This window comes from Cinclus cinclus, chromosome 2, assembly GCF_963662255.1.
Source record: "Cinclus cinclus chromosome 2, bCinCin1.1, whole genome shotgun sequence".
NCBI classification, from domain to species: domain Eukaryota; kingdom Metazoa; phylum Chordata; class Aves; order Passeriformes; family Cinclidae; genus Cinclus; species Cinclus cinclus.
In genome coordinates this window covers 5,240,681-5,497,323 of record NC_085047.1, presented here as the reverse complement: position 1 = coordinate 5,497,323, position 256,643 = coordinate 5,240,681, and the positions used below count along the sequence as shown (strand labels likewise).

General features: G+C 47.5%; 5 protein-coding genes across 5 annotated transcripts; 3 read left to right on the top strand and 2 right to left on the bottom strand.

The window, feature by feature from the left end:
* Window positions 1-61,157: 61,157 nt before the first annotated feature.
* Window positions 61,158-74,958, top strand: POGLUT1 (protein O-glucosyltransferase 1). Its single transcript, XM_062511426.1, has 11 exons — window positions 61,158-61,236; window positions 61,434-61,524; window positions 63,083-63,226; window positions 63,659-63,794; window positions 66,396-66,517; window positions 68,039-68,098; window positions 69,073-69,172; window positions 69,972-70,030; window positions 71,837-72,004; window positions 72,509-72,565; window positions 73,180-74,958. Exons 1-11 carry the CDS (start codon window positions 61,158-61,160, stop codon window positions 73,334-73,336), a joined length of 1,173 nt encoding a protein of 390 aa, XP_062367410.1. The 3' UTR covers window positions 73,337-74,958.
* A 525-nt stretch (window positions 74,959-75,483) lies between these two features.
* Window positions 75,484-82,680, top strand: TIMMDC1 (translocase of inner mitochondrial membrane domain containing 1). The gene is made up of 7 exons (XM_062511414.1): window positions 75,484-75,584; window positions 75,702-75,867; window positions 77,033-77,121; window positions 79,349-79,416; window positions 80,292-80,370; window positions 81,365-81,475; window positions 81,865-82,680. The coding sequence occupies exons 1-7, from the start codon at window positions 75,490-75,492 to the stop codon at window positions 81,962-81,964; spliced, it is 708 nt and encodes a 235-aa protein (XP_062367398.1). The 5' UTR covers window positions 75,484-75,489; the 3' UTR covers window positions 81,965-82,680.
* A 5,553-nt stretch (window positions 82,681-88,233) lies between these two features.
* Window positions 88,234-115,064, bottom strand: LOC134054775 (uncharacterized). The gene is given in 12 exon segments (XM_062510726.1): window positions 88,234-88,340; window positions 90,551-90,676; window positions 92,679-92,960; window positions 94,299-94,622; window positions 106,189-106,283; window positions 106,433-106,492; window positions 106,494-106,583; window positions 106,917-107,089; window positions 112,345-112,404; window positions 114,618-114,731; window positions 114,851-114,885; window positions 114,974-115,064. Coding segments are annotated over 12 exon segments (1,557 nt in total).
* Window positions 115,065-120,626: 5,562 nt separating this feature from the next.
* Window positions 120,627-129,867, top strand: ADPRH (ADP-ribosylarginine hydrolase). The gene is made up of 4 exons (XM_062511401.1): window positions 120,627-121,492; window positions 122,176-122,522; window positions 127,607-127,967; window positions 128,657-129,867. Exons 1-4 carry the CDS (start codon window positions 121,155-121,157, stop codon window positions 129,042-129,044), a joined length of 1,434 nt encoding a protein of 477 aa, XP_062367385.1. The 5' UTR covers window positions 120,627-121,154; the 3' UTR covers window positions 129,045-129,867.
* A 3,000-nt stretch (window positions 129,868-132,867) lies between these two features.
* IGSF3 (immunoglobulin superfamily member 3) lies at window positions 132,868-220,986 on the bottom strand. Its single transcript, XM_062510714.1, has 15 exons — window positions 220,925-220,986; window positions 219,894-219,982; window positions 216,543-216,727; window positions 214,184-214,363; window positions 213,108-213,111; window positions 212,401-212,424; window positions 197,229-197,606; window positions 164,012-164,422; window positions 162,797-163,186; window positions 160,708-161,109; window positions 156,910-157,314; window positions 140,092-140,502; window positions 138,030-138,437; window positions 133,846-134,277; window positions 132,868-133,118 (listed from the first exon to the last, which is right to left on the bottom strand). The coding sequence occupies exons 1-15, from the start codon at window positions 220,984-220,986 to the stop codon at window positions 132,868-132,870; spliced, it is 4,032 nt and encodes a 1,343-aa protein (XP_062366698.1).
* Window positions 220,987-256,643: the final 35,657 nt, after the last annotated feature.

Genomic DNA, 256,643 nt, shown 5'->3' with positions numbered 1-256,643 from the left:
CCGCGCTCAGCCCGGGGCCGGCGGGGGCGGCGCGGCGGCTCCGTCCCCCTCCCGCACACACACACAGGCTCCATTGTCCGCCGGCGCCTCCCCCCCCGCTCCCCGCGCACATGGTACCGCCCAGCGCAGCCCCTCGCGCCCGCTCCCCCCGCCCGCTTTCCCCCCCCCCCCCCCCTCCCACCGCCTTTTCCCCACACCGGTTCTTTCCTTCCCCCCCCCCCTCGCACCCCCCCTTCCGCCGCGTCCCGCAACCCGCGGAGAGAGGAATGGTACCGCCCGTCGCGCGCGCCCCGCCCCGGCAATGGTACCGTCCGCTACTCACTCGGCCGGCGGCGGGACCGCCTCTCGCTCCCCGCGCCGCGCAGTGGTCTCGACCGGCCCCCCCCTCCCCGCCTCTCCCCAGCCAGAGGGAGGGGACTGCAGCCCTTCCCCCTTCTCCGCACGGTGGTACCAGCCGGGCTCTTAAAGAGACAGGCGCCCCGCGGCCCCTAGGCCCCGCCCCTTCATTAACATAGTCAGGCCCCGCCCGTCGGAGGCCACGCCCCTTTTCCCCTTTTAAAGAGACCACGCGCCCGGGGCTCTTTTTAAAGGGGCCGCCTCCCCCGTCGGCCCCGCTCCCTCCCTCCCTCTACCCTACACTCCCCTCCTCGGAGTCGGGCACTGAGAGCCGACTTCACTCCCCCGGTTCCCCGGGCGGCGGGAAGAGCGCTTCCCGTGCTCCCGGTGCCCGCCAGGTACCGCAGGGGAGGCGCCCCCGGTGAGGCCGGGGAGGGGCCCTCGCGCTCTCCCTGAGGCGGCGCGCGCGGGGGGCCCGCCCGCCCCCCCCCCCCCCCCCCCCCCAGGCACCCCCTTAACGGAAACGGCGCGCGGGGCCCCTGAGGGGATGTGGGATCAGGGATGTGGGATGGCGCCGCCCGGCCCCACGCTGGTACCCTCCCCGGCACCGGCCTACCCAGGCCCACCCCGCTGCCGGTGTCGTGGTACCCCTGCCTCAGCCTCCCTGCCCCCCGGCGAGAGGGATTCCACGCGCCAGGGGACCGGGAATTGCCACCAGCCCGATGGCACGATCCGGGAGAGCCACTGGACCATCGTGGAGCGGCCCGGGCGGCTGGCACATGTCCGTTCCACGCGTTTCTGAGGAAGGCGGGATGAGCGCGGAGCGGGGAGTGGGGGAATTTGTGGAGGAGAAGCGCGTCCCTCCTTCCCGGGGACCGAGCACCCCGACTGCCCACCCGCCGAGTGACCTGAGGGCTTTCTTCTGATGAGAGAAAGCGCCGGGATAAGCAGCAGCTTGGAACTGAACAGGGAGGGACCGGGCAGTAATGGCAAACAGACACAACATATCAACTCCTAAAAATGCTCAAGGGCCCCATCCTGGATAAATGCTCCGTGTTTCGGGATTAGACATCAATGTAGTTTGGTTTCAAACTGGCAGTGAAGAGTTTTGAAGATTTGTAGCAATCCCCCGCCCTTTTCAGTCTGAGACTTACTCTGTGAAAAGACGGCTTTCAACATCCCCTAATCCTTCTCCTTCACCTCCACAAAATGTTCTTAAAATGGGCGATCTCGTGGCTGTAAGGAAGAGATTTCCAAGCCACCGGTGGCACATGGATGCAGCCGAACAGAGAGTCAGCGGATCAGTTTTGCTTATCCGCGCTGCCTGAATAACCTGTTTAGCCAATACAACATCAGTGAACAGAAATGCAGTGTCCTCCCTCCCCCTTTATCCTCAAACGACCCATTCTTTGTCCAACTCCCATCTTGTCCAACTCCCACTTTTAAGTAACTCAAGTCTTTGGAAGAAGACCCTTTTAGCGCAACATTCACGCTGGGCGTTGCTCTTGGCAGATAAAACCACCTCCTCTCTTTGCTCAGCCCTCAATCCCTTTTTTCTCTTTTTGTCCCTCTCTTCTCCTCCCCTAGTCCTTGCCCACTTGCAAACACTGTTAAAGAACTCTTTACAGCTTCCTGAGCACTGCAACAGTAGCTAATTATCACATTTTACCCCAAATAGATACTCTTCCTTCAGGAAGATACTTCCTAGCAGTGGGGTTTCAGTCCCTCCTCATTTGCAGACTAAGGACCCTAAGCATTTCCTGCTGGACAAAGACTTTCAGCCCACTGACACCTTTTCTAGACGAGTCCCTGGAGCTACAAGTTCCCAGGATTCACGACCCGAAGGTGGAAATCTTTGGTCTCTGACAAGCCTTTCCAACCACGGACGCCAGCCCCACCTTGCATCTTTCCAGCGATCGCGGCCAGCACCTTCTACAGCTGAAGTGTCGGAGCTGACACTTGAACCACCGTCTTCGCTGCCATCGTTTCCACACGCTCTTCCACCTGATGTTTAAACCTTGCCCATTTGTACATCTTTTAATGCAACACCTATAATTCCTCCTGTCTTTCACGCATCCCACCATGCTGGCCCAGCACGGTGTTAAGGAAGAGAATGTACCCACAGTGCTTCCAAGAGAAGATCCAGTCCCACTCTCACTGACACTAAGAACCCATCATGGTTTATGTAAAAGGAAGTTGTGTGGCCTGGGCAGTAGAGACTGGGATTTGTCTAAGGAGCCTAAGGAAGCCAGGCACCCAACTTCCGTTTTCCAAAGGTACCTCTGAAAATCCTACCCTGTGCCTCAATCCCGATAGCAGCCACAAAATACAGGGAGTTAGCAAACTGCCTTTTTTGTTCTCCTCCCTCCTCTGACCCAGTACTTCGCTGTCTTGTCCCTTTAGGAGTTAGACCGGGGAGAAGGAGCACAAAATCCTACCAGTTTGCAGATGCTGTGGTTCCTCCGACTCCCCTCCCATCCCCCCTACCCCATCCCCCCACATTTCAAACAGTTATAAATGACTGTGCAACTCTGCAGGCAGCGGTCTCAAATAACCACACCAAGCCTCTCCCCTCCAACGGTTTTAAGTCTCTTCCTTCCTCTCTTTGGGGCTCCGGAGAGCAGCGATCAAGGTGCTTTACTTCACTCTCAAGAGTTAAGTTGCTACTTCACCCACCACCTTTGGGAATCCACCACAGCAGTCAATTCCCAAGGCTGTCCTTGAAGTGTTTTGCCATGGGAACTGACAACAACAGGCTCCAAAACGCTCCAAACTGCAAAGACAGGTTGTAACTCGGGATTTCAGGTAGCAGAGCCCCAGATGGTGGGACCGTCCCCACCTAACTCGAGAACAGCCCCCTGTACTGGGGCCTTGCTCTCCCTCGGCCAAGCTCATAAAAGCTGCCCCAGAGAAACCAGCTGTCCCGACTCTTTAGAGCACTCCGGCAAATCCAAGAACATCTTGGAAGCATTACAGCTCTCACCACACTGTGTACGCTTTCCTCACAACTCCCTGTCTGCAGCGAGGGCAGGAGATCAGCCCGTCTATTCAAAAGCAGGGCCCTCTCCCATTAGAGCAAGCCAAGCCAAAGGAAAGTTGCCACAGGAGCTCGGGTTCTTCGGAGCAGACAGATCAGACAAGATAGCCCAGCCAGCAAAATACATTTGCATGACACTTTCTGTACATGGTGCAGAGCATGGCACACCCCGATCACAGCATTTATTCTCTTCAAGGGCCTGGCCCTGCAAACACTTCATTTTACATGTGTAAGTAGAGTCCCACTGAAGCACAATGGAGCTACTCATGCAAATAACATTGAGAGCGTGTAGGGCTGTGGCTCTGTTTCACTGTTCCATCTGCAGCAGACCCAGTTTTAGAGGATCCTGCCATGCTCTCTCAGTTATTGCCGCTCACTTGTGCCAGTTAAACTATTTATGTAGCTACACGCATAGGTGAGCTGTTTAAACGATCCAACTCTTTTTTTTTGTTGTTGTTTTTTTGTTTTGTTTTTTAAAGCCCTACTAACAAGAACAAAACCTTAACACCAGAGCAGCTCTGATGAAGATTTCATCCCCACAAGCAGCCAAACTGGCACAACTGGAGGAGGTGGAAACATCTGAGAAACAGGAACTTTTGAAGATGGGACTGAGGGAAGGTAAAATGGAGACAAGGATCCTTAGTGTATGAAGACTGGAGACATTACCCTTTTCTGAAGTCACACCCTGCTCCTGACCACCAGCTGTCTGAAGTGGAGCCTCCTCCAACCACATACACAGTCATTCCACATGGAACACTTTCACATCAAATACAACAGTAGATTGGACCATGTCAATCAATAATGTTTAAAAAAGACTTGCCTCAAGGAAAGCTGCCAGCAGCAAGAAGAATCTGCCAACAGTCCTTATACCCAGGACTGGGGATGGACACTCCTTGGATGTCAACACCATGCACTTGTAGCCAGTACATTGCTGCTTCTGCACTCATGGGATCTCTTGCTATTAGCTTTGACATGGCCCATTTGGGCCATGCAAAGTGTTCCCTACAATTTTTGTTTTGCTTTTTGTTTTTTTTTTGTTTGGTTTTTTTTAATTTTTTTAGTTTATGGACTATTCTATCTCTAGCAACTCTGTGGTCAAATTGTATCACATATTTCCTGTCTGCCGAGGCAAGATTTCCCTCTTTCAGTGCGATTATAACCTTCCAGCAGGGAAGCTCTACTAACTCTTTAAGAGCTTTGCTCTCTTCACTGCTTCCCGACCTGCATTCGAGTACACCTGCACAAAGTGGGTGTAAAACACCATCACTGCTGGAAATGAAGAACACACACCATTAGGAGGATGTTTTGCTTTGTTTGTTTGCTTTAGGTTTGGTGGTTTTTTGCCCTCTTTTGTGCTCCCGTGTAAATGATCAGAGGAGCTGTGGGACAAGAGAGATCAGTCTCTACGAAACCATTTTCTTACAAGCTTTGAGGTTTACACTGCTGCATGCTCTAATGAGCCTTCTCGAAAGGAAACAACACATTCCGGTAAGGAATCCAGGTGATTACGGTTTGCATACCGCAGTTGATCTCTCTGCATGGGCACAAGGGAGTTGCCATCATGAATCTTGCTGCAGGATGAAGTCTAAAGCTGGACAGTGTGAAAGAAATGGGAAAGCACCACAGGGAGGGGTAGTTTTACATCCATTGTTAACTTGGAAAAAAAACCCTTCTTTCAGAAAGTCTTTTATTTATTGTAAATCATTCCTAAAAGATTAGGAAATCAGGCCTGGGGGAGGGGGAGAGATTGTTGTGGCTTTCTTTCTTGTTCGGTTTCTTTTAGTATTAGACATTAACCCGAGTATCCTCAGTTTTGCTGAGCCTCCGTCCTACAAACCACCAGAGAATATTTTTAACATCCTTCTGCTGAACAGTCCCTCTGCATCCCACCGGGGGTGGGACTTCACAGCCTCCCGGAGGAGGGAAATGCCTCTCTATCCATACTAATGTCAATATCCACAGACAGCCACACACATTCCCCCAAAACACGCGCATATGCAAACCCCACCTCTGTCCCCACTGCTGGTGAAAAAACGACCTTTAAGTCACCTACTGCCTGGCTGGCTGCACAGGGCATGGAGCTGTGTTGGGAACAAGACTGGCTCATGGATCTGACCAGCACTGGCTGCACATCACCCCAAGGCAACAGTGTGCAGATGATGGCAAATTCACCTGGGCAAGGCCCAGCTCTCACTTTCCTGTCTGCACTGAAAAGAGAGAAACAGTTGATGTTGTGTTTTCCTGCTCACATGAACACCCAAACAATCTGAGCCTTAATCAGGTTTGGGCTGGAACATGGGACTATGTCTGTGGTTAAAATATTATCGTGGACATCCAGAGAGACTTATAGTTGATCTGCTGCACTTGTAGACATCATCTCACATCAAAAACTCTTGTGTGATGAACAAATACAGTGTATTAAAACATTCCAGTTGCAGAATGCTCTTTCCCTATTGAGAAAGTCTTTTCTCAAGTCAATAAGCAGGTATGAGGCAAATATTGTGCAGCCACGGAGATAAATGCTCAGCTCTATCTCCTATGATTAAAAAAAAAAAAAAAAACTAACCAAAAAAACAGGGAGAAGAAAAAGAAGGAAGAGAACAGATACTGATTCAGAAGGCAAATCAGGTAAACAGAATCTGGGGAAGCATATGCTCATGCAACACATGAAAAATATGAATTCATACCAAACAAAGGTGGGAAATTTTGGCACAGAAAAGACTTCAGAACCAATGATTGTCCAGGAATACTGCTTCCACCACACTGTCCCCATGCTTCACAGGGAACTGCTAACACTCACTGAGTGCTGTGGTGCTGCCAGGAGAATTTGTCTGTGGAATTGCCTGACCCTTGAGCCTTTTAAGATTCTCAGCCATAACTTGACACTCCCTTTGTATGTGTATGGCCATCTTTGACATCAATGAGAACAGACATGGCAGCAGCTCACAAAATTGCCAAATTCACCTCCTACTTCCCTTCAGCCACCTGCTGAGCCTGGTACAAGCCACCAAGCCCCCTTACACAGCCACATTCTCTGTGCTGCCTGCCCATAACGCCAGGGCACACATGTGCACCTTCGTAGTGTAAAACCGAGCAAACAAAATTTCATTCCCAAAGCAACATTTCTGAGAAAGCCATGACCAGATGAAGAAAGCACCTCTCATTAGAAGCATCCTTCTCACAGGATAAATAGGAGGCTAAGTCTGCTCTCAGACAGACAGAAGAAGTCATCTGTCGCCAACACATACAACAGCTCTCCTGGCATAACGGGATTTTTGTGCCTTCCAGCACTTCTTCTCCAGCATCCAGCTGCTCAGGGTACCCGCCTGCTGCACAACAGGCCAGCAACATGGACAGATTCTACTCATGCTGCCCTTACAGTCAGCACAGAGTTGTTAGAGGGTAAAATTTTGCTCATGTCTCTCCTTCAAGGCTATGAAGAAATGAAAACAACTTCAGCATGAATTCCCCTCTAGACTGTGCACGAAGAAACGTAGCCCCCACTGTACCACAGACTGGCCCATTAAAGCGAATGGTTAAATTCTTGCTATGAAAAAGTAGGCGTTGTTGTCTGTTTTGCAAGGCAGAAATCAATATTCCCGCCTCCTCTCCTTCTGCTATTTCACCTTGAGATACTCATGCTCAGTTAGATGAGATCTGAGTCTTACTCACTGTTACTGCAACTTTTCTCTCTCCAGCATTTCACAGGGTCATGGGTGTTCTTGGAGTCCTAACCTGCCTGTAATTTACCACATAGCTCTCTAAACCGATCACCACTGGTAACTGAAGTCGTGACAGAATTTCCTTCCAAATCACACCACTGCAGCCATTTCTAACTATTTATCTACACTCTCTATCCCCATCATTTTCCACCCTGTGTCCTCCAGTAACAACCCTCTTTCTGCCACAGCCTGTGTCTTCTCCGGACCCCTATAATTCACTACCTGGTGCTAGCCTCCCCCGTACTGTGGTCATCTTATAGAAATGATGTTTTACTGTGAAATGCCCCTTCTGCTGTCACTCTCCCTCTAATCTAACTGGGGGGGGGGGGGGGGAGGAACGCCTTGGTTAAGTCTATAAATTTGGGGAGTGAGGGGTTGGGCAAGGGGGAAAGGACCTACGTGACTGATGCTCAGCCCAGGCAAGCCTGCAGCAATGTTGGCTGGGGAGAGACAGGCAGGGGAAGATAAGCCAGTACCATACCTCAACAGCTGCTCCTTCAACCAGGTTTCCCTGCGGCAGTTGAGATCCAGGGCCTGGACTGATTCCCACAGATCAGGTAGCAATAATGCCAGGCTGACTGGGCTGTTTTGATGAGTCCTCTTGGATGCAGCTCTGCCTACAATCATGCCTGCCTCTGTCACCTAAGGATTAGACAACTGCAATATGGTCTGTTTGGCACCATGCTTTAAATCCATTCATAAACTGAAGGCAGCGCAGAATTCAGCGCTCAGTTAGATAAGCCATGTCTCTCACCCACGATCATTCTCACATTTGTGCTCCATTTTAATGCCATCTGACCACTGGCTCCCAGACAGATTTTAACATGTTCCTGTTGACCTCTAATGCCTTGCAACACAGAACCCTTCCCAGCAGACATATCACCCCTTGTATTTCCTAGAAGCTGAAAAGACACCAGGTACTCCAGCACAGGTACCTAGCAGAGTAGAGTTGAGGGCTGTTCAGTCTTTAGTTTGCCATTGTTTGCAAGTGACAGTCTGATGAAATTGCTTGAGTTATAATAATAAAGACAGTTTTCATTATCTGTCATTTAAAAATGTCAAGGGAGCTTAGATTGAATGGATAGGTGCAACCTGTTGTTTCAAATAGCTTTTGCTGAAAGAAACACATTTCAAAAGTACCAGCCACTGATTTACAGGTGTTGTACCAAAATTACATAAAACAGAGAGATGCCTCCAAAGAAAACATGCAGATTTCCCCCCTTGCTCTTTAGATTAGACACTGGCTTATCATCAGTATGGTGCTGACTTTCTTCTGGAGTAATCATCAGCTTTTCAGATCTTTCAGATGGTAGATGACAACACCAACAAAACCAGAATTCTTCATTATTAGAGGGCACTTGAATTTTAGCTTAACTACATGAATTCTTCACTCTTGCTCTTTTCCATTTTTACTTATGCATTTTTATGGTGCAAACTGTGGACCACTTTTACAACACATGTCACAACTGGACATACTTCTGCCCAAACATTTTGCTAGTCCCTCTCTGCTAATGGTGCTGGCCTCTCACAGCTGAACTGCAATAACAGACTGCATGAATGTTCCTAGTCCATCTGAGCACAAAATCTGCCAGCTTATTTTAAATCACACCGGGCTATTCCCCAGCAGGAATACATCTGCTGACAATACCTGCTTTGCAGGTCCTGAGAGACACCTAGGACAGCATGCTTCTTTCCATCTATACCCTTTTATTTCAGAGCATCCATTTAACATGTGAACTGGTGCTGCACAAGTGACTGGCCTTGGTAATGGAACTCTGATGGGACACTCCCTGTGCTTTGACCTGCTTACAACATGGGCTGTTCCTACACACAACCTGCACCTTTTGTCTGCCCTCTCTGTCAAACCAAGACAAAATTAATGCCAGCAGTCCATCCAGCATGCAAGAAATTCAGGTAATACTGTGAGCAGTGTCCTTAGAAATCACTTGTATTTTTGGTAATTGCTTTTATATGAGCATCCAGCATCAAAGAGTGTAGCAAGACTCTCCTGTAAATATTTACATGCTGAAGCACAGATACCTTCCACTTTAGAATCCAATAGCAGACTGCTGCTGCTCTGTCCAGTGATACAACTTCAGCCTGCCTGGATCCCATGCAAGTCAGCTGGTTTCCTCTTCCAAGTCCTTATTTGCCCCATGTGCAGAGACGGAAGTGTGCCCAGGGTGTTCCTGCTCTTGTGGTGGTGCACATGATGTTCAAAACTAAGATAATAATGAGGAAGGAGGGAAGGACTGAGCTTTAGGAAGGTGGCTTCTCAAAGTTGCAGATGTGAGGAAGAAATAAGAGTTGTTCTGAGACCTGATCACTCCAACGTCTTGTTTCCATTAGGACAATGTTTCCCAGGCATTTACTTGAGTCATCCTTACAAAGCATCTCCCAAAGAAAAGGGTTTATGTTCCTGGCAACATGTTCCAAAAAAACGCGTCCCCAGCTCCCTGCTGCCATAAGCAAGCACAACTCAAATGATTTCAATAAAGCTGCACTTTCTGTGGCCCTAAGGCTATAACACTACAGTAAACAAAGCCAAATTCCATAAGCCAGATGCTTTAAGGTCTGAATCCAAGTCTTCAATATCTTACAGATACAATCCACCAAAAGATGGCTGAACCCACGCCATCAGCTGGCTGTCACTGAGATGTGTCAGCCACCAGCAGCACACAGGCCCCAGGGCCTCATCCTGAGGCACAGAAATGGCTGGTGGACACCAGCCTGCTCCTTGAAAGGGCATAGTACCTCACTCCTCTAGGATCTGTGCTGTGCCAGCACTCTCAGCCTCCCTGCTGGGTCCTCTGCCCTCTCCAAAAAGAAATCCCTGTTCCCCACTCTAGTGGCCACAAGGATGAGTTTGAGAAACAAAATGCTGACACCTTACAATATCAAACGACCTTACAATATCAGCTGCTTACCACTCTGGTGTCTTCATCTCCCCATCATACGGCTTGTTTTCCATTTACATCTAAAACATCCAAACAAACATTGCTCAGTCCAAGGAAAGGCCAGCTCAAGGCTCTTGCCACACTAGGTGCGGAATCCAGTGGTACACAGTGAAGGCAGAGCCATGGCTCAGTTAGATGACAATGCACATCCTGGAGTAATAAGGATGAAATGCTGAATAGTTGCTCAGGACTGAGTGAACACAGTAAATGAATGGTCTTTCCAGCTTCAGAAGTAGTCCCTGAAGAGCAGCAGTAAGGGACTCTAGCTTGATAGTATAGTCTGGGGAATGTACTGCACCACAGCTCCAGTGAGTAATGCTGAAAATCCATAGGCGAAGGAAACGTTTTAAAACAGAGGAGGAAAATCTACTTGAAATCAATACCGTGAAGGTCTCTAAAAGGAAACACTCGGCAAAAAAGGGCACATTTGCCACACATAAATCTTTAATGATATCTTGTAGTCTTAACAAAGCATTAAAAAACCTAAACAAACAAACAAAACAAACAAAAAAAACCCAGTTGCTGAAATACACCTGAGAGAGGAATCATCCTCACATGGCAAAATATGATTTTCACACCTGGTAAATGAAATAACTCTGCTGCATCCCAAGGCCAGGGTTAGGGTCTAAGGTGAGCTGTTAATGGAAGGTTAGAGACCACAAAACGGCTCTTGAGGGAGCACCATTCAGATGCTCTTTTCATGTACAGCAGTGCACAGGAATCAGAAGGCAGTGGCAGCACATACTAAAGTCACTGTCACTGACGGTGGCTCTAACTGTGCAGTCACTAGTTGATAGCTCGGATTAAGATAGCCAGCTCACGTGCCCGTGCTCCTCTGACTCAGGAAGAGTCTTGTAAGAGCAATCCTGTATTCTTTCATCTCCCTCCTGGCATGCCTTTTGCAGCACACCAGGGTTAACCACTCACTATCTTCTCTCAGATGAAGAGTGAAGCTGCAGAGCTGAGACAACAAACTTTGCAATCGCATACAGCTAAAGCCTCAGCACTGTTAAAAGAAAAGCAAGCACAGAAAATCAAGGAAAATCCTGATCCCAGGCCATGCTGGTAGGAATCCAACGACATTCAGAATCTGTCCTGCTCAGCACCCTAGACTGCCGGATCCAGGCAGGATGGCTACACAATTTGCCAATCGTTCAGGAACGTGACAGAAGTGAGGCCTGTGGGGAGCAAACAAGCCCCAAAAGTACACACAGATATTTACAACAGAAAATCCAAGCAGAATCAGCAAGAGAAAGAAGCACAGAGAAAATCACTACATGATCTAGCACCAAACAAGACATGTGGCTCAACAAGACGCTTTAGAATATCTGGCTCCATAAATTAGACTGTGATTCCCAGATCTTTAGCTCCCAGCTCCTGCTGATTTCTGAGTATAAAGGGGATGTTTGTCACTCCCAAGATCAGAAGCCAGCTCAAATGCCTTTCAAGAAGTACACAGATGAGGATGTTCCTAAGGAAGAATGAGCCAGAGCTAAGCCTTCAAACGAGCACAAGGAGAACCTCCAGCCCACAGACAGGAAAGTGGTAACCTCCTTCACTTCCTTTGTGGCTTTAACCTAAACCACAACTCCTCCCTTTGGGTTAGAAGTCTCTTCCACTCATTCAGATGTTTGTCAGCTTGTCTCTCTAATACCCAGCATTCGTCACTGCCACACAGGAAAAAAACCCCATCTCTCTTCTATCTTTCCTCTCTCCCACACCCCTCTTGCAGTTTCTTCCCTAAACAAGAATGGCTTCAGTGCATGGGAAAGCAAGTCTAAACTACAGCTCTTCAGGCACAGGCACAGAAATTAGCAATTGCAACATGAGGGGGCAGGGAGAAAGGAGACGTTGGCATACAGGCTACACCAACATTTGGGAATGCTGGCAGTGAGGAAACATTGCTGCCAGCAGGAAGAGTGATGCCAAAATAACTCACAGGGCTTTTCCATGAGTGAAAGCACTCCTTCCCAGCCCAGCCTGCAACAACCCCCCTGTTCCCCAGAAGAGCTTCAGAGCATGGCTGAGGTGCTTGAAAGCGAAGGGCAGAGCCGGATGAGCACAGGGAAGAGCTGCGGTGCCACGCGGGAGGCTCTCCCTTTGTCCGTGCATAGGGAGGTGAGAAGGACAAGCCCCATTATTCCCGGTGTGGGGCAGGGAGAGGCGGCAGCTCCCCCTCCGAGATCCCATCATCTGCTAAATCGAGGTTTAACGATGTGACAAACAGTGGCTCCCACCCAAAACACCCCCGGTGCAAAGGCTTAACCTTATGCTATCCAGGTGATAGCAGTGTTTTTAGAGACGGTTGAGCCCCGTGAAAGTTCGGAGAAGTTTTTTGAGCAGGCATTTTTTGCTACGTGCCTTTACCAGGTAGTCAGAGAGGTATTCAGTGGGAAACATTGCAACACACAACCGGACAGCCACACAGGGTGCTGGGTGATGCAGTCACTCCCTCGTCACCTGCCACTCCCAGGACAGTTCTGGACTATGTAGTGTGAAAGAACAAGCTTTTTATTCTTTCAAGATTTTCAGAAATTTCAAATAACTGTTCTACATCTGATCAGGTTAAAAAACAAATAAACACAAAAAAGTAGTTCTCAAAATTTCTACCTAGAAACTATGACTAAATGAATTAAATGCAAGGCTTTATTTTATCTTCTTGAAACGTTTCATTTTGACAGCTTTAAAATTTTTCTCCATTTTTTTTACAACATGAAACACAAAACTGGAGTCAACTTTTCCTGAAAATAGCAACAATTCTGGCAAATCAGCAATTTTCTAAGAAAAATTATCTCTGGAGAAAAATCCTAGCAAAACCTAGTTCTGTTATTTCTTCCTAACACCACACAAGAATATGCCTCCATGGTGTAATTCACCCTTAAGTTTCATAGCAACTCTGATTCAGATATATTGCACACACAGAGATATTAGAATATGCCTTTGACATCACCAGCACAATGCAAAACAGTGTATATACAATATGGCCAAGCAACGCTGCTATGGAAACCCTTGCTTTGAATTCCCGTGTATGGGGTGTTTAAATTCTTATCCCTAATACTGCTTTCACAGAATTCTGTGTACTTTATTTCCTTGCTCAATTAATCTCCTTCTTTCTGGGAGGACTCTCCCTCCTGGAAAAGAAAGATGCTTTTGTGGGTGAAGCAGAAGGTGATGAGACCTGCACTGTGTTCCCGGTGCTGCCATATATACCAGCTCCATGAGCTGCAGCAAGAGAAGTAACTGATCTGTGCCTCAGTTTCTGCAGCTGTAAAATAGAAATAAGATGACGTGTTACTTCGGATATGACTCGAATGTGCTTAGAAATCCTTTGTGACAGCCAGAGGATACATGCATTCCTATTTGTTACTTTCTGTAGGCGAGGAGTTACTGTCCTCTACAGACCTATGCTGATGATCTCTCTATGTTGGAGAACCAAATCAGGAAGTACAGTCGCCCACTCATGTAGCGAACAGATAAGTAATAAAGCAGCACACTTGCCAACTCCTAAGGAGGTGGTTTCTTAAAAAGACATAGGAAGCTTTCGTGTTTTGATGCTGACTAATTTCACAAAGTTCCCATTTCACTCTCTTCATTTTAAACTTCTTAAAAAAAAACATGTTTACCTGATATTCTGAAGGGTCTTCTGCTAGGGAGGATCAGACCAGCCAAACTGAAGGTAACATTGCTGGAAGAGGACTCTTTATCTGTTCATCTTCTCCTGTTGCCAGGTGTTCCTGGTGGCCCTAGCGGTACCTTCCACATCTCACCTCACAAGGAGACGACACTGCTGGCTGCAGTGTCCATCTGAAACTATGCCAGCTGCATCCTTGGATGTTTGGCACTACCTCCCACAAAATCTGAGCAGAATGTGCAACCTAATAACCATCACCCAGCAGTCAAACTCAGCCCTGCAATCCAGTGATCGCAAATGCAGATTAACTCACTTGAATTTGTCTGATGGTGTGATTGCCAGACTGCACATTCAAATGAGTATTTGTTTAACTGTGTGATACACAGATAGAGCTGATACACTTGAGGCCAAATTTACCCCTGTTGTAATTTCCCTAACTCCAGTAGCAATTACTCAAAGGACTAATTTGGCCCACAGTGATTCCTAGTACATGTGATTCATCATTTCTTTCCTATAACAAAGAATAATACACTGTTTCAATCAGCGGTGATGTCCTGGCCTCCTTGAGGCTGCCGGACTCCCTGCTTAATCAGACATAAAACAAATCACTTGCAGAGGCAGAGGCGTACAAGCATGCTTTAATTACAATATTGTAACACCAATTAGAGATCTATCTAATCGAGGACTCAGTACTTCCTACTCGAGTATTACTCCCATGTTGGGATAATTACTGCTAATTAAGCTTGGAACTAATTAGGCCAAATGATCTCATTTATACCAACATAGATGACTTCTAGGAGTTCATACACACACACAAAAAAAGTCTAAGGGTGATTTTATCATTCTTGGACTCACCAGCACTTCACTTTCAAAATGGACTGTCCTTTCCCAATGGATAATCCCTGCTAGAACTCAAGTCCCAGATCTCAGATGATCACACATTCTCCCAAGGTGGAGAAACACTCTCGAAAGGCGTTTCAGTTGGTTGGCCAAGTCATCTTCTATTCTAATCGACAGAGTGGATTAACAGAATCCTGTCCTATCACTGCCTGGTTAATTCCAAACCTCCAGGCCACTCTCACATAGTTATAGTTACGGGTTCTCAGTGCACTTAGCACTACCCACAATCCCCGCCCCCCAGGTAGCTGCACACAATAAGGAGGTTTTTCTGTAGGGTGCAGGGCAGTGTTAAAACAATAACTGGGGAAAAGAAAAAGCCAGAAACAACTCTTAAACATGCCAATAGTCACAGGTACTTGTTGAATGATTTCCATCAATCCTTCTTAAAACTAGAAATAGCATCCCAACACCACTCAGTAATGGTAGCTCAGCTGTGGTTTTAAGTGATGGCTGAGGGCAGCGGCTGACTCTTGCTAATGGAGCTAGTGCCTAAGCTACAGGACTTCCCATATTCAGGGTGACTGTATCTGACAAAGTAGGCTTCATACTGCAGTCAGAAAAATAAAGGACAGCCCATGAAGCTGTGTTTATGTTACAGTTTCTCCTCCTTCCCCCAGCCCCAAAATTCTGCACCAGCTCAGCATTGAGATTCTCAGGTTGAAGTGTCACCAAGGCAACTTCCATTTAGACCTGCTCTTGGCTCAAGGAAAGAAGTCACAAGCAGAACGAAGGGCGTTCCCCGCCCAATGGCAGAACGTGGTGGGGTAAAACAAACCTTAAAAATAAAACCTCTACATTTTGTCTGGGTATTTAGGGGACTATGAGTTAGCTTCTCACCCAAAGACAGTTTGCACCAGTGGCATTATTTCATCCTCCAGTATTGGCTGATTCCAGATTCATGGCTCAGTGAAAGAATAATGCCACCTACCAGAACACCAATCATCACAAATTCCACCTCTCCAAGTGACTGGGCATCTTGCAAATGAAAGGAAAGACCAGCTTCCAAGAACTGGCTGGGGGCACCCATCCTGACACCCATGTGCCTGCACTACAAACTTCACAAACTTCCATAGTCTCGTGTCCCTGGGTACCTCACCACCTCTGCTTTGCCTGTCGTGTCTGCAGGGGCTGCAAACCAGCAGGTCTGTGCTAACAGACACTACAGGTAACTCAGCAAGGGTTCAGTCACAGTCTACCTCTTTCTGCACATCCATTCTTTCAGCTCCTGCCTCAATATCAAGCCTTACAGGACCCACTTCAAGGTGCAGCATTTCTTCCTCTTTACTTCTAGCTTTCTCTCACCAGCTGCCTTTATTACTCCTAAAGCTTCCTCCTAAGCACTTAATTTTCTCATGCTTTCTTGTACTTCAGGCTGGAATCCTGAAGCTGCTCAACCCAGGAATTCACCATTGTCTCCAGGTCTTCTTCCAGCCTGCCCCTTTATCCTCACAGCGATCATTGTTCCCTGGTGAGTCACAGACACCCCCCACTTCTCCCCTCCAAATGGCTCCTGAACAATCTTCTCTTTTCCAAAGCCTGTCAAAACTGAGCCCAGCAGGATTCCCTACACCAACCTGACCTGGTTACAATACCTCCTGGAACTGATCCTCCAGCTGTCTGTGAAATTTCTGTAGAAGTGCCACTTCTTTATGCAGTACCATTAGCAGAAGACTAATAAATAATGCACGGGAATAACACAATCCCCAATAAACAATGTACTGCTTCTTCTCCTATTTTCTTAAGTGAGCAACATGGATCCTAAATCTGATCTCCCCCTCCAGTTGTTACCCAATCCTCACTTCAGCTACCAAACTCTCTCCTCCCTCCCCTAGCAAGCCTGTCATTCCTTTCTTCCCAGCTGCCAGAGGCTTCGCAGCTACCTCCTCCAGCCCAAACACACTGGCAGACATGAATGCAAGCGTCCACACAACACAAATGCAAGCATCCAGGCACGTCTCAGGTTGCATGTTGAAAATGCACGTTTCCATACACTGCAACAGAGTATGGAAACACGTGCACAGCCCACTGAATATCGTATTTATTTGGGTACCTGCTGGAACTCCTGCAGGAAGAGGTGAGTTGGAGGAGATCTTCTAATGAAAACAAAATCACTGAACCCGAAGTCTGGGCAAGACAGTGGTAGATATATGATCAGGGCAATCTTCAGCAGAAGCACACATTGGGCCCAGGGGGCCTCTGAATGGTTTCTTTAGCGTTAAAAGGGAAGAATTCAGGAGCTTTAGATCAGAAGTACATCCCAAACGGGCATTAGGCTCTAATAAATAAGGTGCTTTACACTGACAAGAGTGCCAGAAACTTCCCAACATCCTCCCCTCGGTCCCCATACAGGCATCTCTACAGTTGCTGGTGGTTTGGGTGGCAGAAACCAAGCAAACAACCTCCCCATGTCACAGAGGAGGGAAGGGAAGCAACATCCTGCTGAAGGAACATTAAGCCACAGCCGCTACAGAAAGCACCATGAATGCTCTAATTTGGGATTGCAGTGAATCCCTCAGGACAGGGACTGTCTCTTTCCAGAATCTGGACAGCAGACTGCACAATGGGACTCCAGCCCCATATCAACACTTCAGCATGCAGTGTACAAATATTTACTGTCACCAGCGGCCTGCAGAGAGAGGCTGTCTCGGATGGACCTCCCCAGAGGCATCTGTGAAGATGATGGAAGTCTGAATCAGTGACCTAAGACCCAGACCTGGGGAGCTTGCTGCAAGCCACAGCTCAGCATGTCCTCCTTCTAGACAGGTTCCTGTTTTCTTTCAAACACTCACTGATTTGGAGGTTTTAGCACGTTTTTTTTCTGAGCAAATCCCATAATCTTATCCAGGGTCTGCATACATGCAGAGTTGGTGGCGAGCCCTGCGTGGCCTTAAATGGTGAACCCTATATTTGAAAACAAGATGCAAAAATGCAAAGAAACACACACAGGAAAGAAATAAACAAATACTTATTCTTGTAACACACTAGTCATGGGAAAACATGCACGGACCCAGCAACAAGATGGTAGGAGTGTGGGGATGTTGGCCCTGTCCCCTCACATCCTGAATATCTGGACTGGTTCCAGCTTCTTTTACAAAAGGAAAGCAAAGGGGCTGCTGCTTACTGCAGGAGGCCACCAGGTTCATAACCTCAGCCCTCCCAGGAGCTCAGGCTCTTGTTGAATAAGGAAGGGACATATCCCTAAGTCTGAGGTTTAGAAACAACATGTATTTATTTATTATTATTTTCAGTTATCTGAGTGCAGTAAAGGTCAGAACACTTATCTTCTGGGGTTGGTTCCTGCTCCCACTCATGTGGTTCAAAACCAATTGAATGATTTTCTGCATACTTCGCAGGCAGGAAAGAAAAAATCCAAGGGGAATGAAACCTGATACAGGGCATTTTCTAAAGAGGATCTGTGGGAAACAAGGATTCACCGCAATGGGAGGAAGGGCTTGTGGGCATTCCTGGGTACCTCCTCCCCAGTCCCTGTTACACACAATGGAACATGAATAAAGATGACTGAGGAGGCCACAGCTTTTTACCTACATTTTAGCCTCAGCTGATATCAAGGACTGGAGTGGATGGTATCACCTACATGATACTCCCAGAGCTGCATTTTGGGTGACAATATTCAAGGACATAGCTGCATATCCTGTGCCCTGTGCACCGGCTGCTCCATAATCTCCAAGATTAATTTATGCAAAACATGGGAAGATGTGCTTTTTCCTTTTGCAGTGAATGACTTCATTAACCTTTCAGGAGCTTGCCAATAGTGAAGTAGAAGCAATGGGAAAATCACACTTCTGGGAAAAAGGGACCTCTGCCGTGTAGCTAAGAGCACATACCTGGGAGAGGCCAAAGACCAGCAAATGATGGACCCTGGTTTAGGAATCTGCCTTTCTGCTCTGCTCTCCCTCACACCCTCCAGTCTCTGCCCTGCTCTTGCAATGGTCCTCCTCCCCTGGTTTCCAACAGCTCAGGGCATGACCAGGGAGACAAGGAAGCCAGATGGGAAGGCAAATGAGGCTGAGGGTTTTACACAGAGTCTGGAGAGAGACCTAGCCCAGAGGCAGAGCAGGAGGGAGAAAGCAGGTAAAACAGGTGAAGCAGGTATGGAGAAGGAGAAAAACGGCTGTGGGAAAACCAGGAAAAGGTGCACAGCACCTCACATGAAGCACAAGGAAGATTAGCCAGCACACTAAGGAAGAGTCAGAGTATTGCAGAGACAGAAGGAAGAAATCAGGAACTGTCTGGTATGGGGAACTGAGGCTCATGATTTTAATGAGCGTGGGACTGTGTGGCACCTGGCAGGGGTGAAATGTGCTACCCAGGATTAGAGCTAAACTCTGCTGGAGGCCAAAAAGTCACCTTGTCCTGTAGGACACTGGATGAACTTCATCGTGTGGCCATCTACTTGACCTCTTTGTGCCTTGCTGTCAGGAACACCTCATGAGCCCTGATTTGGCTGTCTCTCCCATCAGCCTAGATACAGCCACCTCTCCCTGCCCTGAGAAAGGGACTTCTCCATGCCACACGTCCCCTATGTGGGAAGAAAACAGAGTCCATGAGGGAATATAGAAAACCTACCACTTTCCAATCGCTGCCACTGGATGTGATCCTTGCAGCCAAAATCCTGTCTCTGAAGAGAGGTGGTTAAATACACCACAACCACCCTGGCTGACTTGGAGGAAACTCTATCCCACATCAGATAGTGGGATAGCCTTCTCGTGGGATCAGGTGGCTCTCAGGCAGATGGGAGAGGGGTTCTCCCTAATGCAGTGACCCTGCTGTTCCTGTCCTGTTGCAACAGCGGGACACTAAGCACAGGTCTCCCAGGAAGACAGCACAGTTGTCTTGGCCGGCTGGGTACTGGCTTGCGGGCTCAAAGCAACTCTCCATCAAGATGCACAGGGCTTCCCATGCCTTTGGTACTCATCCTCTCCCTCCTACCTCATGGCTTTCCTTGGCAGAACATAGGGCCTGTACACGGCTGGAAGTGACACATGGGACAGTCATCCTCTCAACAACCGGAGATGTCAACAGGCAGCCAGGCACAAGGCAGTCCATGTTTCCAGGACAGAGTGTCTAGAGCCAGGGGGAAGTCTGGGGAAGGGGAATAGGACAATGGGTCGAGACCAGAGCAAGTCACAAGGTCATGTGCAAGGAGTTAAGGTGACGACAGGAGACAACATTTGAGACTACAGGGTTGATCAAGCTTCCAGGCAAACAAAGTACTCAGACATTAAAGTGACAACCGTGCTGCAGCTCAGAACAAGACTCGGGGCAGCTCCATCCAGAGCCAGCAGCATACACAAGGAGGGAGTCTTACCTTGCTCCCTCAGAGGGCAACCCCCACCCCTGCCTGGCCGGCCAGGGCTGCTGCAGAGGCTGCCTGGCTGATCCCACGCCCTGTCCTTGTCCCTCAGGCCTGGCCAGGCAGCCAGGCAGGGACACACAGCTGGCAACAACAAAAAGGGGTCTGTGGTGGAGATACACATAAGGGAGGAATTTGGAGGATAAACTAGAGGGAAACGATAGGAGTGTGCGGCGCATGAATAGTGGGGGAGGGTAGAAGATACAGGGTGAGAGAAGAAAATGACATGAACAGAAGGAAGAGAGCTGCAAATAGAAGGGGATATGGAAACAGCAGAGAGAGACAGATTGCAAGAGCGGTGGAAGTAGAGGAGACCTAAAGGGACAGAATATAATAATAACAACTCTCAAAATGAGAGGAAAAGGGGAGAGAGGAGAGAAGAAAAAAGGGAGAAAGGAGAAGGGAGAGGGGTGAGGGGAGAGGGGGGGGATTTATGATTTCCTGGAGAGGGAAGACAAATGCCCTGCATGTTTTTCTCCTTAGTTTTCAAAGGTTTTGTGGAAGCAGAGTGAAGACTTGTCATGCTCATTTGAAGAAGGGAGGAACTACGGAACAGAGACAGAGGCAGTGAATGAGTGAGGTGGTAGAAAGAAGCTTGGCTCCCTACTTTGAGTCTTCTATCAAAGACCCAGGTGAAGAACAGTCTAGACTTTCTTCTCCTGAGCACACCACAGAGAATCAACTACTCAAAGATGGTAGGAAGAGGGCTTGCTGGAAAAGGGAGAGATAACCCAAAGTAATGTAAGAACAGGAGGGGTACCTGCTTTTCCTTTTTGCCAGCACCACCAACGTCTCTGAAGTTCTGTGTTTAGATGTATTCAGAGTAAATTAACCTAGAACACACCAAAACGAGCACTGTCTGAGTGCTTAGGTGGGGAACTGCCCACAGGAAGGTGTTGCAGTGTGGGTTCAGGTACTTGCCAGCCCTCCCAGCCCATAGCCAGCTGCAAGGAAAATGGAAGGAGAGTGCGCAGGAGGCTGCGTGATGGGGGCTCTGCTCCTGCAACACTGACTGATGTCTTTCGTTTGCAGCTTTTTTTTTTTTTAATGCGTCTAAAATTTATCCAGTTGAATTTGTACCACCTTTGTGTTGCAGCTGCCACTATGGAAAACAGGCTTTTTGTGCCTACAAACAAACACCAAGCCCCCAAGCACACGTACAACCAAGCCAAACATAGTTTGTAAGAACCTTGAATAAACCAAATACCTGGTGCCTGCTTGAACTCCCACATGCACTTGGGCAAACAGAACTTCCCAATTACTCCCTGCACACAGGAACCCAAAGGACCCAGCATTTTCCTAATCTCAGACAACACTACTTTATGGCTTGCTAGCACAAGAATTGTCTAGGATTCCCTCATCAATGAGTGACGAAGGTCTCTCTGCTATAAATTGATGTTAATGGCAGGTTGTGTACCTTGTTTGTTTATTGCCAAGGAAGAATGTTTGCTGTGGCTGTCAAGTTTATAAAAATATTTCCATGGCTTCAGACAGCTTGGCATTTTTACATACAGCTGAGAGAGTGGGTGAATGTACAGATGAAAAATTGAAGCAACATTATTGAAGTTGGAAAAATAGTATCTCCTAGCACCAAGGTGGCTTAGGAAGGCCAGGAAGGTCAGCAATATTTCTGAATAAAATGCATTTTTTTCCCACCAGAGGTTTCTGAAGAGCTGGCAATAATTAAGCATTACAACACCTTTCTGAAGTAGATAACCCAGCTGAGGGCATCTGAGGTTAAAGGACTTGCCCATGATCACACAAAGCAAATCAGTGGCAGAGAAGAGAATTAAACCCAACAGGCTTAGCTTCCATGACCCAAGTCCTACACACCTGGCTGAGGTCCAGATGGAAAGACAGGAGCTGTACCAGCTGTGGACCTGACTGTCAAGCACAGGTCTTCCCAGGCAGTCTAGCAATTGGGCAAAGAGCTGAGTGACAGGCACCCACCCCAACTTCAGACAGTAATTGTGAAAACAAGTGACAGAAGGCTGGGAAGCAGTGCCTAGTTACCAACCACGGTGCCAAGTGGATTAAATATACATCGATAGATTCAATTACAAAGAGCAGCATGCAAAATGGAAGTGATTGCAGTCAAGGACCCAGGATGGCAAGAAAAAACCTCAAAATAAAATCACGGGTTTCAGTAAGAAGAAATCCATGCTTCCTCTCTCTCTCTCTCTCTCTCTCTCTCCCGGAAAAAGTTCAGCTGTCAGTCCCCAGGGTACTGTTCCAGGCCACCCCAGGCTGGGAGGGTGCAGTGACACCCAAGCCCCGAGGGCTAGTGAGAAGCCTGCAGGACTCAAGTTCAGTGGGCTGAGAGAGATCCATATCACCTAATGCTGAGCAGCCCTTTGTTATCACTGTCACCAGAGAAGCTGGAGAGTGAAGTGCAGAGAAAGTGAGCTGTTCTCCTGTGTCGTGCCCCCACCCCACAGCTGCCTGCATCTCACTGGGGCAGGACTGAGACACATCACTGAGTGAGGAGGACGAGACCTGCTTCACACTTTGGGGGTCCTGGGCTGGAATATTTAAGGACATCCTTCCCAGCATGGATATGCAGCCTTGCATCCACCTGTGCCCTAATGTACATTCTGTTTTGGGGGCCCTGAAAGTACTGGATTTGGAAGAAGATAAGGTCAGATCCTGACAGCACTGAAAAACTCAGCAGATGAATACTGTAGGGGGAACAAGAGCTCACTCTGCTCTCCTTCTTCACCCATGCATTTTCCCAGGATTTTAGAGCATTACGGAATTTTCATTGCAACCCCCCAGCCACCTCCATCCTGGACTTATCACGACACGTGCACTGCGCCATGATCAGTAGTAAAGATTTAATTTCCTTCTTCTTGGAGCAAAAATAGAAAGGATAATCATTCAGCACTCCATACACACAGCTGTCACCTGAAAAATGCAGGTGAACACAGTTAAATGGAAAGGCAAGTACTATCTCAGACCATTTTTTGGTACCTGGAGAACTAGACCAGCAGTATTTTGCATGCAAGATTACAGGTCTGTGCGTAGTTGCATTTTCACATTCCATTACTGCAATTGCACACAGCCAGTTACGTGCCTTAGCAGCAGCTTACAAAAGCAATTGCTGCTAAACATACAAAATCCAGCCCCCAGATGCACACGCGCAAGACTAAAAAACTGTTCCTTATTTTTCTGCCACAGAAAAGATGTATTTGCTGGCTGCGCCTGCTCCCTGTGCAAACACCACACCAGCATATTTACTTGCATTTGTATGTTGAGCCACATATTCATTCAAGCTTTTCAATAACGTAAAATGTATACACCATTTTGCAATTAGAAGCATCCCAAAAATGCAAAAAAGGCCCCAGCTTTTTGCATAAAAAAATTCTTCTCCCAGCAAGCAACCGTAACCACCTCTCCAGCCAGAATGTTTAACTGTCTGTTTAAGGCTCCAGAGAACACAGTGCTTACCCTTTAAGACAGTAAGAGATGAATACTTTTTTCATTTAAACTATAGGGAGTTTTACCTAGATAGACTGCAATTTCCTGAGCTTGAATCTGGCAAAGTGCCCAGGGCTAAGACCACTCCCCCTTCTTCTTTTGGCAAAAATTACCATGGTGTCCTTAATAGTCAGAAGTAGTTTGTAGGGTTTTGTTTTCACAAAAGATGCTGAGAAAAACCCAGTTGCAAGCAAGCAAGCAAGCCTGGGAACTGCAGAACTTCTAAGAACTAGACTTCTGCTCAACATCTGAAGAGTACTATCCCCAAATACTCTACCGAAGGGATGGTTCAGTTCTGAGTCACAGGAAAGTGGACTGAATCACAAATAGCCATTCCTGCTAACTCCTCTCACCACCCCCACCCCATCCCATCCCAAGTTTACAATCCAAGCAGTGACCAGGTTGAGGTTAGCTTGGGAAAGCTGATGAGATCACAGTCTGGGGAGATACCGCCTCAGACAGCCTAAAGATTTTCTTAGCCGGCTCCTTGTTTTGCGTGGAGACATGGAATGGACGGCAGTTGTTACACCAGGTTTACCATATGTTTATAATATTGTTGTTATGGGAATGCATGTCCAGTCCGTGTCACTGGCAAGTTGTGCTGTTTTCTGCTGGAAGGACAAAACCGAATTCACTGTCCAACAGAGCGCGGAGTGTGCGCATACTTCGAGCAGGATTTGTTGTTGCATGAGTCACGCTCGGTGCAAAACCACAGGCCTTGTCAGTGGGCTGGTGTGTGAGCCTGCCGTGGTGTCTGCACGGGCACACACAACCTTCTGGGGTGCTGGGCAAGCACTGCCCCATCTCACAAACTGCAGCAGGAAGCTCCACTCAAGCTTTAAGGCAGTTTGTCTAAGGCTGCCCATCAGATCAGTGCCAGCATCTCAAGTTCCATGAGATACACCTCCAATGGCCATTTCTCACATGGGACAAGTGATGGATAAAGCAGAGCTAATGTTAACTCAGGGTCACAACTCTGCATAACATAGAAAAAATACTTGCTTCCCCACTCACGTGTCCCAAGATGGTGTTAAGGGCAGTGAGTTGGCTTATGGGACACAGGAGTTACATATTTGTGTGTGAAAAACTAGTTTGTGTGTCAAAACTGCGGTGCCTGGGCTGCCTGCACCCTTAGGCATAGGGCAGGGAGCAACCAGTGGTGCTCCCATCTCCAGTGGGCAGGAGCAATGCCAGGGGGCTCAAGTGGCTCTGCCATGAAGAAGCAGCATTGAATAACTAACTGCTGAGAAGAAATCTCGTCTGACAGCCCCCAACAAAATTCAGGCTGAAGGAGTGAAATACATTTTGTTTACTGCCAAGCCCTCCAACTCCTGAGCTGCCACTGAAGACCCCTGAAGCAACAGCAGCTGAGTGGAACAGCACACCACCAGTTCAAAGGAAAACCAATTTACCCATTTAGTCTCCTTCTAGACATCAGCAAATAGCATAAGAAATGGCCAACTCCCCTCCCCGCCTCCACCCCCCCCTCCCCAGCCCTGAAACGTTGCCATTTTCTGTCCCCGTCTCCATGCAGCTCGTCACATCCCATGCCGTAGTTGAGGAACGCCGTGCAGGGTTTAATTGTGCACACGTTCTCCGAGGAAGGGCGGCATGGGATGTCCACAAAGGAGCAGAGGCAGGAGGCCAAGGCTAGTTATTGGCCTCAAGTCATACTTGCTGATTGGCACGTCAAGGATTTTAAAGTGCATAGCTGATCAGATCAGCAGCTTGTCCTAGAAGGAGAAAAGTGACATAAAATATGCACAAGCCTTCCTTCTGTCCTGACAGCAGGTTGAGTTTTCAGATGATGTGGAAACAGCAGCCTGCTCTCCTCCCCCCAACATGGTCTCCTCTCCTGCCTTTGCTGCAGCGCTGCCGTCTTGTTCCTGACTCCAGAGACTCTGCTCCCTCCCCAGCCTTCAAGCCAAGGCTCAGACTCCGGCCAAGGGGCTCTATGCCACTGTTTTTATGCCCGCTCAGCCCTTGGCCTTTCTTCTCAGCATGCCAAGCAGGGACTCATTAGTGTTCCCTGTTGTTAAGCTTTTGTGGCTCAAGCCTGTCCAGTGCCAAGCTGGAACAGAAAGGCCATCAAATCCCCATCCAGGAGGGTGCAAAACTTCCCTGTGCTGCCAGCCCACCTGGAATTCAAACAGGTGATCCTGGAGAGGAAAGGTGGAGCGTGCACACATGTGATCTGCATGTATGGGAGCAGCCTGTGAGCTCTGCCTGAAACGAGCTGGTGCTGCTTCAGCTTCTTCTCAAAGAGAGTGACCTGGGGTACGTTTGACCTGAGATGTGTCCTCTGCACGTGCACGTGTGTAACATTTTATCTGTGCATGCGAGACGCCTGTGGCATGTCCCTGCTCCATCATGGGAATGCTGCCATGAAGGGAAAAGCTAAAACATGTCACATACCGGTTTTTAAGTCTCAGCCACCTCACATGCAGTTGGTGCTATCACAAAGTTGGCTGTCATATACTGCTGCTACCAGGCTGAGGGAATAAGCCATCCTGTAAACTGAGGAAAACACGAAAGCTGGGCCATGTCTGTGCAGGAGCCACGCTCACAAGACGTGCACATTGCCCCTCAAAAGGAAGGATGTGCGACACAAGCAGTTGTGATTGCACAAATTTGGTGTTTCCATGCGTGTGGAGGTGCTGGGTGTGTGGAAACATCCATAAAGCAATAAAGGTTTATTTCATCCCCGCACTTCTTTTCACAAGAGACAGACAACCTTCTCCTTGTTACTGTCGGATTCCAGCAAAATTAACAGAAATTTACAAAGGTATTTTAACAGAAGGCCCCTCTGGCAGAGAAGCCACCTATGAAAAGGCAAGACACACGCTCTCTCCTCATTCTCTCAAATGCAGTTCTTGCCCAAGTCACTCCAGCTACAAAATCCTCTTTCCCTCACCAAATGCCCCAAACTCTGCCAAGTCAGAAAACTCAACATCTGTGTTCTTCCATACTGGAAAGTCCTGCTACATCACACTTAGCTTAGCTGTGCTTTAGGCTTGATCGTGCCCTGATTCAGTTCAAAATTTCCCCTCTTTTTAAAGCTCTCCAAAGTAGATGGTCCAAGGTCTTCCTTAGACATCCTTCCTTCCCAACTCCCCCATCTGTCTACATACATCTCCTCTCCACAGATTTTTTCACCCAGCTTCAGAACCATAGGTGCCTCCTTCTTCTCCCCAGGTCCAGCTGCCTAGAACAGGCATTTTGCCTCCCTACCTCACTGCCTGACAAGTCTCCTTTCAAACATGATCTGATACTTCTCCCTCTCCTGTGACGATAAACCTCAGTCTCCCTCCCTGCTTCTCACATACCTCCATCACTGGACTGACTGTAAGGCGTGTGGGATAAAGGTATCATGGAAAATGTTATAGCAAATCACAAGGGTTTCTGTGATTCTTTTCCTGCTTATTTATTTATTTTTTGAAGGGAGGTAACAAGTCAGAGAGGAGCTGGCTGAGATTTCTGCCGTACATTTTTTTGCAGCAGCAAGATCCTCCATCTTCCTTGCTGGATTGAATAGGGTCTCAGGACAATTTAGACTCCCTCCCCCATCTCCCATTCCTGCTCATATTCTTCAACACATGATGCTCTCCTCCCAGCCTTGACTGGGAAAGCACATATCCTCACTCTCTCCCCCTCTTCCAGCTCCTGCCTCGCATAGGTTGTGCCAGGACATTAGGATGACGAACATTTGTGCAGCTCAGAATCTTGTAGGTTATTTTTTAGCAAAACAACTACAATCAATGAAACCTGAATGATGGCACACGACAAACTTAAAAGACCTCGCCAGGATGCACCTAGCATTTCGGGAGGCTTCCTGTGTCTCATGCCACAATGAAAAAAATGTCCCTCCAAATTAAACCGAAGCCAGTACTGATACCGTGATAAGCCCGGGTGTGAAGAGCAGGGATTCTCTCCCCTTTGCCTTTTTTTTTTTCTTTTTTTTTTTTTGGCTCTTGCACATTATCACCTCACCAACAGTAGGATAACAGCTACAAAACCTCCGGCAAGAGAGCAAGCAAGCAGGCTTCACGTTGCTGCTTTCACGCCGAGCTCGATATTTACTTGCTGATAAACGGCAACTGTAAATACATCTCATGTAATCTCCCGACATCCAGGAGGCAAAAAAAACATCTCCCATCCCCGCGGCGATCCGCCTGGCTCCGGAGGGAGGCAGCGGGATGAAGGGCTGACAAAAGAGCCCGGCTTTCCACCCTCCCCCGCGGGGCTTCTCCCCGGAGCGGGGCAGCGGGGCCGGCGGCCGCCCCGGGCTCTCCCCCCGGTCCTTCCTCAGCCCGCCACCCCCATAAAAGCCGCCGGGACAGAAGCCAACAGGTGGAAAGGCGCTTTTTGTCCCTTCTCCGCCCGGTCCCGGGATCCCCCCGCCGGCGGGGAGGGACCAAAACCGAGCAAACCGAGACGGGGAGAAACTGAGGCACGGCGCCGCGGCCGCGGCCGCCGCAAAACTTTCCTTTCCTCCGCCGAGCCGCGGGCGCGGGGCTGACTGCGGCACACGCGGCCGCCCCGCGCCGTCGGCAGCGGCAGCAGCCGAGCCGAACCGGGCCGGGCCGGGCCGAGCCGAGCCGAGCCGAGCCGAGCCGAGCCGAGCCGAGAGAGCGGCGGCGGGCGGGGAGCGGCCCCGGGGGCGGCGGCGCCGGCTCGGAGCCCCCGCCCGCGGCTCGGCGCTTACCTGTCTTAGGCGGCGAGGGCGCGGGGCGGCATGGCGGGGGCGGCGGGGAGCGGGCGGTGCGCCGGGCGGGCGCTACGGCAGCATCGGGGCAACTCACGGGGAAGCCGTGCCGGGCCTTTTGTCTGCGCGGGGCGGCGGGGCGGCGGGGCCGCCTCCCCCCGCGGGCGCCGCGGCGCTTGGTACGGCCCAGGCATTCATGCCAAGCGGCTTTCACACATGGAGGCTTGTCTCCAGCGGCTGCTGACAAGCCACAAACAAGGCGGCCCCCTCCCTCCTCCTCCTCCTCCTCCCGCCTCCCTCCTCCTCCTCCTCCTCCTCCGCCGGCCTCCTCCATGCGAACTCCAACTCCGGTGACAGGCGCGGGGCCGGGAGAAGGGCGTCCGCCGCCTCCCCGAGAACGTGGCAGGCGCCCGCTTTCCCCCTGGCCGGGAGGGATCGGGGGATTCCAGGCTCGCTCCGGCAGGAAAGGCAGCGCTAAACCCGCCGAGCAAAGAGCAGGGGTCCGCCGCGTCCCACCCTCGTCGGCGCCGCCACGAACCATGGCTCCCAGTGTTCCGGCTCCTCGAGGATCTGCCGAGGAGCCGGCCAGGAATTCGCCCCGGTTCCCCCTTTCCAAGGTCGCGCAAATAACCGGGCACGCCAAACGGCGGAGACCCAACGCCAAGGGCCTCGGGGTCAATTTCATCCCGCAACGGCGCGATGGTGGGAAGCAAGGGAAAAAGGCGAGGGAGAAATCACAAAGAAACAAGCCCTCGCTGACTCCCCAAAATTTTCACAGCCACCCATTACTGTAAACAGAGGGAGAGCCCAGTTGTCCAGTGAGAAAGTTTAAGTGTCACAAGGCACGGCCAGCTCTCAGAACCCAAGACAACCAAAAAGGGCCCGGCCCAACATCGGGGCCATGTTGGGTCTGGACCTGCAGAGATTTGAGCTAAGTTTGTTCAGTGGTTTCAGCCGAGAGGGTTCCCTGGCCATGCCGGTTTGCACGGCCTCCATCCAGCACCAGCCAAACCAAAACATAGCCCCTGTGAATCATTAAACTCTGCTGCCTTGCGTACGGGTTCAGCAGGGTTCAGTCGGCCCAGAAAGCAAACCACATGACCGACTGTCATAAGTTTCGTAACAAAACCACAAAACTCAATCTCAAAAAACACATCCCTGTCCAGGGATAACAAAAGATTTTTTTTATTATTTTTTTTTCTCTGAGTCTCAACAGTAAAGGTCTGTGGAGCCCAGAAGAGTGTTGCACAAGAATCAGCTGGCTTCATTTAATAAAAGTAATTATAATAATCATAATAATCACTGGTTGGATAGCTTTTGTTGTCTAATGATCTCAAAGACATTTTACCAACCCAGACAAGTATTTTTATCTAAATTTAACGAGTGATAAAACATTTGGGCAGATGAAGTGACCTATTCAAGGTCATCTTCTGAACCTGTAACAGAAGGGAGAATGCACATTTTTGAACTCAAGTGCTCAACAGAAAATCCATTTCTCAGAAACAGAGCTCCTACAATTCCCCAAAAACTCAAAAAAGTTTTAATCAAGTCACAGTTTTGCTGAAAGAAATTTTAACCAGGTCTAATTTGTAGCTTGGATACTAGGACAGATGCAAATGAGGCTCTTCCCAGGAAAGAGAAATAGAGGTCAAGTGGTGAAGAAAGACTACAACCAAGGCTGACTGAGGAGGGAGGAGAAGGGGAAGAGCAAAGCCAGGAGAGAAGGCTGGAAAATCAGAGCCACACCTACAAATTTCCCAGCTGGAAGAGCAGGATAGCTCCAAGAGATCTGGGTGAAAGGTTTGAAGGCTATGTGAAGAATATAAAAAGGTGGAAGAACACAAAGTCTGGAATTTGACCTGCAGGAAAGCCAAATCAACCACTTGCAGCCAGGCACTTGAGAGTTGGTAGGGTGCACTCACACCAAAGCTTTGGCCACGGTGTCAGTGAACCCCCCAAACAGGCTGCTCAAGCACTCTCAGCTTGGCAGGTGCTGGGAGCTGGCTCCACAGGTCCTCCAGAGACGATGACTGCCATACTCAGCCTGCTGGAAACAAAGCCAGGTTATGGACAGAGTAGTCATCATGCCCAGCTTCATCTCCCAGTCTCTGCAATGGGACACAGGGCAGCCACTGTGCCCGCAGGTGTACAGGGTCCCGCAGAGCCTGACGTTCATCTCCAGGTTTTGGAGTCTTTAAAGAGAAAAAAGCCTCCTTGTATTGTCACAGGTCATGTTCTTTCATGACAAACACCACACAGCTTCAGCCTGATCGTTTCAAGTATCCACATTCTGCTAATGGTGTGAAACAAGATAAGCTTAGCTTCTGTGGGAATGGCTGTGCCCAGTGGATAGCCTTTCTCCCCTGCTCCAAATCTCACTCTTTCGGCTCACTTTTCAACTTTGATGAAGACGACTTGGTCTTCCTTTCCAGTCCCTGGGCTTCCTAATGCCCAATCATCTCTGGGTGAAGCCATATCTTCTTGTAACTGCTGAGAGCTGCTGCTCTTGGCAGGGCGAATTTTCCCCTCTTCCTTCATTTCCATAAGGTTTCCCTTCTGTTTACTTTCCCATTGCTCTCCTCATGGCCACAATTCAGGACAGCATGTAAGCACATGCTTAATCTCATTGATCTCGTGGCACTCCACGTACGAAGGAGAACGTGGGTCCCTTTGCCCAGCTCCTGCTTATGAATTTCTGGTTAAAGAGACAAGAGGTAAAAAGTTAGAAGTGGCCACCCAAGGGTGGACTGGAGCATGGGGATTCCCCTCCTCTCTATCCAAAGCTCAAACAGCCGGATTGCTGATTCCTGAGGATGCTTCCTCTCCCGGGTGCGTGTGTGTGCCCAGGGAAGCTGCTTTTAGGAAAACGCTTTTAGGAAAATCATAATGCCTGTGGCAGCAGAGGTGAGCATGCCCTCTCCAAAACAGCCAGCACCTTGGGAGCTGGAGCACATGCATGGGACATGTAGACAGGAAAGCCCTGCAGGAGAGAAAGAAGTGTTGGCTGGGTCCTCCATATATCCTCTGTGGGGGCTTTAACCCCTTTGGACACTGCACCTTAAAAAGAAGGGTTATGATCTCTGGGGGCTCACAGAGAGTGAGTTATCCTAGAGTTATGCTCCCCTAGGCAAAGAGGAATTTCACATCTGGCCTTTCCTACTGCTGCTGTTGTGCTTAGCCTTGTCAGGTAGGAGCCTTTCCCAAGCAGGTGCAGAACAGAGCCATGGGGCCTCATTGTCAAATCTGATAGGTGTGAGGAGTCTGGACATCCCCAGCACATGACATGAGTTAAACGAGGATTTGCAGCATCACACTTTGCACTCAGGTGTCTAAACTCCACCTGTATCCTGCTTGAGGAGACTAGGAGCTTCCCTTTATTTGGCTCATCTCTCAGGTAAGTATTGTGATGTCGCCTTCTTGCACTTCTGCAAGTTTAGATCATGGTGGAATATTTGGGGGCAGCAGGAAAAATAACCCCTATTCACTATGTTCATGTACAATGTCTTAAATAACCCCAACCCCAGCTCTGTATAGGTGACTGCTGTAAAACAAAAAGCATGGGATAGGAGGGTCTGACCCCCATACACTGGGAATATACCCTGTTTCCTTTCCTGCACTGAAGCTGTTCCCTCCTCTACAAATACATCAAGAATGTGTAAAATAAACCCTGTGTTTGTCCTGTTTTCCAAGTAGGAATACATACACCTGCACCATATAGATGTTCTGTGAGTACAGGGTACAGCAGACACCTTCAGAGCACTCTGGGCAAACCGTACTTATGCAGATCATCTGCACAGCATATGCACAGCAGGTCTGACAATTTTTGGATTCATTAGACATAGTGTGTGAATGTTATAAAGTTCACCTCCCCAGTGTGCAGTCAACCTATCCTGAATTTCTGGATGTTCAGCAGTCCAACTATCTGAAAGGCCTGATGGGCATGTGGAAATTCTGGATAAGCATATGCAGTATTGAGATTTCATCCCAAGCAAATTCCCAGGTGGAGAAAGACGAGATGTCCAAGGAAATAGGCACATGGAAGCTCACAATGCTGAAAAAGAAGGGGTGGTTCACCTGTACCTGTGCAGAAACCATCCATATCTCTTCTGATCTATGCTGCTCTGCCTTGCCCAGCACTTTTCTTCTCATTGAGTGCCCAGGCTGTTCCAAAAGCTGCACTTTCGTGTCTGCTCCGCTTCCCTGAACTTGCATGGCTTTCTGTGGTTGCCTGTGCACACACACATCCTGTCTCATAATGTGTAGACTGCTCGTATTTGCTGCCTGTCCCTCTGTCCCTTGGAATAAGTGTCCTGGAGTGGTCACATTTTGCAGCACTCTGGAGAGGCTTTTGCTCAACCCCATCAGTGTTTCTCCTTGTCTATACAGACCATCTGATACCCTTGCTAATATGGTTTCATTCCTGGTCAGACCTCAGACAAAATATTCTCAAGAAAATCTCAGGAATCCCATTATTGCCAATTTTTAAGCCATCTGTTATTTTTCTTGAAGTCCCTGGTCTTCACTAAAATAGGAAAAGTAACTTTTGTAGCCCATGAAAGGCTCTGACACTGGAATAGCAGAAAAGAACCCTGAAGTCATCATCTGTGTGTGTTTTCAAGCCAGATTTCTGAGCCGATGCCCTGGTTTTCAGGTCCTGTTGCTCTCTGGGGGTGACATTACACCGTCGGGCCGGGTTTAGCCCGTTCTGCTGGAGGCAGAGGATGCTCCGAGGAGTGTAGTAAGAGGAGGAGAAGGATGGCTGCGGAGCGGTGCAGCAGAGGTATCCCGGAGCGTCCTGAGCCGGAGGGGGCTGTTCCCTGGCAGTGCATTGTTTCCCGGTGGTGTCATGCCGTGAGGTGGTGCCGGCTGTGGTTGTAACCAGCAGGCGGAGCTGGGCTGGATAAACAAGCGAGAGCTATTCATAGCCATGAGGAGGGCAGAGCGCTCCTCTCCTAGCAACACAGCCAGGAGAAGAGCAGGAGAGCAGGAGAGCTCTGCCCAGCTGGTGGAGAAATGTGTGCGAAATGTTGGTGCTCTCGCCTTGCCGAGCAGTTGCCATTCCCTGGCTGTGCGAGGCTTGGAGCCCTCTCACCTGCCGAGCTCCCGAGCTCCAAAGCCTCACTTCGAGCTCGGTGATGCTCTCCTGCAGCTGGTGGCCAGCTCTGTTCCCTAGGGTTTGATCAGTGAAGATGTCCTTGCCCTGGTTTAAAAACACCAAGAGATGAGGGTTAAAAAGTGGGGTGCAAACCTGCGCAGCCAGGAGCTCCCGGGAAGGGCTTGAGCAAGGACACCTCTGCCCTGCTGCCTGTCCCAGGCTGGGTGCTGGACCCTCCTTGATCCAGCACACCCATAAATGCTCACAAACAGCTGGAGGGCTGCTGCACTTTCACTGTTCGCTTCTTACCAGCAGGCCAGTTACTTCAAAACCTGCAGGTAGGGTCTGACTTATTTTCTTGGATGCGTGGAGTGAGGCTGGTGAGGCACTGAAACAAATTGTCCAAAGCAGCTGTGGCTATCTCATCCCTGGAAGTGTTCAAGGCCAGGTGGGATGGAACTTTGAGCAATCTGGTCTAGTGGAAAGTGTCCCTGCCCCCTTCCCTGCAGGAGGATTTGGAAGTGGATGACCTTTAAGGTCCCTTCCAACCTGAACAACGCTTTGATTCTGTGAAATCTTAGGGCACAGCTCTGGAAGCTTTGGGTGCAGGTATATGATAAACCCGTGGCAGGGGAATTATACCAGGTAAGTGTGCAGAGACAGCTTGCAAAGGAAGCTAGCACACCCAGCCGTTTGAAAAATTAGGCATGTAGTAGCAAGGTACTGACAAGTGTTCCACACACCTGTAACACTGCCAGTAAATCAAGCAAAGGCATTTGTCAGCTTGTCATTAGGAGAGTAATGAGGTAAGTACAATAGAATTTAGGGCAAGCAATGAGGCCAGCATCCCTCTGCAGTAGATTTGGCCAGAGACAAAGAAGAGTCAAAGTTTAAAAGCAAACAAGACTCCAAGCAGAGAGAACTCAGTCCCTAATGAAGAGCGTTCCTTGCTCTCACCTCTGCATGGTGCAGACTGAATTGGATCTCTGGGAAGGACCAAGACTGCCTTCATCCTGCTCCTGCCTTGTAACAAGAGAGGCAGACACCTCAGAACCCCACACTTCTGATTTCACCAGTCCATACTTAAAACAAATGCCCTCAAATCAGCATACAGGTATTCTGATCTCTGGCAGACCACGATGAGCAGATTGCTCACATATAGTTTTCCAGCATGGTTTCGATGTGTGAATTTAATAAATTGTTGTGAATTGGGAACAAAAAAATGAGTGGAAAAAATCAGAAGCTCAATTACAATGTCTATCTGAAAGCTGCATACTAGGCCTCCAGAGCTCTCACAAAACATGCCACCACTTGAACTCCATGAGTAATTAAATTTTATGGAGTTTGGCGAGAAGAGAGGGCCTCAACTCATAGTTTACCATTTGGTTACAAACTACTTGCTAAATAGCAGGAGAATTATCAAATCCAGGGATACTGGGTACTGCTCCTAGCTATGGGAGCTAGAGGTTAAAACAGTGAAGGGGTCGATGCAGTCATGTAATTTGGCCCATCCAGATGAAAGGCAGAGTAGCTGAAGGAGTAAGAGAAATGTATTCTAGTCTCAGTCGTTGCCATACTGTGCAGCTTTTTTCTTTATTTTTGCACTGAGGGACAGTTAAGGCATGCAGGGGGTCACAGACTGAAACCTTAGCCAGCAAGTAAAGTTAGGAAGTGCCCCATAATGTAAGTGAAATAGCAGTATGGGAAAGCCAGGGAAGTAAGGTGTGCTTCCTCAGGGCAGCCTCCCTGAGTCTGCAGGAAATTCAGCCCGGGATTCTCACTTAATGATCTCACTGATTCAGCTGAAAAAGCAAAAGCCCAGTACAGCAAAGAGTACGTGATAGAAACAATGATAAGACAAGAGAGAGGCAAGAAAAAAGAACAATTGATTTAATGCCTTCTTCATTTGTATTTAAATAAATAAAGATGCCAATAGAAGGCTCTAGGCACCTTACCACACAATTAACACAACCAAAGAAAAACCAAACTATGCACCACTCCCAAGCAGCATGAAATGATTATCCAGAATGTGCTCTGCCACCTCCCAGAGGAAAAAAAAAAGATTTGTCCCAGCCCTCACAGCATCTCTCTCAAGAGGGTGACATTTGCAATGTGCTTGCCTTGCAGGCATCTGCCGGGAAAGGGGGACAGCACACCCCTGAGAGCCACTGGAGCCCTGCAAGGGACACCCCTGCACCTCTGCCTGCCCATGGCCTGAGGAGACATGAAGTGCTCCTAGTTACTAGCACATTGGAAAGGGATACAACGTCCTGCCCTTCTTCCGTAGCAGAAAAAATGTTGGCTCACCCGAGCCCCTGTTGACACTGAAGAATATTGCTGGCCCTGGTATAACGAGCTGGAAAACTTCTGTCTCCTAATGAAAAAAAAAATAGGAAAAAAACCCCCTGTAATTTCACCGGCCGTTGTTTCACTAGCAGGACTGTTACAAGCTCCAAGCCATAATGTGTTTCTCCCACCACCAGGCTGTTTGAGTTGTTTCTGTTTCCTATTAGCCTCTCTTGCCCAATGCTGCAGCTGCACACACACACACACACACACACACACACACACACACACACACACACACACACACACCCCTCTCGCTGCCGGCGGAGCCAGGGCTGGAGCTGACAGTGCTGCAGCTCCCAGCCCTCAGCTCCAGGGATACAGCCTTCCCCTGCCTGAACCCAGCAGGGACTACTTTTGCAGCAGTCATGCTCAAATGCTCAAATGCTTAGCAAGTCACTCTCAGAGTGCCCCAAAGTCACCTGTGAGTGAATGCTTTGTGCTGCAGGAGGGTCCCTCGCGTCCTCTCTGGCTGGACCCAGTGATCCCCAGCCCCACCTTTTCACACAGAAGCCTCCAAGAAGCTACAGTGCTGCAGGGTACACTCAAGGGCATACATCAAGGCAGCAAAACAGATTAGGGGTTGGAATGAAGTGGGGGAATGGGATGTACATGTGTGTTGGTCCAAAGAAACCTAGCAAACATGGGGCATTCAGATAGCATTCAGGGTCAGAGGGCACGGAGGCTGGGTGCCATGAGTGGGGACAGTGCAGGAATCGGAACTTCGTAGAAGTGTAGAACCAAAGAATCATAGAACATGCTGGGTTGGAAGGGACCCATCAGGCTCATCAAACCCAACTCGTGGCCCTACACAGGACACCCGAGGAGTCACACCGTGTGCCTGAGAGCATTGTCCAAACACTTCTTGAACTCTGTCGGCCCTGGTGCTGTGACCATTTCCCTGGGGAGCCTCTTCCAGTGCCCAAACACCCTCTGGCTGAAAAACATTTTCCTGATATCCAACCTAAACCTCCCCTGACTCATCTTCATGCCATTCCCTTGGGTCCTGTCACTGGTTACAGAATTAAGAGATCAGTGCCTGCCCCTCTGCTTCCCCTCACGAGGCTGTTGAAGACCACAATGAGTCTCCCCTCAGTCTCCCCCAGGCTGAACAGACCAAGTGACCTCAGTCATTTGTCAGAAGGCTTCCCCTCCAGTCCCTTCACCATCCTCCTGGCCTCCTTTGGACACTCCACAATGGTTTCATGTCTTTTTTATATTGGGGCACCCAAAACTGCCCCCAGGACTGGAGGTGAGGCTGCCTCGGGACAATCCCCTCCCTTTCCCAGCTGGTGATGTTGGGCCTGGTGCCCCCCAGGACAGGGATGTCCCTCCTGGCTGCCAGGGCACTGCGGACTCAGGTCCAATTTGCCATCAGCCAGGGCCCCAGGGCCCTTTCCATGGCACTGCTCTCCAGCCTCTCATTCCCCAGGCTGTACACACAACAAGGGTTGTCCTGTCCCAGGTCTGGCACTTGCTGCTGTAAATCTTCATACAGTTGGTGATCACCCATCTCTAATTTATTAAGGTCTCTCCGCAGGCTGTATCTGCCCTCGAAGGAGTCAACAGCTCCTCCCAATTAAGTCTTGTCAGCAAATTTTCTTAGCAATCCTGCCAGTCCTGTGTCCAAGTTGTTAATGACAATATTGTAGATCACTGGTCCTAGAATGGAACCACCCTGCTGTCTCCCCATTCACTGTAACTCTTTGTACCTGAACTGTGAGCCAGCTGCTCACCCACTGTGCAACACAGTTATCCATCTGTGTGCTAGACACTTTGTCCAGAAGGTGACTACAAGAAACACTACCAAAAGCTATGCTGAAGTCCAAAAAGGTTCTATCTAGTGGTTTTCCTGCTAAATTGTGCTTGATTGTTGACTTTTTCTTGGCCAAGTATCAGGCAAATTAACAACTGGAGTTGCTGGAAAAAAACTCTGCTGCAGTAAAGTCTCTCTTCTGTTGTGCTTCTGAACTACCTGCTCCAGACTGAACATGAGCTGTATCCAGACCATCTGGGTGACTGCAGAGGTGCTGTGGGGCAAGCTCAGACTGGCATAATGCACAGTTATGAGCAATGGACAAAAGAAAGAGCTTGCCTGAGTGAGCATGGGAAGGACCAGTGTGTAGCTGGTTCTCCAGACCTCTGGCAGATCCTGTGTGCAGAGGAGTGCAGCCTCCAAGTCGTGTGCCAGCCAAGTACAGGAGACAAACATCACCTCCAGCCTTGGTAGCCTGGCAGGACTTGAAAGCACAAGTCTTGAACCACAGATAGTGGTTTTGCCAGGTTAATCTTTACATCTTCTCATCTCTGGATCTGCCTTCACAGTTGACATCTGACCATCTGCTGTGACAGAACCCTAAATTCTTGCAGGATGAATTACAAAGAGGAGATTTTGACACTCCAATAACTTTCATTTGTCTTTGGGTTCCCTACAGGTTCACAGTCATCAGCAGGTACTTGGGAATCACAGTTGGATACACCTCTACAGTGATGGGGATGACAACTGGCAACAAGGCTGCCCTTATGAAAGCACCTCATGCATTTGGTGGGTCAGCCACTGCCCTGCAGAGCCCGTCTGCATGGTCCCACAGTGTTTGCCACCTTGGTGACCCTGACACCTATGCAGTACAGAGCACAGGGTTCTGCTGCTGCTAAATCTGTACCAGAGCATGCAGGCATAGCAGAGCTCATGGGACATGAGCTGGCTTGGGTCCAGTACTAGTCCTGCTGCCTTGGTTCAGCAGTGTGCCTTCTGCAACAAGCCTTGCCCTTATTACTTTGTGCATGGCTCCAAAAAGGTGCCATGACTTTATGGGATCAAGGCCAGAGCTTTGAAGTCTGCAGGGCTCCCTGGTGCTGCATGGACATAGTCTTCACGGGCAGGACATCAGGAAAGGACACCACCTTTCACTGTGTGAAAGTGTTTTCTGTGTCCAGGGGGAGCAAAAGAAGGAATGAGTGACATCAGGAGATCTGCCTCTGACTGGGGAATCCAAAGAGTTCATCCCAAGGTGCTCTCAGGTGTGCTTTGTCACCTGCCCCCATGCCAGGTATGCCTCAGTACACACACCCCCATAACCCCAGCCCAGCAGCAATCATCACCTTCCTCTCAGTGGGCACTGCCTGGCTCCGAGCCTTCTCCTCGAGTTTCCATCAGCTGCCAGAAAAGCTCCCACTCTCTTGTCCCTGGTGGCCAGAGCTCACATTTGGCAAGCAGAGCCCAGCAATCCTGCGGGAAGGCATGCTTAAACAGAGGAGCTGAATATATCTCCTTCCTCATCCAGCAATTATTCTGCTTCCTTTCCTCATTCTAGGTCCCCAGTCTGAGTGCCTCTGCCTGGCTGCACGCTGGATGCACTCCCAGCAGTGCTCAGCCCTGAGTGTCAGCTGGGAGCGCATGCAGCCACAACATCAGGCATGATCCCTGATCCCAAACAGCACCAGCTGTCACCACCTCAACCCACTGGGACTTGGTGGAATGGGGTTTTTCTAGTGTGCATATTCTGCCAGCCCCAAGCCTCAGAAACCCACCCGAGCTGTGCATTACTCAGCAAGTCCCAGTCCTAACCACCATCCCAACAAGGAGAAGCCGTGGTTACTGTGCTGCCTGCGTGGGGGCAGGGGGTTGGCAGAAAGAGGGGTAACCCTCCTGTGGGTCAGGGAAGCTCCTGGCAGTCTCTAAGCAGGCCCCTGGGCAGAGGACTCATCCTATCCAGAGGTGCAGAGATGGCCAGCAGAGCTCCCCAGGGAGCTCCAGTGACATGAATGGAGGGAAGAGTGAGCCAGGGCAGGCAGTGTGGACTCTGTGGGATGATGCACAGAGGGAAACCTCTCCTATCAAACATCTAGCCTTGAAATAGTCTGAGTGACCTCATCTGGCTCCCAGTGTACTCCAAACATGTGGGTTGATGTTAAAACTATGCTGCATAGGGTGGAAAAGCCTGGTCCACTTCCAGTGTGTTTCTGCCAGGAATATTGCCACTGGCTCCAGGTGGAACTGGGTTTGGACCTGAGGAGAGAAAAGATGGAGCAGGAATCAACCTGCACTTCTCAAAACCATGCAGCTGTCCTCTTGGAGGCAGAGGTAGTAAAGGGAGGACATCCAGATGGGAACAAACGGATATCTGGAGCTATCTGCCTCCATAACTCTCTGTCTCTCCAGTACTTATTGTTTCTACAACAGGAGTGATTAGTGCCCCCACCAAGGTCAAGGCCTCCCTGTACAAGACACCGAACAGGCGCAATAAGAAACAGCTCCTGCCCTGATCAGCTGAGCTGGAGAAGAGATCAAGGGCATGGGAAAGGGGGACAGAGGTGGGAAATTACTTGCTAACCATGGCGCAGGCTAGGAGAAGAGCTGGGATCACAGACAGGGGTCTCTCCACTTCCCTTCCATCCCTCTCCCCCAGCCCTGTGTTCTCGGCACAGAAGTCACCGAGACGCTCCTCCACAGCTCTGCGCCGCTGCAGAGTTAATGAGTTAGGTCTGTGAATTACTTAATTTCCAGGGGTGGTTCTTTCATGACAAACACCACACAGCAGGCATTTTACATCTACCACTATAAGAGCAGCCTCTAAGCCCACAACCTTTTGTCAAGAGTAAAAATAGAAAACAGTCACATTAGATGGAAAGAGACAGGAGTAAGGCAAGGGCTGGGAAGGATGCAAGAACAGCAAGTTCTGCAGAAGAATGGAGGTTTCCAAAATGTCCAGTTATCTCCAGAATCTGCATGCTGCACACTTGTTTCAGCAAGATGGTAAAGAGGGTGGCTCGTGACTACACAAAGCCATCTCTAACTGTAACTGGGATTCAAACCCTCATTACTCAGTAATTAGGGAGCCCATCCTAGCCCAGAAGTCACATCTTGCCACACTGGCAGAAGCTGAACGAAGCCCTTGTGTTACCATCCTGCTGGGAGCAGGGGGACCAGCAGTGTGGTGGCCTTGGCAGTGCTCAGGGCTCCAGAGGTGAGGAGAAGGCAAGGCAGAGGGAGGTACCTTCGAGCAGGAGCAGTGCAGAGGGACAACCACTGCAGCCCCCAGAGCCCCTGTGGAGGAGCAATAAGAAACACCAGGGTAAATACATCCTTGGGGAAGGATTCTTTTCAGGGAAAAAGAAGTTGCAGGGGGGCATTCAGAAAAGAGGGCCGCTTCATCCATAAGCACAGCTGTGCTGGGCCAGCTCAAAGCTCTGGGCAGCCCTCTAAACTGCCTCTAAGTGCCATGGGAGGAAATGCTGGAGGACAAGAGCAGCCTTCCCAGGGACAACCATCCTTTCCTGAGCTGAGCTTGCCAGCACGGGGATGACAGTGGGTTCACAGCCTGTCCACACAGAGCACCAGATGAGCACGAGCAGGGCTGTGAAAGGCAGCACTGCTGCACGGTTGTGGTGTACAGCAGGCACAGGGCAACTGTGACTTTGGTGAGCAGTGTTTCCCTGCTGGGGAGCTGGGGAGGGGTGGCAAAGGTATGGGCAAATGCCAGGCAGTGGAAAAGACAGAGACAAAGAAGATACTTTAGGAAACAATGGAGGGGATTGATGAGGAATGGAGCAAGAGGGAATGGATAGGTCTCTATAAGATAACACAGTAGGGAAGGAAGAGACTTTGGTGACAGGTGGTGGTGGAAGAACAAAGCAGAATAAAAGAGAGGCAGTGTGAGGAAGAGAGCATGAACACAGTCAGGCTGAAATGAGAGACTGAAATAATGGTGGGGAGAGCAACCCTCAGACATCCTTTAGAAAGCAAGTGACAAAGTGAAAAGGAAAAACAAAATCCATAAAATGCAAAGGGAAAAAGTGGATATTTTATTGCTGTGTGAGGTGATGCTGGTGTACAGGAGCCCAGTGATTGAAAAGCACAGGCAGAATGGTAAATTCCTCTACATGTGCTTGCCCACCACTGGCACAAATAACCTGGGGCTGCAAGGACTGTCTGTTGAATTGGAGTGATGCCCAGAAGAATGGCCCACCACCTTTCCTACTAGTGTTTTCTAGGCTGGACCTAGAGCTCAGGCACCAATCCACCCCAGACAAGAAATCCTGTGTCAGTGCCCCCTTGCTTCCACAGCCTGCTGGGGAGGAACCTATTGATCTGTGTCTGGGGATGCCAGCCTTGGAAACACAGGAATCCTGCCTGTGGGGAGCCAGGGTTCTGAAAACATCAGGCTGCTTTGAACAATAAGAAGGTTCATCTCCTCACCTTGGAGGTGAGGTTCATGTCCTCACCTTGGGTGCTCTGCCTTTTGCCTACACTGAAGGTTTAAAACAGCCACAGGGAGAAAACACCAACACTCTCAGGGCTCACCTGGGCTCCCTAGGATAAACGTGAGGCTAGCCTCAGCACACAGAGAGGAATCTGAACACCATATCTGTGGTAGTGGCCCCTGCTTGAATGCTCTTACAAGGAGCATTTTATGTATTAAAATAAGATTTTCCCTATAACTTCCTTTTTAACACTGCTGGCTGTTCAGCCTGGAAAACGTGACTCAGGAAGAGGCTGTGGGCATCTCCCTGAACAGAGGGAGAGCAGTGAACATCAGAGAACAGAAATCACATCCCTTGTCATACGGACACCACCCAGGAAGGCCAGCCTGCTGCTACTCTGGAGGAGGGCTTGGGCAGAGCAGGGTTTGTATGCTCTGCCACATGCAGCCATTCCCTTCCTTGAGAGGATCAAACGCATCATTTACAGCTGTGATTATCAAAGCCAATCTTTTGGTCTCCTTGGTCAAACTGGAGAAATCTCCCAAGTGCTTGTACTGCTAAAATAAGATCTTGTCCAGTGGAGATTATGCAGAACCATCTCTTTCCAGGCACATTTTGTTAGCAAGGGATTAACTAGGAATGTTGACATTTAAGTTGTTGTCACTGCATATTTGAGGCTGAGTGTACATTAATTACAGGGCAGCACAGCTGCCAGCCTCAAAGATCCTTTTTTAACAGAAGAAGGGACCAAGGAGGTGCCTCCCTGTGTATGAGAGGGGCCAGAACTACGGAGGGATTTCAAAGGGGAAGATCAGGGGACAATGGGAGACAGTCTGGTGCTACAGAGGCAGCTTCAGCTAACATCATATTCAGGTGAATGGGGCAGTGTGCACTGATGGCAGACTGTCATTTCAGGTGTCATCTTTTCATATTTAAGGAATTCAGCAGTTACTAGATTGGTCCTTTGATAAATATGATAGAACCATATTTATCTCCAAAAGGGAAAGGGGGGAAAATAGAGAGAAAGGATAATGTCACTTCAGCAGCTTGGTTTATCCTCTTGGTGCTTGGATGGCAGGTAACGTTCAGGGCCATGCTCTCCTTCATCCAGCCTGAGTATCTCAGATGACTCTGAACTAAACCACTTCAAAATATCGGTACAGCCATCCATCACATCTCATTCACGCTGAATTTCAAATCTCAGTATGATCCAAAAAGGCACAGGCAGAAATCCACAGTTTTGTTATTGTCCTAGTATTTCCAGCACGAATGCATTCAAAATACCACGAGAGCAATGGTGCCTCGGTACACGGACATATGGCAGGAACAGAGAAAGCTGCTCCGGTGCAATTGTTCAGCTCCATTTCATGGAGAGAGCTGCACAGGGGGAGGGCTGAGTGCTGGGGAGAGGAGCAGAGAAACACGCCAGGCTACACAGAGCTGACAGAGGGAGCAGGACGAGAGGGAGAGCAGGGCAGCGAGAGACGCACACAACTCTAGGGGAGAGACGGCAACCACGGCACGCGCCCCCGAAGGAAAGGAAGAAAAACGAGGGAGGGGGTAACTATAATGAAAATAAAGGGGAAAAGGCGGAGAAAGGTAGGAGCGGGAAGGGAAGGGAAGGGAAGGGAAGGGAAGGGAAGGGAAGGGAAGGGAAGGGAAGGGAAGGGAAGGGAAGGGAAGGGAAGGGAAGGGGAGGGGAGGGGAGGGGAGGGGAGGGGAGGGGAGGGGAGGGAAGGGAAGGGAAGGGAAGGGAAGGGAAGGGAAGGGAAGGGAAGGGAAGGGAAGGGAAGGGAAGGGAAGGGAAGGGAAGGGAAGGGAAGGGAAGGGAAGGGAAGGGAAGGGAAGGGAAGGGAAGGGAAGGGAAGGGAAGGGAAGGGAAGGGAAGCGCGCCGCGGGCAGCCCCGGCCCGCCATCGCCCCCTGCGGGCCGGGCGAGGACCTGCGGGCAGGGCTCCCCCTGCAGGGCGGCCCCGCCGAGCCCCCAATCCCGGGAATCCCTCCAAACCTCCCAATCCCGGGAATCCCTCCAAACCTCCCAATCCCGGGGATCCCTCCAAACCTCCCAATCCCGGGGATCCCTCCAAACCTCCCAATCCCGGGGATCCCCCCGAGCTCCCCGCCCCGTCCTGCCCTGCCGGGGCCCCTGCTCTGTGCTTTCTCCGAGTCTGGCGGCCCCGCTCCTGCAGCCCTCCCTCCCTCCCGCCGCTTGTCAGAACGCTGTAGCTGCAAGCTGCTGCCCCAGTCTGCGAGGGAGCCCTGTGTCCTCCACAAGAGGAGCTTTCTGGGTAGATGAGACCCTCCTCAAGTGGCAGTGAGATGGAGAAGCAGCTTTTGAGGAGAGAGCTGATACATCCCCTGCAGCACCGCCAGGCAGTGAGGAAGATGCAGACCCCAGCCTGCCCTGTACCTTTGCTCTTAGCACATGTAATCCAAGGACGACTCATGGGATTTCCCCGTGGGATAAGGGTCACAAAACCCTGGCAAAGGGACTGGGGCACTCGGCAAAGAGGCTGGAACAGCTCGTACTCCAACCGCAGTGGAGGGGGACATCCCCACGTACAAGGATAACATGGGGTGACCATGGAGGCGTCTTGAATCTTTCACCAAGCAGTACACGCTCTGGGCGTTTTTTTTCCTTCCATCCGTGTGTAAGGGACTCACTCCCACATTCCTCCTCGTCCTCCGTCAGCCTGGGCCGGGTGCTGGGAGCCCTTGGCCGAGCGCCGGGCGCAGCAGTGGCAGCGGGGAGTGTTTAAGTGCCCCCCGAGGCCCTCCCGCCTGGGCGCAAAGTGGAGAAGCAGCTGCCTGTTTACAGTGGGAGGGTGCAAATTGGCCTTCGGGGAGAGCCGCACCGCTCATTTCCCTGCAGCTCGGCTTGGGCGGCAGCGGCGGGGGGAGACCTCCAGCTGAGGAAAACAACCAGGAAGGCGAGTATCTGCCATTTCCTAGGGGGAAACGATTCAGAGGAGAACTGTCTGAGTCTATTAACTGATGCTGGTTCCTGTGGAGAGATGGTGGCACACTGGTTTACTTCAAATAGTCAGTTTCCATCTCTAATACCACCTTTGAACATTCAGACCCAGACGCACAGAACTCCTTTCCTGATACCTTCTACAGCGTGTCTCTCGCAGAGGATTTTATTTTCCTAACGGGAGACACGAAGCAGGGTTTGCAGTAAATGAAAAGAACCGTGTCCATTTGCATGGTTGCATAATCACATTATACAGGGATCTTTCAGACTCTGGAGAGCAGAGAGAGAGAGAGAGAGAGAAAAGTGGGACGTCATGAGCGGGAGCTAAAAGCCAGATCTCTCGATGAGATCAAGGAATAGATGTGAAGTCAGTCAGATGGAGAAATGTCTGGATAGCTCTTCCAAACAGTGAGAGTCCCAGCCTTAGCTCTGAACATAAACAAAGCGAGATGTTTCTGGGGGTTGGGCTAGGTTTTGTATAAACTCAGTTTCCTCTTCCATCATTGAAACCGGATGAGAAGAGCAGCCTGTAGTCAGGATCCTTTGCCTCTCTGCTGAGGGCTTACACAGGGCTCAATTCCCAGGGTGCTCAGGCCAGGACCTTTCACCAACATCATACTCACTGCAGAGTGAAAGAAAAATCGCTCACTTCACGCTGCTGAATGAGAAGCTCTATTTCCAGAATATACATTTGCCTCTTAGTAAATGGTAATTTACCAGTACTGGCAATATTCCCTTTTGGATCCCCTGGTGACCGTTGATTAGTCCAAGCCTCAGTCCAGGGTCACCCAAACCGCAGCCCTCTGAGAAAGAAAGCTTCACTCCAAATATAAATGCTATTAAATCAAGCGGATAAATTTTCACAGAAATTAAATATTCTCTGAACTGAAACAAGGGAAACTAAAACTGGACATGTGTAGCCTTTCCTTTAAAAGGATAAAAAATTAATTTTGAAATAGCATCACTCATTTACTATCCTGTTACCCTAAAATTCCCACCTCCCGATCTTTACTCCGTTATTTGTTCTGATGTCAGTAGCGGGAGGATAAGAACATCTCCATTAACATTTAATGGTCCACTTTGTAACTCAAGTACTTCTGTGAAATTTTAAAAATCTAGGACATTTAGCCATCCAAACCATTTGAAATGTTTAACCATCTGAAGGATTTCTCAGCTGCTTCCTCAAGTGCGAAGTCAAACATCGCCTATCCTGTGAAAAAGGGAGAGTGGGAGGACATGTTTTTTACATGTTGTACCTCTTTGCCTCCTTTGCACAGTCTGATTTCTTGCTCACTGAGTAGTTAACAGATACAGTATTTAAAGGCGATGTATCCTCAGCCAGAGAGGACAAGGAAGCAACAGGTGCCCAATCTAAATTAACTGTCTCACCCTTAGGAGCAAAGCTGTCATCACCAGACCCGAACTTGTTACAAGGAATAAAAGGCTAACCTAAGAGGCACAAGAGAGCCTTCCCTCCCCGAGCAACCTGCAGCATATGGCAGCAGGAACCTGCAGGATTTCCTGTGGCAAGGGGCATGACTGCCAGGGGCTGCCTTCTCTTTGATGCCTGGACCTTTTTGCATCATTTGGGAAGTGTGAGGAGGCAACAGGCGAAATGCAAACCTAGCCCACTGAGCTCACATTAAATTTCTCAACATGTGCGAGTGGGATAACTGTCAGACATTGCCTCTAGAGGACACATTCCTCAGTGGGCTTGGACTGCTCAAAAAATCCTAGATTCCTCCCCCAAGCCAGGCAGCCCCTGGTTACCTGTCTCTGCACTGCTGTGCCACATTCTGTCTGCTGCAACCGTACCATGAAAATTGGGGCATTTATCTGTACCTCTGTGCTCCACATAGACACAGTTTAGCTAAGGATATCTCCTTCCACGTCCTTGCTGCAACTGTGAGCTCCCAAGAGAAGCACCTAAACCTCCCAGGGACTGTGAACAGTCCCAGGAGTGGGACTGAAAAGGAAGCTGAGAGGAATACAGCACCATAGAAGGGATACCTGAGATACCTGCAAATGAGCTGGTGGAGGCTCTGGAAGAAGACTAAGAGGTCTGGAAGCTGACTAAAAGGTGGATACAGATGCTGGTTGCAGCTGCAAACTACTTGACACAAACCACTAGACACTGGCAGTAGCAAGTATGGATCTTACAGATTTTGCAGAAAACAATATATTGCTAACTTGTTGCTTGAGATATGAGGGACCAAGTTATCTGCAACACAAAAGATGAACAGGACCTTTGCATCAAATTTCCTGCTAGTTTTCTGTTTGGAATATCGAGAGGAGGAATGAGACATTACTTTTAATTATGAGAATGTTCTTTTCTGGCCTGGACTGTGCCACGTACATCTTACATGCTGAAACAGATATCAGGTACTAAGTAGAGGAAAGCAGGACCCTGTAAGAGGAGCAAGGGGTTAGCCTGAAGTTGGGAAGGGGCAGAATTGGGGAGAGAAGGTGATTTACTTTGTCTCTGATTGCTCAGAAGCCTCTGCTTTTTTTGTGGCTGGGCATGTCTTCTGGATGGCACCCATGAAACAGGTACAGAAGGGCAACCAGGAGTGGGCTCACTCCAACTAAGGCAGGATCCATGTGGAGAAAAGCTGTCTGAGCAGGAGAGCTCCAGTAGCAGTGGCAGAAGTGTGGAGCTGTTAGGAATTGCTGGTGGCTAAGCCCAACATTAAGAGAGCACGTACCAAGGAGCTCACCAAGCCACACAGCCAGACAACCTTCCCCACTGCAAATTCACTGTGCTGTGAAGATGTGCAGGTGGTGTAAACACCAGCAGACAGCTACAAAACCATCCATGAGAGCCAGCAGGACCACTTCATGCTAGGGTTAAGTCCCAGTGAATCAGAGCTGCATGATGTGGCCAGTGGAGGAAATGGTTCTCGTGTCTTAAAAACCCTCACTGGTGCACCTGGAACAGCGGTAGACAAATAACAAATGTCTATGGAAAAAACTGCTAAGGCAATAACACTTGGGTACACTAGGGCAGCTCTAAAACTGAGCATTTTCCTCATCAGTGTCACTGCAAAGATGCCCAAAAAAAGAGTAATACCCAAAGGAAGACATGGTATGGAAACCCTCAGAAAATTAATATCATTGTCAAGCTTTGATTTCCCATTTATGCAAAGATTTTTCTTTTTTTAAATCTACTCTAGTGTGGAGACAGTGGGAGTACCCTGTGGGGAAAAACAAAACCTTTTCTAAATAAGTTTACAAATAATGGTTCAGATCTCCTTCAAATTGACATTGAATCATAAGAAGTAAATGGAGCTACTCAGATTTGGTAAGGAAGCGATCCTATTGTTTTAATGTTATTTTGTTTTAATGATGTTGGAAAATGATAACAAACTGGCTCCCTCTGGTTTGTATTTTTCCAGACTGGCACAGGACAGATGCAACAAATGAAGAATGCCAGTAGGACTATAAATGGAATAGAATTGTAGTTCCTACACTCAGCTATGCCTGTATCTCACATACCAGAACCAAAAAAAAAAAAAAAAAAAGCAAAAAAAAAAAAAAAGCAAAGGGAGTGAGTTAGGACTTGTATTAGTAAATTTAGGGTAAGATGCATCTCACAGCACTGCAAACCCTCAGGACTTCGCATTAACTTGAAAAAAATTACCATATCTCTGGAAATGCAGTGCTAAAGGCACCCAAAAGAAAGTGAATTTTGTCATGCAGTGCCACTGCTGAACAAGAACATGATTATAGTTAGATAATTTTGACACTGGAAACCAAGGACACTGCCCTCTCCTGCCAGCCACCATGGTAATTCCCAATGGCAGTGGGAATCCATTTCTGCATTTTCAGTATCTGCATCTTTGGTTTAACCTTGAGCCTGATTTGCAAAATTTCTATTCACAGCACATCAAACAGTTACTTCCATCCATCCACAACAGTTTTCTATGAAGTTTACATTTCCATCTTCATCAATATATTTTCCAAAGATGTGCATTTCATACGAGGTGAGTTCTGCCTTGTCAAAGATCTCATGCTCACTGATTCCAGCCTGGCTCAATATATACTCACATGTGTATTTATTTTACTTAACCTTAAAGCAAAGCAGCTCAGCTTTGTTGTGCAGATGATCCTTATATTTTCTTGGTTTTGAGAATTTGTATACAGATAAACAACATTCAGGATCTGACATTTCACTTTGATTGCAAGTTGCTGTAATTAAGAACCAAAGCTTTATGAATTTTAATCATCAGCTGTAAGTGGTACATTATCTCTAGTTCACAATGAAAGCAATCAAGTGGACAAGATATTTTTAGAGACATTACTGTGGTAATATTACATTAAGTAGTGGTTAGTACACTATTTTCACACCCAGTGATTTCACACATTAATGCGGCTATAGATCAGCATTAATGACAAGAGAAAGTTATTTTCCAAGTAGTATGAGAAGGGTGGTTAAAAGAGCTGCTGGGGATTTACACTCCAGCAGCAGGAGGGGCACCTCAGCAGGGCTGCAGCTGAAGATGTTCCAGCAGCAGGGGCTGCTTCCACTTCTGCTGGAGACCGAGGCAGGAGCCCCTGAATGGATATAGGTTAATGACAGGGGCAGCATTTCCTCCCTGCTCCTCAGGAGGGAAGAAAGGACAGGAGGGGAGAGCAAGGTAAAGTACACTGATGCTGGCACTGAACCTCAGAGCTGGTGAGAGGAATAACACAACACATCTTGCCCAAGATCTGCAAGTCAACATTCCCCCCTTTCAAAGAGGGCACAGTAAAGAACAAATCAGAAACACCCAGTGGCTTAAAGGTGAAAAAGAAACAAACCAGGGAGTCTGGCATATTTTAAAGTTTCAGTGTATGCCACTCCACGTGGATACAATATTGTCTAGATAAACCCATAAATACAGACATCTCTTCTTTCAAGGCAGGAGAGACTAATGCACAACAATGCACAGGGCCCCAAAAGGAGCACATTTAAGTATTATCATCCTGCTGAAGGATGCCAGTTCATCCAAAAATTATTTGCCTGAAACTAAAACTAATTAGAAACACTGTTCTGGGAAGGAGAAATTCTTCCTTCTTCCTGGTGTCTCAGATCTGGGATAACAGAAGCTCCAGCAGCCTCACCCCAGACCTGCAGGCCATTTTATTTTACTGCAGAGGTCCTATGGGGATGGCAGGGCTGGGATTTGGAGAGCTCAGCAGCCAGCTGTGCCAGGGAGAGAGTACACGACAGAGAGCTGTCTGTGTGTCACAGTGGCAGACAGCTGTTGCTCACTGCATGTTGGATGCTGTTGGAAATGCCCTCAGAGAAAGCCACTTTGGCTCCACAGAAGGTGGCACTCAGGGGCTGATGCCTCTGCAGCCAGAACATGCTGATGCCAACATAATGTGCAGCTCCAGTCCAAACCACCTGGTTACAGAGGGCAGCTGTTGACAACAGGAACTTTCTAAGGCATCCAGATGCAGTGATACAATGGCCTCTTCTGCTGCTCTCCCCCACACAGCACCAGTTTCATTCCAGTAAACAGGCCAGCTCTCAAATCCAGTGCAGAATTTTTATGTGTCTGTGTAGAAAGTCTGGACCACTGCTGCTCGGTGATACAGAGAAGCAGTATGCAAACACCAATCAGACTTCAGGTACCATTAAAATGATCCTTTCATAATATTTGCCTTCTTTTGTTACAGGGCAACCCAAGCAGCTCCTCATTAAAAACAACCTGAAGTAGGGAGCACTAGGTTCTGCATCCCACAGTAGGAGAGGAATCTTATATTTGAGCAATAAGTAATGCCCTCTGACCTACTTGTGCGCTGAAGAATTATTTAATTCTCAGGATCCTACAGTTAGTTTCAGAAAGCAGCATTAACTGTATATTAGGGCCTACTGGACAGACTATATCCACAGAAGTGTCACTGCAGTGCACACCAAGACTATACAACTTGGGGAAAAAGAATGTTGAAAAAAGATACAGACAGAACAGGAAATATTCTACCTGAAAAGCTGAGAAAAATACACACTGTTAATGCACCTTACATAAAATCCTGTATATGCTGTTTGCTCACTGCCCAGCTTTCCAGGCTCTGCTGGGTTGTTTCTATGTGGAGAAGACATCAGTTGCAGCAGCAAAGCTTTTCCTGATACACAGCCTCTGTCCTCTGTTCCAGTCCCATTTCCCTCAACCCCATAGAAATGCACAGTGAATGTGGTTTCCCTGTACAGAAATTGGAGTCTGCCTCTGGAGCAAGCTCTTGTTCCTTGCTAGGCAATGCTCCCAGCTCTTCCCATGGATATTCCAGGTGGCAGCTCCACTGCTCCCTGTCACATATTTTCCAAACAGGTCATTTGAACCAATGGTACCTTGTGCCAGGGCTGTGGCTTCATCAGTGTCCTCTTTCACCATGGGAAAGAAAATGAAATTGCTTCTTCATTAGTTCAGATGGAGGATGATTTACATATCCATCTATGCCTGTAATTAAAAACATAATGATAGGAAAACACTAACTATGATAATAGAGGATGAAGTGTTTAACAGAGTGAGAGGTTTCTTGATCATGGATCCAGACCTGTACACATTGGAAAGGTGTGCACTTACATCTCACAGGGCTTTCTTCACTGCCTCCTTTTACCTTTCCAGAATCAGTTATGTGTAAAACACAAATTTGGCATCAGTTGGGACACACAGAAGTGTCTCTGCTAAGTGTGAGAGACACAAAGAACAGACACCTTCCTCCCATTCACTTACATCAAAATGTGAATTCCTTTCTTTGGACTTCTGTGCAAACTGGGACTCAAGTCAGTGCCCTGTTTCTGATGATGCCACACATGATGCTCAAGAGGAATATGTAAGAGTGTCCCCAAGACACATAAAATCTGGGAAAGGACCTCTGAAAATTGCCTGGTTCAACCCTGATCAAAGATGCTTCGATTAGGGCAGATTTCTTAGGCCTGTATCCAGTCAGATCTTTAATATCTTCATGTGCCAAGACTTGGTAACCTCTCTGGACAGCCTGTTCCAGTATTCAACCCATCATCACAGGAAAAAAAAAAAATTGTTTTCAGATAAAAGTTCTTGTGTTTTACCTTGTTCCTGTTGCCTCTTGTCCTTTCACTATATACAATGGAGTAGAGTCTGTCTCTGTCTTCTTTCCATCACTCATTTATGCATATGGATAAGATCACACCCATCTCTAGTCTGGACAGTCCCAGACCTCTCAGCCTTTCCCCACATAAGAAATGCTCCAAGCCTGTAACTATTTTCCTGGTCCTTTGCTGGAACTGTCCCAGTAGCCCATGTATGTTTTGTACTGAGAAGCTCAGGACTGGGCATCACTCCAGATGTGCTTCAGCAGTGCTGAGCAGAGGGGAAGGGCCACCTCCCTCAACCTGCTGGTGATGTTTTTCCAGGATGTTGGTTTTCTTTGCCACAAGGGCACACTGCTGGCTTGTATTCAGCTTGGTGTCCACCAGGACACACAGGTCCTTCTCTGCAAAACTGCTTTCCAGCATCTTAATCCCTGGCCTGTTCTGGTGGCTTGGGGTTATTCCTGCCCAGAGACAGAGCTTGGCATTTTGCTTTGTAGATCTTCCATGAGACTCCCACTGGCCCATTTCTCCAAGCTGTTTAGGTCCCTTTGAACTGCAGCAGAACCATTTGGTATAACCTGCCTTCTACAGAGTGTCTTCCTAATACCAAACAGTTGGAGGTTTGGAAGGTACAAGGCATCACTATACTGAAAAATTCAAGCCCTCCTGTTGGCCATTTAAATGTCTAAGCACCCTTAGAAGTATGTCTGGGAAGGACTTACCAACATGCAGATCACTGTGCCAACAGTATGAGATCAGTTTGCAACCTAAAAGTCAAAAGCATCAATCCATGAGAGCTTTTTTCAAAGTAATAAAACCTTTAATGAATTTCCAAGTGTTCTATAGAGGTCATGCCCATTCCAAAAGGCTTAAACCCAGTTTTGTGGGTTGTTGTTTTGTTTTTTTCCCCTTCTCTTCAACTATCTGCTGAGACTATTTCTGTAACACTCCTTTCTTGAAGGCCTGGAGGTGTCTTGTCCTGCTGGGTGTCTAGCAGGGTACCATAAATACTTAAAGAATCTCCTTGAGCAGATCACCTCCCTTTAAATGCTTATGGACTTTACGGCTAGAGCACAGATCCTCTACAATATATGAATAAATTCTTCTGTTAGGCATTCTGTTCTTGCCCAGCCTTTGGAGACTTTTCTTAGTAAAAGTTTTGAAACTTGAAATGTTTCACAATATGTAAAAATTATTGCTCTTGACTCTCAGTTGGAGGAGAGGGAAAGCTCATATCCAGGGAAGTTACTGCTCCTTCTCCATCAAACAGGAAAGATGCATCAAGCAAGATTTTTGTAGAGAACTCTCCCAGAACTTGTATTATTCAATATTTTCATTAATGACAAGAATGAAGGAACAGAGGCTGAGCTTATTAAACTTTTAGACGGCACCTTGTTGGGAGAGGCTGCAAATATGCTGGAAAACAGACTTAATATTCAAAACATCTTTGATTTATTTGAGGAAGTCTGGGAAGAAAAAAAGGATGGAATTCAAAAAAGACATGAAAAATTCTACAGTTGCTTAGGAAAAATCAGCTATTCAAATGTAGTAGACAGGGGTAGGACTGGCTACACTGGAGTTACAGTGTCAGCACTGGAAGGCAGGACTTGAACTCACAAGGAAAGCAAGCCCAAAATGAGCCCCAAACTGCAACGAGCCTGAGCAGGCTCCAACACTGTGCATCTTTAAGAAAAGAGCAAAGGTTGGTCGAGAATGGCAGAGGTATCCATGCTATCAGATAGAGGAATGGACTGAAAAACATCCCAGTGCACCCTTCAGTCCTATTTTCTGGCTTTTCAGTGATACCATATTTGATAAGAAGAAAAGTTTCACTGCTTGTTTCAGACTGGTGGGTCTCTGAACCTGTACCCCTTCTAAAACAGACCTAGTTCTCTGATGAGAGGAGGTGACAAAAAAACCAACTTCTACTTTTGGAAGTCTCTTCCAGAAGCTCTGCTCTCTGATCAGCAAAAGCCTTTCTCCAATTTTCTACCTCGAGGGAGTCAAAAGCAGCTTTTCTCTTGACCTTACAGCCAATGTCATTTAAAGAGTGTAGGGGGATGCAGAGAGCAGTGGAAGACTAAAGGTAAAAGAGAAGTTCAGCCTCATAACTGTTCAAGTCAATGAAACTGCCATAGGGATTAAGTTAGCTTGCACACTTTCTTCATGTCAAATTGTTCTCAGAAACCAGGTTGGTCTCTTTCCTCAACTCATTATACAGGAGTGCTGAAGAACCCAACAGGTTTATAGACTAAAAACTGTCCTGGACCTGAAAGAAAGGTACTGCAAGCAAGACTTTGATTTTTTTTTTTGAACCACATTTTTTTAAATACCAGAGTTTTGGTTTGAATTTGCTTCTCCCTGACTTTAATACAAGCTGAACCACATAGAACATTCAAAATGTCCAGCTAAGGGAGCTATCACTGTGAAGCCAAATTCTGGGAAGACATGATCTAATAATGCTTTGGAGACCTCCTATGCTATTAAATATGGAATAAGAAATTGTCCATATTACTGCCACTTGAGACCCAGCTTTTATAAAGTTTGAGGAAACTAAACTAATCACCATTAGAAAACAAGGGTCAGTAAGTGATAATTAAGTAGCTTGGGGATCTATTAAAAAACTTTAGAAATCAATGTTTACACTGCATAGTTACAAATTAGCTGCAATGGGCATTGTTAAGGAACCATTTTTATATGACAAACACTGAATGTGTGCACATTAGAAGAGTTCTCCCATGATTAGAAATCACAGCACAACTCATTTTATCCCATCCCTAAATTAGAAATTTAATGCCTCAGTTTATTAGCAGAAGGAAATTCTATTACATTCAAGCAATGCTAGGACAGAGAAAAGCACGAATTTTGTGCAGCTCTGCAAAAAAGTTGTAACAAAGATGCTCATAATTACAGTTCTATGCTTCAATGACTTAACAACTTCAGTGACTTAATGTCTGTGGAGTCACAAACATCTAGGAAATCTCCAGCGATGATGGTCTTCAGGAAGCAAAATAGCTGCAGCAATGACAGTGGCAGTGACAAGCACTGGGGCTTTAGGAGGAAACAAAGCCCTCTCAATGATCAGCACATTGTACCTGAATACACCTTTTGTTGCTGGCTGAAATAGCATAGAAGAACTCGCATGTTGCATGTTGTCCAGGAATGCCTCCTAACCAGGAACCCCAAAGAGCTCTGCATGGATCATTGTCTGAGCTGTGATGGGTACGCTGTTCACACAAGTCTCTGCACAATGGCACCTTCTCCAAGAGTTTCTGAAAGGTACAGATCCCCAAAACTTCCCTAGGGACACAGCTTCAACTACCCCCCAGCTAATAGACACCACAGGAACATACAAGGTGTCTGTTCCTAGGAAATGTCCTGTTGCCACAGATGTCCTGTGTTCTAACCCATGTCCTCTGGAGAAGTCATCCCATGGTTAGCAAAAAGCCCATTAAAAAGCTGCTTACTTTTCTAGACTACAGCCACTCTTAAGCCAACACCACTATCGTGGAAGGCAGCAATTAACACTCTCCCACTGGCCTGTGGAATTTGGGAAATGCAAATCTATTCCTCACAGCATGCACTGCCTACAACAACCCCCTTCATGTGACCTTGAGGTCGCCACAGAGCACACCCCATTTTCAGTTGCTGAGTCTCTCTGTCACTGTGCATCTCTATCACTTGTGAAACACTGCCAATCCCAGGATACAAAATCACACCACGTTTTTGTTCCATTTTTCCTGTTTTCTTATCTCAACTAACCCGCCCTCACTATGATATCAGTTTCTGCTAGCACGGATGTGGAAATCCACTGCAACTGAGTAGTGCCAGGAGTGCAACAGATTGACACTGCCCCCTTCCTGGCAGAGTTTCAGCATTGCTTTTCCCTGTTGGGGTAAATTCAGGCACCAGAGATTAGCTGGGATACACATAAGGTTGCACTGACCAGCAGTCCGTTGACAGACTTGTTCTTATGAATATGAAATCCACTATTAAGAGATTCCAGAGATCTGCTCCCTTACAAAGCTGTGGTGATTTCCCTCAGAAACTACCCTGCAATATGAAAATGGCTGCTCAGGATTCCCACATCAAGCTGATGCCAGCCTGCTTCCCTAACTTCCTTCCAGAGGGTGAGTGTTTTCCACCAGCGCGCACTCCTCCATTTCACATCACTTGTATTTCTGACTATTGAGGGAGGCAGAGATGTCTCACGCTGCCTTCAGGCTCTAAATGGCTTTCTGTGTCTTTATTTTCCTGCAACACTTCAAGGATCAGTTTTCTTCATGCCTCAGAGAAGTGGTATCTAAATCGTCTTAAACTGAAACAGGGACAGAATAAGCTGTGCAAATCATTTTCTAGTAGAGCCTTAATTACATCCTGCAGTGTCTCGTCCTCAGCAAACTACCAGCAATAAAATTCTGCATTTCATTTTAAAACCGACAAGGCTGGGTTTTTCTATTTTGTTTTCCCCAGCTGACATATCCATAATCTAGCCTGGGACTTTGTTCCACAGAATTTTTGTCAAAGGCTCTAGAAAGTGTGCCTGCAACTACTAAATCTTTCTCAGGTTCACATTCAATTTGCAAGTTATACAACTGTAGCTAAAGCAAGAGACATTCTGTTTGCAGGAAGGTGTTTGCCAGATCCCCACTGGCAATGGCAAAAAGTGATTTATAATCAGTTTTAGTTAACATGGCCTCTCAAACAGATTTTTAATAAGTCTTTACAGCCATGGCCTAATGCCAAGGCTTTTTCTATAGGAATGTGCTCAATTTCAGCTTGTGGCAAAGTCCTATGACTCAAATGCAAAAGGAAATGGGTGCAAATATTGAATATATCCTCTTGAGGAGACAAAGGGCTTTTTACTTTCCAAACATCCCTCCCATGCTCCACCGCTACAAATTTGCCTTTTCCAGTTTTTGGTTTGTGCAGGGGTGTTGGTGACTTTAGTCCTTTAGTTCTTAAGATGCTCACAATTACAGTTCCATGCTTTGACAATTTAACAACTCCAATGACTTAATGTCTATAGGGTCACAAACATCTAGGAATTCTCCAGTGATGGTGACCTTTAGGAAAAATAGTATCTGCAGCAATGATGTTGGTAGCGAGAAGTGCTGTGTCTTTAGGAGGAACCAGAACTCAATTCACCCTTCTGTGCAGGAGCCCTAGGTTTTCCTTACTCCTCCAAGAAAGATGGATTTATCTGCACTGTTTTCAAGGGGTACAAATAAAAAGCCTTAGATATATTCCTGGCCCAATGTTTATAAGTGTATTTACATACTCAATTCACACTAAATAGGTGTCCTTCTTCCTCTTTGGGGCTGCTACACTCTGCTGCCAATATGAAAAAATTTTATGACAGTGTCATCACTGTCATGAGCACAGGAATCCTCTGCCACATACAAATCCCTCAAGGGATGAAACCACTGCAGTTCTTGCATCTTCTCGCAAGCACCAGATGTAGTTGGTTTGTGTTGTTCACACAGCATGCACAACTACTTAAACTTTGACCTTGGGCTTGAGTTACAGATGCTTTTTCCACTGTTTCTTGGAAGCTCCATTGTTTCCTTTGCTTTGACAAATCCTCAGGCTGGGTTGAGGGCTGGGTTACTGACTTCCTTCACTGCCACACTCTGCTGGGGTTTCATCAAAACTGAACTCCTGGGTCTCCAGCATTGTTTTACCCAGTCCAACCCCGAGGTTCTGCAAACCCCAACCCTTATTGGGTGTCCTATTCTGACACTACACTTCTCTGCAGTGCTCCCGTTGCTGTAACCCTTTTGCAATTCCCCTCCTTTGCATAAAATAATTGAATATTCAATACCAAACATCCCCAAACCATGTACTGCAGCTGTGGCCAGCCCTGAATCCTGACAACCACAGTCTGACACCTCCACAGGGCTGCATGTTATGGGATACAGCTCAGAGCCAAAGGGAAAAGAAGCTCCACAAGGATCTCACCAATAGGAAACAGTCTTGACTCTCCAGAAGCTGTGTGACTTCTTATGAGAAAGACTGGGCCCATCCCCAGAAACCTTGGTAATGTCAATCACAGGTTTTGAAGCTCAGCAGCCTGTACAGCTTCCTTCTTCCCTCTGCTGAGATGGCCATTGTCCATAGGAAATATTCCCCATTATTTGAGGAATTCAGGAAGCCTAGGACTTCCATTCGGCATAAAAGGATAAATTAAAGGAGAACAGCCTCCACTGCCACCCCTGCTCAAGCAGACAGTAGCAAAGAAAAGCCAGACCATAGCACTGAGAGAAGCTCAACATGTAGGAAGTATGTTTTCTTCAACTCAATCCTACAAGCAGCTTGGAGAACCAAACTCTTTCCAGAGCACCCTTCTTCTAACCTATGTTGAATATGTAAAGCAAGGACACCAGATTTACAGCCAAGTGATTTTCCACTCCGGGCACATGGAACAGGATGAAAGTAAATTTGTGGGTGTTTATGCTTGATTTGGCAGAGAAAAAAAATGAGGGAGGGGCTGTGTTTGAGGGAGGGTATCAAAGATCAGAGCCAGATGCTCCTGCACGGAGCTCTGGATTTACAGGAAATTAAGAAGGTAGAGAAGGTGAGGCGAAGGCTGTGTTTGAAGTGAGAGTCAAGGGGTTCTGAGGCTTACAACCATCCAAGGTGCTTGGGGGGAATTACAGCACATGCCAAAACCACACCACAGTGGCCTGGGGGGGGTGCTTTCATTATACAAAGCCTGGGAGAGCAGAGGCTGTAAATGTAGCTTCAAAAGGAGCTTCGTCTTAAAGTCTTAGCTCTCAGGGTCTATTAAACATTTATGCTGACTACCACTCCTACTATTTGCTTCAGAGAAAGTACCCGGAATAACCTTTGCTACAGAGTGAACTACTACAGCTCTACTGGCTGTGTAGGAGACTAGCAGAGAGCTGTGAGAAACAAACAGAAATGGTGTTGGAAGAGTGTGCTGCTGTCTCTATTCAGTCAGCCAGGAAAGAAGCAGGAAAATCTGGTCTGGAACCTGAGAGGGAAGACAGAAAACTTTGCTAGAACTAATGGATGGATTAGTGATGTAGAGATGGCTAAGACTGAGTGAGGCCTGTGGAGGCACATATAGATATTTAAGAGTATTGACAATTTTTTGGTTTTACCTTACTGAGGTTCATACTTTTGGGGAAGTCTTCAGACCAGTCTCTAGTTGGATCTGTGACTACTGTAGCTCTACAAAGGACTGTAGAGGAAAAGAAAGAAAGCAGAAAATCAAAAGGAAGACAGAGGATCTCATGAAGATGAAAAGAAAGGATTAATTTTCCTGATTTGCTTAAAAAATGTTTGGCCATGCAACAAGAGTTTAGGATGAGACAGCCAGAAGTACTCAAGATTTTCACTTTAGGAAGTTGTTACTATGAATAGAAGATAACACAAAGATTCACTTATTCCCTCATAGGGAGAACCCCAGTAATGGGCTGTGCTGGCACTAGCACCTTCCAAGCAGGTGTTCAGAAAGGCCCTCAAAGTGACTTATTTCAATAGGTGCACACATGATCCCACAGACTTTGCCTGTAGGAGCTGCCGCCCTCCCATCACGCAGCCAGGGGTTGATCCCAATATTCACTTGTGGCCCTGCATACACTGGTGCCTGGATTTTATCAGCTCTTGTAAATTCAGTAGAACTACTGGTCTCTGGAATTTAGCAGTCCTTGGGAAACTGTCACACTCCTTGTCAGCACATGCTTTTCCTCTTTGGTCTGTTTTCTGGTAATCATTCCTCCACCCAAATCTACAAATACCTACAGGACTAATTCAGTTTCACACAAAAGAGGCCTTTATGACTAGTGGAGTTGGAGGCTGTTGTGGCTAATCAGAGTTCACTCTATACAAACTTCGTGTAAATGTGGCTCCTTCCTATTAATGAGCAACCACAACTCCTCTTCTTGAAACCCAAAGCCACCAAGCTAGGAAAAATGAATGTTTAGTGTTCACATTTGAATATACAGACCCTGTGAAGATGGGACAGACCTTCCCACGTTCAGCCTCGGAAAGAAACATTGATTGACAGATCTGGATTCATGTTTGGATGGTGTCTGCTTATCCCCAGCCCCTCTGACCTATCATATTCACCTGGCTGCTTATCAGCATGGGTATTGCATCCAGCACCCAGATGATAAGCCTGTCTCCTGAAGGATGGCCAAATATGACAGAGCTGACCCAAACTCAAATACCAAACACTAAGTGGAGGGTAGCTTTGAAAACTGCATTCTTACAAACCATTTTGAAAACTGAAAGTCCTACATATTACGTTGATGGCGCTCAGCCACTGATTCTTAGTTCTCTTCTTCCATAGAGCCATAGAATAGCTTGAGTTGGAAGGGATCTTTAGAGATCATCTAATCCTTGAAGGACATCAGCCTGTTGGAACGAGTCCAAAGGAGGGCCACCAAGATGATTATGGGGATGGAGGAGATCTTCTACAAGGAAAGGCTGAGAGAATTGGGTTTGTTCAGCCTGGAAAAGGTTAGAGGCAACCTAACTGCAGCCTTCTAGTACCGGGAGATGGAGAGGGACTTTTACAAGAGCATGTAGTAAGACAAGGAGGAATGGATTAAAACCAAAGCACGGGTTTAGATTAGATGTTAGGTAAAAAATTCTTTACTGTGAGGGTGGTGAGGCACTGGAACAAGTTGCCTGAAGTTTGGGATGCCCCATCTCTGGAAGTGTTCAAGGACAGGTTGGATGGAGCTCTGAGCAACCTGGTCTGGTGAAAAACGTCCCTGCCCACGGCGGGGGGCTGGAACTAAATAATGTTTAAAGTCCATTTCAACCCAAACCATCCAATGATTCTATGATTCCTTGCCGTCCACAGCCTTGAAAGCAGCAAAGAAATTTATACAAATCAGCCCGAACCTTTACGCTGCAATGATGAGATTTATGACTTTACCCTAGATGCTCAGATTGAATCCAGCCTTGGCGACAGCGAGTTGTCGGGCCGGGAGAAAGAGCCTCTTGCAGGCTGGACCAAGTGCTTGACGAATGCTGGGGTCCAGGGAAGCTCTCTCCCGAAAATTGAGAGAACGAGGGAGCCAGGGCCAGCAGGCAGCGCCCAGACCCGCGTGGAGCTGGCGGGACCCCTGAGGGCGGAGCTAGGAGAAGAGTTGGGGCGGGCTATGCCAGGGGTACGCTCAGAGCTCGTCCTGTTCGTGCAGCACAGCCCCACTTATCGCAACCCGCCGCGACTCTGTCGCGACAGGGCAATGTCCTCACACCCCTCGGGCGTGAACTCCAGAACTACAGCTCCCATGACCGCGCGGGGCGGGGCGGGGGGGGGGGGCGCCGCCGCCATCTTGGGCCGTGTGGCGGGGCGGCCATGGCCGCGGGGCGGGCGGTGCTGGCGCTCTGGGCCATGGCGGCCGCGCTGTGCCGCCCGCAGCCCGCCCTGGCGGCAGGTGAGCGGCGGGGCGGCGCGACGGGAGTGCGGAGCGGGGCCGGGGGGACCGGGCAGGCGGGCGGCTTCCCCAGCATCCCGGGGCGGAGCGCGGGCTGCAAGGCGCGCCCCACCCGCTGCCCGCCTCCTCACCCCGCCGCGTAGTTCTGCTGGCGGATGGATCGAATCCTTTGGCTTTGCCTTCCTGTGTGCTTTTAGATGCCAAGTGGAAAACGATAAGTGGCCACATTAAGAAAGCTGTGGAAGCCTATGAGCCGTGTGTAAAGGAAAATTGCAGCTGCCACCAAAGGTGAGACTGGTTTCCTTTCGGCTGCGCAGGTCTCCGGACACAGAAGGGAATACTTTCGGCAGCGCTGGTGGATTTGGGATTATTAGCTAGGGAATATTTTGGCCCAAAAGTGTCACATCTGCAGCTATGGGACTGCCGCTGGTAGCATGCCTTGTTACCCTCTGCAGCTGAACATACACTGTGTTGGCATTTCACATATGAGCGCACAATAAACCGTACACATGGGTGGTGACATTTCTCTTAAATACCCACTTCTGCCTTCTCATTCAGTAGGATTGGGCGGGTTTGATACCTTTAAGCAGCATTTTTGTTAAAGGAGTAAAAGGAATTTAGGAGTTATACTCTTCTGCCTTTACAATTAGGATTCCAGATGTGGAAACCCAGATGCCCAACTTTAAGCCTCCTATTTACAAGGATCAGATGTGCTCACTCATTTTGGGGTTCGAGGGCTATATTGACTTTTAAAATCAGATGAGTCATACTGAGCAACTATTTGTACACCGTTTGGAGTTTTTGATCTTCATTGCTCTTGAAATATTCATGAGGGACAGTATCTCCTAGCTGAGCCTTCCAGTCTTTTTCCTAAGTTTCAATCCAGATACAGCCTAAAGACATATCCTAACCTTTAAACATACACCCCACCAGCTCCTGCCCACCTTTGGGCCAAACACCTTCCCAAGTGGTTACAACCTCCAAATCTGCTGCAGAACATGATAGGCAATAGTAACATGAAGTGAGGTTGGCTGTGGATGTGCCACAGTACTGCAACTCTCTTCCTGTTCTTAAGCTCATCCGGTATTTTTTTGCATCCCTGCCAGACTGCTCATGCTGTTGTGGTCAGACTATTTGCACAATGGCAATTCCTGACATAGGCAGTGATACAATGTCTACCTAAAAGCAAAGAATGTTTCCTTGGCTGTTACAATCTGACAGTGTTTATTATATGCTCTGAGCAGTTAGATCACGGGACTTTTAAGCTAAATTTATATGAGTTCCATCCCCCTTCTGTGTTTTCTTATATTTGTTAGGTTTGTGCTTTCATACTGTGTTCCTGGAACTTGCTGGTGATGTGCAGAAGTCACAGGACATGTGCTTCATAGGCCTGTCTTCCTGGGCCAGCTTTCATTCACCCAGTGTTTCTGGGTGATGGTGTTCCTTGCAACTAGACTGTTACCTACATGTTTGATGTCTACATAGCATGACACTGTGTAAAGAATTTGGTCTTGATGTGCCCCATCATTTGTGGAGGGCCAGAGCACAAGGGTGAAGTGAGCTGAAGGGTTTTACTCAAAACATGCCAGGCTATGTCAGGTACTTTTATGAGAGAGTGACTGGAGTTGTCCTGCGTTGTGCTTTGTGTTCAGGCAAACACCACATAGGTAAAAGTGTGAAGCTTGGACCTAGGAGTCTCTGAGGAACTTCCAAGTGACTTAAATTCTCATACCAGGGCTCCTAGAAACTGCATGGAGCTGCCTTTAGCTAGCTCTTCACACTGCAATAATTGAATACACAGTATCCTCCCTTTGGTACATAATAATGGCTGATGGTTTTGTTTCAGTGTCTGGAAGCAGGACCTGGCTCCTTTTAGAGGTGGCATTTCCAAGGAGACAATGTCAGACGTGGTGAGCCGGAAGCTTGGGACCCACTACCAAATAATTAAAAACAAACTGTATCGTGAGCAGGACTGCATGTTCCCTGCAAGGTAAGAGCTGTGCAGAGGATCTGTTCTCCCTAGCTGGGACAAGAGAGTCCTTCCAACACTGCCAAGTTGTAAGTTATTGATTACAATGATATTTCAGAGGTCTGAATTCCTCATCGGAGCAGGAGCCCAGAAAATAAACTATTATTATAGGCACCAATAGGAAAGTGTCACTGTTGCACTTTAGTGTACAAAGGGTTGGTTGGTTGTGGCATCCCAGAGAAAGCTCAGATAGGCCAGATTTAATAGGATGTGTTGCCCCACTGGTGTCCGTACTGCAGTGGGACTTGGAGATTGCTGTAGGCAGTTCCCAGTTTGCATCATGGTATGGCTTAGGCTCGCCATCTCCTCTGCTTCTCTGCAGAGGAAGGCCTGCAAGAGACTGCAGGAGTCTGCCCCTCTGTAGCTCTTTTGCCATGTGTCATTTCTCCACAGATGCAGTGGAGTTGAGCACTTCATTCTGGGGATCATCCACCGCCTCCCTGACATGGAAATGGTGATCAATGTGCGAGACTACCCCCAGGTTCCCAAGTGGATGAAACCCATTATCCCAGTCTTCTCCTTCAGCAAGGTACACACACCTTTAAAAGCTGAGCATTTCCAAGACGTGCATGTCCTTCTTTCTCTTGGGAACATATTTTTGAGGATGGTTCTCTGCATGTTTTCCGTGCATCAAAATTGCTTGTTCCCTCTTGCCCTTTGTTCCCTTTTGCTTCCAGTTTTCTGACAGACAGAGTTGCAGATCAATTTGATCAACTTTTCTCTTCATTAGCTCCTCTTCCAGGTCAAAAAGTGTACCTCTGCTGCAGTGGAATGATACACAACTGCTTGGGATATGTGCCAGTATTCCTCTCGTTTGCTACAATACCTCTGTTAAAATTGCAGCCATAGTTTATAAGCAATATTGAAGATTTTTGATCATGTCAGTCATCATACAGTAATCTCATTTAATGTGAATATTTTAGTCCTTTTTTTTGTGGTGCAATGGATGGGTGTTTCTATAATCTTGTCATCTTCTGTGAACCCTTTTCTCCTGGATTCCCTTTTCCACCTGCAAATGTGCATGCACACACAGAGGCACAGGCATGCGTGGAGGCAATCGCTCTTTGCTTCTCTGTTCCCAGACTCAAGAACCCTCCTGCATGTTTTCCTACCTCTCCCACTGTTAAACCTGACTGTGGCATAGTGTCTTATTGTTCCCAACAAAATGTTCTTACACCTCAAGCTTTGACTAATCTTCTTTGCCTTAGTGTATGCCCTGTATGCCCAAATCCTTCATTTTCACGACAAATCCTAATCTTTGTTGAAGTCCAGTAGACAGTAAGATGCAAGTAGAAGCAATGAACTATTTGGTCTTGCTAGTTCAAACCCAGCTCTGTTTCTGCTAACTTGCAGCATCTTGCTCTGTACCTAAGTCTTCAGCTCATGCAGTCTGAACCACAATATGATACAAAACTATTGCCTATTCCCCAGTGATCTTAAAATTCTCTTTAGATTTTCAGTACAGGCAATAACCATGTTCACTGCTGGATGCAGCACTAAAGCCAAGCTTGCCCCTTGACCATTGAGCAGGGTTAACTCTAGCCAGCAGAACCCAAGTTTTTGCAAAGCAGATTGCAGGAGTGTGATCTTTGCAGCTGCGTTCATCGTTCTACCCCTGGGTGCCCTGCAAGACCTTACAAGAAACTGAGCTCTGCGCTCGCTGTTGTCCAGTATCTGAGCTGTAACCTCAACCCTATGTTAATTGAAACTCAGTGGAACTCACAGCTCACATTTCAGCAGCTAGTGTTAGGAAGACTTAAGGGTGCTGGTTCCGTGTGCTTTCTAAAGCTGAAAGTGTAAGGGATTGAAACACTGTCCTGTTCTGCATCTCAGAAAGTTGATAATGGAGCTGTCATGGTCTGTTACGAGTGCCTGGTTGTAGCAAGACTGAGCAGATAGAGAGGCACACACTCATTCAAGTTGGAAGTGATCTCAGAAGGTTACCCAGTCCAGCACCTTTGCTCAGAGTAGAGACAGCTCTGGGCTGCATCCTGCTCAGATCTGAGCATCCCTGGGGACAGCGCATCCACAGATGAGAGTTTGACCTGTTGTCAGAATGAAAACATACTTTCCACTATCTAACTGTAATTTCTCCTCTTGTAATCAAAGCCTGCTGCCACTCATTCTGGCTCTGCATTTCAGAAAAGAGTGTGCCCCCTCCTGAGCTCTCCCATAAGGCAGTAGGAGATGGCATTCCCCCAAGCCTCTTCTTCCTGTGCACAGACAAACCCGTTCCTCAGCCCCTGTTATATGTGCACTAACCTCCTAACTACCTTGGTGGCCTTGGACTCTCCAGGATCTCCAGGTGACAGATAGATGGATAATTATGTAGGAAGTTTACTGCTAGTGCAAGGAAGTTGCCTGTAGTCTGGTTTCATAGAAGGGCTTAGTCTCAAGTGCTCATCTTCCTTCTGGTAATATATGGGGACTTAGAGCAGCCAAACAGGAGTGAGGAACTGGAATTCTTACATGACCTGGATATTTGTTACAGTAAATTGTTAAGTGATCTCTAGGAAGTCTGGAATGAACTGAAGTGTTGGAAACCTTAATGTCAAAGTGTCTCCAAGTGCCTCTATCTCTAAGGAGGTCGTAATGCCTCTTGACTTATCATCAGAAGAAAACACTTGTTGCTACACATAGGCACAAACCTTTAGAAAGGTGAGTTGAGCTCAGGTCTTTTGCTATTTACTAATCAACTGCATCATGGATCTCTTCTGCTATTTTCTACATAAAAGTCCTGTGTCATCACACAGCAAGACAAGGCCTTTTAAAAATCATTGAAGCATTTCAGTATCGATCTGTCTTCGTATGAACCCTGCCCAGGGAGGTCGTGGAGTCTCCCCCTCTTCCAAACCCACCTGAACGTGCTTCTGTGTAACCTGCTCTAGGTGACCCTGCCATGGCAGGGGCGTTGGACTGGGTTATCTCCAGAGATCCCTTCCAACCCTAACAATTCTGTGAATCTGTAAGCCCAGCAAATGGTCACTGCAAAGCTCTTGTGGCCTCTTTTGGATGCATAACAGAGAAAGCCAACTGAATTCCCAGAAGGAGCATTTGTTACTGGTGGGCTCAGTCAGTAAACCAAAGTAGATATTACTCTCATTCTTGCATTACTCTCCTTTTTCTCAAGACATCTGAATACAATGATATCATGTATCCTGCCTGGACATTTTGGGAAGGAGGACCAGCTGTTTGGCCAATTTACCCAACAGGTTTAGGGCGCTGGGATCTCATGAGAGAGGACCTCAGAAGGTATGTTTTGGCAATAGCTGTGTGTGTGGGGAGGTTTCATGCAAGACAAAAATCCATCTTGTACTGGGCAGCACTAGGCCAGTGTTGATGTGTAAGACATAGGTCTATTGGCCTGTGATCTGTCCTGGTGCCTCACATTACCTACAGTCTAACTGCTGAGTGGGAATCCTCCATGGAAACTTTGGATGATGTCACCGGAAGCTATAATTAGCTCCTCTGTTTGCAACATTTTAGTAAGGAATGCAGAGGACAAACTATGCACATCCTTCATGCTGTAAGGGTCAGATGGCTATCAGGTTTGGGGAGAGCAGGTTTGTCAATAAAGTAGCAGTTATCTTTTGCCTGCAGAAATCTCCCCTGACATACAGAAATATTTTTCTTTCTTTTCAACTACCTCTCTAGGAGCTGTGTTTTTTTCACTGCAGGGATGATCCAGGATGTTGTACAAGCGTCTGGGAGGCTAAAGGAAAGCCTTCTTTAGATCTGCTTTTACTTGAGTGTCGTTGTGCAATAGTAAAACCTGGAATCACTCCTAAGAATCAAGAGTGACTACCAAATCAAGAATCAAGAGATCCTGCCAAAAGGATATTTTGACTTATTAGCAGAGTAAGGGGCTGCTTTCCATGGAGAGTGGCAAACCAAGTGTGCAACAGTGAGCGAACACAGAAACAAAACAGCAAAAAACACTTCTATGTAATTGATTTGACATCTGAATGCAAGGTTGAATCTTTCACTCTTCAAAATCTGAAGATCCATGTGATTATTCATAGCTAAAGCTCAGTGTGTTGTTTTGTAACAGGGGGGTCCAAAGCATTTACTCATTTTTGTGTTTTCACTTCTTTCACTGGGTTATAAGGAAATGCAAAGCTTGATCTGCACAGGTAGATCAGCTTGGGGGGTCAGGACGTGCATGTTCCACCAGGTGCAGTAGAAAAATACGGCAGAGTTCCCCTGAGAGTTGGTGAGGCAGGTGACTGCATTGGCAGAAAAAAACCCAGGTCAACAGCTATTCTGAAGAACTTGATTAGGTTTAAAGTGAAAGTGATTAGGAAAAACAATGAACTCCTGTGTTTTAAGTGCAAAACACTAGGTTGGTTTTTTGTTTCTTGATTGGTAGTTTTGTTTTGTAGTGGGGAATGACTGATTAGAAACTCTCTAGTAATTTTTCACTGTTAATATTCAGTGAAGTACTGCAAAATAAAGCCACAGTACAAAAAGTGGATTGAAACTTTACCTGAACTTTAATACCCTTCTAGGTTTGGTGGGGGGCTATGGGTAATATATTGTTTTGCCTGAAAGGTATTCTGGAAATCAGCCTATATTATGTTCCCTTAAACACAATATTCACTGAAAAACCTGTTTCATTGGATCTGACTGAGAGTTTTTTTTATGCCATAATGAAGAAAGTGATTTCTGTAAAAAATGAAGAATAGAAAAAGACATCATGATGTGAAAGCTGATGAGAGTGTTGTTTCATGGTTATATTAAATCATTTTTTTCCATGTATAAAAATAATTTCAGATCTGCAGAAAAATGGCCATGGAAGAAAAAAATCTCTAGGGGATATTTCCGAGGATCCAGGTGAGCATTTTTTCCTGCAACAGAAGATTCTACCAACAGAGGCTGTGACAGCTCTGTGTATGTAGAAATCTCCATGTCTCCAAGACCTAATCCCTAATTAAGTGTAGCTCAGAGTGTGTTTTCCAAAAATAAGGAAAGTGAGACATGTTGTACAGCATTGCACTGGTAGCTATTCCCTACAAGAACTGCCATTTGTAACTAATTTATAATCACCTAATATTGGAAACAGAAGTCGTGATGGATTTGCCACGTTATTTCTTAACGACTAAAACTGTCACCTCAGGAACCCACATGTTTTGTTCTGTGAAGGAAACTGCAGGTGCTTGATACAAATTTAAAGATTTAATATTGCTGTGCATGCCTCCTGCCAATGTGAATGCTTTATTTGCTGTGCGAGTGCTCCACACTGAATGAGAAGTATTCTGGCCTTAAGTTACTTGAGTGGTGGGGGATAAGAGAAGATTATTTTGGCCTCTCTTCAGTGGCAGTTTGAAACAATGTTAAACCCCCATAGGTTGTTTCTTCCCCTTCCCCAGTCAGGAAGGATTTGATGGTAGGCTCAGCAGGTGATGAGAAATGTGTCTCAGGGATGTCATAACCTTGTTTATCAGCAGTGTTTTAAAGTCCTGTCAGAGTGATCACTGCTGAAGATGCTGAGCATCTCTTAGCTCTCTCTGATTGAGGTGGGAGGTAAAACATTTGACACCCATCAGGATCAAGGAAGCAGGATTTGTCCTGGGAATTGTTAAAATAATATTGTTAAGTATATTGCCAGTTAAATACCGTTGGTACCCGTAACTCATTATCTTCTGTTAATATATCCTTGGATAGAAATAACTGTGGTACACACTTGCTAATGTTTTGGGGGCACACAGGGAGGCAGCCTCAAAAAGAAGCAGTACCTCCAGTCCTGTAGTCTATTAGTTGTGTTGGGTCATGGGGACTGGCAATTAGTGACAGCATTTCTTTTTCAGAACAAGCCCTGAGAGAGATCCCCTCATCCTGCTGTCCCGAGAAAACCCAGAACTTGTTGACGCTGAGTACACTAAAAACCAGGCTTGGAAATCTGAAAAGGTGTGTGGGTGTTTGTCTGTCTTCTGAGTGTGAAGGCCACAAAGGGTGGCATTGCAAGATGGCTTTGATGAGAGAGAAACATCTTGTTGGAGAGCTGTGGGTGAACCTTTAGAGTGGGGGAGGTGTGTAGTTTCCTTGACGGCCGCACCTCTCTGACAGATGAAAGGAAGGAGTCTCTAGAGCCTGGCAGGCCAAACACTTTTCTTCCTTCTACGCTTGTTGTTCAAGGAAAGGAGAACATATAAGAAAATGAATCTCTGCCAATCTCCTCCTCTCCCACAACAACAAAATTGGCCAACCCTTCCCCTTCTGTCTCAGAGCTGCCTCTCTGGTGTTGTCAGTCTTCAAACCTTTTTCTGTTTTCTCCGTTTCTTGATCCTATTGTGGATAACTTTCTGATAACTGTTGCTGATAACTTTTTAGTTTCTTACTTAGTCTACAGTCCAGCTCTCTCCAGACAGTCTTGGCTAATCCAGTTACACTTGGCTTCACATAGTCCATTGTCCCAAGCTGTTTTCCACTCTGTAGCTGCCAAGAAAACATTATCATTTAATGTGTTTGTGCTGGCATTCACTTACAGGCAGTGTGTAATTTACTGAGCTTTTTTTCATGTTTGAAGGGCTGGGAATTCTTTATAATCCTTCTAACAGCCCACCAGAGAAGGTTTTCTCAGAAGTGGGAATGGAAGGTTTTGACACATCACCTTTGTTTCTAGCTGAGAAGGAAAACAAGTTAAATCACCATTTGAAGCTTACTGTTTTGTTTTGTTTTGTTTTTTTTTAATTCTCTTTATTTTAAGGATACCTTAGGAAAGCCTCCTGCAAAGGAAATTCCACTGGTTGATCACTGCAAGTACAAGTAAGAATTTTGATTAGTAAAGCTGTTCAGGGGCTGTGGGTTAGTCTTTCCTTGCATGGTGTAGGGTCTCATTTTATTTTAGGGTATAATTCAACAACCAGCTTCGTGTAGATATAAAGGCTCATGAGCAGATACAAGACAGTTGAAAATTTGGGAGCTTAGCATGACAAGTGCTGCCACTGGGTGTATGTAGTAAAAGAGAGAACCTGAAATCTGATGGCACAGACCTAGCATTAATTCGTACTTTTTATGTTGTTTGGGAGAATGTGGTTTTGATTTACAAAGGTTTTTATTCCTTAACTACTTCTGTGAGGGTTTTTTGGTGTAACACTCTCACAGGTTTCTATGTACAATATAAACTCTTAGTGTGTATGCACTTGTGTGTCAGATGTTTTGCTTTTTCTTCTGCTAGTTGTGATTCTGCCAGTCAGAATCTGCTGATATGAGAGCTCAGTCATTTGGCTGAATCTGTGTTTTTGTGCAAATGTGATTGACTTGTCTCATTTTGTATTTCACTAGACTGTAGCCCAGATTTCTTCCTTCTGTTACACATACACTGCCCAACTCTGATGCTCCCCAGCCCATCATATGGTGTAGGCTGAGACCTTCTCACACACTTCTGTTGTAGCCCAGGGTGGCAGGGTCAACATGAACTTTTGTCTGCTCCCTTCAGTGTAAGTGTTACACCAGACTGGCTTGGCTGAGGTCGTGGATGGTGGGAGCTGTGTCTGGAATTGGACAGAGGCATTTCCTTGCTTCCAGACCATCATTCTTGTTACATCTCTACATGTGTTTGTTGCGTTCCTAATGCAGTGAGCTCCTTGTCCTTGCCTTGAGATTCTAGGCAATACAAAGGATGCAAATTAATTTCAGATTTACTCCTTGTTATTTACTGCTGAACTAAGTTTAGCTGTAATTCCCATCTTGCCCAAAATATATATAATATATAAGCTCCATCTCACCCAAAATAGCTTCACTAAAGGAAGAACTCTCTTCCCCCAGCCCAAAATGTTTGACTTCAAAGATCAGTTATATGTTCTGGGGAGGTTTACCCGTAGGAAAAAACAGCTTTCCATATAATAGGAGAAATGTGGGTTTGATAAGAAAACAAGTAAGCAAACAAACATCCCTATGAGATACAGTTTGCTAAGAGAAATACCCCCTTGCCACAGTCAGGCCCACTTTACTAACTTGGCAGAAAATACTGAAAACAAAATTGTGGATTCTTTGTTATCTACAAAGTCCATCTGTTGTATGCTGGCCCATTTAACCTCCTAGGGTTGCATTCCCAAGTTAATATGAAGCAATTACATTCAGATTAAAGCAGAATCCCAGAGGAAAAAATAACTTGAGATAGATGTGGCAAAGCACAATGACAAACAGAAAAGCTTCACTGCAAGGCAAGAGAGAATTGGGAAAAATTTCCTTGTGGTTGACAGAATCTGTGTGACCCCATAGGGTCACGGAATCCATGTTGTGACCTTCCATGTCTTGCTGGCAATTGTACCATGAGACCTCCTTCATTTTGTCACAGGCAGGCACCTTTATCAGAGGTACAGCCTTACACCTTGATTTTCTCACTGAGTTTTGAGCGACGGCAGAAACTCACCCAGCACACCCTTAACTTTAGCTCACCCTTTCTGTGAGCAACTTCAGATAAATGCCTGTCCTCTGTTTTAGTGACTGGTGTGCTGCTCAGTTGCTTCCTGTCAGGGAAGGCTCGCTGCTACCTGGAGACCAGCACACCTTAGTGCATTTCCTCACACAAAACATGTAATCAGGTTGCTCTCTTTGCTCATTTTAAAGGTACCTGTTTAATTTCCGGGGAGTGGCGGCCAGTTTCCGCTTGAAACACCTTTTCCTGTGCGGCTCACTCGTCTTCCATGTCGGAGAAGAGTGGTTGGAATTCTTCTACCCCCAGCTGAAGCCTTGGGTCCACTACATCCCAGTGCGGTCAGACCTCTCTGATGTCAGGTGCGAGGCTGCTCCATGGAGCATTCTGTACCGTGGGGAAGCCTTTGGGAAGGTGGGATGGTTTGTGTGAGGTCATGAAGTGCCTCTACTTGGAGGCATCAGGCAAAGATTCTTGGAGGTTATGGTCTTTTCTCTTCATCACTGCCCCCGAAGAATCCTTTGCTGATATTACTTGGGGAGTACAGTTTCACTGGAGTGAGTCTTTCACTCTCACTGAAATCAGCAGACACTTAAATTTGCAAGTGAGCAGCAGAAATAAGGGGGAAGAAGAACTTATCAGTGGGCCAAAAATGTGTTAGCTCCCAGATTTCGGGATGTTGTCCAGAATTGAAGTGAAACAATCAAGAAGAGAAGTTTCTTCTGTGCTCTGAGGTGAGCAGCACCTTCATTCACTTGTAGACTCTTTAACCTCACCCTCCCCAACAATTCAGCTAAGGGATGATGTTCTCCACTGAGCCAATTGTTTCACAGCTTTTTTTTTGTGTGTGTGTCTCTTCGTTTTAGGGAGCTCTTGCAGTTTGTAAAAGAAAATGATGCCATAGCACAAGAAATTTCAGAGAGGTAAGAAGTGTGTCCTTCCTGGCTGTTAGGCAGTCTTCTTCCAAAACATTTTCTTATACTGCTTTTGAAGGGGCTGCCCATCAAAGACAACCCAGTATTAGTAGGGTGCAGTATAACTGATCGTCTGCAATGACAGCAGGAGGGCTGGAGCACTCACAACAAGCAGGGGGGAGCAGAGAGCAGGACACTGTGCTTAGCTCTTTGGTTCACCTGTGACCCATGTCAGGAACCCTACGGAAAGCTGGCAGAGGTTGGGAGCTTTTGTCTCAGTATGAAGTGAGCTGGCTTCTGGGAGCTGTGTCTGCACTGTAAACATTATCTATCCAGGCTGATCTGAAGCAGCATGCATCAGTGCTGCTCTACTTATATGTGATAAGTGAAATCTGATATTTATTATCCCAGATAGCAAATACCATCTTGAAGATAGCAAAAGCACTGCAACTGTCAGAGCTGTGAGCATGAATGAAAATTGTAAAATTAAAATAGACGGTAGGGAGCAGTGCGTGTTGTTTCTCATTTGAAACAAGAGTGAATGTTGATACACATCCAAACCAAAACTAATGGCTCTTGTAGGAACTGAAAAACAGTCCTGACTGTGCCTTGTGTGTCTCTAGGGGACGTCAGTTCATCACTGATCACCTGGAGATGGAGGACATCTCTTGCTACTGGGAGCATCTGCTGTCTGAATATTCCCAAACCTTGACTTACAAAGTGAAAAGGAGGAAGAGCTACAGTGAGATCACTTCTAGACAGCTGAAAACAGAACTGTAGAGATTTCTCTGTTTTTCTCTTCAGCTCAGACTGATCACTGTGGAAATCTGAAGATCAGTATTAACTTATTTCTTGCTCTCTCAGACTTGTCTTTCGCACTAGAACTACAGAGAACAGCAGTAGGCTGACTTGGACATTGCTTCCAGGCAGTGGGATATTGTCACCACAAGAATGTTAAACAGCATGTTGGATTGTGGCTATTTAATGGGGTGGTCAGTCATGCCTAGAGGAGGGGTGTTAGTGTTTAGGACTTAGCAGTACCTGTCTCAGAATGATCCTAAATCCCATTCAGTCAATGAGAATCCTTACTGGATTTTTTGCCAAAAGTCACGGGAAGGGACTGACTGTGAGCTGCACTCAGCTGGCAAATACTTGCCCCTTTGTTTGGCAGATGTTTGCTCAGATGGGTGACAGCACTTAGGGTATTAGGTGTTCTCTGACAGAAGCAGGTACTGGGATTTGGGGTAACCTTTTTGGATAGCTTAGAGTTGATGTTTATGTCTGTTGTTAGAGGTTGATGGTAAAGCTTTGACATGCTCTTGAAAGGATAACTGATTCTTGCAGAGTTACCCTACCTACCTCACAGGGGAGCAGCATGTGGTGGTGATGTGACCACCACCAGTGATGTGCTTGGCAACTGAGGTGTTTCCTCCTCCAACAGATGAGCTGTGTGCCTGCACAGCCCTGCACAACTGAGCCCCTGTTAATTGTCTCTCACCAGCTGCCTGGCCAGACATCCTGGGACCCTTAGGAACTCAGAGAAAGTATTCAGAGATAGATTCAGCACTTCTTTTTCCCAAAAGGACAGAGTCTACTCTGATCCCCTTCTGTAATCTTTCTAGGATTATTCTGGGGGACTTTTGGTTTGAAGTTTTGGTGGTTTTTTTTGAGACTGGTAATACATCTGCTCACTTCAGTACTCACTTTTCTTCCCCACAGTGGTGCCACTTCTTTTCTCCTTCAGCCTGGCTGAGGGAATGTCTTCAGTCACACAGTAGCAGCTACTGCTCACATTACCCATTTTAAATTGGTCACAGGCTGCTTCTGCTTGCTGTGTTTATGCCCACCACAGCCTCTCAGCTAAGGACTGCAATTCCTGAAGTGCAGTGAGAGGATGGGAGGGAGCAGCATCTTACCTGGCAGCCAAACAGGAAGAGTGTGGAGTGGCAGAAGGGTCACGGGAGCCTCCCAGGGGAGCACCCTTGATGGTAAAACAGCCTCAAGGCTGAGAGAGTAGCACATTATAGTGGAAGAGGATGTTAGCAACAGGCCTGTCTACAGTCAGTGTGGATCAAGGAAGAAGGAAATTGCATGGAACAGTAACATTTTAATGCATATATGCCCTCACAGAAGGTACAGGGACACAGCAGCTGGCCCTTCTGGTCACGTGCTGGTTGCTGGGCCAGTGTGTTGCTTTTGGGACCAGTGCTGGGGTTATCCCATCCAGCAAAGGAAGCAGAATGGGACATTAAAGGAACCTGTTTTCCCAGGAAAACAGGTGGAAGGGGTTTTCTGGTTTTCAATTTTTAGCCAATGGAGAAACAGCACTCCAAGAAACTGAACAGCTCTGTATAATATTTTCAAACCACTTGTAATAAAGTGCTTTTTGGAATAAAACAAACAAAAATGAAGTTTAGCTCGGTGCATGTTGCTTCATCAGAAGAGTAGTAAGAGGTGTGCAGAGCCCCAGCTGTTCCACCCATGGGTCTCTCAATGAGACTTGATTGTTACACCTTAGGTGCCCGAAGTGATGGTTCATCAGGAGTGGGGGAAGAATCCCAGGATTTCAAGTCCCATGGGTTAAAATACACGCAGGCTCGTTGGGAAGGCCCAGGCACTCCCCTCGTGGGGAGCTTTCTCTCTTTTGGTGGAAGGCCTCACAAATGAGTCTTTCTTTGATGGTTTATGACACCTAATGCAGCCGCATCCGTGTCAGCACAGTCGAGCCAGGAATGCCCCATCAGGCGTTGCCCGAGGGAAGGAGACTTCACCACAGTGAGTTGTTCTGGGGAAGGCAGTGAGCACCCTCACTGATGAGAGGCACCATCTCTCCAGAGATGAGCAGAGCGGTTCCGAGTTCCCCCCGCTCCGTGCCGTTCTCCGCCGGGTCGCAGGGGGCGCTGCCGCGCCCGCCCGGTGCCGCCGGCTCGGCCATGGCGGAGTCCCCCGGCGCTCATGCGGGGATCGGGCGCCCCGCGCCGCTGCCTCGGACGGGCTGGGAGCGGCTCTGCGAGCTCTGGCGGCGAGAGTGAGCGCCGGGCCGGGCTCGGGTGGGACGGGACGGGACGGGATGGGGCTCTGCGGGGCTGAGTCGTGGCGGGAGCGCCGTGCCGACCCCGCGCCCATCGCCGCCCTTACCTTGCAGCGAGCAGCAGCAGTACCCGGAGGAGACGGTGAACATCGCCAAGTCGGCGTTCACGGCGGGCGTGGTGGGCTGGCTCTACGGGGGGCTGCCCGCCTTCGTCAGCGCCCGCAAGGCCTTCATCGAGAGCAGCCGCGGCGAGATCTTCCAGAACCGCGCCGATGCCGTGGTACGGGCCCGGGCTGCACGGGGGGAGCGCCTGCAGTCCCGGCAGGCCTCGGCCCTGGAAGCTGCCCTTGGAGGCGCGGTTCGGGGTGACACCGCAGGCCGCGGGATGGCCTGGTGCTTGTGGAACGGTTCTGGCGCAAAAAGTTTTTGCGGCCGGCCCGGTGTGCTCCTGCGGGAATCAGCGGTGCCCCGTTACCCAAATTGCGGTCAGCTTCAAACCAGTGTCCTTCCTTACGCAGAAAGCTGGTAACAAAGTTTGCCTTTCTGTTAAGTGATTATTAATACGTCTCAAAAAGGGTTTCTGCTTTTAAGTTTTAGTGTGCTGACAGGAGATTTCGTAGTATCAAACCGGGATTGTACTCTTGTCTTATTAACGTGAGTCATTTTTAGGCAATTTAAAATTTCTGTAGAACGACAGCACAACAAAGAACATTTGTGACGTTTTGTAGCTATATTTGAACGTCTAGGTGTTTGTTATTCAATTAAAGTGTTGGTTACCTGGATTGTGAGGAAGAAAACCCCTTTAAAAATCTACTTGATGTAAATTTTGCATCACTTAAAATTAGGTTTGGCCTCTGATGTGGTGATGTGCAAATTACCACTGCCTGGCTTCACTCTGGTGGCTTCCCGGTACAGCTGAACCCAGGCTAAGCTCCTACACCACAAGTAGTGGAAGAGAAAATTTATTTACTTTCATGGGTATTAACTGCAACGTTTTTAATTTTTGTGAAGCTTCTGTTTATCACATATTTTATGAAACCTCTTCTTTTCAAGCTTTTAAGTGCCATTGTTAAACAGCAGAGCTTGATGGTATCTTAACATTTAATGTAGATGGCTATTATTTATTTACTATTATTTATTGATGGTTATTATTTATTAATACTTGTGAATTCATAATAATGAAGTAGTTTCTAGTTTTCCTTTCTTCTCCGCTGCTTTCCAGTACTGTCCTCAAAGAGCCCTCCCAGTCAGGATTAGAAACACCAGCTGACATTCCAAACTGGAATTGATTCTTAGTTTTCCTCTTGGTGGCTGGGAGCAGCCCTTCCTCCAAAGGTGGCTGACTTCATCAGAGTTGGGACACCAGCCTCAAGAGACACCAGACCCAGGGCCTGGCTTGCTGAGGGCTGGCTGTGACCTGTGACATGTCCTCTCTGTCCCCTCAGCAATCTGCACACCGTGCTGGTCTCCGCAGTTTCATCCGCTACGGCTGGCGCTGGAGCTGGAGGGTTGCAGCTTTTGCCACCATATTCAAGTGAGTGTTTCCTGATGGGAGAGGGAGCAGAGCTGCCTTGTCCTCCAGTGGCCAAAAGCTTTCTGTGCCAGCAGTGCCCCCGGCTCTGGTGATTGACTGTGGCTCCTGGTGTTTCCGTAAAGCGAGTCTGGTTGATCAGGAAGGAGCAGGAAGAGGGTTTAACGTTTTAGAATCACCCCGGAATTCTCATCTTCTAAGGAATCAGCACAAACCCTAAACGTGAAAAAGCCCTGTTTGTACATCTAATCCCTGCTCTTACTGACTTGATTACTGTTCTTCCCTTTCTTGACAGCTGCTTTCTGCTTTTGCTTCATTGCTTTTGGTGCTTTTTCTCTGAGGGAGTGTTAAAGCATGTTTACAGTTTTTGGAAGCGCTTTCTTAGCCCACACTGATTTTTGTCCTTTCTGCTATGTCTCATTACTCCTAGTTTGTATACACTGGTGTTACAATTCTTTTTTCTTGTCCTCAGACACTTGCAGGGGATTGTCTTGTTCTTGAGCAGTTGCTCAATATCAGACTTACCAGTTCTATATACCTGTTTAGGCCTTCAGATTTTTCCTACACACACACACAAAACCAATGCAGAGGGTGTTCTGCTTCCCTGATTTTCTTCCTTGGGTGTTTCGGTGCATTTCTGGCAATAGAACATCAAACTAAGCATGGTCTTCTGAGCAAAACCCTTTTAAACTAGAAATATCTCCTTCCCTGTTGTTCAAACTAGTAAATTCAAGTTTTTAAATCTGCATTCACTCTCTCTGCAGATGTGTTCTGTTTGATTCTTCTACTTTTAAGATCCCACAGTATTGATTGGTGTTGTTTTATATTTCTGCCTCCCTAATTTTTTTGTTTCTTTCTGAATTTCTTCCTCACTGTCTGTTGGCTTCTGTGGCTCCTTTTAGTTTAGTATCTGTTTTTAGGCTTAGTTGGCATGCTGTTTGCTTTCTTTCCTGGAGCTTTTGGTTTCTTTATGTTTTCCTGGATTTCTTTGGATTTGACATGTAACCTCATCATCTTCCACCAGGTGTCTCCCCTGCAGTCAGATCAGCTCCTTTTCCACCAGCCCTTTGGAAAAGGTTCTGAACGAAGCTATTTGCTGCTCAGCACTGTTTCTGTAATGCCCAAGTTGAAAATTTCATCCTGCAGTTGTGAAAACTTCAGGTTTCACAATTAAAACCCAAATTATTTGGGTTTATATTTGTTGGGAAGGAGAGGAGGATTGCTGTTGACTTGTCAATGTCATGCAGGAGGCTGGGGAGTATGTGGCTGCTGAACTGAGAACAGTGCTTTGGGGCTTAGCTGATGTTTTAAGAAGAGTTGGTTTGCCTATCCCAGAGGGAAATGTGATGCCACAGGAGTAGGTGACCCTGCTGATGTCATGAGTGTGACTTAGGCTGTTTACAAGGCAAGATCTTACTGACACAGGGATCAGCTTCTGGGGTAAATGTCCTACATCAGGACTGACTGACTGAATGGTAGGAAAGGTCCTCATTGCTCTAATTCTTTCATCCTTGACTATGTTATACATTCCTAGGCATTAGAACAGAGAAGTAGTGGAAGAAGTAGTTCAGAGAAGTTGTGGAAGCCCCATCCCTGGAGGTATTCAAGGCCAGGCTAAGTGGAGCTCTGAGCGACCTGGTCCAGTGGAAGGTGTCCCTGCCCACAGTGAGAGCTTGGAACTGGATGATCTTTAACATCACTTCCAACCTAAACCATTCTGATTCTATGATTCTATATCATGGGAAAGAAATATCTTTGATTAAAAAAAAAAATAGTATCTCAGATGCAGTTCAGGAACTCTGGTATTTGCTGGTCTGTGTCTGTGCAGCTGCCCGCAGTAACGTCGCAGAAGTCATGGCTGGCATGTGTGTGCTCTGAACAGATGGGCAACCAGGCAGTTAGAGGCAACCTGAGGGCTGACTTAATGAAATCCAGCTTTATTTCAGGCTGTATTTTGCTGCCTCTCTTTTTCCATATGCTGATGGAGATTTAGGTTGGATATTAGGAAGGAATTTCTCACAGAAAGAATAATGATGTATTGGAATGCTTTGCCTGGGGAGGTGATGGAGTCACCATCCCTGGATGTATTTAAAAAAAGACTGTGTGTGGCACTTGGTGCCATAGTCTGGTTGACTTGTTTGGGCATGGGTTGGACTTGATCTTGGAGGTCTCTTCCAACCTAGTGATCTGTGATTCTGGAATTGCTGACTTCTGTGCCTTACCTTTGCAGCGTGGTGAGCACAGGCCTGTCTGCATATCGTGACAAAACCACCATCAGCAATTTTGCTGCAGCAGGAGGTAAGAGTGCTGTAACCTTGTGAGCCTCTGTTTTGTGAGCAAGGGTCATAGCAGAAAAGCATAAGCAAGTATTCACACCCCTTAGGCTTGAGCAGCTTCTGTGCTCTTGGGTTTTGCTTCTTGTTCCACTGACTTTGCTCTATTGTTTGCCTGCTGTGTGCCTTTATTTGTAACAGTTACTGATGCACTGCTGAAAACATTGGGGAGTTTTGTGGTTATCAGTTCTTCTTCAAGATACTTCCTGCAATATTTTGTGTGAAAAATGCTTGTGTGGGGTAAAGGCAACACTTGGTGCATAACCTGTTCTCATAAGCACCTATTTAACAGGGAAAGCATTTTTTATTTCCACTCTTGGTAACAATTCAACACACTGTTTGTAGGCTGCCCTTTTCATGCTAGTTTTTGCTTGCCCACTTTTGGTGGCAGGGCTCTGGGTAGATGACAGGCTTTATTGCCCTTAGAGTTGGATACACTTTTTACTGATCCTTTCTGCCTTACGTGACAGCTATTATTAGCTGTTATTAGTATATTAGTAATTATATTGCTAACTGTTATTGCACAGAAAAAAGGGTGAGCGAGATCATGCTCCAGCCTAGAGAGAGCTTGGTTTTACTTTCATAGATACTTCTATGATGCAGAAAAATCTTTGGCAGTTTTTCTGAAGCAGAATGAACTTTGTGCAGTGTTTCAGTGCAGAGACCATGGTGACTGTGTGGTCAGGGTCTGTCCCAGTGGCCATGGCACTTGGTTTCTGCTCTGTTAAAAGCAGATGTCAGCTCATGGAGAAGAGAAATGCAGCCAAGCAGCTCCCTGTATCGGTGTGAGATGTCTGTGGAGGGCTGTTTCTAGTTTCAGTGGGTTTGTTATTTTTTTAGCCTTCACAGGAGCCCTGTTCAGAATGCACTTGGGCCTGCAGGGCCTGGCGGGTGGCATCGTGTTTGGAACAGCATTTGGGTGAGTTGTGACTGCTGCACACACTGAGTCTGGAATCACAGGTGGGGCTACAGGAGCTTCCTCTCTTGCCTTAAGGGATTTTCTGTATCTTTCTTGGGATCTCATGATGATCACTTTTCTTCCAACCTTTAAACTGTTTTTCTTTTCTTCTTTGTTTCTTGTTTTGTTTTGCTGCTCTCTCAGTAGTGAGAGCTCAGTGCTCTCAGTGGAACATCTTATTTGCTGCTGTTTGCTTATTAGAGGAAACAACATAGGCTCCAGCAAAGCTAAAATGTGAAGCAGCAGCCATTAGGAAACACTGAGGGAGTAGCTGCATGGCTGGGCTGTGTCTTCATGTGTGTCTTGCAGTCATGAATCTCCTGAAGCTCGCTGGGGCATGGAGGAATCCATGGTTCTCTCTCAGAGGCTCTGAGCTTCTGGACAATGACCTCTAACTCAGGAGAAATCTGACTTTTCAAGCAGGGCTGGGATTTTTTTCCTCAAAGTGCTGACCTGTAAATATATGCACAAGTGAATCTGGGGATCCTACCTGAAGAAGAGAATGAGCTTAATTTGTGCTGCTTGGCACCATCAGGATGGTGGGCATGCTGTGGGCATGCCTGGAAGCAGCCTTTTACCAGTGAGAGCACTAGTAGTTCTGGAGCTGGATGGAAGCTGAGCAGGGGTGTCACTGAAATATGGTTTAGGTGTTCTATGGGATCTTCATTGGGCACCATAACTCCTTCACCCCTTTGTCCTGTGTGTGCCTGTCAATGAGTAAATTCAAAATATGTTATCACAGGGTCTCCAGTGAGTCACAGATGAAGAGAGGCTGTGGTTGGTGGGTGACAGTAGAACAGGAGTACCTTAGTCTTGATGTGATGTGAGTTCTGGGGAACATGACGCTCTGCTTATGCAGCGTCTGGCTCCTCCATGCTCCTTTTGCTGATGCCAGTAAGTTATTGCTGTTGTGTGTCCCCTGGGTGACTGGTGACTTCTCTACTTCTTCCTCCAGGGTTCCTGCAGGAGGCCTCCTGATGGCAGTGTATGGCTTGGCTGGTGAGACCTTGCAGGAGAAGAGGAGTCGCGAGCGCAAGGAGCTGTATGAACAGAGGCTGGCAGAGTGGTGAGGAGCAGCTCTCCCCCTTCCAATTGTGGGCTAGGAGGGTATCTGGGTCTGTGTGTTCAAACATTTTGAGAAACTACGACACACTAGGCTTTCTAAACCTCAGTTCTTTTGGTTCTTGGTGTTGTTCACATACCAGACTAAGAAATGCTGATTTAGTCTTCCCAGTCTTTCCTTCGTTGCTGTCTTTTTTTTTCCATCCATTAAAGAGAGGATAGAAGGATAGCTGGAGGCTTGGGGAAAAAAAGGCCATGACACTGGTTTTGTGAATTACTGAAACTTACTCACTAGTTCTAGAAGAAATTTTCAAGAGCTGGGATTCTACAGTCATGTCTCTATCAGGAGGATACAGGCATAACATTTTTTTGCACTCTCTCTTCTCTCTTTAGGCAATCCAGGCTCAGTATGACTGAAATCTTAGGCCAAACAGAAAGCAATGCCCAGGGAAGACCAGAGATGGAGACAACAAGAGAACTGAAGAGCTACTGAGTCTTCTCCAGATCTCTGTTGTAAGAAGCATTTTGATCCTGCTTGTAAAAGCCTTCAGTCAAGGGATCATGGAAGTTGTCTGTGAATGCAGTTGTATCCTGTGAAAAAATGTTTTGCTGAAAACATTGTTCAGGGATGGATATCACTGCACAAAGACCTTGGGAGGGCCAAACCTGTTCCACCTGAGAAAGTGAAAATACAGACTTTACAGACCAGTAAGTGTCATCTAGGTTTGGCAGGAAGTGAGGGCTCCAAAGCCTCATCTAGAACCCATTTCACTGCTGAAAATGTCCAAACCACCAGTGAGGTAGAGATACTCAAGGTAAAGAAGCCTATGGATGGTTCATGTGCTAAAGGTGCCTGATTCCAAAAGCTAATTATGCCCTGATGGAAACTGCTCTTCAGACAGTACCTGAAGAACCTTCTGATGTTGGTTTCCTACTTGGTTCCTACAAATACTTGGGGTATTTGGCAGTCAGTATGGAGGAGCTGAGAATTATAAGGAAATACCTGGAAAAGGTGTGATTTGGGTTCTTCAGTAGAAGCCTGAGGGGGACACAGAAAACAAGATTTATTTCTGGTGGTGATGGAGATTTATTTCTGGTGCTTTGGACAGTTTTAACAATAAGAAGGCCTCTAATTTTATTTGCTAGTTGGAAATTAGGGGGTGACCTTTGGGGGAAATGTAGTTCAAGACACTCAATAAAGCCGTCCAGCAGTGGTGACTGTGTCCATAAGTTCTTTATTTCAGTACAGTGGGTACTCTATGCTAGTACAGTGTTGGGACTAGAGAAGCATCCTTGAGTGATACTCCTTGAGAAGAGCTCTAAGATCCCATCAGACATTACCTGGGTATTAACAAAGGCAAGAGCCACGAGAGTTCCAGCTCTGTTATTTTGTTCCAGAGATGAACTGTTAAGTCACCACCTGTGGGTGGTGCTGGAGTTACTGTAAAATAGTCTGTTCTGAGAAGGGTGAGGTGACCCATCACTGTCCCCTCAAAGCAGGAGGACAGAATTCTTGTTCTCTTTCCCTGTTGGAATTTTTTTTGTCCTGCTAAAAGGGATTATATCCAGACAGGATTTTCAGGTGTTCTTCTCGTAAGAAAAGAATCTGTTCTGGTTGAATGCTTTTCCAAATAATTACTGTTGATTGAAATATGAACAGTCGATCCCACAGAGTGTGTTCCACCCACCCAAAGCAGATTTTTGGCACAGTTTGCCTTCAAGAAGATGTTGTGTTTTATGACTCCTGAAGTGAGCATTTAATTTTTAAACACCCCAGTGTAGCTCATTTTTCTATTGAAAAAATGTGTATTTCAGGGTTGTTATCAACCAGCTCTGATTTTCCTTTTCTATGTGTAAGCGAAGGATCTACATAAGCAGAGGTATAGATATATCTTTCCCTCTTCCTATTCTAAGCTCTGCATGTGTTGGTGACAGTAATGGTGTTGTCCTTTGTCCCCCTACCCCCACCTCCCAAAAAAAAAAGAAAATAGGCCTAAATCACATTTCTGTCATTGTGCTTACACAGCGACGTTTTATCTTCTTCTTTTTTTATCTTCTTGCTATTACATCCCCACCCAATATCCCACACTCTTATCTGTACAGCAGCTCTGATGACATTTAGCTGTGTCATTGCTCTGTCTCTATTCCTATTTGGTGGTATTTGATGTGATGCTTAAAGAATACTAATTTTCCTGTGCCTGACCATTGATGCAGGGATGTTTTTCCGTGGGAGGGTAGGAAGAGCCAAGGTGTAGCAGTTGTGTGGGTTTTCTCTCTGTACAAGGGAGGGCTGCTTCATGTTCTTATGCTGCTTATTAGCCAGGGGAAGCAGACACTTCCAGGTACACTCAAGATTAGCAGCCGTTTGTTTCTCAGTTTCTTGCTGAATTTATTCTCCTACAATTCCTTATTTCTTAGACTCCCAAATGGAGATTGAAGAATTGGTTCAGAGCTTGTTTTTTACGTACACCTGTAAAGGATTCTTCACATCCCCACTCCCTCCACCTCCAGCAAAAGCACAGCACTGAAATTATTGACCCTCCACTTTCAGAGTAAGGAACCCAAGTACCAGGGGTACAGTGAGAACACCTTACCCTGGGTTTTGCTTTTGCAGAGAACTTCTTGTTTGGAGGGAGAAAGATGACCTGTAGCTACACTGCTCAGCTAACCCTTGGTAAACTGACAGATGTGAGGGGTGTGGAAGCCACAAGTTGGGTTACCTGAGTGTCATTTTGTCATTGCTGTCAGCACACTGGACAGAGCTGTGGCTTGATGCCAGCTGTACCTGGTAGAACTTGGACAACACCTGCATCACCTACCTGGATGCTGCGAAATGGTGGCTAACATGAATAACAGAGGTTCTACCAAGTGCATAGACAGACATCTTTTATTACTAAGGAAAGGAAACTGAGTTTACCATTTATTTTTTAGTATAATTAAAGGAGGAACCCCAGGAAACAACATTATATACAAAGCATCCATGGTAAACCAAGTAGCTCCCTTGCTACAATGACATGATACAAAGCTGAGAAGGTCTCACAGAAACCATTTATGTGCAATTCACTGAATACAGCATAAGGCTATAGAAAATGTGATCCAGAGTATTAGTGCTTAATGAAAAATGAACCAATTAACCTGCCCATCAAGCATATAAAAATAACCTGATGGTAGACATACTTATCAGTGAAATTTTTGGCTTCCTTTGGAAGGAGTTACTGAAAGTCTTACTGGAGTCTGTGGTGATGCAGAAAGGTTTCAGACAGTGCAAAAGACAAACCCTTCTGTGGGAGGCTCTGCAATCACTGGTCAGGAGCAGAAGTAGACAGAGCATGGGATAGGAAAACATGCTGGCTAAACTGGCAGAGCTGTGGTGTGGCTGTCAAGGTGCAATTGCAGTGTGTTTATAGGAAAGAACAGTGTTGAAAATCAACAGAGTTGGAAGTGAATGCCATGAAAGGGTGGTCAGCCTGCAAGAAGCTGGTGGTTTGTGCTGGAGCAAGCATAGGCTGAAAGAAGAGGAAACCTGAAAAGTGTGAGACATCACTCATGCACCAAGTCCTGCAACAGGGTCAGGCTGCCTTTTGGAAACACCCTGGTTTCTGTTCTGAACTTGTGTTCTGTTTGCAACCAGAACACACAAGTGCAATTGTTTCCTTATCCCCTGGCCTACCTCCTTTTCTCTGTCAAAAACTCCTCTGTAAGAATGTTCTGAAGTTCCCATTATACTTGGTACAGTGGGAAAGTAGTAAAAAGGTGATGGCACAGTGTGACTCTGCAGGAGTAGAAAAGGGAGCATTGTCTTATTTTTAACTTAATCTCAGAGTTCAGTGTCCTATAAACTACTTTTAATCCTCCTATTTTCTCCAGCAGTTTTTGAATATGTACCAACTAGGAAAAAAGTGAAATGGATGGACCATGTCTCTGGTGTCCTAGGAAGATAAGCAGCTCAAGTGACAGCCCATCCCACAGAGAGCATGGCATTGTGCTTTCAGACTTTGATTTGCCCTGATAACATGGATAGAGCCATGCAGGAATTAGTGCAGCATGCAGAGCAAAAGGGAAAAACATTCCAGTCAAACTCAGGGCAGGGTTGAGTTAGGCTAATAGGCAGAGTTTCTTAGGAAGCTTATTGGGTGTTGGGGCATTTTCCTCCTTTCCCCTGAAAATGAGAAACCATTTTTTCCTACACAGTAGGCAAGAATGTCACCTGGATCAGATGAGTCCTGTCCAATGTTAGCATCCTGTAGGGAAATTCCTTCTAGTTCTGGCTGGGTAGAGAGAACACTGGCAGAAAGCAGCAGTGTTCAGTGTGAATTAAGTATCCTCATGTTGCTGTGAGAAACTCCCAAAAATCTGCAGAGCTTTCCCTTACAAATGTCCCATGACAGATGTACACACAGAAGTAGCCCCATGTTTTTGAAGCAAGGCCCCGAGTTACATTTGGTTACAGTAGACACACACAGGATCACCACTGGCTGTCACACAAGTTCCAATGGGTGCGGGTGGGAAGGAATGCACAGGAAAACTTGGCCATGTGTGTGCGCAGGCTGTCTGCCCTCACACAGCAACTGAATGGAGGAGCTGTGCCTCAGTGCTTGGGTTGGCAAGGCTGTCCTTTCAGGAGAGAAAGGTTAGGAGAACTTGTGCCACTGCAGCAGATAAGCCGTATTAATTAGCTCTTAGGACTGCTGCCAGTGTGCATCATTCCCTAAAAAGTCTCGTAGTGCTGCAAATAAGCATAGACTCACTTCCAAGGTATCTTATTTTTTCATGAAAAATGTCCCACTATCACTCTTTAGGGGAGAAGGGATGTGTATCTGTAATGGTCGAAGCCAAATTCAAAGTCCTCCAGCAGGAAGAACAGATACTTGTGTGAGGCTGAATACAAAAAGAAGTTCTAGCTGCTCACACTACCAACATGGAGGCACAAACCGATGAGATTGTGTGTCAGGATTTGGGATCTTCCAAAGGGCAGCTCCGTGTTACTGAAGGGGTAGGTGGGCATGGGCTCCCTGCTAGGGCTCTGCAGCCTCTGATTCTCACAGAGGCAGTGTCAAGTCAGAGGTTCCTGAAGTCTTGACCTGGTGTGCCACTGATGGCATCCTTCTGCCGGAGGGTCCTCTCAGCTGGAATCACAGATACCTCGTTTGTAAGGAGGACATCACACAGCTTCTGTGGAGTGGGTGGGAGTTTGCATTCGTTGTCAGCCGTGGCCAGCAGAGTTTTCTCCTGCTGGCCCCCCCTTGCAGAGAGCCAAAGGGTCCATGCAGCAAGCATCGCTGTACAACCAACAGGGGAGTCGGTAGTGCGGGCTGCACAGCACCAAGAACCTGGGGGACTCGAGGAAAAGGTTTCACTGAGTTTTTTTTGTTCTTGTTTTTCACACCTTGAATGCACCCCAGTAATGCCGCATAGCCAAAGAACAGGTTTAACCTGAGAGAGCCTTCCACAAGAGGGCTCCTGGTCCCTAAACTCGGAGCTGTTCTGAGCTGCAGTCTGGCTCAGGGCTTCCTGCAAAAACCTTGGGAACCGAGTGAGGGTTACTAATGAACGTGCTTCCCTATTTAAGCGGCAGTAGGACGTGGCTGAGAGCATCACGAGATAGCAGATGGCACTAAGGAAGCACAGCTTCCATCCCAGTCCACAGACAGCAGCTGTCCCAGGCGATGGAGTCGGGAAGCAGCAGCCACCTACAGGAAAATCTTGGCAAACTTTTATAACAGAAGAGAATGGGTTTATTCTGTAGGTCAACTCCTGCCACTCCCATCACAAAACTCCCCAAAATTCATGTTAACCAAGGCTCTAGTATCTGTTCCAGACAGGGCTTTCCCCAGAGGAATACATGAGTGGGTGGTCAGGTTTGGATATGAGACGAGTGGCCTGAGTGAGAGTTTCCCCTCCTTTCCATCTCAAAACTATTAAACGTTTAGATTCTGCAGTGCACAGTTTGACAAAGCCATGACTTCCAGGACCCCACAGCTGTTGCTTTGCGGCATTACCCTGGCAATTCCGCAGGTATTACCCTGGCAGTCCCTGAGAGCAGGAAATGCAGTCACCTGGATAATGATGTGAGTAAGAACAGTTAGCTGCTAATCTTCCCTTAAGTCTCTTCGCTTAAGTGTCTTTTTGGAGGACACAGCCCTGAAAACTGCTGAGCTTTCAAGTCAAAGCAAGTATAATCCTCTGTAATCATAAGCACCTTGCCAAGCCAGACTTCCCCAGCCCATCTTTTGCAACACCGCATTATCGAAAGTAACTTCTTTTAAAATGAGTGTTTCCTGGGGAAGTTTGAGGGAGGAAATTTTCCTTCTCTGTTCCTCCAGCTGCTGAAGGGAATGGACATATCTCAGAAGCGGACTGGTGTGTCTGGTCATACTAGGAAAGCTGGAGTTGTTCTTTTGTTCTCCCCTCCCTTATGGTCAATCCTCAATTTCTATCATCAGTGATGTTCCCATGTTGAGGCATCAGATCAGGCACAAGGCTCACAAGGAATCAGCCAGAACCTCTAGGGGATGTGGCACCTGAGGTCGGGATGAGTAACTGGCAAAGGAGCCTAACAGGACAGGCACCAAAAACTGCCCAGTGTTTAGTCGGGAAGCCCATAAAATGAGCACGGGGCAATGGCAGGGGATGTCACTGCAGATCCTGACGGCTGGATGACACGTGGTGTTTTGGGCTAACACTGCGCAAGCACGTGATAGGATTTGAGAAACTGTTTTACCAAGAGAAGAGTGAAGAAAACTACCTGCAAGTGCAATCTGGTCATACAGATGATGTTTCAGCTGTCACTTTAGAACTCATGGATGCCTTTGTATATTCTTTCACAGCCTCTTCCATTGAATCCTGGCGCTTACAACAGTGAGAACAGCCTGAAAAAGAAGACCCCTTGTTAGTATATGAATATGATCATCGTCTGATCTGATAAAAAGCTCTTTTACAAATAAATATTACCTATATCGTGTCATGGATAAAACTGCTCTCGTTAGCACAGGGCTAGAACCTCAGCCTGGCACGAAAACAGGTTGATACATGCTGAGATAAGGTCAGAAGGGAAATAAGGATGAAAGTTACATGTCACTAATTGCAGTTTACCTATCGAGTGAAAGAATGCCGACGTGAAAAGAAACAAACTCTTTCAGCGCTTTAAGAGGATCTCAGATTAAGCACATCCCCTTAATATCTCACCATCTATGACTGAATTTTAGTAATTCAAATCGAATCTCGTGCAATTGTGCTTGCACAAATTACGCAACGTGAATCCTAAACTATTCTTTAGGTGACCTCTAATCTTGGCTTTTTGTTTTCATTCTTAAATTGCTGCAAAATAGGCTGTGAACTCCTCAGAGCAGGCGGCTGTGAACTTCAACAAAGCACCTGATTGTTTTGGCCACGACAACAATCACGCATCTGAGAACTCCTACTTCTGTTTGGTTTTGCTCTGCCTTTGTATTCTTCCCTCCCATACTTCAGCTCTTTGAAGCATGGCTTTTCGAGCTCAGTGGAAACCAGTCTCTAACTCCTGACTCAGCTTTCCATAGCCCAGAACAACAGAGGTACTCTCAGGGTACTATTCTGAGCTCCCAGGAGAGCTCTTGAAAGGTGACCTGCAGCAGCACCCACAGGAAGTACTCTTAGGGCAGGTATTTCCCTTCCCAGGCAGGTGGCCATGCACAGCAGCACTGAAATGGGACAGCTGCACAGACAGGAAAGCTGGATGGAAACTCTGGCTTCAGTTTCTTATGCTTCTTACAGTTTCTTTTACAGATTCTTTTACAGCTTCTTCCATGCCTGGTCTGGAAAGTGGCTGAACCAAACAGCACCACCTGACTCAGCAAATCTATTCCCTGTGCATATTATGGAAGTGGGACTGAAAGGGAAATTCCAGTTAATGCAGCCATGTGCCATGCTGTTTGCAGGTAATTGCATTCTACCACAAGGGTATGCTTTTTACATCTGCTTTAAAAGCAATTCTGTTCCTATATAAAGGGCTATCTCAGAGTGCTCCAGGATCTTGCTAATTTAATGGTAAGGAAGCTTTTAATTTCCAGCCTATATTTGTTGAGAGCTAAGTCTTCTGATTCCAGTTTATTTTCTCCTATAATTATAAGTTCATTATGCATGCAGCTAGCAGCACAGGCTGTGATCAACTGCGATTTTCTTGGTTTCAGTCTGCTTGTTGCTTTCCTGTTGATACAGCCCCAGGCAACAGCAGGGGAGAAGAAGTGGCACTGGTGTCATAAGGGCACAGGGGTGGAAAATGAGGAGGTGCACAGGTGTGACCCAGAGTCACAGCCTTCCAGAAACTTCCTTTCTTTGTGATAAAACACTAAAAGGAAATTAGCCCAGCTTGACTCAATGGTCACGTTGGTTTTTGAAGGGATGTAGTTGATGAGGAGGGGAAAAGGAAAATAGTAATGAGACCTCCACACGTCTGACTCGGGAGTGAACTTATCTGCAATTGAAGTAGAGGTATCAGAAGACACAAGCACGGCAAACTTGCAGGTGCCTGTAAGTGGACTGATTGAGCAATTTTCCTTGCTGCTCAGAAAATGACCTTTTCCAATAGGGAATACCATGGCCAGATGCTGGAAAGGGCCTGAGCATAGAGCTCTCAGTGTGGAATTCTTGTTCCCAGATGTGGCTTCCCCAGTGACCTGACAGAACTCAGCTGGGTGTTATTTATCCTCATGTATTTGAAGGCCTGCTGTCATTCTCCAGGACTGCTCTGCAAACCTGCTCGCAGGGCGTGGATGAGCATCTTAATACATAAAAATGAACCTTTGTGAACCTCTTCATTATCCCCGATTTTGGAAATATTTTGATCTGCTCTCAAAACTCCCTGTCACCTCTTTACTCTCAAGCCTGAACTCAAGTGTTGCCTGCACACAAAATGTAGGAAATTCATGAGCTAGACTTTTTGTGACAGTGTATACTGAAGGAAAAAAATTAAGGAAATGAGAAAAAAACGAGAAGATACAGAAATACCTGGTGTGACAGCAAAGTTTCTGTAATTGTGTGTCCTACACAGAAACTTCATCAGCACTAAGAGACACCTTACTGAAAAAGAAGCTGCACTTACCATGCCTTGGGAGGTATCTTGCTGCCAGGGTGGTAGCCAGAATGAAGGTGATGATGATGATAACTGAAGCAGTAATGACATTATAAGGTGGAGGCACGGGAGGAGCAACGCAGTCATTGGTTTTTTCTGGGACAGGAGAAAGAAAACATAAATAAAGGGCCCAACAGGATATTGGCATTTTCCTGTAAGAGAAAGTATGTGAATTTCAGGGGTTATGGCCAAATTCTAACTCAGCTCTTCAGCCTGAAAATGGACTTACTCAATAAATAAGTAAACAAAGCTGGCACCTAAATTTCTTCCATTCACCCACATTTGCTATGGGCTGAAATTCTTGAAACAGAATGCACAGAATGTTAAAAGCTGGGTCTTTGTCCAGAAAAGAACTGAGACAGGAAATACTTTAAAACATGTAGGCTGTTTCAGGGAAATGAGCTAGGCTTGCTGGAAAAGTCTGAGTCCACAGCTAGAAAATTTCTGTTCTCAAAGGTACTCTGCAGTTTTCCTTACTGTCTTCATCAGACTTATGCCTCATTGTTTTCCTTTTGGATTCACTGGTGAAGGAGAATGATGCCTTTAACAGATTTTCATAGATTTTTTTTTTTTTTTTCCTGCATGGCAGGAACAGTGTTGTGGCAGAGTTCAGTTTCAGTGGGTCTGGAGCCTTTTTCACCACTGGAGATGGTGGAGAATCCCATTCTACCACTGGGATTTTAGAGTAGGTACTGGAGCATTCTTGTACAGGACAGGACTTGCTGCAGGTCTATGTGCACACATCTACGTGCACAGACCTTCAGTTCTTCCACCATCTGCATCTGGCACAGGGAAGCATCATTCTACTTCCAAGGCATCAATTAGCTTGATCTGCTGTTCAGTCCTCCCTTCACTCTGTAGGGGTTGCTTTCTACATTTACCAGGGCTCTGTTCTGTCTGTAACTCAATGATCAGGAAAGGTTTGTTTGGAGGACCAGTCACACCACACCAAAGTGGAAGTGGTTCCACATCCTAAAAGTCAAAAAGTGAAGGTTTTTTTATGGCTGTGGCTGTGTCACTGTTGACTGCACCCTCCTCTGATTACTGCTTTTTTGTTGTTGTTGTTGTTGTTGTTGCTCTCTTTTTCTAGGTAGTGAGCTATTCATAACCTTATTCTCCCTTCATTAGGGACTTTATGCTCTACATCCAGCAATAGCCAGTATTCATAAAGCACTAGTTCCTGGCATTTATTCTGAAACTGAATGGCACCTCTCCCCACAAGCCCCTTTGATTTTAGTAAGATAGATGAATAATCTACCTTGATGAATAAGGTACAATTCCATAGGAAAAATACAGCTTCTCTATCTTCCCTTGAAGGTGCCCTTATCTCTACAGTGAAAACATCAGACCCAGAGACATTTCAGAATACTTTTTTGGTAACAGCATTAAAAAAAACTACCTTTTGGTTTTATGAATTTTCTTGCAAATCCTCTTCTACTGCAAAACATCTGCAATGTAGTGTGCTGCTCTTCCCTCATGCTGTTTCCACTTGTGCTTCAAGCTTTTCAAAGCACAGACTTATCTATTATGCCATCACTTCTAAGCCATGCTCAGTGATGGAATTCTTTTTGTATGAGTTAACCCTATGTTACATTTATAAGCAGAATTTTGTCTATACCCCGGCTGAAATTTCTGTCACTGAAGCAGGGACAAACATGATTGTTAGATGAGGAAATTCTTTTGAAGTGCAGCCTGCGGCTTTTAAAGCACACACATTTCTCTGGTCCCCCTGTTCAGACCCCAGGTATGTGTCACACAGCTGGCAGAAAGACCATGCTGGTACAGAGTGGCACAGGATGGTGGCAGCCCCAGCCTGTGGGAGCCACCAAGTGTGACATTACCAGATCACAACAGGATCCAGTTCAGCTGCAGTAGAGCAGCAGGAAGGCAGAGCTGCCTCTGCTTGTCAGTCACTGTTGTAACTCTCCCTTCCCACCCCAGCGATCTTCCAGCCTTTAAAATATTTTGGTGTGTAGTTCACAGGTGGGATCATTGGGTGATCCTTGCATGAACATTTGAACAAAATCTATTGCATTCTCAGAGAGGCAAATCAGCAGATTCAACAAAATGGTTTTGTTACAAAAAAAAAAGGACATACCAATAAGCAAACTGGTGGACTTGGCAAAGCCACTGTATTCAATGGAGCAAGTGATGTTGACATCTTTGGTGACATTGAGCACCAGTTTTCCAGTGACATTGTATGGGCTGAGGCTGGACTCGGACACCCAGCTGGCATTCCACTCCACGGACATGTTGTTGAGGGCTCCAGAGATTTTGGGCTTGGGGAACCCTCCGTGAGATGAACATGTTATCACCATCTCAGTTGACTCGCAGGAATCAGAGGACACCTCTGCTGTTATGTTAGGCTTGCTGAAGTCAGCTGAAGCAAGAGAGGTTTGGTTACCATTCTGTCAGACCACAGTGAGGCTTGCACCCCCCAAAACTTTGCTCAAAACCAAAGACTCCCCCACGGGGGCAGTCACCATGGGAAGTGTTTTCTGCCCATGGTCTGGGATACCAAGCAACCAGTCACTAGTGGAAGAAAATTGCTTAACATGGTGTGGCTGAGCAGTGGCAAGCAAGGAGGAACAGTTTTCCTTCCAGGCCCACTGTCTGCTGAGCAATACAGCGCTGCCATCCAGCCTGGAAAATCCCTTCAGACATCCCAGCCTGATCCCAGCAGTTCCTTTTCCTGATCCCCACAATAACTTGATCCCACTTCACCAAAGGGAGCAGAAGTCTACCATAATTATTACAGCTGGCCTGTTAAGACAGCAAGGGGATTTCTGGCCGGAAAGAAACCGTAGTACTTGTGGACAGGAAAAAAGATCCGTAGTTTTATGTGTTTTATGCAGTTAACTCCTCAACCCTCATGGTTAAAAAAAGGTGGTGGCAGTACACTTCCCTTTTTTCAGAGCAGTTCCCAGAAAGAGCACTAAATTTGTCTCCTTGCCCTCTCTGCCCTCTGACCAGCAGAAAATGGTCAAACCTCAGGAGCTTGTCTTTTTTTGTTGCCAAATCTCCTTCCAGATGAGGAATGCTCCTTCACTGACTTGTCTGGAAGATTCATGTAACTCTCTGCTGTTAAAGATATTCAAATGCACGTATATATTTATATATGTCACTGGTGTATCTGTCTTTGGTTGAGATCAACTGCCACACAAACACCAGTGGAAATGGAAAATGTCAGTGGAACTTCTTGTGGCCTCTAAGAGAAGATTCAAATTCATTTTGAACAAAGGAACTCGGTTTCTTTATTGTAAAAAGCCTCAGAGCTTCATGATAAATTCAGCCTTAGGCTGCGGAGCTGCAGTGCTGCCAGCTCCACAGGGGTTTGGATGCAGGGCTGGGATGCTGCCATGGCCACTCTATTTCTTTCACCTTGAATGCTTGCCAGGCACTAAGGGCACTAAGGGTCTTGCTTTGCCCCAAAGACAGCAGGGACTGCCTCAATGGTACTTGGAGGGATCCTTTCACAAGAGGAAGGCATTAAGGGGAGGAGGTTAAATTGGTGGGGAAAAAATTTCTGTATCTGAGGCAGCTTTAGAAAAGTAAGAAGGGAGGCGGAGGCTGCTGGAATGGAAGCAGTTCACATGCCTTCTTTCAGGCTTCCTGATGGAAGTCTATCTGCTACAGTATGAATAAACTTGGAAGAGCATCCTTCACCCCCAGAGGCTGGCACTGGAGAGCCTCAGGTATCAGGAGGCAATCCACCTACCTGTCACAAAGAGGATGACAGACTCGTCACACACAACAATGGAATTACGCTGAACTATACACTGGTAAGAGCCATTGTCCAGGATTTCCATGGGGGAGATCCACAGGGTGAGGTTCCAGGGGTCCATCTCTGTCCGGTTCTGGTACCTCTCGTGCTTGGAGATCATATTCCCCTCTGAGTAGGCCAGCACCACGTCCGTAATGTTCTTCTGCCAGTAGACCCGGTACTTGTGTAGGCTTTCTGAGCTGGGAATTTCATGACAACAAGGCAGGCTGGCCTTTTCCCCCACTTTGCTTTGGACTACTTTCTTCTCCAGCGCTTGGCCTGCAGGTGAGGGGCAAGCAAAAGTCAGTGAGTCAGTAGTACAGCCTTGTGCCAGGACCTGTTGCCTAAAGCTCACCCCTTTTAGCTCCGACTGCTCACATCCCTCATCACCCACTGAGCTGTCCTACAGCTTCAGCTCTGCTCTTAGGGGAGCCATCCTTGGGCATTGCCTTGCACATCATGCTCCACTCCTACTCAGGATCATGACCCAGCGGGCACACGAGGATTGCTGCATGGATTGCTGAAGGCAAAGGTGGGAGAGTGGCTTGTCTGAACAGAAATTTTGCTGGTCCCTTTAAAAACAGGGATAGAAACACATGCAAAAACTGCTGTCTCCTCTGCTCTCCCTTTTCAGAGCCTGGTGTTTGGAAAATCTGTGTCACTCTCCGCTGGGTTCTCTGCATGCCTAAAAGAGCCACAGTGGACTATTGGTACAGGGGGGCTGGGGGATTTCTGGCAGCTATTTTTTTGTAAAAGAAAAAAACAACCCAAAACTTTCAAGATCCCAGAAACTAAAATCAACCCTACAATGCTACACAAAGGTTGCAGCCACACTGTCATCAGCCTTCCACCATTAGCAAGCAAACAATTTTGCCTAGTCTAGCTTGAACAAATTTATCTTTGTGAAAGCTCATGGGATGACTTGGAACCAGCACAGATGTTCCCCGACTCCCACCAGTGACTGTATTGGTGCCATTCCTGGAGTACAGCTATGTGCTGTATAAGTTGAGACCCTTGCAGGGTGAAATTAGGTACAACTTTCACCCTGTGAGCAGTAATTGCCCTGCTAAGCACCCCGCTGCCATGATCTGCCTTGCTTTCCCACTCCTTCCTCTTTCCAGTGGGTAAAGGCTCACAGGGGCTGACATCCAAGGGAGCAGCCAAGCAAGGAATTCCTGCTGCTGCTGAGAGGTGCCCCAGCATGGACACACAACCCTGTGCTGCACCACAGGTCAGGTGGCTGGGCTTTCACCTGTGTCAGGGCAAGCCTGGGGATGATGTACACCTGTCCAGAAGATCAGGTTGCTCTCTCTCTTGCTTGCCTCAGCCTCACTGCCTTAGCACTCATCTCCAGTGGTGGGTGGAGGATGTCAATTTGTTACATTCCATTGGTCGAGAGCAGAAAAACAAGGAAATAGCTGTCTTCAGGACAGAAAAGATTCAGATTCTCTCTTCTTTCCCTGTAGAACACATTTATCTTGACTTGCAAAGCAGGATGTAACCAGCAGTATGCATTCTATCTCCATCTGTTAAACCAGGTGGGGCAGTGCTCTTTATCTTTTGCAGGACCCGTCCTTCCTCCAGGGAGGTGTCTTCTGTCAATGGGCCCTTGAGTCCCACTGCATGACTGATGAAATTCCATCATCCCATGGGGAGATGCTCCACCCAGGGGGAGGAGCCAAGCATTTCCTACCTGGATAAAACCTGAGATTTGGAACATCAGGGCAGCCTTTTTCCACTGGATTCCAGAGGAAAACCAGACCCTTCTATGTCATCACTGGACCTTTGGAGGAAGACTGCACCTTCTACAGGATCACTGCTCCAACAGAACCACATCTGTCACTGCAGGAGGATGCAGCCACCATTTAATGGGACTGTTACCAACACCCTGACTGACTGACAGGGTTGGATTAGGTTGGATTCTCACTCTGTCAGTGTTTTTTGTTTTTTTGTTTTTTTTTTTTTATTACTGTATTTTTTACAGTATTTATTTATTTAGTTAGTTTATTATTTAATTAACCAATTTATTTTATTTTAATTTTTTTTTCCTAGTAAAGAACTGCTATTCCTATTCCAACGTTTCAGTAAACACACCTGAGAGAGGAAGCAGTAAAGTCCTGACAGGCAGTGTGTCACTGATGGGGATCACCCATCAGTGGAGGGGAGAGCCCATGTGCAAAGCCTCTGCCTGAAGGGTGAGCTGAGCCAGGCACAAAGCCACCTCCCCAGCAAAGTGTAGCTGATGCTGGCTCACTCCTGATAGTCCCAGCCTAACTGCAGCCACACTGTCCAGAGGCAGAGCGCAGCACTCAGGCTGTGACCTGTGGCTGGGATGGGACAGGTAGATCTGGCACTTAGGGACATGGTGTTGGTGGACATGGCCGGGCTGAATTAAAGGCTGGGCTCAAAGATCTTTAAGGTCTTTTCCAACCTAAATGATTCTGTGAAATAAGTTTCACTCCTCCCCTGCTGCACACCCACCCCTGTCCCACTTGCATACTTGGCATTAAATCTGTAGGAAAGACACCAAAAATACTGTGGAGGTCCTTTAAAGAAAATATAATATGTAATTAAATTAGCAATTTATTATTTAACTGGTTTCCCTCCACTCAGCCACTCCACTGGTCTTCCAAAGGGAAAGTTTCAATATTTCTCCCCTCCTTCCTGTACTTCCCCTTGTAATGCATTGCAGATCCTGAGCAACCAAGCTGGGGCAGACCAGGTACTGCTCAGCACACTGACCTCTGTCAGCCATCAACTGGTAGCAAAAGGAGAGAAAAACTGCTTCTTCCACACTGGAGAAAAACTGCCTTGTCTTGCCAACCTTTGCAGCCTGATATTCAGGATTTCTTGACATCAGCATTTAAATTCTTACTGCTAGACCTACCCTGCAGGAAGAGTTCTTGCCCTTTCAGGAATGCCCTTTCAGGAATGTACATATATTTTTGGCATTCACAACATCCTCTGGCAATGACTTGTGCAGTTTGATTACATGCTGTGTGGGAAAGCATTTCCTCCTGTTCACCTTAAAAGCATCCCACTTCAGGCTGTGATTCTTGAAGTTCCTTCTCCTGCACTTGTGTATGTATTTGTGTGTACGTGTGTTTTTATCTTTGACCACATCTTCGCTGTTCTCACAGTGCAGCCCTTATTATTTTTGGAGAGGCTCGAAAGAGCAGCCAGTCAAATATCCAGTCAAATTTGGGATTGATAAAGACCATTTTCTATGTTCTTTTGCAGCAATAGGGGAAGAGTAGGTGTACAGTAAATGTCAGGATGACATCACATCATGAGTTGCATGAGGTTCTCCCTACCTTGCCCCTCAGAGTCTCCTTTGCAACCAAAAGGAGAACAAAAACCTTCTCGGGAGTCCATGTGCAAGGGCTGGAAACTCCTGCTGATGTCATGTCTACCCTTAAAAGGCTCTACACCCTTGAAACCGCAACCTGAATTCTGCAAGCCTGAAGGAACCAAAGTCCATGAAGAGTCATTAAGCCCTACAAAAGTCCCCTTTCACTTTAGAGGTGAACTGCAAAGCAAAAATGAAAATCCAGCTCTGTGCCATTTCTGTGCTGAATGCTCTCTGCAGCCAAGCTGTGGGGAAGGTATTCACCGTGGAAATAATTTTTTTAATGGCTTTTATAGAAAAGGATCCTTTCTCTTCCCATCCCTCTGAAGCCCACCCACTCTTGCTGTGCTCATGTATCACTGGAAGTCCATGGCACGTGGCAATGCTGAACTGATGGAAGGGCTGACTTTCTCTTCTCTGAGCAGAAAAACTTGCTTCATTCAAACTATGAATTCAAACTTCATTCAAACTATGCCTGTGCTGCAGATGCCCCATACAGCAGGGCTAACTGGAACAGAAAGGAGCATAGAGAAAATTGCTCCTTCTTGCTTGCTCTGAGAGTCAGGAGAGCTGTCGAGCTCGTATCCCTATTTCCTGCACTCTTTGCCCAAGCCTTAACTCAGAAATTCCCCAGCCACAGAGAGCTTTATTATCCTGACCACACATACAGCCAGACAGCACGTGAGAGAAGATTTCCTCTGGCACAGAAGTCTTGCAGAGACATTTGACAGCAAAAGGCAGCTAAAGACCCAGCAATGCTCTGGAGAAGCAGCCTCAAACTGTTGGAAATCTCCAGATAAGTCCTGGTGAACAGAAGTTCCAAAGTAATTCTCTTTCTCCTGCATCCCCCATTTCTCTGCTCTTCTGAGCCTTCTTTTGCTTTTTTTTCCTTCTGGTTCCCTATTTATTTTTGCAACAGCAGCTGATATCTCTACTCCTAAATTAATGGCATTACTGACTTTGCCCAGGACCATGCACCTGGGATTCCCACTCTGCAGGTAGTTCTGCAGCTCAGGCCCCTCATTTTCTGTGAATAGCACATTCATCCCAAACTTGCATGATTTATCCTTTTGAGGGCAATGCAGTATTTTACAGGGATTTCCAAGCAAAACGGACAATGAGTGAAGAAATCAAGACATTTTGATAAGCTGAATCTTTAAAAGACTAGACACTCCCCCTTGATCCTATCTTTGTCCCAGGTGATTTTACCAATGAGGAATGAGATTCTCCCCAGACTTTCCATGGAGCCAAAAATCAGCAAATGTCCTGTGCTACATGGGAGTGTGTGAAATGCTTTGTGTTTAAATCGGTGACTCCTGTGAACACAATGATGACAGAAAGACCCTGCTAGATGTCCAGATAACCTCTATGTGGAGACATGGGTTCAGAAGTGCATAAAAACACTGCCTTCCTCTGTGTTCCATTGTAAAGACCCTGTGCACTAAGAAAGATGGGGTGAAACAGAGAAAAGTGGGTGCTTTAAGATGCTGGCTGTGCTCTTTACGGAGTTTGTGACTGCAGATTAACCCAGGCGTGAGTGTCTGACAAGCCTCTGAGGCTCATTCTTCACTGACTCCACTCCAGCAAGTTCAGGCACGGGAAGAGAGGTTTTGGAAAAGGAGGAGTGGCCCCTTCCCCTTGCACAACCCCAAGCCCAACCTCTCATCACAAACCACGGGCCTGCTGCTGCTCAAGCAGCTGCAAATCCAGATGCTTTGCTCAGGTCGAGTTCCCTTACTCATCCCAAACGTGGTTAGAGAGGGGAGCAGGAAAGAAGGCGTCCCAAATAAAACCAGCTACGGCAGGGATTCCCCTCAGTTCCCTGTACCTGCTCACACTGCTCAAGTGTGCCTGCAGCAAAGTGACAGGATTAATCCTAGTGCATGATGATGGCATGGCAGGTCTGAGGTAGGGAAATGGTCTGAACAGGATTTTATAAGAGTTCATCATCCTTACTTGCTTCTGTGCTGTAACCTCGGGGTACCCCATGCATGGTTTTATGCGCTTCCCATCTTTATGCTGCCACATTCCCCCTAAACAAATGAGTAACCCTGGTTTGCCCAGCTCTATACTTGTTGATTTGGCAATCATTGTATCACTCCCAGGATGTTTTGGTGTCCCACTCCATCAGCAGCCTTCATTCCACTGTAATGCTGTTTTCTTTTGGGTGTGTTTGCACATCTTCACCTTCAGTGAAGGAATCCTTGAAGCCATGATCTGGCTGTGAAAACCAGAGGGCAATCTGCAATTTGCATCTGAGAAGACAACAGGGAATCTGAAATACTTTGGCAGAGGGGCTAGCTGCACCCAGCTGACACCTCTTGCTGTAGCTCAGGTCTTGTACTTTTGGAGATAAAAATCTCCTGCTTTCTGAGTCAGCCTGGGACAAGCCCAATGCCCGGGTATGTCCAGTCTACTGTGCTTGTCACATGAGTAAAATCGAGACTTTGCACAAATCACCGTCAATTTTCTCATCTTGGCACCAGGCAGGAGGTCAGACCCAAGCAAGGAGCTGGATATGGAACCAGAAATACTTGGAGATGGGGATTACATCACATGTCAGATATTTCCCTCTGCTGCAGAGTGCACAACATGGGTGCTGCTCAGGGAGGAGAGGATGGAGAGCTCACTTTGTCCCCTGCAAACCAGCAGGGACACACAGCCGTGGGGACTGAAGGACATCTTTGACTTGAAGAAACGAGCAAAAGAAGAGCCTTTCTGAACCTTCTCCCCTTCTCAATTCCCAGCCCGTGGAATGTGACCCTGTTAGAGTAATAAAAAAGGGCAGGGAGGGCCCCTAAAATCTGGATGTCCTCAGAAGATTACATATTTTAGTTCCTTCAGAGATCAGATTCCTGCATCTTGCTCAGCACTCTTTCGATTTCCCCGTTTGGGAGCAGAAACTAGATGTGGCATTTGTGTAAGAGGGGATGGTGGGGGAGATTTGCCACAAAGACAAAAATAAATTTGTTAATTTTTTTTTCCCCTGCAGACTCTGTCTCTTGCTGACAGGATCACTTTGTACTTCCTCTATATTTATCTCCCAGCTGAAGATGTTCTTAGATAATTTTCCTAATTCCTCCAGTGCCAGTGCCATGCATGCTACTGTCCTCACAGCAGTTTCTGCAATTAAGGTCCTCCCCACTGCTTAAGGCTGTAGTTTTTTTCAGTGCTTACTAAATCTCTGTCTGTCTCACATACTCCCCAAGCAGCCAGCCCTCTCTTGAAACTGATAGAAGGTGAAAGTACCCAGCAACTAGGAAAATCAAGTACGATACCTCTCACATAAGCCTGCTTCAAAGTTGAAAAATCACAAATTTTAATTCTTTGGGATTTTTTTGCTGCTGAAGTACTTGCCCACAACCATAGCAACACTCACCAGTGCAGCTAACAATGCTGCAGGCCTGCCAGCCATTATCTTGTTAGAAAAGCTGGTCTGTGCTCAGGCACTGACTAAAGGATGCTCTGCAGAGAGCCCTGACAGTCACCCTGCAGCTGGAGGAGAGGTTACACAGCCCCGGGTAAGAGCAGGGCATGGAGAAAGGTAATTAACTGGAGGACACCCAGGAAACCAGAGCAGTCCAGAGTGGTCTGAAAGCCACAGAAGCTGCAGAGGGAATGGGATGAGAGGCTTGGGCAGGTGCTGCTGGAGGCATTGATGGCAGGGCAGGCAGGGAAGAGCTCTCTCAGCGTTTAGGAACCGAGGTCAGACAGCAAGCTCTGTTCTCTCTGGAGCACTTCCCCAGCACAGGGATCAAACCCTTGTCTGCAGTGCATTTGAAAGGACACCAGAGGGTACCTGCTAAGGTGACAGCTGTGGTGTACAGAGAGACTTCTTCAATTGCCTTTTCTAGCCATTTTTATGTGATATGGTAGGAATTGGAGCTGACCAAAAGGTGGATGTCCTTTGAGAGCAGGATAGGTAGAAATGCCACCGTGAGCCATCAGTCAGCACTTTCTTTTCACTCAGGGAGTCCCCTGGGACCAATGATATTTTAAAAGCATAACAGTGAAAAAGCAGAAGCAAAGCCTATGGCATTTCCGAGTTGGGAAAGATTTACATCAGTTCTCAAATGAACCCCCGAGACTCCAATGGTGATGTCCCTCCAAGGGGACAGAACAGCTACAACTAAACAGAAAGTTAGTATATTTAAAAACAAAACTGACATCCTTCTACTAAGTGAATAGACTTCACTGCATCCAGCACACCTGCCTTGCCACCCTGTGGAAGGTACCTCATCCACAGGTGCACAGCATTTATACTGAGAAACTGTTTGAAAGGAAGGAGAAGCATTCAACCTGGGGGAGAAAAGGTTCCAGGGACACCTTAGAGCAACATTCCAGTGCCTAAAAGTAGCCTTAAAGAAGGCAGGAGAGGGACTTTTCACAAGGGCATGTAGCAACAGGACAAGGGACAATGGTCTCAAACTGAGAGAGGGAAGGTTTAGAGCAGATATTAGGAAGAAATTATTTATTGTGAGGGGGTTGAGGCCCTGGCTTAGGTTGCCCAGGAAAGCTGTGGATGCCCCAGCCCTGAAGGTGTTCAAGGCCAGTTTGGGCTGGACTCTGAGCCACCTGGTCTAGTGGAAATGCCCATGGCTGGGAGGTTAGAACAAATTAAGCTTTAAGGCCCCTTCCAACACAAACTCTATAATTCTATGAGAATTTCTCTGAATATGGAAACTCTTTCCCAGCCTGGCACGACCTTGGGATACAACCAGACAAAAAACTCAGTGATCTCATGCCTTCACCATGCAAGCAGAGGGGATCTGGCTCCCTTTTCCCTTCCAATCCCACATGTTCCCCCTTGCAGGGCTCTTCAGAATCTGGTTCAATATATCAGTCTTAAAAAAAAAATAGAATAAAGGAAACTTTCTGCTAAGCTGGAAGGTGAAGTAGATCATGGAAGGATCAAACATGTGCAAGGAAGAGGAAGATCACATAGCCAGAGAGGAGCAGGATTGCATTTTTTTGATGGCAATGACCTGTTTGTACCCTTCAGCTGTGACTCCTGTCTGCATCCATCCCTCTCCAGGGTGCAGGGCCTCTCCAAACTTTGCACGTTCAAATGCAGGAATGCTCAACATGCACATGGCAAAAAGGATACAAATGTCTCAGTGATCCAAAAAAATGCAAAAAAGCTGTTGCAGTCAGAGCAACATGAGGTCACGGGAGCTATCTGGGGTCATTCCGACCTAACTGGAAAAAGGAAATTATGTGGGTGAAAGGAACATTTGACCCATAGCCTTACAAACTTGGCATTTAGGCTTTTAACTATATTTTGAGTGTAAAAATGTAACTTGTCTAAGTTTAATTTTCTGTGGGTTTTTTTTTTTCCTAAAGAATCCTTTCATTTAAGAAGCACACATCAGAAGAAGTAGAACAGTCTCTATAAGCAAAAAGCAGTAGGCTTTAGCTGGGTTTCTGTTTCTCCAGACAAGCTCTTACAGCAGGTTAGATAGATAGACTCTGGATAGACAGACAGACAGACAAAAAAAGGAGTTCCTTAGATCCACTGCTGTTGTTTAAGAAATACATTTTTTTTCCCACATGTCAGGAACAGTACAGAGAAACTCATCCGAAAAAAGAAATAACAACAACAGCTCAAGGCACGAAGAGGAATAAGTCAGAAACTAGATTTGCATCCAGTGATCAAGTGGGCAAATCTGGTACGTAAAGAAAAATTTCTGCCATCTCTGCTGTGAAATCTGCCCCAGCACAACCCATGCCAGAGCTGGCACGGAAATTAGACACCAAGCACCTAAAGCTCATTGATAGACACTTCAATATATAGGGGTGGCCACAAAACAGGGAATCTTTCTCAGCCCTCACTATTCCCTGTCTGAAACCCAGCTCCACCCTGAGCTCTTCACTGGGAGTAACACAGGGAAGGGGATTCCCGGAATGAGATACTTGTGAGCCAGTGCTTGCTCACAAAAGTGGAGATTCCCCCTCCCTTCCCAGCTCTCCAGTAACTTAGAAAAGCTGTAGGGAATTTTCTTCAAAACTTCTCAAAAAATTTCACCCCCGGGAAGAAACCAAGAGCTAAGTGGTCCCTGTCTGGAAGCAAAGACTCCAGGGAAGTTTAAAAATACTCCATGAACTTAAAGCTGGGCTTGCTGGGTCCCTGAAGTCAGTGCCTGTTCTTTGTTTGCACACAGGGCAGGGAAAGGCCATACTGAGGGATTTCAAGCTATATTTTCTAGGATAGCAAACTGGGACTGAGAACATCCTACAGTTTGTAGGTAGGTGTGAAGGTGCAATGGCAGGACAAAGCCAAGCCCATGGGGATACCAGCAGTGCATTCAGATCATGATTTAGGAGTTTGTGCTACAACCAAGGCTGTTCTGCCACTTTGTGCTGAGACAATGGGGTGTTGTTCATGGACATCAGTGCCTCCAGCAGCAGATTAAGTCCCAGAAGCATCTCTAAATGACACTGGCATTTCAGTGGGGCACCTCAGGTAAAGGTCAGAGTAGCAAAATTCAATCCAAAGGAAAAGAAATGGATCTACGTAGCTTGCATATGCATTAACTTCCTATGAAAGACCACCTTCAAATCAACCTTCAACCTTTCCTATGGAAAGCAACCTTCAAATCCCTTTTAATTAAGCCCCTCATTAATGCCTCCAATGTGAAAATTCAGCCTGGCATCCCCTCTGTTACTATTTCACTCTCATTGTCTTTACAGAGGGCGCTTATATTTCCATCCTAGAATGCTACCTGACCTTTTGCAGTGCTACATCAGGGAGGTGTGCCAGCCTCAGGACAACTGGGCCAAACCAAGGACACTGGGAGCCAGCCCTGACTGTGCCTTGATGTGGTCAAGAGCAGCCCCATGTGGGGTCAGTCCTGTAAATGCTGGCTGTGGTGACTCACTTAGTATTGTGTGGGAAGTCACTGCCAGGGTCATGACACACACCCAAGGCTCCACTATTTTGCCACAACAAGGTCAGAACTCGTTCCTTGTGGTCCCTGTGGGCAACCTGGAGAAGGCATCACCCACAAGCACCAGTATAGCTTTTAAAACCCAGTCCTTTGTGGGTATTGCACCACGTATTTTCCAGGAGCACTGGTGTAGGAATGCTGATCTTTGGAGACAAAGGGTTCAGAGTGTGTGTGGGTGCACACAGAGAGAGAAATAAGTGCATCAGCTGTCCTGCTCTCATCAGTCTGCCAAGCACCTGCTCCTGAGGCACCATGACTCCCAAAGACCTGCTGCTTGAGAAGCATCTGAAAATTGTGCCCCAAAAGTACAACTAGACAAACACTTATTTTTCTATTATCAAACTCCTATTTCTAGTAGCGGATATTAGCATGCATCAAACTATACATCCTTTAGCCAAGCAACCAGAATCCTTTTCAGAGAAATTACATGACTGGCGAATTGCTGTATGCTCATAATTGCATTATTAACATACCACAAGCTCTTAAAGTACTGAGAGAAAAATAGTTCTGCTCATGATAGATTGTTTGCCTGATGCAAATACAAGCAAAATATATTTGTGCTTGACAAATAATTTGCAAGCACAGAAGTAGGGGAAGGAGTGAGGGGAAGACAGAAGAGCAGAGATCCCAAATTTGAGGCCGCTGCTTTCTTTACCAGTGAGCTCTGCAATTCATTCCCTGCTAAATTATCCAAGTTTTTTCTTAAAATTCAGAGACGGAAATGGAAAATGAAAACCAGCACCAAATACCTCCCTGTTTCACAGTAGCAGCATGAAAAGCTCCTAATTTTGCATCGCTTGATTTTTAACGAAAGCTTCAGTCCAGGTTTGCTCTAGAGTATCATTAGCTGCTATGAAACACTAAAATTGACAACAAGCACAACTTATTTTGCATCCACAATGAACTTGAGCTCAGAAGTGAATTTTATGTGGTTTCCAGGTTAACATTTCACACATCTGAGAAGATTCATCCCAAGCCTGCTGAGGCAAGGAGAGATCTGTGTGAGCTTTGTGGCAAGTCCTCAGAAAAGGACAGGGGACAGCCCAGGCAGGACTTCAACAGAGATTTGTGCTGCTGGGGAAAGAACTCGCTCTGCTCTGCGCTGAGCTGCCTAGGAGGTGCAGAGCACTCCGAGCTGCCACCTTCCCCTATCTTTTCCACCAGGCACCCACTTTTAACCACCCAAAAATCTGCAGAAACCACCCCGCCACTGGAGTCGAAGCCCAAGGGGCTGTGCCATGTGGTCCTCACAGACATCAGCTGGCCAAAACCACCCTCATTTCTGTCACCCTGGCTGTGATGGGACATCACCATGCCTCTCTGGGAGCCAGCAGCCTGGTGCCATGGGCCTGGGAAGCTGAGAGCTCAGAGATCCTCGGTGAAGCACCAGCCACCCCAAACCCTGAGCTCAGCCCTGGCAGAAGGCACCAGGAGTGTCCTGAGGTCCACCATCTCCTCCTGACCATCACATCAGCCGTCACATCAAGCACAAAAGGGTGCTGCTGCTGGTGCCCAGCCCCTTCCCACTCCCATTCTGGCTCCTGCTTACCTATCCCAAGGCAGAGCAGTATGAAGAGCCCGAGCCCCAGCCTCAATGCCAGCGCTGTTGGGGAGGCAGGCAGGCACATCATCTTCCTGTAGCTTCTAGGCTGGGAAGAGGGGGGAACATGGTTAGAAGAATGGAGCCTGAGGAGTCACAGCACCCTCCACTATGTCCCTCTCCTTCCTGCCTGCTGCCACCACCAAAAACCCCGAGCAGAAGCCCAGCCTGCCTCGCTTCCCTCCCCTGGTACCTGCCGTGTCCCTGGTCCAGCAGCACCGAGGTCACCCCTGAGGCAGGGAGGAGGCAGGGGCTCAGTGCCAGGCCATGGGTGTCTGACTGCTGTCACAGGCTGCTGAAACACTCCCTGGCAGGGTGCAGGGGGAAGTCTTCGTGCCGGGAGACTGCTCAGCCTCGTAAGTCACCTCTCACCGCCCACGGCTTCCTCGTAGGGCGTGTGTCAGGATGCAGCATTTGCCGCCCCCATCAGCCACCCTGATGGACACAGCGCTGCCTTCATCCCTCGGGGATGCTCTGGGTGTTCCTCCAGCCAGGAGGGTGTCAGGGTGAAGGACCCTGCCTGTGAATTTAAGTGTCAGGCAGTGCTGGGGGCTTTGGAAGTTAAAATGCAACTAAGCGAAAGAAACCCTGATGCTGCTTTGGGAATAGTTGTATAAAATTATATGTATAAAATTATGCTTGCAGTTAAAATGCCCACACCACCATTTCAGGCTCACGACATCAGCAGGATGTAATCCATCAAGAAATGGACTTTCCAAAGAAAATTTAAGAAGGACTGCTTAGGCTGCATGTGATGGATGTCATGGCTGAGCACCTCGACAGGGAGCAGGATGTGGCAGCAGGGCCAAATGTGGATGGTCGTGGTGTCACCAGAGAGCATCCACCAGCCCTGTGGAAGTGGAGGGAGCACTTGCCTCTCTAGCATCATATCCTGCCTTCCCCAGAAGGCACCCACTGCTCACCCAAGGCCCCAGCTCTGGAAGCGGCAGGGGAGAGGCAAGGACCATCCCTGCTTTAAAGCCATCACCAACCCAAGAGGCCAAACAAAGCCAGTCCAGAGCAAACCCTGGGCAGAAAACAAACCACTTGGTAAACAGAAGCCTGAGGGAGTAAATGCATGCAAAGTGATGTAGATTTGTACAGATACTGCACACCCTCCTGCAAAATAAAATAAGCCCTGGTATAGTGTAAGGGGTTACAGTGTAAGGGGTTTTATTTAGCTACAGTAATCACAGCAAGAGGGCTGCACACCAATGAAAACCTGGTATACTTCAAGGAGAAAAAAAAAAGTTCAAATACAAATCAAGAGTAAAATAATTTATTTAAATGCAGATTTCTGGTTTGCTGGTTTAAATTATTTTGATTTAAATGAAATGCATCCTTTTTATCAGAAGTGATTTGCTGCTACATTGCTCCAGTTTTTCTTCAGTACAGGCTTCTTGAATTAGATAGGTTAGATGGACTGGGTTGAATTACAAATCAGAATTTTATTTTGACATAATTAAAACTGTGGTATTCTGTAGAGAAATCAAATACAGGTTATAACATTTCTGCACAGAGAAAATAATTGTATCTCAAATGGCTGAGAGGAGTCTGTAACTGAGTCAGACTGGCGCTTTCTCCACTGCAGGGTTTTGAGTGTCTGTGTTTTGTGTTTTGGGCTATGATCTAAATCCTGTCCGTTTGTACTCCGTCCATGCATTTTCCACCAGCATGGTTTGCAAATGCAGATGACAGTAGCACCATGTGTTTACGTAGAAGTGTTTCCATGGTGCTCAGAGAAGAAGAAAGTATCATTAATGCAGCCAACCATACACAGCTTCCCTAAGTCACAGCCCAGCTCTCAAGCAGGGACTGCCTCTCTGAGTCAGATGGAATAAGCTTTCTCCTGATAGTCTAATCACGAATCCTTATCATTACAGACTTGCTGGAAACCCTTTTACAGCTGTACTGTTCATCACCTCACACTCATTTTAAATTCAAGTTTTTAAAAATACTTAATTCTGCCATTAGCATGTTACAACTAGAAGGAAACTCCAGCCTGATAAGTTTGCATCAGCATTTCTTCCTCAGGATTTAACCCTGCTTTTGGATGAGCAGTCTTAGGGAAAGCAACTGAGCTCCTCAGCTGCCAGGCTGCAGTAAAGAAATTCCACAACTTCTTACTACACACAAAACAACCTGGACCAGCTAAGGCTGCCTAAATTTTAGGTAGACAGCTGAACTCAAGGATGTTGTTCTCACTCAGGGCTCCTCTTTTCTTAGGCATTACAGTTCTTGGTACCTTCTCCTCCAGAGATCTCCCTGACTGCAAGGAGACTGCAGTTACAGAGAGAGAGAAGCAGCCAAGTGCTTTGTTCTGCTTTGATCAGAGGTAGAAGTCAAAATTTTTCCATCACTTAAAGCTTGCCTAGGTACATATCTTATCACTGATTAATGGGATCCACCAGTTCAAGGGAAGAGGTGTTATGCATCTTTAGGATGCTAACGAAGTCGAAGGATTCATACATACTGCAGTCACAGTACAGAAGACATTGTTTTTTGAGCCCTGCAGAGAATAATATTAGCTCACCAATTCACAGCAAAATCCCCATAGAAATAAGGTTTCTTGTGCACTTGATTAAACCTTCAGCATTTTACCTCTATGTGTTCCAGAAACAGCTTTAAATAGAAGTACTGCAGAAGAGAAGCTAAGTTTTAATAAGAAAGGATGGTTAAATTCTGCTAAAAACACTTACTGCAGAAAAGAGGAAGATGTGAGAGCATCACACATCTACATTTTTCCATTGCTTTCACAGAAAATCATTAGGGAAAAAGCAGAAAAGACAAGTGAAATTTTGCAGCCTATGTGCTGTGCAGGGGAAATTAATTTCAGTAATCAGCACTTGTGGTAGAAATCCTTTGCACTCAAAGGGAAGTCTTTTCAAACACATTGCTGCTAACAGACCCACTGACATCACCAACTTTTTCTACCTCTGCAGAAATGCACTTCCAGTGCAGTCCAACATCATTACTGTGATTTATTGATTATCAAAAACATACACACGATATGGAAAAAGCATACACACACGATATTTCAGAATTTTAGAAACATGTAAGGTGCTTATGTAGGTGGAGGGGATACATAGCTTATTTGGCAATTTTGTAAAAGCAGAGAAACAACTTGTAACAGAACATCCAGGAACACAACTTGTTAGAAACAACTTGTAACGAAACACCAAAAGAATTTAGCTGCTAGGTAAAGGCCATAGAGACAAGTAGTATATTACAAAAACTTTATAATTTTAAATTGTAAAGTCTTTATTCTGTAACACACACAAACACCCCAATCTTCCTCTCTCAATAGACATCTCAGAGAAATACCAGAAAGGTCAGAACTGGGTAAACACTAAACCAAAACACAGCACCTCTTTTCCACTGAGGATTCACAACCACATTCCCTCCTACAGGACTGGGACACCTTTCACTGTTTTCAGGGTGAACAGCCATTCCAATCTGTGTTAATTGAACTAAAAGCACATCTGCATGCTTTTAATACCAGAATGTCCAGGTTGAATGGGAAGTACCCAAGATATATTTCCAGAGTTGTGTCACCAAAAAATGATTCTGCAAGTACCCTAAAAGCATCTTTGTTAGAGAAATTATCCCATTGCAAAGCAGAATAACATTTTTAGGGATTTTTTTTTAATAAAATCATAGAATTAGGTTGGAAAAGACCTTTAAGATCAATTACTCCAGCTGTTAACCCAGCACTGCTGGATTTAGCCACCACTAAACCATGTCCTTAACCACCATGTCTACATGTCTTTTAAATACTTCCAGGGATGGAGACTCATAACCTGGGCAGCCTGTCTGAGGGCTGGATAACCCTTCTGGTGAAGAATTTTTTCCTGATATTCAATCTGAACCTCCTTTGGCACCACTTGAGGCCGTTTCCTCTTGTCCTGTCAGCATTTGATAGTTCCAATACCAGCACATGGAATACAGTGTATGTGGAGTACTGAACTGAATTCAGCTGGCAATACTCATCTGTTTCTCATTGGAATTGTATGAAAGCTATTTTTTCTTTTCCAGTAAGAGAAAGGCAGAAAGCAGCCTTACAAAGTGGTCCCAGCATCCTGAGAAGTTAGACCTTTCACACAAAGACTGATTGTGCCCTACACAGTATCAGTAACAAAATAAAATAACTTTGTGAAGTAAGAAGAAAATCCAGTGGTTTATGGGTTACAGAAAATCCCTTTCATCTTACAAAAGAAAATAACAATAACAAAATTCCTACAGCTCCAGAGACTTCTTGTACTTCCCCCCCCTCCCCGCCCCCAGCTCACCCCAGATTTCAGACTCTAAAACTGGCAAGATTTGAAGGAGTAAAGTCTTTGTCTTGGCACAGATTGGAGCACAAGTATCATCTTGTTTACAGATAAAAAAGGGAAGGGAAGGGAAGGGAAGGGAAGGGAAGGGAAGGGAAGGGAAGGGAAGGGAAGGGAAGGGAAGGGAAGGGAAGGGAAGGGAAGGGAAGGGAAGGGAAGGGAAGGGAAGGGAAGGGAAGGGAAGGGAAGGGAAGGGAAGGGAAGGGAAGGGAAGGGAAGGGAAGGGAAGGGAAGGGAAGAAAGAAAAAAGAAAGAAAGGAAATGGACATATGTGCTTTCGTGACATGGTACATTTGAAAGCACAGGTAGCATGTCTGGTATGCCATGGTAAATCAGGAGTGACCAATAAAGTTTAGAAAAATCTTTAGAAAAATCTTCTGAATTCAGAAACAGAGAGGGAGAAAATATGGGAAATTAATCCCAGCAATGCAAATACAAAATGCACCAACATCGCTTGACAAGTGTAACTTTGACCCAATTACTGCGTGGGTGGATATTTGATTTTTACTGCACAAAGCACGGGGGCTTCTTGACGAAATTCCTTAATAACCTGGGCTTAACCTTCCTCAATTTCACAGCAAACTAGTGTAAGAAACCCAGGGGACTGCTGTCGTTTGCTCTAGTGAGGCACCTCTATTAGTGCAAACCAGCGTGCTCACACAGTCCATGCAGGAAAGAGTGACAGGTCTGTGCATGCAGTCTGACACTCACAGCCTTTCCACCCACACCTTTCCTCCAGGGCAGCTCCTGCAAGCTCTTCTCTTGTAGCAGAGGTGCTCATAAAGGAGGATGCAATCTCCTGTGGTTTCCACCCCTATGAGTGATGACAGAGCTGCAAACACACTGATTTCTCTCACAAAAGCAGGATGGGCTGCCTGCAATGGTTGTGCCAGGGAGTCACAGTCCTTGGCAGCACCAGGCTGGGAAGAAGACACAGGCTGATTTTTTATTGGTTTTAATATTCCCACCAACTATTTCAGCACATGGGCAGCTCAAACTTTGGCTGGCTGTGCTGTGACTGAAATTACTGTTTGTGCTGGGTGTATTGCAGGTTTTGCTGGTTCATAAGGCTTCATCATTCTGTTTGCACAAGCAGTTTAGGCTGGCAAGGAATGGCAGCTCTGTGGCTAAGATGGCCTTATTCTGATTACCTTTTTTATTTTTTTTTTTTTTTAGCTATTACACACACACAAAAAAAAAAAAAAGAAAAAAGAAAAAAAGAGAAAATGCAACCAGGAGCAAACATTGCACAGGGTGCACATTCAGAGCACACTCCCTGCCCTGTTTCCCCCACTTCGGAGGGCTGCTGGAGCTCTGCCTCTCCCTGCAGGCAGGGCACCTGCGCTCCCTGCTCCGGGTGCCAGCAGTACCAGGGTGCAGCTGAGGGCAGCCAGATCCCTGGAAAGCCTGCCTAATCAGGCGTTTTGCTGTTTGGCACAAGTGACTGCATCAAGGGGAAGGTGATTTTCAGGCTGTTTCCTATCCAGGACTGTATTTCCCTGTGTTACCCTTGCATTCACTAGGGAAAAAAGTGTAATGTTCTGAGTTGGCTTTAGAGCAGATCACACAGAAGCAAAATCTGAGGACCTTGGTCCTAGAGGTTTTGCAGAGATCCATAGAAATTCACACTGTCTTTATCATGAAACCACAGTGATGATGAGAAACTGACACAGTGCAAACATAAGCAAGTAAATATTTAGGCTTGTGTGCCAAGATGATGACATGTGGATATGAAAACATACCTGGAAAATGAATGAACCAAGATGTGAAGTACCATGTTGGAGAGGCAGCACTTTGGATCTGCCTTCTCCATGAGGTCTGCTGGGCAGTTGTCCTGCCAGCTTGAGGAATCTGTCAATATGATTAAGGACTGACAAACTGTAAGTGTGTTTTGCTCGTCAGAACTTTGTTTTTGATTTTAGCAATCCATGGTTGATTCCCATGATGCTTAGTTTCTAAGATGCAGGCTTACAAAAATCTCAAGAATTACTTCCATATGGTTGATCAGAGACAGGGACAAATCTCACCACTGAACATTTATCCCTCAGTGCCCCCTTGGAATCTGGTTCAACATGCTAACCCTGCAAAGAAAAAAAATCAAATAAACTTGCTTTTTTTTTTGCCATCTTTGTGAGATGCATTGATTTACTGGAACCAGCATCAGTGGCAGGACATGGTGGACTAAGAAAGAGAGAAGGGACTGTTGAAAAAAAAAAAGGGCATTGAATCAGGTCCAAACATTATATATAATTTCACTGAAATCATTATGTTCAAACCTCTCCTGCCTTTAAGAGTGAAGCAAGCAAATCCCCCCTGGTGCCCACAGGAGCATGTAATCAAGGAATTAATTAGAACCAATGAGCATGCAGCCCAGCTTCCTACCTGCAATTTTCCCATATGGACAAGCACCATATATGTAAGTGCAAATGCCATTCTGACACAGATTTGTACATAAAATGCAATACTGTTTTCAATGGAAATCATGCCCAAAAACCATAATTATATACTCTGTTAAAAGCAGAGCTGAAAGCACTACCTGTAATCAGCTCTGCTGGGTGTGGTTGTTCTCTGCTTTGGCTGTGGTTAGGCTTCATTTTAAAAATTTAACCTTCTGGGATGATTTTTTTTTTTTAACATCAGATATGGTTTAGACAGATCTATTAAAAAATCCACCAAAAAAAAAAAAAAAAAAAGAAGAAAAAAAGTATTTCTACCACTAATAAGTGAGGCTGTGGTTATAATATCCTTATTAGGCTCTGGGTTGTTTCTGTCATGGAAGAAGAAATTTAATGGTCAGAAGAGCATTGTCTGCTTTTTCCAACCCTTTCAAAAATGATGCCCGTATGTGCATTAGGAAATATTTAGCAGGTTTCATTTTGCATGTACTCAGGAGAGGGATCAGTATAGAAAACCTCTAAAACCTCCATCTGCAGTGAGGTTGTGCTGAAAACCCATGGACTGGCCACTCTTCATGCTGGAGCAGTTTTCTTGCCAAACATAACATTTCTTGGCAGATCTGCTTTCTTAGGGATGGCTATGTATCTGCCCTTGCTGACGCATCAGCAGACACAGCTCACTGTAGTGTACACACAGATCAGACAGCAACATGGGAAGTGCAAATTCAGGGCTTTCAGGAAGCAAAGCTCAGAAGGACTCAACTCCAGAAATCTTCCAGGTTGATATTTGAAGGCGGGAGGGGGAGTTAGGGAGAAAGCAAACAAAAGCAAAAGCTCCCAAAACCCAAAACAAGAACCAAACCTGAAAACATTCAGAACCTCAAATCTAAATGTGGTGTCCAGCTTTGGTTTATTTCTTTTCCATTTGAACACAAAGAGAGTAATTTTCTGTAAGTGTGAGCCGTGGGGTTTCCCCTTTTAAATGGGTATCACAATTTTTTAAATGGAAACCCTCAGACTGCTGGGGCATGGGTGCCTTTGACTTGGATCTGCCTTCCTTCAGAGGCCGCATCCAATATCTGTGAGGCTCAGGTGAGGCTGTCTGAACAATACAGCTTCTCCATCAATGTATCTTGTTTTCCACTTAGGGCAAAGACTGAGGGGAGGCCTGAGATCTAAATGTGCTCATCAAATCTGCCAGGAGAGACAAAGCAATGTCACAGCATAGGTGCTGTGTTTGGCTTCTTCAGCAGATGTGCCCACCTTCCTCTTTCTCTTGGCTACGCTATGGTGAGAACTCATCCTCAGTCAAACTCCACTTAATTCTGTATTTTTCAAATGGCAGAGGACAAGCTGGGAGCAAAGCATCTAGCTACTGTCTGCAAATGCAAGCTTGCACTTTGTACTGCTGCTTTTTATCCTATTTTGCCTATTCTTGTCCTCGGTGCCATTAGTTCTTCTCTTCCTGTAGCCTGAGAAATCTTTGCAGTGACTTAGCCCTTCAAATCTGACCAAATCTGATTACAGTTTGTTTTCCTGCTGGGTGAACAAGATCACCCCCTTGAGGAACATCATCAATAACCCCTTTCCACCCAGCTTTCTTCCCTTGAGGCACAACCTCCTGACATCCCTTCTTTAGGTAAATCCTTACAATGCTCGCATTAATCCCCCGGTTCTCCAGTTTAATGGCTTTGCCTGTAGCACTGTAAGTGCTGCCTTGCTGAAGTCCATTGTCTACATAGTCAATTATCTTATCAAAATAAACCTGCTAAGATAGCCAGGCATGAGATAGCCTTGGTAAACTCATTTTGCACTTGATCTCATTTCCCACTTACTGAGGTCAAGCTAGTTGGCTGCCTGGAGATCCCAGCTTACACAGCTCACCAGCCTTAGTTTCTTAATGACAGCAATGACCTTTGCTACTGGTAGAAAGTTTCATCACTGGACTGTGTTTTCACATGCCAGTTCCTGAATGGGGCAATTATGTTGCCCCTCATTTCTCCTTACCACCATCCACAGCCTCTTGAGCAAGGAGTGCAAGCCGCTCTTCTGGTTTGCTTCCTCCTGGCCACAGCCCAAGGATCTGAGGGTTCCTCATACCCAGACTTGTTTATAGCTGGACACAGTAATGTCAGTCCAAACCTGGCCTCGCATGTTTCACTCTCACAGCCAAAACAACTCAAGCCATGCATGAGCAGGTGACATCAAAGCAGTGGCATATCAGGGATAGTCAGTGGAAGAAAATAAGAAGGCTCTGGGGACTGAGGACAAGATAAGCAACATTTCACTTTCCAAGCACTGGTCCCAGTGCAAGCAGGTGACTGAACAGCATGAACAGCATGCAAAAAGATCTCACACTCCTCTGCCTCTGACAGCTCCCCAGCTACTCCAGTGCAAGAGCAGCACAGACAGACCAGAGACCAACACATTCCCCACGCCCAGCAAATGTCTGTGCTGACACACAGCTGGAGCCCTGGACTCGTGTTCTTGTCACATCCATGTCAAACAAGGAGCTGTCCTGTGCTCCTGCTGCTGTGGGGCTGGAGGAGAGCACAGGGATGGGTCTTCGATACAGAATAAAAGCACAAGTGTGTGTCCTGGGGTGGTTTTATGATGCTTGTATCCCCAGTTGTATGTTCTCTTTGTGCTGGATATTGAGTTCTGCAGCTGTAAGGCTGGTTCCAGGAGTGAAGGGGGAGAGAAGAGGCACAGAGTTTGTTATCAGAGACTGCCTTTGCTCCCCTACATCCTTCACCCAGACTGTGTTGTCTGCAGTGGGCAGCAGGAGAGAGCTCACAAAGAAGTTTCCTGGATATTTTTTTTTTTTCTTGGAATTATTTGAACCTGCTCTGGACTGAAAACCCAGAGGAGCACCAGGAGCTCACACCTGTGTCCCACCAGGCCTGGCCTGGGCTGTGGCGTTTCCCAGCACTGGAGGGACTGAGAACAGCCTGAGCCGGGCTGCAACCCACAGAAGGGACTCTGCTGAATTTGTCATCTCTTCGGAGCAGTGAGAGGTTCTGTTATTTCGTATTGTTCATTTTTTGTGCTGGGGAGTGCTTTGACTACTAAATAAACAGGGGAATTTTCTCTCTGAGGAAATTTTTTCCTGAAGCAGTTGAGGGAGAGGCCACTTGAATGTGTTTCCTAGAGGGATCCTATTTGGAGGTTTCCTCCCAAATGTGACCTAAACTGAGACAAGTGTGATTTTCTCCTCTGCTCCAAGCAGAAGTGACTGCTCAGAGGCAGTGCAGAGGCAGTGTCATCAGAGAGCTACGGATCACAGCAGTTCTAAACCTACAAGAAGGGCAGCATCTTTATTCCTGTGCCTCTCTCTGTCTCTTGGAGTTATTCTCTTAACTTTCAACAACATGAGGTCTTACACCACATCAAATATGCTTAGTTTTTTCCCCCAACCAGATTCTCTTACACTGCCTTGCAGCTTTGTGCAGCCACATACCTGGCAGATCAGTGGCATGTCCTCAAGTGCTATCTCAGTTTTAAGAGCAAGAGGTTTCAGAGCAGCTTCCTTAGTCTTTTTCACTTAGTGATTGCTGTCAGGAACTTGTCTGTCCTTTCTGCTGGACCAGGCTCATCCTGGAAACACACCAGGGGACTGACCACAGTATCAGTGTCTGTGGTGACCCCTCTAAAGTCTTCATTGCCCTGCAAATTTGGGTACATGCACAGGGTGAGGGTTAAGGTGGGGGAGCGGAAGCCACTGCCCATATGCTTGCCCTTCCTTCCAGGAGGACTTTTCCATGCATCAAAACAATGTCACCAACTGAATTGCATCACACAAAGCATGCAAATAGAGAAAGGAAACATAGGAAGATATTTTTAAGCCTTGTCAAACCAGTGGATAAAATAGAGTATCAGTGATGTTGCTCACATGTTCTTCTTCCGTCACAAACCAGCACTTCCCAATTCTCTGAAATTCAATTCATGAAGAATCAAATGCAGAAGTAACTTTTCCAATGTTGAGCTTTCTGCTGTTACTAAGCCCTTTCTCATGAATTCTCATGCCTTTTTGTTCTTCTCTTATATGTTGAAAAGCAGGAGTTATTCCCAAGAACAGCAGTATTACAAAGGGAACTGATGAAGAAATAGCCACAAAAGAAAGACAAGAAGGAAGGCCCTGGTTACAACAGCATCAAAGAAAATCCATGGGGTGGAATATAACCTCCCAGTCAAGTAAGTCAAAGCCAGCACAGAGCTTTTCCTAACCTATCATACCTACAAATTCACCTACTCTCAGTTTAAACCATTCAAGTTGAGCAAAGCCATCCTTCAGCTTTCCAGGTCCTGGTACTATAACCCCTCCCCAATAAGCTAATAGGAATTTCTGAGTATCATTCCCATCCACCTGCTTTCCTAAACTTCAACTACTGCCTCCAGCTCTCCCTCCCTCAAGCTTAGCTCTTGTGCCTGTACACAACCCATGATTTTCTCAGACATCTTGAACACACTTGCAACTTGCTGGCAGAAGAAAGAGAAACCTTTATTTGCCACCCTTGTTCCTTTCTCATCCTTATTTTTACACTACTTCTATCCTTGCAAAACTGTGATCCTCAGCAGAGCTTTGGATGGGATTGGAAGGCTGTGATTTCTGTCCCAGAATACTGAGCTCCTCCTGCAGCTGTTCTTCATTTTCCTTGCACTTGGCACATCTTTTCTACACTGTGGACTGCAATCATGTTCCCCAGACTGTCTCCCCACAGGAAGGAGAAACCTGCTCTCAAAGCAGAAGGAATATCTCACACTTCAAACATCACTGCTTGCACAATGCAGGAGGAGTATCACTGTTTCAAAACCTACAGTGTGATGAAACCTTCTCCCCTCCCATTGCTAAGCACCACATTCCATAAGGGTTTATCTTCACTGGCAAGCACCAAGGACCTCCAAGTTTAGCCTGCTGGTGCTGTAGGATGAGTTGAGAGTGGTTGTAAAGCAGGATTGATGGGCCCCTCTGCTTGCAGGCATGACACATCTCTGCTGGGTTCCCCTCCACCCTGATACTTTCTGAAAGGATAGGGAACCAACTGCCAGCAGCTCCTGCAAAGAAAGCACCTGAAGGGACAACAAAGCAGGCCTTCACACACTGCCACCATGCAAGTAGGGAACACAGTGCCAGCACACAATCTAAAATGAATTTTTAGTGTCCACCTTTTTTTCTAACTCCTGGCCTGAAGGCATCATGTAGTTCTGAGGAAATGTCCTACAGGGTGTCAACCAGTTTGCAGCTCCAGTGTTGCGCTGCTACTCTTCACAGCTCCCTCGAATAGGACTCCTCAACCCTGACCTCATCTGTAAAGGCACATTTTTTAAGTCAGAAAGAAATTACCCTTTTTTTCCAGATGAATATGAAGGAAAATTCTAAATCTAAGTGAGTGCTAACCACAGTGTCCCAAACATGGCAGGGGCAGGTCAGCAAGCTGCTCCAGCATGGTACTTTCCATATCCTGGCCACAGGTGCACAGAAGTCTAAATTTTCATTAATAAAAGATACAAAAACCCCCCAGAATAGTGCAACATGGTGAGTCTAACTCTTTGCAGTGCTCAGCATCAGAAGGCCATCTTTGCAAAGGGTGAGAATCGTACCCACCTCCCTGCACCACAGTCTGAGCCAGGGCAATGCTTCCCTGCAATATCTTGGAGATGGAGGTGCTCCCTGGTGGAGAATACTCTCCTCACCCACTGTGGACATCCCATGGGGATCAATGCATCCCTTTGAGCTTGAAGACTGCTGCTCCCCCCACCCTTGGTTTGCAGGCTCCTGCTGATGGTTCCTGCTGCTGGATCATTATCTGCTGTCTGTCTGCGAGGAGCCCTTAACACTTTTCTCTGACATCTCTTGGATGTCACTTAACTGAATTGCATATCATGTTTTCATTTTTTAGGAAGCTCAGAATTCAGGAAGCTGGAAGTAATTATGAGAACCAAACATGTCAGTGCCATAGGCAATTTTTTTGCCAATACAGAGATGTTGTCCCATCTTCCTGCTCTGTTTGAGGAGCCCTGTGACTTTCCTCTCTTCTCTTCTGTCCTTGAGGCTGGAGCAGAAGCCATTCCTCACAGACAGCCATTCCACAAGACAAAAACAGGAGGGGTTTTCCCTCACACAGGCCCAAACCTCAGGAGCAAAAAAACCCACTTTGCTTTTGAGCACTGCACCAACCTGGGTAAATTCAGAGCTGTTCTAGAGAAAACACAATGAAGCAGAGAAGCAGAAAAGGTCATTGGGCACTGCTGGCAGTGTTGGAACACTGGCAGCTTATTTTTCCACTTCCTCTTCTGTTACTACTTCTCCTGCTAGGTGCTTCTCAAACTCTACATTTGCAGCAGGGCGCAGAAGTAGATTTAGGAATGAACATGGCATGATGAGGGCTCATGCCCTCATTGAGGCAACCAGGGCTGATGCTCCCATGCAGACCTGTGCTCTCAGCTACTTGAATTCCCCCAGGGCCCCCTCCAAGCCTCCCACTCTGACTTGCCCCCAAATATCCCAGGGACTCTGCTCTAACGCAGCTCTACATTTGTGATTGCCCTGAAATCCCCCAGGGCTGCGGCTCAAAAACTACCACTGCTTTCTCCCACAGGCACCAAGGGGGAAATTTTTGTTTTCCCTCCTTTTAAGATGTGCTGGTACCTTCTGGGGGGAACAAGGGCCTTAGACACCTGGTGTGGAGGTCATTGCCAGCTGGTAAAAATGTTCAACTTCCACAAAGTGCAATTCCAGCCACGCTCAGTCCTGTTTCTTGCTCCTGTGTTGTGCTCTTATTCCTTCCTCATTCACTGACTAGACTCCTTCAGCAGCCTAACCACTACCAAATATAAAAACAAAGGATAAAGCAAGGCAGTGGGATCACAAGGCACGTCAGGACACTACGTAAAGCTGGATGTAGCAAAGATCAGCCCTGGTTTAGGAGTTGGGGTCCTAGGGAGCTGATCTGGGCCATGCTGGGGTTGTAGGGAAAGAGTTGTTCCCCAAATACTGAAGGAGGTTGTCTAGAGAAGAGGAGGCTCATGGGTGACCTCACTGGTGTCCACAACTACCTCTTCTACAGTCTCTTCTAACATGCCTACAGGAAATAGCCTTAATTTGAGACAGGGGAAATTAGGACTAGGCATTAGGGAAGGTTTTTCACTGTTAGGATGGTCAGGCATTGGAATAGGTTGCTCAGAGAGCTGGTGGGAATGTTCAAGAGGTATCTGGATGTGGCACTGGACAATGGTTTTGTGGTTAAGGGGTTAAAGTGATTGTACTGGGTGGATGGTTGGACTTTGCTATCATGAAAATTTCTTCCAACCCTGGTGATTCAGCTGGAAATGATGCAACTTCAAAAGCTTTTAACATAACTTTAGTCAGGGCTTTGCTGGCCTTTGCCCAGTGGGAGGGGAATTGAAGTTTCTCTTTAAAATATTGTGTTCAGAGGCTGGAGGTGGTCTGATAATTTTAACATCCACAGATTGGGAGTTGCCTGAAAATACACAGCAGGTAAATGAACATTAAGGAACGTTACCCTGGTCAGAAACATGTGGTCTGGGAAAAGATTGATAGGAGAACCAAAGAATGAGGACCTAATAATCATCAAAGGTGAAGGGATCAATAACCAGGAGGAGATAGAATACTAAGAATTGTGTAATTTAGGATGAATGAACGTGAATGTCTTTGGAGTTTTTTAATGTATAAAGAGGCGAGAAGTCTAGTAAATAACCATGTATGGTGGAATGATTTTCGCTGTGCAACCCGGCCACGAGTGGATGACATAATTTCTACTGCACATTCTGGCCAGAACAAAGTAATGCTGTGATTTTCTAACGCTGGAAAGATGCTGTCAGAATTCCCGTTGTTTTCCCCGCAGTTTCAGCAGCACTTCTGTGGTCATGAGGGGGCAGGTACAATGGCAAAGATTCCTGGCAAGGGCTGGAGGCTCTGCTCAGGGTGCAGCAAGGAGGGCAAACGTAACTTAAGCTGAGGAAAGCCCTCCTAAAGTCTATCCCCAGCGCAGACACAGAGCGGGATCCTGCTCGTCCAAGGGAAACGCTTTCAGCGCCTTTAAAAAAAAAAAAACAAACAAAAAAAACCCAAAAAGGAAGCGGTTCTCTCCACGCGTTGCGTTCATTTCCCCGGTGCCAGTTTCTATTCCGAGGGTTCAGCGCGGCTCTCCTGAGGGCAGCCCCGAAAATGAAAGCCAGCCAGCCTCTCCGCCTGCGCGGAGCCGGGCCCGGGGCAACGCCAAGGACGGCTCCGGGGGGCCCGGGGAGCTGCCAAGGACGGCTCGGGGAACAGCCGGGGAAGAGCCGGGGAGCCAAGGAGGAGCCGTGCCCGGTGACACCGCCCCGGGAGGCCGCGGGGGGACGGGCCGAGGGGAGCGGCCCGGGATGGGTAGAACGGGCCGGAGCTCGGGCTGCGGAGGCCGAGCCGCGCCCCATGGCCCGGGGCGGGTTCCTGTGGGCTCCTCGAAGTCGGCTGGAAATGGTGGCCGTGCTGGCGGGGCTGGCGGCGATCGGGGGGCTCGCTGCGTAAGTTCCCGCGGGGCCCCGGCTCGGGGGCTTGGCCGCTTCCGCTTCTCACAAGAGAAAAGGAGAAGCGAGCCCTGACCTGGGGAGGGCTTTTGGGGGGAGGGCGTGGTTGGCATTTCATGGCTGGAGTAGCGGCGGGGTGGGAAGCGCTGGCGGTGTGAGCAGCCGCTGTTGTAGCCTGCCCGAGCAGCAGGGCCGAGCGTCGCCGCCATCGCCTGGCCCTGCCAAAGCTGTCAGGTCAGCCAGGCTTTACCCCTTACTTTTGTACCCCTGAGGGTCAGCCTCGCCTTACCCCCGGGCACAGAAGCCGCTGGGTGCTGATCTGAGCTCGCTGGTGCGCTCAGAAAGGTCGTGGTCACGTATCCTGCGCATGGCTCGTCAGTCCTGCTCTTGGTTTTTGGTCTTTGAGCCGGGTACAATGTGCAGCGTTATGCTGGGCTGCTGCCAGCATCCCAGCAGGACATCTCCAGGTGCCCCTGGCCCAGGGCTGGGCTGCCCAGGAGCTGCCACGCACTTACCCACGGTAGGAAGGTGCACAGGGTCCACCTGCTGTGAAGAAATGCATCCTTGGAGTGGGACTCGTGTGCCAGGCAGGGTATCCAGCCTGCTGGAGCTTAGCAGGACAAGCCTGTACTGAACTAGCAAAGATTTAATTCTCCTTCTCTGTTTTTTCCTTTTCATAGCGTCTTCTACATTGAAGTAGTCGTGGGACGAAAAATGTGTCCGAAGGAGGTGGAAAATTATGTGGCGTCCTTAGTGCTGAGTGCAGTTGGTGACACGCTGGGATTTAACAATGGGAAATGGGAGTTCCAGCTGAGTGGCCCAGTCATCCACAAGGAGCTGGCAGAGATGGGGGGACTGGGCAACTTCAGCATCCAGGGTTGGAGAGTCAGCGATGATACCGTGATGCACTTGGCCACAGCTGAAGCCCTGGTAGCTGCTGGGAAAGACCCAAGCTTACCACATCTCTACTCTCTGCTTGCAAGGAACTACAAGGAATGCATGAATGACATGGAGGGCAGAGCTCCAGGTAACCTCCATTGCACTGCCTGGGTAGAGCTGTACTTGTCGCTCATGTCTCTCCCGCAGCTCAGAGTTTGGGCTGGCCCCAGCTCTGCTTTTGGCTGTTTATAGAGTATTTCACATAAAAGCAAAAGTGTTCCACACTCAGTACCAGTTTCAGGATGAGCTAAAGAGAACAGAATAAGGCAAGTTGAACTAGATGAACTAGATTGGGCTTCTTTGAACTAAATGAAAAAGTTTTGCCCACATTTATAAAACATTTTTATAAGTGTGTTTGAGGCCTAGCCTCAGCTTGGGAAGGGTGATGGCTTTTGCACTTGGGATTCCTACATTCAGTGGATAAAAAAAACGCATATTCAACTACTGTAATGCACACCCTGAGATGCTGTGTTAAAGCAACACATTTAAACAGAGAATACAGAACTTCTCATCATAAACACAACAAATTACATGTAAAATATATTTAAAGGCAGGCACAAAGATCCTTGCTTGGAATAACTACACTTATTAAACCCAAAGTCTGCTTGTTGCTAACTCTGTATGCCTGCTTTCTGCCACAGCACAGTAAGGCCACCATCTTCTTTTCTGAACCCTGTACTTCCATCATCTCTCTTTTTTCTGTATAGACACAGTGGTACTGAGTTTTTGTCACGTGCCAAGACATGTACAACATATCCCTATGGTTCCTAGTTCACCTAGTTCACCCAGCCCTCCTGACCCAGCTCTTCCCTGAGGAGTCCATCTCTCTCTGTGCTCATGGCCCAGGCTCTTCTGGATGCTTGGATTACATTTAAATTGGAGCTGTTTAGGCTGGGTCTCTAATTTGACCAGCACAGGAAGCGTGAAGTATCCAGGAAACACTCAAATTCAGCAGTCCTGTGCAAAGTTTATACATTGAAATTTTATCTATGCTTAGATGTGCTTATTTGGAGTGGCCAGAATATGCCAAGAGTGTTCTGTCTTGACATTAAATATGGGAAAGGCCAAATCTTGCCGCTGAGCATAGTGCATTGGATCTGTGCATTTCCAAAATAAACCAGGTTGGAAACCCGAACAGGAAATTAATTCTGCATACCTCTCCACAGTGTGTTCCTATCCTTGTATAAAGAACTAAATTATCAGTCTTCTTTTAACACCCATATTCCCAGTTGTTGGAGTGGCCTAATTAATAAAATAGTTAGGAAGGGGTAATGATGCTTGTCAGGACAGCCGAAGTTGGCAGATCAAACTTTCAAGAGATTCACTGCAGTTTTGGTGAAGGACCATAGTTTAGTTCCCCCAGCCAAGATGGGCTAATCACAGCTGGCAGTGAGACAGCACCTGGAAGGATTTTCACTCTCTAACCTTGGTGACTAAAACCTAAGATGAAAAGGAGAAGAACCTAAAATTTAAATGTTAGCAAATATCAAAGGATAATAGGACACCTACTGCATTACTTCTGTGACTAAAGTGACTTGCAGTATGCCCAGAAGAAGTTCCCATTTGGAAGTGAAGAATTTGAGAGCAAACTTGCTCTGGGCATTAAGAGGAGTGACAAGGAAAGGTCAGATTTTCCAGGCAAAGAAAAGAAGTACACATTGTTTAGTGGGTCCAAAGACAATTTAACATCTTAAAATCAGAATTACTCTGGCTGCAGCTACAGGAAAGGCATTCAGCTCTGAGAGTTTAAATCCTGACCCCTAGCACTTTAATTCCCACTGAAGGGAATACCTAATCCCTACCCTGAAAAGCTGTCTGCAGTCTGGAGTCTCCATGCCATATTGATAAGTCCTAACGATAAAGGTTGCATGCTAATAACTTCTTTTGGCAGTTCAGAATAAATGGATTTTGACTGAGAACATAACCCATGGTGGTGCTGTTCTGGCCCAAGTACTCACCAGGGAATTGCAGCCCTGAAGGCTGAGAATGGAAAGTTGCTGTTGGAACTTTTGCCCAACACAGAAGAGATTTCCTTAGAACAGTGGGGGAAAGCCACACTGATGGCTCACAGGAGGGAGTCCAGACCTGAAAACCCAAAGCTGCAGTAACAAAGGGATTCCCACGACGATCTGAGTCACAGGACAGCCGCAGCAGGGTCCCTCAGGGACACAGCCCCAGGAGAGAACTCTGGAGGTAGTAATTCAGTGACAAGGTAATCCCTACATCCACTAGTGCTATTTGTGATGTGCCACAGTCCCAAATTCATCGTTCCTTGCAGATTACAGAACCAATGAATTAAGCAACACAAGTGAAGACATACGTCTTTTTTCATGGTACAACTACAGCACTTCTCCAGGAAACCTTCTGCTTCAAAATTGTCTTTTGGTCCTAGTCCTCTCCTCTTGGAATTATTTACCACTGTGTGGTTTGTTTAACTCACCTTTTTTTTTAGTATGTACTGATTAACCCCAAACAACTGTTACTGTCTGTACTCTTGAAAAGTCTGGGTAAATGGAATGAAACCCTATTCCAAAAATTGATTCCAGCTGTTTTGAAACCTTTTCAGGTTGCCCTAATTCACACACTAGTTTTTCCTTGTATTTCTTCTTTCCTTAGACCAGTACCCTGCTTAGGTTACTTTTAATTTCTTGTTAGTACAATGGATTCCTAACCAGGATATGAAGGATTTCCAAAAAATTTCCTAATTCAAAGACTCCCTACAGCAGTTTTTTTAAAACCTGTTTTTAAAAAAAGACTGGGTTTGATTCCATCTTAGACTTCCTACATCAGCTTACCAATGTTTTAATACTTTAACTGTTTAAAAGTGTGAGGGATAACACTTGTAATACTTCATAAATCTTAGGAGTCCTAGCTGTCATACACTGCTTTTACACAATTTCTTCCACTTGCAAGTTATCAGTAGTCATCTCTTAAAATAATATGCACAGGCTTAAAGCTGTAAGCAAATTGTATTGCACAATAACCAGTCTTTTTCCATTTAAAGCTTTGTCATCTTCCTTTTTATTATAGCTGCAATTCGTGCAAGAACAATCTCACTTTTTATCAAGGACTGAGGTGTGTGGTGTCAACCTGCCGAGACATGTCCTGAAGAAATGTTTTTTTCTCGAAGTTTCAGCAAGAATTATCTTTGCTTTTGTTATGCAGATTTTGATTTTAAGATACCTTAGTCCCTGTGCTCTCTCACCTCCCCCTTGCTTTCCTGGAAGAAGTTCTCTTTTACAAGAATATACAAATAGAATAGTTGGTACAGATTTTTAAAAACGTGGCTTTGTTTGACAGGTTCATTTTAATGTCCTGTTACAAGTCATTGGGTACAATGCTTGGTATGGTGAGAATTTTAAAAAAAAAGCCTCCATTTTCTGTTAGTCATCACAAGGTTGGAAATTATGCTGATATCCCTCTTAACAATTTTGATACACAACAGCCAGCACTGGATTAGTAAACTACGTGAAATTTAGAGGCATGAACATGTTCCCACACTGAGACAGCCTAAAAGCAAACACTTACAGGTCGGTGGTGACCAGTCCCAGTAGAACTAAAGACACGTGGCCCAGCACATGACATTATTCCTGGCAGTGTCCAGCTGTTAGTTATTTTTAGCATGTCCAGAAGCTAGTCTTAAAGCTGTGCACAGATTTGGAGATATTTCAGTTACAAGGGTGCTGTAAATGCAGGTAAAACAGGCTGTCATAAACCAAACCCCACTGCCAAACATGTACATGGAAGTGCAGGAGCCAAGAGCTCAGCAGTACCTGGCTGTGATTAGCAAGGTCACAGATCATGGTGACCGAGTTGCACCAAAGTGAGGTGAAATTGCTTGAGCAGGCTTCTTCCTTGCTACTCTATTCTATTTAGTTTGACTTCCAAAATAACAGAGCACCTCACCTGCTAGTTCATCAGCTACCTGTCCCAGTGAGGGAACAAAGTGTAGGAGCAACAGTCTAGTTTTGGGGGTGTGGTAACAGCCAGCTGCTGCTGTTACTGTGTCAGAGAGGACTGAGCACACTGGGGTTAGTCTCTTGTCCACCTTTGCCATTGTCCAACACATTAAAACTTAAATGAAGTTGCTTGAATTTACTGCCTTGATTTACTTTCCTGATGGAAAAGAGGTATTTCAGATTGGGCCAGAAGAGAAGACTAGGAGAAAAAAAAGCAAGGTAGAAGAGAATCAAAGATAATTCAATGTCCCAGACCTGTTTCTTCTTTACACACAAGCATTTGGGCTTAGCTCTCTAAACATTTTGCTGTCTTGGCTGGGGAAGCTGGCTGAGGGCTCTGAAATTTGTGTTTTCTTTGTCCTGTCAGTGTGTTCAGCGAACAAGTGTTAGTCTGAAGGAACAGCACTGAAAGAAGAGGAGGAATTTCTTTAAAAAGTAGATAGCAAAAAATGAAAGAGATGGAGGTGGGCTTGCCTCATTTCTTGTAGTCTTTTCTGTAGTTACTCTTCAGTGGCAGTGTTAGGAGGTGAACTTAGTGAGATGGACAAAACTTTGCTCTCAACTAGTACCACTGCTCTTCAGCTCACGGAAGAAGAGTACAGTAAAGCCAGTTATGCAGACCGTGTTGAGGTGAGAGAGGTACTACACTCAAGGCTTTCTGACAAACTTAAACTGCAGCAAGGGAGAGCTGGAAAACATTTTCTGCCAGTACATTTTCTATTAGTGAGGCAGTGGGAAAGATTCCTGAGGATTCAGAGTGGGGTCTCTGCCCTCAGAAATCCTGTGAAAAAGCAGTTACCTATACTTGCCTTGTGCCAGCGATCCTACAAACCTTTCTGTTTACAGAGAGAGATATATTTCAGCATACGTGCATATATCTACTAGTATATATGTTTTATGGGCAACACAAAATGTAAATATAAACCATGTCAGTAAATGGACAGTGAAGTGTTCCCTACCCCAGAGACCTTTTAATTATTTTCACAAACAAAAATTATCAGGTCTGCTGGGGAGGACACAGCATGCTTCAACAGTTTAAGGCAGGATATGTATGTGAGCAGACAAATTATGTTTTTAAAAGGAAGCTCAAATCCCTTACACAGAGCGATGCTTTCTTCCCCACTGCCCTGCCTGTCTTCTGCCGTTCCCAAGCTATCTCCTGCTGACGTTTCTGTTTCTTCTTTCTCTGGGGCTCCGTGGCTCCTGTCTCCAGGTTCCATGTCTCTGGAAGGCACCAGGAAGCTGGATCCAGGGCAGCCGAACGGCTGGCGGATCCCGTTCAGCCCGCGGGCAGGAGGCTGCGGGGCCGCCATGCGCGCCATGTGCATCGGGCTGCGCTTCTTCCGCCCCACCCAGCTGGACACCCTGGTCAAAGTCAGCATCGAGAGCGGCCGCATGACCCACCACCATCCCACCGGCTACCTGGGGGCCCTGGCCTCAGCCCTCTTTGCGGCTTACGCAGTGAACGGCGTGCCCCCCGTGGCCTGGGGGAAGGGGCTAATGGAGGTGCTGCCACAGGCAAAAGCCTACGTGCAGGAGTCTGGCTTCTTCGTGAAGGAGAACATGGAGCAGTGGTGAGCTGCACTCCCTGCACCGCCATTTCTTAAAGCCCTTGTACAGGGCAAGCTCTGCTCATACTTCAGTTTCAGTAATCGCATCATGGTAAACTCCGAGGGCAGCACACTCCTGCCATAGGATCAGACCAATTCAGAGTAACTTAACTTGGGGGCAATAAAAAAAAAGGGGTTGTGCTTGGGTCATGCAGTCGTGACCATTGTTTTGGATCCAGTATGAAGTAGGTAGACTTGTCATCTCATGCAACTGTGATCTTATGAAAGATGGCAAGCAGGGCTGGGGAACAGCATCAAGTTTAGGGCTGAGCTCAGTTTGAAAGTTATAACCAAATCTGACTGCATATTCACTGCATCTCTGTGTGCAGGGGCTCACACAGAGGTACAGCTGCTCTGAATTTGGGAGGATGACTCAGTTCTCACTCTGAGCCTTTGAATCCTGCAGGTGCTGGGCTGCTTTCTCTCATGTGGCTGGAGGGAGGGGAAATCTAACTCACTCAAACATGTTCCTTGTGCCACTTACTGTAAATCACATCCCTAGTTTTGACAAATGGGGGCCGCCTGCCATTTTGCTGAGCCCTGGCTCCGGGCTCTTGACGTGGCGCGTTTTCCTCTGGCACCTGCGCCATGCTCAGCTGTGCGCTGCTGCCCTGGGACAACTTACAGCCGCTCCATCCCATCCTGTTTGGCAGGTATTACTTCGAAGAGCAGTGGAAGAAATACCTGGCGGAGAGAGGCATCTCAGACGGGGTCTCGTTGCCCAAGTTCCCTTCCAAGTACGGTGTGGAAGAGAGAGACTCGTTCTACACATCCCTGAGCTACAGTGGCTGGGGAGGTGGCAGCGGGCACGACGCACCCATGATCGCCTACGACGCGCTGCTGGGTGCGGGGGACTCGTGGATGGAGCTGGCTGACCGTGCATTCTTCCACGGCGGCGACAGCGACTCCACGGCCGCCATTGCTGCCAGCTGGTGGGGCATCATTCACGGCTTCCAGGGCGTTCCCCCCTCCCTCTACGCTCACCTGGAGTACAAGGAGCGCCTGGAGAAGGTTGCCAAGGGCTTGTACAGCATCATCTAGGCAGGAGGTGGCCAGGCACCCCACAGGCACGCTTACCCAGCGGCTGTCTTGTGCTCTCTTGCTTGGTTTGCAAACCCACTGGATTAAATCTCGTGAATGTAAGCCAGAGCCAGACCCGTCTTTTCTCTGTGTGTTGGCTTCAGTGGGGAGGCCATGCTGGCACTAGTTTGGGGCTGCTGGTTTGATGGGAACCTACAATGGTCCCCCGAGACACCACTGCAGGGTGGCTGCACATCATCTGGTGCTCAGGAGGAGCTGGAGCACCCACTGCAGCCCTGCTGGTCATGCTGCAGCAGCAGGACAGGCAGCAAACCTCATTCAGGCTGACCCAAACCAGCATCCTGCCCCTACAATGAGAGCACAAGCAGCCTATTGTGTCTGGGGACAAGAGAGCTTTTTTATAAAATTGTTTTAGTAGAGGATATTTTTTGTTTGAAATGAGTGTGGAAAAAAACCCCAAACCTGACCTTAAAGCTGTGTGAGCTGTGCGTTTTACCCAATTCCACATCACTTCTGCAATACAGGTACGAGTGCATCATGCTACTTCCCTATTTCAGTGAATGTGGGAATTCAAGACTCCTGATCAAATCGTTACTTAAGGCAAAAGTGGGTAATGAGAATTAACGGGTTGCATTTTACATCAGCTTCTGCAGTGAACTATATTCTGCTTTCATTAAGGTTGTTAAAGGTAATTTGCTTAACATTTGCTATGCATAATTCTATTGAAATAAGGCTTTTCTTCAAATCCAGACTATGACACAGCAAAGTGCTTTTACTGTTTTCAGAACGATTTCAAACTCAGTGTATCCCATTCAATAAAAAGACCTGACAGGCCTCTGATAGATGTTATATTCTGTTACGGCATGGGTTGAGGGATGGATGGGGTATGAAATCAGAGATGCCTGGTGTCTGCAAGCTCCAGCTGCAAGAGAGAGGAGATGTGCTACCAATGGTAGGGAGAGGAGTTATTGCATCAAGGAGTAGGGGCAGAGGGAGAGGGTTCCTAAGAGGAGAGTCTCAGCACACCTTTATGCTGTGAGTGCACATAAAGGCATAATAAAAGCTCAGATCTGACAAAAACCAGCAGCAATAGGATTCACAATTTCAACACAGTTTACTACAGCTCTTGGGTGTGTTGTATAAAACATTTTTTAGTGCAACATAGTACAAAGTTTTTGTTGGGTGGTTTTTTTTTTCACCTTTTTCTTTTTTTAAAAAATCCCAAACAGATTTTTCCACATCATGCATGGATAGGGCCTCTCTCTTCTTGGGTTTGTTACAGAAAGTTACTGGAGAGAGCATGGTTTGGAAAGCTTTGTGTTAAAACTCATTACAGGAATAGTCTGCCTTATAAAAACTGAGAGAAGTTTGAGACTGGGCAACACACTGCCAGAGCAATGGAGAAATGTCACCAGCAGGGTACATTCAGGGACCACCATGGGAGCCATTTCCCAGGAAAGCCTGGGCTCTGTGCAGGAACCGCAGGGCTGGAAAGAGACCCTGTCCACCCAGGGGGGCAGGGCCATGGGGCAAGCCTTCAGGAGAGCCCTGCTCCGGGGCAGACAGGCTGGCGAGGAGGAGTGTGGCTCAAGTGCAGAGCAGAGCTCTCCCAGGAAAGAACGGCTCCCGCTGACTTCGTTCTCTCTTCTTCCTTAAAGCTGAAGTGAGTTGTGGTTCCTGCCCAGGAGCAGTACGTACAGGAGATAGTACTGTTAGGAAACAATACCCACTGGCTGCAGCTGCAGCTGTTTGCACCTCGAATTCTTCATTTCCATTCACTTTTTATCCCACTCCTCTCTTTGCAGACTTCTTTGCCAGAAAGGGAAGACAAGTGTGCGGGTGTGCGATACATACAGATATAGGAGTGTGATTTTATCCATGTGCTGGGGCCAGTAAGCAGTTACGTCTCGAGGAGGCAGACTTCACAGAGGGATGAGTGAAACTGGGGCTTCCCAGCAGAAGGAGAAACCAGTGCTGTTCTGGTGGAAGTGCAGAGGTGGCCAACTTCAAATGCCATAGTACAGGACGATCTGCAGCCATGTGGGTCCCCTCCCACACAGGAGCGAGGCTTCATGGTGCAGATCTCCTACCTGAAGCTCCACCACCTCTGAAACATCAAGGCATCAGGGTCTAACTGACTGAGTGCTACAGAGCATCTGCTGAGGTCCCCTCTGCTCCCAAAGAGCAGTCCGACCCTCCAGAGAGGACAAGGGCTGTGGGTATGGCACCTCTCATATGTGAGGCAGATGGGGGGGTCTTGCAGCTGCACCTGTCCATCCCCGGTTGGCTTCAGCCATGCTGCAATAAAAAAAATGGCCGGATTTGCCAGGAAGACATCAAGGAAGACAACAAAAGGCCATTTTTGGCAAACGTTTTCTTCCGCCAGACATAACGCTTACGGGGGAGGAGGCGGTTTCCTCCACAAGACAGGGGGTCTTGGCATTAGGGGGTGCAGGAGGACAGGGTGCCCCATGTGGCGAGAGCCCTGGTTTGGTTCACTGGAGCCCTATCTTTCACAGAAAGAACAGCATTTCCTGCCACAGCAACTCTTACAAGAGCAGGTGACTTTGCCAGGAGGGGGAGCTTATGGAGAAATGGATTCTCTTCCTGAAGTCTCAGAAACAAATGGCAGATGCACATACACGTAGGGGGAAGATTTGTCTTGGCCAAGGGGACAGGGAAGTCCCCAGGGTGTTGATGTGCCTGCAGGCCCCTTGCTTTGTTCAGGCTCACACTGGGGAGTAGTGCAGCCACAGGAAAACTCGTGACACATGGTGGTTAACTGCACGTCCTCACTACGTGGTGTGTTTGCTACTGGGCTCCTTGGCTGAACTATCCAGGGACCGTGAACCTGACCTGAGAGCTTCTCCTTTCCTCCTTTCTAGAGTCGTTACTTTGGTCATGTTGAAGCCTTCGGAGACTGGATTAAGCCTCCCATTCCCAAATGACTGGGGCACAGAGGAGATCTGCCTCATCAGAGGTGGCAGCATGGACACCAGGGAGGAGCATGACTCTGGTGAGACCGAACAAGGACCCTCTTTTCTACAACACAGTCAGGGCTTTCAGGTGTCCCTTCCTTGCCCCCCTCAGTTCCTTGAAATGAACTAAATTGCTTTTGTCCTGACCACAAGCACACGCTCAATATTCAGTCTCTCCAAGATCTGGGAACACTCCCAAAAGGTGAATTGCTCCCTCCTGAGACAACAAGTATGATGGAGGCAAGAAGATGCTGAGGCGACAGCCAGTCTTTGAAATGGGCCTCTTGATAGACAGCCCAATTAACGCCTCTGGGGACAGACCTGGCTTTGTCTGTTTTGGAAAAGGGAGGAGCTAGCTCAGTGCACCTTGGGAAAAGACCTTCTTCACTGTGGCACTGAGTCCGAGAAGGAAAAACAGTCTAGTTTGGAAAACATGTACATTTTACTTCCAAAGAGATCATTCCAGGACCAAATACCCCCGGGGAACTCCACACTGTGTGGAAGGCAGGGAAAGTCTACAGTTCTTTGAGTGACCAAAAAAGAAATTATAAAAAAGTAACAGCTCAAAAGACGGCAACTGATGTGAGTCATATTAGTCAGAGAGGAACATCCGCTATGTACAGCAAGTGCCTCTGTCCATTGGGGTGAGGGGCTGTGTTCCCACAGGTGCTGGAAGAAGCCTTGAACCTTCCTGCTCCTGCTGGCTGGGCAGAGCTCAGTCAGTGTCAGAGCACAGACACTGAAACAAATGAAACAACAACAACAAACCCCACTGTGTTTCTCAGCGTTCCTGGTGTATCTCTGCTTCTCTCCCTCTGTGCGTCCCTACAGGTGTCTCTGCCTCTTTAGTCTATGGTTCCCGGGTGGATGCTGAGGACTGGTGGCTCTAGGCAAGTGGGAGAGTAGTTGAGGTGAGGCTCTTTGATCCACAGCAAGGGAACCCCATTCTTGCCCTCCGAGTTCTTGCTGGAGTTTCGGCTCTTGAACCGCACCAGGAGGATGGTGATGATCAAGATGCCAAAGATGGGAAAGGGGTAGAAAAACACAAAGTAGAAGAGGGCGTCATTGGAGCAGATGACAGACTGCAGCGTGGAGCCTGGAAAGAGACAAGGGGTGGTCACATTTCATGGTTTTTCTGTAAGCAGGGCATGCAAACTTCCTCAGAAACACAGAAAACCAGATGCTCCTTATTCTATGTCAAAGCAGGAGGTGCAGCTCTGGGAAAAATAACAGTGTAAGAAAAGAAGAAAGTTGTAACAGGGCATGTTTCAGCTTTATCCCCGCAAGAGTTACATGAGTGATTAGAGTTCTTCCTGGTGGAGATTTTATAGTATACTTATAAAGCAGGGAGCCTTGCAAAACTTGTATTCTCTCTGTGGTGCTACACAAATGCAGCAGCACCTCAGAATCTCTATGTCCCTTAAGAGCCCACAAAACCCCCACGACTTCACTTATCTCTGGGGAACCTATACCATGCAACAGCATCAAGAGTTGATGAGAGGAGACCCTTGTGGCACAGCCTATGCTCTTGTGCAAAGCTAATCCAACTGCCCCCAAAGGGGAGGGTTAAATCCCAGTGGGTGGCAAGGTCCATCCCCACTGACTCCAGACACACCAGGTCCTACACGCTGTGAGTGAGCAGCCCCATTGTGGATACTCAAGGCAGAGCAAGAGCTGGCAAGAACCACTGAGCTGACTGGAAAAGTACCAGCACCACAGACTTGCCCCAGTCCCACTCACTCCTTGGTCTTTTCATCTTGGTTGAACCAGAGATGCAGGGGATGCCAGGGTCAGAACCCCAGACAGTCGTCACCTCTCCTCACCTGCATCCTGCACGTGCACAGCAACCATTCCCGACTCCTCCTCGGCCAGCCGGTACCAGATGCCGTTGGGATCCGCCAGCCACTCCTCCACTCGGCACGAGTAGTTGCCCGTGTCGGCACCGCCAGCCTGCAGCACTGTCAGCCGGAAAAGCACCGCCGAGAGCCTCTGGAAGCGCAGGCGGCCCTCCCAGCGACCAGCCTCGGGGCTGAAGATGGCATCGGGGCCCACACTCAGCACTGCTTCCCTCTCTTCCTCCTCCTCCTCCCCCTCCTCTGTGTGGTCGCCCGCCTCCTTGGCCCGCAGGCTGTACCACGTCACTGCAAAGTGGGACTCTGGGCTGGAGCGGGACAGGATGCTGCAGTCCAGCAGGAAGGATTCCTTCTCCTGCACCGTGAGGTTGGCGGTGGCTGTGTCCACCTGCAAGGTGGGATCTGAGATGACAAAAATCAAGAGGTGAGCGCTATCATCAAAACCATCCTATCTCAACACAAACTCTCATGACTCTGGTGCTGGGCACGATCCAAGCAAAACCCAAAGCTTGATGCAGCCTGCCAAGACTCAGAGGGACCTCTAAGGCCAACCCTGCAGGCACAGCATCCTCACCTCACCATGCACCATGTGGCATGGAGTCAAACAGGCACTGGCTGCAAGCACCTACCCCTGTCCACCCTCACCTCAGCTAAGGGATGAGAGGAGACAGTTGTTGCAGCTCATCCAGACATGCTACATGTCAGGATACCAAGGTTTGGTGCATGTGCTGAGGAGCAATATGCTATTTCTCCCCAGCTACTGCTGCACAGAACATTACACTCCCTGCTTTTTATTCTTTTGAGAGTGCTCAAAGGACTTGAGAATCATTATGACAGAAGAGAAGAAGACGTTTTCCAGCAGCCTGGAAAGTCATTTAGGTAAGGGGTTCCTCCATGGAGATGGTCTCAACACTGATGCAGCAAAGATGCTCCAAAATCTTCCTCTCATTTTTTTCCTCTAGTGTTTACTGCAAGGCTAAAGGAGATGCTTTTACCTAACTGAGACACAGTGGCCAGAACCCACGATGAGTTGATTAAAGGCTAACTTCAAGAGCAATTAACATTTGGTTTAGTCATCTTGCCAGGGAGCCCATACTCCAGGGATCGCAATCAGTCTGGATCTAAGCTTTCATTTAAAGATTAAAAAGCCCTTTCCAAAGCAGGAGCTGAGCAGGAAGGGCCAGTCAATAGCTCACTGAAGAGAGAGGAACTTTCTCCTCCAGTGAGGAGAGCTGGGTAATCTCTCCCTTGTGCAGACCCTGCGTGTCCCTACAGGAGGGGGCTGCTGTCCCTCAGATCTTGTTAGTCACAGGGCTGCTGTGTCCAGTGGGATACTCATTACAGCACCTGCCCAGCACTTTTTTCAATGGTCCTGTGAGGAAAACCTTCATTAAGGCCAGAGCTCTTCAGGCCATAAGCAATGTGAGTATTTGCAGTTCACATCTCCCCAAAGAAGACTCCTGAGCAGAAACAGGAATGAGTTAAGTCATGAAATTTTGTGGACTACTGAGATAAAAAGGAGGAAAGGAAGGAAATGGTTTGTCAAAACTAACACAAAGCCTCCCTCACCTTTAGCAGGTTAAGCAGAAAGAGAAGAACTGATGTCTGTAGGTGCTGAGGCTTTTTTCCCCCCCTTGCTGATTAAAGACCTGACAGATGAGGCTGGAGATCCTCACTAATGAGACATGAGTCACAGGCATTATTAGTAATTTTGTTAAGTACTGACTGCTAAGAAACAACAACAACAAAAAAACAACAAAGCACTTTTAGAAAAAAATAATCTTCAATTAGTACACTCCCAACTCCCTATTTACTTCCCACTCCACATTCTTCTGCAATTCAAGAGGAACCTCAGAGATTTTTCCTGCTGTTCATTATCCCCTCCACCGGGGCTGGCAATTATCTCACTGGATGGAAAGCTGTACTGACAACCCAGCACAGCACAGGGATTGCCTGGGGAGGTGTCTCTGCTCAAGCCACTTTGGCCAGCAAAACTTCCCAAGCAAAGACATGGCAGATAAGATCTCTGCTCAGTTATCTATGCTGAGAATGCTCCTCCTCCACAGTACAAATCTCTGCCAGGAATGACCATTAAAATCTTTCCAGAACCTTGCACTTTTCACCAGCTCCGCTGCACAGCTACAAGGCTGACATCTTGCTGGAATGGGCAGGCATGAAGCACTGCAGAACACGCAGAGACTGGTTGCTTTAGTGAAGCAGAGTACTTTATAAAGTACTCAGGGAAGGAGGACTGTACTGTTATTTGTCCTACAGCCTTTAAGACAGACATTTGATCTTGAGTCATGTACCTCGAAAACCAGGGAATCTGTATTTTCCAGGATAAACTGACTGCATCTTATCTGTTGTTAAAACAGGCAAAATTTCAGCAAGAGTACTCTGGGAATCTGCTTTTGAGGGTTTAGGAGTCCATCAGTGCTGGTCAGCCTTAAGAACCACCTTTTGGGAGCACAGGAGCAGGCAACTCCACGGTGTCCTAAGACAAGCAACATTGGCTGAACAGCAACTCCTTGTTGCTCAAGAGGAGAAAGAAATTGTACGATCTCTGGAAGCGAGGCTCTGCAGGAAGATTACTGAGCTGTAGTTCATTAATGCAGGGAGAAAACACAAGTGGTCAAAACTCAATTACAGTTGAAATTGGTCAGTGTTGTATCGACACTTTTCTATGTTAAATAGCAAGAAGGTGTCTGAAGAAAATGTTGGACCTGTTGAAGATAGTTACCTATTTAATAGGGATGAAGAAAAAGCAGAGGCATTCCATGTTTTTTTGCCTCAGTCTTTAATAATACCGATAGATTGGGCCGCCCAGTCCCATGAGTCAGAAGACCATGAATGCAGGAACAGTAACTTTTTCCATCTGCAGCCTCTGAAATTGTGAGGGATCAGCTTTATCAGTTAAGTGTCCACAAGTCCACAGGGTCTGATGGGATTCATCAGGTTTTACAGCAGGACCCCTCCTGAACATCATCCAAGGGCCTGGGAGTCTGGGGAAGTGCTTTTTGGCTGGATAGTATATAGTGCAGTTTACAAGAAGGACATGAGGAAAGACCCATGAGGAAACTACAGACCTGTTAGTCTAAGATCAGTTTCCTGGAAAAATTATGGAGATTATCCTTGGTACTACTGAAAGACATTCAAAGAACAAGGCAGTCATCAGATGCAGTCAGCGTGACTTCACAAAGGGGAAGTCTGGTTAAATAATTTACTATCCTTTGCTCTGTCAGTGGATGAAGGGAAGGCAGTGGATCCAGTTTTTCAATTTCAGTAAGGCTGTACTGTCCCTCACAGCATCCTTCCAACTGAGGGATGGGGGGGGGGGCTCATGGTGTACTGGGTCAAGAACTGTCTGAAGGGCAGAGTTCAAAGGGATACGTGAATGGGGCTACTTCTGGCTGGTAACTCATCACCAGTGGTGTTCCTCAGGGTTCAATTTTAGGGCCACTGCTGTTCAATATATTTATCTAAGGTCTGGATACAGGAGTTGAACGCACCATTAGCAAATTTGCTGACAATACCAAACTGGGAAGTGCTGCTGACTCTCTTGAGGGACAAGAGGCCTTACAAAGCAATCTAGATAGACCAGAGCTCTGGACTTTAATTAATGGAATGGAATTTAACATGTTGAAATGCCTGGATTTTATACCTAGGTACAAGTAACACCACGCACAAGTAGAACTGGGAGAGGAGTAGCTAGAGAGCAGCCCTGCAGAAAGGGATCTGGGGGTGCTGGTTGACAGCAAGCTCAGTAAGACTCAGCAGTGTACCTCCATTGCCCTCTTCTCATGAAAGGACCTTGCCCCTGGGGCACACACCTGGGAAGCACAGGTAGCTTCTTCCATCCTATTCTCAAACAAAATGTGAGTAAAATCAGGAGCCTACCCTATTTCATCTGTCAAAAGTGCTGAAAAAAACCCAGTGTCGATACAGAGACAAAATGCCAAGCTCATCTAGTTGTATTTGCAGAACTTGCACTATGCCCTTTCCAGAAAAGCAAGTGTGTAATCAAAAAGACATGGAAAAAGGAATCAGCATGGTCTGTCCTGTAGACCCACTGTGGCTGACAGACAGATGGTGATTCATGTTTGCCCAGGAAGGCACAAGGCTGCTCAAGGCAGGTGGCAGCAGACCTCACTCACCTGGCTGCTTGACCGTGAGGGTGATGATCCCGGAGAGCTCCTCTGCCCTCTTGTACCAGCGGTCGCTGGGGTCCAGCAGCCACTCCTCCACACGGCAGCTGTAGGCACCGCTGTCCCGCACGGTGGAGTTCTGGATGGAGAGCAGGAAGAGCCCCAGGGCCGGGCTCTCCAGGCGCAGCCGGCCCCGCAGCTCGCCCAGTACCGCCGGGTCCCCGTAGTGCAGCGTGCTCTGCCGGCTCAGCCAGGCCACCAGCTCCTTGTCGGCATGGCCCGGCCGCCACACGGACCACTCCACCAGCAGCTGGGATGAGGGGCTGGTCCTGTTGCTCACCAGGCACTCCAGGGTCACCCACTCGTTCTCCCGCACTGTGATGTTTCTGTGGGTCTGGTTGACCTGCAGGCGGTTATCTATGGGAAAAGCCCGTTAGAAATGCAACATGACCAAGGGCTGCAAGGGTCCTTTGCTCACAAGACTTTCCTGCATGGCCACAATCTTGGGGTGTGATGGAAGAAATCAGGAAGTAGAGGAAAAAATTGATGGAGAAAGGAAAGGACAAAAAAAAAAATAAAACAATAGAGGAGGAGAAGAAAATACGGCTTGTGTTTTTTAGGGTCTTCTGAAAATCTCAGGCTAGCCACCAACAATGACAGCACAGGGAATTGGAAACCCACAACCTCCCAGCAGGACCTGGGAGGTCCTAAGTGCACAGAGACCTAACAAATGGAGATCACATCTAGCTCTTTTCTTGTTCTCCTCCTAGGATGAGGCAGTAGCCTGATCACACCCCAACCAGTAAGCCCCCCCTGTTGTGGAAAAAGGAAAAAGCCAGCAAGGTGGAGAACAGACAGCTGATTACAGGGAACACCCACTGCAAAACAAGAAGTGGCAAGAGCGCAAAGTCACACGCAGTGTTTTGCTGCCTCGGGAATGCCCCTGGTTTTTGCTCCACAACTTCATTGATACATGGGAGGCTGACTGGAATCAGCTGTTTTATGTGAAATGACGTGTTGAACTCTCCTAAATCCCTCACAATTCTTTCTAGGGCCAGTCTGGACTTCCCTGGTACTGCTGCTGCAGCAAGCAAACAAGCACTGTACTTCCCAGAGAGAGGTGGGCAACGCAAAGGAGGGGGCAGTCAGAGCTCCCCTGTCCCTGACCAACCCTCAGCCATCTTGGGACTTTACAGACAGAAAGGAGGAGCTAGCACTGGCAGCGAGCCATGGCCTGCTTTGTGCCCTGCATGTGTGACCAGGAAAAGCTGTGCTGGGGCCCATATCCAATATCCCTCTTGTACCCTTGTCCACAGAGCTTGTGTCTAGCCAGCCATATACAGAGAGAGAAAATGTACTAGGCACCCTACTCCAGCCCTGATATCCAACTGCATCCATACTGCCTGAGGGATTTGATCTTCCAGACACAGGCAGCTGGAGCAAGCAAAGACAAGGCAGGCTTCCTCATGAGGCACCCATGATCTGGACAGTACTTGCCTCCCTGCCTCTCCCCTTTGCCCCTTGTCCCAGCTGGTGGGGGTTATATTTAGCTCCTCCATCAGCTCACCTTCATCAGTGTCACCCACTGCCACGGAAACCACCCACAGGGCAGATTTCTCCTTTCCTGGCAGCCAGCTCCCCACCTTGTTAAACATGATTCCCATTTCATGTGCATAGGGAAAAGAGACACGGCTCCCTGTGCCAGCCAGCATACAGGCACAGAGTAAAATTAAACTGTGAGCAAGACATAAAAATGCTCTCCCAGGCAGGCACACAGGGGTTCTTTCTCAGTAAGCTGCTGGTTGACACTCTTGCTACATGATGCTCTCAAGGGTAACGAAACCTGGCTGGATGGAAACCTGGCTAGATGCAGCGGCCCTGTAGATGATGGGGGACGGACAACCTTCATGTGGGGACACGGAAAGGCCCACAAGCTCAGCCTAGAGGGACAAGAGCCACATCAAAGGAGGGAAAACACTCCTTCCAGCAGCGATGTGCGGGCACGAGGATGCAAGGACATGGTGGCAATCCCCCAGGACGTACACGGGAGCCAATTCCAAGAAGAGCCCACCTGGCTGCTTAACGGTGACCTCGGTCCGTCCCGACACCTCCTCTGCCAGCTTGTACCAGGCATGGTTGGGGCTGAGCAGCCACTCCTCCACATGGCAGTAGTAGCTGCCGCTGTCCCGCACCTCTGCCCGCTGCACCGTCAGGCTGAAGAGCCCGCCCGAGGCAGAGCGCTCGAACTGCAGCCGGCCCCGCAGCCCCTCCTCCTCTGCATAGGTGCCATACTCAAAGGCTGAGCTGTGCGTGGTCTTCAGGATGAGCTTCCCGTCAGCATCCGAGGGCTTGTGTACGTACCACAGCACAGCGAAGTGGGAGTCGGGGCTGGTCTGGGATTTCACCGAGCAGTTCAGGGGGATGGGCCGGTTCTCCAGCAGAGTGATGCTCCGCTTCGACTTGCTCACCTGCAGCTTGGTCACTGGGAAGGGGGAATGGAGAAGCATGAAGAGAGGTGGGTCATTAACACAGGAAAGAAACTCACCGGATTTAGGGTGGACCAGATAGTCCCCTCTTGCATGGGTCCCATTTGCATTTAAGACATTGAGATATTCTACCAAATCTCTCCTTTCAACACTTATCTACTCCTGAATCCTTCCACTGTGTCCCTCAGCAAGAGATGCTGCTTTTTCACAGTCTGACTTTTGAAAGACTCTTTGTAACTCATAATGGTCTAAGGCACCAGGTTTGGTAAGATGACTACACCCAAACTCAGTGTTTTTTCTCATGGTGAAATCATGCCACTTGCACTTCAAAGCAATGAGCTGTTGACCAGTTCCAGAGAAAACCACTTATGAGAAAATGAATTCAATGAGACCCCACTGCTGTCACATGCCAGCCACCTCAGTGAGATGTATCCCACACACACGCAATAGCTAGGGGAGGAAGTGCAGGCACAAAAAGAAAGAGCACCAAACTGGAAGGGATCAGCAGGGAGAAAGCTCTGCTCCTACAGCCAGGAGATCTGGCTCCAAGTCCACCACAAACTGCACAGCCTAGGACAAGCCACAGGCCCATCACCTCTCCTGGCTTCCCAAGCACAAGCACAGCTCCCACGCTGTAGCTAAGCAGTGCCACGAAGTTGAGGATGATACAGCAGAATTATTAGCTCTAGTAAGGAGAGACCCACAGTTTCCCAGTTCATCTCTCCCTGTACAGTCACAACACAGAGCCTGTGCTGCAGCGTGTGCCTGTCACCCTGAGCCAGGGCATTCCTGCTGGCAGGGGAGGACACAAGGCGCCCTCCTGTGACACTCGTGCTCTGTGTGCCCTGGAGTCCCCGCTGGCTACAGACCAGGGAGAGGGGCACAACACTCCTCCCAGCAGCTCTGCCACCATGGCCCTCCCCTCCTTCACCTCTCCTCACACAGCTGCTCCCCTCCAAAAGCGGGAAGGCTGCCTTGCTGCTGACAAGCTGCAACTCTCTTAAATAAAACTCAAAGAGTGCACGGGTGCAAGTGGCACGACAGGCACAAACAACTGAAGGCTGCCAGGGGACCTGTGCCCATCCACACCCTGGAAAAAAATCCCACGCATCCTGTGTTTGTGAGGAAGCAATGTTGTCTTCTCTCTCTCACCAAGGCACAGGCTCCATGCTTTGCATCACTCTCTGCTTCCAGCTTCCCCTGGGCACCAGGGCCTCGGATGCCTGTCGGCACAAGTGACGAGTGACGGTGCCCAAGGAGAGGATGGGCACAAACAACTTCAAATGGGAGGAACTCCCACCACAGCAATGCTTTCTGCGCTATCACATCTGAGACAGGCCTCCTGGTATCGCATCACCATTTCCCCTGGAGCCTGGATTGCCCGTAGCTTTAATCAGCATGCTAATAAAGACTCCATGGCTGCGATATGGCATGCAGACACTGAAGGAAGGAAAGGAGGGAACTTGTCCTTGTTTTTCCTCTCCAGGGACTTCAACCTAATGGAAAGAGTCAGTGTCACCCTCCTGTATTTCTGCCATATCCCAGACACATTCCTTCCCCTTTGTTTCACTTCAGGACAACAACCTTAGCTACCACACCCACCCTCATCTCACCTTTTCGGCTCACCATTGATTAAGAACGGTTATTTTGAGCATTAATCAATCTTCCAAGTCCCTAGGAGATGAACCAATAAAGGAGAAGGTGGTTCTCAGCAGTTCCCCCCCCCCCCCCTCCCCGCAAGGCCCCTTTTCCAAACAGTTTATTTTTAATTGGTACTGGATTATTTTCTGCAACCGTTACTACGGAAACCTTTGTTACTATAGCAACTGTGTATGTTAAGTCAGTAGCCCTATATCTATTAAAATGCAGTATATACACACGCTGAGTGTGGTGGGTTGCTCAATATCAACACACACACACACACACACACACACACACACAGACAAAGCCAGGGTACACACAGAGCAGAGCTGCTGGGAGACAAGCACCCCTCTCACTACAGTTCCCGTATTGTGGAATGAAAATGAGGATGGCTGACACGGAGTAATTCTAATCTTAGTATTTGAGGCAACAGACCTGCACCTTGTACACGACAGATGTATTCCACTGAAGCAGTGAGGGCTTGCTCTCAGATCATAATCACAGTAATTATCACTGTGTACAAACAGCATGGACCTCTGAGGTCATCCAAGGACTCTTAGATGGCCTCTCAGCAGCTTTCCCTGCTCCCATGCAACCTTTGGGAAGAAATCTTTTCGAGAGTAATGGGGAAGAAATCTTATTGACTCTGGTAGAAATGAGATCCTAAATTTCACACACACCCTCTGTCCTTCCAAGCCATCCTTGGCAGCCACTGCAGCCAGCAGTCAGGAATTTGCCCACATTTGCACTGAGTCCCCAAGATATTGATGAGGTAGTGCTTCTGCAGCTGCCACCAGTTGGAGCAGCAAGTCCTGGCAGGGAATCACAGGTCCTCCCTTTGCCAGACTGCACTCTTGCAGAGGTTCATAACACTATACATGAAGTTTCCTCTACATTAGAGGTATCAGTGATATGTAATGACATCCCTGCCAATGCACTTTTCATCAAACATGAATTATTTTCTTAAAGGAGGCACATCACAGAAGATGCAAGTGCAGCTTTTATTTCCCTCCTGCAGAATCAGAGAGGACATTCTCAGTCTTTTCCAATTCTGTGAATGCCAAATGCTTCCACATCCTGATGCTGATTCCTGCATAGTATACACAGTACCCATCTCTTCTTCATTACCTTTCCCAGATCCTGTAGTAACGACTCAAGGTTTTTATGGACCACAGACTGATAACTGCTAAGCTGGAAATGCTGTAGCACACAGCTTACCTTGGGGCAGCTTCACCTTCAGGCTGGTTTGCTTGTCCATGCAAGGGAGAGATCCTGGCTAAGTAATGGGAAACTTTGTGGGGTAACCCACACTTCTGCTCTCTCATGGGGCTGACCATGAACTACTGTTCACAGATATACAAACAAATCCACAAAAGCTCATTCTGCATTTGGGAAAAATTATTTGAAGTGGGAAAACAGTATTGAAGTTGGTGGCCCTGGGTAATGGGATTAGTACAGTACAATGCCAGGGAGTCAGTCCATCCATCCATCCATCCATCCATCCATCCATCCATCCATCCATCCATCCATCTCTTCCCATTCTGGTGGTAAGCCTATTCCAGTGCAAACTGAGTCTCTGCATGCCATGTGCAGCTTGCCAGGTCATGTTTAAAGATGCTGCCATGACATGGAAATGGTTGTAGCTGCTGGTGCAGAAGCGAGGTTGCAAGAAGTCTGACACCCCAGGCACCGAGCCAGTGAAACCTCACCTTACTGACAAGGGGAAACTCCCTTTCCTGGCTTGAGGATTTCCCTGGGCAGAGAGCCAGGAAAGGGCTTGGCCTTCCAATGCTGAGTTGATCCGGTGTGCCCCAAGGGCTGGGGTTTCGGTGAGGCAGGGCAGGGCTGCTCCAGCCATTGTCAGGCAGCAGAGGAGGTGGGCTCAGCGGTGTGAGCAGACACAGTTACCCGGCTTTTTCTGCTGCGCTGTCAAGAGGCTGATGCTCTCTTAACAGCCTCCCAAACATCTGCTCTGCGAGAGGAACAGGTGCCTTCGTCTAGGTGAAGTTATCGTGCATATCATCTGCAAACCATAATCTTGTTGCCACAATGTCTCCTGGCTCCCTGGAGAGTGCCAGTAAAGAGGATATTGTACCTTAATGTACTGTAATTGGCCCTACATAAGCTATTAAAGCTTTCAATTTACACTGGCAACAAGTCATGGTTAGAACCCTCTTTGTTTTTTTTGATCATTATCTCAAGATGCCTGTGGCAGCTTCTGGTCCTCAAACCTTGCACCTCTGGCTGGGAGCTCAGGTCAGACAATACTCTAAAACCACAGCAGGCTATGACACAGCCAGGTCTTCCTCTATAAGCTGATACATAGTAGGGGCTTTCTCCACACCATCAAGCAGACAACCAGTCTCCTCAAGCTGAGCATGTGGTAAGCACAGTTATACAAATATTTGGGGGAAGGGAGAGCAGTCATCAGAGGAGGAGGACAGAGTGATGTGATTCATGTTTTTTCTGCTGACTTACTGCCTCTTGGCTCCCTTCCCTCTGTTTCCTATTCATCAAGCTAGGGTTACAACACTTCCCTTTAGCAAAGCACTTTTAGCAAACCTAAAAATGCTGTGATAAAAAGATGTTCTGTCTCAAACACCTGACATCATTTTGCCTTGTATGCAGCAAGAAAACCCAACAGCAGAAGTTTACTTCCCACCTGGGAGCCACTATGACCAAGTCCTGGGAATGGCAATGTTTAACTGCAGCTGAAGACACCATTTCCCCAAAACAGCCCCACACAAAACCCCAGAACACTGCCCCTGCAGCAAAGGAGGAGGGGGCCATACACTGGGGAAGGAGCCAGCCCCCAGGAGCCAGCAGCTGTGGCACAGAAGGGTGGGCAGGAGGATGGCCACCACCATCCCAGAGAGTGCCCAGAAAGCCCTGTCAACACAGCAGGGAGGCAGTGTCCCACTTTGGAAGCTGCTGCTCTCTGGGGAAAGCTCCTCAAGGGAGCACTTTTGCTTCCAAAGAACTGATGAAATGCTGCAAAAAGTTTTCTGGGGGAATGTCCTACTTTTAAAAGCCTCCACGGAGATTTCACTGTGCTGAGGTGTGTGTTGTGCAGAGGGAGCAGAAACGAGGCCAGCCCAACCTAAGCCCAGCCCTGGTTTAACACCATACAGTGGGTTGAGCAGGCTGATCAGGATTCTTTTCCAGGAGCACAGCCCCAGGGTGACTTCCTACAAGGAAGCCCTCTCTCTGCAGCACGCTCAGTGTACAACCCTGAAGGGCACTGGCCAGCCAGGCCTTTGGCACAAACTCAGCCATTCCCTCAGCCTGTGGTCACAACTCAGAGGTGCTGCATCATTTCCCTTGGTAGGGCCTGAAAAGCACGGGGTGCCTGAATCCCTCCCGGAGGATGTTTGCCTGGCATTCAAGAGACCAGAGTGCACGTTACTGCCACAGGCTTAGACATGTACTGACATTCAGACCTCTGCCAGCTCTTCTCCCTTCCACAAAGCAAGGCTGAGGAGTCTCCTCCACCTGCCCAGACACTGCAAGGACTCCTGCTTTAATGACTGAATGAAGTCAAGCAAGTACACGCCAGCCTACTGATTCAGCATGGAGAGGGCTGGGTGACTCACGTTTATTAGGTTAGTTGAAAGCAAACCAACGTTCAAAAGGGAAAGATGAGCAAGCCCTTTTGGAGAGGAGGCATCAGAAGAAAGGCATTTGCAGAAGGGAAGAAAACGAGATGGTCCTAGGAGGACTGTGCTCATTAAGCTTAACCACAGCACAGAAATCACAGCAAAGTAAAGACAAAGGCTTCCAACACCAGGGCAATCTCCCCAGAGAAGGGAGGAACATGGCAGCACAGCTCCCGACTCCAGCTATTCTCTTTTAACTGAACACAATTCCTCCTGAAACTGGATTAGTGAGGTTGCAAATTGCATTAGCCAACATGGGAGGCTGCTGGTGCAACAGGAGCAGCAAAAAGGGAAATAGCATTAGACTTTGCCTGCCATTATTACTGCCATTATTAACTTGTCACTTTACTGTAGTGTTCCTATAACAATGAATTATTGCCTGCAAACAGGCTGACATGATTGAATTACTGAGAGAGCAGCTCTGTGGGAAGGAAAGATGGCATTAACCCTCTCCTGAGGATGGCTCAGCTTCAGCCCCCTCCCATGTGGTCAGACAAAAGAGCTGAGGCTGTGACTCTGAACACCGCCAAATAACCTGCATTTCAACATGTGCAGCAAGTTGCTGCAAAGTCCACAGCCCAGCAGACAGCCCAGACACTCCACAGCCTCACAGCTGCTGCTGCAGCAAGACCAGATGGGTATTTAAGAAGCTGTGCACATCCATGTGCTGACCATCACCCATCCAAGAGCCCTGCCCAGCACTCAGCCCCAAGCACAGGCACAGGACGGAAGGACACTGTGCTACTGCAGCCCCGGGAGTGGAGTTTGATGCTCTCAAAATGCTGCCAGAGGGTGCTGTGCAAAGCAGAACAGGCACCTCTCCTCAAACCCTACGGCGGATCCACTTGCTCATCTGCACCCCCACCAGCTCCAACCCCAAGAAGTTTGATCATCCCAAATTACCTTCAAGTGGCCCCATGCCCTGCCCCTCCCCAAAAGCAGCACAGTCAGACTGCACCAAACAATGGGAGAGCAGGTCAGGTCCATCTCTGCATGTGAAGACTGCAGGCAGTGACAAGGACATCTGCTTGGCTAGGGAACAGGCTGGGATTGCCAGAGCCTGTGGAGCAGCTAACAAACTAGCAGGTAACCAAGTGGGGCCTCAGGGAGGAATGCACGTGTGACCCAGAAAGGCTCTTTAAAGCCCAGAAACCATACATCTGCCAGCACATACAAAAAAGGCAAGGATGGAAAAAGCTGGGAAGTTCATAGCCTCCCAGGTCCAGCCAAGGCTAAGGCAGAGACCACCAGCTGGGACGTGCCACTGGCCTGGAAAAAACAGCACTTTCCCCAAGAAACAGAAACCATGTCACTGTAAAGAACAGCAAGATATACCCCAAAGCAAAATGCCTCACAAACCTAAAACCAGAAACTTTCCTGCAAAACACTGAAAGGCACGTAAAAGCTCTGCGTAAGAGAGAGGAAGGGAGGGAGGAATAAAAGATTCCCAGCATGAGTTGCGCCTGCTGTCAAAAAACAATATATGGCTCACTGATCACTTGTAAATTAATATATGGAGATAGGATCACTGAAAGATAAATTCAGTACCAAGCCACAGCCACTGAGGATAAAGAAAGAAAAAAATAACATAGAGATATTTAATCAACTTCTTGTCAGAAAGATTTCAAACAAAGGAGTGCTCAGTCAATTAGGAAAAAAAAAGTAATTAAATGCACCTGGAGAGCAAGTTGTAAAACACACAGCAGCACCACACACCAACTCCAATGCCATGCTGGAGGCTGGATTTCCTGAGATCACAAAAAAACTTGGACAGTTTTGTGCAGCTGCATGCTCAGAGCACAACCTGTAGCACGTGGATGACTTTTGCACATGCTGTGTTTGACTTGGGCTTTTTCAGCAGCTCCTGCTAAAAAATTGAGTGCTGGGCAGACAGAGATGAGGTGCTCAGGGTGGTGTGAAATGTCATTTTCTTGCCACCCAGAGAGCAAACTCTCCAGACAGACGTCAGGCAGGATCAGGAGATCCTTTTGGAAACTGCCTGCACCCGCCCTGCCAGTGTCAGGTGCTGCTCTCCATGCAAAGAGAAGTCCCCTGAGAAGGACCCAGAATCCATCCAAGTACTAACTCACTCCACTCACCTCTAAATGCTCCTTGCCACTGGGCTAGCTTTCTGCAGGTGTACTAAACTGAGCTGGTGCACAGAAGGAACTGTGCCAGCACAAGGAATGGGACAGGACCATGCAGCCCTCAGCGGGGATGAGGATCAACTCCTTCTGTGCAGCAAAGTGTCAGATCAGCTCCACCTGCAGTTTACTTCCCACTCGGGAGCCACTATTACCAAGTCCTGGGAATGACAATGTTTAATTGCAGCTGAAGATACTGTTTCCCCAAAACTGAACACTCATGAATGACACTGCTTCCACAACTAGTGAGTACAACTACTGCTAGACAACCAAGTGAACAACCAAGTGAAATGAGCCATCTGTCATTTCTTAAGGAATTGTATTCTTGAACTTCTTAAGGAGTGAGGACATATTTCAGCATAATAGGCTACAGATCAATCATCATCTGCACTCCCTGCTTCTCTGTTAACTGGGACAAGGAAAACAATAGTTAATTTCTTTAGCAGCTTCCCAAATGCCTATTTCAGAATGTAAGATGGCCTTGAGAGAAAACTTTTATGTATACATACATATGTTAAAATAAAAGACCCTGAGTCACAGGTTCAGCATGTTTGGAGCCATTTTGCTGTAAGGAAACAGATCTCAGGTTCAGTGAATCCAGGCATTCAACCTTTGACCAATGTCAGAACGTGCAGTTTCTCATGCCAGGAGAAGCATTCCTCAGGACACAGAACACAGAAAAATGGTGCAGGTCCCATGCAAAGGGATGGACTCCCAAAGATGCTGCTTGGGCTTACAGGGAGGGATCCCTGGGCTGGATCCTGCTCTGACTGGGAGGCTGAGAATGCAGCAAGAGAAATATTGTGCTGCTGCAGCACTGAGCCTGCTGGCCCCAAGGCCACTCACTTCATTGAGGGCTGGGGTTCCATGAAGAGACTGGGACAGGAGAAGAGTGGTCAACACCTGGCTGCAAAGTTGCTCATCACCAGTCTCCCTCTCCCTCAAGGGCTGCCCCTGCTGACTCTGCTTTTGAAATCTTCCAGGACAGGAGGAGGTACAAAGCTTTAAAGCTGGACACCATCTAAGTACTGCTCACTGCAGAGTATTTTAGTCAAAGGAGAGCAAACAGGGAATCGATGAGAAGCTAAAGTGCATGGAGAGAGAGAAGCTGTTCAAGACAACATCAAAGAAGGTGCATGTGCACAGACTGCAAACGGGCTGACACCATAGTTTTGTATATCCATGCTGCAGACAGGAGTGGAAAACCACTCAGGAGATATCAAAGAGGGAAAGCAGAGAGTACTTTGAAATGGAAGTGAAAAAATTAGACCTAAAAAAGTAATCATGGAGAGAGCTGATTTGAAGAGAGCAGCATATTTTGGATATGGCCCAGCTCTCCTGCCACTGTCAGTCTTGCTGGGGGGCTGAAAAGAAAGACTGCCTGCATGAAGATCAGTGAGCACACTCAGAGCAGGCTGGGTCAGGTTAAGGTCCCACTGGCTGCAAGGATGCATTCCCACACTCTTCACCCTTGTGAAATGCATCCAAGATGCTTCATCCAGTTAAAGTTCAACTTCTCAGGTCACGCCCCTGAGTACATTTTCCAGGCTGGAGTCCCAGGAGAAACCTTGAACATAACTGACTGCATTTAGCTCAACACACTTGGCTCTTACAGAAGGCTCTCACAGGCAAACCTGCAGAGGAGCCAAACAACTCCCAGCAGGAAAACCAAATGAAGGGAGAGGTGAATCACAGCTCTGACCTCACAAGACCAGTGTCATCCCCAGTACAGCATCAGGAATGCAGCAGAGCATCCAGCAAGAGCTCCCTCCCCTGCTGCTTACACCCAGGAGCACGGGGAAGTTTGGCGGGAGTGAGTGATGGCTAAGTGTGGAGAAAAAGCACCCTGGGGTGCTGGCCTGGCATAAACAACTGTGCCAAGGAGGTGACAGCAAGTCTATGTGGGGAATCTATCCCAAAGGACCTGGCAAGTGTGGCAACAGAGCTCCCCAGGGCAAATGGGCAGGAGTAGGAGACTACCTGGAATACAAGGTAGGAGAATGAACCTTAAGTCTCCTATCTGCAGAAGAAGGGCTCCAGCTGGGTCACTAATGCAGGTCTGTGCAAGGGGACAGCTCTGGGTCATGCAACACTGAGCCCCTTAATTTCATGTGTTCAGTGTGCTGGAAGGAAAGAGCAGCAGCTCTGAGGAAGAACAGTAGGTCTCACCCCACTGGCAGTGAGGGAAAGGACCAAGTCCCCGAGCACACAGGGGAAAGGAGACTGCCCTGCACCACAGCCACTGCTGCTGAGGAACAGGATCCTCTCTTCTGAGCTCTTCCTGAACTCCTTCATCACTCAAGCAGGAGTACAACCATTTGCCAGATGGAGCAGGCAGCTGTAAAGCAGGGAATGAGTGCTGTTCTACAGAGCAAAACTACTCTGGGATCAAGCAAGCAGCAAACTTCAGTTTCCAGACTTCTGTAAGGAAGTTTCCAGCTCATTAACTTTCCTTGTTTAACTTTATTGCTGGATGCTGCCAGAAGCAAGATGTGTCAGCTTGAAGTAGAGACTTTGTGGCCTTTGAAAACACTTGTTTGAGCTTCCACTCAAGAGTCTGGTCAGTATCCCACTGGCCACATCTTTCACATCCATCCATGAGGGAAATTCCTTAAACACTGAAATGACTAAGAATTACTAAGATGAGATGGATTAAAGGAAGTAATATCAGTATATCTGAGTTAAGGAAAGCTTCTCACCGTACTCCACAAATGCCTTGGTAATTAATTATTTGAAAATCAGTTCTCCTCTCCCAGCATTTTTAACTAGAAAGCAGTCTCCTTTTTCCGTTCTCCTCTGCCTCGTGCCCACCTCATCTTCCCAGCGTCCTCAAGCTGCACAGACATAAGCATCTACTGCTTGGCTGCTCAGTGAGCCTTCAGAGAAGAGGAGCATGAGACTGAATAGTCTCTCTGTGGCTGCCATGGACGGGCTTGGACAAAGAGGTAGGAGTCCTTCATTCTCCACTCATTAGGTTTCTCTGGCCATTGCTAGCCCAGCACAGCCTGGTTTCCCAGGTTTCCTGTGGAGAGCAGAGAAGTAGCAGAGGGTTCTGCACCTACATGAATGCAGGGCTTCAGGGAGAGCACAGCTCTGGCTTGTGCCACTCCTAAAGTAAGGCTCAGGAAGGAGCCACCTCCACCTCCTCCAGGGCCAGCTTGACAAGCCTCCACTCTCCCCCCTCCATCACAGTTTCAACTTGACATATCCTAATAAACCAAACTTTAAGAAGTGGCCCCTGGAGAGCCTCTGGAAACTAATTAATGTTCTAATGAAGAGCATGACTGCCTTGTTTGCTCGATGGCTCCCAGGTCAATCAATCTGCTGTAGACTGGCTTGCAAAAAAGCAGTGAGGAGCCCAGCACCCCTGGTGTCTGCTCAGTTATCATCCCCTGCCATCCCTCCTCCCATGCTCATTACTGTCAAAAACCCAGCAGCAAGAGGACAGATTTATAGAGGCGATTACAGCTTCTCCCCGAGCGCCCGATCTGGAATTAGTCATCAAGGAACAGGACAAGGGACAACGCAAAGATGGAGGAGTGAGGAGCTGCATGGGGAAGTGCGTGAGCATGAAAGGGGTGAGAAGGTGCTCTGAGGGTGGGAGTGTTATATGAAAGCCTTACTTTCTAATTGTGCTGTTGCTAGATACACTCTCCAGCACTCGACACCAGGACTTGGCCAAATCGCCCCCTCATATGAGATGCAGGGGAATGGTAAGTGCAGTAAAATACACAGTGACAATGGCAATTTAATACACCAGCACAAATCTGCTCCAAGCCTCCTTGCCAAAAAAGAGAGAGCACTCTGCAGACACCCAGCCTGCCCAGATTGCAGCACAGCCCCTGTTGTGCACTGTCTGTTGCCCTTGTCTGAGTCCTGCAGACCACATGGACACGTGCTGCTCCCAGACAGCACCTGCTGTGTCAGCGCTCCATCCCTGGAGGAGATGGGAACAGAGCCTGCCTGAGAGCCTTGGGTCTTCCCCTTGAGCTCTCTGAACCTCTCTACCACCTTTCTCCCTCAGGCATGACCCAGAGCCCAAGTGCTGTTTCCCCTCCATACTGTGCAAGGAAGGAGGCAGGAACAGTGAGGTCAGCTGGCATCTCAGTGTGAGCACTGAGAGCTCAGCCTGAATCCAAATCCTTCCAGGTTCACTTGGATTCAAAAACGACCACCTGCTTCCTCTAAAAGGTACCTCTGCTATCCCTAAAACCCTAGAAAACTGTGCGTGCCAGGGAGTCACCACATGTCCTCTCCAAGGACAGGACACAGCTAATCCTGATGGATCTCTCACATATCAGCCCACTATGCCTTGCATGCTGGATGCTCTTCTCCACCTGGAAAGGGGCAAGGCAAAGGGCAAAGCATTGTCTCTAGATGGGAAAATGGTGGTGAACCCTCAGGGGAAAGGGATGATGGCCTTGGGGATGAATGACGCAGATTTTCAGAGGCAGACCAGATACCTCAGTGGAAGGGGAGCCCCAAACACAAAATAAATCTCCACTCCTGCACTTGGGGCTCACTTCTAGTTCAGGCTGTGCTACTGTGCATGGTCTCCTGACAGCTTTGGTTTCAGGGAAGCAGCTGGTATGAACTGAGATGTACTTTTATTATTCTTCCCCTCCTGCTGCAACATGAGCTCACCAAGAAAGAAACAGATGTCTTGAGAGACTGGAATAAAAAGAAGAGCACTGCATTGTAGGGAAATGAAATAACCACAGGCTATCTAGCCAGTCTGGTCCCCAGTCATGTCTAACAGCCCCCCACACCAGCCTGGATTTCTGTTCCAGCCTACAAGAAGTTAAAACTCAGCAGTGGCCCTGAAGCAGTGCAGGTCCCTGCAAAGCACACATGAGCTTTCAACCCAAGGTGTGCAAGCTTGCATGACACAAAGGAGCAGGCCAGGAAAGGGAGCTTCAGATCCCACTGTTGGTGAACTTACATGATAGCTAAATTCTCTATAACCTCTCACACATACAGCCAGCAGCCTTTATAGGGAATTTCCTCACACTGACAGTCTTTAGACAGTTTCATGCCCAAGGGATCAGGAACATCTCTCTCAAAGGCCACATCTGGCTCAGATGCTACACAGTAGACTTGTGCCATCCTGCCTGCAGACCTAGTACTCAGAGCTGGGTTAACCCTGCCACTGCCTGCCTTTCTTGCTCCCTCCTTCAGCCCCAACATGTTTCATTTCTCAAAACACTGCTCATTTTCTCTTGGAGTAGGAAAGGACTGGATGTTTCAAACTGCTGGCATTCCCTCAGTATTACCTCTTTGCCGCATGATTGCCATATGTGAAATAACTTTGTAGCCACACTGACACATGCAATTCAAAACCAGCACTGCCACTTCTGCAACTACTGCAGCACAGATGACATGTAGAAACACCAACCTGCTGCAAGAGTGCCAAGGAGAGGCACCCTGAGCACTGAAATGGCAAACCAACACACCAGCATTCCAGCTTATTCCTTAGGCATGTGGGATTTCACAAAGCAAGGGGGCCACCACTAATTTACCTTTCTCTCCTCAACACACTACAAAGGTTGATGTATACTGATTTTCCTGTCTGCACCTGGAACCTGTCAAATAGAAAGGTCACTCAAACAGGGAGCAGGGGGTTTGTGAGGGAACTAGAATCCCCACATTAACTTACAGTCTAGAAATACATGCTGGCTCCATTTGCCAAAAAGATCCCCAGACAAACCTTCTTTATGGTGTCCCTTAGTGGACTTGTATTGAAGACAGGTCACCCCAAGCATATGGGTCAAGGCAGACACCCATGGCTAATGGCAAAGGAAAAGCTAGGACTGAGACACCAAAGATCAAGCTGAAGTCATGCCGGATTAAGGTGACTGTAGTGGAACAGAAGTAGGCAGACAGTGCTCTCAGCTGTTTAATCATTTGGGGTCCTGAATGATCCTTTTTGGAGAAGCCTTGGATATTTATCTGAAAATCAGCACCCACTTTGTCAGCACAGGTTTAACTGGGAGGGCTCTAGCATAATCATTCAGAAGTGTATGGGGAAGGTGTCTCCCATGATCCTCTCTGGAGATCATCCAGCCAAAGACCCAGAAATGACACAATATAACCCTCTGCCACCTGCAAAACCAGAGAGAACCAGAGCAAGCCTGAGTCTGACTGCCAACATTTCATTCATGGAGAACATCAACCACCCCTTGATGTCCTGGAGGCTGCCTGGAACACGGTAACAAAACACAGAGAGGGCAGCCATGGTGCTGGGAGAGCTCTGAGGAGTCTCTCTTCTCTTCCTTCCACTTTTGAGCCATAAACATTATGCAGGGCTCATTGAACTGACAACTAAGATTTATTTTGCAGTTGTTTGCTGAGCAGCTGGGAGACAGGGAGAGGCAAAAACCATGGAGACCCACACAGCTTGTTCTGTTAAGGCATCACTTGAGGGTTACTGCTCCAATAAAGAACAACAGGTTGCCAGAGCATGGTTTAACTGAGCTGCCTGCCACCCTAAGCTGTGGCACACAGGGTCTCTTCTGGAAACTGTTATCAAGGATTTCTTTTTCCCTCTCTGTCTCACACACTGATATGCATGCACAGGGCTGTGAAGAAGCATGTTACACCAGGGACCACATCCATTCAACATTGTTTCCTAGGGAAGTAAGCTAAAATGATGAACATCACCAACTCGACCTTGCAAGCAGTAAAACATGTATTACAAGGCAGCATAATCAAGATAAATGGAGAAGATTAACCTGAAGATGAGGGCAAGGGAGAGAGGGGGAAGAAAAATGATGGAGAGCTTATGAGGTGGCTGGAGCTCAGCTTCCCCTGAGCAGTCTAAAGACAGGGCTGGGGAAAGTGGAGGGAGTATGAAGAGGGATACTGATGGGAAAAACACAAAGCCCAACCAGGAGAGACCCTGGGAAGGAGTCCTTCTGCACGGGAGCACAAAAGGAGGACTAACGTGCAGCAAGGACCTGAGCCAATAGTCTTGAAGGTGTTAAAAGCCTCACTCCAAAAACCAACTCCATCCCTAAGGCCAAGACAATACATCATTCAGCACTCAGCAACAGCCCAGAGCTACCAGCCACGTATCTTTGCACTTTTCATGCACAATAGGGACACCACCAAAATATCAGTGACAAGGCCTACAGAAGGCCCCTCACTCTCTCCAGCGGCTGTACAGGGACAGCACCTTGTAGGTTTTCTGACTGCCCCTGCCACACCAGGTGCCTGTTGCTTACCTCTTGCACACTTCGTGTGGGCACCCTTGACTGTGGAGACTTTCAGCCAAAAGGGCTCAATCTCTGGTGAGGATGAAATTCAGGCTCTTTGATCCCCATCTCTTTTTGAAGGTGCCTCCAGCAGAATGAGAGGTGCACCCAGTTATTAGAGCAGAGCTGCAGCACCCCACCTACGGTGCACGTGAAGCTTTTGGTGGGAACACATCTCTCTCCTTGATCCTTTTCAGAGTCTGCCCTGATAAATGGAGGTGGCAATCTGAAAAACACTTCTGTCTCACAGGAGCACTCCAGAGAGTGGACTGAGCTCAGCCACCTCACTTCCCAGAAGAAAACTCCAGGAATAGCATATGAAAGGCAAAGAGAGCACCCACTTCCCCAGAGGTGGATAAAGGAGCTCCAACACCATCAAGTTGAAGAGCTGAGCCAGCTACAACAGAAACATCAGTCACTGACAGAAGAGCAGTCCGAACTCAGGGGAGACCTCTGCAGCACCAGCACATACCCCTATCGCATTTTCATCTTCCTTTTGCCAGGCTTGGGATTAAATGCTCTAGAGACAGTATTTCTTGTTGCGACTCAGATGTTTATTAATTCCCATCTATATTCCAATCTAAAGTTCTACAGCACTTCCAGCTAGCAAGCTAAAAATGGAGACTTATCTCTCTCTCTACATGGCCTTTTAAGGCCAAACTATCCAATTAAGAACAGACACCTAAATTGTTTTCACTTTTAACCCAATAACTAATCACCTGTGGCCCGTAATGTGGATTTTTCTATCCAATTACAGGAGTACCACCTACACCCATGAAGAATAAGGTGAAGAAGAAAGACAAAACCTCCACCCTAAAACCTCCATCTTGCTTTCTATAGACTACTACATTCTAAAACCTTAAATTCTAAGTTTTCCACCATGTGATATTACATACTTCTATTCAAACTACACACCCATGATCCCAGTTCTAGAATTCAATTTTGGAAGCCTTCTCCATGGCTCTAACAGTGCAATCTGCACCACTTAATTAGTGGCTTGTCCTCATTTTCTTCTGTCTTCACTCAGAGTCAGGATTAAAAAACACGAAGAAGACAAATTTTCTCGTGTTTGGGCTTGGTTGTTTATTAAATTTTATCTAAAGTACTGCAGAGAGTTCTGCAACACTTCTAGCTACCAGCTAAAAGCGAGCAAAATGGAGGTGAATTTAGCTGGTTACAAGCCAGCTAAAGCTTGTAACTTTAAAGCTAAACAGTCCAATAGAGAAAGGACACCTATATTATTTATACTTTTGACCCAATAACCAAACCCCTGTGACCTGCAGTGCAGCACTAACTGTCCAACCAGAAACTAATACCCGAAATCACGAAGAAGAAAGAGACAACACCCAAGAATGTCCATCTTGTCCCATACCTATTACTATATTCTAAAAAGCCCATTTTTAAAACCCTTCATTATGCAAAATCACACACTCCCATTCTAACTACACACCCGTGACTTTAACTCCATCACTTACCTGTGATTCCAACTCCATCACTCAAATTTGGAAGCCTTCTTCAGGGCCTCAGGTTAAAAGCAGTGCTCTCTAGGGGGTCAGTGCCAGGAAGCACAGAAAGCTCAAAACTCCCAGGCTTTTGGGACCTGACACACAGGTCAAAAGCTTTCTTGGGGGGTCAGCGCCTGTGAACACATAGTCTAAAATTCCCAGCTTCCAGCGTTCCAACACACCCCATACCCCCCCGGCACTCACCTGGCCGCAGGACTCTGATTTCCAGCAGGTTGGAAGTCCTGTCCGCCAGCCTGGTCCAGCTGCTGTTGTAGTTCTTCCTCCAGAGCTCGGCCACGCACTGGTACTTGCCGGCCTCGGTGTCGCTGGCCCTGCTGATGCTCAGGCGCACGTTGTTGCTGGACTCGGCCTTCTCGATGGCGGTGCGGGTGCGGAACGCCGCGGCCCTGTCACCCCACTGGACGCCGCCGTCCCGCGTGAAGGTCACCAGGTCGTGGAACTCGGTGCTGCCCGCCGGCTGGAAGCGCCACGTCACCGACACCGGCACCCACGACGGGTAGTGGGGCTTGATGATGCACTGGAGGTCGAAAGACTCGTTGTAGGTCACCCCTGGGGTGCGGGAGATGGCGGTGACGGCAAACCCGGCCTCTGCGGGGAGAGAGGAGAGGGCTGTGAGACGCCTGCCCAAGGTGGCCCTGCTGTCGGCATGCAAAAGCCAGAGCGTGGTCATCCAGTGGTGTCATCAGCCAGCTTCTCATCTGCTGTGGCCAAGTGAGGTGAAAAGCAGAGGAAAAAAACACGCAGGTGGTGACTGCCTAAGCAGCAGGGACTGCCTGAGTGAGCACGGGCTGCAGCCATAGCAGGACTGCCCTTGATTTCTGCCCAGATCCGCTGAGACACTTGCCTTGCAGGCTGACAAAACGCTGTATGGAAATGCAGCGGCACAATGGCAAGGGAGCAGCACCTGGCAGAGCAGCTACTCAGCCTCCTGTGACTCGCATCTACCTCTTGGGCAGGGGGTCCCACCCTGTCCCGCAACCCAGGTCTGCCTCTGGTTGCTGCAGCTGGAGGAAGAATGAGGAAAGCAAGAAGTAGAGCCTTCAAAACATGCATTGTAGAGGTGGCAATGGTTACAAAACCCCGGGATGGAGGCAAACTGGAAGAGAAGCTGGTTGCTCCTGTTCTTCACACAGCACAGCTTTTGTTCTCTTCCAGATCACAACTCCAGGACAGCTTCATGCAGTTATTCTCACATGTCTGCCACTCTGCAAGCTGGTCAATATGTTTCGATTTGTCTACCCCCAGCACTCTGTTTGTTTAGAGGAGTTGAAATCACTCTATTAGTAACTAAAAGGTAACATATTCCAGTTAGTCAACTGTTAGCCAGTCAGGCTTACATATTCAGTCAGAGTATTTCCATTGCTCATTTGCTCCAAGCTGCAGAGAGAAATATTTTCTTCTCTTCCAGTCACTTCAGTGTGGTCAGCAGACTTAGCAGGGACCTTGTTTTCTTCTGCCAATGTCCCCAGGAAGCGCTCCTCTCCTCAGAGGCTCCATGGAGCATCTCACATGGGCTGACAGTTTTCTCTCTCCCTGCAGGGCTGACCACCCCAGCTCTCAGCAGAGCTGCCACTGTTTGAGGAGATCCCAGACAGTGCCCCGTCAAAAAAGGAACATCTTCTGGATCAGCATGGAGCTTCAGCTTGCCGCTGGCTCAAAAAGATGAGCCAAGAGCTCCCTGCTACTGCAGGCAGACCAGGCACAGCACGGAGCCCACCAAATCTGCACAGTTCCAGCAAGCGCTTCTGCAACCCCACGGTGTCACCGTGCCAGAACTCCAGGACGTGTAATTACTGAGAAAGCAGGTCAATCTTTGGGACTAAAGCCTCTCACAGCATGAACAGTGATTACCCAGGAGGGCAGTGTGAGACCCAGGCTGCCTCCCCTGAAGAGCTGCTGCATCTCAGCCCCACCTAAGCCCCCACCCTGCAGCAGCTCTCCTGCTCCAGTAAATGTGTTACTCAGAAAAACCCTGAGCCAGAGAAGGACCTAGAAAGACAGCTTAATTTCACCAAGACCAGCTGACTCCATCTCCAGTTGGCCTGGGCAAGGAAACTTCATGAAGTCATGCAGAAGCCAGGTGCATTTCTCAGGTCTTCAACTCCATCAACATGGTCATGGCACTCAGGTTAACAAACAAAAGCCTTTCTTCTCTTGGGACTTGGTATAAAAAGCATGAAAGTCGATTATTTTCTGTAAAACCTCCCTACAAAAATACAGCACTCCTTCACCCCCTCCCCTTCCATGGCTAGGCAGGGACTTAAGTCCGTACCATGCAGAGCCTCCGAAGTTTGGGAACATCTGGTCTCTTCTGACAGCACATCTCTCTCTTCTGGCTGCTGCCTCTGAACCACCCTGTGGTTAGATTTATGGGTTTGAACATCATCAGCTGAAGAGTTTCTCACCCTGGCAGGCTAGCAAACGATGAGACCTTCACATGGAATGTGAGTGTCACTAAATTTACTGCATTTTTAAAAAAAAATCAGTTTCTGATGCCATAAATTTCTCTTGCTTTTTCTTAACACCCTGAATTCAATTTCAAAAACATTGGGCTCAACAAAAAAAATACCAGATTCACAGCAAAACAATACTCAATAGTTTCTCTACTATATTTTTATGAGGTACTTCAGCTCTATTAGTTAAAGAGACCTAGGAATTTCTTAGGACTAGACAAAACATGCTCAACAGCCGGTGACTGAGGAGCGGAGGAGGTGGGACAACCTTTCTATCACATCTTCTGGAAATGCTGTGCACTTCTGAGCATCTTAAATTTTAACAAGAGTAGAAGTGACACATTTTAAAATCTCAGTGCTTAATCTCAGGACTTTTACAAGTGGCAGAGTAAAGGGAAGAGCTGACACTTGGGACTGGTAGCAGGCCAAATGCTGCTGACCTCATGAGGAAGACACTACTGAAACTACATGAGAATCTTCCTTCAGTTCTTTACAAAAGAAAGTCCTTACCTGCTTTTGAAAGCTATACAGAAAAGATTTCTAACTCCAGACAAAACAGCCTCAGAAAGGAGGTCAAAAGTAAAAGAGAGGAAAGGAGAAAAAAAGCAAGATTTTCATCAGAATATGAATTTGAAGTCTGGTCTCACACACATCTTGTCAAAGCTTAAGATTAATACTTCAGAGTACCAATAAAAGCCACACAATCCCCATTCTCCTGCCAAAATTCCTATCTCAACCTTTCAATAGAGCTCTCTGATTGTCTTAGCCTTGGCATTCTGAAAATCAGTGGCCTTCTGCAGATCACTTCTGGAAACAGCCCAAGAGGAGCAAAGTAACTCACAATCCATGCAAAATATCAAACTCCATACCTGCCCTCTCCTAAATTGATGTGGTTTCACTGTGCTTGAACAGAGGAGCCCTTGGCAGAGCAGAGTACCAGCTGCAATGATCTCAGGTACTAGTTTACTTTGGTCACGGACAACATTGTGGTTCCAGGCCAGCAGCTCAGTGCCTCCTGCAGAGGCAGCGAGGACCATTCCTGACTCACGCTTTCCATCAGAGATATCCACCATTTCTGCTTTTTGGGCCAACAGAATACCCAGCCCTTTGCACTCCCGACCTGGTGCGGGCAGAGGTAACATTCACCTAGGGCATGCAAGAAGACTTCCATGTCCATAGGCTGCCAATGGAGCACCACCACTGCACTGACCAAAACTCAGCTCCAGTACTGGCAGAACACAACATGGGAGTGGCAGCCTCTCTCCTCTGAAGGACACTGGGAGCCCTATCTCTCTCTCTCCTGCCACAGCCACCCCTCAGACTTTGCCCCCCGACCAAACAGCACATGCAGGTGTTTTGCACCAACCTACGAGGAGCTGTGGGCAGGCTGCCGGGTGCCTCCATTTTGCTGGCAAGCAAAGGCAGGAGTGCTGAGAACAGCCTCAGTGACTTGCAGGTGACCTTCTGGGGGACGGCCAGGCACATGGGGGACCGTGGCCCCAGGGCCCCCCACACCTCAAGTACTCACCCAGAGCAGTGATGGACACCAGGGTGCTCGTGTGCCGCTCCCCAACCATCTGCCACTCCCCATCCAGTGTCCGTGTCCACTCGGCCACCCGGCACTCATAGTGGCCCTCGTCTGCCTTGACGCTGTTGAAGATCTCCAGGGTGAAGGAGCCGGGCCGCACCTGCTCCACCTGGATGCCCCCGTAGCTGCTGCGCTCGGCGTAGGCAGGGCCGGGGTGCAGGGTGCCCTCCCGGTCCAGACGCACGATTTCGCTGCGCCGGTTCAGCTTGTCCACCAGCTGCCAGCTGACTGACAGGCGGCTCTGGGGCCCGAAGCCCGAGCGCACGTTGCAGCCAAAGCGCAGGCTCTCTCCCTCCAAGACAGTGCTGGCGTTGTTGATTATCTCCAAGGAGATGCTGGTCTCTAAGGAGAGAAACGCAGACACACAGGGGAGATGTTTCACACTCGCCAACTGCTCGGGCTGCAAGAAGGACGCTGCTGGCCAGAGACGCTTTCCACCAGGTGCAGGAAACTGCCCACGCATTTGGGTCCAAGCACGTCTTAACCTCATGCGTGACCACATCCAAAAACAGCTGGTGGGCAGCGAGCTGCTCCTGGTGACTTGCACACTCAAGGTAGGTGTAGGTCAAAGATGGGAGAAATCTCTGCCTACGGCTCAGGAGACATTGCCGTGTCTTCTGGTCACAGGTCCGGGATAGGATCTCAGCAAAACTTGAGGGAAATTTCTGTTGCTACAATAGGCACTGCGTGCAACGGGCTCTGCCAAAAAAAAAAAAGCTTCCAGCGCCCTGTGGCTTTTTCAATTCACGTCATCCTGGTCACCATCTTGCCACATCCATTCCTATCAACACCTTTTGGGAGAAGCTCTCCCAAACTCCCACTGCTAGTGACATTATAGGCAGCTTCACTGTTTGGTAATGTTCAAAAAAAAATCTGGTATCTTGAGCTTCCCAGAAGTGTAAGGCTTTGTGGCTGGATTTTCAGAGTGCTGGTTACTCCTGCTGCCATCCAAGAGTTATGGACACTTAGCACCCTTAAAAAAAAATCACCCCATTTTTTCCTACAGCTAGTGATTTGTAACAGGCAAGAATCAAATCTGTCTGCAAGGTGGCTGGGTCTAGAAACAATACATTTTAGACATTTGTCCAATGCAAGATTTCCAGCTAGAGTGATTTTCAAAGCCAAACAAATGAGACCAAATATCGGTAGGAGAGAAAAGAAATAGAATTTATTTTGGAGAAATGAGGAGGGGAAAAAAAGGCTAGAGGAAAGGGCTGCATTTCCCTAAAAATCTAGGAGATAGGAGGCCAATACAACACAAAATCCTCTTGCAGCTACCCTCTGCTTGGTCCAAGCCCACTGCCATGGTAGCCTGGGCAACCCATGTGTGGTTCACCATGCCTTGGCTACCAGAGTTTCAGAGAGCAAATCAAGGAATGAGTCAGTTGAATCTCTCCTCTCAGCCTGTTATTTCTCTATTTACCATGTTTATCTGACAAATACAAAGGACATTCAAGGCAAGCCTCCAGTTGTTTTCACCAGAGCTGGCTGACACACAGTGGCCAGGATGGAGCTCCATGCCTGAAGAGCACTGGGGCTCAAGGAGCACACCTGGTTTCTTCCAGTACAGCTGTCTTGCAAGACAGCTGAATCACCATCACGTTAACAGCCTGCAGGAACCTAGGAGCTCCTAGGATAAACCAAGCCCAAGCAGGTGTCCCCACTATGCCTGCTGAGTATTTCACTGAGCATCCAGCTCCCTGCAGAGCCAGGCCAGGAGAGAGATGTGAGGAGCAAGTCAGAGGCTGTCACACATACCTTCAGCTCAAGAACAAAATTGCCAGCTTGGTGCCATTACCAAGGTGGGGCCATGACTCTCCACCTAGGAACCTGCCACACATCCCTCCTTTTCATCCCTTTCCCAACAACCAAAACACATCTTGCCAGTTGGGATTCCAAGCCCGAACAGCACGTGAACCCTTACCCTCCCTCTCCTGTATTGCTGTGGTCTGGGCACATCACATCTTTCCCAGCTACCTGCCCAGCGCAGCAATGCCCCCCACAAGGGGATGGGCACACCTCTACTTACTGAGTGGCATGACAGTGATGGGGATGTTCTTTGGCCTCTTGCTCTCCTTGTCGATGAAGTCTCCCGTCACGGTCTTCTCACGCTCAGTCACTCTGCAGTTGTACTTGCCGCTGTCCTCGAGGCGCAAGCGGTAGATCTTCAGCACAAAAACGTTGTCACTTTCTTTGGCCACCTTGAGCTGGCCCAGGGCCTCGCGCTGCGCAAACTCGTTGTTGAGCACCGTCACGGCGTTGGGTCCCAGGCTGGCGATGAGGGAGCTGTTGAAGGCCCAGGAGATGGAGAAGTAGCGGTCGGGGACATTCTGAGCCTCCAGGATGCACCGGAACTCTGCCGGCTCGCCCACGATGTACATCCGCTTCTCTGTCTCCAGCCGGACACTGAACTCCTTGTCTGGGAAGAGACAGACAGACTCGTGTCAGGATGGCAAAGCCCACCAGGAGAGCCAGCACACCTCACCTGAGGTGTTCACAACCTGCTACTCCCTGTACGGCCAACATCCCTCAGACAAGCACATCAGAGGTAAAAAGGTTAGGGACTTGCTTTTGTTGTGGGAGACCAGATGGGCTGTGCTGCCAGACAGGCACCTTCCTGTTCATCAAGCAAAGGCTTCCTCAGTCACATCCCTTTCCTCCAGGTAGCAGCTCTGGTGTGACACCAGCATCCAGAACCACTGTGGAATATGATCTGAAGCCTAGTCCTACTAACACCCTGCTCAGCCAGAACCCTTGGGGATATCAGAGAGGAACAAAGAGCTTAGCTGGGTCTTTAGATCCTTAGCAGGAACCTGTGCTGGGGGCTAGAAGAATTTTGACTTGGAAGTGGACATTATGCAATACAGAAGCGCTTGCTGAATGTTTTAGTTTTATTCCCTGCTGTATCACTCTTACCTTTTAGCTTACCAAAATCTTCAATGTCTATGCTAGCACCAAGTGCTTAAGATCTATGTTTTAGCTTCTGTGCCAGCCCCAGATCCCTGATCACGTCAGGAGACAGGACCTGACACCCAAGCCCCCTTGCTGCCCTTGGCTGACACTTCCCTTAGCTGCAGGCAGTGCCTGGGCCCTCCTTTGCCCTGTTTCACCCTGCCAGCAAGCCCCCAAGTGGGGCACACGGCAAAGCAGGGAGCCAGACCCCAGCCACCTAACAAGGCACAGCCCCGTTTCCCATCTCCTCCCACTGCCCAGGCAAGGGAGAAAAGGCAGAGGAGACACTGACCAGTGGCTTGCACGTTGACGACGGCGCCCTGCGAGCGCTTGCGGGTCATGGCATACCAAGAATCGTCCGGGTCCTGGATCCACTCTGCTGCCTCGCAGTAGAACTCGCCCTGGTCTGACGGGTGGAGGTTGTAGATGGTGAGTTTGGAGGTGGTCTCCCCAACTTTGTCCAAGCGCACGTCCCCCGTGGCGTGTCGCTGGGCGTAGGCGCTGCCGGCCCGCAGGACGAAGTCGCGGCTGAGGGAGATGATCTCCACGGGCGCCTCGCTGCCCCGCTGCCGGTACCACGCCATGGAAACGTGGCTGTGCTGGGCTGTGCTCTTGGACACCTCGCACTTCAGCTCCAGAGAGTCGTGCTCCACCTTGTTGAGCGTCTGTGGGACCGCTGTCACCCGCAGCGAGTCCGGGATCACTGCAGCAGAGCAGGACACAGAGTTAGCAACACCAGCTGCTGAGCGGAAAGGCCAAACACCTTAAAAGAGAGCTGGGGGAAAAGCTTCTTTTTACAGTTTTTACATTAAGTATTAGCAAGGTTGTGTTAACCCACATTTAGTCACTAAGAAGAAGAGAATCATCCCCAAAGCCCTTGGCTGGGAAAGACCATGACCTGCAGCACAAACTAAGTGTGGTACTTAAATTCCTGCTCAGTAGATCCTGGCAACTGAACAAGGTTTTCCACCACGCTGCAGAAAAACACAGTTTGAGGCATCCATTCCCCGTCAAGGCATTTTGTCATGAGGAGCCTCTCCTCCATCATGTGCCCCACAGCATGTTCTGTGACCTCCCTCTTACCCACATCCTCCAGCCCTGTCATGGTCTTCACCCCTCCTCAGTCACTGATGGGGCCAAGCTAAATGTATTCAGCTCCTTTAATCTTCCCTCATAAAGCCAGGAGACCCAGCTCCCTTCTCCTTTGTTTATATAATTTCATCTTTTAATGACCCCCTCAGGCCAAAGGAAGGGGTATCTGCATTCAGAGGGAACTGGCTCCTCTAAGGGCAGCAATACAATTGCATCCTGACCAGTGCTCACTCCCAAGACGCAGCCACGTCAATGCACTTGGCAGTAAAGCTGCTGGCTACATTTCCAATTCATAAACCAGAGGAAAGGAAGTATAGCTGCTAAAATCAGGATGAAAACAAAAAACTGTAGCCCCCCCCAAACTTGCTTGCATTTAGGAAGGAGTTCTACCACCAGAAGGTAGGACTTTTTAATAAATAAGCCTTTCTAGACTGCTGTCTCAAGAAACATCATATGGAAAAAAGAATGTAAACCTTGTCCCCAGCTCTGCAGACAAGGCAGTGTCAGCAAGCCTGTTAATGCCCACGGTTTTGCCACATACCAGCGGAATATAATTAACATATCTCAGTTTGGTTTCATTGATAGCACTGGATGGTTTGACAAAATTAGCTGAGCTGCCAGAAGCTGCATCTGTTTCATTCAGGCACTGCTACTGAGAGCAATGAGCTGCAGTGAAGACAACCATTGGGATTATTTATGGCAGAAAAGTCAAAATCAGAAGGCAAAGAAAAAAAGGAACAAGTTGGGAGTAAATGAGAGGGAAGTCTTCCCACATCCAGTCTGGATGGGAGCATTTTCTTTTACTACATGATCATCGCCCAGGTTACTGCCCAATAAGAGAAGTAGCCTGTAAGCCTGCTTACATTGCAGATCATTGTCTCTGTCCCTGTGACCACCACATCTTCTGCTCCCCCCATTCCCCTCATCTCTCTCACTGAAACCTCTATCCCCTGCCTGCTGGCAGTAGTTTCTGACCAGGATCCTTCTTACTTCACCTTTCCCCTTACCCCTGACTCCCTAACAGTGGTGACAGTAACGACTAACCTTGCCAGTTCATGATGCCTGCACCGCAAGCTTTAAACTTCTCATTTCAAACCTTACTGAGTAATTTTCCCAGATGCACAGTTCCTTTCTCTTCGCCCTCAGGCCATGGGCTCTTACAACATCTCTTATGTTATTTAAATAAATTAAGCCTCATCATCATCCTGCTGGAGTGATTTTCCTGCAGAGATGCTTTGAATGCAGAGCCTCTGTGCAACAGCTTATGGGGTGGAAGCAGGTACCTGTGAAGGAAATGTGCCTGTCCTCTCTCCCCCAGTCTGAGAGCCCTGCGTACCCCACCAGCTCCCTGTGTGCCCCCCCAGCCCTGCTCAGCAGCACAGCTGCTCTCTGGGTAAGCACAGGGAGCTGCTGACCCCAGGAGCCTGTCTGGCTTTGCAGGACAAGCTAGGTCATGCTCCAAGAGGGGACAGGCACTTGGCTTGCCAGACGTGGAGCTGCCCACTTCCCCGGGAGTAATGCTAGGAAGCCTGTCTGAAGGCTGGGTCTCAGGCAAGCACTTGCCACACCATTCCCTGAGCCTAGCACAGACATCATTTTGCCAGATGGAACCATGACTTTGTATTTCCAGGTCATAACCCAGCTGGAGGGTTAGCATCCCTTATCCCACATAGGCAAGTTTTTGCAAAGTGCACTCCTGGAGAAAAATCAGGAGGTGTCGGCGTGTGGTTAACACTGTAATTTAACTGTGGTAACACCTGACACACTGTGCTGAATTCCTCCTGCTACTTTACTTAAAAAAGCCAACCAAGATCCTCCCGGTTAGAGAAACTAGTAAGACCTTTTGGGTTGCACACAGCCTTCAGGCTGTTGTCTTACATCAGCATGGCAGAGACATACCTTCAGTCAGTGCCACCTTCCTAATCAGGGGCACTTGAGACCTGTTTGATAAATGAAAGCCCAGTTTTTCAAGGATCAGATGATCAAGGGAGGAACAAGCCAGAGCCCTGAGGTGGCTGAGACAACGGGCTCTGTGCTTCACATCATCACTCCCATGCTTGGCCAGCGATGCACAAACATCTCTTCTATTTACACTGCAAGATGTGCCTCGGGTACTGTGTTCAGCGAGGGGGGAAGCTGGTAGGAGAAGAGAAAATGCTATTCCCAAGGCACAGACCCCACTGGCCTGCACCAGTGAGGGGTGACTGAATGGGGCCCTCATCAATGTATGCAAGTGTCTGAAGCGCAGGCATCAAGGGGGTGCAGTCAGGTGGTGCTGAGCAGTAGGAGGAGAGAAACATGAGGAAAATCTTATTTTCTGTGAGGATGACAAGAGCACTGAAACAGGCTGCCTAGAGAGGCTGTGGAGGCTCCTTCTCTGGAGATATTCAAAAGCCTTCTGGACACAATCCTGAGTAATGTACTTCGGGGGACCCAGCTCAAGCAGGGAGATTGGACTAAATAACCTTCAGTGGTCCCTTTCAATCTCACCCATTCTGTGACTCTGTGTAACAAGAGAGCTACAGGCATGTCTTAGCCCATCAGGCTGCAGCAGATTAGGGCTGGAAGTCACAGAGAAAAAAGGAAGCAAGGAACAAGGCAAAGGTGCTTGCCAGGGCAGGACAGAACACGCAGGGTGTACATTCTCGGAAGAGAAGTTCCTCCCAAGCCAGTCACCCTGCTCAGACTTCAGAGACATCAGTTTGCATATCAGGACACAAGTGAGTCTTCGCACAGTGCTCACCTGGGAGCCCTGGCTTTGCTGCCAGCTGCCCACACTCATCCTGCAGCCACCTGCCACAGAAAGCACCAGGGCTTCTGGGGACACTCTGCAAGCTGATCTCCACTTGAAAGCAAGGACAAGCTTAGATGAGAGTCACCTCCATGTACAAAAGGGAGCAGAGCCACACCTGAATCAGAGCCAAGTGGGATGCTGCAGGAAACATAATTTTGCTCTTTCTTTCTCACCCAGCTCCTGCCTGTTTCTCTTCCTCTTCTCTTCACCATCCAGGCAGCCTTCTCTGCACTTCCCCCAGCATCCAGCCTTGTTTCCACTTTGTCCCCAAACACAAATCCATCCATGCAGCTGTCACGACCTTCTGCAAGTGTCAGTAGAACTCCCTTCTCTCCAGCATCAAGGCTAGGTTTGGCAGCAAGCAGCTGGAGAAGGAGAGGAGTGACTGTAAAGCAGTTCCTGCCAGCAATTCTACTGTGCTATCATCCCTGAGCCAGTCACAGCTGACAGCTTTGAGCTCGTACTTACACTTATGAGCAAGGAATGCAGCACTTCCTATGAGTCCCCAAGCCACAGGTCACTGCAGAGGGCACTAAATGGGCTGCTGAGCACAGGGCGCTCACAACCACCACCAAGTTCAGAAAGCTCCTGAAATATTAAATACCAATATTTCCACTAGAGGGTGTCAGGGACCCGGCCAGGGAGAGTCACAGGGCCCAGCTGCCAGGACCAGGAGCTCAGAGCCGCTCCCAAATGGCCAGGGCAGCCCTCCTCAGGAAGCCTGCACACCCAGCTCCAGACAAACCCACCTCAAATGATCACACGCCAATAACACACAATCAGCGAGAACTCAGTGAGCTAATTACGTCTAATTTTAGAACATGGCACTGGCTTACAGTCTCCTGGAAAACAGGTAGGGAGCAGACTGGAATTCCCAGGTGCACACCTCAACACATTTTTCTCCAAGCCCCAGGATAGGCTCCAGGCTTCCAGCAGCTCCCAGTGCCATGCTGAACTCTGCCCACGCACACAAGGATGATCCAGGTGTCTCACTTTTCTCCAGACTGGCTCTGGTTCATCCTTGGGTCTCCAAAACCCCAAACACCTCCAAGGAAAAGGCTATGAAAGCTTTTATGACCCAATACAAAGATCTACCAATGTTTTCTCTACTCCCAGGCAAGGCAGCAAACCTGTCTGAGACTCCCCTTCCTTGCTAAGTGGTGCAGGAGAAGCATCAGGCTGGGAGCCAGAGGCTCTCTAGCTCAAGCTGGTGAAACAATGCTGAAAATCACTTAGCATTGCACAGCAGCATTGCACTTCAGCCTCTTCAGGAGTGAAACAACTTAAGATAGGCTACCCAATACATCTGGACCATCACAAGGGCCACTGCAGAACAAGCAAAACCCAGCAACCTCTTCTTCCCTCGCATTTTCTTATAGCTTTTACCCACTGATACACTTTAAGAGACAGTCTATGGTGTTATGCTGGGTCCCCAGCTGCCTGCTTCATGCCACATGGACAGAGCTAAGCTTACCAAGTACCAGGTGTGAACTACTTAGGAAGAACAAATACCTGTATTCCTTACTCCAAAGAAGCTGGTTTTGGCTCAGACATACACCCTGGATTTTGCAGGGAGTTAGTGCCAAAGTTATGCTTCCATCTGCCCCACAACATCTTATTGCCCCACAGGGATCACAGTTCAGCACCAATAATCCTTCCAAAGCCCTCCAGTTGTGTGCGCAAGACAGAAACAAGATGCTCAAGGGGAACAGCGATACCTGGTGAACCCAGAGTTGAGCACTGGGAGGTACCTGAATGGCAATAAGGGCGAGAATACGAGGAACACAGAGCTATGATATCAGACTCTGCAAAATTTGTTAAACCCTTCTGTGGCCACCCACACCATCCCAGGGAAGGAGGGTCTGCCACCAGAGACGCCCTGTTGCCACAGGAAGGGACCTGCTGTCTCCCAGTCACTGGAAGCTCTCAGGGATCAACACTCCTTACATCCCTGCCCCACAGCACTATGGATTCCTATTGCGCACAGGATCCAAGAACATGTGCAGGTGTGCAGCGGGTGGGAGGGGGTGGAGATAAGGCAGGAGCAGTATCTAGATTAGCAGTGTAATCCTCTGGAGCCCTTGTGCCTGGCAATTAGCTGTCCATGCTGATCCATACCTGCTGCAGCACGCCAGGCACTCCTCCTTGTTGGTCATGAGAGCATGTAATGCCTTCATTCAGAAGGGAGGAAACACACCACAAAAAAATATGCTGCAACACTGATGAAGATCCTCAATGTCACCTCTGCAAGTGGGAAAAAAGTCTCAGCTGACCACGCCACTGGTAGCATCTCTTTACCTTGTCTTATTTTTAAGTACCAGCTAGAAAGTCTCAGGTGGCTGCAGGAAGAGGAAAGCTTTATTTCTACTGTTGCTGCTTATAAGGTCTCTCCACTGCCCAAGGTCCTACCTGAGGACCAGAATTTGAGAAGGAAAACCTACCACTTGAAGAGGTATTTTCACTGTGACTGAGAATATGGGATCTCTGTACAGAACTTCCCCTCTTCTCTTCCTTGCCTACTAACACATGGCCACAGGCTCTGGCTACCATGGGGAAAAACAAACATTAATAGTCTGGTTGTTTGGGGATTACTTTCTTTCAGCAAAGCCCCATCTGCACTAAAAAAAATAAAGACAGATTAAATACCAGTAATTGTTTAACTAGACTAAAAAAGAAGTCATGCACTTCTGAAATAGTGAATTCCCTTCAAGGTCTTGCAAGGTTCTTTAGCCCACACTACTGCTGTGGCTTAAAGAAAAGCAGCCAAAATATACTTTTCATCTTCATGGAAATATTCAAATCTTATTTTAAATGAGAAGTTTAACAACAAAGTCACTTTCAGCTGCAACGCAATCCAGAAATGGATAGTGAAGCACTGAACTCACCCACATCACTGCAGCATCCTATGGTAAGAACAGGAAAAAAACAGAATAACACATCCCCAGGTTGCATGCTTGCAGCTTTTTTTAAAGAGCAGTGTGCTACTGACTGAGATGCTGGCAGAAGACAGGATGGGAGCTGAAGAGTTAAGTGAGACAGCATGGCAGTTGTTTCACAGCAGCAGTAATAAATCCACCCATTACAATGGTACCCTTATTGGTACATTAACGACTGCCTGGAATGATTATGCCAATAGAAATGCATCTCCCAGTGCAACTGGGTGAGTTCAAGCAGCAACTGAGAAAGGGCAGAGGAAAACAAAAAACAAAAACAAAAAGAAACCAACCCAGAAGTAACTAATGTAGGAGAAAGGGAAGAAGAGAATCCAACAAAAGATGCAAAAAGTGGAAATTAGGTCAGCTTCCCAACTGAGGGCCTGAACTCCTCCGTGCCTGTCGTGGGCTCCACGAGCCACATGTCCAACCTACCTGTCTGAGCCTGTGGCTGTGCTCCCTCCCAGGCAATGGCAGAGGATCCCACTGCACAACCTGCTCTACGTCTCCCCCCATGCTCCTTGCAAGAGGAGCTTTCTTGCACATCTGAGCTGGGTGAGAACCCTCAGATGTCAAGGACAGAAGCCAGCACGCCCACGCCAGGCACACGATGCTCTCCTGCAGCTCCCCAAGCACCACACAAACCCACAGGGCTTGGCAGCAAGTACCCCAGGACCCTATGAGAAACCCCCTCCCTGCGCACCCATGATATGTGTGCAAGGGGAGCAGATGTGCTCAGCCCCAGTTCTGGCTTGTCCTTGATGCACCTGGGAGAGTTGAAGCTTTCTGAACTTCTCGTAAGTGCTTCAGCTCCAGTAAAAAGGACACTTGCCTCCCCTTTTCCCTTGGGCTTTACTCTGGGGCTCCAGCCCCATCAGCACAGTGCTGTTCAGATTAGTCCTTTGAGTGGATGCTCCTCCAAAAATGCTAGTCCCCTTTCCCTGACTGCTTTGGGTGCAGTGTGGCAGGTGCTGGGAGCACACTCACAGCCCCTGCCCTCAACTAAAGTTGTTTTTGGGAACAGCAGAAGCCAGGCTCCTGCTAACAAACTCCTTCTTCTCTATCCACCCATGTCCCAGAGCATTCCAAGGAGCATCTGCTTATTAGGACAGCTAATTTAGGTGGAAAAGTTCAAGTGACCTCATTAAAAAAAAAAAAAAAAAAAAAAAAAAGAGAAGAAACCAGAAAGGGGTGGTGAAAGGACAAGGCAGCACCCAGCAGTGAGAGTCATCATTTGTTCATTAAGCAAAAATTATGTGGAGCGTCAGCAGAGCGAATCCTGATGACAGCAGCCCAAAGGGCAGAGACGCTGGGGATGGAGAGGCGGCCAAGAAGTGCCATGAGCTGGGTGTAGGGCAGAGAGCACAGGATTCATCCCTGCTTCCATCTCCCAGCCAGCTCACGGAGGAAAACCTTTTATTTCCTCACACATGCATGCTTTTTTTATAATCCTGCTCTAAGAGGTAGACGCGCGCTGCAGGGACTGTGCAAATCAGTCTGCAAGTAAAAAATAGGCTTGAGGAGGTGGCAGAGATGACATCCAAAAGGACATGGATGTTTGCTTCTCTGCAACAAGGAAACTTGTGCTTGGTAAAAGGCTGGATGTCCCTTCTCGACTACCCAGCACTTGACAGGAGGCCAAGCTGAGACAGACCACAAATCCCTCCTCTGCCTCCCTCCCTCTTCCACAATCTCACCTCTGTGAGGGTTTAGCTCTCCCACTGATCCTGAGCACCAGCAGCTACTGCAGCTTAAGGCAAGCCTAAGCCACTGCGAACACGAGGGCAGCGCACAGCAGCACGCAACTCTTCCACTGAGGGTTAAGCTGATGTGTTTTACTTAACAGCACTTGTGAGCTAAGAGCAGGGATGTGGGAATTTGCTGTGGCTTAAAGCAGCACAGGGCAACCTGCTAAGCCACAGCCTCCTGGAGCCTGCAGGACAGGCAGAGAAAGCAGAAAAGAAGCAAAACATGGAGCTGACGCAGCCTGGGCTCCTCTGAAGCTGGGCAGGCAACACTGTCTAAATGTTTCACACCTCTGAAGCTGAAGTAAAGAAAAGACAGAAATAGGAAGCTTAGAAAATCCTCTTTTCTCCAATTTTTCGAAAAGCCTGATTTCATTCCACCTAGTGCACTTTGGCAGGCAGGAAATACAAACTGCTGAACAGGGAGAGCCATGTAGTATCATTTCAAAACACATCCCAGGCCATATTCCCCCTGGACTATAATAACGTTTGTGGTGCTTTATAGTCAGGTAAGTCACCCTTCTCAAAAATCAATTTTCAAGGAGGATTCATTCTCCTCTACTTTGGTTATACAAGCAACACCAGGAGATAAGAGTGCAAGAGCGGCTTTCAGAGATTAGTGCCCCTGCTTCAAGAGCTCAGCAGAGATCACACAGGAGGTCAAGGTGTGCTGTGAGAGCTGTTTTTCCTTCATTTATTCAATAATGAAGGTTTTGAGACCTGCAAGTATCTTTCTCCCATCTGCCTTTGGGTACCTAACCTGTCCCTAGAGGTGCAAAGCCCACGATCACAACTTCCAATATCCCTTTCTGTCCTACTCCCTTAGGCTCAGCAGTGATTTATTTTTGCCTCCAGGGCAAGACAACAGACGAAGGCACACTTGGGAGATGGTTTTTGCAAGCAGAATCTGAGTCTATCCCCTCCAAAACCCACTTTTCTGCTGAACACACAAGAAAGGAGCATTTCAACCCTCACAAGTAAAGTACCAAAGAAAGCACAGAACCAGGCTTTACTTTCTATTATTATAGCTAAAATTCCTGTTCAGCCCAGCTCTGGGTCTTAAATTCCCACGGAAAGACAGAGAGAGAACACTGGCATCCTGATGCATGGACTGGGAAGGAGAGAATCACATCCTCCACCTGCAGATTACTGAGAGACATAGCATAGGTGCACGAGAAGTTGTTTTGAAATCTAAGGCAAAAACCAAATCCATATTAAAAAAAAGACAGTGGAAATCTTTTCTTCATCTATCAGTCTGGTTTAAAGCATGGAAATTATTTGTAACATATTATACAAACATGCATCTTCACCAGACAATAACCATCTAGCAAGCCACAAAGTCAGCATGAGCTGGAGGGATTTCTGGAAGCTGGAAGGAAGGGTGGTGGCTCTTTTGCATATTTCCAAGCTACTTTCTTCCAACAAGGTTTTGGCAGGTCAAAACTGTTACTCTGAAGCTGGCACTCTCATGATGAATGAAAGGCACAGTCTGGGTCTTGCAGGATGGAGTCCAAGTTCCCCAGCCACAAGGGCCACCTGCTCTTCTCCTTTACTAGAAAATGAAGAAAGCATGATTAAGATGAATAAAGCCAATTCAGCCAAACAGTTGACAATCTTTTGCCATCTGGTCAAGATAACACAGATAAAACAAGGTAATATCCACTTCCACAAGTCTGTTTTCTTGAGGAGTTTATTCTCTACTGCACTTCTGCAGTTTGGCCTCATACTCACATGGTCATCAATCCTCTCCAAGCTTTGTCTAGTTCAGCTGGTGGTAATCTGAGGGACAGAAGATAAGTAAAAGGGAGGTGAAATGGCTCTGCTTGAAACTTCTGGGCTTTCCAGACAGCAAAAAGTGCAGTTGTGTAGCAATGAGCTAGCCTGGAAAAGCTAATGTGGCATGTACAACCAGTTGACTTTCTGCATGAGAGTGTCTGGCACCTGTGTATTAGTACCTTCTAATAAATGAGTTAATTTTTATAGGCATTGATCTCAGCAGCACAGACATGTCACTAATGGTTACAGTCAAAAGGGAAAGCTCAGTCTTCCAAAATACAGGTAGGTCTCCTAGGGCACAGTGCTCCAAGTTTTCCAGGACAAGTTTTCTGAATCCTTTGCAAGAGACTGTGGGCATTTAAAAATAACTGTTCAGGAAATAAATATCTCATTAAAATAAGGAGAAGATGCTTTTGGCACACCCATCATTAACCCAAAGGCACACAGTGCATCAAAGCAGTGCATTAAGAAACCCACTCAAAACAGCAAAGAAAATAAATCACAAAATAAACTAGTAAATAGGAAGTTTCCGTGATGTCTCCAGTGCAGGATCAATAGCACTGACTCCAGCAGAATTCAGCATTTTATTTATAGGGCCTTCTACTGGTAAAACTTCTGAATGAGAGCCAAGCACAGTTGACACACTCCTGTCCCCAGATCCACAGACAGCTCCACCCTGTGCTTGTTTCACCATTGCATCCTACTGCAAGAGGCTCTGCAAGCTGCCAGCTTCCCAGCTGCTGCTCCCTACCCTGCAGGTAAATGGCAAAATGGCCAGCACGAATCATGTCACTCAGGCTGCTCCCCAGGAATGCCCTGGGCAGAGGTAGGCTCTGGATTTTAACTGGCTGAGACACCCAGGGAGAAATGCCTGGGAACAGCAGCAGACACTCCGCTGGTTGCTGTCAGCTCAGCAGATGGAGGAAAGCACAGCATAATGGAAACACCAGCTCACATCAGCTTGAAATGACTCTGGAGCAGAAGGAGGGTGAGGGAAGGTCTAAGGAGTTACAGAAAGAGGGATCTCTAAATGTCCTGGACTGCTATGAAAAGAAAAATGAGGGAGCAAGACAGAAGGTAATCCTTTCCAGACTGCTGAAAGACAAGTCTTCAGGAGGGGCTTCTCAGCACTGCAATATTCTTGGACAGTGTATTTTTCCATCTTCACCTTTTGTACTAGCCTCTGTTCCTAGGTTGATCTCTTCCTACAGATATTTGAGGCTTCCAAAGGAGACAGCACCACCTGACAGTGTAGTGTTTGCACCTGTCTCCCACCTAACTTCAGCAAGTGGCCACTGCTTTAAGAATGGCTAAAGTTCTCCAAGTGAGAGGGAAGAGAGCAGCTCAAGAGTAAGTTTCACATATTTCATTAAATAGCTGGAGAAGCAGAAGAGACACCCACCACATGCTAACATTTCTCTGTGGAGAACTATGAAATGTTTGGCCAACCCTCAGACACCAAAGAAGTCACCTGGAAAATAACCATGAGGGTATGACAATCAGGGAAAAGCAGTGACTGCACTTTTTTAGATACTTAGCAATTCAACCATGAAGCAAAACCCACAGGAAACCAAATTTTAGTAGTTCTTCTGCCCACATTTATTCTCCTTTCTTTTATAAAATTCTTCATCAAAGTTAGAATTGGTATCAGCATTCTGTCCTGTCTAAAACAAGGGACCCACTCAAACAAAAAAACCCACTGAAGGCAGACTCAAGAGCTTTGTTTTTTGGCATAGCTAGGACACATCCTCCCTTCTTGCTTGTCACTGTTTTGTTCCCTGTAACAAAGCAGGACAGTTTTAAAGGCTATCATATTTCAGATCATAGCTAAATTCTGATAAACACAACCTTCAAAAAGGAAGAAAAGAGCTTTAGATTGTTCCTTTTCTTCTGTTACATTAAAATGGTATGAAGGTTTTGTTGTTTTTTTTTTTTTTTTTTACATAATTATTCTGGTGGGTATTTTTGGGTTTTTTTTTTTTTTGGTGTTCTAAAACCCTGGCTTGAACACATTAGGTATTCAAGTCTCCTGTGCCCTGGCAAACTCAAGGGTGACTGAAGAACTAGTGGAATCATGACAGCACAGATGGGAGGGTGGGGAAATCAATACATAAGGGATGGGAGCTTCAGTCCAACTCTTACATTAACAGGCACACTTGGGAAAGAAATTCCTTGGGAAAGACTCTACCTGTGGCCTGTTAGCAGAGATGGCCACACATGAGGCTCCAAACAGCTCTTTTAGCCTGGTTCATTGAAATGCCACCTCTCTACAGCAAAACAGACTACACAGCAACACTGTACACTGCTGCCCCAAAATAAGCAGGGAAGTGATTAAAAAAAACCAAACAAATAGACCAAACATCCTTGTTTAAGAAAAATGTTCATTTTTCTAGCCATTGATGGAAAAAAAAAACCAAACCAAAAACCACAACATAAAAGAGACAGAAAGCTATTTTCCCATAAAATTCATTGCAAGTTTATTTGAGTACTCAATCATCCTCAGACATTCTGGATCTATTAAGGTCTGGTTTATGCCAGAGAAATCCACAAAAAGCGATTTCAGTTAAAGTAATGCAGCTTCTTATCCTTGCTGTTAGAAACGATATCTGTTTTAAATCCATGCAGTTTACCTTGATAATTTCTGGAATTTGAAGGTATACACAAAGGGGTGGGGGTGCAGTAAGACTGTGGAAAAGGCACACAGACAAAATGCAAAACTCACTACCTCACACTTCGCAAGTGAAAAGCCAATTCCTTTCACGCCGCCGATGCAAATTCAGCCCCCAAGAGTACCCAGAAATGATATGAGAAAAATGTGAAGATAAAATTCTTAGGAGGCTGACAAATGCTCCTCCTTTAATCCACAGAGCTGCTGAGGTGCACACCACCACACTGGGAACATCGAGAGCATGGCCTTTCCCTGGCTTTGGGTAAGCCTGGCTTGGGAACTCTTTCCTGTGGCCCACAAGATGTTTGCCTGTGGAAACACAGGCTGAGAGTGGGTAAGAGGCAGCCACATCCCTGAGAAATGTGTCATGTTCACCCTGAACACAACAGCAGAGACAGAGTGGGTGGATGTGCATCTTAACAGGGGCTACCAGCACTGGCTTGCTGAGTTTTACCTCCACCAGTCTCGTCCTACTTTTTATTTTTTCCCCCCCTGCATTTATTTTAAGCAATTAGGTCCCTGTGAGTCAATTCTTCTTTCTTTAAGGAAAAAAAAAGAAAACAAACATATATCTGTTTTCCACCTCTACAGTTCGTGGTGACTGCTGTGTTTTTGCCCTAGGTTCAGACCAATACACTGCTGAGAGAGATTTTGAGACAGGACTTTCCACTGAAGTATGGAAGCCCTGGTTCTCTCCTGGAAATGCTATTTCCACAGAGGGACTGACACATGCATGGTAGATGGCAGCAAGACTGTCCCTGCTGGGAGTCAGGCACACCTTCACGAAATTGCTCCACTGGGAAAGGAGGAAAAGCGAGGTCAATGAACTCAGTCCTTCCCCATACTGCAGTACACAGCTACTTACATGGAGATGGGCAACACTGAAGACCCCAGCCTGGTTTGGGGCAACCAAATTCCTCCACCTGCCTGTCTATGGGTCAGACCTGACCTCCCAGAAATGCAAACAACATCTCCCAGATGTGGAGTTTGACATCTTCATCCATCAGAGCCATGTCCTACCAAGCCAAGAAACCTCCCACAGTGCCAAAGACCTACACAGAATGAGGGGACCACCTTACAAATCCTCACAGTAGCCCAACAGGAGGTTGGCTCCTCCTTAGCAAGCAGGGTGCTCTGATCCTTCTTTCCCAAAATCACCAACCACTTCCACGGACACAGCAAAATAGAGCAGAACAGAGTAGACAGCCCCTTGCAGCACAACACTTTGGGGTGGAAAATGGCAGGATTTTCCCAAGGTGTGATCAAACTCCCTTTTTTTTGATGGTGGGAGTGCCTTGATGGCTGGGCAACTCCAGGCAAGCGCTGAATCACTGCCTCTCCATCATCCCTACATCTGGAACAAAAGGCAGCAGTGCCCTGGGAGAGGCTCTGCTTACTGTCTGTGCAGCAGCTCCTGATACATCCCAGAAAGGAAAGGCTGGACTGTAACCTGCAGTCCAGAGATACACAAAAGGAGGACACCATCAGCTTTACACACTCAAGAAAAGAAACTTCACCTCCCTGGAAAAATAATTGCAAGGTTTGGGCTGTGTTTGTTTTTCCAAAGCCCCCAGTAGCTGTCACATTATTAGAGCAGATTACAGAGCATCTCTGCTGACATACTCAATCGCACACACCTGTGAAAACCTCTCATTTTCCTTTTAAATATTTCCCTCCTTCCTGTCTTCCACTTTTTATTATTTTCATTGTTTCTTTGCAACCTCATTTATCTTCAGAGTCAGCCATTTAGATTTGAATAAAAGGCTTCACTGTCTATCCCCTTTTTTCTTCAAAGGCCCCGATTTATTTGCTGCCTCTTCTTGGTTCCCCCCAGTCTAATTGTTATTATTTTTAACCTTCAGTAGTTTCCTTTGCTTTCTTCTCCATTCTAATCACTCCCTGGTCCTGTTTTCCTCTCTCTGTACTAAATCCCTTTCATCCCTCACCTCCCTCTCCGCCCCTGGCCAAGCATCCAAATACAAGTGGAGCAAGCGGAACCAAACATAAATATGAAAGAGATCATCCAATTTCAGCAAAATGCTTGCCCCCACCTATTCAAATATTTAACTTGCAATGACTAAACCCAAGAAGATCATATTTTATTTTTTTTTTTTACAGACCTCTGCAGGTCTTTAATAAACCTCAGCCTGGACCTCGACAACAGCCAGAGCTGCAGCTGCTGAGTTGTTTCCTAAGCATTATAGCAGATTTGCTCCGAGGAAAGCAAGAGGGATGCTTGGGCTCAAATTAGAAGCAAGGAGATTTCATTCCCCAGTTGCTGGTTTATTGAAATTCAATGCCTCCCTCTCACCTGACGCTTTGTTATGCTAACCCTTACCAGCCAGCAAAGACTTCCAGTCCATGGGGAAGGCAAGCACCCACAAAGAAGCAAGCACCTCAAGAAACTCGGGAATTGTGTCCTACAGGTCACACTCCCATCAAACCTGGGAGCTGCTGCATCCTGCAGTGCGACCTTTGCGTGGAGGCATTGGCAGGGACTCTTCTATGGTCCCACTGCCCAACAGAGGGGCCACTCCTCCTACAGAAGGCACATGTGGGGGTGTCACTAAAGGCACCCCAAGCCAGGGGACACACCAGGTGATGGCCGCATCTTGCACCAGAATATGCCAAGGGCTATGTGGGGCACCTCTTGCCTTAGAGGAGGACCCCGTGGAGTTATGAACCCCTTGCACAGAGCACCCATCAGGGTCCTGCACTGCACTGCACAAAACCTTGCTATACCCTACACACCACACAACCATTTCATCGCTGTGGGCAAGGAGGAGGAGAGGAAACCATCTCCTACTGGGAACACACAGCTCCCACTGTATTTCCACCTTCCAAAAAGTGCATGGGCTTGCAGACTTGACAGAGAGGCTCAGCTGGAGGAGTTCAGGGCTGAGCAGCCAGGTGGGACACCAGCTACCCCAGTCCATCTCCCCAGAGCCCTGTGCTGCACAGTGATGTCTGAGAAGAAAAGATTAAACCTCCAGACAGTTCACAATGCCCTGGGATCAGCACACTTGGGAGCTGCCGGCCCCTTTCACTCACTGCTCCACGTGGGGATAAAACGCAGAGGCACAAGGAGGGCACGACAAAGATACAGACAAGGAAACCACGTTTGGAGTGTAACAGAGCCCTCCCTGGAGTCATACAGCACTTTACAACACTTCATTACAAGTAAACTCTCCTGAAGGGAAGGAAATAGCATCTTTCTTTTCCAAAATGGGGGAAAACATGCAAAAGCTGAACCATACATGCCCCTGGGTGAGGAAGTAAGACAGCCTATACCGTAAATGCCCACCAAGGAGTTTTGACATAGCACTGCCACAGCATTGGCAAAAATACTGAATTTACAGAGTGGAACAGGGCTGCAGAACAAAGTAATCTAACTCTTGATGCCTTCTCCCCATTTCTAGAGAAGACACAAGGCTGCTTCAAATGGCAGTGAAGACTTGACCTGGGGCCAGTCTGGGTGCACAAACCTGGCTGAAAGAGAATGTAACTATTTTTGTTTTACCTATACTGTGAGTTAATTTTTACAGTGTTTTACATTGGTTGTTTACACCCACCCTCAGCCATGGAGATGCCTTCAGTAACATGGAAAACCTTGGGTAAAGATTCGATGGAGCAACCCTACTCCACCCTTCCATGTGCTGGTGCCCTACAGCAGGGCTGGAAGGGGCTCCTGCCTGCCCAGCACACACCCAGGCACCACCAGCAAGGACCTCAGGCTCTGCTGGGAAGGTGCTTGCATCCCACAGGAAAAGCAGGTCTCACCAGTACAACCAGCCCCACAGCAGCCAGCTGTGAGCTCCGCAGAGGGAAAGATTTGTAAAACACCCCAAATTCCCCAGCAGCCCCTCTGGCTGCTTGCCCACAAAGCAGACCTCAAACCAGTCTCTCGCTAGGAGGAGATAAATAAATACAATAAATTACACCCGTGTGTGGGCTCATGCAATTTTAATCACACTAATGTCTGCAAAAAGGGGGGTAGAGGGGCGGGGGCAGGGAGGGATTAGGTGCCACTTGTTCAAAGTGCTCCCGTTCATTCCACATCTGCGACGGCTTTCTGAGCTCGAGATGTACAAAGCGCACGGAGCTGTCTCCGCTTTAGTCACCCTCTGCTGCTGCTCGTGTCAGCTCAGAGCACCCCGGGGAGCCAGGGCTCTGTGCTGTGCCAGCTCATTACACAAGCACCTGGAGGGGGGAAAGCCAACGGGAGAGGAAACCGAGCATCCTAAAACACAACAGGTAACTTACGGCAGGAGTTAGGGGACAGGAGTCAGACCAGACCCGCTACCCATGGGGTTTGGGGGAGAAGGGGGTGGCACCCTGAGCTCCACTGGGAATGGTCTTGCCTCAAAGCAGCAAGGACATAGGAAGAGGGGAAGGTGAGCGTGTGACAGCCTGGACCAGGCATCAAGGCGAATGGGTGGCAGAGGAACACTGAAAAGGTAATTGTGTGCATCTCTGGGGTGGAAGAAGAAGGCAGCAAGATGGAGCAACGGCTTGAAAAGTATTGGGTGCCATTACCTGCAGACGTGCCAGGCAAAAATCTGGAGCTACAGGAGGGTGAGAGAAGCTAGTGGCTTGTGGGGATATAGCGATGTTTGCCAGCTGTGTCAATGCCTGACGTGCTTCAGAGGTGAAGGAGAGGAGCTCACGGCTAGAGCAGGACAAGGGGAGCTCCATCTCTGACCTGACCAAGCAGCCCTGCAAGCCCCCATCCCCACCTCTCAGCAGGCCTGCTGCTAAGCCAGCAACACCAATGCTCACAAAGGAACACAAAATGCTCGGAAACCATTTGGGAAGTGGTCTTTTCACCTCAATACCTCCCTCGGGGATACCTGAGAGCCACCAGCTCACCGGCAGGGAGAGGCAGAGGCGACTGAGCTGCTCAGGGGGGCTCAGGTATTAACTCGCCCCCAGCCCCTGGGACCCGGCCACAGCTCCCAGATAGGGATTAAAGCCAGCTAAACGAGAATTTCAAACACACACCCTGCAGCAGCAAATAATCAGGTGCCAAGAAGGAGACTAACCCTGTGGGGCTGAAGGAAACAAAGGCAAAAGAGCCGGTCTGTTTAAGAAGCTGCTGCTTCTCCCAGACAAACACAAATCCGACCAGGAGGAATCCGAGGGCAGTGCCTGCGTGAGAAATACTGATTGCTAGGAAATATAAGCCTCTGATTTCATGCAGACACACAACAAGTGGCACGAAGATCCCTGCAATAGCTGCTAGGCAGAGGCAGTGAGTCAGGTAGTCTCCTGCCCGGGTTGTACCACAGGATGCATCGCTTCAGAGCTTATTTTAGCTGATGGTGAGCAGACCACAGAGCCTCCTGCAGCAGCCCCTGCTCTGCCAGCTTCCAGACCTACAGCAGGCAGCACACAGCACCCTCAGGAACTGACTGCCATGCCCTGACAGACAGGCAACAGCTCCTCATCTAGGGTCAAAGTGACAAAGGCCACTGATGGAGCAGCAGGGCTACGGGGATTCTCTTCACAGGTCAAAGCCTGGTTATTTTGGGGATACACGTGATCAGCCAAGCTGGAGAGGTCACTGTATCTGCAGAGCCGAAAGAGCAGTGCTCCGGTCAGCATTTACTTTTTCAGGGGACCATCCATTCAAAGCTTAGATAGCAGAGAATGAGGAACTGCTCCTCATTTGCAAGCAGATGCTGCCAGTGCTCCTTTTGGGAGGAGGCTCTTCCTGCACTCTGCTGACAGGATATCAACGGAGAGATGTTCATGTGCTCCTTAATCAGGGGCTAGCTGTGTGCCACGACAGGCTTCAGGAGACATATCCCTAATGCCCGTGCTGCTGCAACAGGAACATGGTTCCCAGTCAAGCAGCCTCCAGCAATACCACCTTGGGCTGTGATCTTGTCAGGTTTCATAAGCTTAATCAGGCTCTGCTCTGGCTGGCATACAGGGGTTTCACAGACAGTCTGGCTGGCTGTCCAACTGCTCCACACAGCATCCCTGAACGCTCAACAGCAGTGCTAAGTTCCGGCAGTCAACGGGAGGACTCACATTTCAGTCTTGTCAACTTCAACCAGAAGATAGTAAGGGATAGGATGGGTGGCCCTGTGGGCATCAGCTCAGCGGACCAGTAATAGAGCTGGGACTGTGGTGCCTGGTTCCAACTCATGACACTTCAGCAGTGATGGAAAGCACCTTCTAGCCTTGCAGTAAGAGATTTGAGGAGAAGAGGGTTCTATAATGGCTCCTGGGGGCACACCTGTCATCTAAAACATCTCATTAGTGCCAACTGTCCACAGCCATCCAACTTAGCCCTACCAGAGCACCCTGTGGCCTGAACACACCACAGGAGACAGCAAGTCCATCTTGCTGTACTGATGATCTGTGACAGGGCTGCCTGCAGGAACTCATCCCATTGCTGCCACGAGGCAGCCCAGCACCCACGCAGCGCTCCGAGCCAGCGCTGCGCTTTTCCCAGCAACAGGCTCTGGCTAAGCCTGGCCCCATGGGCACAACCCAAAAACACAGCACTGCTGCCCAGCCCAGCTCGCCTCTGGTGTCCTGGTTACTTCTCTTCCCTCCATCCACATCAAACCCTCAACAAGAGGCTCTCTAAGCAGATGGGATCTGAGGAGCACGATGTCTCCGAGGATGGGCACGCAGTACACGCTGCTCTGGTCACAGACATGAGGGAGCTGAAAGGATCTGAGAGTGCTGGGCACCAGCTCCCACTCCCCACTGCTCACCAGTCCCTGTGACTCACAAAGTCACTTCAAAAGGAGCTCCTCAAAGCACCATCACTGCCTCTGACATCCTAGTCACAAAGGCAGAGGAATAAAGGGTAGGAGGCAGCAGTGCAAAGGTAATTACTACATCCTGACAGCCCTGATGGAAGACAGCACTGAAACCCCCATTGTCTGCTCCAGAGTCAAAAGCCCAAAAGAGCATCTAGGGTACTCAAAGGACACATGGAAAGGGTAGGGGAAGAGCCCCCACAAAGCCCCGCAGAAGGAGGGCAGATGGAGAGGGACCCGTGTCTCTGGCAGTTCAGGGGCCTCCTCCAATTGCAGGAGGGAGCAGGGACACTCCTTCCACCCCAACCACAGTCCCTCTCTGGCTTACCCCATTCCAGCTCTCCCTGCTTCAGTACCTCCAAGATGCCAATCTACACACCCCACTGCTCTCAACAGGACAAAAACCTCCCACCCAAGGTCTTCCACCTGCCACTTCTACACTCCCCCCCCTCTTGCCTTCCCAGGACTGCTGCTCCTGCTTTTCCTCCTGCTCCCTGTCTTCCCTCCTCTTACCTTTTGCTTGGTTTTTAACCCCTTCACCTCCATCTCCTCAGCCCACTCACTACCTGCCTCACATGCCTTCATTTGCTCTCCTTCACACTGGCCAGCACTGGGATGACCTTCCCTACCCCACAGAAACCAAAGGTCTCCATCACATAATGGAAAACTTAGAATTTAAGGTTTTAGAATACAGTAATATATATAAAGCAAAATGGAGGTTTTAGGGTAGTAGTTTCTTTCTTCTTCACCTTGTTCTTCATGGGTGTAAGTGGTACTTTTGTAATTAGACAGAAAATTCTACACTGCGAGTCACAAGTGGTTAGTTATTAAGTTAAAAGTAAAAATATTGTAGGTGTCCATTCTTAATAGGACAGACTGGCCCTTAAAAGACCTTGGGGAGGAAAGGATATGTCTCAATTTTCAGCTTGTTAACTAGAAGCACTGCAGAACTCACTGTAATACAATCAAGAATTAATATGTATCCAAGTCCAAACAAAAAATGCTGTCTCTTGAACTTTTAATCCCAACTCTAGCAAAAAAAAAAAAAAAAAAAAAAAAAAAATATAGCACCCACTGTGGCCACAGCACAGCTTTCACACTGTGCCAGAGCACCTGCCCCTCGCAGGGCAGTCCTTCAGACCTGCACCCACAATAAGGGAGCTCCTTCAAAGCCCAGAATCTCTCCAAATTATGGACTCATGCCTCTGATAATGCCACCTCTCCACCCACTTTCCCTCCCCCACAGGTAAACACTGCTGTGCCAGCACTCACCCCTTCCAGTCACAGTGCCAGGTGGACCTTCACCTGCAGCTCTGCAAGGAGTCCTGTCTGTGGACAGGTGGCATCAGTACACCTGAGAGAGCTCAAAAGGTGACAACAGACTGCCAGAGCACCTGTGGTCATCTGTGGCATGCTGATGCAATTTTTCAGTGGACAGGGAGACCAACAATAACCCTCTGATAAGTAACCTGCTGCTTTTGGATCTCTGTTCCATGCAGCAGCCCAATGCCATGAAGAAAACTGATCTCTCCAAACCTTCTCACCCTCAGCATGTTTGGCATTACAAGTTACAATCAGGAAATGCTTTTGGTAAGAAATGGATGTATAAAAATCTTGCTCTCTTGAATAGGCAGCTAAAAATGAAGAATGACAGGGTCTGAGAAAGCTAAGTGCTCAGAGCACATCGTGCCTAGCACGGAGGCATTCCTGTCCAGAAAACACTGCCTGCCATGACACACTTCCCCAGGGCAGGCATCCCTAGCTCTACATTTCTTTGGAGAGCCCTAAATTATTATTTTAACTCTCGAGCAGCAAGGAATAAAGCCCTGAAGGGCGTAATATGTGCAAACACAACGTCAAGGAACCGGAGCAGGGCAGAGCAGGGACACTGAAGGGCATCCAACCCATTAGCACCAGCTCAGTCATCCACCATCCCTCAAGGAAGAGGCTCCTTGACTTCAAACGGGGAGCAGAGCAGCCCCACCTCTTGCCTCCTCAGGGTAAAAATCACGCTTCTCTCTGCATTCTAAAGCGCCTTTGTTCGGGTTTGCCCTGTTAGCTCTGGCTTTTCTTTGTAGGCTCTCCAGAAACATCTCTTGTTGATGGCAAGGGCAAGTGGGGCGGCTAATCCCATTCCATTAGCATCCTCTGAAATACTCCAAGGACTAGGATGCTGCCGGGGTGCAGGTGGCCAGAAGGCGACTCTCACTAAGACAGCACGACTTCTGGATGCGTGCACACACATCCAGCCCCAGAGCCGTCTGCCGTCAATAAAGCCTGCCAGAGGGGGGAAGAGGATAAACAGACAGCCCACATGTGGCTCCAAAGGAGATTTTTCTCCTACAGGCACAGCTTTCCCAATGCCAAAGGTCGCCACTGCTCCTCTTTTCTGAAGGTGACACAAAACTCCTGAACTGGGGGGGAGCATGTTATGTGTAAAAACAACTGAGAACCAATCCCACAAAGGCAAGGAGGGTGGATGGGACACCCCCAGCCTCCCATGCTGCTGGGGGCTGCAGCAGCACACCCCCCGATACCCCAGGGGGCAGATGAAAGGTTGACAGAAGCCATCCCCTCCTCATCTGATGACCCAGCAGTCCCTGCAGCACTCTCATGTTCCTTGCAGCCCTTCTTCCCATTACACTTCCCATTTATAAACAGCTGTTTGGCAGTATTACTAATCAGTGCTGCGTGGAATAATGTTACGTTTCCCACCACATTGCTGTTTTATCTTCTATCCTCCCCACCTCCAGCTGCTGCTTTCCTTCCACCACCCCCAGCCTGGAAAGCAATAATACATCTCTTCATTTTATTCAGGCTCTACTCCTGTGACAGCACAAACAATTTACTTACGAACCACACACACAAAAAAAACCTAAAAAAAAAACCAAAACAAAACAACAAAGAAAAGCAAGAACCAGAAAGTTGTTTCTTTTTTTAATTAAATACTGTTAAACCCACTTGAAAAAAATACTTGCTGAAGGAATATCAGCTGGAGACTGCTCTCTGACTTATAATAATCCCACTGTGCCCAGGGAAATCCTCTTAAACCTATATCAGATAAAGATTGTAAAACTGTTAGAGGGCTAAACTGACAGGGCAGGCACAGAATCAAGACGGACAGTTTCTCTCCCAACTTCTCCTTACCAAGGGGCAGCTTGTCCCAGTGCAGGTCAGGTTTCCTTCTCAGCACATAAAGCAAAGCCCTGCAACACCTGGAGCTGAAAGGAGAGGGGAGAAAGGCCAGTCCTGCCAACGCTTTGGGCTGAAGGAAGAGGAATAGGATGCTACGGGACTACAGCACCAATGAATTGCCTTCCCCTTTCTCACCTCTCCTGTGGATAGCAGAAGCAGGGCAGAGACCCTCCAGAGCTTTAAACCTAAAGAAATCTCCTCATCTCTCCCTTCCCCCAACCCTTCTCCCCCGGATGCTCAATAGCAATATCTCTAATTAGAGATTAGATCCCAAATCATCAGAGCTAGGGGTGGGAAGTAGTAGGATTTCAAAATTGGTGCTATCTTACCTGAGATGATAAAAAGGATCTGATGTAGACTGGTAATGCTGCTAGGAGATACTGGGCTTGCACTGGCTACCAGTTTGACTTTGTTGGTTTTTCTAGTTTTTCAACAAGAACATGTGCATCCACACCAGAGGGAGCATTTTGTGGCACAGGACTGAGCAATGGGCACTGCACTCATCCTATGTTACGTGGGGACTCCACTGTTCATCACCAGACCTACTTATTCTCTAAAAGAACTCAAGGAAAGCATCAGCATCAACAGCAGAAACAGCTGTCCCTGCCTTTCATGGCAGCAGAGTGACAGAAGTGCAGAGCAACCAAGTCTGAGGGGCTGGAACTAAAGAACACATAAAGCAATCCTCCAGGGAAAACAAATTAATAAAAAAAAAAAAAAAAAAAAAAGAAAAAAGAAAGGGGAGTGGGAGGAAGAGTAAGCACAGCAAAAACCTCCCCGGGGAAGCACAGCAGGAAAAACAGGCGACGTGGAACGCAAAGTTTTCAATGGTACAGAATTTCTCAGTGCTGCAGCTGGCTGGAGCCACGGGGACCGTATTCCACTTTCAGAGTTCACTGAGCAATTGCCAAGGCAGGGGACGGGTGCCATATGTTACCAGCTGCGCTCACAGTCGTCGCTTTCCCCGTTTAACGCTGAGAGACTCTTTGGAGGCACACGAGCACAGAAACCTGCACACTCTGTGCCTCTCCCCCACCACCCGGTACTCCGAAAAGGCTGCCAGAAATGCCAGCAGGCTCTTGCCAGTGACACTGGGAGTGGGTCCCCATGCCAGGGAGCCACCAGGCCGTGCTGGCTGCTCAGTACTCAGCACTGTGCAGGCAGGAGAAGAGTTGGGTGTCCCTGAGCTCCCCTCCAGCCCCTAGAAAGCTGCCAAGTGCACAGAAGGTAGGTGCCAGGCTCTGCCCATCCCACTTCACAGCCTGCTGGCTCCACCACCTGCTCGCCTGACCCAGCCCAGCTCCTTCTGGCTCTCCTTTGGCACACAGCAGTTTTCTTTTTATCTTTCAGAGCTTCTCGTAGTTGTGCATATAGTGAAAAAGTAATCATTTGTCGGGGAGAAAAAGGGCTCTGGGACCGCCCAGACAACATTAGGAGGAAATGTTGAATCCAGGAAGGGAGATAGCATTAAACCGTTTTTGACACCATACAACCTTTTGCCCCAGGCTTGAACCTAGGATGCTGAGTAACCCACTGGTGGTAGAGCTGGTCTACAAATGCACCAGGACTTATGACTAAAGCTTCTTCTATCCTACTTCAAAACCTCTGCATCCTTTAACTCTTCTTGGCACAGTATGTCAATGTACACAAACAGCCTATGGCACCAATCCCTCTTCTTAGGGGGACAGACTGAAAGGCATCCTATAAAACATGACAATTATGATTACCAAGCACCTCACTTTTACCAGGAACTGGCAAAGCACGTGGGAAGAGTCAGCAGGAGAAGCAAGAAGAAGACATGGTCTGAGCAAGGTTGTGTTTTCAGCAACTCCTTTCAGGGCAGCAGAAGACCCCAAGCCTGGCAGCCCCATTGACACTGAGGAGGCCAAGGGCTCAGCAAAGAGCAAATGTCACATTCCCATCAACCTGAGAGGAGCCAGACACAGCTCAAGACCACACTGGAGGGCACGGCTCCGAGCCTTCAGAAAAGAGGCTTTTTCAGGAAAAACTGCTTTAGTTTTCAAGGATCATTTTAGCTGACTGTCCTGATGTTGCCATTCAGGCTCGGCGCTGCATAGAAACCCAGCCAAGCAAAACACTGCAGCTCTTTACAGTCTGAAGGCAAGTCAGCATTCAGGATTCCATGCCTGCCTTCCTGACAAGGAAGGGATGTAAAAAGAAGCAAGAGGTCTCATTTTAAAGACAAGACCAGATCTTTGAGCAGAGGGCTGTGCAATTGCCTGAGGCTGTATTAATTTACATTTTTAGAAATGCTTTTTAGAATAGATTTTTTTTCTTAAAATGCAAGAAAGTCGGTACAAGTGCACAGATATATCCAAAAAAGGACGCATATTCTTATTGTAATTGCTCTCCACATGCTAGCTAAATTTTAAAAAGTACCTCTGCCTCAAACCTTTTCCTACGAGACAATATAGGAAAAAACATACAGAATACAGCGATGTGCTCCAAATGTGTCTAATGCCAGGTTTTTGAGAAGAGGGTAGGTGGATGGCATTAAAAAAAGAAAGAATCAGTTCCAGAACTGAGAGCCCTTCCCACAGAGCATGTCATGCCACCAAGTTGCTTGTAGTTTTAAGGGACAGGGCACAAAGGCGAGGGGGGGGAAGAAAAAACTGAAGAAAGGAACAAAAGAGTGGATACAATGGATTACCCATTTTTTAGGCATGGTCTGCCCACAGTTTGTTCCATTTCTCCTGCACAGTCAGAGGTACAGAAGAGATGCAATGTAATACAACAATAAGAAAGTAAAAATCAGGCAAGCAATTCCAACAGGAAAGAATTGGGGATGGCATACTGCAAGAAAACAGGAATAACTGGAAGTGTTTAGCAGGAAAATACAGTTAAAAGGGATGAGATAAAGACACAAAATGAGTGAGCCCTGTCCCATACGCGAGGACGCGCACAGAGATTTCTGTTATAAGCCATCAGCTCTGAGTGCTACCTACAAAAGAGTGGTTTGGGAAGCACAAGGAATAACCAGCCCATGGAATTCACTGCCAGATTGTACATGACTGAAGCACAGGGTTTGCCTGTGCCGGGCTCCCACGTACCTGCCCACGGCACTGTGGATCACCGGCCCCCCAGTCTGGCAGTGCCTATCAGCCTCACAGCTTCTGCTGGGGGAAAACTGGGTGAGCTTAGGCAGCTACACTTGCAAGATAGCAGAAATGACTAAGCAGGGCAGGAGATGAATCCTATTCAGCATTATTACCAGGCAGAGCTGAAATATAAGCCTTTGTTTTTAACTCCCGCTATCTGAGGAGCTCAAAGCCCATCACAATTATTTAGCTTAGACTTTGTGAAAGGCTTGTGTGCTATTATCCCTAATTTTACCAGCTGGAAAACGGTGAGGGAGATGGATTGTGCCATATCCAGGGACATGGAGCAAGTTGGCAGCATAGCAGGGCAGAATGCCTGTAGCATCACAAACCAGGTGCAATTCCCCAGGCTGTAGCCACAGGAACTGCCAGAGGTAAATATGTTTACCCCTCCCCACTCCTCCTCCATTAACAGACAAATACTTCCTTTCTATCCATAGCAGGAACAGAAAGAAAAAGCTAAGGAGCATAGGTCAATTTTTGGTGAAGGTTTCCAAAGAGAGAACTAGGCATATAAAGCAGGACAGTAAGAACAAAATACCCTGTGTCTAGTTGCAAAGGACCACCTATAAGAAGCCATTTGATTATTTTTTTTTAAATCCCTTTTTAATGTCAGCTAAAGGGTAATTTGAAAGTGAAGGACATTTTACTCCTCTGGGGAGCTAATTACTGCAACAAGCACAGCCCAAAAAGGCAAAGATGAATGTAACTCACACAGCACAACACCAATCCTGCAGCTCACTTTGGTTAACTCACACAGCTTGGCCAGGTAAGGCACACACATGTTTCATGGAGGTAGCCAAGCCACTCAGATTGACAGAGAGATTAGGACATCTCTGCTTAGAATTCCCAAGTTCAGCTTTCATACACCAGAGTAGAGCAATAGAGACAAACTCCTGCAACCTCACTAGAGAAATAAGAACAAGATGAAATATAAAAAAATATGCCTGAAAAAAAAAATAGAATTTGGGGATGTAAAATAGGTCCTTGGTGTTCTCACCTGGTTGAGATCAATGTTATACCATTATTTAGCTCTGTCCCTCCAAACTCCTTCATTTAGCAGCAACCCTCCAAAATGCTGCCTAAAAGTGGTTCCTTTCTGCAATGCAGCCAAGTAGCTCATCACAGGACAATTCAGGGTGGAAGCGACCTTGTGGGTCTGTAGTGCAGCTACAGAGTCAAGCAGGGTCAGCTATAAGGTTAGACAAAGCCACTCAGCTTGCTCCTGTCAGGTCTTGAAAGCCTCCAGAGATGAAGCCTTTGCAACCTTTCAGGACAGGCTGAATTGCTTATTTCGATTTTTGCCCTGTTGCTGCTCATCTGCAAAAAGCCTGGTCTCCCCAAGACACAAGCTGCTCACTCAAGTACAGTGACAAACACTTTTCCCTTTCTCTCAGATGAAGACAAAGCAGAAAAATGCAGCACAGAAAGAAGAGCCCCCAAAGACTTCTATCAAAACTGGTAGGACCTTATCTCTGAGATTGCCATCTCTCTCTTCGACACCGGCCTCAAGCAAAGCCACCTTCAGCCCTGTTGACAGCTGGAACAAGCCAGCAGCCACTGAGGTCCACATGCCCCACATGGAGAGATGTGACTGCTCTCATCCAGGCTGCCAGGAGCACTCTGTGCTTCCCAAATCCAAACTGTGATGTGACTTTCTCTTGCCCGCTACGCTCTTTCGCTCTCAGCAGAGATCCCGGAGGTTTTTGGTGGCAAGTCCAACAAAAATCACTTGCTATCTTCTCTTGAAGGCTTGTCTGAGACACACACAGGTGCTTTCTTTTCAGTGTTAAGTGTCTGGCATGCATATATATCTTTCTTCTACCTCCCATGCCAACAAAGCCCCTGAGACACACCCCACACATGTCCTCCCTGTCCCAGCCACAGGCTTGCAAGTGGCCACACAGTTACATGCCACAGCTGCAGGGCACAGAGGATCCTGAAGACAAACTCCTAAAGGCATGGTCTAAGTGCCCATGGACTGAGTCCTGGTCTGCAGAGACCTGCAAGTGCCTTGGGCAACTCAGCATTAGGAGACAAGACCCCACCACAAAGAGCCACAGCCAGCCCTGACCCCAGGCACAGAGGCAGATGGCTCTTCACCCCATCAATGCCCTTGCCCACCACCACTCCCAAGCTTGGCATGGTGTAGAAACTTCATCAAAATGGGGCTACCAGCCAAAAATCCACACAGAGCCCCTGGAAGCCATCACAGGACACAGGAGACCAGGGCAGAGCCCAAGGCACCAACCCACCCAGGCAGGATGAGACCAGTGAGAAATAGCAAAGAACAGAAGTGTGACCAGGCTGACAGAGCAGCCAGTGAATTGCTCCTAGCTAGCATGAAGCCCCTGTGCCCTCTGTGACCTAAGCCTGGCTGGAGGAAGGTCCTGGTGACCATCCCTGCACTACCACCAGTTCCACAGCAGCTCCTGCCCACTGCAAAGTGCTTGAGTGCTCCTTGTTTCCCAAGTCTGCTCTGACATTCCTTCTTCCCAGTCTGTGGTACTATGGGGACTGTGGTCTCCTCCCATCCAAACCCCTTTCACTTTTTTGCTTTAACTTGTTTAGGATTGATGGTGTGCAGCTGCCTCCCCCAAAATAAAGACTAAAAGAGCTGCCACCTCCTCAAGTGCTTTGAAACCTTTCCTCCCGCTCTATCACAACCTGTTTAAGAAAAACCTCAAAGCTTGATTTCTTCCCTCAATTCACTTACTCTGAAAAAGATCTCAACGTTTTTGGGAGCACAGATGAAAAAACACTGAGATAAAAGTCTGAAACTTCTAAAGAGGTTAGACCTGGGCCTCTTCACTGTTATCTAAGTAAGGGTACAGGCACACAAACAATTCATCGCAGAGATATAGTGGAGTACAAATTTGCAGTGACTCACACTCTTTGAAGGAACTGCCACGTGCTCAGTTCTACCCTGCAGCAAAACACAAGTTTACCATCAACAGGAGAAGCACAAACCAGCACCTCCATTTGCATAGCACTCCTGCAGCTTCACCAACTAAATTACTGCACAGAAACCTCCTCTTCTGCCCATATTTCAAGAGTTAAGAAAAACGACAATTCCTATTTTCCAACCTGGAAAATACTGTTGTCTTGTCAGTGGTGATGCTGTGCTTCTGGGATGCTGTTTTCCTTCATCTGCAAATCCTTTCCTGTCTTTAATTTCTTAAAAAAAATTAAGGGACAGCCCACATGCTTACCACAGCCAGCAACAAGCAGGACCCCAATACAACTCTGTGCATTGTCCCCAGATCCACGATTTAATCAATCCAATTTAAATTTGGAAACTCTCCTTTTCAGTACATTCAAGTGTCTTCCCAATTCAACCACAAAGTCAAAATTCCCACCAGCTGCTTAAAAGCCTGATAGGTCAAGTCTTCAGCCACTAGTTCTAGCTGGAGTCTAACAGGTAGGCTCTCTGTTTAGTCAACACAGAGAACAATACACCTAATTTAAACAAAGATGAATTGCTCTCCAGATCTGTCCTTTTCTGTCTTCTAATGGCAGATAATGCCAGGACATCTACCTTAAGCAGTGAGTCTGCTGTTAAATAGGTGGCAGACAACTCATGAGGTCTTCCAAAATATTTTCCTGTCACCCTGAATAAAAAGAGCATGAACCAGCCTCAGCGATTTTGTGTCACCCTCAGGGAACTGAAACCTGAAGGCAAACAACAGAATTGCAGACTTTGTACACAGGCTAATCTTTTCTCATAAATCAATCACAAGGCTGTGGTTCCACAACATCCTGAAGAAGTGCACCCCTTTTTTTTTTTTAATCCCCGTCTCCCTCAGCACCTGAAACTCAGTCTGAGATGTCCTAAATTCTTCTCCTAACACATCTCGAAGCCCAGGCATAACTCCGCGCTCCCGAAGATGCAGCTCAGAGGGGGATGAGAAGAGGAGCAGTAAGATACAGAAAGGCTTGTTTTAGAAGCAACTGAAGGAAATTGAAGACTGGTGAAGAAAATTAAGCCTTGATACACATGCTCGCATGGCAGAAGGCCTTTGAACCACATGACCAGCCTCATTCCTAGCTTCAGTGAGATTAGCACTTGTGTTGCATGCCTAAATTCAGATAAGAGTCCCACAGAGCGCCTGGGGAGCACTTCTTACTCCAGACCATCACAGAGATCAGGTCCTCAAAGCCCTGGCCAAAGTCTCAGTGAAGGAAAAGGAATCTGGAGCAGTGACACTAATAATAGGAGAGGGACAATCAGCCACGCTTGCTGCTCATGAGGTGGAGAGAAGTGTACTTTCAAGTCAAACTGGCATGTCTCTGAAGCTGACAAGATTATTTTTTAGCAGCCTCAGAGTCCTGGAGACACAGCCTTCAACAGTGCTCAGATGGCAGGAGCAGAACACATCCCAGCTGCTCTGTTGCAAGCTGAAACACCCCAGTGCAGACAGCAGCCCCACGTGCTGCTGCACCAGTGTCCCATCCAGCTCTCCTGCCACAGGGCTGTATTATGAAAGAGGAGAAACTCCTCCTTCAGCTGTTCCCTCAAACCACAGGACATAACAATTCCAAGGTCCCAGAGCAGCAAGCCTAAAATCAACACTTGCTTCAAACCCATCCACTTCACATGTAAGTGGAGAGAACAGAGATGCTAACAAACCTGTCTCCCTCCAGGCTTTGCTGCTGCCAGAAAAGAGCCACTCAATATAATGAGTCAATTAAAAATTCATAACTGAATGAATGAATAAAACGAAAAAGTTCAGTTCTCTTTCTGAGAAAATGAGAAGAGTAACTCCTTTCTGTACTTCTTCTTGCACACTGTCTATAGAAACAAAACCAGCCTGAAAACACCCAACCTATAGTCGAGATCTAAAAGAACATGAAAACAGAGATGACACGAAATCTGCCCAGCACTGCAGAGAGGAGCCCATTTCCATAGAAGGACTTCAGGGTCCAACAAAGTCGAAGTCAGCACCACATCCCATGAATGGGAGGCAGAGGAAACGTTCTCTGTAAGGGCCTGCTGTCTACAGGTCATTGCTGGGAGCACTCTGAAAAATTCAGTTTCTGTCTGAGTTTGGCTAACCCACAGAAGGGAACCTACATAGATGCACGTGTTCAAAATGCAAGTGACCCTAAGTAGTTTCTAAAGTAAATTTTCAGAAATTAATTAAGCTAAACCAAATTAGTGCCCAAAATCCTGAGCGCAAGCATCCAGGAAGGGGCATAATGTGATTTAACTAATCCACTAAAAGTTATTTTAGATCCATTTTCTTGAGTATCTCTGACACATATAAGCCCCAAAGCCAATGTCCTCCAAGCACTGCTCCTGGGTGCCTACAGACTCCCAAAATCTTACTGGTTTGTAGCTGTGGAAAGGGAAGGACAGAGCAAAAACAGATCAAGCCAGCTTTGGCTCCCCAGACTCTTGGAGAGTGGTGGAGGTGCTTCCCACTGCCCAGCCACTGGATGTGCTGACTGTGCTCAGCTCCAGCTCTTTGGCAGAGCAGCCCAGAATCCATCCAACCCCACCCCGGCCCCAGGCACGTTTTTTCAGAGGGTGTTGGTTTCAATGGGTTTCACTGCCCAAGGTGATTTAACAGCAGCAGCTCTGACTCAGTCTTGTTTAAACTGCTTGGGAACTGCAAATCCGGACACCTAAGGCAAATTACAGAACTAGAAATAAAACATTAAATACTCAGGCATCTACCCCCCAACTACTTATGGACATGAGATGGCAAAAAAGGTGCCTAAATAAGCACTTACAAGAATGCTGTGGAGCTTCACCTGGTAGAGTGGCTGGGCTGGCACCTTGGAAGGAAAGAGGCCAAGGCCACGCAAGCTGGAGGTAAGAAGTTCAACCCAAAGGAAGGCTACTGTGATTGAAACCATATCCTGGCTCCTTTCACACTGGATTTCTTGTGTCAACACCACCAACACCACCAAGGGCTGGATAATACCAAAGTGGTTTCCAAGCTGCAGGCTCAGAGACACCTCCTAAGGAAAGCAAGCCTGCTGTCTGTGGGCTTGAACTTGCTAGAGGGGTGTCTGTGTTGCAAAGGAGCTCTTTTAGGGGTTTTTCAGCCAAAGACTTGGATGAAAGCTATTTGACTGCTGTTAGCTAAGTTAGACACTTCAAATACTGTTTTGAGATACAGAAAGCAAGGTGAAGCTTGAAAAGATCAAATCTTCTATCAAAGAGTGCCATGGAAATATTCCAGCTTCTAAAGTACCTGTTTTCGATTTTTCTAATGAAAAAGAAAATCCCAAAGCAGCTTCTCCACACTGATCTACAGACAGCTCAGTCTGCTCAGTGGTTTCAGGATGTATTCAGCACTGCTGTAAGAGTCTGAAGATGACCATCTCTCCTGTTCCCTTTTATGTGCTACTCATGACTACTCCTGTCATCCCTGCTCAGTTATTTCACCACCTTTGGCAAGCAGCTCTCTAGTCTGTGACTTGTGCCATCTGACACAGACTCCCTGTTCTTTTTCCCCTGTGTAAATCAGTTCCACGTCCCTCTTGCTTTCAGCCATGGCTTCGAAAGTTCCTCTGCCCGGCTGTGCTGCCTGGTGTCTCATTTTAGTGAGGAAATCTTGCCATTTTCTGCACCTCTACACCTTGATTTCCTGCAAATCATAACACTGTGCCACCTTCTCTCCTCTCCAGCTCTCCCTCATGGCATTTTTACCTGACAGTCTATGCACACCCCACTGAACACGGGGGGATGTTGGAGTCGGAAAAAAAACAGATTTCTCTCAGAGTTCCTTCTGCCATTTGAGCATGTGTATCAAGGCATAATCTTCACCAGTCTTCAATTTCTGAGTTCCTCAGAGAGAAATCAGCAAGTTCCACTGAAGGCTGAAAAACATAGTCCTAGATACTAGTGCTGAAAATAAGCTTCCATAGAGGCTCTAGGAACACAGTTTTAGACGTGATAAAGCTATAGTAAAAATACTGCTTGTATTTTTTAGATAGAACAAGACAGACCACACGTGTAGTTTACATGTAACTTGGCGTGCTAAGAAACTAGAATTGTAGTAGGTTAAGATGAAATGGTTCAAGTTCATGTTTTCAGCTTGTTGGGTTATTTATGTATAAGAATCTATGCACTGGGGAGAGACTGACTCTTATTTGCTCTTGCTCTCTCTTTCTTCTCTCCTCTCCCTGCTATCATCCTCACCCAGAAGAAGACAGGAGCTGTGGCAGCAACATCCACCTTCCCATGACCTTGACAGGAGCAGCTTCTACTTCTAATTGGGACTTTACTTCTATTTAGGACTCTATGCTGAAAACTTCCAACGCTTGTGACTCTTTGCCTCTCGAGAGTGATGTGCCTTTCCAATAAACAACTTTATACCGACTAATACTCGCTCGGCTCTTTAAAGAAAACAACAACAACCCGACAGGGGCGGGGTTCAAGGATTTGCCATCTTACCCACGAGGTCCATCTTGGCGCTGTAGCTGCCGAAGTACCTCTCGTCGGTGTTGGGCGTGTGGCACTCGTACTGGCCGGCGTCGCGCTCCTGCAGCTCGGTGATGTGCAGCAGCACGGCGTCCCCCTGCAGCCGCTCCACGAAGATGCCGCGGCCGCGCACGCGCTGCGTGTAGATGGCGTAGGGGAACGAGGGGTCCACGGTGCTGACGATCTGCACCTCCCGCTCGGGGGCCGAGGGCAGGTAGATGGACCACTGGAAGTTCTGCTCTGCCGGCCCCTGGTAGCCGCTCACCTTGCACCACAGGGTGACGTGGGACCCCTCCGTGCGGTACAGGGGTCCCTGCTGCACCGTCACTTGCCGCTGGGCCAACGCCACGCCTGGGGGAGGAGAGGAGCCCGGTGTTACTGACCAGCAGGCAACCCCCAGACCTACACCCAGCTATATCCTCGCCCTTCCATGGCCATGCTGGACAAAGCAAGTCCTCTCACCCTATTTCACAGCTGGCACATCAGGCTCTGGCACAGCACACCCCCCCCCTCCCCCCCCCCCCGCCCCGAGTCACATTGCAGAATTCTTGCTGACTCAATGGAAGTGTTTTAAAAAACACCCCACTAAAGCAGCAGCTTTGAGGTAACATAAACCCCTTGTTTGGAAGCGGTAAGAACCCAGGCATGAAAGGGCAATGCGCCACACAGTAACAAGTCAGAAACTCAAGGTGACAGGTCTTTGTTTTCAACACTTTTACTTTCCAACTCTTATCACCCTTTGTGCAAGCCAGGGGGCTACGCTCCAGCTCCTTTGGTTGCTGGACCATCTAAGCCCAACACCCCAGGCACTCGTCTTCCATCAGCAAACCTGCCAGAGGCTTCATCTGGTACAAAAATCCCATTCTTTTTCCCCAGACCCAGCACACCTTCTTCATTCTCTCTTACGCTTGTAAAGGCACACAGAGAAATATCAGGTTTCCAGCACTGCCCGAGTCTATTTGAAAGGTGTGCATTTAGTACAAAACAAAATCAATTACAGTTAACAGAGGGAGTGGGAACATTACACTAAAGCTCAGTGCCCCTGACTGCTGGAGTCAGAGCCCAGTGCAGTGTGCTGTACACACAGAACGTGTGCAGCACAAAACAAAGACAGCCCGGCCATCCGCTGGATTTTTACACAGATTATGGATGGCTGGCCCTTGGGCTCATGGCACATTACCAGCACAGCCCTCCAGGGGCCGGATAAATTACAGCCATCTATCTTGTTTGCTGCTGCATCAAAGGCTGGAGGTCTGGAGACCAGGGTGGGTGCCCATCGGTTATTGAGTTACCAGCAGCATGCACACATGGCAAAGCCAATCACCCTGGCTTCTGCGACTGCTTGCTTGCCATCATAAAACAGCAATAAGCCGATTTAAAGCAGGTCCTGCATAATCACGTTTGCAAATTTCATCCTCTCTGTGTGTGTGTACATTGGCGGTTCCCCCCCCGCCTCCAATTTTCAATAGCAATGCACAAGTCCAGAGAAGAATTTAAGCATTCAAAAAAACTAGCATCTTGCAGGTGAAGAGGTAGCCTTAAAGCTGGGGTTTATTGATTCAATCCTGCCCTCTGAACATCCATGTCCAGAAACGAAGTTTTTCTCCACAGCCAGCCTGGACTGGAGCCAGGAGAGATGGTTCTTAGCAGCTTAAAACAAATTGTGAAAAATGGGTTCAGCACATCCATCAGGGCATGCAGCTGAACAGATGGAGTGCAATTCAAACTATTAACTTGGGCTCAGCTTGCTGCTGCTCCAAATTATGTTTCTTTTTACTCTTTATGAAATAATGTGATTTAAGGAGAGGACGGGGAAAGCTAGCACATTTGAAACAAACACGGAGAGGAAGGACCGAGGCAAACACTCCCCCCCCCCACTGTTCGCTGTACCAATCTCTTCATCCTGGGGAAAGATACTGCTGGAGACAACTAACACATCCAAGGTGCAGGCAGCCTCTTCTATCACCCCACAAAGGCCAAAGGACAAAGCAAATACTACAGCCTTTGAAGCAAACTGTTTTCAAAGCAGCAGGAAGGACAAGATCTTTATGACACACACCTAAAGACAGCTCATAATCCAATTTCTGTATGCACATGCAGCCTTGCTACAGCATACACATATCCCACTGCAATGACAATTAAAACTGCACCACAAGGCAAATAGGCAGTGGTAGGAATTAAAAGTTCCACACACAACACTCAATCGGGTATTTCTCAGCTAAGTGCACAACTTTGTTTAACACGGTCTTGGATTATTACGTAGGAGTTTTCCAGCTATCTGGTTTAAAAATATCATTTTATCAGAGATGGGTATCGGACTTTCTTCACAGGAAGACCACAACCCCAGGGACCCACAGCACAGATTTTTGTCAGATGTCAAATCTAACCACCCTCACAGCCAGCACTAACGTGGGCTTCCTTCTTGCCTTGCCAGCGACCTTCACTGTAACTCTGCCTGGAGTCCTTGTCCAGGTTGTTCTGAAGAGACAGACCCTTTCTACATTCCTCCTCTTCTATTTCCCCTTGCACTGGACTGCTGCACCTTCCTTAAGCAGCCAAAAGTGAGAGAGTTAAGAGCCAAAGAGCTCCTTGCTCCCCGTTCTGGCTCCAGCTGCCTAAGCAGCTGAGGGACAGAAGAAGACAGTGCAGAAGAAGTCCTGTCCAGCTCCAGTTTGGATAGAAGACAAAGCAGTCAGGCTTTTGCTACAGCTTGCAGCAGGCTGCTGTCCCAGAGGTGAGACACAAAGGCTCAGAAGCTGGATGAACAGGCTGGATCTCCAGAGGAGCAGGGAGCAGCACTGTTCCCTATGCCTGGCTGCAAACTCCTGCTCCAACACAGGTGGGAACAAATGCTTTTCAACACTTTAAAAAAAAGTTCAAACAGCAGAAGCAGAAATACTTCTCCAAAACTATTTTAATCAAGAAAGGAAAGAATAAAAACAATCAGCCTGAGGCAGACATTCACCAGTACATGATGTGCTCAGTTACCTTTTGCATGATGTTTGGCACTTTGCAAGCTCTGGGAATTGCTATATACATGACACATGGTATTAAGAAGAGAACTGCATTTCTTAGTGAGCCAGTGCTCTGATTAACAAAAATAGCATGCCTGAGATACCATTTAAACTCTTATCATTCCCTCTTGAAGTGAGAGAAGAGCTCACTACAGGAGGAGCTGTGTGCTCCACACCTTCCCTAGGACACCCAGGAGACGGTGATGGTGGCATTTGGCTGGTACTGCACTGGCACAGCTGGCTTTTAATTGCAAATCCAATATAATTTACTGACAACACAAGGGCTGATAGGGAGGAGGTAGCGAGCCAAGTGCTACTTTAAAATTAATAAGAAATTATAGGTTTGTGCATCTGTATTTTTCCAAAAGACAGCAAATCCCATGCGATGCGGAGAAAATCATTCCCGGATCCCTACCCCCTGAGGAATCAGGGCTACTGTTGCCAGCCTTTTGAGCTAGGAGCAAGCCAAACAACAGCCAAGCAGCTCACAGCTTACCCATCTCCCTGGCCCTGGAGGTGCAGGAGGGATAAGAGCAGTGGCAAAAGGGGACAGTGCAGCCAGGTGATTAGACTGAAGCAGCAAGGGACAGTGCAGGACCCAGGAACCTCAGAAGCCCAGTCCCTGCACCTTCCCTATGCCAGCTCACCCAGCAGGGCCACTGCAAATGTCATGGGAAACAGCTCTGAAAAGTACAGGAAAGGCAAAAGAAAAATGCTACGTCAGTCTCCCTTGTCATATCACAGACAGGATTTCAATGCTTCTCCAAGAAAGAAAGGAGCAAGAAAGGAGCATCAAGCATCTCTGCCAGCCAGGCATCTCCCCCAGCAGTGCTACAGCTCAGCTTCTGAGTACATTGTGTCTTAGCAAAATCTGTATGTACCCTCATAGCAACCTCAGATCATTTTGGCAAGATCTGACCCTTCCACGGAGACATGCCGAGCTCAGAGCTCAGGTTTTCCACAAGCAATTGGTCATTTCAGGTCCCTCATCTGAAGTACTTTGAAGACGCCCCATTTCAGAAAGTGCCAAACATTTAGCCTCTGGGAAGGAGGTGGACCTTCAGGTCCCTTTCAGAAGAAAAGGCGTGCAAAATTTTAGCCGAGAACATTAACTCGAGGCTTATTGCAATGGACAGGTGGGTGTAATAAAAGGATGCCTGAGCACACAGAAACTCTGCCACAGCATTGACAGATCAAAAGAATAAATAAAAACTCATGACAGAATGATGAAGAGCCTCTTGCACAAATATTCTCCCCATCTCAGACCATATGGGTTATGTCTGCACCACATCCAAAAGCACTGCAGCAGTTGCACCGAGTTATCTTAGACATCAATAATCACTGCCAGTAGTAATTTAATCTGCAGGAGAAACTTGTGCTCTTATGAGTATTATCCTGGGTCTCTAATCACTAAACAGCAACTAAAAAAGTCTTGATACAGATAGCTTCTTGGTATAGATGTCTTCTATAAGCACCAGGGCTATCAGTGCTGAACACCAAATGGATTACATAGTTTGAGGGGCTATTTCTACCCCTGCAGCTTTACAGCAGTTTTCCTTCACCGAGAAGCTCTGAGGTGCTATTTGTCAATAACTGAAAATACTAATCCTAAATTCCCTTTAAAAATTACTGCCTTTGACTACAGTTATTAGACAGGAAACATTTCCAAGGAGATCCCTCTCCTTATTGTGATTTGCCCTCACAAATACACAGCACACATCTGGGTTTTGTTGTTGCTATTGTTTGTTCAACTTACAGGCACTCCTGAGAAAGTGTCAAGAGAAGAGCAACAGCAATGATAAACACAAGGGAATGGCTTCTCTGTTAGAAATAATGGAGTCTGGAGGAAAAAAAAAAAGGTGACTTGAAGGGGATCTGGTAAAGGTTTTTTCACAAATATATATACCATGACAAGGATGGTCAAAAATTTGATTGCTTACCATGTTTTTTTCTAGTTTAAAAACCAAGAGCCATCAAACAAAACTGGTCAGATCCAGATTTATAACAAGTGAGGCAGTTTTTGCAGCTGCACACAGCAGACCTGTGGACGCCCTTGCCAAAGGATACTGTGGGCATGGAAAAGGTTTACATGGGTCAAATTATGAGTGGGACAAGTACACGAAAGAGGGCTACTAAATAAGTAAACCACATCAGGATCCTGGTAAGGCTCCCAAAACAAGCTACAACCGCACAGCTACCTTCCTACAGGTTTTTGAGGCATGATGCTGAGCAAGGTGAAGGATTTACTTGAATTGGCACAGCTGCCCTCATGCCCCTTCACAACTCACGTCATTGTAGACTGGACTCATCAACAGCGTGGGTCACATCTGGTCTGCAGACTATGCCTTGGTTATACTGCAACAGAAGCTAAAAAAGGTACAATTTCGGCTTATTCTCTAAGAGCATGACTATTTCTGCACTGAAGAACCGAACTGGTTCCCTCCAAGCATCCTTAGAGCTGACATGGGAGCTTGTGGGAAAGGGAAGGGGAAAGGGAAAATCCTGCTTGGCTATGACAAATTAGCATCTGTGGCAGACCACAGGACCTGGCAGAAAGCCCCCAGAAATGAAGACAATTCAGACATAAAAGGGCAGTTATGCTAAAGCATCTGATTCTGAGCTTCAGAGATGCTCTGGGCAAGCTCAACCCAAGAGCAGGTGCAAGCGCACCACAGGCTGTGGCCACTGCTGCCCTCCTGCAGGAGCCCAGGCTGACCAGCCAGCTGGCCACTGTGCTCCAATGCATGGGATGGCACCGTCTGAGGTGAGGCAAGTGCCAGCAGACTCACTCCTGCTGCTCCCTGTGTCCTGGTGCCCAGGAGCTGCAGGCTGTGGCATCACTCCTCCTCAGTGCTCTGACTCCCCTGCCCCTGCAGGAGCACTGAGCCCTGCACAGGCCTGTGCTTCCACTGAATTACTCAGGGACACTTAGCATCCTCCCAGCTCATATTCCCCCTTAAATCTGATTATTCTTTCAGTCTCACTTACGCACGAACTTTCCCAGGGGATGGCCCTTCCTCTCTCCCTTCTGTCACCTACAGAGGATGTAGACACCTCCTGCCAAACCCAGGCCATTACTTAGTCCCTGATTTTTCTCTGCACTCCACAGCAGGGCTGACACATGCTAAACAGTAATTCATTCCAAAAAGGCTCTTCTAAGCTCACCATTGTCCAGCCATTGAGAACACTTCCCCAAGCAACCATCTTTTTTTTTTTTTTTTTTTGCCATGGGCTGAAGACTAATAAAATCTCTGGGGGAGACTCTGCCCCACGAGGCAACACCAAAACAGAGACAATCTTTCAGCAACACACACCTGCTATTCTGTGAAGTCTCCTGTTAAGGCACACAACCAAAAATTAGGTTTGAGCTTAATTTTTGCATAAATGAGTCACAGCAGGAACAATCTCCATACGCTGCAACCTGCTGCCAGATGGAAAAAAACAATGCTATCAGAAGAAAACATGTGGTAAGCCCCCACCATTCCCTCAATACAGTAAAGCCTCATTCTGGGTAAATACAGTGTTTTCTTGGTGTATTTTTTCTTATGCCAAGAAAGCTCAGTGTACTGAAAGGCTAGATGGAGCCACCTGCAGAACAACTCTGTCCCTATCCTCCACCCTTTTGCTTTCATGTTTAAATGGTGCAATCAAAAGGATGCCTGACACCCTATCCTCCTCCTCCTCCACTCCTGCCACCATCCCACCACTCTCAGCACACGGACGAGCTTTCCTAAACCAACTGATCAAGCTAGCCATTCCTCATTCAAATTCTTCCCACTGCTGAGCCAACTGAGGATGGCTAGGTGGAGAGGTCAGCCAGGAGCAATTTATACAATAATTGGTATGGAAATACCAGAATCAGAGGGGAAATATCAAAGCATGGACAAACTAGACAGGAGCTGCCAATGAAGCTCTTTGTTCTTCCAACACCACTGCCTTCCCTCGTCTCTGCTCGCCGCTCTGTCTCACAGCCACTCGCTTCTACAGCAGATGTTTACTGTCTTTTAAGAAAAATGTTTTCAATAAATATGAAAGAGATGACATTTCTTTTAATCACCATAGATTGTGGTGGCCTGTGACTAGCTTCCCAAGTTCTGACTGTAAAAGAGGTCTTGTACCTCTGCTATAATTATGCATTCAGCCAGACGTCCAACCCCCTCGCCAAGATCAGAGCCATTTTACATCCTTTGGTTCTTCTCAGATGTGGCCCTTACATTGACAGAAAACTTCCTTATTTTCCCCAGGATAGCATTGGTATTCTGCAGATGCATAGTGTGAAATGTGATTTGGCCTTGTGATTTCTTCCCCCCCCCCCTTTTTTTTTCTAAGCAAACTACATCCTATATGGATGTCACATTCCTCTAACTGCTCCTTCCCTGTTCTACAGTTAGGCATGTTAAAATATGCTAGTTTTAACATCACCTCAGAATAGCATATTCTTGAGCCACAGGTCAAGGCTGCTGTATTACTATGACCTTTAAACTTCTAAAAACGCTGAAATGATGAAATAATAATTCGTTATCTACACTGGGCACTGCAAAGACAAGAAACAATAGGCTTGGACTCGAAAAGCAGAGATTCAGACTGGTCATAGGAGCCAGATAAAATGCTCCATTTCCCAGAAGCTAGGAAAGTGAGGCACTAGAGAGACTGCTCTGTGAGACTGAGGCATCTCCCACTATAGCTTGCTCTACCAGACACTCACTTTCTGTGAGGATACCATAAGGCAGAGATGAACCTGCCCCAGGGGATGCATGACATAAGATCACCCCACTCTTACAGTTCTAGCATTCTCAATCATTCCACCTGAAAGTATCTTTAAAGTTACTTTGCTGCACAGAAGCCTGAAACTACTCTTTAATCTAGTATAGCTTTACTTTGAAAAGTCAAAGTCCTCAGCAGCATCCAGAAGCCAGCCAGACACGCCTGTGGTCAGAACAAAGAGCAATACCCATAATAACCAAAGGAAGGAGGACGGCTGGGCAGTCCTGCACACAGATCCCTGAGCTCTGCAGCTCATGGTGCTCAGCCTCCTCACTTCACACGGGCTTTGAAGCACTTGGTGGCACAAGATGTACCTGGATGTAAAAGGAAACAACACATGCTGGTGCACAAGGGACAGTCTGAGCTGGCTGCCCTGCTTGTTCAGATTCATACTGGTAAATGACTGCTGGGGACCCAAATACCTTTGTGCAACACACCTACTGCTTACTGCAGTTTTATTATTTTCCTGCAAAGATGCTGAGAAAAAAGAATCCCTTATAACCTACAATCCCTGTATTCACCAAAGTTTTGACTAACCCTACAGAATCCCAGCTCTTTTCTCCACTTAAGGTAGAGCTTGTCCTGTGAATCATTTTATAACTATTTCTCTTCCTCCAAGGTCAGCACACGACCTTTGCAGCCCTCTTCCATCTCCTAGATCAGCATGTTCTTCACACACAGTACCATCCTTACCCTTATCATTATGTGAAGAACATGCAAGCAGAAGCTCCCTGGCAGATTCTGCTTATATTGGGAGTATGCAGGCAGGAAGTGTTGGATTGCCCACGCAGTACTTCTAACTTGTGCCTTATCCTTAGGAGTTTCTTCTTCCTCACAGCCCACTGAGTATATTCCCTAGTGACTTTTATCACTGCTGCTGGTTCCAGGTCTGGTTAAGCACTACAATACAAAGCAGCATTTACAGTGGACTGCTGGAATGCCCAAGGCAATGCCCACTTTTCTATTTCCCAATGAAAAGCAGTGATGGCTTCATTAGTACATCCCCAGCCTGAGTTTTGAAGCTGTCACCACATGTACTCCCTGCAAGATTTAGTGCAGACCCGCACAAAAAGTGAAGTCTCCTAAGATTCCTAAGCGTGCTTTTTCTTCTGTTCTTGTAGCTCTTAAATACATGTAAGGACACACCATTTACTCTGGTGCCTCTAGTACTGCACCCAGACCTCTAAAAGATTCAGCATTGCCATTTTAGCACCAAAGCTATGAAGCACCAATACTATGAAGCATTTTGGACTGCTGAACTCTTGGCTGGTATGTGCTCCCAGCCTATCAAGAAGAGGGGTGAAATGAAATTGCTTTGAGCATCAAAGCTAGGCAGGAAATTTCTGACATAGTTCATTATGCCCTCCAGCCCCTGTATTTCTTTTTATTATCCTTCTTTAGTCTTCCAAGTGCTACATGTTCAACGTCCAGGGTCACTCGAAGAATTGTCAAACATTATTCCCTGTGCTATCACTCACTCTCAGACAATAAGAAACTTCATTTTGTTTCACAGTCAATAACGTTTTAATGTCACTTCTTTTTTTTTGCTTTCCTGCATGCTCTGAGATCCCTTCCAATATTAAAAAACAGAATGTCCCTATTATTGCTGCAATTCACCTCATAATATCCAGATGCTTAAATACTCTCCCATGAGAAAAGAGTGTGGAGTCCCAAATCTCACCTTCACATTATCCTTGCCAAAAGGAAACAGCATTTTCTACCCAGGCATTCATTAAAGGAATTCCCTCTCTTTCATGAGATCTCTTAAAATACTTCTGATGCATGGAGAGCCTGGTTTCTTACCTTCCCTCAAATTTATTTTTCCTTAAGGAAAACAAAGCTTCTTGTTCTCTTTATTTAAAACACAAGGAGGAAGGGCAGACATAAGTGCCTCCCTCCATCTCCAAAGAGAAATACCAGTGTTTTGGCCCATCTTCCCATACTCCTTGAAGATGCTTATTTAGTTCCCTTTCCCCAAGTGACTCCAGATTTTCCCTTACTTTGGCAAGGATGACACTTAGAAGTTAAGCACCCCTATTTTTCTCGATAACCTCTACTTGCATCTTTGTTCTTCCGTGCAGGGCTGGAGCATCTCCTTTTTAACCTCTAAACTGGGAAGCCTTAGGCAGCCATTTATTAATTGCTTAACCCCAAATTGATTACCTTCTAGAGAGAGAAACTTGACAACAATCTGTTCAATATTGACAGGTTGGAAGGGCTGATGACAAACTGCCCTGCTGCACATTCCTTCCTACCTCCCAGAGCACACCATTCCTCCAGCAACTCCAGCTGCATCCTTAGGTACGGGTTCTGCACCTGCACCCTACCTCCTCTGGAGCACACAGCTCTGTAGAAATAACACTAAAAAAAATAATTCTAAAATGTAATACCTAGAAAAAGAAAATGCAGCTGGGGCAATCTCTCCCTCTTCCTTCCTGCTAAAGAAACATTTGTGCCCCTCAGCCATGACCATTAGCACGAGAGAACGTTCCATTTGCAAGGCAAAGCTGCCATCTTGTACTTTAGCAGAAAGAGCTTTCAGGTAAACAGCAAACTGGCTTACCCCCAAAGTCAAGTGTACTGGCTAAAAGCATGCATTTCTCCAAGTCACCCCACCATAAATGATCATAGGAATATGAAGTACAGCCATTCAGCAGCAGCAGCTAGTTTCCATTTCCTGCCCACAAATTCGTCTGGATTCTTCCCTGTTCACTAAGCAGCAGCAAGATGCTGCCTCTCAAAACTTCTGTGATTCAGTCAGACAGCATCCCTGAAAGACAGACAAAGATCCAGGGAGATTTTTCAGCTACCTGCTCCCTTTTACTGCTAATTAAGGTGTTAGAACTCCTTGTCTGCATACACTATATAATTTATTAGTTTGACATGCTACACAGACTATCAGCAGTTGTCACCCAACTACCAAGGCTCTCATTTCAAATGAGAGGACAGGAGCTTTCTGGCATTAGGAAAGGAAAACAAAACAAAACAGAAAGTGATGCAGAAGCATTTACGTTAGTATTTCTTTCAGGCTGGGAAGGAGGAAGGTACAATTATTCCTTCTCAGCACAGTACTACTATCAGTGAGTAAGAAGGACAATCATGCAATTCTCCTACCTGAGGAGGAACAAGCCCATGCACCAGCTGGAAAGCTGGTGAACCAGCTGGGAACTGACCAGTTGGAAAGCACAGGAAAACACTTTTTATACTAAACAAACAAACAAAATCAACACACAACACTGTAACTGCACACTGGCACAGGGTGCTTCAAGACATTGTGGTGTCTCCACCCTGAACATATTCAAAGTCATCTGGACATGATCCTGAGCAGCCCACAAGGAGCTTGGACCAGATGACCTCCAAAGATCCCTTCCAACTTCAACTATTCTGGGAAGGACCCTCCAATACGACTGCATTTTCCCCTCTGCTCTAGACTCAGTTACCTTAGCTCAGCACCAAGCACCTACGCAGAGCAACCTCACTGCACCAGCTACAGAGAAAAGGTGGCAAAAACACCCTCATCCCAGGAGATTCAGTTTAAAAAAGGTGGTTTCACAATGCAGTTAAGCTGCTCTAGGTACCAGCTGCCATGGCAAAAATGCAATCTTGCTCTCCCACTCACTTTATTCCTGGCACAATACACACATGCTCCTCTTCCCCATGCTTGACCTCTACATGAGCAGAAAAAAGAATGACCCAAGGAAAGAGTTTTCACTAAGAGATCAGGAACACCTTTATTTTTGGGGGACAGGGGCAAACAAGCCTTTTAATGAGCAGCTGGGATACTGCACCAGCAGATGGGTCAGGAGAAGGCAGGAAAGGAGAGCAGGACAGAGTGTGACAAGTGCCAAGGTCTCTCTCTGCTGGGAGACCTTGATGGCAGGTCTCTAACAGGCCTTCTGCAAAGGCAGCAAGTGAAGAAGTGCTGCAGGTGCTCGCTGCAGGTTACTCCACATCACACAGAGTAAAATAAAAGGGATCCAAGCCACCACTTTGAGCAAACAACCCTAAGAGCGGGAGACTTAATGAAGCCTAGCTTACCGTGCCTTCAGGAGGGAGGCTGTCTCTGAGACTAATGACTGCAAGCTCCAGCTGGAGCTTCTCCTACAGCTGGCACAGTCATTTGGAGGCACTGCTGAGGAAGAAAAGGGTCTCCTTCAGACACCCTGTCACTGCCCTGGATTCAGCTACCCACTCTTCACAAGGCTTGCAGAAACTCCTTTATTTTCCAAGTGCTCTGCTCCTGTCAAATTTGCGTAAAATTGGCCACAGGGCTTCCAGGTTCTCTGGAAAGGGGTGGCAGAGGCAGCATGATCAGATAAGCCCTCTTTCTCTGAGAACCCAGCCTGAGGAAACACAATGAGAGGCACAGGCTGGGAATCAAAAGCCACAGAGTGAAGAAGCACTACAAAGAAAAGGTAGAACAAGGCTAAGAACGGCTTTAAAAGGGAAGACACACATCTTGCATTTGGCACAGCAGAAGAGTAGGAACTAATTTGAGAGTTTGGGGGAATCAGTAGACAACAAAAAAACCTAAACGTATTTCAGAGGCAGGAGACGGATAGGAAATGCTGCACCTTACACTCCTTAAGCAGAAAGACCCAGGTGTGTACACTTGCATGTAGGTAAGCACCACAGACTGAGGCTAAAATTTTGAATTGAACAGAAATACGACCCTGTAACATCAGAAGAGAAGCCTCTCCATTTTTTTTTTACCGGTGGACAAAACTACAAAGAGGTAGGGACTATAGGAAGATCTGGACAGGGTCACAGAATAGACCCCTCGTAGCCACACAAAAGCAAACCCTGAAGCTGGCATAGAGGGTAAACTCATGAGGTCACAAGAAAAGCTCTGTCAGAGGCAGAAAAAGACAGACAACAGAACTTTGAGGAAATCTCTCCAGGAAGAGATGAAAACAGGTTAGTGCAAGGTCAATTACAAAGTCAAGAAAGGTAATACTTGATCACAACCAAGATGCAGAGCAGTGGGGGCTATTAAGAAAGCCCTTGCGAAGTCAATCACAGCAACAGACTAAACTGGCAGAGAGCTGGGAGGGAAAAGCTCCAGACAGAGCATCCCATGGGGTTTGCAGAGGACACAGCAGCTGCTGGATGAGGAGGGGATAAAGCAGGTTTGCACTGAAGGAGAGAGGTTGTGAGTAGAAAAACAAATGACAGAGGCAAGGGAAAATTAGTTGAGACCCTTAAGACAAGCAAAAGGGTTAGAAATTCTACCTTTGTGAAAACCGTGGAGAAGGCAAGCAGGACAGAGAAAACCAACAGGTAAAGACAAACTGTCATTTGTATTCCAGTTCTCTTCACAGAGCTCCTACAGTTTGAGAAGCAAATCTGAAGGTGGAGAAGGGGCTATCCAAGCTTGACGGGGAATACCACCATCAGCATTCACTACAGCAAAAATTAAAAGAGTTTACAAGGAACAAGGCAGAGAGGGAAGAGGCCAGGCTCTGAGATGGGGAGGTCACTGTGGTCAGAGGACTCATGCCAGTCTCACATCACTGCAAAACAGCAGCAGATGGGAGAGAGGGCAGAAAAAGTGTCCTGGGGATGGGGGGAAGATGCCACTGCATTGGTGGTATAAACAGCTATGGGGCAGAAATACTGACAAAAGAGGAGTGGGGGGGGGGAGGAATCCAAATCCAGGGTGCACAAAAATAGCAGCAGCAGGAGTGGAAGGGGAGGAGAAAACCAGAAAGACCCTGAAGGGGAGGAGCAGTGCTGACTGAAAATCAAGACATGCAAAAGGCTGGCTGGCAAGCCAGGTACCTCATTATGGCATGGGTAATCCAGGCACAGGGAGGAACGACTCTGGACTAACCAACAGCATCTGCTGAACAAGAGGGGCCCCAGCCTTCAGCACCAGGACAGGAACAGGAATACGAGAGATGCAACAAGAAAAGGGACGTGACCTTAACGACTGCAAAAGTCTCATTTGATGTATGGAGTCTGGGAAAAGCTGCAAGTTGGATTTTTTCAGGATTACAGAATCAGCTCAGCAACACCACACCTCGGGCACCAGTCCAAACGCCCTTCTGCCTCCCAGAGCAATGTTTCTCAGCATCCACAAGATGAGATGGGGCAGCATGGCCTGAGAGATGATTCAAAGGTGATACACCCTGACTGCAGCAAGAGCAGACTTGCCACTTTGTAGGGCTGCAGGTTTATCTGAAGGTCTGAAAGAAAGCAGAGTCCCAGCTTCTTAACATGGACGATGTGTTTGAGGGTGACTAAACAAAAAAAAAAAACTGTCCCAATCAACTGAGGAAAGGAAGGCTGGGGGATGAGCAAATCTTTCTGATACACCACTCTGAGTATCCTCCTGCCTACACTCCCCAATGGGCAGACATATGCAGAAGTTTTCATCCTCAGCTACTTACTTAGCAAAGCCTAGTCCCCTCTGATCAAGGAGTTAAGGAAAGGCTTACACAGCTACCAGGGAGGGAGGGAGGGTTTTATTTATCTGATTTCAACATGCCCAAGTTATCAGACTCTAGAGGAATTCAATTAATGAGAATAAAACTCTTGTTTGATGCAAGTCTGGAAGGGTGCAGTGGGTTGGTTTTTTTCCTGTAAATAGCTGCACCCCAGAGATTTTACACTGATTATAAGCCTTAACAGCGAGTGACTGATGCAAGTTTAACAGATTCAGCAGCTGCACCGAAACACCACACACGCTCCAGATCTGTCAGTGACTGACAGAGCTGGAGGACACCAGCACAGAGACTGGGAGAATGGAGGGGAAGTGGGACTACAACCCCAAAGGAGCTGCTGAGGCCATCCCCCTCCTCACCTCAGAGCAGCAGCAGGCTGCTGGTGAGGGTTAGCATAGGTTCCAGCCACAGCTTTTTGAGCACCTGCCTGCAGCAGCTGCGAAATGTCACCTCCCAAGATGAAGGCAAAATTAAACAGTCCTGCACAAGCTCGTGAAGCAAGGCTTGGGGCACCACAGGCACTTGGCTGCTCCTGGTCAATGTCCCAAAGCACACAGAAGCCAGCCCCATGCCCAAACCAGGCTGTCCCTGGCTGTGAAGGTGTCCCCATGCCCACAGGGCTGGCTGCCACCACAGCATCCCTTTGGGTCTCTGGGAGCATCACCTGTGGGGGCAGGAGGAACAAGGGGACCATGGCACACACTGCCTTGGATTCTCCATCCATCAGTGGCCAGGCCAGTCCTGGTAAAGGCACCGAGCTGTCACCACTTGGGACAGAGCTCCTGCCCTTCCTGGCAGTGACTGTCCCCACTGGCTCTGCCCAAGCCATGCCCACCCAGTGATGGGGCACAAATGGGGCACAACTTGTCTGCCAAGGGGCTCCAGCAAGCCACAACATTCTAAATGTGGCAGTGGTCACACCTGGGCTCGGGTTGGACTCTGGCTCTGTGAAAGAGGGGGAAAGAAAGAATTCTGAGGGCAATGTAGGCTTTGGAGAATTCTACTCAGATAATCCTCTCCTAAGGTTGGCCAGCTGGCTTTAAAAGGAACAGACGGAGCAACATTACAAATCACTGAACCGATGGGAACCAAACACAGGGCGCAAAACTCTTCTCATACAAACGTTTCTTTTTAAATCCTGCCATGAAGATAAGCATAGCTCCCAACACTGCTCCCAGGCGATGCTAGTCCTAGGAGATTTACCCAATGTTTATTCAATGCACATTTCTCCAAAACCCACATGGTACATCTAGCCAGGAAACCGAACAAACATCCATAATTTCCTTTGACACCTCCTAGCTACACTGTTCTGACAAAAGCAACCAGAGCCACCCAGTACCACTGCTTGCAAAATACAAACAAACAAAAAAAAAACAAAAAAAAAAAAAAAACCCAACCAAAAAAAAAAAAAAAACAACAACAAAAAAACCCAAAGAATCCCCGTTATCCCTGTTTCCTTACTAAACCCCTTCAACACAGCAAGAGGAAGGCATCACAGGCTGAACCAGCCAGATTTCATCAGCTGGTTAGGACAGCACCAATAATACCTCCTGGCTGTATACTTGGGAAAGACATGTAGGTGTTTCTATAGGCTGCTCTCACAGAAACCTCAGGAACTCACCCCTCACTTCCCTAAGGGAGATTCAAGACATTTGAGGTTTAACAGCTGCAACAAACAGCATCCTCTTACCAGAGAAAATATTCAGGAACAAGATAACAAGAGACACGGTTACTGAAACAGGATGAAAACATGGAAAAAGCCTCTGGGGTCTAAGTGCTGCCCTAATGACTGCAGACTGCTACTCAGAAAAATCTGAATTCAAGTATACAGCTCTCATAACCACTTGCAGATCAAATAGGAACGGCAAGATGCAAATCTTGCTGCCTGCAAAAGAGGTAATCTATAACACCATTTGTGAGCAACCCGCTAGCAGTGCCACAGCCCCTGCAAACACAAAGAAATAAAATCCTGCAAATGCCCTTGATCTTGCATTCATTCCCCAGTAGATTACTGTGCTGAACCCAAACATTACCACTTTAATGTCTGGAGAAGTTGAGGGCACAGTTATTATTACAAATTAAATAGCAAGGGTATATATTCTCTGTTCAAATTTGATTGCAGACATGGCAGATGGGTTAAAAAGATGAGTTAGAAGGAAAATAATGCCAACTATTCTCTTTAAAATAGTTTTAAGACCAGTATCTTATTTATTTCACAGCCAAGAGGTAAAGCAATTCTACAAAGCCAACTCAAAATTAGCAGATATATTTTCCCTTTACTCTAAAAAAGAATGCAGATGCTAAGCCTATTATATAGACAGTGAAGTGTCATCAGAGCAAAGAAGGCAAAAATAGCTAAATTATCTGTAAGATGACTAAGCAAATGGATTTTCAAAAATATGCTTTCAAATACGACACCCTTTTCTTAGAGCAGCATACATCCGTTTAGCTTTGTTAATTTCTCAATTCTTCCTTTTGATAATTTATTTTTAGCCTCCCACTAGCATACTTCCCCAGAAGCCTCACTTCACCCTACTACCCACACTCAAGATTCGCATCCACATACGGAGGATTATTTAGAAAACGATGCTGATCACCCCAGTAACTATGGAGAATCTCTACTGCAGCACCTTTAAGATCATGTACAAGCATTTCTTTTACATCTGTCCATCCACGGGAAAACTGCACTCCTGCTGTCTCCGACCCTCATTTCTACACCCTCTTCATCATCCCCACCCACCTCAGGGGTCCCCACGACTCCACCGGCACCTTCCAGGACTGATGAACCCTCCTTTCTCACGTCACCCTGGCTCCCATCACTTTCACAGGTAAGAAACAGCCAGGCCACCAGCAGTGCCAGAAGGAGGAGGTTGCATGATGCCACCTGAGGAACAGCAGTGGTTAGAGGAATGGGAGCAGCAGAGCCAGGTGCTACTCCTGCAGCTGGGGTGGGAGCCACATTCCCCAGCACATTTCTTGACCACATGTGTTGCCAGCAGCCAGGTTTAGAGGCTGCTGGTATCAGTTATGGTCATGCTCCTCTGCACATCTCCCCCTTCCACCAACACCCTGGTATCTCTGTAAGGAAAATTACCCTTTCCTCAGATTACATCTCTTTAGGGACTTAGCTGGCACCTACACAACTGCAGCCTCTGATAATCTACATTTCTGAGGTATCAGCAGTAGTTGGTGCTTGGCCAAGCCTCCCACAGAATAATTTTTCTGCCATGCCAAAGGCCTGCATACAGCTCCCCTCTGACACTTCCCCATGGAGGGGTGGGTGCCATAAAGAAGGGGATGAAACACTGGAACGGGCTGCCCAGGGAGACGACGGAGCTACCAGCCCTGAACGTGTCCAAGTGCCCCACTGGACATGGCACTCAGTGCCGTGGTCTGGTTGACATGGTGGTGCTCAGTCACAGGTTGGACTAGATGACCTCAGAGGGCTTTTCCAGCCTAATTGATTCTGTGATTCTGAGGCAGCTCTTGCTGCCTGCCCTGTCTGCTACCAGGAACCCAGCCCTCAACCCCTAGGAGTCAAGCACAAAGCTCTGGGATCCCCCTCCCAGCAAGTGGACTTCCAAGGCTCAAACCCATTACACTGAGATCATTAGGAAGCTTTCAGTAATGTATCCCAGTGGATCTGCTAGAGCAGCTATTAGGCATTTGACACACAGCAAATCCTTCCTCACATTCACCTCCCTCCTCCCTACACCTTCCCCCAAAACAAGCCAGCCTAAAAAAACCAAAGGGATCCAGATGAGAGTCAGAAGAAGGGTGACAACAGCTTAGCAGGGGCAGGCCTGTGAGAAGAGGTGACAGACCTCTGAGATCAGCCCCTCGCCTCCCCTACATTACCCCATGCTGTTCAGGGCAGTCTCAGATAGTTCTCCCCACTGATCCAGGAGGAAACAAACCTCCTTCCAATCACACACCGGCAGCCATATTCTTCCCTGCAAAGACTGAAAGAAAAAAAAAAAAAATCAGCCCAAACACCAGAGGCAGGTACAGATCAGAATAATCACTGAGTAAGTGTTGCCCTTCCTCTGCTTGGCAGCCACAGGATAGCATCTGCAGAGGGACCCTGCAGGCACAACTGGACAATTCAAGAGGAATGGATGAGGTCTAAGAGCAGCAGAAAACAGGAAATAAAAACAAAACTTAGACATCTCATGCAAGACTAACTCATATAAAAGAACCAACACAAGGTCCCTCTATGCTCTCTAATGATGATGGCAGTATCTGAGAGATCACCTCCTCACACGGAAGCAAGGGGAAGAGGTGGTGTAAAAAGCCACATGAGATAAGAAGAACATGTTTTGACATCTAAACATGAAGATGAGCAGGTAGATTTACACGTTCCTTGCGGCCCTTTGGACTCTGGACAACTTTTGCCCCTCTGCAATACAGGTACCTGAGGCTGGACTCTGAATCCTACACGCAAGAAAGGCATCCGAAGCTGATCTTGTTCAAGTCCAACTCATTTCCAGCAGAAAGGAGTAAGTGCTTGCTTGACATCAAGCATTTGGCAGCTACACACTCTAGATTAGATTTCACTGCCAACCAGCTCATTGCATGGGACTGATTAGACGTAACAGCTCCTAAGGTGCCAGCGACCCATAGATAAACTGTGCTGCTGTAACACTGATGGCTGGGATGAATCACAGCAGCTCCACGTTACAGGCACATGGGCTGTGCCCCAAGAGCCTAATGGGGCAGCAAGGAGCGCTCTTTTCCATGTAGGATAAGCAAGAGAGCTTGTGCAGGTGAGTAACACCATAGAGCTCAAAGTGAAAAAATCAATTTTCTTCTTTTTCTAACACCAAGAGTGAAATCAATCAGGCCGTAACAATCTCTTCCACGCCACGTCTTCTTCCGTGCATAGGAAAAAAAGCAGCCTGTTTGCTTACAGACAGCAAGCAAGACCTCAGCCCTAACGCTGCATACTTCCTCCCCAGAAGATCCCATGACACTTTTTAAGCAACTGTCTCTACTTCAAGAGCAGAGACAGAGTGACTTGCCTACAATTACATCACAAGTCAGAAGAAAGCACTGGAATTTGCACGCTGTGACTCCTGCTGCAGGCGCCAGATAACACTGCTGTAGGCATAAAGGTCAAACCCTTCAGCAGGAGCTCTCAAGATGCTGTCTGCAGGCCACAAGCAGCCAGTAGAAAGCTGGGAGGTGGCATGATGCCAGCCCAGTTTCTCTTGGTATCCATGTTCTTCGCTGGAAAGCGCCTTAGCACCTGGCAGGGCAGTAAAGCACTCATCCCCCACAAACTGGAGCAAACATCCCTCCCCTGTAATGGGATTAGACAGCAGAGCAGGAAAAAGGGATACGGGAACCTCCAGGAGAGGAAAGCAAAGCTTGACAGTGTATTCAGGAGGATGGAAGAAGCTGAGGGCCAAGGGCTGTATGAGAGAAGGAGCAGAAAGCACTGAGTCAGGGAGATAAGATGAAATGATATGGTGAGAGGGGGCAGAGCACTTTGAAAGCACACCGGAGATAAACACATTCAGATAATTGCACAGAACTGAAAAAAATATTAGTAAGTACTATAATTACCTCGAACAAATTTACAAAGCTGTAAGAAGAAATAAGACTAGAAGAGAGGCTGGCACACAGATGCTCGTTGGGAAGCTCCTATTTCAAGCTATCAAGAGGGAACCAACAAGGCCTGACACCCAGGTTGGTAATTTCAGCCTGGCAGCCAGCCAGAGCTCTTTGGCTGGATCCTAGGTACTGGGTAACTCGAGTTAATAAGTGCCAGATTCCAGCAGTATGATTTTCCAGAGTACTGAGCTTCTGGATGACTTCTGGCAACAAACAACTGCCTTCTCATATTCAAGATCCAGCTTCCCTTCCAGAGAGATCTGGAGGAACCTGGGCAAATTCCTGTGTTCATGGTGCTGATGCTGAACAGAGACAAAATGATTAATCCAAGATGAAAAAGGCCCAATTTATCTAAGCCAAATCTTAATAACCTTGCTGTCATGAGAGACCAGAGCCCTTCTTTCCCAAAGAAACAACCAAAAAATTCTGCTATTTTGGGGCTCAGTATCTCATCTTCAAGACTCCAGTTCTCTCAAAACTTCAGAAACCACCTATTTCACAGCAGTCTGGGTCAGTGCTGAGCTCCTCTCAAACACGGAACAGACATTTAGAGCTACAGAGTCTGTTGAAAAATAGACCTACCTCATCCCCTTCTCCCATCTCCCTTTGACAAGCTTATCAACTTCCACACAAAGCCCAAAAGCCATAAAAGTGACAGTAGGTCTCAGGCAGACACATCAGGAATGCAATGTGGGAGGAACAACCAAAAAAAACCACCCCAAAAGTCCCCCAGATGTACCATCATCGCTTGTTATTCCCCCGTAATCACAATGACTCTAGAAGGGAACATATATGCTGGGAAGCAAAACTATCAGCTTCTGTGAGCAGAGAACAGCATTTCTAGACTCATGCCACTAGTTAAAAACCCCCCAAAATCCAGCAGTGGTACAACAGCTACCAAAAAATCACCTCCAAACACATCAGAGCCTGATGAGTTGTTTTGAAAGGGGCAGAAAAACAATATGCAGAACAGCAAAGCAAACAACTGGCATTAGTGAAACGCTTGACAGTGCTAATGGCTGTGCAGCTGCCCCAGATGCTGCTCTGGATCCCAACTGAGACAACTTTGTCAACAGAAAGTGCCCTGAAATCTCCTTATTCCTGCACTTCAATGGCAACTTCATCCCCTCCTGACCAGCAAAGTCTTAAGTCTGCTAAAATCAGAAAAGACAGGAGAAGTGCTAGATGATTTTTCAAGTCCCAGGTGGAATCAGTATCTTGTTTGGAAAGAAGTCAGCTAAGAGCAGTGGTAAGTATACTGCTCAGGAACAAGACAAATACAGACAGATCCTCACTATCTCAGTTTCTTTTATACTCAGGAGTCTTTGACACTTGAAAAGCTATGGGCATGCTGTAAGGCCTGGCATTTGGCAAGATCCATCTTTCAGAGCCTGCTCTCCTCTTTCTTACCATCTGGGTTCTTCACCTTCCTTCTCCCCCTAATGCTGTCCCTTGGATCATCTTTTTTACAGCCTGGAGAAGAGAAGGCTCCAGGGAAGCATCACTTCCAGCCTTTCAGTACTCAAAGGGGGTATATAAAAAAGATGGAGAGCAACTTTACAGACGGCCAGATAGTGATAGGACAAGGGGGAGCAGTTTTAAATGGAAAAAGGGGGAGATTTAGATTAGATGTTAGGAGGAAATTCTTTACTCAGAGGGTGCTGAGGCACTGGAACAGGCTGCCTAGAGAAGCAGTGGATCCCTGGAAATGCTCAAGATCAGGTAGGATGGGTCCCGAGCAGCCTGGTGTAGGGGATGGCATCCTTGCCCAGGGCAGGGAGTGGGTGTGGAACTAGATGATCTTTAAGGTCCCTTCCAACCCAAATCATTCCATCAGTCTGTGATCCTTTTCCCACTCCTCCAATTTACAGTGCACCATCTTTTCCCTCCTTTTTCCCAGCCCAGTAAGAGCTAGAAATGGACCAAGAAACACCAAGGAAATACGAGCACAGGAGTAAAATCAGGAAAGAGGAGCCATAGGAGGGTTCAGGCAGTGGTTTCAGCCAGAAACTCCAGATTAAAGACTGAGCAGAACAGAGCAGGCAGCCTCTGTCAGGTGCTGGTAACACTTAAGAGACTGGCTGGAACAAACACTGGGCTCACTGGAGGGATGAGTAACCGGCCACACATCCTTGGACCCAGAACAATGAGGGCCTGGGACATGGAGCATGCACACCCCAGCAAAGTAGGGAACCCAGCCAGGTGAACTTGCCATGTCCTCCAGCCTCCTGCCTCTGCAGCATCCCCCTTCCCTTGGCATTCCATAAACATCTGGAGGACCACATAAAAACAGATCTATTTTCATGTCACACACACACACACAGAGCCCCTCCACCTATTTACTGGGTTTGCCAAGCTAGCTCTGAGATCAGCCAAGTCCCTCCGACTGGTCTTCATGCAAGCAGCCTGACCTGCACCCTCCCCTGCCTGCCACACCAGGCAGGAACCAGGCTGGAACACCTCCTTTCAGGAGCATCCCTGCTTTTTGGCATTTGTTTAAGTACTGTGCAGCAACGGTACAAGTCCTGTCAAAGCCTTTCCCTTTCCAAGAAAGGCTTCCCATCACTTAGCTGAGATGGTTTGGTTTTGTGCTTGTGTCCAATTACTTACTGAAATGTGACTTTAGCAACAGTCAGAAAGGCAAGACTTCCTCTTGTCTCACTGCCACTCGCTAATTAAACCTAACAAGGAAAATCTTACTGACTTACATAATTTGAAACATGTTCCTGATGGAGACAAGGTGAGCAACAGGTTAGAGCTGGACATGACACAGATGCACAGAGACAGCCCAGACCCACCGAACGCAGCTGCAGACTCGATTTCTTTGTCTTGCAATGTGATCAAACCCAGCTTTGTCAGGAAAGGCTCCATTTTAGCTTCACCATGGCTGATAAGAAACACATGCTAAACGTCTCCTAATATTCTATTGCAAAGAGCTATCCCTTAAGAAGATCTTATACGATTTGGAAAGAAATACCAATATAAAAATGGAGTCAAAAGCCATTTAGTAGGTTATCATGAAGAAGTATTTAGGAACTTCAAAGCCAGAGGCAAATCTCAATACAGCAGTTTTCCAGACACTGGCTGGAGGGTCTTAATGCCCTCGTTACCAGTAGACAAGTCAAATCATGAGCTGAGGAACCCTAGCAACAATAAGAAAACCCTATTGCGCTCAAAAATCTTCCCCTTCCTTTCAGGTGATTTTCCTGATGCTTTCAGTTCCTGGGCAGGAATCCTGCAGGTTAGAGCACTCTGATTCACCCAAGGTAAACAAATGAAAACACCTCTGGCTTCAAACTAGACTGTATAACCTTTAAATCAATGACAGAACCCATGACCAGTTTTGTATGGATAAGAAAGAAACCAAGAAAGACCAAAATAAAAAAACTTCTAATTTTTTTTTCCAAAAAAGGCAATTTCCTTGTTAAAAAAAACCCCACAAAACAACTCAACAAGCCTCCCAGCGCTGAAGTGATGTTCTCCCACTGACCCTCTCTCTCCCACCCCCTTTCCTGTGGTCTGTAACACTGTTTAGTTTGCCTTTCACTTTATATAATGGGTCTGGTAGAAGTGTTCTAAGTACACATTCGATTTGCAATAAAAACTGCTTTAATAAAGACATCTAACTTGACGGAAGGTCAACTAAAAGACAACGATTCGCATAAACCAAAACCTCCTGTGTAAATAAACAGGATCTGCAGGAGCCTCAGGATGTCAGACAGTCTGGCCAAGAAGGCAGGGAGGGAGTCTGCCCATGAAGAATTACACTTGGGGACGTGCAGGAGCGGAGCCTGCCAGCCCAGCTCCAATGGCTGTAGCAGTGTCCCACCTTAGGGACACCCAGAGAGCCACCCCAACCGCACGCAGAAACGAGGCAATGGCCAGAGCCATCTGTAGAGCACGTTCCCCAAGCAGAGCAGGGTCACAGCCCACCCCAGCACACTCGGGATCAGCCCAGGTCCGGCACTGCACTCCACAGTGATCCCGAGGCAGCAAACACAGGCACGAGGGCAGTGGAATTGGCTGGCACGACAAAGCTGGCGGCGGAGGACTTGGGGCGGACGCAGATGGAGAAAGCACAATCTTGGCCACTGCTGCTAACAATGCATGGAGGAGCAGATGAGGCGCCAGCAACACTCCTGGGCCGCGAGCTGTGGCAAACAAAAACAGCCCCAAACCCCCTGTGTGAAAACACCCACTAGGTTGCTTGCTCCAGATGTTCGTTCCCCTCCAGCCAAGCACTCCTCAGGTCTATTGCACCTAAACTTGAGTGTGTCAGCTTGTGAGCCTGGGCAGGCAGCAGAAGAGCAGGAGGGTGCAGGAGCAGAACTCTTGAGTGGCAGCCAAGTGCACACTGCTGCTTCCCAGCCAGCACCCCCTTCCCCTCCGGGAGACAGGCCTGGAAGAGCATCCCTTCATTCTCCAAGAGTCACCTCAGCACGGGTATTTCACTCCAAAGAGCCATTTATAAGTGAGCTGCAGTTTGGAGACCTTACACATGCTCTGCTCCCCTCTAGGAATCACAAATAAATCACCAATTACTATGCATGAATAGAGAGAGGAAGAGGGTAATGAGTCTATGTACATATATACATATGCAATGTTTGAACACAAAGAGCCGTAAATTGCATTCACAGGTGGTATTCTGGAGACGGCAAGAGACTCAAAAGCAGAACTATTCATAAACCAGTCACTGACATGAATGAGTTCAGCGTTCCCCAGAAGCCTATTGTGTTTCCTATATATTACACTATAAATATGAGGAGTATCAGACTTTGCATCCCCGCAAAAAAAAAAAAGGAGGTAAATCTTGCAACTACACATAGGATTAGCACTGGCTGGCACAAGTATTAATGGTCTCATTGCTGCATGAGGATTATTTACAGCACTTGCTCTATTTTCCCATTTTGTACTTGTTGTGATGAAGTGCCACTTGTTTAAAGAACCCTGTAACAAACACTGCAGCGAGAAGGGGGAAAAAACAGCAGAGATGTACAAATGTTACACCCACATGCCAGATGTGGGTTTTCAGATCCTGGTTTCACAGTTACTCGGATTTTGGTAGGGAGCTAATGCTTGATATATTGTATTAAATCACCCACCTTCTCTTTCCATAACTACAATTCCTCCTTCAGTGACTTTAATGAGTTTGCAGAAGGGGAAGTAAAGAATGAGTTGCATTTCTTTTTCTGCATTTTTGACCCATAGTATCTCATCCCCATACTCTAGCACAAACATTACATGTTTAGAAAGCAACAGTCCTTTTCTAGTCATATTTATGTTACAAAACATGCATTTTTACTCGACTAAATCAAATGATGTCTCAGTTTTACAAGGGGTAACCTAAAGCACTTCTGTGTGACTTGTGGCTTTGGGGCACTGTCACACATCCCCAGCTTTATTAAAACTGGCAGCTGGGCAAGCACGGTCCAACTGGTTAAAGAAGTCCAGGTGAAAAGAAAGAAAACTAACTCCAGGCACACACGTGGTACCCATCCCACCCTTAAAAACAGCCTCATGTCCGGCACAAGGTCAGCATGACGTTTTTACTAACTGGACACATCCGTGGGATTTTTAGACCACTGAAAAGCAACCGATCCTCCAAAGTGACACCTCACAGCTCGTCCCCTGGGGAGGATCAAGGCAGGTTAGAGCCAGTTTTAAGTCAAAGGCAGAAAGATAATTCCTGCAAGCAGGGAGTCGGGGCAGCCTCGGCAGCGGGCAGGGCTCCTGGTGAGCACCAACATGGGGTGTGGAGCGCAGGGCTGGCGGGTCCCAGCGGCGGGGAGCCCTGGGCCGGAGGAGGGATGCCCCGGCCAGGAGGAGGGATGCCCCGGCCAGGAGGAGGGATGCCCCGGCCAGGAGGAGGGATGCCCTCTGTCGCTCCTCCGCCGCAGCAGCTGGGCGTGCTCCGGAGGGAGCGCGCACCGACCCACAGACCCGAGCGCTCCATATTAGGAATCCCTAATCCAGAATGGTGCTATTGTTCTTCAACGGCGGAGATGGAGCGTGCGAAGCCAAGGCAGCAAGCGCTGTGCCCTTCGCCTACACCCATCTTGCGGGCTACGACAGCTTCCCTGCACTCACGGAGCAAAGGCACCCTGGATAAACTTAGCTTGGAGATGGCTTTTTTCCCAAGGAACCCAAGGAAGCAAGCTAGCGGTTAGGGGAAGTTTGAACCATCTCCAAAACCATTTCAAAGAGTTTGCTCTCTCTCTCTCTTTGCTAAAGACAGGCAAGAGCACATTAACGCACCTACCCCCCTCAAAATTACAGACATGGAAGCATGACTGCAATTCTAGTAGAGATCTCGTTTCCAAATTGGCAGAGCAGGTTATGTACGTAACAATTCTCAAGACAGCGAAATTGCCAGCCCTGCCGCTTCTTCCCTCAACAGCACTAATGCCAGCATAAAATCATACCGATGAAAAGGCAAATCAAAACAAGCTCCGAGGTTGCTTTGTACATACACAGGCAGAACGGAGCATGAGGGTGCCGCGCTGTGTTTTCCACAAATGTTCCTATCAACTCATCAGTACTTAAGCCTCGCACATTGGTTCTGCAGCAAAAAGAAGCGTAGAGGCGTTTCAACTATCTTGCATTCTGCTTTTCCCAAATCTGTAGGAAGGAATCTGGCATCCCCACAGCATCTCTCACCCAGCACTGGCATCCCAAAAGACTTTAGAGAACTGCATACAGTCATCCCTAGGGCGGGCACTTGTGGGACGGGACAAAACCACACGTTTAACGCTTCACGGGGTACAAAACGCCGGCACAGAGAAGGGACTACAGGAGCACTTTTGAGAGGCAGCACAAAGCAATCAAATTGCATTTCACGGCAGCAGGGACTGCCTTCCCTCTACATTTCAACGCGCTCCTCGAGAGCCAAGCAGAGCACTTTGTTTCTGCAGCCTAGCTTACCCCAGGCATTTTCTCCGCTTTCATTGTGCAAGCTCAGCACAGATCCGTGTAACTCCCTAACCTCACCGTTCCCCTCCGAGACACCCTCCGACCCCAGCAGCAGCCCCTGCACGGCTGCTCGCCTTCCCAAGTTGCAGCCGGAGCTCGCCCGGAGCCGGAGCTGCGCGTCCCCTCTGCTCCCACCGCTCCCACACCCCGGGGCACGGCGAGGAATGGTCACCGGGATACCGCGGCTACAGATGAAACCCCGATATATTTCATACATACATATACACACACATATTTACAGGAGGGGTTTTTTTTCCCGCTGCTCCGACCACAGGAGCGGCGCGGGCAGCGACAACTCCAGGGGACAAGCGCTTGGCACGGACAAGGGGTGATCCTCCCGCACGCCCTTCGAGGGACTGCGCCAACCGGGGGGGTCCCGTCCCGTCCCACCGGGGCACCCCCGCGCTGTCCCGTCCCGTCCGGCCCCGCCGGCGATGGGCACTTACCGAGGAGCAGCAGGGAGGCGAGCTGCGGCGGCAGGGTCCGCATGGCTGCCGGGGCGCGGGGCGGCGGCCGCCCTTACCTCCCGCCGCGGGGCGCCGCGGGGCGCCGGCTCCCGGGGCAGGCGTCGCGCCGGGCCCGGCGGCACAAAGGGAAGGCGGTGGGGCCGGCACGGGGAGGCGCCAAGGCAGGCGGGGGCATCGCCCCCGCAGCGGGGCGGCCGCCGCGCCTCCCCTCCGCGCCCACGGCTCCCGCGGGAGAGGCAGGAGGAGAGCGAGCAAAAAACGTCTCCTCCAAGGGGTCGGGGAAAAAAAAAAAAAAAATGAGCACGGGGAAGGTGCGGGAGAAAGAAGGCGAGGAGGAGGCAGGAGCGACAACAAAAAGACCCCACCCCGGAAAGTTACAAAAAAATAAGCGGGGCGCCGCTCCCCCCGGCCCGCCGCCCTCACCTGCCCGCCCGCCCGCCCGTTCAGCGCCGCCGCCGGCGCGGGGTGCCCGGCGCTTCCTCCGCGCCGCCAGAGCCCGCCCCCGGCCCGCCCCGCTCCGCCCCGGCCCCGCTCCGCTCCCCCTGGCCCGCCCCGGCCCATCCCGGCCCGGCCCCGGCCCCGGCCCGCCCCGCTCCCCCCTGCCCATCCCGGCCCGCCCCGCTCCCCGCCCGGGCCGTGGCTGCCCCCGGCGAGCGGCGCTGCTGGGACGGCGCTGCGGAGCGCGGTGGCTTTGGGAAGGTTGTGGCGTGAAGGGATAAACCGGGTTCCTTTGTTTTGTTTTTTTTTTTTTGGGGGGGGGAGAAAGAGAGTCCTCGGGCGCTCCTTGGAAAACCGGCGTCTTGGGACATGGTCTAAATGCACCGTTTTTTTCCCATGCAAACGAGAAATAACAGCCCGGCTTTCCAAGTTTCGTGACCGTCCCGCTGCGATGCGCTGTTGCCGAGACCCGAATCCAGGGCTTGTGTCAATGCCAAGTTGCCAGATGTGAGCCCTCCTCATGTGCGGGCGCTGCTGCACTTGGGATGCTGCCCGGTCCACCAGCACCACAGAGTGTCAATGGTAGAAGTGCGTTAGAAGTACATCCAGGAAACCCTGACATGCATAAATATGGCAACACTAGGGACTGGGGCTGAGGTTGTTTGTAAATAAAACGAGAATGAGAAAGCCCTTCTCAAGGATGCAGACGTTCAAATTTCCTTCCAAAGGAAACTCCTAGTTGTTTGTTTGCTTACAAAAATAAGAAAGAGGCCAGAAGTGACAGCGATAGCAGAATGAGGTACCCTCTTAGTGCTCCCATGCTGCAAGGATCCTCTCTCTACAGGAGACCCTTCTGCCCACATACGGAGTGTCCCCAGTGAAGTGCTGGTGATGCAAATGTAGGAACCCAACCCTTTTATGCCACAGAAAGGCAGGAAACAGCACAAACCCAAACTGTCTAATAAAAGATGCCAAGTCCTTAGACGTTGTACCCAGCAGAAGTCAGAAGCTGTCTGGATTACCATATGGACTTGCTTCCCAACGTGGCTGTCGTGGCAGATGCGTTGGTAGCCAGCTCCTAGTGACCCAGCAAATTCTGTTTCTGCAGGCTAATAATGTTAAGCGTGCCGTTTTCAGAGTGGGAGGTTTAATTTGAAGCTTTGCCACGCTCTCTGAGCAGAGGAACCAAAGAACAGAATAACCAGAGATCTGGGAGAGAAAGGGTTAGTGTTGTATTCGCACTGAAAATGAAGCTCACGCTTTGGTCCTTAAGCTTTAATTGCATCGAGTCTGCCTTCAAGTGAGACTTGGAAAGGGAACAGAGGTGTTGATAAGAGTTCATAGAAAATACCAGTCTATTTGGATTTTCTCTTAGGTGATTCGAGGACTGAAATGTCATCCACTGTAATATTGCTCAGCTTACCCAATATTTGTCACATTTGTCCTATTACAAATCCTCACAGACCAGTCTGTGAGTATTCAGAGCAAGAACCATGGAGCTACTTTCAAGTAAATGTCCGACATCTTTAAATTGGTGCAGGATAAAGATAATTTACTCATGCAGGGTAAAGATCATTAGCTCTTTTGCTTCAGAAGATGTATAACTAGAGAAATAAATAATAGCAAAAGAAAAAAAAAGGCAAATTAGGAAATACAGAGCACAGGCAGGATAAACTCAATAAAAAAAGAAATGTTAAAGCTTTGTGATATACAAGATAGTTTTTCTAGATGGCAAGAGATATAGACCTCAGATTAATGACATTCCTATGGGGACACATTATTTCCATCTTCAGATGAAGAGACAGAGATGAAAACACTGGCATGATTCAGGTGAGCTCCCGGGACAGGTCAGGGACAAGCCTGGTGTCTTGGCTCTGAATACATTGCTTTTGCCAGTGGAGCCTGTTGGAAAATAATTCAAGATGAATTTATGTGAATTCTTGCTATTTTCCAGGCACTATGTGACTTTATAGCATATGAGCCTAACAGGAACATAAAAATGCCCTGCAAAAATGTTATCAGAGATTCACTAAACTCACATCCTCTTCTCAGAGCTTCTGCAGAGTATTGCACTAATGCATAGTAACAATACAAAAATAAAAAGACCATGGAAATGACATTATAGCATTATAAGATTAATCCAATTCCAGTCAAATTAGATTATAATAAGAACTGTGTGTGCTGAAGACTATTAATGGGAACCTGTGTTTCGAGAGCTTCATCACCTTTGCGCGTGTTCTCCTCCCTGACCCCAATAATAAAAATAGCTCGGTGTTCATGAGAGTGCCCTTCTCCAGAGGACTTCACAAACACATTCTGGTCTTTTGGGGAAAACATTGGCCTCACTTCTGCACCAGGGGAGAAACTGAGGCAGTTTCAGCTCAGGCAGGACAGCTTTCTCCAGCCCAGGGAGGCAGGCTGCCCTGCCTGGGGCTTGGCTCTGGCATTTCAGGCTCACATGGTGGGGCTCTGACTCCCCATGGACGTCCGTCTGTCCGTGTGGTTTACTCACGTGGCTCAATGGAAATGAGCACCGCAGTCGCCTCAAAGACAAAACCCTTTCAAGCACAAGGTTACTGTGAAGCAGCTTTCCAGGAAGACAGATCTGGACTGCCTTGTTCTCCCAGCACAACGGAGTCATTCAGGAGCGCCATCCTCAGCAGCAGCCGGATCATTTTGGTCAGGCCACGCGGTTGCTCTTTGGCAGTGGGGCAGCTGTAAGAGCTGGAAGCAGACAGGTTTCAAGCCTGTGTGACTCAAGTGACTTAAGCCATGCTGATGATACACTCATTAGGTCACAACCCACACTGCCTCTTTCTTGGTGCTCCATCACTGCCAGCAGTCTGCTGGGACTTGCTTCCCCATGGCTCACCTTGGCAGGCAGGGCTTAAGACTGGGCAGCGGGAGAAGGGGAAATGATCCCACATGGTGCCATTTGCTGGGCTGTTCAGTGCTCATACCAAGTCACAGGCCTTTCCCATGCTCCTGCCTTTTCCAGCAGAAGCACAACCAACGGGTGCCTGAGTGAGAGGCAAGACTGGGCGGCTGCTCTGTGGGCCAGGGCCATCAGGGCAGATGCATCCCAAACCTCTGGCTTGCCAGAGGCTGCTGTAATACAGCAACTGTGACTGAGAGCTGTGTCCTTCACCCGAGGGAAGCAGAGTAACATCAACGCCCAGACTCTGAACATGCTGCTTGCCCCGTGTGCACAGGCTTCCCATGGCCCACGGATGAACAGTGAAGTTAAACTACTGTCTGTCCCTCAGAGAAAAGAGGTTTGGCAGAAATGCAACTTATCTATGTTACGAAATAAGAATGCTGGTCCTTTTTCAGGACAAAACACTCCACACCCTCAAGTTTGGACCCAGTGGGGATTTATCCTGCTCCTCTGATTAGAGTGTAGGAGAGGGAATAAGGCACAGAACAGATTTGCAATTAGATTTTAGAGCACGCAGTAACCCGGACGCTAATGGTAACAAACTATAGCAGAAAGGGGGACTGGACTCAAAGAGCAAGGCAGGAGAGAAATTATTTCCTTCCTGTAGGGGAGGGAAAGAGATTATGGGGGAGAAGAGGAGGGGGAGATTTAACCGCAGTTGCAGGAGTGACTTTCCCCCGAGGGCAGTGACTGGGGCCAGAGCTGGTTAACAGAAAAGACTGTAGAGCTCAAAGACAGGGGGCTGTATCCACATCCCCCTCCTCTCAGAGGGGGATGAGCATTTAAGATTGAGCAGTCAGAGTCAAACCATCCAGAAACAGACAATACTCTAAAAAAAATCATCCTATGTGATTTGCCCAAGATCATGCAACACAATCCACAGAAGTCAGGGTCTTAAGCCTGAAGATGTGCTTGGGGGAATATCACAAAGGGGTCAAAGCTCCTCTGCCACATTGTGAAAAGGAGAAGAGATACACCTAGAGGTCTGGTCTGAAACAGGGAAGAACGGCCAGAGCCATTTATTTTGACAGAATCATCGCCTAAAACATTTTCTCTAGACCTTATTTACACTGTGAAGTTTTGAACATCAGTTTCACCCAGAGGAAAAAGAAGATATTTATATTTAATGGCCAACATTTAAGCTCCTTTGAAATGAAACAGTTGGAACAGAAAGAAAACCCTAACTGCCCTGGCACAAAGCAGCACTGCTGCCATTGCAGGGAAGCTGGCATCTAATGAGGCTGAGGTTTTGGGTTTAACTCAGCCCAGATTGCACCCTAGGACCCGTATGCCAATCCATGGATGGCATCAAGGCGGTTCCCAGGAAGCCCTGTGGATTTGAAGGAATTCCCATTTGTATGCCCTGGGAAGATGGATGAGGAGAGGGAGAAGGAGAGAGAATGAAATAAAAAAAAACACCAAAAAACCCTGTGTAAAGATAGATCGACACATTTCCAGATTTTCAGGACATCTGTCAGCAAGCCCCAGAGTGTATGGCAGCTAATCCCTTTGCAGATTTTCTTTTAACTGTTGCTTGACAGAAGAGCATGCCAATTTTTTTCATAAATGTACCGACGTCTGATGTTGCACTCAGCCTGAGGTTATGATCTATCTGCAAGGAAAAACATTATACTACCACCTTGGGAAATAACATTAGGGAAACATCTCTCTGAGAAACATGCAGCAGCTTCAAGCTTTGGAGTATGTGCAGAGTGAAAGATGTTTCCTGAAGATGAAGGAGGCCAGAGGTGAGGTGGCTACCTGACTACACACCTGCTGCTGGCTGCTGGATCCCTCCCAGGCTGATCCAGACCAGTGCAGGAGAGAGGGCTGGTGCTGCCCAGCTGGGCTGATGGTCAGCTCTAGTTTCAACCCCCTGCTGGAGTCCTCCCACATGTGCCCTCCATGGTGAGCACTCTGCGAGACCGAAGAGCTACAAGAAGGCAAAGCTTTGCTTGTTCCTGATTTAACTCTCAGACGCTGCGTTCCGTGGCGCTCAGCTGTTGCATCCTTCATCTCTAAGGACAGGCAGCGAGCAGCCCATAAGGCTGTTCTTCTGTGCTGCAGTGCTAAAATGGACTTGGTCCTGACATGGGCACGCACAAATTACGGGGGCAGAGCCCTTCAGGGCCAAGAAGAGTGGGCTCATTAGGCACAGATGGCAGAGGTGAGGTCTGCTCCATGGCCAGCCAGACCTGCAGCTGCTGCTGGGACCTTCCCAGCTTCTGTAGGCTCCACCTGGAGTACACGCAGGACTGAGCACGCTGCTTTGCTGCTTTTCTGCTTTTCTGCTTTCTACTCCTACCTACCAAAATCAAGCTCAGGTCCCACTTTTGTGCTGTCTTGCCAGTTAATTCAGATCTCCCCACGCTCAGAGTGAATGCCAGAATAAGGCGTGTGAGTAAAGGGTTGACTCCAAACCTCACGATAACTGATGGAGCAGGGGTTTATCTTCGTTTCCTTTCCACCCTGGGAAGAAAAGTGACATAGAGAAAGGGGCAAATGGACATTTCCATTATCAATTTCTTCATTGGCAACCAGCAAAATTAAAAAAAATAAAAAAGGTGCTTCAGCAGTAAAAAGCAAAAGACAAAATCACCTTTGCCAAGTACACTTTCAGCCTCTCACAAGACTTTCAGCTCCTGGTTGCACTTCCCATTTTTTCACAGGATCATTTTTAGGAAAGAAAATCTATTTCTTGGCCAAATCTGACAATGTGCAACTCTTTGGGTGTGTCTGAATTCTTTCTAAACAGTTCCGGGCAACTGCACCAAAAAAAAAAAAAAAAGAAAAAAAAAAAAGGGAAAAAAATAAAAAAGGGAAAAAACCTCTAGTCTCTCATCTGCTGTCATTTATCTTAAAACATTTCTTTCATCCAGTTAGCTATGATAAGCAGTTTCATTGTTACTCTGGAAGAAATGTTATCATTAGGTTTCAAAGTCCACACCTTCATTTCTGTGACTGCAGCCAATTCATACCTCTCTCAATATTGGCCTGACAGCAAGGTAGCAGCTGATACTGGAAGATAGCAGCAATTCTGCTTGCATTTTGTTGTGGGTGTTAGTCACCTTTATGTAATAAATAAATGGTCTGGGATTTATCTAAGAGGGAGAAGTCCAGGACACCATGCCCTTACTCCCACTACTGTTTTGCATTTTACATTCAAGAATCATTATAGAAACCTTGAAATATTCATGACAGCAAGAATGAAAGCTCAGGAGTCTCACTTTCTACTGAGATTCCTGAATGTTATATTACCAGACTTGGTCCCCTGTTTATCCCTCCACCACCTTCTTCTTTTTCTCCCTTAGCATTTCATCTCCCACTCCAAGAAGCTGACATTCCCAAACACAGCAGGCTTTGCTATCTCCCTTCCAACCTGAACTGAAAGCACGCAGCACAGGCAGTCAGATACCTTGAAATGCAGGCAGGCAATGAATGGCTTCTCTACTACATTGCAAATGACCCATCTCCTCCACATTCTTAGCTCCCAGTCTCCCAAAGGAGGCAACAGGTTTTGTGCATCAGTGCTGCAGACAGTAATTTAAATTAGTGCAATAATTTAATAAGGGTAAGCACTGCCCCTTCTCCTTGTGGTGAGCTATGGTAGGAGCTTGTCCGGGCATCCCTGTGTCACCCTTAGAAAGTTAGAGCAGGGCAGGCTGTGGGTGGAAAAGCTCACTTCCACAACAAAAATGTGGTCAAAAACCCTCTCCAGAGGACCAGGATTACATTTTCCCCCCTACACTTCACCTCCTTAAATTCTGTGCAGACAAGAAACCGTGTTGGGACAAGGCACCATTCTCAGTATGGAGCAGGGGTGACCTTGGCTCACAGCTTTCTGCCTTGCCCACAGGACAGCATCTTGCACCCCCAGAGGCTCCATGCTGGGGGAGGCAAAGGGACCAACCTGCTCCAGGGATTCGTCAGCTCTCTCAGCTGAGCCTGATGGCAATGCACTCATGAAATGTCAGCTGCCAACACGGTTTTGTGCCGAGTCTTCACTTCTCAACGCTGTGCGACACGTGCTGAGAAGAGCTTTTCCATCACACGGGTCATGTGATATTTGCTTCTCAAGAATGAGGAAAAAATAACTTCCTGAGTCTGGAAGTTTCTTTGGTGTGATTCCCCCTCTCTGCACCCTGTCACTTCTTCACGGAGGCCCTGGTGGGGGAGGAGGGAGTCCAGGGAAGCCCTCTCTGCACTCTGCCTCCTGCACCAGCTACGTAGATGGAGACGAAGCAGGCGCAGGGCAAAGCTGGGGGAAGAGGCAACAGGTCTGCAGGATGGTTATTGTCAGGATGATTTGCTGTCCTCAGCAATTTCCTGCCTGAAAGCAACTGCTGTGACTAAAGCTGGCCCCAACACAGATGGTTACCAACTCCTAGGGATATTATCTTACTCCCACTTTACCTTGATGGAAAAGACAGATCAGGGGATGCTGCAGGAGAGAACTGAGGTCATGGGTTCCCCTGAGGCAGGACCCAGCCACGGCCCCCTCAAAAACACCCAAGGGATGCTGACTCGGACTTGCTATCAGCCCAATCACCCTGGCCAGCCAGCATGGCCAGGTTTTCTTCTGCAGTGCTGGAGCTGTCTGGATCATCCCACCCACACGGAAATGTGATTTACAACAGGGCTGAAAACTGAAAATCTGAGCCGTTACTCCAGTAAAACGTACACCAGATTCCTTTGCTAACCTCCCATTACAGAGGAGCCTCTGTTGTAGCAGATCCTTCTTCCCTGAGGGAGAAGGGGAACAGTCACTTGCCCTAAAAGGGCTTCTGGCTCCAGCCAGTGGAGCTCACCAGCTGCTTTTCAAGAAGAGCTGTTTGGTCTGCTTTGTTTTCTTTCAAGAGCTGTTTGAATTTCTCTGCAGACACACATGCCAGGCAGAGTTAATGCTACAATGGGCAGTTGGAGCTGAGCAAAGAAGGACATTTCTGCTGCCTGTTCACCAGCATCCCATCCCAGGGGGGACAGTAGAAATGGCAGCAGTCAGCATGTGGGAAGAGGTCAGCCCAAGCCCTGTACTCTAACCTTACCTTTCCTCCTGCCTTGCTTTAGGGTATTCAGCTGGATACTGCACTCCACTTTGCCTTGGTTTCCACTCCAGTAGGAGAAAGTAATGCTCTTTGCAGTGTCTCATGTATTTTCTGGTAAGTGCCCCTGCCAGAAGGGGAAGAGATGCCAGCACCTGTACTAGCACTTAATCTGGGATGCATGGACGCAGAGACAGGCCTCACCTCAGAGGTCTGGACAAAGCCACAAAAGACCAGATTTGATATCTTTGTATTCTCAAGACAAAAATAAGAAAACCCCAACAAAATAAACTGCACACAACCTCACCCTCCAAGCCTGCCCCCCCCCCCCCCCCCCCCCCCAAAGGAACTAACCAGAAAAAATACCCAAAGCACTCAACCAGAAATGGGATTTTTGGAAGTGTGTCCAGTGGCAGCACCTGAGAAGGAGCAAGGCAAGAGTTTTGCAGCCTGGTTATAAGCTAGCTCCACTTTCACCTCAGCCAATATAATGCCAATTACAATGGCATTATAATGCAAGCATGGTGCCATCTTGTTGTTTCACAACTCACAGGGAGGGATAGTCCTTAATGTTCACAAAAGGAAACTTCCTTGTACCAACAGGATGTGAGTTGCCCTGCCTGTGAACATGAGATGATTTTGGAAGCTGTCATAGCCTCTAGGTGAAAGAGGCAGAGATTGGGGTGGGGTGGAAAAGGGAAGAGGAAATGCCCTGACTCACAGTTATCGTTTGGTAAGCAAAGCAACAGCAGATGGTTATGGATAGAAGAGCATAAAGAAACAATGAGGCAATGTTAGCCATTGTGATTAAGCCCCAAGAACATGTGCATTGGCAGTTGTTTAGTTTACTTGTTTGTAGACACACATGACAGGGTCTTGGAGGAGATGTGAAAAGGGATGAGAACAGATGATTGTGGATGTCCTCAGCAGACTCCTCCCTGGCAAGAGCGGTCATACAGGTACAGCCCAGCAATGCTTGCCTGAGTAACTGCAAAGGGAAGGCTGGCACAGCCTCCATGCCTCCCAGGTCACTTGGAACAGGGAGACCCAGGAACAGCTCAAGAGCTGTGAAAGCATGGGCACTCAAGGCAAATGAGAGGAAGCCAAAAAAAGCCAAGCATGAGGAAGATGACTCAGTTCAGCATCATTTTGAGGGGTTTCTTCAAAACTCTCCTCTGAAGGATAGAGGAAAGAGGCATTATGAAGTGTCTGGATGAGACAAGACTGCACATCAGCAAGACAGGACAAGGTTGTGGGGATGGGGAAGACAGCAAGGCAGTGAGGGTGGAAGGACCAGTTGCCTGGTAGCCCTGAGTGCAGGCCATGTGGGGAGACCACAGTCCCCCACAAGCAATGGGGATTGTGGACAAGAACAGCAGCATTGCTGAGCTTGAGCTTCTGGGAGTCCTCCGTAAAGAAACATCACAGAAACAGAATTAGGTTTTAATTTGGACTGGAAAACGTGGATTTAAAGGTGAGACAGGGGATTGATTTGTGTTCAGCACAAAGACAGTGGTTGGACTTCTGTTGGTAGATGAGGCTGGGCACCTCGGAGAGGTCCTGTTCTATCCTCTCAAAGAGGAAAGAGAACTGTTGAGGAAGGAAGGTGGAACCTGAAGGATAGCAGGTTTACTTAATCTTCACAACAATATTTCCACCCAATGTGCTCTGCAGCGCCTATGCTAAAGGAGAAAGAAGGAGAAACAAAGAGTGGAACCTGTGGCTTCATATTTTATGGATCTTTCCCTCTCTTTCAGGGGAGTCAGGAGCAGCCGTGCAGCAGATACATCCTGAAAAGAACAGCAGCTATCCATCACCCTCAGCACACAGCAGTCCTACATCTGCTTGGTGGGACCACCAAGCCCTCTTGCACTGCAGCACATGCACACTGCTCTGTAGAATGGGGCTTGGAACAGGATGTAGTGGAATACATGATAAGAAGAACTCATCACATTGAGATCTCCCATTTACAGCATGGACCTCGCAGTCCTGCCAGACAGAAAGCAGCATAACTAGGCAGAGCTTCCCAGAAGGGAAATTACAGTCCAAATACATTTTCTGTATAGGAAATCCAAAAGAAGAAGAAGAAGGAAAAAAAAGAAGCCCTTATCTATATTTATAAGATGAAGCTTTTCCTACACGAATAAACCTCTTAACACATTTTTCTGGGCACTGAGGTTATATATTTAATAGGTTTTTCTGGTATCACTTAAAAGTAGATCACCACCATGCAATGACGCTGGCTGCACTCTTTTTCTGGCATCCTCACTAGCTCCCTTCACCCATGCCCCCAGTAACTAGAGCACCGTGTGTTATTCTCACCAGATTGAGAGAGAGGATTTTTCCTTTCCTTGGGAACTTCTACAGAACTGCTTGGTCAACTCCCTTTCCTTTGGGCCTCCATGCTTTCTTCTTTCCAACTCAACAAAGAACAGAGGAGTGAAAGCACGTGTCCAACTAAAATCCTCCTCCTAGCTCTTCCTTAGCATCCTCAGGGTGCAGTTCAGCGAGTCTGCCCTCGGGTGTAGATCATGGATAGCAACACACACAGGCCCCCAGTCAGCATCTCTGCAAATGAGAACACAGCCTCTCATGCCGTGGGCAGTGTGGCTAATGCCTATATTGCACCTTTACAGAAGTTTATAGGGCAATGAAAAAAAGAAGCAGCTGCCTTATCAGCTTTCCCAGGTGTCTCTGACTACCTTGTTATCCAGAGTATAGCCCTCAAGGCCTCAGGAGCCTCTCCTGTGCATTGCTTTGGTGCCCTGGTGAGTGCTGCAGGATGCACAAGCATCTTTTTGAGCAAGACGCTACAAATTAGTGATGGACATATTAAAGTACACAAAACAGTCCTTAAAAAACTAAACCCTGCAGGGCTGTCTCACCCCTCAGCCAAGACTACTTTGGTTTCCTTCTTCCCAGTGCCTGCAGTTCTGCATTGCAATGCAATTTGCACAGCTCTTCTGCCATGGCAGAAGATAGGAGTTGATAGGAGTGATGGTAGCTGTAGGCAACCTAAAAGAGAGTGTATCCATCATGTACAGGGCAAACTCTGTGGAGTAAGTGATTTGTAACCAATACACCCCTGCTTTCCTCTTTTCAGACATGGCATTTGGACTTCTGTCTAACCTCTTTCCCCTTCTTGCTACGTGGTGGGCAGAAGTTTCATTTTGTTGCTTTATTGTCTCTCAGCTCCTTATTAAATACAATAAGTTAAAACCACTGCCTTTACAGCCATCCCTCAAGAGGGAAGAAGTGAGTTACTGTGGTGTCACTCCTGTGTTCCTGACCTAGGAGAAGAAAAATGGTGGGACTGCTCTCCTTTGCCTCTGCAAGGAATAAATATCTTGAACTGATTCTTGAGCTGTAGCATGCTGTAGTCTTCTCACTGTTTCCTCCATTCACTCCCACTCTTTAAGACAAAATAACTGCCTCTTCATCTAAGGAGATTTATCTATTCACTTTTGTGCATGGACAGAAAAAAACCATTTCTTCCCCCGCAACAATGCAGCTAACTCTGGGGTAGAGCTTGACAGCTATTTCACAGCACAGAAGGAGTGGCAGGGAAAATGCAGTTGTTTTTGCCTGCAAAGATGGAACAGCGGATCGGAATGGCAAAAAAACCCTGCAATTTAACTGGAACCCTGAGAAATCCTTCACGGTTTTCATAACTTAGCCCAAAGAAGAAAAAAAAAAAGAAAAAAAGAGCTGCCTGTAAAGGCTGAATCGCCAAAGTAGAGACTGATTCAAAGGGAAGGGCTCTGTTCAGTAAAGTGCAACACTACCTACTAGAGCACCCACATTTTCCTTAGAAGTCCTTTCATCTACCTAGTGAGTAAGCCCATTTCTGCTTACTTGTGAAAACAGGCAACCTCACAATCCCAGAGGCAGGAGCACCAGGGCTTCAGGTGAAATAGGAAAGGTGTGGGTCACTCATTGCTCCTTCACAGGACCCAGATGCACCTCACACAGCAACCAGCTCATCTTACCTGATCAGTGGGTGTGATACTCATGTGAGAACTGATCACAAGCTCTTTTTCTCCTGGTATCATATCTAACATATGCATTAACCAACATTTCCCCTTCCCACCTCCCACCATTTCCCTGCCCAAACCTGCTCCAAAGTATGAATGCTTCAGCAGAACTGGATCTCCACCAGAGCTGGTTCAGGGACTGTGCCTCACCGAGGGCACGGTAAGGTGAAAGTGCCGAGGAATCACAGCAAAAAGCTCAATATAATTATGTGCTCAAGACACTACAGGTAATTTGGAGTTTCTGAGCTTCTGACTATGCAAAAGCAAATAATCTCTATACTGTTAAGAGTGGAAGGTCAGAACACAGGACAGGTAGGTGAGTTAAGCAAAAATCAGCCTTCAGTGGGACTTCATATATCAATGTCATTCACATATAAAGTAGTAAACAGAGTAGATGTTCTATGCATATCCTCAAGGAGGAATCCAGCCAACAGCCCTGTGTCATCCCTGCCTGCCAGATTCCCTCTCTGATCCTTCAGTGGGAGGCACACCAGGAATTACACACATAAGCATCCCTGCATGACACTGTGAGTCAGAAGGGGGGATATGCTCCTCAGTTTCTCAAAACACCGGGAGTCCCAGCTCCTCTGAATTCTGGATGTCCTTGCTGTCACTGATAACATCTCTCTGGTCCCAGCCTCCTCCAGAGACCTCCAGGAGCAGGGTTTGGCTGGAAGCATTTGGCAGAAGAGGTATCTGAGCAAAAGAGGGTGGATCAGAAGGTGAAAGAGTGACTGTTGCATTATGCAGCATCCAGTCACAACAAGTGAGCTAGATTTTGATCTGCTTGCTGAAGTTTGCTATTTCTACTCTGGTACTTGGTGGTCAGCTTGGTGCCAACATCTGTATAACATCAAACATTTGCATCCATATGGAGAATGTATAATTAAAGCTTTCTGCAGACAACTCTGAAAACTTTCTCATATTCTCCCTAAATTGCATTGCAACCCCCAGATGAGGGCTGGGAGCCAAAACGTAAAAAGTCTGGCATAAATATTTAAATAACTTGAGATACGTATTCTTCAACTATTAGCTAATTATTTTGTGCCAGCCGTAAATGGCATCTGGTTCGTTAGCACAGGACACACAAGGATGCTGCAGGTTGGGCACCATAAGTGGGAAATGAAACGTGACTTCATGCTAATTAATATTAATGAATGGATCGAGAACCAACATCTCTTTGAAAATATGAGCTCAACAGGAGCCCAAGTGTGATTCATTATGATTATTGCTGGGGTGACAGCCATTACCAGTCTCAGAAAAACCTCTGTTTCATGTAGCATCTCTTCAAGAAAGACTTAATTGGCTTCCAGAAGAAGTGAGGGTGAACAGGGGAGGTGGTTTCAGACCAACATGCAGAGGTATGTGTTGTATTATTGCCATTATTGCCCTTGAATAGGACTAATAGTAACAATTAATTTAGTGTGTGTATGCTGTGGTTACCCTTCTTTTCTTGGTTTGCTGAGGCAAGAGCCGTAGCCTGCTGTCAAAATCCTGCTGTATTTACTCCCCTCCCTAAAAATTAAGTCCTTTATTTTATCCCTCAGTCCCTCTCCCACCAAACTCAGTCCCTTATTCCCTAGACAACACCCACTTTGCTGCTGTTCCAGACTGCCTTGGCAACCAGCTAGCTCAGCTCTGAAGCCTTGTACCTGAAGTGAGTGTGTTTTGCCTGAGAAGGGGAAAGTTTGTTCTCTTATTTCAGACACCACCTCTCTGGGATGTGTTCACCATGACACCAGTGAAAAGTCTGGATGGTTACTTGGGCAGTTTTCTTCCTTAGCTAACACACAGCCATGTGATGGGAATTGCCAGATATTTCTGGTCTCTTCTTTCAAGCCTAGGTGGGTTGCTCTCCATTCCAGAAGTACACTCAGTCCTTACCTGGGAATGTATAGATATCTTGGACAATTAGCAGTTGGCAGCCTGTGGCTTTGCTTAGCTGTCATATTTGTGCACCACACTGAGCGCCTGTGCTGATAGAACTGCAGCTTTAGCTAGGGATCAAATGGAAATGATGGACTCTCTTTCTTTGTTTAAGCCTGTTGAATCAAGGAAAAGGTCTCCAAGTTGGTTTCTGCCCTTGAAGCAGCTCTTGAGCTTCCATTATTATATACATTTGGGAAGTATGTTGGGCTTTTGGATTGCATCAATCTTTTCACTACCTAGGAATTACCACTCATCCCATCATTTGCCAACTATTTCTCTGCTGCGTTCTATATTTCTCAGTCAATTTTCTACTAACAGCTGACTAGTCCACCAGCTAATTTCCCTCTGGTCTTGAACAAACATCAGCAAAAATCAGCTGAAGCTGAAAGTCTGGTGCAGCTTTACACTATAATTTTCCTGAACCAGGCAAGTACAAAGACCCAGTAGGACCAATCACACATCTCCAGGAAGGGCAGGAGACCACCACATCTGAATCATCACTGCAATTCCCACTAGTACAGCTTTAACCCTGCCACTCCTGCATTATCTTCACCACTCCCTTAAGTCTTTGTAAAATCAGTCATGTCACTGATGACTAACAGAAGAAGAGAGAGGACAATTTAGTGAGCAACTTATGCTAGGGCCTTATGATAGGAATTGGAAGCTGGATCTAGGAATCCTTCCCCAAGGTAGTTCATCATCATGTCTTGTGATTTCATGTAAAAACCCTTATATTTCATCCCATCTTGTTTAAGACTGGATGGGAAATTGGGTTAACAAAAATGTAAGGAATCTCTCAATGCAGCAGTGACTGCTTCAGAGCCAAGTTTCCCAGGGGAAATAAATGATGTACAAAAACAAACAACAGCACAGCGCAAAAGATTCCTCCCCTCACCACAGTCCTGAGATTTCATAATTGCTCCCTTCATGGCCATTTTGGTTTGTAATATGCAGAATAAAGATTTCCATTATAGCTGTGTTTACTTAATCACTATAATTTTTTTAAAGTGAAGTTCAGGCTGTTGAAAGCACCAGGCTGCCAGCCCCAAGCAAATTAGCCATCAGCTAGTTGCACTAGAAGCTGTTCTGCTGTGATCCTGAGCAAATGGTTTGCTCCCCAGCAGTCTCTTCCTTCTCTGATGGATCACCCACCTCTGGGAATGAGAAGGATATTTAGCATGTTATCTCTTTTGCCTTATCAGGCAAGAAAAGGAGGGTGTTTGTGTTTGTGTGTAAAAAAAATTAGTCTCTCCGAATGGGATGATCATGTGGACATTTGGGACTAGACTGACATTTATCAGAGAGAAGCTAGAGAATGGACAAATGTAGAATTCATTTCAGAAAGCAGCAGGACATTTGACTGCATCTGCAGAATAGTTTTTCCAGTGAGATTACATTGAATATTCTCATCGTGCACGGCACAATATCCCAGCATGAATATTTAATCAAGCAGGGCAAATACAAGTAGACTGAAATTCTAAGTGACGACAACTTTCAGATGACCTAGGCCCAGACTAGAATTTGTGATTTCAGATGGGAAGGTTCCACCTCCCATTCCTGTCCTCCTGAGACATTCATCTCTGTTTATGGGAGCTGGGAAACACCTTAGCCTTTATAAAAGCTGCTGCACAGTGGACTTCAGCCAAATGAGACAAACACATGGAAACAGTCGATACCTGCAGCTGCTGGGAGGGAGGCATTTCCCTGGCCAGGATGTATGAGATTTGCTGTCATCTGAGGCAGCCAGCAGCATCAACATTTTCTTGGCGCTCTCATGGTTCTCAGTGCCCCAAATCAAAACCAGGCTCAAAACCAAACCAGATTTCCATTGCCATTGTCAAGCTGGATTGGCCTGAGCTGCTGGGCAAAGCCACCCCACTCTGTGGACTTGGAAACTTTTGGAAATAAAAGATACAGCTTCTGAAAGAAAGCCCAGGAGTGCAGTAGATGGTCTTCTTTGGCCCTAGTGGATCTCCAGCAGATATCTCAGATTATTCAGGTTCAGATCCAACCTGAACCTCCTCTGGTACAGCTTGAAGCTACGTCCTCTTGTCCTGTCACTTGCTGCTTGGGAGAAGAGGCCAAACCCCACACTTCTTTCAGGCAGTAGAGAGTGAGAATGTCTCTCCCCAGCCTCCTTCTCTCCAGGCTGAACACCCCCAGATCTCTCAGCCACTCCTTGGACTTGTGCTCCAGACCCTTCCCCAGCTCCACTGCTCTTCTCTGGACTTGCTCCAACACTTCAATGCCTTTCTTGAACCCACTGGTTTTGGGAGAGGCTACCGACCAGCTCTATCACAACATCAGCTACACAAATCCCATAGAAACAACAGAAGGGAGAAAGTTCTGATCTCCTGGCCAGAAGCTACCATAGCACTGGGACTCAGTGCATGATCAGACAAAAAACATATACATTATCAAGAAAACAGGGCGTTAACAAGCTTATTCCTTTTTGCAGTCAGAAGGTCAAATTCCTCTAGTCCTGTGTTTAAATCTCTGTAACTCATTTCCTACTGTCTGCTGATAGGAATATAATCCAGTCACTTCAGCAAGGTTGTCAGGCACTGGTGAATGGTCCCTGCATTGACAGCTCCGAGCATTATCACCATTTCCTAGTGGGAGAGATCCAGGAAGTTCAATATCACCTCTCTTTGCAGAAACAAATCCACATAAAGTGAAGCTATCATAGCAAACTTTAGTGCACATGTTTGCGTCACAGAGAGGTGGAGGGGGATGCAGGAGAAATTTCACTGTACAGGCAACAGGCAGAAATTAAAAGAGCACCAAGTGGCCAGGTGGTGAGGGAACTCACTTCTGATTTACAATTGCAATGATTGCGATGAATAGGGAGAGGCTGTGATTAAAGACATGTCTGAAAATAACAGTAATGATTTCCACTTGTATGCCTTTGATCAGGCAATCTCACAGTATTGTATAAATGAAACATCCCAATATCTCTGTGAGCTTGGAAAGTCTTCTACTGACACGAACGTGTCAGAAATAAATATCAGCTGAATGGTGTTAGACAGGTGATGGCTTAGATAGTTCATCCTCTCTTGGAAGTAAAGCTTCTAGAGGTGGAATTTGTCCCAATTATAAAAGAGGAATAGATCCTCAGTATGAGCTATATTGGACTACATGCATGAATTGCATTACAAAATGAGCATTCAGCCCATTCAGTTCTCATTTCTGCAGGTGAAAATGCCAATAAGGGAACTAATCACCTGTCTGAAAGGATGATTTTAAAAGCTGGAGACATTGCCTATCAATAACACCACTGGGAGTCATCAACTCTGTTCAAACAGGCTGCTGGTAACCATCAGGAGGTAAGAACTGTGCTTCCACTCTCAGTGGCTGCAGGATTAATTTGAGTAAGCCATCTGGAATGAAAAAGATGTATATTCTTTACCATGCCCTCATGCACTACATTCCCCAGCACAAAATTGTGCAGGACCATCACATCCAGGATGTGGAGTGTCCTGGACACCTCACCCCAGCTGGCTCCCTGTAAGCCAGGAGGCATCTAGAAAGCTTTTCCACAGGTTTTGCAGCTAAATCCCACCCAAGGGCAGGAGACATCATGGAATATTTCCCTTGCAGTAGCAGAGTGGACCCAAAACTAAACAAAACGTGTAGTTTTCTGTGGTCAGGCAATTTTTTATGTTTGGAAAGACTGACATAGTTATGCATGGTCTTGATGGGCTGTTGAGAGGGTTAAATAGGGCTCAGAATTTAATTTCACTTATGATAATGTTCATCCTCCTGTCACCAAGAAAAAAACCAAAATATACTCCAATATTCAGATCTGGCTATTTTAGCTTGCACTCTTCTCTGTTATTCAGTGAATATTAAATTACTTTTCACCAGTTCAGAAGATATTTGTATAATATTTTTCAAGGATAAGTTGTTGAGGTCAGATACCCCAACTTCACTGTTAGGGTTGATAACCATAATTCCTGGCCTTCCAAAAGAGCCAGTAATAAGCTGTCTGCATTAATCCTATTTAGATGCTTGATTTGGCTGTATCTGTCAGCAGACAGATTATATAAATACAAGATTTGAAGGGAAGAAAAAAAATCCTCATGCTGCATATAACTAAGAGCAGTTTTACCTTGGTTAGGAGAAGGAAAACATTACCCAGCTAGTCACATGCCAGAGTTACTCTCCATGTGGCCAGAGGAACCTCTCTCCAAAAGGTAAGAAGTCCTTAAGCTATTTAGGGCAATGTCAAAACACCAGCCTTAAAAGCTTAGAAGAGGAAGTCTGCCTGGACTCCCCCAAAGCCTTCACAAAGGGGAGGAGGTAAAAATCCAGGGGATGTTGGTTCTGCCCTCACTGCTGCTGTCCCCTGCCCTGGGGACAAGACACAACACCCCTGTGTTGTGCACACAGAAGGAATGGGGTCAGGGCAAGCTGCTCCCTGCTCACCTGCAGCACAGAGGTATCAGCTCTGTGAGCCCTCCCAACACCCAGCCCAGAGCATCCAAAAACCCTCAACTTCTTCTCCCTCACTGCCCAGGTTCCCACACTCCAGCTTGAGCCCAGCCAGGGCTTGTTAGAAAGAATAAAGGTGTGCAGGTATTGCTCTGTCTGCCTGTTCCTCTAACAGGTGCTCTGTTAAGTGGATCATGCTGTGTTTAACAGCTTCCCCCACCCCCCTGTAACCTACTTACATATTTTCTGTGAGTCTGCTGGCCTGGTGATCCTGCATTCTCTGCTCCAGGAAGGGTCACATGGCTCCTGTAATTAAAACAGGGTGGAAAAGGGGAATTTCTCTGCTTACTCAACGGGGGAAAAAATGGGGATGAGGAGAAGGATACGCTTAGCTGCAGACACAAGGGATAACAAGACAAGGCTTGAGGATAAGTTGCCTCAAAGTTCCACTTTGATTGTTAATAGAGAGTAGCACCAGAAGCAATCAGTCCCTGTGCTATCAGCAGATCACTCAAGTAACATTAACAGTTATGGTCACATGTGGAAAAAGTGTGGTCACGTTTGATATCTTCTCACCTTCTTCCTTCTCCTTCACTTCCCTGGAATAACTCACCAAGGCACACCAAGTAGAGACCTCAATTACACGCGCCATTGGCACCCCCAGTTCTGCAAGCAGCAGAAGCAGTACTCCTTAGAAACATCATTAAGCACAAAATTCAGTTGAGTTTGTCCTGTCAGTTCGTTATCTGGGATTTTTATATCTATGTGCATATGAATATGTACACGGTACTGCCACCCTCTGCACTCCTAGTGTAGGACCATGCCTGATCCTGGTGTATTTAAAGTGGAAACTTCACAAGGCAGACACCTCTAGGTAGCACATGCACACCAGAAGTGGGCTGTGATCTTCAAATTCAGACCAGGCTGATGCTGACAGCTGGTCCAATGTGTGGGAAAACTCTGTTCCTTATAACCTGACAACAGGGAAGAGGGTTCTATGCCAGGGGCTGAATCAGTCAGAGGCATCGTTAATACATCTGATACAATCTCTGTGGGAGTGCACTAGGGTAATTCAGGTTGTGGGTGTCAGAAATAGTGCATTAGTTATGGGGAGGTGGGGGTTGTAATCAGAAAAAAAAAAAGTACAGGATTTTTCTGCAGGTTGTTATGAAATCACTTAAGAGAGCATGTTGCAAGTCATTCTGCTGAGAAACAGAGCATCCAAAAGAGAAACTGCTGTAGGATGCTGAAGAACCCATAGACTCAGTAATTGGGAGACTGGTGCAATGAAAGTTTATCAACTGACTGAGAAGAGATGGAAGCAGAAGCTGGAGAATAAGGGCTACAGAGTCCCTCTTCTCAGCAGAGCTCTCTGTTTTTCAAATAAGCCTGCAAGCTCTGCACTAGGAGTCTCAGAAATGCTGGGTGGCTGAAGTCACAGCCCTCTATAGAGACCCTATATTAGCATAAAATAAGGGAATTCTGGAGACCTGCACTGAGACGTCACAAGGTGTTGTAAAATCCCCAGGATGCCCTTCAGCACTCTATTTTCACTCTACAATTCTCCTGGAAAGACAGGGACATAAATAATGGACTGTGAGGAAAGGAGGGGTGGCTTCTTGAAACTTCCCTCTGCAGGGAGAGTGTTCCTAGAATGAACCCTCGGTTTGGACACTAAATGAAATAAATCTGGATCTGGTGGGCAGGATGGTGTTAAGGTTGCGGGCAGATGCTGGTGGAGCCTTCTGCTGTTTCCTCTCTCCCTAACATTGTTTTCAGAGACAGTAATTGGACATTTAATTTTTATGTTGGTGTAATAAACTAACCTTGCTGTTAACTCTGTCTGGTAATAAAATATGGTCTCTCTATAAAGATTTTCAAGACCATTTTTTTTTTACAAGGCTTAGAGATTTTTTTTTTTTTTTTCCAGCAAGAGTAAAGTGTTTTTCAAGCCTTTCCCACCCAGGGCTAATTGTGTCATTACCAAGAGCTGGGACACAAGTTTCAAATTTTCCCCACAGGGGTTGTGGCCCAGTAACACTCGCTGCTTCACCATGAGGAGGGAATTTTCATTCAGTGTGTAGCAGGAGAGGCAGGATCATGGATTATCATGCTGAGAATAATCTGTTCACAGGAAGGGACTGTAAAGGATCCTCCAGACTGGTGGAGCTGAAGGTACTGTAAGTGCTGGACAGGCTGGCCCCTATAGATTAGTCCAATGGGCCATGAGGCTCAGAAGGAAATTTGGCCATTATTTCTTCTGACAGGGATGGAGGCAGCATGGGGCCCTAGACACTGAGTTACCCATCCTGCCACAATAATTCTTCCCAGAACACCATCATTCCTGAAACCATTTAGCATTTCAGCGGTCGCTCTGATCTACTCTGGGCTAACACTTGCTCAATAAACTATAATAAACCTATTAGATAGGTTTGCTGAAGTGTACTGCCAGACTGGGACAGAGCCATTTTTCACTGCATTCGGTTACATCCAAAGTAACGGACCAAGAGGAATTAACGTTGATGTGATGGAGTGGTGCGGTCTGAAAATGACCTTTTCCTTTTATCCTCACACTGTTTTCTGAGAGCTCTTCTTCTGTGGGGCAGAGCAAGTGTGTGTGTGCCACTGCAGAGGGGTCCCCTCCCCAGATGTAACCATGCTGTCATCTAGGTCTAGGGAGCCATGCTCTGGCAGTTTCTAAATTATGGGCAAAAGAGATTTCTTTCCTCCTCAGTATCTGAGGGCTTTTAGTATCTACAGTGTACCCTTTTCTTTATTAATTAATGCCATGTTTAAAACATAACTAGGTTCTTATTTCTGCTCGGTACTTATTATAATGCCTCGTCAGCACTTCAGTGCCTTTCCTTTCCCGTCAGCCTCAGAGCTGGGTTCAACTCTTGATGTGTCTCCCTGGCCAGAACTGGGGCTTGCAACACCAGCACCTGTAGCTGGGTTCCATTCTTGATGTGTCTCCTTGTCCAGAACTTAGGTTTGCAACACCAACACCTGTAGCACAAGGGTGGGGGTAACTCCCAACCTGGAAATGGGAGCCTTGCATTTACCTGCACAAGTACAGATGAGGAAAGCCAGGCCACGCCTCCTTCCCTGGCATCGTGGCTGCTGCAGGGCCCCTGTCCCAGGCTCGAGGTGCCACCACCGGGGTGTCCCACAGCTTGTCCTCATATCTGCAGCATGACCTGGGCCACGCTGTGCCCCCTGGCAAGGCTGGCACCTGCAGCAGGGGGATAAACAAGAGCGTGTTTGGTTTTAGCATGGGAATTATTAGGTGATAACCACAGGCAATCTTTCACTCCAGTCTTGGTGTTATACCTCTGTTGGGACTAATGCAATTACTGCACTTTTTGCTAAAAGAAAAGAACACAGAGAAATGCTCCCATGGGAGCTCATTCCCTGGGAAGTGGTCAGGCTCAGCACACCCAGGCAAGCTGCCAGGCTCAGCCAGCCAGGACACTGTCGCCAGGCTGGGCTGGTGTTTAACCACCAGCCCAAGGGCTTGGTGTCTCAGCTCTGCCCTTTTCCAGCAAAGCAGGGCGTCTGTGGGATGCGGGATGGAAAGGGATGGAAAAGGTGCCACGTAGGCGACACGGAGAGACCCCGCATTAGCGAGGGGGAGACACGGGCAGGAGCTCGCCTTCCTCCCTTCCAGCACAGCTATATTTAGAGGCAAATTGCAAACAAAGTGACGGTGAGCTGCTGCCGCTGCCCATAAATTATCCAGCTGCGTGGGATGGGAATGGGCTCAGCCGACACCTCTCAGCGGGGGCAGGACAGGCACCCGCAGGGAGGAGACGCTGCCTTCCCAAAACTTGCCAGGTTCCCTCTGCACTGCCCGTGGCCCCCATCCCAGCCCCAATCCCTCTCCTCAGCCAGCGGGAACGCCGGTTCCACAGATGGTTGCCATGGGTTACATCGACAACGTAGATGCTCCCATCCAAAATAGCAGCGCTGATTGAAAACAGGGACTCCGCCAAGGCTCTCACGCCAAGGTTCGCTCCTTGCATGGGGCAAGGCACAGCTGGAGCTCACTGACCAGCACCATTGGGGCTCCTGGGCCCCAAAAGCCTCCCCTCAGCCCAGGTGGCCTCACAGCATCCTCTCAGCTGATGTGCTGTGGAGCAGGGTTGCTTGCCCACATCATCACCTGGCCCAACAGAGAGCGCCCTCCTAGCACGAAGCCTGGGACACAGTGCCAAAAGATGGGGAGGATGATGGAGGAACAGCGACCCTCGGCAGGCAGCACTGCACAAGATGGACAAGTAGCAATATCCAAATGACAGACCAGCCCCTGGGTGATCCGGGTGGTCAGCAGCAGAGGTGGGAGTACATCCCAGCTCTCCTAGGCAAGGCTCTGTACTCATGTTCCTCAGGTGAAACAGTGCTTTCACTGGAGGAATGTCGTGGGGCTCTTCCAGATGCTTTGCCACGCTGATAGGAAGCCAGGGGGATGACTGCAGCACGAGGGGATGGTAATTGGAGAGGAGGGGCACTGAGGAGGTGAGTGGTGGGGCAACTCAGGGATCAGTGCCCCCCTCGTTTTAACCTATTCCTTTTTTAAGATGATTAGAGCACGATCAATAGGCTTGCAAAACTTAGATAGCATAACCTGCTGCCACCAATTAAGTGAGATATTTCGGTCCTGCAGCGGACTCAACACGTGGCACAGGCTGTCAGTACAGTTACAGCTTCTGCAGGCAAGAAGGAAAGCTGGTCTCCTGCTCAGAGGAGACTGCCTCAATCCCATTCCCCATCCCACCCCCAGGGACTTCCTGGCTCTTTTTCAGGCTCTGTTTCCCCTGTACTACCCAAGGCTGCTCTGAAGATGAACTCATCTCTGCTTGGGGTACGATGGGGGTGAGCACAGGAGGGTCTGTGCAGTGCTGTCCATGCAGCCTGAGCATTAGCAGGGCTGTTTCTGCATTATTTCACATCTGATCTGTTCAACTGCTACACCAGCAGTGTTTTACCTGGGGCTGCACCACTTTGCAAACAGGTGAGATTTTGCGTCTCAGCTGCCAGAGAGCCCGTTCAGTGCATCCCTCCTTTTGTGATCCCTTCCAAAAGGTCAGCTCTGCTTTTCTTGTTGCCAAAACAAACCATCTCACCTCCCTCTGATTCTGTCCAAAGCACCTCTGGGTCTGGTCATCACTTGCTGCAGGCTTCTCCAACATCTTGTCAGGGTTTGTTGGTGTTCCATGTGAGCTTACAGGGACATTTGCAAAACTCTGCTGCCAAAATCAGGACCTCAGGGCTACCTTAGCATCCCTTCTTGTCACACACCTAAAATCTGAAAGTATAAAAGAGGTAACTCCAATATTTTTAATGCATCAATCATTTTGGTGTTGCACAATCTTGTTGAGAGATTTGGTGCCCTGTTAGCACTGCTCCTTTCATTGCCCCAACCCTACAGGCTCCACACTGCCCCTAATCCACAGACTCCTTACAAGATTACAGGAAATTCTGCTTCAAGATATAAAAAACCCCCACCAACAAAAGAAAAAGTGCTACTCAAATTATTCCTGTGCAATCTTAACCAGCTCTCTTAGCCCCTGCAGGGTTTGCTTTGCCCTCCACTTGCACAAACAAACCTTGGAGGTCAGCACCGTTCACATTACAGAAACCCATCAACAGACAGAAAGGTGTAGCACAAACAGATTAGGTTATCAGAGTAGTTCTGCACAAGGCAACAATGACATTGGGAATGTGACATCATCTGTGGCATCTGGAAGGCATCAGAGTGTCTGCAGTGCAGAGTGAAGCATCTTGACAGCACTGCTGGGGAATTAGCACTGATTGCAGTGTGATCAGACCAGGTGATGGTATGCTGGACTGCAGAAGCATTATGTGATGCACTGGAGGTTGACCAGTCTTTCTGTATACACAGAGGCTCCTAAATACCACCCTGTGTGCTGTACTGTCAAAAAAGTATTATGCAGCTAGGAAAGCTCAGAGGAGGCTTGACTTACCAAAACATTAAAGAGTTTAAGATGTCTTTCCTGGCCAAACATCAGCTGAGGCTGTACAAAATCTTCTTCTACAAGTATCCTAGGAGGTATAATGACCACAGTGGGAGAGTAATTGCATCCAGAAGCCAAAAGGAGAATTGATAAATGGAGCAAGATGAAACTGAGTTTTCAAACAAAACAAAAAAGATAGATAAAGATTTTTCCTAACATGGCAATCTGTTGAGCCAGAGAAGCCGGCAGCTCCCCTGATTGAACCATTTAAGAATAGACTGGAGAATATGGCCTACATTGCTCTCTAGAGCAGAGCAGAGAGTACACACCAAGACACAGATCTTTCTCTTTAGTCACAACCCCATGGGGACGACAGCATTTTACCTCACTTTTTACAGCCACCAAAGAACCCACATTGGATTTCCATGTCCACCTAGCTCAAGTCTGAGAGGACATGTGCAAGTTTTAGGGAAAGTAGCCAAATGTTAAAGTACAGCCTTTCCAACTGGTCCCCAGAGCAATCACCTCTTGCTCTCCAAGGCACAGGCTGCAGTGTGGAGCAGAGAACAGCATGGCCACGGCCTCTTGGCTGGCTGGCTGAGCGAGCACGTCTCATTAACAGGGATTCATCAGCACCCTTGTTAATAATGCAGGAGTTGTCTGTCTCTGGGGGAGTTCCTCAGCAAAAACTGCACTGCTTCTGTATTTCAGACACAGCCTCTGCTGGTGTGATGGGCTTCCACGCTGACAAAGCATTTTGGTTATTTGTTATTCGCAAGAAGCATCGCGGTGCTGAGCACTGGCCGAGCCAAGAGGTACATCCAGAACAGAGGAGACAAAAGCCAGTCCTGTGCCTGTCTGGGACCCTGCCCTGTCTCAGCATCAGCATGGACCAGTCTGATTGCTGATGAGAGAGCTCTGGTCCTGAGGTCATCTTTGGAGAAGGCAAGAGTAGGAGGTCAGCCTTTCCTGCATTATCCTCTGTCCGTTCACTCCACTGCAAGGAGAGGGATTAGCACACAGTGGTGCAGCTACCTCCAGTCTCCTCCTCTTTTAGGATGATCTCCCTGAAGCCTTCATCGTGGCCTTCACATCTCTGCCAACACAGGAGTAATTGCAGCTGGGGCCAGACTCACAAGAATTTGCTTAGTCCTTCCAGTATTGCAGACCACATAAAGGATGGAGCAGATGTTGTAATTCCCTGTTAGAGTCACTTGCAGGCATTATTTTGTCATTGCCCACTTGCGCGTGGCAGCACGTGGGATAAAGGATAATTTCATGATGCATGACAGGGATACACTACCATGCCCACTGCCAGTCGGAGAGCTCTGGAGTCTCTTTATGGAAGAAAAAGCCCAATAGGAAGAGACTTCAAGTCTTGCAAAAGCAATCTTGCAAAACAGCCTATAAACCCCCCACCCAAAACCAAGAGAAACTCCACCCCAAACTGCCCTTTGGCAGCTGCAGGCTGTTCTCCAGCCAGGCATCTTCGGGCATGCATAGAAGCAGCAATCCCAAAGAAGGGCTAGGGCCTCTACAGAGGAGTTCTCCAAGAAAGTGTGAACCTCCAGCCAGGACAGCATGTCCATTAAAAGCAAATTATTTAACTGAGGTGAGCTCAAATCCACCACCATCCCGTGGGAGGAGGGAGCATCTCCAGGCCTCTTACATCCAGGCCTGGAAGGTGGAAGCAGCTACAATTCCCAGCTCAGCTGCAAGGACATCACACCCTGGGGTGGGTCTGGGGGAGGACAGCCTTTCTGTCCAAGGTGAGCAGGTGCTCTACCTCAATTACCATGGGCACCTGTTGCCTGGAAAGGCTGACCTGGAACAGAGACTAGACAGAGCAAAAAGAATAAAATAGGTATTTATTAACAGGATACACCTTGGGCAGTGCAAGAGCTCAGCTGGGGCTACACCCAAATCAGATCCAAGATGGATCCTGGTCATGAGTTCTTACACTTTTGTAAGTTTTGGTTCATTGACATATTGGGGTCAATTGTCCAACCACAGCCCCAGGCTATGAAGTCTCAGCCCCCTGGCCTGCCCCCTTCCCTTTGCTCTTTATGCTTTTTGGGTACAGGTTGTCCTTGATTCTCTAGCTGGGAAGGGATTGTTTTGTCTAACTACCCTGTGGAGACAACTTACTAACACCTGATATGAAGTTTCAGAGTTACACACCAAGCAGCAGCCAACTCCCCTGCAGCAGGTGTGCCTGCTCCGTTCAAGCTCTGGTACCAGTACAGAGGTGACATCCCCGTGCCCTGAGCCACCATGGCAGCATCCATCAATCTGCCACCTGGGACTTGCTCCTACCTCTCACCCTGACACAGAGAGATCCTTGCTGGTGGTACCAGTGGGGCAAAGCCAAGAAACATATCCAGCCTCAGGGTCAGCTTGGTCTCTTCATGCAGTACAAGTTCTTGGGACCACCCTCATTTCAAAGCACCTTTTATAGATCATCCATAGGAAGATGAGACCGCCCTTTCCAACCTGCAGTCCACAGAGATGATCAGCCCTGATGGGAAGTGGTGTGATCCCTTGTCTCAAGAGTACAGGCTGGGCCATCCTGGTCACACTCAGATGAACATCTCTCTCTCTCCTTTTTGCAGTTAGACCAGCAAAAGTAACATTGCTCACAGCTCTCTCTGAAAGCTCAGGGGAAACTAACAATGTGATTATGAAGCCCTGCAAAAATTCAAGATCTTGTGATGACTTGAGTGGGAAAGAAAAGCCCTTACCCCTAAGTCTGGTAAACGCCCAGGCAGCTGCTGAGAGGGACAGTGTACCTGAGGGACATTTTGGAGGACACAGGAAGGATGTCAGAACAGCTGTGGGGCCAAGTTGGCCCAGCTGCCTGGGAGGAGATTCACCAGTTGATCTTTGATTCACCAGCTGATATTTCTGTGAAGAGCCAAGAGCAATATGGCTGGGAGCTTTGTGCATTGTTTGTGTGAGGAGCTGGGAAGTTCTCCCTGTTGTAGCCCAAGCCCCAGCACTGGCTGGGACAGGGAACAATCTCAGGCTGCATCAGGAGGCATTGTTGGTGCCTGAAAAGCCTCTGCTCTCCTCTCCACTCTAGCAGTGCTGCTAAGTAAACCGTGTCTAAACATAGAAAACTGGCTAGCTTGGGTTTGGGAAAGCACCCAAGATCTCAGATAATTTCCATTCCCTCATCACACCCACAGAAAACTCACAAGCTCTCCATCCCAGTGCACCAGGCACTTTTCGTGCCAGGCTTTGAGAAATTGCCATGCATTCTCATTTTGGCTAGGTGATAGCACAATAGCACTAGCCTTCCACCAATGGAAAAATAGCAATATAAGGAACCCACAAAAAAAAAAAGGGATGTGAAAAAAACACTGTCAGATTCTTCCTAAAAAGGTTCAAACATAGGCACCAGTCTGAGCAGAAGATCTTATTTTCTAACCTCTACCCACTAATGTAAGTAGTAACTTGGATGCCTTGAACTCTTTATCTGTGCCTGGCAGCCCACAAGAGTCATGCCTTGTTGCCACAGGGACTTTCCAGTTCAATTCTTGGAAGAACATCCATTAAGACCCTCAATTTCTGTGGAACTTTTGAATTTGCATGCTCCCAGACACTGCCTGAGGCTCCCTGGGAAAGCTTGTGGCTCAGTGGTGGCAGAAGGACTCAGCTGCTCCCATTTCCCAGGCCGAGGTGGTGCAGGAAGACAATGAACAATTGTTCCTTCCCCATCAAAGCTGTGAAAGCCACGACTTCAAATAACACTGAAAGCAGTAGAAGATCTTCCTAGGCTCTTATGGGAACACTTGCCAGGTGCCTACTGTTGGTTCAAGCTCTGCAAAGACCCATTTTCTCTAGTGGCTTCCTGAAGCAGGAAGAGGGAGAGCAAGGTTCATCCTGCCAGAGGTTAAAGTTGGGAGAAAGGAGGCAGAGAACAAGCCCTGGCCATCAGCCCTGCTGCCAGGGCTGTACTGTACGTGCCTGCTTTCAGAGGCCAGATGCTGCCAGGCAAATTAAGATCTCCTTATGTTTGTTTTAAAGCTGGAAGAATCTCTTGAGATAAACATTCTAAATTAAAGATAAAAGTGCTGTGGGTTTGCTGGTAGCCTCTGTCCCCCTCTCCAGGGATAAGCTCTTGCAGGAGGCTCACGTGCATCTTTCAGCCACGTGCCCTGACCAAGGGTTGCACCCAAAGTTCCCTCTCTTCAGGGGCCTGGAAGGTAACAAAATCCCTCTGCCCCACTGCCTCGGCTCCCTCTGATGGCAGGTTCACCCAGAGCAGTGCAGTGTCCCAGTTTTCGTTTTCAGGATCCCTTGGGAGGATGTTAAATCCCAGCTAGTCCTGGCTGTATTTAAAGTGATTGTAATTCACATGGATTGGGCTGTGGTTATAAGCTGAATTACATTCTGATTTAGCAGCAGGGATTAAGGCTCTGCATTTTTAACTTATTAACCCAATCCAAGTTAGGAGATTCCTTCTTGCTTCCCCCCTAAGCTCCTGCACAAGGGAAGGCAAGGCTGCTGAGGAGATGGAGTGGGATGGACAGGCTGTGTCACAGCTCCTGGGGTAAGGGAAAAAGTGGGGAAAAGAAAGAAAAAAAAGAAAGAAAAAAAAAGAAAGAAAAAAAGAAAGAAAAGAAAAAAAGAAAGAAAAGAAAAAAGAAAGAAAAGAAAAAAGAAAAAAGAAAGACAAAAGAAAGACAAAAGAAAGACAAAAGAAAGAAAAAAAAGAAAGAAAAAAAGAAAGAAAAAAAGAAAGAAAAAAGAAAGAAAAAAGAAAGAAAAAAGAAAGAAAAAAGAAAGAAAAAAGAAAGAAAAAAGAAAGAAAAAAGACAAGAAAAAAGACAAGAAAAAAGACAAGAAAGACAAAAGAAAGGCAAAAAAAAGAAAAAAGAAAGAAAAAAAAAGAAAAAAGAAAGAAAAAAAAAGAAAAAAGAAAGAAAAAAAGAAAAAAGAAAGAAAAAACAAAGAAAAAAACAAAGAAAAAAAGAAAGAAAAAAGAAAGAAAAAAGAAAGAAGAAAAAAGAAAGAAAAAAGAAAGAAAAAAAAGAAGCTACAGCAGTTATTCAGTATTCCCTGTGCACGGGGACTTTGCTGTGTGTTAAACCTGGTGGAAGTGGGTACCTGAGTGGTTAATTATCCAGCTGCAGCAGCAGTGGGACAACTGGAGGAGATTTGCTGCTGAGGGTGAAATGAGCTCCTGGGGCAGCCTGCACACAAACACTTCCTGTCACCACAGCTCCCAAGCAGGTACAAACCCTGCACCTCCAGACCCAGGGCTCAACCCACCTAGCTTCTCTCTCATGCCATCAGATAGACAATTGAAAAGAGCCCAGGCACACTCTAGAAAACTTCATTTAATATTTAATGAAAACCCAGTGTAACTGTCATGTCCTTTTCTGTTTTCTCTCACTAACACTGCTGGCTGCACAGGTATCTGTGTGTAAACAGAGCCTGTCTCCATTCCACTCCATTGCATCTCTCCAAACTGAGGGCACAGCTTGTGATACCTGTACTCACCTTCAGAGGAACTCCTGGGGCAGCCCTGTCATACACAGCATGACTTGCTGCCTGGTGACCTCACTAATTCGGGCATCTGAGAGCATCCCAGAGAGACCAAGGGATGGCAGGCTGTGGAAATCCCACCCACTGTCAAGGAGTTGCAAGACTGCAGTGATGCTGTGGCATCCCACTTACCTTTGTGCCATGAGCCTGATGCTGCACCCCCTGAGTGCTTTCATCTCCAGACCCTGCAATTCTTGCAAGGAGGGAGGGAAGGCATTGCACTTTCATTCCCTGCTTGTGCTGAACTGCTGGGTTATAACACATCCTAGTTGCTCCCAAGAGTGACCTGCAGCCAGAGCTGGGTAGATGATAACAGAAGAAAAAGTGGGAAGTTGTTTTACAAAACAGTTTTCCATAGTGAAGCAAAGAGCAGGGGGAGATCACATCCAGAAGGGGGTGGTCAGAGTCCAGATAGACATCAGTGACCCATGGTGTCACTAAGGGGTCCATACTGGGACAGGCACTGTTTAATACCTTCACCAATGACATAGACAAAGAGATCGAGCGCACAAACTCAGCGAGTTTGCAGGTGACACCAAGCTGTGTGGTGTATCTAACACACTGAAGATGTGTGTCAAAGATGCCATCCAGAGGGACCTGGACAAGCTTGAGAAATGGCCCTTCATGGGAATCTCATGATCTTCAACAAGCCAACAGGTTTGAATCTCCAGCAGGTGCTGCTGCTGTGCCTGGGTTGTGCTGTCTCCTGGTATCAACACAGGCTGGGGCATGAAGGGATCAACAGCCCCGCTGAGGATAACTGGGGGGTACTGGTGGCTTAGAGGCTGGACATGAGCCAGCCAGGTGCACTGGCAGCCCAGAAAGCCAAACACATCCTGGGCTGCATCCCAAGCAGTGTGGGCAGGGGGTTGAGGGAGGGGATTCTGCCCCTTTGCTCTCCTGGGATCCTACCTGAAGTCCTGCATCCAGCTGTGGGGTCCCCAGCATAAGGACAGGGACCCGTGGGAGCAAGTCCAGAGGAGGTCACAAAGATGATCAGAGGGTTGGAGCACCTCTCCTATGAAGACAGGCTGAGAGAATTGGGGTGGTACAGCCTGGAGAAGAGAAGGCTCTAGAAAGACCTTATTGCAGCCTTTCAGTACTTAAAGTACAAGAAAGAGGAGGACAAACTTTAGCAGGGCCTAAAGTGATAGAACAAGAGGTTTTACACTGAGAAGCGTCAGTTCAGATTAGATAGAAGGAAGAAAGTTTTTACTATGAGTGTGGTAAAACACAAGAACAGGTTGCCCAGACAGTCAAATGCCTTATCCCTGGAAATATTCATGGCCAGGTTGGACAGGGTTCTGTGCAACCTGATGAAGTTGAAGCTGTCCCTGCTGATGGCAGGGGGATTGGATTTGATGACCTTTAAAGGTCCTTTCCAACCCAAACTACTCTATGATTCTATTAATAATTTTTATGTTTGTCACTATTTTCAATAGAGTTAAAAATAATTTTCCTTTAAAAAAACCCACCAACACCCAAAACACAGCATGTACAGAGAATGTTAAAAAGGCAGTTTTCTTCCATCCTTGCAGCTGCTGCACAGAGACATCTCTGAACGATTGCCCTGAGTCAAGAGGAGACCTTTGGAGAGGGGCTTACACTGCAATTTGGAAGCTGACACCAGGCTGAGGCCCAAGAGCACAATTTCTGTTCTTCATATGAATGCAAAGCTGAGTTACTGGGCTCTGTGAAGAACGGGGGGGAACTGAGGGCACTGCCCAGGAAGGCAGGAGAGGATCTGTTTTCCACTGCACTAAGGTTTT

Coding starts and splice junctions, on each gene's coding strand:
- POGLUT1 (XM_062511426.1), top strand. CDS start 61,158: ATGGCCGCGGGGCGGGCGGTGCTGGCGCTCTGGGCCATGGCGGCCGCG. Junction 61,237..61,433: donor GCAGCCCGCCCTGGCGGCAG/GTGAGCGGCGGG, acceptor GTGTGCTTTTAG/ATGCCAAGTGGAAAACGATA. Junction 72,005..72,508: donor TCAGACCTCTCTGATGTCAG/GTGCGAGGCTGC, acceptor TCTTCGTTTTAG/GGAGCTCTTGCAGTTTGTAA.
- TIMMDC1 (XM_062511414.1), top strand. CDS start 75,490: ATGGCGGAGTCCCCCGGCGCTCATGCGGGGATCGGGCGCCCCGCGCCG. Junction 75,585..75,701: donor TGCGAGCTCTGGCGGCGAGA/GTGAGCGCCGGG, acceptor CTTACCTTGCAG/CGAGCAGCAGCAGTACCCGG. Junction 77,122..79,348: donor GCTTTTGCCACCATATTCAA/GTGAGTGTTTCC, acceptor TTACCTTTGCAG/CGTGGTGAGCACAGGCCTGT.
- ADPRH (XM_062511401.1), top strand. CDS start 121,155: ATGAAAGCCAGCCAGCCTCTCCGCCTGCGCGGAGCCGGGCCCGGGGCA. Junction 121,493..122,175: donor GCGATCGGGGGGCTCGCTGC/GTAAGTTCCCGC, acceptor TCCTTTTCATAG/CGTCTTCTACATTGAAGTAG. Junction 122,523..127,606: donor CATGGAGGGCAGAGCTCCAG/GTAACCTCCATT, acceptor TCCTGTCTCCAG/GTTCCATGTCTCTGGAAGGC.
- IGSF3 (XM_062510714.1), bottom strand. CDS start 220,986: ATGGCTCTGGCCATTGCCTCGTTTCTGCGTGCGGTTGGGGTGGCTCTC. Junction 214,364..216,542: donor TGCAGCAGGAGTCACAGCGT/GCAAATTCCAGT, acceptor GCTGTTCCTCAG/GTGGCATCATGCAACCTCCT. Junction 133,119..133,845: donor TGTGCACGTGCAGGATGCAG/GTGAGGAGAGGT, acceptor GTCTCTTTCCAG/GCTCCACGCTGCAGTCTGTC.